At 42.1% G+C, this 288,358-nt stretch overlaps 1 protein-coding gene across 5 annotated transcripts; it reads left to right on the top strand.

Moving 5' to 3' along the window:
• The first annotated feature begins 93,986 nt into the window (after positions 1-93,986).
• Positions 93,987-287,855, top strand: LOC126345263 (peroxisomal acyl-coenzyme A oxidase 3). Of its 5 annotated transcripts, none has more exons than XM_050002087.1 (15): positions 93,987-94,139; positions 226,800-226,952; positions 229,868-230,029; positions 247,079-247,234; positions 256,552-256,699; positions 259,473-259,647; positions 259,825-259,940; positions 265,845-266,008; positions 267,375-267,497; positions 274,219-274,339; positions 276,124-276,366; positions 277,370-277,524; positions 281,062-281,197; positions 286,916-287,070; positions 287,241-287,855. In XM_050002087.1, exons 2-15 carry the CDS (start codon positions 226,818-226,820, stop codon positions 287,340-287,342), a joined length of 2,091 nt encoding a protein of 696 aa, XP_049858044.1. In that variant the 5' UTR covers positions 93,987-94,139; positions 226,800-226,817; the 3' UTR covers positions 287,343-287,855. The 5 variants fall into 5 exon arrangements, with proteins under 5 accessions (XP_049858044.1, XP_049858046.1, XP_049858045.1 ...); XM_050002089.1 differs by lacking the exon at positions 93,987-94,139 and adding an exon at positions 94,184-94,317; XM_050002088.1 differs by lacking the exon at positions 93,987-94,139 and adding an exon at positions 120,898-121,464.
• Positions 287,856-288,358: the final 503 nt, after the last annotated feature.

Genomic DNA, 288,358 nt, shown 5'->3' with positions numbered 1-288,358 from the left:
TTGCGTCTACGGCAAGTGATTGAAGGATCGAGAAACAACCGGTAGGTGATGAATTGTTCGACGTTCACACTTATTTACAGTGTGTGATGGTTGCAGCTTACCCGCTGTACGAAATAGGATAGTCAGCTATCTAATGACAGAGCACAACGCAGGTGCAGGCACCATCATTTCGGAGCATCCGCTCAGCGCATGCTGTTAAGCATTGCACTGCCATGTGTGGCGATCACACCCGCTATTAAGAACTACACTACTGGCCATTAAAATAGCTACATCGCCAAGATGACGTGCTACAGACTCGAAATTTTACTGACAGGATGAAGATGCTGTGATATGGAAGTAATAAGCTTTTCAGAGCATTCACACAAGGTTGGCGCCGGTGGCGACACCTACATCGTGCTGACATGAGGAAAGATTCCAACCGATTTCTCATGCACAAACAGCAGTTGACCGGCGTTGCCTGGTGAAATGTTGTTGGCATGCCTCGTGTAAGGAGGAGAAATTCGTACCATCACGTTTCGGACTTTGATAAAGGTCGGTTTGTAGCCTATCACGATTGCTGTTTATCGTATCGCGACATTGCTGCTCGCGTTGGTCGAGATCCAATGACTGTTAGCAGAATATGGAATCGGTGGGTTTAGGAGGGTAATACGGAACGCCGTGCTGGATCCCAACGGCCTCGTATCACTAGCGGTCGAGATGACAGGCATCTTATCCGCATGGCTGTAACGGATCGCGCAGGCACGTCTCGATCCCTGAGTCAACAGATGGGGACGTTTGCAAGACAACAACCATCTGCACGAACAGTTCGACGACGTTTGCAGCAGCATGGACTGTCAGCTCTGAGACCATGGCTGCGGTTACCCTCGACGCTGCATCACAGACAGGAGCGCCTGCGATGGTGTACTCAACGACGAACCTGGGTGCACGAATGTCGAAACGTCATTTTTTTGGATGAATTCAGGTTCTGTTTACAGCATCGTGATGGTCGCATCCGTGTTTGGTGAGATCGCGGTGAATGCACATTGGAAGTGTGTATTCGTCATCGCCATACTGGCGTATCACCCGACGTGATGGTACGGGGTACCATTGCTTACAGTTCTCGGTCGTTTGTATTGACGGTACTTTGAAGAGTGGACGTTACATTTGAGATGCGTTACGACCCGTGGCTCTACCCTTCATTGGATCCCTGCGAAACTCTACATTTCAGCAGGATAATGCACGACCGCATGTTGCAGCTCCTGTACGGGACTTTCTGGATACAGAAAATCTTCGATTACTCACCTGACCAGCACATTCTACAGATCTCCCAGCAATTGAAAACGTCTGGTCAATGATGGCCGAGCAACTGGCTCGTCACAATACGCCAATCACTACTCTTGACGAACTGTGGTGCCGTGTTGAAGCTGCATGGGCAGCTGTACCTGTACACGCCATCCAAACTCTGACTCAATGCTCAAGAGTATCAAGGCCGTTATTACGGCTAGAGGTGGTTGTTCTGGGTACTGATTTCTCAGGATCTATGCACCCAAATTGCGTGAAATTGTAATCACATGTCAGCTCTAGTATAACATATTTGTCGAATGAATACCGGTTTATAATCTGCATTTCTTCTTGGTGTAGCAATTTTAATGGCCAATAGTGTATGACTCGCCTTTTGTAATGTGCAGAGGATCATCATGAATCGTAGTGACTTCAGTGTAATTATTGTCTTCGAATAAAAGTGTCCTTTCTGTTCACATCATTCCGTATTTCTTTCACTTACTGTGTACTATACTGAAACAGTTCTTTCTTTGTTTAGCCAAGTTTGATTGTGCTATGTCACTTGCACTGACACACGAGGCAAAAATTACTTTCATCCTTCAGTTTTGCACATCAGTGTGCGACGTCGATGTATGCTGTGTCGGTATCGTGACGTATGTAGCCAACAGATGCCCCAGTAGCATTGTGTCTAGCGCCCTGATAGAAATTCTTATGAATGGCATCAGTGCCTGTAGTCAGTCGAAATTTCATATAATTTGTTAGGTTATTTACTATGAGATGGTTTTCGTTAACTGAGCTGCGACTAACCATCACTGTTAATCAGATATGTAGCTAACTCGATGCACGTGTTACAGTTTTCAGTTCTCCCAGCATCCACAACGTGGATATGTAACAGTCGGTGCACAAACTAGAACTTGACAGTCTCTTAAAGAAAAACATTTATTGGCGTTTGTGGAACATATCATGCAGCCAGCATCCAATCACGTTAGTAGAATAACTGATAATTATAAAATGTATAGGAACATACCATTAACACATCATGGTGACTAGCAACGAATTGTGTAGGATGGAGCAAAACAACCTGATATTAAGATCAGAAAAGGGAACGGATCGTTGAATCGAGCATAATTTTCCAGACGATCACGGGTCGGAAATGCAATGTTATGGAGCTACGAGCATAGTACGCAGTAAATGGTTGATATGTGCGTGGAACTGTGTGCTTTTAAACTAACTTACCCCAGCTAATTCCTGTTATTCCTAAAAAGTGCAGTTACGAAATAAATTAGCTGAAGATAATGGTTTCAATACAACAATCAAAATCAGGTAAACTAAATTGCTATCCATCCGGATGCTATTGGACTGCAAGGGAACGTGATGGCAGCCACGCTCGCCATAAAGTTTCTGATCGGCCATGTCTGACCACCGTAGGAGAGGATCGCCATAGTGTGTACCAACCACATTGTACCACCTTCACATCTGCCACCTGAGAACAAGTAATGGACCCCGTGCAACATTGTGTATCATCCCGCATATTGGTGGGAGACGAGCAGCCGCCGGACTAGAAAATCACCGTCCCGCACGGAGGCTGCCGTTAACACCACAACATAAACGGCTGCGTTTGTAGTAGTGCCAAGACTGCGAAGTGTGGACTGCCGACGAATGGCTCCACAGTGTGTTCAGTGATGAATTGCGATTCTGCACTATCGTAGATAACTATCGTCGGCGAGGTCTCATCCTTCCAATGTTTTCGAGAGGCAGCAGTTGTGTTACACTTGACATCGTGGTGTGGGGAGCCATCGGGCGTGATTTCAATAGTTACTGATGCACATTGGTACATCACGAACATCCTGCAGCTTCATATATCATCTCTCACTGCAGTTTGTTACTGTGTAGCTGCAGTTTGTTACAGTGTAGCTGCAGCTTGTTATTGTGTAGCAGCAGCTTGTTACTGTGGAGGGGCAGTTTGTTACTGTGTAGAGGCAGTTTGTTACTGTTTAGGGTCAGTTGGCTATACTTTATAAGGAATTTGTTATGATTTAGAAGAAATTTGTTATGGTTTAGAAGGAATTAGTTATGGTTTAGAAGGAATTTGTTATGGTTTAGGAGGAAATTTGCTATGGTTTAGAAAGAAATTTGTCATTGTTTGGTGGGAAATTTGTTACTGTTTTGGAAGGAAATTTGTTGCAATATGGCTGTAACAGACAGGTGTATGGGGTGAAGTGTTACTGTGTCTCCACTGTACAGCACATGAGTTGCTCAGTTTCCACTCATATTCTTTGCTTCATGTACAATTCTTAATGTCTTAACTTTGTCAGAAATATTTCTTCATTAATTCCGATGACCATGAGTGAAGACAACAACAACATGGGTGAATTACTCTAAGTTCAACGACAGTCAAAAACTTTTCAAAGTCTAATTGCAGTCAAACGTATTTCATTGTTCTACAACCTAACAGCCTTGAAAAATTTTCCCCAAGTCCACACATGCAACAGTTTCACATCACTTCTCCTGACACTCACTAATATGCTCGGCAAAAGACCTCTTGCACAAGCACCCCTATAACCGTCTGTGGTGTAATGTCAACAGTCTTCTGACTGGCTTGATGCAGCCCACCAACTATTCCTCTCCTGCACTAACCTCTTTACCTCAGAGTACACTAGCACCCTACGCTATTACTTGCTGGATGTATTCGAATATCTGTCTTCCTCTACAGTTTTTGAGCTCTGCAGCTCCCTCTGGTACCATGGAGGTTATTTCCTGATGTCGTAACACATGTCCTACCATCCTGTCCCTTCTTCTTGTCGACGTTTTTCATATGTCCCTTTCTTCAGAAGCGCACAGTGTTAAATTCTTGGGATTACAGCTTGTAATAAATTCAACTAGGGAAAAGCACACCACAGAACTGCTGAAGCGTCTTAACAAATCTCTATTTGCAATGCGAATTGTGTCAGACATAGGGGATATAAAAATGAAAAAGCTGGCATACTATGCTTACTTTCATTACATAATGTCATATGGGATTATTTTTGGGGTAATTCATCAAGCCAAGCTAAAGTTTTCCGGGCACAAAAATGTGCAGTAAGAGTTATATGTGGTGTGAACTCAAGAACATCCTGCAGAAGCCTGTTTACCGAACTAGGGATACTAACTACTGCTTCTCAATATATTTATTCCTTAATGAAATTTGTCATTAAAAATATATCACTTTTTCAAACCAATTGCTCAATTCATGGTATCAATACTAGAAATAAGAATAATCTTCACAAGGATTTAAAGTCACTTAGTCTTGTACAAAAAGATGTGCAATATTCAGGAACACACATTTTCAATAGCTTGCCAGCAGCCATGAAAAGCTTAACAACGAATGAAATTCAGTTTAAGAGAAGCCTAAAGGATTTATTGGTGGCCAACTCATTCTACTCCATTGATAAATTTCTCAGTAGAACCAATACTTCCACACACACACTTATTTACAATGAACACATTACTGCACTGAAATTGTGCATATATATATATATATATATATATATATATATATATATATATATATATATATATAATGTGTTCATTGTAAATATGTGTGTGTGTGTGTGTGTGTGTGTGTGTGTGTGTGTGTGTGTGTGTGTGTGTGTGTGTGTGTAAGTACAATCTGACTTCTGCACCATTTCAGTGCAGTAATGTGTTCATTTGTTCATTATAAATAAGTATTATAGTAGTTGTATTACACCTTTATTACCTTATACATAACTAAATGAAAAAACTTTTTTATTTTAAATTCAGTGCATTACTATTTATAAAATGATTCTTTTATACAGTGTTCACTAAAAAATGACGATAATTCCACTTGGGACCTGCGGATTTGGTACATTAGCTTATTTGTTTGAGTTGTAAATATTTGTCATGTATTGTTGTTTTTCTGACATCTTCTACATCTTGGAGGACCTCCTCACTACGGATCAATTGGAATGAAAATAAATCTAATCTAATCTAATCATCATCTCTGCTGAGAATCTCTACATTCTTGATTTTAATAGTCCACCTAATTTTCAGCATTGTTCTGTAATACCATATCCGTTGGACCTTTCCCACTTTCAATTATTCATTACCATACCATTCTGTCCTCCAAACAAACATTCTTAGAAATTTCTTCCTCAAATTAAGTCCTATGGTTGCTACCAGTAGAGGTCTTTTGGACAGGAGTGCTCTGTTTGCCTTCGCTGGTCTGCTTTTTATGCCCTCCTTGTTTCGTCCATCAAAGGTGGCAGAATTCCTTACTTTTATATACTTCCTGATTATCGATTTTAGCGTTACATTACTCGCTATTCTCATTTCTGCTACTTCTCGTTACTTTTGTCTCTTTCCAGTTTACTCTAAATCGGTATTCCCTACTTATTAGGCTGTTCATTCCATTCAACAGATCCTGTAATTCTTTTTCACTATCATTAATGATAGCAATGTTATCATCAAATCTTATCATTGATATCGTTTCACTCTAGATTTAACAGCAATCTTGAATCTTTCTGTTATTTCCGTCATTTCTTCTTCGATATATAGATGAATGGTAAGGATGAATGACTGCATCCCTGTCTTACACATTTTTTAATCCATATCCTTCGTTCTTGGACTCCCATTATTCTTGTTCCCTCTTGGTTCTTGTACGTATTGTATTTCTTTGTAGATTACTTCTATTTTTCTCAGAATTTGAACATTTTGCACCATTCCACACTGTCGAACACTTTTTTCAGGTTGGCAAATCTTATGAATGTTTTCATTTTTCTTAAGTCTTGCTTCCACTATTAAGCGCAACGTCAAAACCGCCTCTCTGGTATCTTCACCTTTCCTTAAGACGAACCGATCGTTACCTAACAACTTCTCCAAATCTTCTTTTCCATTCTTCTGTGCATTACGCTTGTCAGTAACTTGGATGCATGAGCTGTCAAGCTGACTGTGCCATAATTCTCGAACTTAACCTGCCCTTACATCTTCGAAATTGTGGGAATGATATTTTACTGAAAGTCTGATGGCACACACCTACTCATAGATTTTATACGTAATGTAATGTCTATACTGCACTAATAAATGCGTGTTCTGTAGGCCAACAAGCAGCAAACATTGGTGTTCGTTAGAAATATGTGTGGAACTTTCAGCTCCCTCAATGTGGCTCTCTGTCATTTCTGATATACTTCCAGGCACGTTGGTTATAAATAGAGTTGTTCAGTTTCATAGCAGTAGCGATTCTATATCACTGACTAGAACTGGTGACAATCTCTCTGCAGTACACGCACATTTCTCTTGCCACTTCCTTGTCAGTTATTCTGTCGCAGAAACAGGGTGATTAAGGTGACCTGTTCTTCTGTTATGTTCTTGTTCACAACGTGCGCTGTTAATGTTCGGACTTCAAACGCTGATGCCTTGTCTATTTCCGCCAAGGAGCTCACTTTCATCACATTGATCAGAGGAATGCGTATTGATAATAGTTGGATTTTTGTAAGTATAACCGATAAGAAACTGCGAAAAGCTAGCGTATCACAATAGGCACCGGTTAAAACAAAAAGCAGGTTCAAATACATGAATACTATGTGCTGTATCATTCTTAAGATGTAGTGCATGTGACTGCAGGAGTTCCACGCTGTTTGTGTCGAACTACAGACTGCGAGCTTACAAATACAGGGTGTTGCAAAAAGGTTCGGCCAAACTTTCAGGAAACATTCCTCACACACAAATAAAGAAAAGATGTTATGTGTACATGTGTCCGGAAACGCTTAATTTCCATGTTAGAGCTCATTTTAGTTTCGTTCTTCCACCTACGCTCAATGGAGCACGTTATCATGATTTCATATGGGATACTCTACCTGTGCTGCCAGAACATGTGCCTTTACAAGTACGACACAACATGTGGTTCATGCACGATGGAGCTCCTGCACATTTCAGTCGAAGTGTTCGTACGCTTCTCAACAACAGTTTCGATGACCGATGGATTGGTAGAGGCGGACCAATTCCATGGCCTCCACGCTCCCCTGACCTCAACCCTCTTGACTTTCATTTATGGGGGCATTTGAAAGCTCTTGTCTACGCAACCCCGGTACCAGATGTAGAGACTCTTAGTGCTCGTATTGTGGACGGCTGTGATACAATACGCCATTCTCCAGGGCTGCATCAGCGCATCAGGGATTCCATGCGACGGAGGGTGGATGCATGTGTCCTCGCTAAAGAAGGACATTTCCTGTAACAAAGTGTTTGAACTCACGCTGTTATGTCCTGTTGCTGTGTGTTTCCATTCCATGATTAATGTGATTTGATGATAAGTAATAAAATGAGCTCTAACATGGAAAGTAAGCGTTTCCGGACATATGTCCACATAACATATTTTCTTTCTTTGTGTGTGAGGAATGTTTCCTGAAAGTTTGGCCGTACCTTTTTGTAACACCCTATATAGAGTAATCGAAATCGAGATCAGCACATCCTCATCTGAATGCCTGCACTGTCCTAAGCAAGACAATACCACAGATCTACTCTCATCAGATCTATCTGTTAAGTATCTACGTTCATTTTCCATTAGGTGACACTGTCTTCATAGCTCACACGTCCACATGATGTTCAACCACAGAAGGAAGTACCATTGTAAATCCGCTGGAGATGTCAGATGTCCTGTGTACTACCTAAAGCACTTGCATTTTAGGTGAGAAATGGCTTAAAAAATAAGATACCAGCCTGAATACTATATAACTTTCTGTTTATACAAGGGATGACTGGAGTTTAATGTACAGTTAAACACGCGAAATTATCATATTATTCCAAGCTCCTCTAAATATTTATTTCTACCGCATTTGAGGTTTCAAAATCGTTTTCTATTTCTATACATGAAGATGGTATCTGTTCTTTCGGACATATCTATTCTTTCGGACAAGCCGCCAGTAATCGAGTATGACAGGCAGGGACACTATGAACATAGTACGAGACAATAAGTATCCAATGTGGGTCTCTCGGGAGGCGTGCCAGGAATAATTCCCTGCAGTCGCACTGGCCTCTGTATCCTCCGTGGCTCAGATGGATCGGTCAGAGGGTTAGCTACCCTCTGTAATAAAAAACTGAGTGAACGGCTCAACGAACAACCTGAACGGGTGTCATGGGACGTCCGCCACAAACATATACAACGAAAAAAAAAAAGATGGATAGAGCGTCTGCCATGTAAGCGGGAGATCCCGCCTGTATGCACCGAGCGTCTGCCATGTAAGCGGGAGATCCCGCCTGTATGCACCTAGGGGTAATCATTTCATTGTAATTTCTTTTATATTTCGCTCGTGTATTCGCGGTGATGAAGCGATTTTCTTATGTTTTCGGATTTTTGTATAAACTATTCCGCTTTGCGCGCAGTATTTAGACATCTGACTTAGTTGTCTTCTTAAAGTGCTCTGATCTGTGGTGTAAGAAGTTAACACACATGCTGTTCATAGTGGAGGCTACATTATATTAATAATAGTCATCCCATTTCTTATTCGAATCGCACGTGTAGTGATGTAAGAACGTTTATGTGCTTTCACACATCAGGTTTTCTCTGTCAAGTGGATTCCTTTGCTGTGAGAAAAACGCCTGGTACCTACACAACGCTTGTATGTGCGTCTCCAACAGATCTGTGTAGTACAGTGCGGCTAATTTTACTTTAAAATGTGGACCTAAGGACTGTAGGATTGTTTTAAATCATCCTTTCTTTCACGTTATAAGCTCTTGCATTTGTTCAGTGCCACTGGCGGTCAGTTTCTTTGCTCGCATACCGATTAAAGGATAACTTTTTCTAAAGTCCTTACTTCTCTCCGACTGCGACGCATAATTTTGAAATTTAGCTCATAGGTGCCTACAAACTTCCTCTGTAATGGTGCAAAAGCGTGGCACCCTTTAACATCACTCTCGGGTTCAGCGAAAGAAAGTCCAGAGCTCAGTAGTTCAAATGAGGTAAAAGGTGGGTTAACTACGTCACGTCAGCACCAAATCTCACCATAATTCTGACCAACGTCTGATGTCAACAACTACCGCCCAATCTCTCTTCTGACTGCCTTATCCAAAATTCTTGAAAAAGTGATGTATTTTACAGTAGCTTCACTCCTTTGAAAAAATAAAGTTTTAACAAAATGTCGGTTTGGTTTCCACAAGGATTTTTCAACGAAAAATGCTATATATACTTCCACTAATGAAATATTAAATGCTCTGAGTAACCGGAAGTCACCCGTTGGGATTTTTTGTGATCTCACAAAGGCTTTTGATTGTGTAAATCATGGAATACTTCTAGATAATCTCAAGTTCTGTACCATGAATGGGACAGCGCTCAAATGTTTAAATCGTACCTAACTGGAATAGTGCAAAAAGTTGAAATAAGCAGTTCACATAATATGCAAAAATCTGGTGATTTCTCAAACTGGGGAACAATCAGGAATGGGGCGCAAGGTTCGGTCTTCGGTCCTCTGCTGTTCTTAATGTATATTAATGACTTTGCCATTCTATATTCACGAAGATGCAAAGCAGGTACTTTTTGCCGATGATACAAGTATAGCTATCACATCCAACAGACAAGAATTAACTGATGAAATTCTAAACGATGTTTTTCAGAAAATCATTAAGTGGTTCTCTGCAAATGGGCTCTCATTAAACTTTGACATAACACAGTATATATAGTTCCACACAGTAAATGGAATGACACCGCTAATAAATATAGACTTCGATCAGAAATCGGTAGCTAAGGAGGCATATTCAAAATTTGTAGGTGTATGCATTGATGATGGTTTCAACTGGAAAAAACACACTGAAGATCTGCTGAAACGTTTAAGTTCAGCTGCTTATGCCATTAGGGTCATTGCAAATTTTGGCGATATACATCTCAGTAAATTAGCGTACCACGCCTATTTTCATTCTCTGCTTTCGTATGGCATCATATCCTAGGGTAACTCATCACTGAGTAAAAGAGTGTTCATTGCACAAAAGCGTGTAATCAGAATAATTGCTGGAGCTCATCCAAGATCATCCTGCAGACACTTATTTAAAAAGTTAGGGATCTTCACTGTAACCTCACAATATATATATTCACTTATGAAATTTGTTATTAATAATCCGAACGAGTTCAAAGGTAATAGCACTGTACTTGGCTACAACACTAGGAGAAAGAGTGATGTTCACTACTCATAGTTAAATCTAACTTTGGCTCAGAAAGGGGTAACTTATGCTGCCACGAAAGTCTTTGGTCACTTACCTAACAGCATCAAAAGTCTGACAGACAGCCATATAGCATTTAAAAGGAAATTAAAAGAATTTTTGAACTCCTTCTACTCATTAAATGAATTTTTGGATACAGTAAGTGAATAATTTACCCCCCCCCCCCACCCACCCAAAAAAATTAAAAATATTAAGTGTCATGTAATGTTTTGTGTAATGTAATATCTTGTATAGACACCTTTTATTACCTAGCACGTTCCACATCATTACGAAGTGTCGTATTCATGATCTATGGAACAATTACTAATCTAATCTAATCTAACGGACGTCTCACACCCTGGGAAAGTCGTCACATCCTCTTTTACACACATATCAGTCCTTCCTTTAACGCCACTGCAACGGAGATTCAGAACAGTGACACCCAGGGTTGAAATCTCGCGGTTTTTTTATGGGTGGCCGAGGACAACATTACAGACACATTGCCACTCAGACCCGACAGAAATAGCCTTTGTGGCTGGTATAAAGAGCATCAATGAGACCAAGCCTTCCCTCGAGGCGATGATTTCCGCACATTTTGCTATCAAAAGCGACGGTTCGCAGAGTGATGAGCAACAGGAAGACGTTCTCGAGAACCTTTGACACTGCTCGGACCATGCACCCCTTGTCTAGTGTTTGGTTTATGTGGTGCTCAAATGCGCCGTTATCAGCGACCCCTTCTCTGACGACATGCGGTGCTGCATCCCTACTGACCGTCATTGAGACCCTTTCTAGTGGAATGCGACTGCAATTTTGGCTCTCGTGTATCCGGTGAAAACACAAGGGACCGTTCAAAACGAAATTTGAAGGTGATCCGAAGTAACAAAAGATGATTGTGCTCTTTCAGCTCTCCTATTTTGCGGCCACCTGTGGCGTGATCATGGAAGGATGAAAATTGACAAATGCTTGAATAAAACAGCGAAGCGTCGCTCTAAGAACACACAGTTCGGCAACACCCTCGGTGCCACCTACCATTCTTCGTTGAGCACCGTAAAAATGTACCTGTAGAGAAGGGGTCTGAGAAGAGACTCTTAGGCGCCTGCAGACAGGCGTAGGACATAGAGGTAAATATCCTCGGAGTAGTGAAGCAACTTTAATCACTTAATAAAAGCAAGTCTTCTGGTCCACACTGTATAACAATTAGGTTCCTTTCGGAATATGCTGATGCATTAGCTCCATACTTAACAATCATATACAACCATTCGCTCGACGAAAGATCCGTACCCAAAGACTGGAAAGTTGCACAGGTTACACCAATATTCAAGAAAGGTAGTAGGAGTAATCCACTAAATTAGAGGCCCATATCGTTAACGTCGATATGTAGCAGGATTTTGGAACATATATTGTGCTCGAACCTTATGAATTACCTCGAAGAAAACTGTCTATTGACACACAGTCAACATGGATTTAGAAAACATCGTTCCTGTGAAACACAACCAGCTCTTTACTCATATGAAGTGTTGAGTGCTATTGACAAGGGATTTCAGATCGATTCCGTATTTCTGGATTTCCGGAAGGCTTTTGATACTGACTGTACCACACAAACGACTCGTATTGAAATTGCGTGCTTATGGAATATCGTCTCACTTATATGACTGGATTTGTGATTTCCTTTCAGAGGGGTCACAGTTCGTAGTAACTGACGGAAAGTCATCGAGTAAAACAGAAGTGATTTCTGGCGTTCCCCAAGGTAGTGTTATAGGCCCTTTGCTGTTCATTGCCTATATAAACGATTTGGGAGACAATCTGATCAGCCGTCTTCGGTTGTTTGCAGGTGACGCTGTCTTTATCGACTAATAAAGTCATCAGAAGATAAAAAAAAACTACAAAACGATTTAGAAAAAATATGTGAATGGTGCGAACAAATGGCAGTTAACCCTGAATAACGAAAAGTGTGAGTTCATCCACATGAGTGCTAAAAGAAACTCGTTAAACTTCGATTATACGATAAATTAGTGTAATCTAAAATCTGTAAATTCAACTAAATACCTAGGTATTACAATTACGAACACTTTAAATTGGAAGGAACACATAGAAAATGTTGTGGGGAAGGCTAACCAAAGACTGCGTTTTATTGGTAGGACACTTAGAAAATTTAACAAACCTACTAACGAGACTGCCTACACTACGCTTGTCCGTCCTCTTTTAGAATACTGCTGCACGGTGCGGGATCCTTACCAGGTAGTACTGACGGAGTACATTGAAAAAGTTCAAAGAAAGGCAGCACGTTTTGTATTATTGCGAAATATGGGAGAGAGTGTCACAGAAATGATACAGGATCGTTAAAAGAAAGGCGTTTTTCGTTGCGATGGAATCTCCTCACGAAATGCTAATCACCAACTTTATCCTCTGAATACGAAAATATTTTGTTGGCAGCGACTTACATAGGGAGGAACGATCACCACGATAAAATAAGGGAAATCAGAGCTCGTACGAAAAGATATAGGTGTACATTCTTTCCGCGCGCTATAAGAGATTGGAATAATAGAGAATTGTGAAGGTGGTTCGATGAACCCTCTGCCAGGCACTTAAACGTGATTTGCAGAGTATCCTTGTAGATGTAGATGTAGATACACTACTGCTCTTGCGACTGCTAGGAAGTCAGCCAGAATCGGAGGGATGTCACAGGTTGTCTCTATTCAGGTACATTTTTGAAGTGCTCAGCTCAACAGCAGAGGTGGGTGGCATCGGAACTGAGGGAGGGAGAGGGGAACCTTAAAGAACATGTTGCCGTTTTAGTCACGCATTTGTCAATGTCGCTCCCCTTCACGATCACGTCACAGGAGGGGGGTGAAATAGGAGGGCTGAGAAATCATCTTTGTTGCATCGGATCGCGTTCAAATTTTTTCGAATGGTTTTGTACGGTCCCTAGTGGTTTCACCCTGTACACCAGCGCACTCCAAACTGGTGCAACCCTGTTCAGTAGGGTGGCTGGTCAATGATGTATAGTAGGGTTGAATAACCCGGGAGTATCAGCAGTAAAGGGTTGTCAACAACGTCGTCCTGTTGCCCCCACACTGCTAACTGTCGTTTTCGACCGGGAACTGTGTAGGAATCAACATCCCAAGAGAAGGGGTGGTTTCATTTGTAAGGTGGCAGAATAAATGGTCAGATTCACACCTTACATGAGGCCTCTACAAATCGCAATGAGAAGGTGAAGATGACATTTAAAGTAAATCGACAGTTATGAGAACATTTGCCTATGAATATGTAAAGTAAAAAGGGATGACAGTCAATCGACGGTAATTAACGGACCATTCCTATACCATTCATGTCTTTGAGCGGAAGGTAGAACAGGGAACGCGAGTCGAGTCTCTTTTAGTTTTGAAAAGCCAGCTCCACAACGGCGTGGCGCAGCTGGGCTGTGGGACTACTTACGGGAGTTGCAGGACAGAGGACAGCGACCCCGGGCCAGGTGATTCAAGCTGGAGGGCCGCCTGTGGCGAGGGCATCGGTACAAGAGCAGAGAAGCTCTAGAAAACTGTGTTTCGAAATTCCAACGGGATACGAACAAAAACAAGTGACGCATTGTCGTCCAGCGAGTGCGACACACGGAAAGGTCAATGTACTTCAGGCGTCTAGAACGGGCACAAAACGTCCGATTGGCGGGAACTCACTAGGAAGGAGAAAACTGCTGAAGTTTCGACGCAGTTTGATAGAAGGGACGTTGCGATTAGTAGAGGGTGTTTCTATAAAATAAGAGGAACGCTGCTATTGGTCGGAAAAAGCCGTGAGGTGAAAAAGGAATCCAAGTGGAGGGAGGTAGTCTGCCATGAGAGGACAAGAGAGAAGTTTTGTAGGGACTCTTGTCTGAACTGGCGTCAAGTGCAGATCAGAGCACTTAAACGCTCCGTACGACGCAGAGAAGAAATTGCTGTGGACCCTGCGTTCACAGCGGCTGCACTCCAGTTAAAATTAGCTGTAGCAACGTTTAGCTCCAACTGTGGAGAAGCGTACCAGCCAAATTAGTTAATTGTTCTTGCGAGAACTGAGAGGGCACTATGATATGCACGCTGCTCCAACCATGCGCGCGTATATCGCCACATAATAAGACTACGGCTGAGAACATGTTTTCTCGTATAACGAGAAACATACGGAAAGTTTCTGCTGGAAAGTTCAGCAAAGGCCAAATTAGTTTTGTAGGAATTTCAGTGAGAGAGAGCGGCCTTGCAGAAAGCAGCACGTCGCAGCTTAAGCTAAATACTGCGTACAGAGGCATAAACTTTGTTGGTTCACCAGCGTGCGTCCACTGTGAACTCGAGCGGTCTTGGGTAATCTTGCGTTCAAGTTTGTCACTTGAATAACCATCCACCGTAGACTTGATTGTCATCCTAAATAGTACCGAACTTTCAACCGGAATCGGACGATTTTCGTAGTACTGACCAACATCATAACGTATGTGTAGGAGCAATTTTGTAAAGAAACGTTCAATTAAACTTTCATATTATTGTGCTTAGGATTAATGTAAAGGAAACTTCCAATTAAACTTTCATCTTATTGTGCTTAAGATTAATGTTCTTTCAGAGGGTTAATATTTAACATTGTTGTGTATAAACTTATTTCACTTTTTGATGTTGGCAAGATGTGTTATCCATTGCACTGTTTTTATGTTGGCGAGTTGAAAATTGTGTGAAAAGCTGTAATTTGGTGAGAAATATGGCGACATTACACTTGACATATCACCTCACACAGTTGTTCTCAATTCAAAAATAAGAAAGCAAAAACATAAAACCCCGCAACCTTACATATTGATGCCCTTAATGCGAGCCCCTAAGGCCTTGCCATGTAGATCCTGAGCGGCGGTGTGTCTGAAATGCTTTCCTCGCCCACCCACACGAAAACCGCCTGATTTCATCGCTGGACGTCGCGGTTCTGATCTCCATCGCATAAGCTTCAAAAGGAGTGAAATGTAGGGGGGGGGGGGGGGAGGCATTGCGACCCTCCCACCGTGTGAGACATCCACTGTGTTATTGGTCACAAATGTGCTGAAGTTTGGTGCCAATGTGATATCATTAACTCACCATACACTTCGCGTGCAATTCAGAGCTCCGGCCTGGTTTCCGCATGCTTCGACACCTTGCCATCTGAAGCGTCCCCGAACTCGACGGTAACGACGCAGGGCGCCATGCTTCTGCGCCATTTCAGACGAAGTTGTAGGCGTCTTTGAGCCAAATTTCAAATTCATGTGTCACAACTTGAGACAAGTACGGCGTTTCGAAAAAGTGATCCTTTGTGTTGCGCAGTCTAATTCAGAATCAATCTCTTCAACGTTCGCATTCTTTCTGTCGGGACGATGGGAAATCACAATCCCCGAACTGTAATAGGACGTTAATTTCGCAAACATTTGACGCTGTAGATCTCCGGAAACCTATCAAGCTCTTGTGTCACGCAGAATCACCCCACTACTAGATGATTCGATACAATATTTGTAAGTAGGCTGTTTAGGTTTTTAAGTTGGTAACGCCAATGACAATTACTGACTGTGATGTGTGAAGTCTGTGGCTGGTTTGCATTGTTAGAATATTTGCTATTGTAGTGTTGGGCAGTTGGATGTGAACAGCGCATAGCGTTGCGCAGTTGGAGGTGAGCCGCCAGCAGTGGTGGATATGGGAGAGAGATGGCAGAATTTTGAGAGCGGAAGATCTGGACCCCTGCCCATCAGAAACAGTAAATTTGTAATACTGTATATCATGAACTGACATTGTTTGTTCTCTATCAAAATCGTTCATTTGCTAACTGTGCCTATCAGTAGTTAGTGCCTTCAGTAGTTAGAATTTTTATTTAGCTGGCGGTATTGGCGCTCGCTGTATTCCAGTAGTTCGAGTAACGAAGATTTTTGTGAGGTAAGTGATTCATGAAAGAGATAGGTTGTTGTTAGTCAAGGCCATTCTTTTGTAGGGATTATTGAAAGTCAGATTGCGTTGCGCTAAATAATATTGTGTGTCAGTTTAGTGTTGATCAGAATAAGTAAAGAGAGAAATGTCTGAGTACGTTCAATTCTGCTCAGCTGCTTGAAAATTAAATAACGTAAGAGGTTTTCCAGCACAGTAAAATATAAATTTTTCTAAGGCGATGTTTCATATTCATCGATTTCAGCGCAAAATTGACCAGTTTCGACATACAGTTCAACGATCTCATCACTAAATTTGCTGATTTCAGCTACGAGTTGCATTCATTTCTTCTCTTCTTCTACTTGTATCGTTAGAAAGTGCACTGCATTATACAGGACGTAATGGGAGTAAGTGCAGATATTTTAATATGTACACACATCAGTACATACATCAGTACACACATCAGTGAGTTGGTTTTCTCCCTATATCGAACAGTTCTTCCACAAACACATCACACACTGTACGACCTGTTGTTTTCTGGCACAGTCGTAATTGCACCACTAAGTGGACTACACCTGGCAGTATAGACTAACCACTTTGCACCCACGTGCCCAATCTTCTAAACACTTGACCTGCTGCCCAAGGGAAAAATAAGCGTTAATGGCTTGCTCTTGTCACATGTATTTGGAGGTACTACCCAACTTAAAATCATCCGGCTTGTAATACCTATAATTATTGGTATGCAAATGGCTTAAGTACTTATGTAAAATTGTTCAGTACACTGTTCTCAGTCACGTATAGAAATATGTGCACTCATACCCGTTACATCCCGTATTGTAGGTGAAGAAACTGCTGTATTGAGCACTACAATTCTGAAAACTTTCGTTGCAGAAAAACGTTAACAAGATGTTATATTGTTGCACTTATTTGAGATTGTACCAAGTTCATGGCTATTATACACCCTTAGCGAATCATAAAAGCCAGCCGTTGTGGCCGAGCGGTTCTAGGCGCTTCAGTCTGGAACTGCGCTGCTGCTACGGTCGCAGCTTAGAATCCTGCCTGGGGCAGAGATGTGTGTGATGTCCTTAGGTTACTTTGGTTTAAGTAGTTCTAAGTCTAGGGGACTGATGATCTCAGATGTTAAGTCCCATAGTACTCAGAGCCATTTGAACCATAAAAACCTATAGCATCTCACACCATCTTAACGGACGTAAACAATCCAGTACGCAATAACACAGCTGCATGCTGAGAGGTTGGCGTGATAGACGACCTACCATCGGAATGTGTTACTCAAATACAAGACTCAGTTTTACTTCCCCCTGTCTCAGCTTCACATACACCAGCGTTCAGATTACTAAGTCTTCTCTTAGCTGGCACAGAAGCCTTAAGATTTACTTTCGCACTCACCAAATACAAATTTACCTCCCTTCTACTGAAATTTTCTCTCATTCTATTTTTTATCTGTATAAAAGCACCTTTAAGGAGTAAACAATAACATACATTATGAATTAGGAATACCTTGCAAGAGGATGTTCAACGGCGAAGCTACACTATTCACATAAAATTGGGAAATCTACTGTATCTGGGATAGTTTGCCAAGTATGCTAAGTTATTTTACAAAATTCAAAAGGAGAAAAATGGATTGAAATATCTCGAGAATTGGAACACTTTCCTCATTTCATGGAAGCTCTCGATACCAAACATATCAGAATAAAAAATGTAGAACATTCAGATTTCCTGTCAGTTAAAACTTCTTTCTCTAGTGCTCTTGGTGCTGTTTGACTCTTGACTATGGCTTTAGATGGGTATTGGCGCTTATTGATATGACAGCGACTCTGGAATTTTCTGAGATTCCATTCTGTACCAAAAACTCACGTTTGTCGCAAAAACACGACAAGGTGTTTCCTTACATGACCATAGATGAAGAAGCATTCGGGCTGATGGAAAGTTTAATGAGTGCCTGAAAGCAGCTGAGCCGGCCGAAGTGGCCGAGAGGTTCTAGGCGCTACAGTCTGGAACCGCTCGACCTCTACGGTAGCAGGTTCAAATCCTGCCTCGCGCATGGATGTGTGTGATGTCCTTAGGTTAGTTGGGTTTAAGTAGTTCTAAGTTCTGGGGGACTGATGACCTCAGATGTTAAGTCCCATAGTGCTCAGAGCTATTTGAGCCAAAGCGGCTGACTTACGAAAAAAAAAAAAAAAAATTAACCATAAGCTAACTTTAGAACGTCGGTATGTTGAGTGTACTTTTGGTCTAGCGCGTAAGTAGGTAATAGTACGTGTCCATTATATGTCAGTGTGGATTGTACCGAACACACTGAAAAGCGATTACAGTACTTTACGACTATTTTCGATGGAGAGATGGATTTAAACACGAAGACCTCTTAGATGTAAATTTCATAAGTACAAATGCTGCCCATAATGATTGACCCACTGCAGCTCTAAACGCGGAATTCGAAATGCGAGTCAGATTTGCATCATCTGAACGTAGCCTTAAGAGATTCTGGCGATATTTGTTTTCAGTGTAGTCTTGTACAGATGTGAAACATTGACGTGTGTGTGTGTGTGTGTGTGTGTGTGTGTGTGTGTGTGTGTGTGTGTGGCGCAGGCGGAGTAAAAACTCTAGATGGAGACGAAGAAAGGAATACTGTAAGTAGGAACAAAGGGACGCAGGTTGCAGTAGTCACTCAGAGATAAACAGTATCGCAGAGAGCTACATCAGTCTAGTCTTCGGACTGAAGACAACAACCAGTAATCTTCACACTTTCTTTCTCAGTTCCTATTAGCAATGTTTAAAGTTAGGAATGAATTAGATTTTGGAAGAAGTTAGAAAAAACATGATTTAACAGAAGGTCAGTATACTGCCTGCCCCTCGATGATTACATAAAGGCCAGTCACTTCCTTTCCTCTGCAGCCATGTGCTGATTTTACGTAAGAGGATGATTACGTAACGGCCAGCCAATTCCTTTCCTCTGCGGAGTTCTGTTGTTTCTGCGTAACGGTTAATTGAGCACGTGTGTGGGAATGAGTTGATGGAAGCGTGCCAGGTTCTGGTTGCGGCTTTGGGAACTCTGCAAAACTTTGCTGTGTAGAACTATCGGAAGGTGTCAGGTTAGCAGAGAGAGAATTTCTGGTACTGTAATTCGCATCGCTGAGAATCTCACCAGAGAAATTGGCGAATGTTATACCTGCCGTCATCATTATACCGTTTATATGTTCGCCTAACATAAACTTTCGGATAGGGCTGATCAGCCAGTGGCGGTGCTATCAGTGTATGATACATTTCCAAAGATTACTTTTCATGCTTTACTTTCACCGTTTAATATCATTTGCATGTTTACTCTGTAATACGAGTTATCATAATCAGTAGTGCATGTGAAAGGAAGGTATCTGAATCCAACATAATGTAATAGCAAAAAGTAGATAACACCAGAGAAGGTACGTTTTAACGAAATAAAACGTGACTGACAATGGAGAAATCCAGATCCGAGGGTTAGAACGTGTCTCTTCACCGGGAGTAAGGCCTGGGCTCTCTCCATTTTCTCGATTAGGAAACAGAATGCAGGTAGGCACTGTGTTTATCAACATCGCTATCAATGTGTGCCATTATTGTTCTCGGTATTCATCGTCTACGCCTTCGCTCCGAGACCTCGCTGTATTTATCGTCATCGTCTACGCAGTCGTCGTGTTACGTCGTTGCTTTCATGTTCATTGCCGTGAGCCTTCGCCACCGTCGTCATTATCGCTTGTGTTGCTCTGCTTTGCTATCCCGCCGTCCTTGCCGTCTTTTACGACGTCGGCTGCACCACTCTGCGTATCAGTGCCGTAATAGTCTGTGTTACCGTTCCGTCTCACTATCAGTTAACTTCATAAACGACAATGCATAATCCTACTACCAGCACAACAAAAGTCACATACATCTTTACCCAACTCGCACTACTGCATTTCCTTTAGCCTCTACTCAGTTTCCCCACCTGCCCCCCCCCCTTCCCCCACGCCGTTAGGATCTTACCACCATCTTCAGAGTTATAACAACCATCACTTCTTTCATTCGAAGCTTCGAAGCTTCTGCAATCTCATCTGCCGCTGTAGCCGAACGTCCACTGCCAGGAGCAAAAACATACTCATCTTCACTGGCCTTAAATGAACCAGTGACATATACCACAGTGTTAACATCAGAGCCATCTACTTCTACTCCACCAGCATCATCTCAATAGCAGGACCATGCTCCTGGTATAAAGTTCCCCTAACTAGCCAACGTTCTCCAAAAATCCAACTGAAAGACTACTCAAAAAAAGACCCAGTAACGATAACTGAGCAGTGAAGCGAACCCCCGCCCCCCCCCCCCCCCCCCCACACACACACAAAAACCCAAAATCATAGAACCCATGTATTCCTTTGCCATAACCTCTAAATAACTTCTAAAATATCTCCTTCCACATGCTGCTTCATATTACTTTACACTGACGCTAAATTTCTAAATCCCTAAATTCTGTCCTCATAAATTAAAAAAGTACCTTTCCAACCTAAAAATCTCTCAAACCATACTCCACAAAGACTCTGTGATCACTTCTCCCAAAATACACTCAGTCCAGCTACAGAAATTCACCACAATAGTCTTCGGTCCTTTTGCCCTGACTGACACCGACATGCACGATACCTCAACCTCCCTGTTGCTTGACCATTCTCACTGCTGTGATCAAAGGACCTTGAGATCACAGCGGAGGAGGTGGAGTGGGAGTTTAACTGTAACCCTGACACCCAGATAAAAAAAACTGATCTCATCTGAAACTAGTCTGGTCCCACATTCCTCATCCACATTTTCTCTTAATCCTCGTATAACACTGACTGTCCAGTTGACTATGGTGCCCCTGTATACCAGTGTGTACACTGCTTTGAGCACTCCCATTCCCAACCCCACGGCTACCGATGTCAAAATTGCTTACCTGTAACGAGCACATAACCAAAGAGTGTAAAAGCCCTTGCATATAACTCCACTGCCAACCATGGCACCTTTTAAAACAGTGCCCTAAACTGTAGTCACTATATGTATTTAATATCAGTAGCTATACAGGGAGATAATGGGCTAAGGGATAAGGTGGACAGGCAACCAACACTTTCAATGATAACGCTGTAACTGATAAGTGGTAACTATCAAGGGCAACATCATGTTACATTGCCAAGGACTTAGAGTCAGGTTACACACTTGGGATTGCTATACCCATATACCTCTGGCAATTGTACAAGGTATATTCAAGGTCATGAAGCAACTCAATACCAGTCACATGATATAAAATTGGTACAGAAACCCATGGACCAATGGGAGCAAATTAAAATGCTAGGAAATCCGTTCCCCTTCAGGACCAATAAGATTCCAGCTCTCCCTCCCCCTCATCATTCTTTCTAACTTGTTCAATTGTGTAGGCTTTCCCATTCAAGGTCTGTGCATCATGGGACGGGATTCAGGTTTATTATAAGGAAATTGTTATTAACAATAATTCCGTAGCGAAAGGGTTTGTGAAAAATAAGTTATATAACAAATTAAAGAATAGAATATCACTGACAGTTTATTTTGTAATGCAAGTTTTTACAATAATTTTTAGTTGTTCATTAACAAAATTTTTCTTTGATGATTTTATTTACAAATGCGATGTATAATAATTTTGTTTGATGACATATATACAGTGGTTTATTCAGAAAGCTATCTTTCTCGAATGACATATGAGAAAAATTTGTTCACTCTATAACTAGTAGGGAGAAGAACAGCTTAAATACTACGCTTCCCACTTTGTTTTTACCACACTTGTTACTCTTTTGCATAATATTTTATTTTAATCATTTTCTTTCTGGTATTTCTATAGGCAACATATACACTTTTCTTTCTGATTATTTTTCTATGTATTACATATATCTGGGAAATGAGGACTAGTAGAAGCATGTGAAGAAAAACCACACACGCACACAAACACACACACACACACACAAGCTCTGACAAGTGGTTCATCCAACTACTGTGCACAAACACCCACTATAAGTGAACTGGCGACACACCCAATCATCACTCACTGAACATTGAGAGTACATTAGGGAGCCTATCCTATCACACAGGTGAACCATTTGTCATCATGACATGACTGCCCTACTTTCCGATGCAGTGCAATATGTACTTCATGGTCTTTCGATCAGAAGACTACCTCACGCATCATATGTGAAGCCCATCCAATGCCCTTGAGCAGGCATCTCTTCTAATCCTCGATTGTGAGACCCCTTGAGGCCTCAAGACGTGCACTCTTGGTCCGCCACTGGGTGGCACCTGCATCTATGTGGTATACATACATTTTCGATCTGAGCCCCAGAAACTCCACATCTGTAAATCGGCAATAACCTTCCTGTTTTATGGCGTTTTTCCAACAGGATTATCGGCCACATATACAGACGTCTTAAATTCATTGTGAATGTACCGAATTACTTCATATGGAGTGCAGCCTTTTACCCAGTAGATAAAACTGTCTCTATCCTCATAAAGTAACCTGGAATCAGCGAAGTTTGGCTTCGCAAACTCATATTTCAATTGGTACCTGTTGAGTTTGGAGAGATCCAGAACACACATACCGACATAGACAGATTTTGTGAAGTGCATTGAAACCTTTGCCATCTCCACGGCGACTAGTCCTTCACTGAAAACGGTAGCCCACTTGAAATCTGATGATGTAATTTCTTGCTCCATTAAGAACTCGCACTGTAAACTAAATGAATTTCGCGATAACCACGAAATCCCTCTGTTTACTGTTTACACCAATGTACTCCTTCAGCCAGAAACATTGCTTGATGGAAATGGTGTGAGTGATTTGAACAAAATCCATCCCCCACCTGAGACATTGCTGAAGATTTCTGTAGTGTAGAATATGTCGCTGTCTGTTCGCTAGCATAGTCACAGCTACAGGATGGAATCATTTTGCCGGATCGGGTACTCTGGACACAGCAACAAGTCGCTGTACATGTCATGCAAATGGGTGGGGTATGCTAGTTGTACCTCCAGAACATATCCCTCACTAGAATCAGCAGCCACTGCATGGGCCTTCTCCTTCAGTCTGACGATTTTCTCTTCAGGCAGTAACCAAAACCTTCAAACAGTAGAGTTTGTTGCAAGGCATATCCGTACAGTTTTTTTACGCCCAAATAAAAGATTTAAGTTAAATCGTCATACGGCCTGTATTTCTCCTTACTCATCCTTGGGTTATTCGCCTTGACACATAAGTGCATGCACTGGAAAAGTACTCCGTGAAACCTGTGTCTGAAGAAGAGCAATATGATAAGATTGGTCAACAGTTCGATGTCGACATGTGTTCTTCTTAACACTGTGACCCATGAAAGTCATGGCACAGTGTAATAGGAGGCAGGATCCAGAGAGTATGTGCCCAGACATACTCTCTGGAATTTCTCGAAAATGTTTGTGAACAGGTGTACATTAGTGTTGATGTACAATCTAGCAATTCTCCTAAATCAGGGATGCTGAACTCGTGCTAAATATTCACCACATACTCATACTGCACATCCATCGTGGCATTGCCTGTTAGTCTACTGAAGAATGTGGTTACGTTGGACACAGTGATTTTACGAAGTTTCTCCATCAAATTTATGTGGAAGGAACTCCTTCTTTCGTCACGAGCTGAAACTTTACATCATCGGGATATGGGACTCTGGTGATATGAATATCCTCCTGACATTGTGTCAGCAAGTGTCTGATGAGACAAATGCATGAAGCTTAGCGAATCCAAGAAGCACGGCGGTATTTTTGGTGTCATTAAATTTGGAAATGAAATGTACTTTTCAACGGTGTCAGGAATGACACTGTCCTTACCATCTTTCAAGCCAAAATCACCCAAGTACTCAACAATTAAGTGAGATTTACACCTGCTCAAATTGTCAAAGAAGACAGGAATGTGTCAAGGCAGTTGGTACTTCAAGTTACATGCGTTGTGAGCTGCACCATGGTATTTTCCCGTTAAATGACAGTGGTCTCTACGTGGATTTTCCGCTCTTCTATCCAGAAGCAGCTCGCAAATAGAACAACCCTGAGCATGTTACTTTACATTCCGGGCAGCCACAACCAAATTTTCACATTTAGAAAGAAATAACCAGCATTGGCTGTAGAATACTTCTTAATAAAAAGACACGCCTGATTTCGCGCATCTGGAAGATGTATCCTTAGGTGATAATGATTCTTACAATACGACATCGCTGAAAGGTAACTGCCTTAGAGTCACTCCTCATCATTCATGTCACGTAAACAAATTGCACGCTAACAACGATAGTCCACATTTAAAACGAAAGGGGTATCAGAACCCAGTAAACGAGAAGAGCCTTACTGTGTCACAAGCAGAAAGGTGGTCGAACGGCAGCAGGCAAGGCATTCCTGACCGCAATGCAATTGGGAAGACATCGCATGGGAATATTGTTGCAATAAATCACATAATCATCCCAAGCAAGTCTTTCAAGCTCAGTCAATAACCATCTCACAGGATTAACATTGATGCATGACTCATATCTGTTGCGGCTGGAGTCATATGAGCGCACCACTTGAACATGCTACCACATTCAGTACATGCCATCCTGAGTATGTTGTATGGGAGGTACTGGGGTTGTCTTCACAATGAGCCACAAGGGACATCAGGCACTCGAAGTCACCATATACAATGAAGGTATGGGTATTCTTATACGTAAAGAACTTTTTATCTTCAATAGGCATTTCCACATGGACTGTTTGGTGGCACGAGCGGTCTGTGACGCACCTTTCAGTATACTCCGTCCTGGTAAACGAGTTGAGACGTCTATGGCAAAAATACCTTGAACCTTCTTTTTACCCATTTAGGCGGAAAGTAGGCGAGATATGCTTTTGATCCAAATAAAGTTTTGTTTCTCACCCTCAGTAGAACAAAAAAATGTATGTTTTAGGGATACTGACGCTAATTTTGAAAAACAGAGGGGTGTCATTCCTTTATGCCCGACTTATTTGTTCTGCACAGTGTGTTCATTATCATCTTTTCTTTCGGCATGTTATCATCAACGTGAATTGAAAAATCAAGTTTCTGTCTCTCAGTTGTGGTATGTCCTAGAGTTTTACAAGGAATAAGATGTCTTTCAAATTATAATACCTGCAGACATAATATATTTCTACTTATTTGAACACTGGGCATCTTTTGGGCATTTTCTATCACTAACCCAAAATGACCGTAACAATTGTGTGCCCTGGTGTGGAGGTAAACAAATAGAAAGTGCAGCCACATTCCAAGCACATCACAATTTATGCGCCCTTCCATATTTCTCGAAAAGATAGTGATGTCACATAATTACATCACTCATTTTTTAGGTTTCAATCCACGAAGAACGTCAGCGAAGAGTCTCTGAAATGTAGTCGAATTTTTATGTCAAAATCGCGTTCTGAGATACTGGTAATTACCCAATGTTGTCGTGAAGGCAGTTTTCGGTTTGTTCTCCGGAACTACTTACAGTTGGTGATACCCACTTCCTAGGTCCATTGTTGAAAAGTGTCTACATTACCCAAGATTTTCCAAAGGCTCTGTATTATTGGGGACATGATATGAGTCAGTGTCAGTTTTTACGTTCAAGGACCACGATCTGTACTTCTTAGTACCATTCGGTAATTTCTTCAGGACGATGATGACATTCGCACTCCATGGACCATTACTATGTTCTATTAGTACTTCTCCCAGTTGATAGTCAAGAAATTTTTCCATCAATAGTTGTAAACGCTTGAATAAAGGGTATGGTTTCCTGTCGACTGAAGCATGGCTATCTGTGGGTATATGATGTTGTGTAACCGGTGTCACTGGTAATGAACCTTTTGTGTTAAACAAATCTAAAAATCGTACTGACAAAGCTTCCATCGATGTCAATCACTTCCTTGTAAATGGCTCTCTTTCTTTCATAATGCAAATGCAGTAACAGTTTGCCTACAGTCCCCGTCGTCAAATGAGCTGTCAATGTCTTCTTCATTCAGAACATTTAAATTGGCAATCATCGAGCCCTTTGGCAGACTGATTTCGTCCACTCCAAAATTAAATAGGCCTATGGGAACCATAAACTCTCCGTTTATATTACTAATTATTTTGAAGTGCTTCTACCACACACAACACTTCTTGTGATACATCGGCATGTACAGAAATCCAGACTTTCTTTCCTATACCTGGTGGTAAATTGTCACGGGAAGCAATACTCAGAAAACGTGTTCACAGTTCTACTGATAACACTTTCGTGATTGATGTGCCTCGTGACACTCGTTGTTCCTTGTGCAAACAAAGTTTATCTGAGTTCGGTTATATACCACGAAAGATCGATTTTGGCATGGTGTTTATCGAGAGAAACTAGTGCAAGTATCGCAGCATAACCTTCACCAACATTTGGCAACACTTGCATTTATTCTAGAAAAATCGAAGCTTCAAGGTGAAAGTCGAGCAGTGTTGTCCCTAATGACTTCACATAACTGTTGCCTACTCCACATAACCTGTATCGTAGAGATGTAAGTCTCTTCCTATGTAAGAGACCCAGACCCAGTCCCCGCTGAAAACTTATGTTCCTTTCTCTGTTCAATGCACAACAAGCAGCATTCCGCCTCTGCACAAGTATCTGCTGTGTTCTGTTCTTTTGGAAAGGCCTATTGACTGGCCATGTGTTCCCATTTGTATTTGACAGAAGCATTTACCGCTGATTTTTCCCCTGTTTCTAGATTCTTGACGTTATGACTGACTCGAGTACGCAAATAGCAATATATTCGGCGCCATTGTTTCTGCAGATGAACCTTACATTCGCGCCTGTAACAATTGACTACAGAAGCGAAGACCCAATTGCCATTATGCCATTTTGCAGCGTTATGAATTTTCCCCAACCGTGTGGTGATCTTAATAGCTATGGTCAGGTCAGATGGATTCCCCATACTGACTCTGGCTGACATGTTGGCGGCGGCACCCCATAAGAAAACATCGAGTGCGCAGTTTCCAGCGTTCCACAGGGCAACTGCTTCAGCTGCTACCCTTAGCATCAGTTCGCATGTTTGTGAATTAATCTTCAGTATTCTATCCGAGAAAGATTTCAGTGACTCATTTGGCCTCTGCGCTAAACTACTCTGTTTCTCTCTCAAAAATCTCGCGCTGTTTCGCTTCGGGTAGCGCTGTCGCAAACCATCAGCCAGCTCTTGGAACGTTCCTCCTTGGCTAAGTACTTTATGATACATTACATAAGCTTTAGCTTCACCCATTAACCGTTAGTCAGAGATATGTAAACACGTTTAATTTGTCCAACTGCACAATTCAGCGGTAGCTAATACATCTCTTACGAACACAGAGACGTTCTCTGTTGTCTTTTCGAAAAATAGGCGTAATGAAACTTGCTGCCGACAGATAGAGAGGAGGAGTGGGTGTACTTGACACGACCTTAGCGTCCCTGATCTTGACTGCGATTGCTTAACCGCAGCTTGTAAGGTTTCAACTTGCTTACCCAAGTGTTAATTTTCCTTCCCACACTTTTTTACTCGCTTTGTTAAAGCAGTGATAGTTTCACCCATAGCTACGGCACATGTTTCCGTCAGTTTGCGGATTCTACTACTTACGCTAGAAAATAATGGTATGGGAAAGCCGGCCGAGAGGTTCTAGGCGCTATAGTGTGGAACCGCGCGACCGCTAAGGTCGCAGGTTCGAATCCTACCTCGGGCATGGGTGTGTATGATGTCCTTAGGTTAGTTAGGTTTGAGTAGTACTAAGTTCTAGGGGACTGATGACCTCAGAAGCTAAGTCCCATAGTGCTCAGAGCTGTTTGATATGGGAAAACTAAACTTTTAATATACAGCAACACAACTAATTAATTTCTGTGCTGGTCTTTATAGCCAACATGACTCTGAACAGTCCTGCAGGTAGTGCTCTTGTAAATGTTACTTGTAGGTGGTATTAACTTAGTGTATGGGACTCATAGACTGACAAATTACAAAATTTGCAGCTCACTGGTGTCAAATGCATTTCCCTGGTATTTTCTCTACACGATAACAAGTCTGCAGTTTGACATACGACACTCTGAAGTGGTATTAAAGTCCCTACACTTGTACATGGCCACAAACAGCACAGAGTTAGAAAGACCAACAGAAAAATGCCCACACATCACACTGCATTTCGTCAGGATGCATGCATGCTCAGGTGGCGACAATGATGTTCTAAAGATGTGGCTCTGCTGCAGCATGGCTCTGCCGCCGAAACTCTTCTAACGCCTGTTTTGTAGGGGATTGGATTGAGATGAATGATGAAGGGTATCATACGGATGCCATATTCCTTGACTTCCGGAAAGCGTTTGACTCGGTGCCCCACTGCAGACTCCTAACTAAGGTACGAGCATATGGGATTGGTTCCCAAGTATGTGAGTGGCACGACGAATTCTTAAGTAGTAAAGCCCAGTACGTTGTCCTCGATGGTGAGTGTTCATTGGAGGTGAGGGTATCATGTGGAGTACCCCAGGGAAGTGTTGTAGGTCCGCTGTTGTTTTCTATCTATATAAATGATCTTTTGGGTAGGGTGGATAGCAATGTGCAGCTGTTTGCTGATGATGCTGTGGTGTACGGGAAGGTGTCGTCGTTGAGTGACTGTAGGAGGATACAAGATGACTTGGACAGGATTTGTGATTGGTCTAAAGAATGGCAGCTAACTCTAAATATAGATAAATGTAAATTAATGCAGATGAATAGGAAAAAGAATCCTGTAATGTTTGAATACTCCATTAGTAGTGTAGCGCTTCACACAGTCACGTCAATTAAATATTTATGCGTAACATTGCAGAGCGATATGAAGTGGGACAAGCATGTAATGGCAGTTGTGGGGAGATGGATAGTCGTTTTCGGTTCACTGGTAGAATTTTGGGAAGATGTGGTTCATCTGTAAAGGAGACCGCTTATAAAACACTAATACGACCTATTCTTGAGTACTGCTCGAGGGTTTGGTATTCTTATCAGGTCGGATTGAGAGAGGACATAGAAGCAATTCTGAGGCGGGCTGCTAGATTTGTTACTGGTAGGTTTGATCATCACGCGAATGTTACGGAAATGCTTGAGGAACTCGGGTGGGAGTCTGGAGGAAAGGAGGCGTTCTTTTCGTGAATCGCTACTGAGGAAATTTAGAGAACCAGCATTTGAGACTGACTGCAGTACAATTTTACTGCCGCCAACTTACATTTCGCGGAAAGACCACAAAGATTAGGGCTCGTACAGAGGCATATAGGCAGTCATTTTTCCCTCGTTCTGTTTGGGAGTGGAACAGGGAGAGAAGATGATAGTTGTACTACGAGGTACCCTCCGCCACGTACCGTATGGTGGATTGCGGAGTATGTATGAAGATTTAGATGTAGATGTAGACCCCTGCTGTTGCCGAGATGACGGAGCGTGGAAAGCAATGGAGCAGGACAGTTGGCATGGGCGTGCTAATGATACAACATTAGTGGAGCAAGAATTTATTACATTAAAGTTTACAGTTGAGTATCTTTCTATGTGTCAGCACCCAGGCAAGCAGCAGTGCAGCGCGTGGCTTTGGTTGTGGTGAAGCTGTACAGCAGTTTGCGGAGAACGTCACACTGTGGTGTCCGGTCATGTAATCATGGTACTGGGCAGGCAGCAGGCTTCGTTGGTGGCTCGCGAAACCCATACAACAAGCTTCGCTATCCACTATGGAGACTGCGGATTACGAGAGCACGCTTGTAGACATCGAAGGGGTATGTTCATGTAATCTCCCAGCAGCTCTGTACAGTGTGCAGATGAACAACAGCATAGCTGTTCCACAAAGGAAGACCAGGGATACTGGTAGCTGCTTATGGGTACTATCAGGCGCAGCTACAAGCAGACTGTGTGCCAGTGAGTTCGACTAATCAAACCGGACGTTGAAGTCTCCATGTCTTTACATTAGTGGTTGAAAAGTCAGCGCCGCGCGGTTTGAGGCGCCATGTCACGGACTGCGCGGCCCCTCCCGCCGTAGGTTCGACTCCTCCCTCGGGCAGCAGGCTGATCGGTATTCTTGTGAAATTTTTACTCCCTTTTACGGAGTCAAGCTGTGCTGTTAGAATAACATAATATCTTCTACTCTGTGAGATCATATTGCTGAGTTAACGATTAAAGCTCTCACGCGCACTAGGTGAGGCATTGTCTTCCAGGTTTGTTCTGCTTACCGCAATGTCGGCTTTCTGCCAGTTTGTCGTTTAGATTGCGACACAGGCCTTTGGCCTAGTTGCCTTGGCTTGGTGGAGGTAGGAGAGAACTTTGAGAAAATTTTACATTTTCCCGTAACACATTTCCGCCGCGTAAGAGTGGCTATATCTTTTGGAACAAAGATGAAACTGTAACCTCCATTAACTGGATTAAAAATAAATGAGAGCTTGGGAGATCCTGATCCAAAAAGCGCAAACAACTACTGAGTAGTCCAATGAGCCCGAGGACTTACTCAGTGATTTGTAACAAAGCAGGCAAGAATACAACTGCTGCTAGGCTCAGGGTGATCTTGAGACAATGTCCATGGTGACAGTTGCGGGACAGAGGAGGGCACGTAGAGGGTAGCTGTGCTAGCAGATAAGCAAGTGTCATCAGCCCGTACCACGTTGATGATGACCGACATGGCAGTAATGGTGTTTGTGGTGTCACCGCCAGACACCACACTTGCTAGGTGGTAGCCTTTAAATCGGCCGCGGTTCGGTAGTATACGTCGGACCCGCGTGTCGCCACTGTCAGTGGTTGCACACCGAGCGCCGCCACACGGCAGGTCTAGAGAGACTTCCTAGCACTCGCCCCAGTTGTACAACCGACTTTGCTAGCGATGGTTCACTGACAAAATACGCTCTCATTTGCCAAGACGATAGTTTAGCATAGCCTTCAGCTACGTCATTTGCTACGACGTAGCAAGGCGCCATATTCAGCTACTATTGATATTGTGAATCATGTACGCCAAGACCGACGCTCATCATTAATGGATTAAAGTTAAGTATTCCACCAGCTACGTCCGTTTTTCTAAATTCCAATTTCCTTGTCCTTCCCTCCTCACGCCAGCCTGCGTGAGCTAAAACGCGTGCATTTCGGCCTCCTCTAGTAACACGGTGTTGGCTCTCCTGCCAACCACAACAGCGTTCACAGGCGTGGCAGATACATTGCTGATGAACAGGGCAGGAGTTACGAATACACCATCATCAGGTCAGGTGATCGAGCAGTTGCAGACACAAGCCTGCATCCCCATACAGTCTCCATCCCATCTTTAAAGAAAGACAAGAAAAATTATAATTACTACGCAAAAAATATACGTAGATGTGTATAACAATAAAATGTAGTTTTTTACTTACATTCACAATTAGCAGCGTCTGAACAAGTCCACAAGCCTCTCCCTTATAATATCTTATTCCGCTGACTCATCGCGATATTATCGAGTGTGTCTAGAAACCGGGGTCCATGATGACTGCGATATGCTCCAGGGCACAGAGAGGGTAGGTGAGCTGTCAACCGAGCTGATGTCATCAGACCATACCGTGGAGATGAAGACTGAGCAGACTATGGCGGTGTTTGCAGGCGTGGCGAATCCTTTGTCAGCGAAGCAGTCTGCGGCGACAATCATGTCTGGCCATGGAGCTGGTGTTGTAGGTGCAAAGCTATGCCTGTGCAAGTGCATCACATCTGTAGAGGAAGAAAAAATTAATCATGAGATTGGAGCTATAACGAACACATATACAAAAAATGAAAAAAGTGATCATATTAAGAATATTCCTGCAGGATCAGTAGAGCCAACTTTATGTTGCTTATTAGCCCCTGATGAACCACTTCCATTATGGTATTTCACATCCACAGATTCTGTCAAAGTTGTTGATGTTGCTGCTAACAGGTTTGAGGCTGGAATGACTTTTCGCGCCAAAACGAGTCGTACTTATAGCCGAAAACGACATTCGTATGCTTATTTCAGCCAATAGGAGACTAGTATGATTATGAAACTTCCTGGCAGGTTAAAACTGTGTGCCGGAAGGAGACTCGAACTCGGGACCATTGCCTTTCGCGGGAAAGTGCTCTACCATCTGAGCCCCCCAACCACGACTCACGCCCCGTCCTCACAGCTTTACTTCTGACAGTATCTCGTCTCCTACCTTCCCAACTTTACAGAAGCTCTCCTGCGAACCTTGCAGCACTAGTACTCCTGAAAGAAAGGAAATTGCGGAGGCATGGCTTAGTCACAGCGTGGGGGACGTTTGCAGAATGAGATTTTCACTCTGCAGTGGAGTCGTTCTTAGGTAGCTCAGATGGTAGAGCATTTGCCCGCAAAAGGCAAAGGTCCCGAGTTCGAGTCTCGGTCCGGCACACAGTTTTAATGTGCCAGAAAGTTTCATATCAGCGCACACTCCGATGCAGAGTGAAAATCTCATTCTGGAAACATCATCAGGCTGTGGCTTAGCCATGTTTCCGCAATATCCTTTCTTTCAGGAGTGCTAGTTATGCAAGGTTCGCAGGAGAGCTTCTGTAAAATTTGGAAGGTAGAAGACGAGGTATTGGCAGAAGTAAAGCTGTGGGGACGGGGCGTGAGTCGTGCTTGAGTATCTCAGATGGTAGAGCACTTGCCGACGAAAGGCAAAGGTCCCGAGTTCGAGTCTCGGTCCGGCACACTGTTGTAATCTGCCAGGAAGTTTCATATCAGCGCACACTGCGCTGCAGAGTGAAAATATTATTCTAGTATGATTATCTCTAGTCTTGTTCCAGGCAGGATAGCACCGGCTCACAGCTGTGTATAAGCGATGCTATCTTATCCCACTTCCGCTGGTTTTCTCAGATATAGGATTATATTTCAGTGCAGGTGTGCGCCTTGGCCCATCATGTGGACAGTGGCAGACAGCAACATCCAGTGATGAAAGATAATAACTTTCCATGGCTTTGAGACTTGCAGCATTCTGCGATCGGTATCTCCGAGTACCATCTACGTCTTATATGCCACATGCAGCTTTGTCCAAAGAATACCACACATATGTTAATAGCATGTCACTGCAGGTGCTCGCTAGCACGTAAGCCATCAATGTCATCTGTTAGCATCAGTCATAACTCAGAGTCCAGTATCTGACGTCTTATGCACCACTTCTGCTACAAGAGTAACTGAAGGTAGTGAGAGAAATTTATAACCAACCAGTGAGGGCACACAAGAGCACTGCACAACGTCAAGTAATGTGGAGCGCTTGCTATTGCCCTGTGTGCACTATCTGGAGGAGTCTCATATCTGTACGAAGACGTCATTGGTCTCTGGCCTCTATGAAAAAATACTATGAAAAGTCAAATATTTTTACCAATAGCACACTACAAGGAGAGTTTATCAATCGCTATGTGGTGTTTTATACAAGTGCGCAAATAGCACAGGTTGGCGTAATCGATTTCCAAATAATAAAATTATAGAGAGACAGATAAGATTTTCATTAGGCCCTCACCTGTCAAACACAGTTTAGTCGATCATTTGTATCGGTAGCAAAAACGTCTGTGTGTATACGTGTGTGTGTGTGTGTGTGTGTGTGTGTGTGTGTGTGTGTGTGTTTGTAAAGACCCAAAATGGCAGCACTTTCGGTCATACACTCTAAGTGTGGATGCAACCACAATCCAGTTACACTATTTTGTGTGTTTGCTGCAACGTGGATTCCCCACGGCCAGGGTTGTGGTGTATGTCTTTTTTTCAGTGGCGATTCATGCTACAAAATTAGAAAAATAAAGAGACTGTGTTTCACTATATCGCCATGATAGGTGTGACGTAATATTGTTGCAATATTAGCTTTACCGAACGAACTAAGATCAAGTATATTGTTAGTATCTTTATGACTTTTGCTATGTTTTTGAAATATTGCATGAATATGTCTTAGATCCTTACTCCCTCTTTATCCCATGCATGACTGTTCCTGAAAAACAAACATGGAAAGCAGAAAAGTGCACTGTAAACACCCCATCTGCAGATCCAACTGTTTTCGTACACTTTCATACTAAATTTCCTCTTATACCCGTTTTTTTACCACCACCTATAGCCTTTTGACTTACATGGGTATCAATCATAATTAAATTGAATATATTAGTTTTATGCATATAAATTGGACTGTTCAAATATACTCAAATTTAATAATTAGTAGTTTGACATTGCGATAAATAAAATAAAATAAAAAAGGGTTGATACCGCTGGGATTGGAACCTGAGCCAACAAACTGCCATTCTATGCACTAGACCACCGCATCACATCACCAATATGTGAAGTTCTGCTGAAAAACCCCTCGTACTGTACTCTTAAATTTTTTGAGAGCGTTTTTACCTTTTCTTATGGCCTGCTCAAATGAAACATTCTAAGAATTTGGGAGGACATTTACGTGCTTCTACTCACGTAGTCTGATCCAAATCGATGGTTCCCATCCCATGGCCTCTCTTCGCTAGATTTAATTTTGGAATAGGGCTACCTAACTTTTTAATTCTCACTTTCACATAGAAAGATCTACTGGAAAAGAACCTCTTTAGCAGATTATCTGCAGATTTCACCATGTTTTTTATACAACACTTCACACGCACTTACAAAGAAAAATACTGATCTGGTGCTGTGAGCAACGTAGCACCCTTTGTGCCGGCACGGATGACGTCACATCAGAGCGTGCATAGTCGAAAACAGACAGCTGCAACACGTCTCTGAGTTGATCGTCGCATCGCTGAACATTTCAACAGCACTCGACATTAGTTTCTGGTTGTCGAGGAGAGAGTGCAACAAAACATATTTTTGTCTGTTTTATTTGCACAGCATCATGCATTCTAAGGGAAACGGCGTAATTTTTGTGTGATTTCTGTATGTGTCGAATGCAATATATTTCCCACAATGGGTACTGCTGGAGAGAACAATCGAAAAACCAGTTAAAAGTAAAATAAATGGTTAAACATTAGATATACGTTGAGCAATACGATTAGGAATTAATCTAGGTCATGTGGATAAAATTTATGCTATCTGTGTTGTCCACAGAGCCCCTTTTTATCTCTATCAGCAAACTTCTCAAGATTTAATCTGTATTAACGTCAATATGTGATCCATCTGCATCACGTTTCGTTTATGGTGTCACACCATTTTATACTGCATCCAAATATTTTAGGATTTCAAATACACATGAGCCGCCACTCGCATATATTGGCAGTGAATACCACAGCTTTCTGAATCTAAATGTAAAGTGTTGTTCTTTCCTCATGCACAGAGAACTAGTGGGAGTATGGAAATTTCGTATTGTCACCATGTCTCTGTAGAACATCCATCTTTCCATGTCAGTAGAGGACAATTTAAACGAACCACAACAAAGGCCATTTACAAAATTTTACAGGAAAGGTATTATTTCGTTGTTCTAAATATTGTTTCAAAAATTAAAAAAAATCGCTACTGGTCATCCACATATACAGGTAGCGATGAAGAGAGAAAAAAGTTATAAATTATAAATTTTTACTGTACTCCACATATCTACTTTTTCATGCATTTTTCTTCCTTATTTTAATAAATTATGAGTAAGTGTTATAAATTCTAAGCCTTTAAATTCAATGGGCTCTTTAAGTAGATCACATTTTTTTAGATAATATCTTAATAAGAAGTTAACAATGTATTAGTAAATTTATATTTTTCTTGTAAGCTAACGCATGAATAGAAGTTTCCAAGGTAAAAAAATCTGTTTCTCTCATCTTAAACCTTCTATGAAAGTCATAGTGATACATTTAAATGACAACTAAAGCAATAGCATATATTTTAATACAATGTGTAGATGTAATGTTGTGTGAAATCCAAAACAACACTGAAACAGTCTTCTTTAATGTACAGGTTCTTCTTAATACAGAATTATGTTTTCAGTATCATTAACATTCTCTTAAACGCGTTCTGAATTAGTTATTCTTCAAAAAGCGGCAAAAATCGTGTCAGGAGGCAAATAGGTGTGCCCAACTACTGGGAAATAATCCTGAATTCCTTAAATACATTTTAACTTTCAATGAAACTCATAAGCATTGCCATTATTGTGGTGTTTTTGCTTTAGGAGTCACAACAATCAGAAAATAATCTGAGACTAAGATTTTCTGCACCTTCTTTCATTAGTTCTTGCTCTAAAGAATTTAAATAATCTCCCACAGCGGATGCAATTTCATTTGCCTCCTTGTCCTCAGTCATTCATATAGCATGTGTAGTTAACTACTTTGTCTATTTTATTTTTTGAATTTTTTAAGATCGTACAGTTATACAACCATACTCGTCCAGAATAAAATATTTCTCGGCAGACAGAGTGCATAGGGCTCGATCCTGCTGGTGGTAAAAACAAACTGTCACAGTACTCTGTTTTTATTTTCATTTAAAATATTGAAAAATCTTTTTGCCATTATTTTGTGCAGCCTATTATCTGTTCTTATATTTTTTTTTAATTCCAAATGTTCAGCAGTCTTTATCTCTACAACGAAATCTACACAAGCTGAGAAACTATCAGTATGAGGGCTTCCAAAGTCCAGGTTGACATATTTATAGAACATCTTTCTATATTTTGAAACAAAGCAGTTAACTCGAGAAGCATGTTACCTACTATCCATTTTTTTAAGATTTAACTCTGATGGAAGATATGAGTGCTTAACTTTATTTCTTGTCTACTGTGAAGATCTGCATTTATATTTAAGTTAACTTTCTTAATGAACTGCAACCTCTCTTCGTCCCTTTCCTGTAGTTTGTGAAGTTGTCCACTTCTGTTCCCCTTAGGTACCCACCCTACAGCTTATGTCTTTTGGAAATACACATAAGTCTGTCTCTGGACACAGGTTGAACAATAATTATAACCTGTTCAGACAATTATTTTTATCCTACAAACTTTTCATTTACGCTGTAAATAAAATCAGACTAAACCTGTCATGTTTCTGAATGTTGAGGCATATACAGGAATCTACCAGCCTACTTCTTCTCTTATACAGTATAAGACTGGCATAGATCTTTGTTTACTTTTAATCGTTTTCCTACCCTCTGCGTCTTTTAGACAATTTCTCTCTTATTTATTATTGTAAGAAATTATTCTGTTAAACTTCTCTCTTATTCAAATACTGGCTATCTCTGAAATGAATAAGATCATTAAGATTGTTTGAAAAACAATTATCACGCTTTGCATGATGTTTCCCTTGTTGTTTAAATATGGTTACAGTCTGTATTCGGATCTTCATTTGACGGTGCAGTAGCGGAATACTTACTCTGTTGACTTAGACGACGCCTTCTTTTTCTTCCACGTAGCACCTGCTGGACTCTTTCACGAAAGCGAATTACGCGACATAATTTACATTGTTGCCTAACAATCGCTTAGCAAACCATTAGCTTATCTTTAAAGAAGTTGTGTGAATGGACAACAATAATCACAATCGAGTGTAGAGGCTATTTAATCACATGTTGTAAAAGAAGGATTAGCTGATATTCGTGGAATCTTGAAAAATGGAGATGTCGACTTTTGTGAAAATTTTCTGTAATCGGACACCTTTTACAATTGTAAATAATTGGTTTTGTGTATTTTCTATTAGCCATTTTGTGAAGCTCATGTTAAAGTGTCAAAATCCGTTAAAAGAGGCATTTTGAAAAGAATGACGTTTGTTGAGTTTTGTTAAACGGTTCTCAATCCATCTGTTACTGTGTATCTAGTTACGTTAAGGACCTACAGCACATCTATAACACATATTCCGATTACACTGTCTTATGTAATGCTGTCTTATTTCTAATTGTACATGTGACGTAATGTCTCTCTCTCTCTCTCCCTCTGTATAATAACAAACGCCATTTTTTAAGGGTCTGCGAGCTCTCTCTATCCTTAGCTTAGATCTCAGTCATTTTGGGACCAGATTGTACTCAAAATCTAATATTTCTCTTCTTTGTCACAAACTTGTAGCTATGTAAGAAAGTGTCAAAGAGATCTCCAGACACTTTGATCTAATGCTTGGGTTACAAATTTCGATTGTTTCTTATGAATAAATGCAGATATCCTGTATGATTATGCCATATTCGGATTTTACATCATTTTTCACGTTTTTTGCCATTTTCTCCATATTTTTCACATTCTATCAAATTTTCCATATTTTTCGATTTTCCCATATTCTATAAGTAAATGTACAAGTGTATACATGCTCTTATTGCTTACATTACCGGCCCAGTTGTGATGCAGTTTCAGCCCAGCCAGAACATCAACAAACTATACTTATTCCAAATGTCAATCTACTAACACAAGCAGGAGCTACAACATAAGCACATACGTGGATTGCTGTGGAGGTAAAGTGTTGACTTCATTCTGTTATGAATACACAATCATAGCTCAGTTGCGCTATTTTGCGGGAGGAGGGGGGGGGGGGGGCACTGATCAGAGTAGATTCTGGTTCAGATACTGTCGAAGGTAGCTCCAACAGCAATGCACTTGGAATACTGTTTGTCTTGGATCTACTGACATTGAGTCTGGGATAACGTGTTGTGGTGAATCCACTATCATAATACCTGTAAAATGGTTTGGAGTGAAATCACCTGTGTTATGTCCAGAATAGAATCTGAAGATGGATCCACACAAATTAAGTCCATGGTAGCATCCGCATGTAGATCCATCGTGTGCTGTCCACAGCATTATCCGGAAGTGGATCCTCCCTCCTATGATCTGGAGTAGCATCTGAAGGTGCATCCACTACAGTAAGGTCAGAGGGGTGATTTCTGTGTATGTTAACACACTTTGTAGAAAATGAACACTCCCCAGGCATGTCTTCACAGGTGTAATTTTGTGAAATACCCTGTGTTTCCTTCTTATAACGTTATGGGGCAGATGCCGCTGGGACTCACCTGCTCAGTCTTCAGTTGGCAGACCTATGAAAGAGGGAACTCAATGGACACAATCTCGCGTCCTATCTTCCCTCGTGCTTCTGCCCCCACGACGCACTTTCTACATCTACATCTACATGATTACTCTGCAATTCACATTTAAGTGCTTGGCAGAGGGTTCATCGAATCTCAATCATACTATCTCCCTAACATTCCACTCCCAAACAGCGCGCGGGAAAAACGAACACATAAACCTTTCTGTTCGAGCTCTGATTTCTCTTATTTTATTTTGATGATCATTCCTACCTATGTAGGTTGGGCTCAACAAAATATTTTCGCATTCGGAAGAGAAAGTTGGTGAATGAAATTTCGTAAATAGATCTCGCCGCGACGAAAAACGTCTTTGTTTTAATGACTTCCATCCCAACTCGCGTATCATATCTGCCACACTCTCTCCCCTATTACGTGGTAATACAAAACGAGCTGCCCTTCTTTGCACCCTTTCGATGTCCTCCGTCAATCCCAACTGGTAAGGATCCCACATCGCGCAGCAGTATTCTAACAGAGGACGAACGAGTGTAGTGTAAGCTGTCTCTTTAGTGGACTTGTTGCATCTTCTAAGTGTCCTGCCAATGAAACGCAACCTTTGGCTCGCCTTCCCCACAATATTATCTATGTTGTCTTTCCAACTGAAGTTGTTCGTAATATTTACACCCAGGTACTTAGTTGAATTGACAGCCTTGAGAATTGTACTATTTATCTAGTAATCGGAATTCCAACGGATCTCTTTTGGAACTCATGTGGATCACCTCACACTTTTTGTTATTTAGCGTCAACTGCCACCTGCCACACCATACAGCAATCTTTTCTAAATCGCTTTGCAACTGATACTGGTCTTACGATAACCTTACTAGACGGTAAATTACAGCATCATCTGTGAACAACTTAAGAGAACTGCTCAGATTGTCACCCAGGTCATTTATATAGATCAGGAACAACAGAGGTCCCAGGACGCTACCCTCGGGAACACCTGATATCACTTCAGTTTTACTCGATGATTTGCCGTCTATTACTACGAATTGTGACCTTCCTGACAGGAAATCACGAATCCAGTCGCACAACTGAGACGATACCCCATAGGCCCGCAGCTTGATTAGAAGTCGCTTGTGAGGAACGGTGTCAAAAGCTTTCTGGAAATCTAGAAATACGGAATCAACTTGAGATCCGCTGTCGATAGCGACCCAGTTACACCCCCCCCCCCCCCCCCCCCAGAATGCAATTTATTGCTTGTTAGAGCTCTTCTGCACTTAGACTTGGAACACACATTTAATATTTGTTGTTAATCTATTTCAGTTAACAATAAACATTAATTTTATAGTAATCCAATGCTGTTTTTAATGATCCGCGATTTTTTCATTCTCTGCAACACAGTGAAACTAATTCTTTAATTATTTTATTTTTTATTAAGCACTGACCAACAGAATTTTCCCTGACAAAGACAACTCAGACTTGACCTATTCATTTATTACCCACAATATACAAGCCCAGCGCAGTCTGAATGCTATACATTAACAACATGACTTCCAATAATTAACACAAAAGAATAGCCCTGAATTGCAAGAAATCCTACAATAATACAAATACAAAAAATATGAAATTAAAGGAATGTGAAACTACCTCCAACTCTGTTGATTGTCTAAACTCATTTCAATCACGAAACCCTATAGTGGAAACCCCATACTTTTTCATAAATCGCATACTTCACAGAAAATCTTAATACAAACTACAGCAATTACAGCAAGTAGCAACAACGGCCAGCCAAATAAAAAGATTCCAACTACTGTAGACTAACTACTAGGAGGCATATGGTTAGTAAAAGAAAGATTTTGTTGGAGAGCAAACAATGTATTTACAAAATTTTACCTTATTCATGTGACACCCAGTTGCAAAAATTTATAGTTGTCAGTAATTCCACTACCCAGACCTTATCAACAACATCCACCATCCTACATTTCCTTGCATATTTTCTTATAAGAAATTTCATCTCACTTACACTGCGTGCCCTACCAACACAGTCTCCACTAAGAACATCATGTCCATACACTTCCCTATTCACTCGCTAACTGCTAGTCCGTCCAATCACAGAATTTCCTGCTGAGGGCACAGAGAGCTGTCTGCGATTCGGCGATATTTACACAGTCTCTAGCGCTACCAACATACAAACAGGCTACTTACAATGGGAACTATTAGTCCTAGAGAAAAAATAAGTAGCTACTTTTTTATGGGAAATTTAATGCACCACGAAACATTTTCTCTAGAAAGTGCGGTTTTTGAGTAGATTAAAGAAAATTTTGAGAAAGTGACACTTAAAAGCCCCTTCCTCCCACGATCACACCCCACTAATGAGGATTTTTAGAATGTTGTTCATGACGATTTCTGGTATCGCTGCACAAAGATTTGCGACCACATAATTTTTTTCCCTCTAATTTTCCTTCAGGCGACGGCCTTGCCGCAGTGGATACGCCGGTTCCCGTGAGATCACCGAAGTTAAGCGCTGTCGGGCGTGGTCGGCACTTGAATGGGTGCCCATCCAGGCCGACATGCACTGTTGCCATTTTTCAGGGTGCACTCAGCCTCGTGATGCCAATTGAGGAGCTACTCGACCGAATAGTGGCGGCTTCGGTCAAGAATGCCATCTTACGACACGGGAGAGCGGTGTGCTGACCCCACGCCCCTCCTATCCGCATCCTCCGCCGAGGATGACACGGCGGTCGGATGGTCCCGGTAGGCCACTCGTGGCCTGAAGACAGAGTGCTCTAATTTTCCTTCACTGACTGGACTACGCGACAGGGGCGCTGGCGCGAGTCGGCCTGCGAGACCATCTGGACAGGATAATAAAGGCGGAGCAGACCATCCAGCGGGGAACTTGAGAAGGAAACCGGATGGATGGATCCGACCGCACGCCTGAGCAGCAGCGACCTAGTCGGCAGCCGATAAGAACAGCGGAAGTACGACACGGCCAGTGCTAGTTCGAGTTGTTGTTAACTATCTCTCTTAGATGATGTGCATTGTGCCCGTAGGAGAGAGCAGATGGTGTTACTGTTGTGTGCGTAGGTTTTTAGTCTGTGCTAGTCTCATTACTGATTAATGCTTGGTTGTTAAGCATTTTTTTGTAAATTTCTACTGTTTCTGACAACATGTCTGTAATCATTTTGAGCACTTTTGGAATAGTATTCAGTGAACCGAGTTGCTTGTTGTGCTTGTTGCCAGGTGATGTAACTGAGGTAAAACCTTTGGCATAATTTGTGATACCTTTGATGTAGTATCCTTGTAACAACCGTTCTGGTTCCTTTCGCAATGACTGAGTTATGATGCTTGCGTATTCCGGTTACTCTGTAAGAATCAGCACGGGTTTCGAAAAAGACGATCGTGTGGAACCCAGCTCGCGCTATCCGTCCACGAGACTCAGAGGGCCACAGACACGGGTTCCCAGGTAGATGCCGTGCTTCTTGACTTCCGCAAGACGTTCGATACAGTTCCCCACAGTCGTTTAATGAACAAAGTAAGAGCATATGGACTATCAGACCAATTGTGTGATTGAAATGAAGAGTTCCTAGATAACAGAGCGCAGCATGTCATTCTCAATGGAGAGAAATCTTCCGAAGTAAGAGTGATTTCAGGTGTGCCACAGGGGAGTGTCGTAGGATCGTTGTTATTCACAATATACACAAATGACCTTGTGGATTACATCGCAAGTTCACTGAGGCTTTTTGCGGATGATGCTGTGGTATATCGAGAGGTTGTAACAATGGAAAATTGTACTGAAATGCAGGAGGATCTGCAGCGAATTGACCCATGGTGCAGGGAATGGCAATTGAATCTCAATGTAGACAAGTTTAATATTCTGCGAATACAATGAAACATAGATGCCTTATCATTTAGCCACAATATAGCTGGTCAGCAAGTGGAAGCAGTTAATTCCATAAATTATCTGGGAGTACGCATTAGGGGTGATTTAAAATGGAATGATCATATAAAGTTGATCGTCGGTAAAACAGATGCCAGACTGAGATTCATTGGAAGAATCCTAAGGAAATGCAATCCGAAAGCAAAGGAAGTAGGTTACAGTACGCTTGTTCGCCCACTGCTTGAATACTGCTCAGCAGTGTGGGATCCGTACCAGATACGGTTGATAGAAGAGATAGAGAAGATCCAACGGAGAACAGCGCGCTTCGTTACAGGATCATTTAGTAATCGCGAAAGCGTCACGGAGATGATAGATAAACTCCAGTGGAAGACTCTGCAGGAGAGACGCTCAGTAGCTCGGTACGGGCTTTTGTTGAAGTTACGAGAACATGCCTTCACCGAGGAGTCAAGCAGTATATTGCTCCCTCCTACGTATACCTCGCGAAGAGACCGTGAGGATAAAATCAGAGAGATTAGAGCCCACACAGAGGCATACCGACAATCCTTCTTTCCACGAACAATACGAGACTGGAATAGAAGGGAGAACCGATAGAGGTGCTCAAGGTACCCTCCGCCACATACCGTCAGGTGGCTTGCGGAATATGGATGTAGATGTAGACGTAGATGTTGTTGCCATAATCCCACTTTGAGTAAAAGGCCTAAAACTATTTCGAGAAGTATTTGAACATGTTTTCCCATCTTGTAATTTTGAAGTGTCACAGTATTCTTAATTTTAAAATTACCTTATTTCGTGGGAATCCAGAGCGTAATTGAATTACATTATTTGTTTTCATATTATGCTTGATCTCCTTGAGATCTTTTACTTCATGTAGAATTTGAATTAAATTATTGTTAAATTTTTTTCTGTCCGACCTTGATTTAAAGGGTATCAGTGTGTTACTGAATATGAGTTATAGTATTTTAACACAGTGCTCGTATAAGTTTTTTTAGGCTGATTTTAGTGTCAAATTTTTCGGTGTGTTGCTAAATGAAACTTGAAAACTATGATCACGCACAGATCAACCCGGCCCTACCGCTACCTACTACGTCACATATACAGGGTGGTCCATTGATCGTGACCGGGCTAAATATCTCACGAAATAAGCGTCAAACGAGAAAACTACAAACAACGAAACTCGACTAGCGTGATGGGGGAGACCAGATGGCGCTATGGATGGCCTGCTAGATGGCGCTGCCGTAGATCAAACGGATATCAATTGCGTTTTTTTAAAAATAGGAACCCCCATTTTTTTATTGCATATTCGTGTACTACGTACAGAAATATGATTGTTTTAGTTGGACCACTTTTTTCGCTTTGTGATAGATGGCGCTGTAATAGGCACAAACATATGGCTCACAATTTTAGACGAACAGTTGGTAACAGGTAGGTTTTTTAAATTAAAATGCAGAACGTAGGTACGTTCGAACATTTTATTTCGGTTGGTCCAATGTGATACATGTACCTTTATGAACTTGACATTTCTGAGAACGCATGCTGTTACAGCGTGATTACCTGTAAATAGCACATTAATGCAATAAAGGCCCAAAATGATGTCCGTCAACCTCAGTGCATTTGGCAATTCGTGTAACGACACTCCTCTCAACAGCAAATATCCTTCAACTTTCCCCACAGAAAGAAATCCGGGGACGTCAGATCCGGTGAACGTGCGGGCCATGGTATGGTGCTTCGACGACCAGTCCACCTGTCATGAAATATGCTATTCAATACCGCTTCAACAACACGCGAGCTATGTGCCGGATATCCATCTTGTTGGAAGTACATCGCCATTCTGTCATGCAGTGAAACATCTTGTAGTAACACCGGTAGAACATTACGTAGGAAATCAGTATATATTGCACCATTTAGATTGCCATCAATAAAATGGGGGCATAATACATTAACCCTCTAAGGCTGCTGATGTTCTACTTGTCGCAGCCATCGTGGATTTACGTTACCGCTGTTGGTGAATGACGCTTCGTCGCTAACTAGAACGCGTGCAAAAAATCCGTCATCGCCCCGTAATTTCTCTTGAACCCAGTGGCAGAACTGTACACGACGTTCAAAGTCGTCGCCATGCAATTCCTGGTGCATATAAATATGGTACTGGTGCAATCGATGTTAATGTAGCATTCTCAACACCGACATTTTTGAGATTCCCGATTCTCCCGCAATATGTCTGCTACTGATGTGCGGATTAGCCGCGACAGCAGCTAAAACACCTACTTGGGTATCATCATTTGTTGCAGGTCGTGGTTGACATTTCACATGTGGCTGAACACTTCCTGTTTCCTTAAATAACGTAGCTATCCGGTGAACGGTCCGGACACTTGGATGATGTCGCCCAGGGTACCGAGCAGCATACATAGCACACGCCCGTTGGGCATTTTGATCACAATAGCCATACATCAACACGATATCGACCTTTTCTGCAATTGGTAAACGGTCCATTTTAACACGGTAATGTATCACGAAGCAAATACCGTCCGCACTGGTGGAATGTTACGTGATACCACGTACTTACACGTTTGTGACTATTACAGCGCCATCTATCACAAAGCGAAAAAAGTGGTCCAACTAAAACATTCATATTTCTTTACGTACTACACAAATATGTAATAAAAATGGGGATTCCTATTTTTAAAAACGGTGTTGATATCCGTTTGACCTATGGCAGCACCATCTAGAGGGCCATCCATAGCGCCATCTGGTTCCTCCTTCGAGCTAGACGAGTTTCGTTCTTTATAGTTTTTTCGTTTGACGCTTATTTCGTGAGATATTTGGTCCGGTCACTATCAATGGACCACCCTGTATATCAATCAATTTTATCTTCCCTTCCAGTAAAATTTTCGGTGTTTTCTCTTCGTAAGATGTCGCAAGTTTGTTGTCTCCTCACGTTTTTATATTTTAAAGCAAATGGACCATTGTGCTTGTCTGCTATCGCTCTTCGTAAAATACTTCGAAACAATTCGCATGCTGCGATGCAAATGACGTCTGACAGCGAGAAATTGCCGTACGGGCCAGGTGTGTGCAACACTTGCTCATTGCAAGTACGCGCCTACTGTCTAATACACAATGCCACACGGCAACACGCACATTAAATTTCCTTTATTTCACGGCTATGGTCAATTTTATGTCACCAAGACTATCGGTTTCGGTCTATAATGACCATTTTCAGATCTGCAGCAAAATATGGGAAAAACACAAATACATCTAGCAGATTGTCTACAGCTCAAAACAATAAAATAGACCATGGTAAAAAGTAATACTGACATAGCAAGTGCATTTGTGCGCTTTAAATATGATGACGAATATCTGTTTTATAAAAACATGTCCTAATATACTGGAGCCGTAGCGCCATCGTCAAATGGTAATCACAATGTCAGAGCCAGCATCATCGAACATAAATAAATAATAGTAAACACAAGAGTCATCTTGTCAGCAGCACTACTGTTCAAAACAAACTGCCGTACAGTAGCCACAAAATATTTGTATTGCATATTCTTCAGTGATAACTGTACGATGTAAAACAGAGGGGGATACAATCGGTAAAGTCTGAAATTCGCTTAAAAGGTGTGCAGTAATAAAAAGTAAAGAAATAAAACGCGACAGAAGTTAGATTGTTAAAAAGGAAAAAGAGACAGGAATTGACATACGCTCAAGTGGAGATTATAGATGATGACATAAATAATAAACAGCTTTTCGAGTCCATAGAATACTATAAAAATTACAAAAAAAGGTATATAAAGAAGCCCAACGAATGAAAATAGACGGCCGCACATAATCAGCGCCCTTGGCGCCAACGCCAGAACGCCGCATAGGAGACAAGTGGTTAGAGGATCATGGCCCCTCGTACCCTGTGGCACGGCTTTCCAGGAAAAGAATGATAAAACCCTGTGCCAACGCATGAGTAAGATTATCTAATTCCTGAAGTATGTTACATAAACAGAGACGGAACAAGAAAAAACAGGCGTTATGCGCGCAACGTAAGAAAACGAGATGAATATGTAACGCACTCCTATACTATCGGCAAGATATATAAAACAGAAGAGAATCGAAGCATTTGAGATGTGGTGCTATAGACGAATGTTGAAAATTAGGTGGACTGATAAGGTAAGGAATGAGGAGGTTCTACGCAGAATCGGAGAGGAAAGGAATATGTGGAAAACACTGATAAGGAGAAGGGACAGGATGATAGGACATCTGCTAAGACATGAGGGAATGACTTCCATGGTACTAGAGGGAGCTGTAGAGGGCAAAAACTGTAGAGGAAGACAGAGATTGGAATACGTCAAGCAAATAATTGAGGACGTAGGTTGCAAGTGCTACTCTGAGATGAAGAGGTTAGCACAGGAAAGGAATTCGTGTCGGGCCGCATCAAACCAGTCAGTAGACTGATGACCAAAAAAATAAATAAATTATATATATAAAACAGATAAATAAATTATATATATATAACAGAGGCGTTTATCTATAATAACCCAATATTTAAAAGCAGTCCAATTTTTATGGATAAACATTATTCGTTTTTAAATGGAGTTTTAATTAAAAATCAAAAATTTTTGCCCTCGTGATATGGTAAATTTATTTTTTGTAGTAGTAAAGAATGAAAAAACCTGCTCCAACTGACTAGGGGGCCCTCCATACTTTAATCACGGATTTTGATGCTCTTCAAATATGTTTTAGTACCTGGCTATAAGGGGTTTTTAGCGAAGGGGCCTTGATTTTTGAGAAAATCGATTTTGAAGTTCATTGCGCGCTTTGTATAACCGTAACATTACATATGTTCCCAGCAAGTCAGCGTAGCTCAGCGGTAGAAGCCCAGATCATCTTACTTGATCTGGGGTAAAGGATCACGGCTACCGCGCACGAGGTACCGTGTTCGAATCCTGTTCCCATATTTTTATGTATGCATGAACCGTCCGGAAAATTTGGTCCTAACGTTCAAAAACGAGTAGACTAATTAACTGGGAAATACCGAATTGTAGTCGTGTCCTGGAAGTTCACAAAACTGGTGTACGAAGAATTTTTGCGTTCTGTAATTCTTCCGACGTGGAACAGAAATATTTTTTTGTACGTTATTGATTCGGGGGGAGGGCAAACCGACTCAACATTGCCAGCCCTGCGATGTTTATTTTTACCGATAGGTGAAAATCTTCACGAAAATTATTCAGAATGCTCCCGACTTGATGAAAGACAATAGAGAGATCGCTTCTAGGGAAGATTTGATAAAATTACATTCGCTAATCCTACAACAATTCAGGCCACCTAATTTTGAAAGCATGATTAGACACGCAAGGTTCGCATCGTAATTAACGGATGAAACAGAAATGTTTTTGAATGCAAAAGAATTTTGTTTCCCGGTATCGCTCATGAAGAAACCGTGCGCCTGCAGAACGGTTTCTTAAAACGCGCGTGGTGCTGCGAAAATTTGTGCTCTGTTTCTCTGATAAGTACCACCGACACTATTGTTCTGGCATATCAAGCAATGTTGCCTATGAAAAAATAATATTGTAATATTGTATGACAGAAATAATCAATTGCTGAATACATCTGTATAATGTGGCACACCTTCCACTGGTTGTTGATAGCGCGGTAGTCATGAACCTTTACCGCAGCGCTACGCTGACTTGCTGGGTATACAAGTAATGTTACGGTTATACAAGACGCGCAATGAACTTCAAAATCGATTTTCTCAAAAGCTAAGGGCCGTCGCTAAAAAAACGGATAGTCTGGTACTCAGGATAAGTGCCTCTACAACATATTTGAAGCGCATCAAAATCCGTTATTTACAATATGGAGGGCCCCCTTGTGAGACTAAACTGGAAAATGGAAATGAAGTCCCATGCTTCTTGACAGAGCATAGGAGAACGATGCGAGAGGCCGGCACCGCCGTACTAGGCAAGGTCCTAATGGAGGTGGTTTGCCGTTGTCTTCCTCAGACCGTAATGGGCATGAATGATGATGATGAACACGACACAAACCAGTTACCTCGGGATAGGTGAAATTCCATAACCCTGCCGGGAAACGAATCCGGGACCCCGTACTCGAGAAGCGAGAGCGTTACTGCGAGACCACAAGCGGCGGTCTAGGGTTAACCTCAATTTGGAAAATACCGGTTACTCAGTACGAAAATACCGGTACTGCATCGGTTTCAGCTGGTCGGTTTTTTCGATCCTTACTTGGACCTCCTGGACTTTCATGTCTAGGGAAATCTCAATAGTGGAGTGTCTAGCACTCAAGTTGATACAACTGAACATCTGCAGCAGCAAATCGTTCGATGCTGACAAGATTTATGAGAGAATCCGGGGGTGTTTGGAGGAATTAGTAGCGTAAATGCGGGAATCCTTCTTTAACAGGTAAGTGTGTACAATAACGACAGTAAAAATTTACTAGTTAAAACTGATGACGGTATTTCAGTCTCGAATGACAGACATTTTCCGGCATTTGTTTAATCTCGGTTATAACATATTTATTTTTTATTAATAACTGGGTGAAAAACTTGTATATCGATTTGTAATAGCAGGTGTTGTCAACATTTTGACGTTTAAATAAAACGTTTTTAAAAATTAGAAATGTTTATCAATAACATTCCATTACTACAAAATGTTGGATTGTTGTAGAAAATGGGAAAAGTGTTCAGAACAATTTTAATAAAGTGCTAGCAATAACCAATTGACATAAGAATCCGTACAACATTCCTGAGACAATAATGTGCTTGTTTTCCTTTTTCTACTAAGAAGCTGTGATCCTCTCGTTTTTTAGGAGCAGAGTAGAACTAGTATGCTAGGCTTACTATTGTAATACAAAAATATTTATCGTTGGTAAGACGCTGTGTGGCCACTGAAGGATTGCTATCGTCTTTTAATGATATTATTTCTGATGAAAAAGGAGTCCTATTACGGATCAGTGCCTTATAGAACGAGTTTTATGAGCAGACTGGACAATAAATACCGGCCAATGCATTAATTCAATACTGAAATTTTGACTTGTCAAATAATTATTCCAGATATATGTTCCATTTTGGCTAATATCTAAATTGTTCATCTGAATTTTATACAGAGGATTTTTTGTTTTGTCATCAATAAATCAGTTGTACTAAGTTTCTGTTAATAAATTAATAAATAAATTTGACTACAAAATGGAGTTTCATTAGAAATAATTAAAGAAGAAGAACACTGTAAATTTTGCACAAAAGCTTATTACTTGTCTGCCATTGAAATCTGGTTTCGCTGGACAAAGCGGATTACAGTGTGGAAATGGGCCAAGGTCAATTACTGTTAGTTATACAAGAACACACATAACTTTATTCCTCAAACCAATGCACAGTTTTCTCTTTAAAACAACAAAGATCAATTCACGACTGATGGCCCAAGTAACTTCTCCAGAATAAGTTTAAATGATTGCTTTTAAAACACTAGCATTTAGGGTAACGGCTAAAGGCCTTACTTAAGCAAAATTACAATATGTTCTCGGCTAAAAGCCGAAATGATAGCTCATATCAGCTAAGTAAATTCTTTAATAGCCAAGCATTTACAAATTCTGGCGAAAGGCCATATTAGGGAAAATGCAAGTTAATTCTTCAGCTGAAAGCCCAATTAAAAAAAATTTCTTTACATAATAAAAGAGACTTTAAAGATAAGCTTTACATAATACAACAGAAAAACATCTTAAGAAAACTTGAAGTATCTTATCGGCTGAAGGCCCAAACAATCACTCAAGACTAATTAAAGACAACATTAAGATAAACATTTACAAAACCGGGCTGAAGGCCTAAATACAGAGCAACAAGAATTTTAAATGACACATTGCTGAAGGCCTAATCTTTAAGTTGTTATGAAGTTCAGCTGAAGGACATGTACTAAACATAAAACAGACAATATTAATACACGGCTGAAGGCCTGGCACAGTACCTGCGACCAAATAAAATGACAATTACAAACAACAACAGTGGGGCTCAGAAGTGTTCCAAGGGTCGGCGTGGGGACGAAACTCTGACCACAGTGTAGGTGAGACAGACAGCCAAGCATAACACTAAACAATCGGGTTGCAGCACGACCTACGGACGGCTGTCGAACCAACCATCCACTTAATCAGTTCCCTTTCACCCGACCACCCAAAAAAAAAAAAAAAAAAAAAAAAAAAAAAATGCCTCTGAGCACTATGGGACTTAACGTCTGAGGTCATCAGTCCCCTAGAACTTACAACTACTTGAACCTAACTAACCTAAGGACACCACACACATCCATGACCGAGGCAGGATTCAAACCTGCGACCGTAGCGACTGTAGCGCCTAGAACCGCTCGGCCACCACGGCCGGCACCCGACCAACAGCACGACAACCAAAAGTATCAGTGAAGACGAGGATCGCAGCAGGATTATGTCTTAATAATGGGCGTATAAACACAGTCAAGGCACAGTAAACACTAAAAAGAGGATAACACCAAGCTGTCGATCTACACGCCATGCCGGACAGCATCAACACGGCAAGGAAAACACACTGCCACAAACTGCACTAACGACCAGGGCAGGTAACCAGAACGTTAACGGCCACAAGGCGGAAGATGCCGTTGGCACACTTCACTAATAAATTATAATCATTTCAAAGATTAAACACCATACAGGACGGCTGCAAAATTTTGCCGACTCCAAGACACCATCACGTTGCTGCTTGCGGGGACAGCCCAGGCTGCGAAAACCAGCAATCAACGAAGAGATGTCACAACGGTTGTTCTTTCATGACAGGTTCACTGATTACTCAACTCCAGTATGCAGATGCGGTGGGCGACGAACTTAGCAGCTCTCACATCAAGTGCCACACAACTCCGACTGCGCGTTCACGCCGTCAGCGGCCCTGGCCTGATCACACGCCGCAGAGACTTCCTCGCTGCTCCTCCGCAACTAACCAATTGCCGCACACACACACACCATGACACGGAAATATAACTGCCACAGCAAAAAAGTTACAGCAGTACTAGTGTCCATAAATGCTGCTGCTGTCACTCACAGAACCAAGAGAGCAACTCGTTCAGATAGTAATTGATGGAGGAATAAGATGCCACTCGATGGTGACAAAATGCCCAAAAGGAAAAACGGCATTAACGTGAGTCAACCACGGCTCAGCCATTTCTATGAAATAATAGGAGAAATGAAATTAAGGTAATAGTAAGAAATTAAAAAAATAGCAAGTAGCTGATCTGCTATCTGTGTCTACATAGTGCGCCTTTATCTCTTTGTAACCATTGAAAAAGGACGACATAAGACGAAAAATAGTTCTCCAAACTCAGTTTTCACCCTTTAGCAGTGAATTCTTAATGTCAGAGCACCTGTATGATCCTCGACTACAACATGAGCTTTGAACACAATTTTAAAAAATTAGAATGAGTAGTATTTAGTCTGTCACTACCTTTTGAGAAAAACAGTGAACAGTATATAGACTAAATTTTTGTCTATTTGACTATTTTATTTGCTGTTTTGATTCTAGGCATCTTGAACTGTATAACGCAAGAGTCTGAAGGAGTCTTAGAATTTTTCAGTCTTTGGTTGATGTCTACGTTTATTACTAGAAATATCAGCAATAAAAAAAAAACAGAAAATCGGCTGTTTCAGAAACCGACTACTTTCAGCAGTTTTAACAGACAGGTTAAGCTGTAGATGGGAAAAACTACTACAACCGAAAACCAGTTGTTTCAGTGACAACTTTCAATACAATAAACAATTACATTTATACTGTACTCCTCCTTCAAGAGATATTCAAGGGGGTATGTAATGGATTTTGGTCCAAAAAATCGGTTTTTCACAAATATTATTTTCTTGATCTACACAATTTTATCTGTTGTGTGTGAAATTTAATCGTGATAGCAGCTTTAGAAATTTCTTTAATTTGTTAAACTGATTAACTTTGCACTGGCGGCCACTCCTGCACCTTTTCCAACATTTGTGAAACTGCTTGCTTCAGCGGAATTTTTTGTGTGAAGGCTATTTTTTCTATATCTTTGGCTGACATCTATATCTCTGACTGACATTTATATCTCTGCCTGAAAACTTTCTTGCATCTGGTATATTTACGTTTTGACAATATTAACACTTCGATGACCTCAGCAGTTTCGTCCCTTAGGAATTCACACACAATATTAACACACATTATTAGGTGGAAAGTTGAATTCGCAAACCTTTACGTGGAAGTCAAGATTTATACATAACGGGTGGTGGAAAACTGTGTTCAGGAAAGGAGATTTCATGGAAATCGGCTTACCAACAAAAAAGAGGAAGCAGCTCGAAATGAAGAACATAAGCTCTCAGGTTCAGCATCGAAACTTGGGACAGGAGGACTCTACAGGTGCGTGAATAATGTTGATATGGATACCACTGGATTCAGGCATATAGAATTAGAACTTCTCCGCCAGGCTATCAAGTTTTCATGTTTATGTGTTATCTGTAAAAATACCGAATGCATGATTGTTTGTGAAGAAAGAAGAGTGGGAGTAGCTTGTGACTTAAATTAATTTGTAATTCGTGTGGCCATAAATTTTCATTTCCCTCCTCCAAAAAAGCCCGCAGCTCGTGGCCTCGCGGCAGCGTTCTCGCTTCCCCATCACGGAGTCTCGGGTTCGATTCCCGGCGGGGTCAGGGATTTTCACGTGCCCCGAGACGACTGGGTGTGGTTGTGTCGTCTTCATCGTCATAATTCAGACCCAATACGACCTGAAGAAGGCGACGGCAACGTCAAACCACCTCCACTGGGACCTTGCCTAATACGACGGTGCCCGTCTCCCGCATCGTTTCCCTACGCTCTGTCAAGAAACATGGGACTTCATTTCCATTCCGCCAGAAACACTGACACTGGTACTTATGAAAGCCATTTTAGATGAACATAAGCTCTGAGATGCCTTGGGCAGGGCATGGAAGGAGTTAATTCATTGTATGGCTTTCTGAACATGCCTCCAACATGTGCAAGGTTTGAAGAAATAAATACAGAACTGTCTGATGCTATACGCGATACTCCCAAAGTTTCTATAAAGAAAACAGTGGGGGAATTGGTGAAAATAAACCACAAAGAAACAGATTCTGGGGTAGATACTCATGACAGTGAATCTCCTACAAATGGTACTGACCTGTGTGTGCCTGTAGACGGGACCTGGATGAAAAGGGGTCACACATCTCTATATGGAGTTGCATTGTAAGTAGGCTGTTTAAGTTTTTTATTGGTAACGCCGCCGCCACGTAGCGCTCTGTGTGAAAATCCCTGGCTGTGCCGTGTGCAGTCTGTGGCTGGTTGGCATTGTTGTAATACTCGCCATTGTAGTGTTGGGCAGCGGCAGCTGGATGCTAACAGCGCGTAGCGTTGTGCAGTTGGAGGTGAGCCGCCAGCAGTGGTGGACGTGGGGAGAGAGATGGCGGAGTTTTGAAATTTGTAAGAATTGGTGTCATGAACTGATATATATATTATGACTATAAAGGTAAATACATTGTTTGTTCTCTATTAAAATCTTTCATTTGCTAACTGTGCCTACCAGTACTTAGTGACTTCCGTAGTTTGAATCTTTTAGTTAGCTGGCAGTAGTGGCGCTCGCTGTATTGCAGTAGTTCGAGTAACGAAGATTTTTGTGAAGTAAGTGATTTGTGAAACATATAGGTTAATGTTAGTCAGGGCCATTCTTTCGTAGGGATTTTTGAAAGTCAGATTGCGTTGCGCTAAAACCTATTGTGTGTCAGTTTAAGCACAGTCTTGTATAAATTTTTCTAAGGGGACGTTTCATATGTCGACCCTTAGCCACGGATACCTCACTGGAATCTTCTGATTTTTTCTTGTAGTTTGTGTAGTTAGTGTAGCCTTTTTTATTGCTAGCGCGTAATCATAGAGAGAATTTCCTTTGTAGTTGCAGTCTTTCATTGTTGTACAGTAAAATAGTTGTGGCATGCATGTAGTTTTGCACCAAGTATTTCGCAGCTGAGCTTGCAATTAACTAGATATTATTTTCAGTGCTATGTTAATGTGTTCTCTTACTTTTGTTCTTCAAATTGTGTTTTTCTGTGTTGTCGTGTGAAAAATTGTGACAATAATGGCGTGTGAAAAACGTAATACTAGGCTCCAAAGTAAACTGAGAAATGACAGTGAAGACGAAAGCAGTGTATTAGCTCCACCATGTAATGAATCAACTAATGTTCAAAGTAGTAATTTGGTAATTGTGCATAGGGAAATGGAGCGGGTTGCAAATAATGGTGTAGGCAGTGAAACAATTAGTGAACAGGGAAGCATTATCGATCGATCGGTCGGCAACAGCTCGCCTCAGGATTCCGAAATGACAGGACACAATCTTGCAAATACTGTAGATTCAGATTTTGCGTCCACACCGTTTTCTCAAATAAATCGACACATTTTCTGCTTTTCAAAATGCGAATATTGCCGGTTCAAATGCACTGCCGAAAAGCACTGAGGAACATGTTTCAGACACCAGTGCACTGTTATTACAGTTAATGCAACAAATGGGACAAAGGCTACAAAAGTTAGACACAACGCTTGAACAAAATCAGAAACAAATGGGACAAAATCTTCAAAAGCTAGACACAATGGAACAAAATCAGAGACAAACACAGCATAAGCTTCAAAAGTTAGACACAATGGAACAAAATCAGAGACAAACACAGCAAAAGCTTCAAAAGTTAGACACAATGGAACAAAATCTTCGGAAGTTAGACACCACACTTGAACAAACACGTGAAGATTTAACTACTGAGTTACATAACATTGAATCGAAATGTCAAAAAATCTGTAATGACGTAAAAACACAAATTTGTGAGCATTTTCAACCTATTTTTTCGCGGCATGAAAATGCATTACAGAATCACGAAGCAGCCATAAAAGAACTGCAAACAATTGTTCATGAAAATCATGAGACCTTGCAAGCTAAAATTGACTCAGTTGCATCTACCGATTCGGTTACGCAACTTGCAAAAACTCAAGAAAACTTAAAGGACACAGTAGATACTCTGAAAATTGGTTCAGAAAGACACATGGAGGACATTAGTTTATTATCAGAGAAAGTAGTTGAACTTTCGGATCAGCTAAATAATTTATCTACGAAGGTAGATGATAATCTGAATGACACAAAACCGGTAGTCTTTAATGACACAGAAGAGTTCGAACAAATTAGGAAATTCAAACAAAATCAGAATCAAATTAATACGCAACACCAAAGAGAAATCCGGGAAGTACAAGATCAGCTGACACAGGTAATACAAGAATTACGTATTTCAGAGGACACTCGCACTCCAATACGGGAAGAGGGACATAAAAATACGGAACTGCCACAAAATAACAACACAGGGCACTTTGGAGATTATGAAAGAAATTGGCAAAGTACACCGAATTTTGAGATGACATTTAAGAATTCTGGCAACGACATTCATCCACAAGCGTGGCTCCATCAATTCTCTCATTGTTTTCCTCCCAACTGGTCACTAGAGCACAGATTAGAATTTATGTGTGGCTACTTAGAGAATGAACCAGCTGTAAGAATGCGATCGGTCATTCACGATTGCCACAGTGAAGGAGAATTTTACCATGCCTTCCTCTCAGCATATTGGTCCCAAGCCACACAAGACCGAGTAAAACATGGCATCATGATGATGAAACATTTCGAACAATCTGAATTTTCCAGTCCTGTGAAATATTTTGAAGACATGTTGCACAAGAATCAGTACCTTTCAAACCCATATAGCCCTTCAGAACTCATCCGCATTTGCATAATGAAATTGCCTGAACATTTAAGGAATATTATTTTGGCAGGGCGTTGCAAAGACGACATTGAAGCTTTTCAGGGACTCTTAACAAGAATTAGAAATTGACACTGACAATCGCGGAACGCGAAAACAGGAACACAACAATTACAGGTCACATCCGTCGCAATTCCGCGATGAAAGAAATAATAACTGGACACGACAAGGCTATTCTCACAGTACAAATCGTGACCAAAACAGACACCACCCGTATGACAACCGTTGGCAGAGTAGTAATAATTACAGGGAAAGGTCACCTCTCCGCGGTAGTGACTATCACAGAGACAATCAGAGAAACAGACAATATGGGAACCAAAATAATTACTATCAAGGGAGACAGAATAACTTTAGACGCAACGGTCCAGCGCGCAGTTACGATTCAGGGAGAAATTCTCCACCACGTGACCGACAAGAAAGAAACTATGGAATCTACCGACATGACGACAGACGATATGATCGTAACGACAGACCTGAATTGCAGCAGAACTGGCGGGAATCAAACAGAGCAGGGCCCTCTCGACAAGGTGAATCTGTAGAAGTTAGGTCTCCAAATCCCAATAAAGACGCGCGCCAACAAAGAAACAATAGGCAATGACTCATACCGCTGGCAGCCTCAAAAAGTACTTATGAAACTGACGACGCAGCTGCCGTAGCTAGTAATTACGTTAAAATGGAAGACATTAGGGACATATTACTCCAGGAACACGACGTAAAACATAACAACATTGCATATCCTGTGATTCACATTACTGTAGATGACGTAAAATTTACGGCAGTACTTGACTCAGGCAGTCCCATTTCAGTAATTAGTGAAACAGCTTTTAGCAAGTGCAACAAATCGAACGATTGCCCCACACTTCCGTTACGCAAGATTAAATTACAAGGTGCAGTCATTGGAAAAAGTGTAGATGTACGCCAACAAACCAACTTAGAATTCTTTTGTCAGAGCCACAGCTTCTCTATGAACTTTCTTATTGTTCCATTGTTGTCGACGGAAATTATACTGGAAGTAGACTTTTTGAATGAATACAAAACAATCTTAAACTTTCACGATGCTGAAATAAGTTCAGAGAAAGAAGGTAAGTCAATAGCTTTGAAATTTGAAAATTGGCTCTCAAACCATGACGAGGAAATTAATCGGCTTTACCTTCTGTTAGACAACAGTTCGGAATTTTCTACGGAACTAGACACTAACAGTCGCTCTGCAAGTACTGACAGAGATGATATCGACGGCACATTTGAAACTAATGAGTTAATTCAGAATAAAATTCAAACAATTGAGAATTGTAATGACACTGATAGGCAGGACCTTTTTCAGATTTTACAAACACATTCCACAGTTTTTAATCACAAAACAGGAACAATCAAGGGATTTCAATACCAATTTCGTGTTCGTGTGCATACTAAATTTTGTGTTAGACCATACGTAATTCCAGCACATTATAGGGACCGTGTTAGAACAGAAATACAATCTATCCTTGACGAGGGCATTATTGAGCCTGCAGTAAGCTCATACAACAATCCATTACATGTTGTTGAGAAGAAAAATGAATCGATCAGGCTTGTCTTAGATTCGAGACAAATCAATACTATCATTATTCCTGAAACAGACAGGCCGCAAACGTTGGAAGAACTTCTTCAAAATTTTAATGGTGTAAAAGTGTTGTCTTCCATTGATCTCAGATCCAGCTTTTATCAGATCGAACTTCATCCAGAATGTAGGCGTTTGTTATCAGTTTCGGGAACTTCCTTTTGGTTTGAACATTTCCTCGGCAGCATTCATTCGCGGGCTAAATTCCATATTACCTGAGCTCTTAAAACGTCACATCACCTTATATGTGGACGAGATTCTGATAGCAGAAGCCTCATGGGAACAACATAATCGCATCATCAACAGCGTGTTACATATTTTTGCAGAATCTGGAATTACAGTTAACTTGGAAAAGTCTGAATTCGGTAGGACAAAAGTGAAGTTTTTGGGACATGTTATTTCTTCTGAAGGCATCCAGCCGGATCCTGAAAAGTTAGAAGCAATCAGAGCCATTCCAGTTCCATCCACAAAAAAACAGGTCCGCAGTTTTCTAGGTCTCGCAAATTTTTACCGTCGTTTTCTGAATATGCAAATTCTAGTTACACCAAAACTTTGTTCTCTCACTGGAAAAAATACTATTTGGAACTGGGACGAACAAGCACAGTTGGAATTCAATTCTTTGAAAGAATCGTTACTTAACGCGCCAATACTAGCTCATCCAGATCTCTCACAAGATTTTTGCCTTAGCACGGATTCTTCTAAAGTCGGTCTTGGTGCCCATTTATTTCAAGAAGCCACAGAAAATGACATTACTGTTCAGAAAACCATTGCTTTTGCTAGCCGAGTGCTAACAAAATCTGAAAAAAATTATTCTGTTACTGAATTAGAAGCTTTAGCTATCGTTTGGGCATTTAACAAATTCCGTTTCTTTCTTTATGGCAAGCACATAAAAGTATACGGTGACCGTCGTGCATTACAATTTCTTATGTCTTCAAAATTAAATCATGACAGGTTAAAACGTTGGGCATTGTTTCTGCAAGAATTCCACTTCACAATAGTCTACATTCCCGGCAAGGAGAACATTGTTGCTGACGCACTGTCACGCGCACCGGCTGGGCTTGAGAAAAGTAACACAGAAAGCAACCTCGAGAGAAATTTCAGTATTCTTTACATTCAGAAAGTCGCCTTTGAAAACTTCATCACCACATCTTTAAAGGACATTGCTCATGAACAAGATAAAGATCCGATTTGGAAAGACATCAAAAGTAAATGGCATGAAAAGACACACACACAGATTCGGCATTATTATCTGGTTAGAAACAACATACTGTTCAAACGATGCACTGTTGATGACAAGCTATGGGTACTTTGCATTCCAGACGATTTTGTTAATAAGCTCATTTGGTACATTCATTTCAGCTATGCGCATTTTGGTCCACGAAAATGTTATCATATTCTTCGAACGACTTGTTATTTTAACAATATGGAAAAAAGAATTCGAAGAGTCTTGTCTATTTGTAAACTTTGTCAAAAGGCGAAACCATCTACTGTCTCTCATCGTGCTCCATTGTTTCCTATCATTCCTTCTAAATTAAAAGAATTTGCTGCTGTTGATCTCTTGGGACCGCTTGTCAGAACATCTAATGGATTTTCGTACGTTCTAGTCGCTGTTGAACTTACTTCAAAATTTGTTTCTTTCACTCCGTTACGCAAAGCCACTGGACGGTCTGTATCCAACGCCTTTGTTAGAAATTTCTTACGTGAAGTTGGACACGTTAGTAAAGTAATTTCAGATAACGGACCGCAATTCAGATCTGCTGTTTGGTCACGCTTGCTTCGTAACCATAAAATCAAATCTGTTTTTATTTCATTGTACTCACCACATTGTAACCCGTCTGAACGGATTATGAAAGAAATTAATAAGCTTTGTAGACTTTATTGTCACAGAAAACATCAGCATTGGGACAGATATTTACACTTATTTCAAAACGTGCTGAATGAAATGCCTCATGACTCCACTGCTTTACCACCTGTTCTTGTACTGAAGAATAAAGAACCATCAAACAGAATCAGAGAGCTTGTACCTTTTCCGAATACACGTAAACTTCGACACAAAGACATAATTGATTTGGCTATTAAAAATATAAATTCTGCTGCATACAAAAGGAAAAAATTACACGGTAAAGCAAATGCAAAGAAATTATATATTGGTCAGAAAGTTCTCATTAAAGCTCATCCATTGTCACATAAGAAGAAACACTTGAGTCACAAATTCTTTCTAGTTTACAATGGACCTTACAGAATCCGACGTATACCACATGATAATTGCGTTGAAGTTGAAACTCTGCGTACTAGGAAGAGTAAAGGTTTACACCACATTTCACATGTAAAACCGTTTATTGAAAGATAATCTGCTTTTTAACTTTGTCTTTGCCATAAAACATTTCACTTCACATTTCTAGTATGCTTTGTCACACTGAGAAACTGTTAACATGCAACAATGTTTGAAGTTTAGTATCCAGTCTAGAACCTACGGAACATATTTAGACAGTATTTACGAGTGCATTGTTATAGTGAACAGACATCGCTGTGTTATTGCGTGTGTACATTCTTGCTTGTTAGTTGCACGATTACGTAACGACTATAAGGCTCACATACTTAGAACATTTACCAGTACTGCTAATGAGATTTTAATGCAACATTTTGGTTTACTTGAAAACACATTCTTTATTTGAAGTTCATTCGGTGAGATTAAAGATGACTTAGCGTTTGGTTTCTCTAATAGCTACATGATTATATCATGACGCTACTAATATGTGACACGATTTACATTGTTGCTTTTGTGGTGTATCTGTTTTATACCTGCACAGTTTTTCTGTATTATTCTGGAAAGTAAAACATGTTTTAGTAGTAACTTTTGTTGTATAGCTACAATGAGACAGCCTTTATCGTAGCACAACAATACGTTACATTATAGTACTTTCTTGATCACGGTAAGGTACGTAATAACTACGATATCTATACGGAAAGCATTTCACCTTCGTTTATGATGAGGTAAGTACATTGACTTCAGCAGAACTTTGCTTACAGAGGACGATAACTACGACAGTTCCACAGAATTACCTTACAGCAAAACGCACATTTAGCACTACAGGGCACGCATTTGAGTGATTAATTTGGTACTTAAACCATTTATTTATTAATATTGTTGAATTAAAAAGAAAGTTTTTTGTGATACATTTCATTCCATTGCTGTAATCTGTAACACCTGAGGGTATAATTACATTAATCCTCAGGGGGGTACACGCTTACTTTGTGTACCATGTGTTTGGCAAGCACAAGGAGCCCTAGCTAATATGGTATTTGCTTATACAACTTTACACATAGGTACCATATTTCTCTAACACAGAATTACACAGCTATCTGATCATTTAACTGGGAGAGACAAACATTCATTTTACTACATAAGTGACAGATGTTTACGTAATTACACAGTTGGATAACTTCACACTTACGAAATTGTATTTTTCTGTACTTTGTGAACTGTTCACAATTTTTCGGAACCATTGTGATACTATGTGAGCTTTGAATGATGTATTTGGTATGGGATCATGACTTTTAAAGTACATTTGAGGTAGATGACACTTTTGACATGAGCAGAGAATTTTTTTTAGGCTTTGAAATTATTGCAGAAAGCTATGACATTTTTGAGATTTTACTGAGGGGTTATGATGTTATTATTACGACGACGATGTGAATTATGCTGCTAAGGTATGTTTAAGCTGATGCTATATGAGTTATTTGGTTATGCTACGTATCTGTTATGATGAAATATTGAAGAAGTGTCGACGAATAAGGTAAGGAATAATGAATGGTGGTTAGGGACTCTGGTTTGTGAAAAAGGTTGTTGAAAACCAAGAATCGTACTTTAAGAGTTATGAAATGTATGTAAATGCGTGAATGTATTACAATGCCGACGATAATTTTTTGGACACTGTTATATTTATAGGATTTTGTTTCTACAGATTTGTAACGCAAATTCTTGACCTGTGAAATATTTTTATATGAGACTGTCACTGTAGCGGAAACTGCTGTCGTAAATATTTCGGTATGAAAGGTAAGTGACCGTGACGTAATACGTTGTGAGCGTCCAGGTGTGCCAGCCGCCTTGAGAAAAAGTCATTAGTGTGTGCCTTTCAGAGGCACAGGCGGAGAAAAAAGGAGACCATTAACCTCACTATTGACATTCCTTTGTTGAAAGCATCGGAAATACGACACCCTCAAACTTGAAAACATGATTACATTGTAGAGTTCTTAATTTATGATATTTACTGAAATGAAATGATGAGAAAAATTTCATGTCTATTGTCTTGCTAGTTGGAATATTGTTTACTGCATTATGAAATGCCTTATGGCTAGCGAATGACGTTTCACGCCTTGCTTTGCCTATTTTGTTTAATATCTAGTTTCTAGCTGCACTGCAGCATTGGTTAAAATAAAATTTTATAGATGTACTAATATAAATATTTTATGCCTACAGATCCAGTACATAATAACTTTATAATCTACTTCAAAAAACGATGGAGCACAAAAAGACATTTCCCTTCACAAGAATTGCATACAGAATTTTCTTTTCAAGTACTTGGTAATTTCTTTTGTAGCGTAAGTTGTGGTGAACCGCTATAATTACATAGACATTAAGATGTGAATATACATTTCCCTTATCTTTATTGTTATATTTTTTCTGCTTGAGCTTTGTCAAGTTTAGATATAAGTTGTTCCATTTGCTGCTGCTGTTTGCCAGGCATGTTGTTGTTGTTGTGGTCTTCAGTCCTGAGACTGGTTTGATGCAGCTCTCCATGCTATCCTATCCTGTGCAAGCTTCTTCATCTCCCAGTACCTACTGCAACCTACATCCTTCTGAATCTGCTTAGTGTACTCATCTCTCGGTCTCCCTCTACGATTTTTACCCTCCACGCTGCCCTCCAATGCTAAATTTGTGATCCCTTGATGCCTCAAAACATGTCCTACCAACCGATCCCTTCTTCTAGTCAAGTTGTGCCACAAACTTCTCTTCTCCCCAATCCTATTCAATACCTCCTCATTAGTTACGTGATCTATCCACCTTATCTTCAGTATTCTTCTGTAGCACCACATTTCGAAAGCTTCTATTCTCTTCTTGTCCAAACTAGTTATCGTCCATGTTTCACTTCCATACATGGCTACACTCCAAACAAATACTTTCAGAAACGACTTCCTGATACATAAATCTATATTCGATGTTAACAAATTTCTCTTCTTCAGAAACGCTTTCCTTGCCACTGTCAGTCTACATTTTATATCCTCTCTACTTCGACCATCATCAGTTATTTTACTTCCTAAATAGCAAAACTCCTTTACTACTTTAAGTGTCTCATTTCCTAATCTAATTCCCTCAGCATCACCCGATTTAATTTGACTACATTCCATTATCCTCGTTTCGCTTTTGTTAATGTTCATCTTATATCCTCCTTTCAAGACACTGTCCATTCCGTTCAACTGCTCTTCCAAGTCCTTTGCCGTCTCTGACAGAATTACAATGTCATCGGCGAACCTCAAAGTTTTTACTTCGTCTCCATGAATTTTAATACCTACTCCAAATTTTTCTTTTGTTTCCTTTACTGCTTGCTCAATATACAGATTGAATAACATCGGGGAGAGGCTACAGCCCTGTCTCACTCCTTTCCCAACCACTGCTTCCCTTTCATGCCCCTCAACTCTTATTACTGCCATCTGGTTTCTGTACGAATTATAAACAGCCTTTCGCTCCCTGTATTTTACCCCTGCCACCTTTAGAATTTGAAAAAGAGTATTCCAGTCAACATTGTCAAAAGCTTTCTCTAAGTCTACAAATGCTAGAAACGTAGGTTTGCCTTTTCTTAATCTTTCTTCTAAGATAAGTCGTAAGGTCAGTATTGCCTCACGTGTTCCAACATTTCGACGGAATCCAAACTGATCCTCCCCGAGGTCTGCATCTACCAGTTTTTCCATTCGTCTGTAAAGAATTCGCGTCAGTATTTTGCAGCCGTGGCTTATTAAACTGATAGTTCAGTAATTTTCACATCTGTCAGCACCTGCTTTCTTTGGGATTGGAATTATTATATTCTTCTTGAAGTCTGAAGGTATTTCGTCTGTCTCATACATCTTGCTCACCAGCTGGTAGAGTTTTGTCATGACTGGCTCTCCCAAGGCCGTCAGTAGTTCTAATGGAATGTTGTCTACTCCGGGGGCCTTGTTTCGACTCAGGTCTTTCAGTGCTCTGTCAAACTCTTCACGCAGTATCGTATCTCCCATTTCGTCTTCATCTACATCCTCTTCTATTTCCATAATATTGTCCTCAAGTACATCGCCCTTGTATAAACCTTTTATATACTCCTTCCACCTTTCTGCCTTCCCTTCTTTGCTTAGAACTGGGCATAGTGCTACTAAATTTCACTTTGTATTACTCTGTTAAGCTACTTTTACTACTGATTTATTTTTCCTGTTGCTGCACATTGGCTCATATTAGTTGTAATGTTGCATCGCTTTTGTAATTTAGATTTACTGTTGCTTGCTTTGCCAATTTCCACTTTTTGTCCTTGCTGTTTGTTTTAATTTGTTTTGTGCTGCTGCATTGCGTCGTCCCTTATTTTAGCATCTGAGCTCAGTAGGTTTAAGTTAGCTAAAGAGGGGGTAGACTATATAAGAAACTAACTATGATGAATTAGAAGAAAAGGATTGAGAAGCTATAAGAAAATGGTTTGGTCAAAAAATTTGTGTACAGTGAAGAAAAACTATTTTTGAAAGAGGATGTGAACAGAATACAGAAAGCATGCTTGGATAGCATTTTCTTTTTGATGGAAACAAATTTTGAAATAAGACGAAATATCTATGGAATGACGTTTTGGGTTGGACTGCAGTACCAAATGTTACACTGAAAACAAACCCTGCCCTTTCCTCTTGTGTTATCCTACTATGTGTTTGTGTACCCTTGTGTATTTGTTTTCTTCCTGTCTCTGTGTACTGTTTCATAGAATTTTTTCTCTTCAATACTAAGCTACATTCACTATGATGAGGAATACTGTTATCCTCAAATATAATTTGCATTAATAACATGTTATTTACTTCGTAAAGATGTTTACACATTATTTATTCTGTTTTGTTGTAATGCTCATATGTGAAGTTGATGTTTCAAAAGTTATTCTGATCTTTTATTTATGTACTTATGTCATAATTTTTTTAACACTGATGTATTTGTTATTTCGATTCTTTTGTAAAGCCCCTATTACTGCAAATGTTATCAGTATTGTTATGTTATTTAATGATGTATTTTGTAACTTTGTTATTGTATTCTTATGTTATAAAATTTTAATTGACACCAGTTGATCAAATTAAGTAATTTGTAAGTTACATTTCACTGCAAAGTTTCTGTTGGTCATAGTATATGGACAATATGTGAGAAGTAGGGACTAATAGTGTTTGCACATGTGTTAATAATTCAGCAAGGGACTGGTTAACAGCATTGCTGGTTCTAAGGACAATTCCAAAAACTTTGTGCGTGCACAAGTGGTGGTTGATGGACTTGCTATATTCTCCGCAAGACGCTTCGATGGTGATTGTGCACCTGCACAGCGCAGCAGATGGCTGATGGCTATCTGTACAAGGACTGAAGTGGGTCTACACCTTTGATGACTCACCAATATCATTATTTCTACAAGGACTGCAGTGGGTCTGCACCTCTGGTGGCCCACCAATACCGTAATCTCTACCAGGACAACAATGAGTCTACTCTGTGTTGACCTACCTACCAATATTCTTCAAAACTTCGACTGACTCTGCTGTGGGCTTGCTCTGTTGTGGCCCATTACCTGTCTGCATGTCAAGAGTCAGCACTGTCTTTCCGTTGGAGGGACAACACTACTTCTTCAAGACTGCATGGAAATCCACTACTTCCATGTGCATTTTCTTTTACTACTCAGACTTTGAGAAAAACACTGCAATTTTACTTTGATGAATGATCAGGACTGTCTTTATGGACTGTGAGAAAATTTTAGCTTTTGACCAACATTGTATCGATAAGTGTGTGCATTTCATTTCTTTGTTATTGTAATTATGAAAAAAAATTTCAAATCTGTATTGGCCACTGCCCAAAACAAACTGTAAATATTTGTGGGGAGCATGGGGGCTATGTAAGTAGGCTGTTTAAGTTTTTTATTGGTAACGCCGCCGCCACGTAGCGCTCTGTGTTGAAATCCCTGGCTGTGCCGTGTGCAGTCTGTGGCTGGTTGGCATTGTTGTAATACTCGCCATTGTAGTGTTGGGCAGCGGCAGCTGGATGCTAACAGCGCGTAGCGTTGTGCAGTTGGAGGTGAGCCGCCAGCAGTGGTGGACGTGGGGAGAGAGATGGCGGAGTTTTGAAATTTGTAAGAATTGGTGTCATGAACTGATATATATATTATGACTATAAAGGTAAATACATTGTTTGTTCTCTATTAAAATCTTTCATTTGCTAACTGTGCCTATCAGTACTTAGTGACTTCCGTAGTTTGAATCTTTTAGTTAGCTGGCAGTAGTGGCGCTCGCTGTATTGCAGTAGTTCGAGTAACGAAGATTTTTGTGAAGTAAGCGATTTGTGAAACATATAGGTTAATGTTAGTCAGGGCCATTCTTTCGTAGGGATTTTTGAAAGTCAGATTGCGTTGCGCTAAAAACTATTGTGTGTCAGTTTAAGCACAGTCTTCTATAAATTTTTCTAAGGGGACATTTCAGCATATGTTATTGGTATTGACTCAGGTAAAGTTTTAGATGTAGAAATTATGTCTAAATACTGGCACAAGCGCGCAACTAGGAAAATGTCCAGCAATGAAGACAGTAAGAAACAGTGACAGGAAAAGCGTGCAGTAACATACACTAAAAATTATAGTGGCTCAAGTGGGGGCATGGAGGCTGCTGCAGTTGTGAGGATGTTTTCCACGTCTGAGGACCAGTATGGTGTTACTTATACTAAATACCTTGGTGACAGGTACTCCTTTTCATTAAAAACTGTGAGAGATAAAAATCCGTAGAATACAACAATAGAAAAGTTGGAATGTGTTGGCCACATCCAAAAGAGTCTTGGTGGCAGGCTTCGTCGCTTGCTGAAAGAGAAGGAAGGTGAAGTATTTGTTGATGGAAAACCACTAGGAGGAAAAGACGGGCTTACTCTGAAAGAAACTGATTCTCTTCAGTTATTTTATGAGAACGCTATCAGGAAAAAAACATATAATCTAGAGGCAATGAGGCGTGCTGTGTGAGCATTTTTTTTCCACAAACTGTCCTTTGACCAAAATGCAAAATTTGTGTCCGAAAGACGATTGGTGGAAGTCCAACAACGGAATTGAGACGTATTCACATAAACGCTCATTACCAGAACCTGTTATGAATGCAATTAAGCCCACATTCAGGTTTCTTGCAAACTCTGCTTTATTGAGGAGGTGTCTTCACGGAAAGACACAAAATGCAAATGAAAGCCTCAATAATTTAATTTGGATTACATGTTCAAAAAGAGCATTCTGTAGACTTGAAGTACTCAACATATATGCCTATGATGCAGTTTAATGTTACAATAACGGAAATAGTGGCAGAATTGAAGTGCTGAAGAGAGTTTGGAATAGATGCTGGTGTGTTTACAACAAAAGCATTTTTCACTATCGATGAGAGCAGGGTTAAGAAAGCTAACAGATCAGTGTCTTGCGTGCAAATACAGGCCAGGAAGATTCGAAAAGGAGAGAAGAGAAACTTGGAGGATGAAGAGTAACAGTATGGAGGATTTTAAAATTGAGGTAAGCTTATTACATGTAGAAGTGTGAGAAGAAAATCTTTGAAATTCATTTTCTCTGTTATATATTTTATACGTTGTAGAAGCCTTTTCTCAAAACGTATATGCACTAATGCTTTGAAATTTTCAGGAACTACTAGCAACGTGTTGTTATCTTCCTGGAACTAAAAAATGCAATTATGTTCTGACTTTTAGATCATTGTATGTAGAAGAAAACGTTAATTTTCGATGTGCAAAATTAAAAACTCTGTTAATGATACAGTTTCTACCATAAATCAATAACTGTAGTTCTGTGGCCTCATAACCTCCTCAGGACACTACAATAACATTTTCAGATCAATTGCATAATTAGAATTTGAGTTATGGTTTATTATAAAAAAAGACAATAAAAACATTAAAAATTCAAATTTCTGGCAAAATATTAATACTGTAAATTTTATTACATTTTTCCGTTAAAACACAGGTCTTTTGCTTTACAAGTGCAAAAGTTTAGATTTTTACATTAATGAATATGGTTGTAGTGTTTTTTAAATAAATTTTTACATTTTCCGTTACATCTCCCCTTAATGCAATTATTCTTGAAAAACACTTAGACATCTCGTTAGCAAGAAAATCTGACTCTTAACCATCCATCAGAATTCTCGATCCCTCCTCTCCTCCTTGCGTTTTATCACTGCAGAAAACCTTGTATCGATACCTTGAGCCGTTTACGAAACATTACATTACTTGTAACACTCTATGTAGCAAACGATCTCTTCGAGAAATATTTAATGTTAATGAACAGATTATTGCATATTAATGAATAGCTAACGTTCGGAACAGTCTCATTACCACAGGCCAACACCGGTGCTACACGAACTGACGTCTGGAATTAGTCGCTCCAGTCGTGCGAGTTAATTTGGGAGGAATTCTTTATTGTAGTAGCTGTGGCTGCCAAGAGCCGCCCTGACGTTAACGCCAGGCTTTCGTTCGCAGGAACTATCAATGCGTAAGCTGCGCCTACACACTGTTCAATTAATGTTATATTGGAGTCAAGGATATACCAGATATCTTCCACGTTTTCTAAAAGATTTTACGAAAAATGCTTTACCTTGTTAAAACTTATAAACGGTTTCTTTACGTGATTCAGTTTTATTTATGAGAGAGAGGCATTAACGTAGGATTACAGGATCAAGATACTGTTTTGAGAGGTAAGTACACAATGTAACAGGAGGAATTTCGTGTGCTTAATTTAAATGATTTATCCGAGTTGGTGTCAGGATGAGATATTTGACCTTTTTCCAAAGGAGTAAATATGTTATCTGCTTAGGATTGGTACCAACTGAGAGCCCCGTTTTTAACGAAGTACAGTAGAAAAAATTAAATTTTGCAATGAACAGGAAAGGAAAAAGACATATCAGGCCTGAAATACTTTATACGCCTTTAATAGTGTGCTTTACGGAAATCATAGCAAAGGGAATTTCATATTGCTAACTTCATACGTAATTACTGTGAAAATAACAATAATGAAACAATTGTGGAATCCCCTATAACAGACTTGACAAGTAAATCAAATGGGTAAAATTTAGGAAAACACGTTTAGCAATCTCAGTAAGTCACTTCATAGAAACAACAGCCACAACTGAAAGAAATATCTTAAAGTATATCATGGAGAGAAATAAATAAATATTGTTTCAGTGGGTACCTTCATATGTAGGGATCCACGGAAATCAGACCTCTGACCTATTGGCAATATATATAGTGCCAATCCACGGAAATATGTTGGAAAACAAGCTTGTACGACACGAAGTATTCAACACTCACATACGTCATTGTTGTTGTGGTCTTCAGTCCTGAGACTGGTTTGATGCAGCTCTCCGTGCTACCCTATCCTGTGCAAGTTTCTTCATCTCCCAGTACCTACTGCAACCTACATCCTTGTGAATCTGCTTAGTGTATTCATCTCTTGGTCTCCCTCTACGATTTTTACCCTCCACGCTGCCCTCCAACGCTAAATTTGTGATCCCTTGATGCCTCAGGATATGTCCTAGCAACCGATCCCTCCTTCTAGTCAAGTTCTCCCACAAACTCCTCTCCTCCCCGATCCTATTCAATACCTCCTCATTAGTTATGGGATCTACCCATCTAATCTTCAGCATTCTTCTGTAGCACCACATTTTGAAAGCTTCTATTCTCTTCCTATCCAAACTATTTATTGTCCATGTTTAACTTCCATACATGGTACACTCCATACAAATACTTTCAGAAACGACTTCCTGACACTTAAATCAATACTCGATGTTAACAACTTTCTCTTCTTCAGAAACGCTTTCCTTGTCATTGCCAGTTTACATTTTATATCCTCTCTACTTCGACCATCATCAGTTATTTTGCTCCCCAAATAGCAAAACTCCTTTACTACTTTAAGTGTCTCACTTCCTAATCTACACTCCTGGAAATTGAAATAAGAACACCGTGAATTCATTGTCCCAGGAAGGGGAAACTTTATTGACACATTCCTGGGGTCAGATACATCACATGATCACACTGACAGAACCACAGGCACATAGACACAGGCAACAGAGCATGCACAATGTCGGCACTAGTACAGTGTATATCCACCTTTCGCAGCAATGCAGGCTGCTATTCTCCCATGGAGACGATCGTAGAGATGCTGGATGTAGTCCTGTGGAACGGCTTGCCATGCCATTTCCAACTGGCGCATCAGTTGGACCAGCGTTCGTGCTGGACGTGCAGACCGCGTGAGACGACGCTTCATCCAGTCCCAAACATGCTCAATGGGGGACAGATCCGGAGATCTTGCTGGCCAGGGTAGTTGACTTACACCTTCTAGAGCACGTTGGGTGGCACGGGATACATGCGGACGTGCATTGTCCTGTTGGAACAGCAAGTTCCCTTGCCGGTCTAGGAATGGTAGAACGATGGGTTCGATGACGGTTTGGATGTACCGTGCACTATTCAGTGTCCCCTCGACGATCACCAGAGGTGTACGACCAATGTAGGAGATCGCTCCCCACACCATGATGCCGGGTGTTGGCCCTGTGTGCGTCGGTCGTATGCAGTCCTGATTGTGGCGCTCACCTGCGCGGCGCCAAACACGCATACGACCATCATTGGCACCAAGGCAGAAGCGACTCTCATCGCTGAAGACGACACGTCTCCATTCGTCCCTCCATTCACGCCTGTCGCGACACCACTAGAGGCGGGCTGCACGATGTTGGGGCGTGAGTGGAAGACGGCCTAACGGTGTGCGGGACCGTAGACCAGCTTCATGGAGACGGTTGCGAATGGTCCTCGCCGATACCCCAGGAGCAACAGTGTCCCTAATTTGCTGGGAAGTGGCGGTGCGGTCCCCTACGGCACTGCGTAGGATCCTACGGTCTTGGCGTGCATCCGTGCGTCGATGCGGTCCGGTCCCAGGTCGACGGGCACCTGCACCTTCCGCCGACCACTGGCGACAACATCGATGTACTGTGGAGACCTCACGCCCCACGTGTTGAGCAATTCGGCGGTACGTCCACCCGGCCTCCCGCATGCCCACTATACGCCCTCGCTCAAAGTCCGTCAACTGCACATACGGTTCACGTCCACGCTGTCGCGGCATTCTACCAGTGTTAAAGACTGCGATGGAGCTCCTTATGCCACGGCAAACTGTCTGACACTGACGGCGGCGGTGCACAAATGCTGCGCAGCTAGCGCCATTCGACGGCCAACACCGCGGTTCCTGGTGTGTCCGCTGTGTCGTGCGTGTGATCATTGCTTGTACAGCCCTCTCGCAGTGTCCGGAGCAAGTATGGTGGGTCTGACACACCGGTGTCAATGTGTTCTTTTTTCCATTTCCAGGAGTGTAATTTCCTCAGCATCACCCGACTTAATTCGACTACATTCCATTATCCTCGTTTTGTTTTTGTTGATGTTCATCTTATATCCTCCTTTCAAGACACTGTCCTTTCCGTTCAACTGCTCTTCCTAGTCTTTTGCTGTCTCTGACAGAATTACAATGTCATCGGCGAAACCCAAAGCTTTTATTTCTTCTCCATGGATTTTAATACCTACTCCGAATTTATCTTTTGTTTCATTTACTGCTTGCTCAATAGACAGATTGAATAACATTGGGGAGAGGCTACAACCCTGTCTCACTCCCTTCCCAACCACTGCTTCCCTATCATGTCCCTTGACTCTTATATCTGCCATCTGGTTTCTGTACAAATTGTAAATAGCCTTTCGCTCCCTGTATTTTACCCCTGCCACCTTTAGAATTTGAAAAAGAGTATTCCAGTCAACATTGTCAAAAGCTTTCTCTAAGTCTACAAATGCTAGAAACGTAGGTTTGCCTTTTCTTAATCTTTCTTCTAAGATAAGTCGTAAGGTCAGTATTGCCTCACGTGTTCCAACATTTCGACGGAATCCAAACTGATTCTCCCCGAGGTCCGCATCTACCAGTTTTTCCATTCGTCTGTAAAGAATTCGCGTTAGTATTTTGCAGCTGTGACTTATTAAACTGATAGTTCGGTAATTTTCACATCTGTCAACACCTGCTTTCTTTGGGATTGGAATTATAATATTCTTCTTGAAGTCTGAGGGTATTTCACCTGTCTCGTACATCTTGCTCACCAGATGGAAGAGTTTTGTCAGGACTGGGTCTCCCAAGGCCGTCAGTAGTTCTAATGGAATGTTGTCTACTCCCGGGGCCTTGTTTCGGCTCAGGTCTTTCAGTGCTCTGTCAAACTCTTCACGCAGTATCGTATCTCCCACTTCATCTTCATCTACATTCTCTTCCATTTCTATAATATTGTCCTCAAGTGCACCGCCCTTGTATAGACCCTCTATATACTCCTTTCACCTTTCTGCTTTCCCTTCTTTGGTTAGGACTGGGTTTCCATCTAAGCTCTTGATATTCATACAAGTGGTTCTCTTTTCCCCAAAGGTGTCTTTAATTTTCCTGTAGGCAGTGTCTATCTTATCTCTAGTGAGATAAGCCTCTACATCCTTACATTTGTCCTCTAGCCATCCCTGCTTAGCCATTTTGCACTTCCTGTCGATCTCATTTTTGAGACGTCTGTATTCCTTTTTACCTGCTTCATTTACTGTATTTGTATATTTTCGCCTTTCATCAATTAAATTCAATCTTTCTTCTGTTACCCAAGGATTTCTACTAGCCCTCGTCTTTTTACCTACTTGATCCTCTGCTGCCTTCAGAAGTAGACCAGCTGAGAAACTGTGTGCAAAAGCAAAGGAAATATTAAACTGTATGATTATCTGCTGATGTGTTCGACTATAATATGCAGTGAGAGTACGTACTACCAAGTACAATAATGTCTTTTTGTGTAGAAGAATCGGTTCCATAATTTCATTTCAGGTGACGAATTATCGATGGAGTTAACAGGGAGCAAGTACGAGGGTTGGAACTTAAATGGTGGCAAATTTTTATTTACAGCTCGTATAAAATGGATACGTGTTTCAAAGCTTTGCTGACCTTCAGAGTAGTCACCAGTATTGTGTATAACCCGTTGCCAGCGATGTGGATGTCGTAAGATACTCTTAGCAGTCCCAGTTGTGTTGATAGTTCGAGCCACGAATTTGTCGGTGGTGCAGAAAGTGCCATCACTTCTGCCTCTATGCTGTTCATTTTTCTAACACAACCTACGACCAGCTTAGAGACAGAAGTGATGACACTTTCTGCAGGATCTGTCCATCATTTTTCAGGACAATGCTCAAGCACGTACAGTGCAAGCTGTTACGGATTTGTTTGACTGACGGGGCTGCTAAGTGCTACACCATCTACTGCACTCCCCTGGCTTAAGCTCTCGTGAGTTCAACTTGATTTCTAAACTGAAAGAAACACTTTACGGCATTCGCTTCAGTACTGCTACAAATTCGTCGGGCAATAGACCGTGTCGCTCGAACTGTTAACACAAGTGGCACTGCTAAGAGTATCCTACGACTTCCACATCGCTGACAATGAGCTATATTCAATGTTGGTGACTACTTGGAAGGTCAGTAAAACTTTGACACGTGTATCTATTTTGTACGAGCTGTAAATAAATAGTTGCCATTATTAAAGTTCCAACCCTCGTACTTACACTAAACTGCCAAAATTCCCGGGAAGGCAATGGGCAACGTGATGTTTATAGCACTTCGCTCCTTCGAAAGACCGCAAAACTGCTACAACACGTCGAGGTGTGGGCTTTAGGAGGTGCTGGAATCATTCTGGAGGGATGTTGATCCATGCATTTTGCAGTGCTGCGCACTACTGCTTTGTGTTATTGCTATTTGTACCATCGAGCGGAAACAGCTATCAACAGCATTTCATAAATTCCCTATTGTGTTAAGAGCAGGAGATCTGTGAAGCCAAACAAAGTCGTGAATTCACTGGAGATTTCAACACGCCACCTGCATTCAACTAAAGTACAGTGAGATGCCACATTCTTCGACTGAAACTCGGAACCCTCATCAGTGTACTGCACACATCATAAAACGTTTTGCATGGCTCCAGTTTCCAGAACTCTCAAGTCAGACGTTGATTGTGGATAGTGCATCACAGACACAGTCCCTTTGACTGTTCAGAGATGTCGCTAAACCCGCCGAAAGATGTAAACAACCATGCACGAGTATCGCCTGTTAGACGGAGGGGGTCCGACAGCCGATCAGTTCCAGTCATTACACCACGAAGGAGGTACACGACTCAGGTTATCTGTAGTTCAACCATGTCTAGACGGTCAATACCGCGGTTCGATCGCATCTGCATTGTTACTTTGTGCCAGGAAAGGATCTCAACAAGGGAAGTGTCCAGGCGTCTCGGAGTGAACCAAAGCGATGTTATTCGGACATGAAGGACATACAGAGAGAGACAGGAGCTCTCCATGACATGCCTCGCTCAGACATCCCAAGGGCTACTACTGCAGAGGACGACCGCTACGTACGGATTATGGTTCGAAGGAACCCTGGCAGCAACGCCACCATGTTGAATAACGTTTTTCGTGCAGAAACAAGACGTCGTGTTACGACTCAAACTTGTGCGCTATAGGCTGCATGACGCGCAAATTCACTCTCGGCGTCCATTGCGACGTCCATCTCTGCAACCACGACATCATGCAGCGTGGTACAGATGGGTCCAATAACATGCCGAATGTACCGTTCAGAATTGACATCATATTTTCTTCACTGATGAGTGTCGCATATGTCTTCAACTTGATAATCGTCGGAGTCGTGTTTGGAGGCAACCCGGTCAGGGTGAACGCCTTAGACACACTGTCCAACGAGTACAGCAAAGTGGAGGTTACTTGCTGTTTTGGGGTGGCATTATGTGGGGCCGAAGTACACAGCTGGTGGTCATGGAAGGCGTCGTAACGGCTGTACGATACCTGAATGCCATCCTTCGGCCGATAGTGCAACCATATCGGCAGCATATTGGCGAGGCATTCGTCTTCATGGACGACAATTCGCGCCCGCCATCGTCCACATCTTGTAAATGACCTCCTTCAGGATAACTTCATCGCTCTACTAAAGTTTCCAGGATGTTCTCCAGAACATGCCTAGGGTAGATTGAAAAGGGCTGTTTACGAACGACGTCATCCACCAACCACTCTGAGGGATCCACGCCGAATCGCCGTTGAGGAGTGGGATAATCTGGACCAAGAGTGCCTTGATGAACTTGTGGGTAGTATGCCACGACGAATACAGGCATGCATCAATGCAAGAGGACGTGCTACTGGGTATTAGAGGTACCTGTGTGTACAGCAATCCGGACCATCTCCTCTGAAGGTCTCGCTGTATGGTGGTACAACGTGCAATGTGTGGTTTTCATGAGCAATAAAAAGGGCAGAAATGATGTTTATGTTGATCTCTATTCCAATTTTCTGTACAGGTTCTGGAACTCTTGGAAACGAGGTGATGCAAAACTTTTTTGAAGTGTGTATGATTTCAGAAATCGAGACATATGGGCTGCAAGAATGTCCGGAAAACGCTAGGCCCTGCAGCATAATTACGACCACGTTAATGAATCAAACTCAAACTCATTGACAAGCAATATCCTCAGCCCCATGGCGAATAGGCCATGATACACTACTGGCCATTAAAATTGCTACACCACGAAGATGACGTGCTACAGACGCGAAATTTAAGCGACAGGAAGAAGATGCTGTGAAGCAAATGAGTAGCTTTTCAGAGCATTCACACAAGGTTGGCTCCGGTGGCGACACAAATAACGTGCTGACATGAGGAAAGTTTTCAACCGATTTCTCATGCACAAACAGCAGTTGACCGGCGTTGCCTGGTGAAACGTTGTTGTGATACCTCGTGTAAGGAGGAGGAATGCTTACCATCACGTTTCCGACTTTGATAAACGTCGAACTGTAGCCTATCGCGATTGCGGTTTATCGTATCTCGACATTTCTGCTCGCGTTGATCGAGATCCAATGACTGTCAGGAGAATATGGAATCGATGGGTTTAGGAGGGTAATACGGAATGCCGTGCTGGGTCCCAACGGCATCGCATCACTAGCAGTCGAAATGACAGGCATCTTATCTGCATGGCTGTAATAGATCGTGCAGCCACGTCTCGAACCCTAAGTGCACAGATGGGGACGTTTGCAAGACAACAACCATCTCCACGATCAGTTCGTTGACGTTTGCAGCAGCATGGATTATCAGTTCGGAGACCATGGCTGCGGTTGCATCACAGACAGGAGCGTCTGCGATGGTGTACTCAACGACGAACCTGGGTGCACGAACGTCATTTGTTCGGATGAATCCAGGTTCTGTTTACAGCATCATGATGGAAGCATCCGTGTTTGGCTACATCGCGGTGAATGCACATTGGAAGCCTGTAATCGTCATCGTCATACTTGCGTATCACCTGGCGTGATGGTATGGGGTACTATTGGTTACACGTCTCAGTCACCTCTTTTTCGCATTGACGGCACTTTGAACAGTAGACGTTACATTTCAGATGTGCTACGACCCGTGGCTCTACCCTTCATTCGATCCCTGCGAAACCCTACATTTCACCAGGATAATGCACGACCGCATTTTGCAGATCCTGTACGGGACTTTCTGGATACAGAAAATGTTCGACTACTGCCCTGGCTAGCACATTCTCCAGATCTCTCGCCAGCTGAGAACGTCTGGTCAATGGTGGCCGAGCAACTGGCTCGTCACAATACGCCAGTCACTACTTTTGATGAACGGTGAAATCTTGTTGAGGCTGCATGGACAGCTGTACCTGTACACGCCATCCAAGCTCTGTTTGACTCAATGCCCAGGCGTATCAAGGCCGTTATTACGGCCAAAGGTGGTTGTTCTGGGTATTGAATTCTCAGTCTCTATGCACCCAAATTGCGTGAAAATGTAATCACATGTCAGTTCTAGTATAATATATTTGTCCAATGAATACACGTTTATCATCTGCATATCTTCTTGGTGTAACAATTTCAATGGCCAGTAGTGTAATAACGTCACAGCTAGTCAATATAATGCAGAAAGTTGTACTTCGTAATTCAGCCAATGTGAGCAGGGGACATAATTCTGCCTGGTGAGAAATGAATTATGGTGTTCCCCATGGCTCAATCTTAGGCCCACTATTGTTCCTTATATATGTAAACTGACTTCTGTCTAACATTTAACAAGCAGAATTAGTTATTTTTGCAGATGACACTAGTATTTCCATCAATCCAAACATACATACAGTAACAGAATAAGTAATAAACATTTTCTAAAAAGTATCATTGACTGGAGTTCTGGAAATGGTCACCTTCAATTTTAAAAGATAGAACATATTCAATTACTACGTCAATGATAAGTATAACACATGGCGAAAAAAGAAGTATGGTGAAATCTTCAAATCCTTACGTGTCGATATTCATGAGAGCATAAAATGAAAATAGAACACTTACTCGAACTCCAAAAAAACTTAATTTTACCACATTTGCTCTTAGAGTCATTGCAAATCTTGGGGAGAGACAAATCAGTAAGTTGACGTACTTCCTTCAATAATGCCGTATGGAATAATGTTCTGGGTAACTCATCTTTAAGAAAAACATCTTCATCGTTCAAAAACTAGCTGTAAGAATAATACATGGTGCTCGTCCACAATCATCTTGTAGACATCTGTTTGAATTGGGTATTATGACTACAGGTTCACAGTATATTTACTCCCTCATGAAGTTTTTGTAAATAGTTCACTACCGTTCAAAAGGAATAATAACGTACATAATTATAATACCAGAAGGAAAAATTGGGCTTCATTAATCCGCATTAAGGTTATGTTTAGCACAAAATAGAGTGCACAATGCCGTAGCTTAAATTCTTAATCACTTAGTCAATGATATAAAATCTCTGGCTCACAGAGAAGTAGAATTTGAAAACAAACTGAAAAGGTTCGTCCTCGACAACTTGTTCCATTCCGTAGAAGAATTTCTATTATTTTAATGTGTAAAAAGTGTTGGATAGGAATTACTAACTCACATCGCTATACCCTTAAAACTCTTCAGTATGCAGCCATAATGACGCATTAATTTACAATGTGAGTGTAAGATTACTGATTCCACATCACTGCAGTTTATCGTGCAAATTGATCCATGGAGCTGGAGTGTAAGCCAAAGGCCGAAATACATACACCTGCCAAAACCTGCACCCAAAAGCAGAAAAGCCAAACATAACAAATGAAGGGTAGTGAACTAGTAAAATTAAAAAGCAAAACATTTATCTGTAGCCAATAGCAGAAGAGTCCTAAAGTAACATATGACAGGTTGTAAACTAGTTAAATTAGATGGTAGTGCATTTGAAATAGTAAAAAAAATTAAAACATTTCAAGAAATTAAAATTTAAAAGATAAATATAAGTTTTTACAGGAATTGCCCACCTAATGTTATTGGAATAAAAGAGATACATAGCCCATATTAAGGGGGCACGGCGGGGCTATGAAATAGGAGCAGAAAACTACCTCAGAAACTGTCTGTTGAAAGCACTGTACAAAGTTATTCAGGTGATTTTCATGCTTGAGCTCAACTTGCTCTTTAAGAGCAGTGTCAGGATTCTTCATTCTACATTTGAAAATCTCGATCTCTTCCAAAAAGTTTAAAGTTGAGCCCTTATCGTAAACGTGAAGTACGGAAAGATTCTCCTGAATATTCCCTAATTTATGAATATTTAACGCTAAGTGCAAAGACATTGGTGATTAAGGCTTGTTACGATAGATGTTTGCCTATCAGTTGTTAGGGCATGGACATGACGTCCTACTACTGGTAGGTAGGCTATTCTTCAATCATTTTACTTGTTTCTCAGTTTCTTAGTGCCAATCTTTAATTTTATAAAAAATTGTTAATTGCTTAATGGAGTAAATTACAATTGTTGGTTTACTTCAGATTTCAGATACACCCTGAAACTGTGGGAGTCAATAGCGATTTCTGTCGTGTAAAACTTCTGCCAGCAGAGTATTTTACAACTGTGGCGGATTTGTTTATCACGAACGTGTTGCAGAACAGTTGTGGATGTCCCATAAATAAAGAACTATGCTATTCTATTCCTAGTAGGCATGTTGAGACCTAGTTTACGTACCTGAATCTATGTAATAAATCACTCAACTGTTGTGCTAATATAAAATTTAATAACAAATGTTTGGTACCTAAGGTAATCCTCAAATACATAAAATCTGTTTTAGACATTCCAAGAAACAACAACCATTGTACGCTAACAGTCTGACGTTTTGGTGTTTGTGTTAGGAAATCAATAAATTATACAACAAGAAAAGTTATGTTAATAGCCATCTCTATTTAGCACATCTGCAATTAGTAGCGGTACTTAACTCTAATATTTATGATGGCGTTATGTCACATATTATATGTTTGATGACTCAGTCAAAAGAAAACATTGACAGTAGGCTGGAACAGAAGATTCAGTGTCTGATGGCAGGATTGGCTATTAAAGATACGGTACAAGGTGAGACTCCTCCTAGATCTGCACTTAGTTTATTCCCTTGATTGCAGAGTCGTACCGATACACAGTTTACCTGAACAGGGGTAAATATTTTAAATAAAGGACTCTCATTTAACAGTAACGAGCAATTTCCAAAGAAAAAAAGTAGAGTGGCTTATTGCTCCAACTACAGTGGCATTAGATTTCTCTGAAGCTCTGCCGGTTCAGAACAACAAAGTGGCTATTATTATAGGGCAAATAAAAGATTGGGTAGTCATCATAATGTCATTAAGAGTATTGATAAAAAATTGGCAGCTAGTAGAGCACTTACAGTACGCTTGGATAAGGGGAAAACCACCATTGTTCCATCTCAAGCTGAATATGACGGAAAATTTAAGGAATTTCAAGCAACTGGTATCATAGGTAGCTACTTTAACTTCTTTCGATGCCGGGAGAGTGACAAGTATCCCCATACATGAGGTAGTGGACTTCACTGACAATAACTTACGTACTTTTAGTAGTTTAGAGGAAGACTATATTAAAGATTTTATAAAGTTACTCACTCTGCTGTTGAAATACAAAGATTTCAAGTTTGGGGTGGAAGAATGGTAGCAGAATGCCGGTTTTGCAATGAATTTTCCATTAGCCACTGCATTAGCCAGCGTTTACATGGAACACGTAGTGGAATTTTTTTTATTAACACCTCAAGTCCAAGGGCAAAATAGAAGGTATATCGGTGACGTAACTGTCGTTTATGATGGGCAAGAGACCAACTTTTAGATTTGCACAACGCCGAGTGTAACCACACACCTGCAATTAAATTTACTGTTGAGTTCCCACGAGATGGTGGTTCACCATATTTGGATCTGTTACTAACTTTGCGTAAGGAGAGAATTGAGTTTAACATTCTCCGAAAACCAGTCACCAAGGATATATTGATACCTAGCACCTCCAAGCACATCACAGTCCATAAATTCGCAGCCTTTAGGTGTATGCTTCATAGGTTACACGAAGTCCCACTTAACAAGGATGACTTTAATAAGGAAAGGGAGACAATAAAAAATTTTAGCTTTCGACGACGATATTCTACCACGATCGTGGAAGACATCGACAAACGCTTGATAAAAAAGGGTAGGACAAATGGACTTTCAGACAGCACACTCATTGCACAGGATGCATGCGAGATGTGTGTTACGATTCTCTATTGTGGCATTATCTCGGAGTAAGTGTGAAAGTGGTTGAGGGATTTCAGTATTATTCCTGATTTCTTTGTTCCTCATAATAATCGTCAACGTTTTATTCGCCATCAGTACAGGGAACCTAAATCGTATACCAAAACAGGCACTTATTGTGTTAAGCCTCCGCAGTTTGACTGCCACTACGTTAGACAAACTGACAGATATTTGCAGATTATATTTAAAGAGCACTGTAACGTTAACAAGCCCAAATCATCAGTGTCTATGTACTTAGCGTTAAATAATCATAAATCAGGAAATATTTAGGAGAATCTTTCCGTCCTTCAGCTTATGATAAGGGCACAACTTTAAGCTTTTTGGAAGAGATCGAGATTTTCAAATGTAGACTGAAGAATTCTGACACTGAACTTAACGAGCAAGTTGAGCGTGAGCATAAAAATCTCCTGAGTAGCTTTGTAGAGTGCTTTCAACAGACAGTTTCGGAAATAGCTTACTGTCTTTTCTGCTCCTATTTCATAACCTCGCCATGGTCCCTTAATTTTCGCTATGTATCTCTTTTATTCCAATAACATCAGATGATCGATTACTGTAAAAACTTATTAACTGAACAAACACTGTTTTTCGCCTTGTTTCACCTGTTTTATTACGGTTACTGCCAATTTTCAAGTACGTTACATGGACTTACAGCCCGACACCTAGGTTATGCAGTAAGCATAAGAAATTTGTCAAAGAAAGAAAAAAAACAGTGTTTGTTTAGTTAATTACAACGTTTTACCAAGAACACACAGTTCATCGAAGTAAAAGTAAAAACATTTAGTAATCATTAAAAACTTTTTATTTGGTGAAAGTTTTAAAAACTATATAAACTTTCGACGTATTAAGTAGTTTCACTAGTTTACAACCTGTCATTTATTATGTTTGGACTCTTCTGCTAATGAATATAGATTTGTCATTTTTATGTTTTAAATGTTTTACCTTTTAGACGGAAGAGCCAAACAAACTGGTACGCCTGCGTAATATCGTATAGGGCCCCCTTGAGCACTCAGAAGTGCTGCAACACGACGTGGCATGGACTAGACTAATGTCTGAAGTAGTGCAGGAGGGAATTGACTCCATGAATCCAGCAGGGCTGTCCATAAATCCGTAATAGTACGAGGGAGTGGAGATCTCTTTATGAACAGCACGTTGCAAGTAATCCCAGATATGGTCAATAATGTTCATGTCTGGGGAGTTGGGTGTCCAGCGGAAGTGTTTAAGCACAAGAGGGTGTTCCTGGAGCTACTCTGTAGTAATTCTGGACATATGGGGTGTCGCGTGGTCCTGTTGGCATTGCTCAAGTCCGTCGGAATGCACAATGGACATGAATGGATGCATGTGATCAGACAGGATGCTTACGTACGTTCACCCATCAAACAAGAATCTATACGTATCAGGTGTCCCATATCACTCCAGCTGCACACGCCCCACACAATTACAGAGCCTCCACCAGCTTGAACATTCCCCTGCTGACATGCTGGGCCCATGGATTCATCGACATCTACATGATTACTCTGCAAATTCACATTTAAGTGCTTGGCAGAGGGTTCATCGAACCACAATCATACTATCTCAAACCATTCCACTCCCAAACAGCGCGCGGGAAAAAATGAACACCTAAACCTTTCGGTTCGAGCTCTGATTTCTCTTATTTTATTTTGATTATTGTTCCTGCCTATGTAGGTTGGGATCAACAAAATATTTTCGCATTCGGAAGAGAAAGTTGGTGACTGAAATTTCATAAACAGATCTCGCCACGACGAAAAACGTCTTTTCTTTAATGACTTCCATCCCAACTCGCGTATCATATCTGCCACACTCTCTCCCCTATTACGTGATAATACAAAACGAGCTGCCCTTTTATGTACCCTTTCGATGTCCTCCATCAATGCCACCTGGTAAGGATCCCACATCGCGCAGCAATATTCTAACAGAGGACGAACGAGTGTAGTGTAAGCTGTCTCTTTAGTGGACTTGTTGCATCTTCTAAGTGTCCTGCCAATGAAACGCAACCTTTGGCTCGCCTTCCCCACAATATTATCAATGTGGTCTTTCCAGCTGAAGTTGCTCGTAATTTTAACACCCAGGTACTTAGTTGAATTGACAGCCTTGAGAATTGTACTATTTATCGAGTAATCGAATTCCAACGGATTTCTTTTGGAACTCATGTGGATCACCTCACACTTTTTGTTATTTAGCGTCAACTGCCACCTGCCACACCATGCAGCAATCTTTTCTAAATCGCTTTGCAACTGATACTGGTCTTCGGATGACCTTACTAGACGGTAAATTACAGCATCATCTGCGAACAACTTAAAGGAACTGCTCACATTGTCACCCAGGTCATTTATATAAATCAGGAACAACAGAGGTCCCAGGACGCTTCCCTGGGGAACACCTGATATCACTTCAGTTTTACTCGATGATTTGCCGTCTATTACTACTAACTGCGACCTTCCTGACAGGAAATCACGAATTCAGTCGCACAACTGAGACGATACGCCGTAGGCCCGCAGCTTGATCAGAAGTCGCTTGTGAGGAACGGTGTCAAAAGCTTTCTGGAAATCTAGAAATACGGAATCAACTTGAGATCCCCTGTCGATAGCGGCCATTACTTCGTGCGAATAAAGAGCTAGCTGCGTTGCACAAGAACGATGTTTTCTGAACCCATGCTGATTACGTATCAATAGATCGTTCCCTTCGAGGGGATTCATAATGTTTGAATACATTATATGCTCCAAAACCCTACTGCAAGACCGACGTCAATGATATAGGTCTGTAGTACGATGGATTACTCCTACTACCCTTCTTAAACACTGGTGCGACCTGCGCAATTTTCCAATCTGTAGGTACAGATCTATCGGTGAGCGAGCGGTTGTATATGATTGCTATGTAGGGAGCTATTGTATCAGCGTAATCTGAAAGGAACCTACCCCTAAGGTATCTACTTCTAAGAAACTCATGCTAGTAGCTGTTTGTGTTTCAAATTCTGGAATATTCCATTCGTCTTCCCTGATGAAGGAATTTCGGAAAACTGCGTTCAATAACTCCGCCTTAGCGACACAGTCGTCGGTAACAGTACCATCGGCACTGCGCAGCGAAGGTATTGACTGCGTCTTGCCGCTTGTGTACTTTACATACGACCAGAATTTCTTCGGATTTTCTACCAAATTTCGAACAATGTTTCGTTGTGGAGCCTATTAAAGGCATCTCGCAATGAAATCCGTGCCAAATTTCGAGCGTCTGTAAATTTTAGCCCATCTTCGGGATTTCACGTTCTTCGGAACTTCGCATGCTTTTTCCGTTCCCTCTGCAACAGCGTTCGGACCTTTTTTGTGTACCACGGGGGATCCGTTCCATCTCTTACCAGTTTATGAGGTACGAATCTCTCAATTGCTGCTGCTACTATATCTTTGAATTTGAGCCACATCTCGTCTACATTTCCATAGTCAGTTCGGAAGGAATGGAAATTGTCTTTTAGGAAGGCTTCTAGTGACACTTTACCCGATTTTTTAAATAAAATTATTTTCGTTTGTTTCTGGTGGATTTGGAAGAAACGGTATTGAGCCCAGCTACAACGACCTTGTGATCACTAATCCCTGTATCAGTCATGATGCTCTCTATTAGCTCTGGATTGTTTGTGGCTAAGAGGTCAAGTGTGTTTTCGCAACCATTTAAAATTCGCGTGGGTTCGTGGACTAACTGCTCGAAATAATTTTCGGAGAAAGCATTTAGGACAATCTCGGAAGATGTTTTCTTCCTACCACCGCTTTTGAACAAGTATTTTTGCCAACATACCGAGGTTAGGTTGAAGTCCCCACCAACTATAACCGTATGAGTGGGGTATTTATTTGTTACGAGACTCAAACTTTCTCTGAACTGTTCCGCAAGTATATCATCGGAGTCTGGGGGTCGGTAGAAGGAGCAAATTATTAACTTAATACGGTTGTTAAGTATAACCTCCACCCATACCAATTCGCACGAAGTATCTACTTCGACTTCACTACAAGATAAACCACTACTGACAGACACAAACACTCCACCACCAATTCTGCCTAATCTATTTTTCCTGAACACCGTCGGAAACTAGGGAAAAATTTCTGCAGAACTTATTTCAAGCTTTAGCCAGCTTTCTATACCTATAACGATTTAAGCGTCTGTGCTTTCTATTAGGTCTTGAAGCTCAGGGACTTTCCCAGCACAACTACAGCAATTTACAACTACAATTCCGACTGTTCCTTGATCCAAGCACGTCCTGCATTTTCCTTGCACCCTTTGAGATTGTAGCCCACCCCGTACTTTCCCGAGGTCTTCTAACCTACAAAAAAACCGCCCAGTCCACGCCACACAGCCTCCGCTACCCATGTAGCCGCCAGCTGAGTGTAGTGAACTGCTGACCTATTCAGCGGAACCCGAAACCCCACCAACCTATGGCGCAAGTCAAGGAATCTGCAGCCAACACGGTTGCAAAACCGTCTGAGCCTCTGATTCAGACCCTCCACCAGGCTCTGCACCAAAGGTCCGCAGTCGGTTATGTCAACGATGCTGCAGATGGTGAGCTCTGCCTTCATCTCGTAAGCAAGACCGGCAGCCTTCACCAAATCAGATACCCGCTGGAATCCAGAGAGAATTACCTCAGATCCAAAGTGACACACGTCATTAGTGCCGATATGTGCCACCACATGCAGCTGGCTGCACCCTGTGCTCATCATGGCATGCGGAAGGACCCTTTCCACATCAGGAATGACTCCACCCGGAATGCACACGGAGTGCACACTGGATTTCTTCCCCTCCTTAGCCGTCATATTCCTAAGGTGTCCCATTGTGCGCCTAGCATTGGAGCTCCCAACTACCAAAAAGCCCACCCTCTGCGATTGCCCAGACCTTGAAGGCTGAGAATGATCCTCTGAAACAGGGCAGGCAGCTGCATCTGGCTTAGTCAGAGATAGTACCTGAAATTTGTTTGTCAGACGCACCGGGGAGGCTTTCTGATCAGCCTCCAGGGACGTCTTTCGCTGCCTGCCACGCCTTCAAACGACCTCCCAATCAACCGCAGGCAAGGGCTCAGCCCCACTGCTGGCAGCAACCAGGGCAATCACAGCGGCAGACCGATCTGAGGACAGACGGGACGAGGTTGACATTCCCCTGATACCGAAATCCGGCTCCCCACAGCAACAGCCTCAAGCTGCGCGACCAAAATCAGCGCCGCCTGCAGCTGTGAGCAAAGGGATGCCAACTCAGCCCTCATCCGAACACAGCAATCACAGTCCCTGTCCATTCTAATCGATGTTGAACGACAGTTACTAAAACACGAGTCCGTGCCTAGATAACGCAAGGGAAACACGCAAAGAATGTATGAACTAACCTGTACAAATGCCTAACGACTGCGCTACAATCTGCTTGAATTTACGATTACAGTAACTAAAACTCGAAATTACACCTCCTATATGAAACTCACAAGCAATTTAAGTAAGAATCTACGAAGTAAGAACAGAAAAGAAGCTATAAACGTATCTTTCTGCACTGTCGATGTGCACCAACTGGGAGCTCAGGCCACACTGGTCTCTGAGAGCCTACTAGACAGACAAGTGCCACTGATGTGATGTTCTCTTCATACCCGTTCACGCCCATCCACTCGATACAATTTGAAACGAGTCGTGTCTGACGAAGCAAAGTGTTTCCTGTCATTCCCAGTCCAATGTCGGTGTTGACGGACCCAGACGAGGCGTAAAGTTTTGTGTCGCACTGTCATCGAGGATACACGAGTAGGCTTTCGGCTCCGAAATCCCATATCGATTATGTTTCGTTGAATGGTTGGCGGCCGGCCTTGTGACCAAGCGGTTCTAGGCGCTTCAATCCGGAACTGCGCTGCTGCTACTGTCGCAGGTTCGAATCCTGCCTCCGACATGGGTGTGTGTGATGTACTTAGGCTAGTTGGGTTTAAGTAGTTCTAAGTCTAAAGGACTGATGACCTCAGATGTTAAGTCCCATAGTGCTTAGAGCCATTTGAACCATTTGAATGGTTCGCGCGCTGACACTTGCCGATGGGCAAGCATTCAAATTTGTATCAGTTTGCTGAAGGGTTGCACTTCTGTCACGTTTAACGATTCTCTTCAGTCGCCGTTGGTTCCGTTCTTGCAGGATCCTTTCCCGTCTGGACCAATGTCGGAAATATGATGTTTTACCGGATTCCTGATATTCATGATACACTGGTGAAATGGTCGTACGGCAAATCACCACTTCATCGCTACCTCGGAGATGTTCTGTCCCGCCGTCCGGGGTGACCGAGCGGTTCTAGGCGCTACACTCTGGAACCGCACGACCGCTACGGTCACAGGTTCGAATCCTGCCTCGGCATGGATGTGAGTGACGTCATTAGGTTAGTTAGGAATAAGTAGTTCTAAGTTCTAGGGGACTGATGACCTCAGAAGTTAAGTCCCATAGTGCTTAGAGCCATTTGAACCATTTTTTTGCTGTGTCCCATCGTTCGTGCGCCGACTATAACACCGTGTTCAAATACACTTAAACATTGATAACCTGCCATTGTAGGAGCAGTAACCGCTATAACAACTGCGCACAGACACTTGTTGTCTTATATAGGCGTTGCCGTCCGCAGCGCCGTATACTGCCTGTTTACATATCTTTGTATTTGAATACGCATGGCTATAAATATTTCTTTGGTGCTTCAGTGTAGTTTTACTGGTTCAGAAACTGTTATTTGTTATGTTTGACCTTTCTGATACTGAATGCAGACTTTGGCAGTTGTATGTATTTAGACCTTGGACTTATGCTATTATTTATGTTAGCTTTCCACGTCATGTGTGTGTTGGTTGGTTGCACTTACTTTAATAGTAATGCTGCTGTTTCTAATTCGTTTGTTAAGACTAACGTCTTTCGTAATAGACCGTCAGTACTTTCGTTTATTACCAATATTTTTTCGGCATTCGTACGTGCATATACCTTAGTCCCTCTCAATGCCGTGTTATACGCCTCCTTCACTGTATTTGTCACGAATACGGCTTCAGCGTTATTGCTCAGGCCGCTTGCCGTAGGCACATGGGTCACACAGGCACGCTTTATCAGCCTTCGGTAAATGTTGGCCTCGAATGTAGGCTTTTCAGGTGGTTTGTCATATCATGTTGTTACGTGACTTACGCTTTCTGCAGCGCCGGTTCGTAATTTAGTTTATCTTAGGTTTAGCGAGTGACTTCCACCTCATGTCCTATGGTGGTCTTTACTGTTATAGGCTGCATGCGTTCCTGGCGGCAATTTTTGAACGAAAGGAATTTTCCTAGGCCGCGATTCAAAGTTGGAGTTCTTTGCAGCACAATTTGGTATGTTATTTGACGGTGCACCTAAAAAATGGTTCAAATGGCTCTGAGCACTATGGGACTTAACTTCTGAGGTCATCAGTCCCCTAGAACGTAGAACTACTTATACCTAACTAACCTAAGGACATCACACACATCCATGCCCGAGACAGGATTCAAACCTGCGACCGTAGCGGTCGCGCGGTTCCAGACTCTAGCGCCTAGAGCCGCTCGACCACTCCGGCTGGCGACGGTTCACCTATGATAGAACTATGCCTATTAGTTGTTTGAGCATGGACATGATGTCCTATTGCTGCTAGGTAGGATATTATTCAATCATTTTATCTATTTTAAGTTTCTAAATGTCAAACTTTATTTTTTTTTAAATTTCTTAATTGGTTAATGGAGTGGGTTATAACTGCTGTTTTGCTGCAGATATCAGGTACACCTGATAATGGAGCTAAGAACCCGAAACCGTGGAAGTGTTTAGCGACTTCCGTCGAGCAAAACTTGGGCCAGTAAATCATTTTACAACTGTGACGGATTTGATTTCCGTGAACATATTCCTGGAATACACTGGCCTGCCCAAAGTCCTGATATGAATCCAATGGAACACATTCGGGGTGAGTTAGACAGTCGACTGCGCTTCAGATCCAAGCGTCCGGTATCACTGCCTTCTCTGGTTTCAACTGATTTGGAGGAATATGCTGCCATTCCCCCACAGACATTTAGATGCCTCACTGAAAGAGACCGTAGTTTGAATCCAACCAGTCACAGAGGCGAACGGTGTACAGAGCCCGTATTGACGTCCACTAATAGGTGTCCGGGTGCCCTTGACAAGGTTGTACTGATCTTGCACCTGTCGAGCAACCTTTCCTGCGAGCAAAGCTGCCAACAGCGAAAGTCGAGAGGAATCACAAACAGCACATGTCGCGACATGTGAGTGCAAGAAATGGCCGTTGGCGCTGACAGGAAGAGCTGTCGTCAACATTAACTTGCACACAGGCGGTACGTAGTATAGTGACAGATAATAGCGCTCACGTCAAGGAAAACAAAAACTCTAGTCTCGTGCAAACTAGAAGTAGGTCGTTGTTGTTGTGGTCTTCAGTCCTGAGACTGGTTTGATGCAGCTCTCCATGCTACTCTATCCTGTGCAATCTTCTTCATCTCCCAGTACTTAGTGCAACCTACATCCTTCTGAATCAACTTAGTGTATTCATCTCTTGGTCTCCCTCTACGGTTTTTACCCTCCACATTGCCCTCCAATGCTAAATTTGTGATCCCCTGATGCCTCAGAACATGTCCTACCAACCGGTCCCTTCTTCTTGTCAAGTTGTGCTACAAACTCCTCTTCTCCCCAATTCTATTCAATACCTCCTCATTAGTTATATGATCTACCCATCTAATTTTCTACATTCTTCTGTAGCACCACATTTCGAAAGCTTCTATTCTCTTCTTGTCCAAACTATTTATCGTCCATGTTTCACTTCCATACATGGCTGTACTCCATACAAATACTTGTAGAAACGACTTCCTGACACTTAAATCTATACTCGATGTTAACAAATTTCCTTGCCATTACCAGTCTACATTTTATATCCTCTCTACTTCGACCATCATCAGTTATTTTGCTAACCAAATAGCAAAACTACTTTACTACTTTGTTTCTCATTTCCTAATCTAATTCCCACAGCATCACCCGGTTTAATTCGACTACATTCTATTGTCCTCGTTTTGCTTTTGTTGATCGTTGTCTTATATCCTCCTTTCAAGACTCTGTCCATTCCGTTCAACCGCTCTTCCAAGTCCTTTGCTGTCTCTGACAGAATTACAATGTCATCTGCGAACCTCAAAGTTTTAATTTCTTCTCCATGGATTTTAATACCTACTCCGAATTTTTCTTTTTTTTTCCTTTACTGCTTGCTCAATATACAGATTGAATAACATCGGGGAGAGGCTACAACCCTGTCTCACTCCCTTTCTAACCACTGCTTCCCTTTCATGCCCCTCGACCCTTATGACTGCCATCTGGTTTCTGTACAGATTGTAAACAGCATTTCGCTCCCTGTATTTTACCCCTGCCACCTTTAGAATTTGAAAGAGAGTATTCCAGTCAACATTGTCAAAAGCTTTCTCCAAGTCTACAAATGCTAGAAACGTAGGTTTGCCTTTCCTTAATCTATTTTCTAAGATAAGTCGTAAGGTCAGTATTTCCTCACGTGTCCCAACTTTTCTACGGATTCCAAACTGATCTTCCCCGAGGTCGGCCTCCACCAGTTTTTCCATTCGTCTGCAAATAATTCGTGTCAGTATTCTGATAGTTCGGTAATTTACACATCTGTCAACTCCTGCTTTCTTTGGGATTGGAATTATTATATTCTTCTTGAAGTCTGAGGGTATTTCTCCTGTCTCATACATCTTGCTCAGCATATGGTAGAGTTTTGTCAGGACTGGCTCTCCCAAGGGCGCCAGTAGTTCCAATGGAATGTTGCCTACTCCGGTGGCCTTGTTTCCACTCAGGTCTTTCAGTGCTCTGTCAAACTCTTCACGCAGTATCGTATCTCCCATTTCATCTTCATCTACATTCTCTTCCATTTCTATAATATTGTCCTCAAGTACATCGCCCTTGTATAGACCTTCTATATACTCCTTCCACCTTTCTGCTTTCCCTTCTTTGCTTAGAACTGGGTTTCCATCTGAGCTCTTGATGTTCATACAAGTGGTTCTCTTATCTCCAAAGATCTCTTTAATTTTCCTGTAGGCAGTATCTATCTTACCCCTAGTGAGATAAGCCTCTACATCCTTACATTTGTCCTCTAGCCATCCCTGTTTAGCCGTTTTGCACTTCCTGTCGATCTCATTTTTGAGACGTTTGTATTCCTTTTTGCCTGCTTCACTTACTGCATTTTTATATTTTCTCCTTTCATCAATTAAATTCAATATTTCTTCTGTTACCCAATGATTTCTACTAGCCCTCGTGTTTTTACCTTCTTGATCCTCTGCTGCCTTCAGAAGTAGACCAGCTGAGAAACTGTGTGCAAAGTGTCTGATCTCTGCAATTTACGTTATTCTCTACACTGCATCGCTCTGAGCTCAAACACTATGAACGTCTGCTGCATTCGGCGCTTCAGACCATTGCCGCTACGAAGCAAGTACGGGGAGTTCAAAAAGTCTCGCCTCAGTGCCACAGTGAATACACCGAAATGAAACCCAATGAAATGCAAGTTATTAATTTATTGAATATTCATTTTTTCTTACAAATTTTCACATTAAATGTTGAAAGTGTCCCCCCTGTTGTTGCATACACAATTAAATTCGGCTAATCATGTTTCCAAACACAAGCTGTAACATTTCTTCTGTAACAGAAGCAGTGAAAGTGGATACTGCAGTTTTCAATTCATCGTTGGATCTTAGACGGTTTTTATAGACTGCTGCTTTCACTGCATCCCAGAAGAAAAAGTCAGGTGGTGTTCGGTCAGGCGATCGTGGAGGCCAAAGTCCCAGTGAAATTTTGCGATCAGCAAAAACATCAGCAAGCAGTGACATTGAAACGCGAGCTGTATGTGCGGTTGCACTATCTTGTTGTAAACAACCGTTCAGTATTTCACTTAACACGAGTTCTCCTATGAATGGGTACAGAATATCATTGCAATATCGTTGAGCGTTTACTGTTTCGTTGAAAAATGTTGTACTCACAATCCGACGTCTAGAAATTGCAATCCAAACTCCTATTTTCACAGAATGAAATGGTTCCTCATGAATACACAATGGATTTGCAGTACTTCCATTTTGTTGAACGAAATTTTTGAACCATTGACAATGATGCAGTCTCTTGCTATGATCAGCATTTTTCAGTCCTTCAAAATGGCTCTGAGCACTATGGGACTTTACTGCTGCGGTCATCAGTCCCCTAGAACTTAGAACTACTTAAACCTAACTAACCTAAGGACATCACACACATCCATGCCCGAGGCAGGATTCGAACCTGCGACCGTATCAGTCGTGCGGTTCCGGACTGAGCGCCCTAACCGCTAGACCACCGCGGCCGGCCTTTTCAGTCCTTGCACAACTGTCACTTTGTATGGGAAAAGTTCTAATTTTTTTCTTTACAGCTGTGTGGGCCGTTCCAACATTAACATCGATTTTCTGGTCGAGTTTTCTTACAGACTTGTTCGGACTCATGGACTTTTTATCGGAAATATCGAGTAGTTTACCCTCGGACAAATGGCTTGGTTCAAATGGCTCTGAGAACTATGGGACTTAACATCTGTGGTCATCAGTCCCCTATAACATAGAACTACTTAAACCTAACTAACCTAAGGACATCACACACATCCATGCCCTAGGCAGAATTCGAACCTGCGACCGTAGCAGTCTCGAGGTTCTGGACTGAGCGCCTAGAACCGCGAGACCACCGCGGCCAGCTCTCCATCTTGCTGATAAATGAAATTATCAGAGTCAAGTTGAGGGAATAAACAGTTCCGTAGCATTGCAAGATGTGATTGTCCTGTTACAGCTTCTTCCTCAAAAAAGTAGTGTCCATAAACCTTGAATTACGGAATAGTACAAAAAACATTCACAATTGGTGAAACACGTTCGTGTTCAATTGTTTCTGAGGATTTTCGAGCCCCCATATACGCACATTATGACGGTGAACCTCACCGCTAATATGGAAAATTGCCTCATCGCTGAATATCAAACGTGACGTAGAAGTGTCATCTTCCATCCACCCTCCAGGTCAGCGCTCGTAGCGACATCCAGTGAATTTTTTTCTGAAACTCTAAGACCATGCCGATTACATCTAGCGCTGTTTCAGTTACCTAGTGACATTTGTCTCAATATTATTACAAGTTAAAATCGGGTCATTCTTTTTGGGACACCCTGTATTGGACCGTCGAACATATCTGGCACGAATTACGTGGTGATTTATTGAGTGTGTATGTAGAAAGAGACGTTCTGCTTTCCAATCCATATGGATTAGATTTCTGATGACCGCGTTGTAATATAATGTGCTTTTAGGTAATGACATTGAAATATGCGTCGTTTTTCAGTGGCTATAGCGAGTGTCCGGGTCAATGTATAGCAAGAGAATGAACGCTCTAAGAGCGAGGCACACCCCTGCTTCCGCCGGACTGACCGCTCCGCTGACGTACGCGAGGCGAATGTCAGTTTTGTGCCGGCGGAAACAGCCGATCGCAGCTTCGGCTATCTTCGGAGCGGCAGGGCGCGGCGAGCGGCCAGGCTGAACATTTTAAGTCGGCTGTTTTGGCGCGAATAGCGGCACTCCGTGTGAGGCACGTGGAGGCGGCAACAGTACAGAGCACGGCTGCGTGTGCGTGTGTGCTGGAGAGCTCCTGTTACAGCCCCGCTGCGTTCCCCAGCCGCATCAACTTGCACCGAGGTAAGTACCTTCAAGCACACGTCTGCAGGGATTTCGCCTGAGACACTTCCCACTCCCGCAGTTGCTTTGACATGTATTCGAGCCAATGTGTCTTCTTTTTATATGGTGTGCGCTTGCGATAGGAAAGATGAGTTCACTGCTTAACGCTCCGTAGCGCAAGACGTCGTACATACAATAGGTTTGTTTTGTTACTGCATGTTGTATTTTGCACAGAAAGGAGCATTCTATAAATCTCTCTAGTTAGCAATTTCATCTGTTTTATTTTCTATGTTTTGACATTACGAAGAGCCACAATTATTGCGCATGGTTATTCAATATGTGCAACTGTAGTATATATGATGGTCGACGTCTACTTGTACACAGTTTTGTGCACTGAAAATCAGAACCTGCTGTTGTTACCTAGACTTTTTGCATGACAATCTGCTCATTTAGGCTCAGTCTCAATACAATGTCGTATCAAGCCTTAAATGTTGCGAATGATATTTCGTCATTACACAAAATAAGTCGCTATAGGCGGTGATCTTACAGGTTGGGTCAGGGACGACAACAGCATTACTATTAATTACGCGTCTGTATTTGTTAAGTTTCGCCGGTAGTATTGTAGTGAAAATATTTCAAGGAAGTTAATAGTTGAATGACTCAGCTCTGTTGTAGAGGGATGTGGAAAGGAATTAACAGTTGTCATGTTGAAGGATACTTTATGATGTTAGCCATAAGTGACTAAGGTGGACAACGGAAAAAAAACATTCTGGATGCCCGAACGGGCATTTGAACACCGTACTTGCCGAATATGATTCCATTGTCTTCATCGCTGCTGAAATATGTCAAGAAAGTTGCAGACAAGCGTTAGTGGAAAATGTAGTATCCATTTGGCCAGTATATGGGTTTAAATTATTCATTCGACACGTTACCGTCCGCCTATTCGCATGCGACGAGGATTAGAAGCTACTAGTAAAAATTTTGCAGTATCTGGTCACCTTTGGTTAATTTCTGTCGTTACTCCTATTGTTCTGTTGATCTGCTTATCGCGTTTGGAATACATCGTGGGAAAACTCCGGGAAAACTTCTCGCAATTATCGTTGGAGACAGCGCGTGACGCTACCGGAAACGCCGTTTTCGGCGTGACTGTTATGCAACCGGTGGGCCACACCTGCGTTACGTATAGCATATCAATTAGATCGCGCGTTCATATTTCAATAATTTTTGAAGAAAATTCTGAACTTCTCTTTACTTCCACGTTATCATTCAATAGAGGATAATGTTTGATGGCAGTATTGCTTCCTTCTGGCGGGCAACACATGGGCATCGTTCAGCAAACGAATACTGTTAACATTCTCGTCGCATTTTTCTGCGTTCTTCCCGCTAATATCGCGAAATATCAGCTTCTGAAAGGCAACGATTTCGTTTAACATTATGAGATTCGATATCAAAATAAATAAACAAACTTTTCAAACATTTTCAACAGTATTCCCCTCCTTCGTTGTTATGTGAACTCTCTTTCAGTTGGATTAATATACACAGTGATTGATCGTATTGGACCCGCGCACACAACAACAGTTAAGAGTAGTATTAATCTTTTGGATTTGCAGCTCTTGCATTTTTTTCCCATGTTTACAGGTTAAACTGTTGGAGATAGGTTCCTCCTTCTATGTAAAACACTGTTTATTCTTGTTACCAAAATATGTCTCGGTACCTCTGTGCTATCATCAGTGCGTGTTGTTTATTGAACAACTTGATTTTATACAACTACATCGTGTACACCGCATTTTGTGAAATGAAAAAGCGTTTGTAAAACCGAAATTACACGAAGTACACTTCATAGGTGTGAGTGCAGTGGCCTCAGAACGCTGAAGAAGGATCATTCACAACAAAACATGACAAGCTGTCATTACAGGGCCCATACAAGTGGTCCTGCAAAACCACATAATGAAAAATCATGTTGTTCAAACTGTTCCAATTATTAGAGCTTTCTTCCGGTCCATACCTGTATGGAACACGAGAAAAATGTTTGCTTGAAAGCATCAGAGCGGATGGTAAATAGCTTAATCTCGTCTACACGCTGTCTGTGATCGCAACACGCAGGGGGTTGTTTACCATTTAAAGTTGGTTAAAGAGTCTCACAGTTCATTTCTTCAGCATCTCTGTGACACACTCCCACGGATCAAACAAGCCTGTGACCATTCGCCGGCGGTGTGGCCGAGCGGTTCTACGCGCTTCAGTCCGATAGCGCACGACCGCTACGGTCGCAGGTTCGAGTCCTTCCTCGGGCATGGATGTATGTGATGTCCTTAGGTTAGTTAGGTGTAAGTAGTTTTACGTTCTAGGGGACTGAAGACCTCAGATGTTAAGCCCCGTAGAACTCAGAGCCATTTGAACCATTTGTGACCATTCATGCTGCCGTTCTTTGTATGTGTTCAATACCCTTTTCAATGTTATTTACTACGGGATACGCACACGTGCAATATTCTAGGATGGTGTAGGTTATTTCTTACAAAGAAGGAAACAGCAACCAGCCACTATTAACACTGCTATTTATTTAGGTAAATAGCGCCGTTACCAGTTTAGAACTGGCAAGTTCATCATCAGACGGTTGTTCACATGATTTTCAAGATACACTTTACATTATCGTCCGTTTTCGATTTTTATTCTTCCACTGTGGTGAAGTGTTTTTGGTGTGTTGTTACCGTCAAAAATTGAGCGCGATTTTGTTGCGAAGTTGCAGGACTGTATTTTCGAATATTCCAAAATATGTCCAGCACTTATGTAATTTGTGCATCACCATATTGTGCTTAGCACCCCCCCCCCCCCCCCCCCCCACACACACACACCAAAAAGAATTTGCACATGTCAGTTTTAGACAAAATAGCATTCTTGGATGGGTTGCAAGAGTATTTTGTATACAATCTCGTTTGTAGACTGATTCCATTTCCCTGCTATTCTACCACTAAACCGAAGTCTGCTACCCGATTTACCCTCGATTGAGCACACACAACCGTCTCATTTCATGTTCCTGCAAACTTTGATTTCATGAGAATAACTGTGCACATGACCGTGACGTAATCCAGGACAGAAAGGAGGTCAGTTTCGATCTTGATATCATGTGAATTTTATTGCTGATCTAGTTTTCTGCTAATAACACAGCTATCATCAGTGCGCTATAGGAAGACACATGAACTCAGCATACTTATATCACAGTATAACTTAGGCATGTACAAGCATCAGTCAAACTCAGTTTGAGGGCAGCTATGTATTTTCATCTTCAGTTTTCTGAGTTCGTAACTCGAAAGAGTATCCCCCGGTCTATATTGCGGCAACCGGTTTACATAACACGAATGCTTTTGGATTTTTCAAATTTCGCTCTTCATTGCTTGATTTTTATCCATAACACACGATGTCCGTGACAGAATTTTAACTGTGTAAATATAGATTTAAAAGAACAAAATTAATACACCATTTACTTTGCTGTGCAAAGCACGAAGCATTTGAAGCCGTTATTCCGAGTCTCAAGTGCTGTGGGATTTGCATCTGAATGAACGTGACTTCTAAACGCATTATTCTGGCGTATGCTCTCCATACGCTGGGTGCAATTGGAGAGCACTAGGAAGAAATCCAACACTACAAAAATTTTAGTTATGCTAAAACAAATGTTGATTCCACGGCACTTGAGAATCGAAATACATTTCTAAAATGTACTGGAAACCGTAAAATTAAAAATGCGTCGTAATAGGTGCTTTAATTTTATTGTTTCGCATGATGTGCCCAAACCTAGCGGCCCACTGCTTAATAGGTGTTGGTCCACTTTTGGATCGCGCGAGGTAGTGCAGTGGTTAGTACACTGGATTCGCATTCGAGAGAACGACGGTTCAAATCCGCGTCCGGCCATCCTGATTTAGGTTTCCTGTGAATTCTCTAAATCGCTTCCGGTAAATGCGAAATTGGTTCCTTTGAAAGGGCACGGCCGTCTTCCTTCGCTATTCTTCCCTAATCCGATGACCCCGCTATTTGGTCACCTTTCCCAAATCAACCAATCAACCAATACACTTTTGAAACACAGCACAGCAGCGATTATGCATGGCACGGGTTCAGCGGGTATTTGGTAGATTACCGGATGTATGGCAGAGATGTGTACGCACAGGTCGCCCAGGCCCCGTAAATTACGGGCCCGTGGTTTCAGGACGCGGGGCTGGTATCCATTAGCGTCCCATATATGTGCCATCGGGTTCAGATGAGGCAAATTTGGTGAGCAAACATACACATGATCTCCTGTCATACCCATCAATCAACTGTAACACGTTTCTGACCTTGTGACATGGGCAGTTACCCATCTGAAACATGTCATCGCCGAACACATAGCGAACCTCGTTCTCAGCACTAGTACTCACGTGGTACACACCACATGTCTCGTTAACCCCGGTGAATGTCACCATAACATAATACAGCGACATACGGGGTCCCGGGTTCGATTCCCGGCGGGGTCAGGGATTTTCATCTGCCTCGCGATCACTGGGTGTTTGTGTTGTCCTCATCATTTCATCATCATCGTGAAAGTGGCGAGATTGGGCTGAGCAAAGGTTCGAAATTTGTACAGGCGCTGATAACCGCGCAGTTGAGCGCACCACAAACCAAACATCATCATCATCATCAATACAGCGACATATTTGGTAATCAATCAAAGACCCGCTGGATCAAAGGACCGATGTGACTTGTCGCAACCAGCACATAATAGTGTTTCAGTCGGCCTGCGTCCATAGTACGGTGCGTATTTCACGTAGCTGATTCGCTTGGATGACGGCGTATCCGGACGCGACAGCCAACCTGTTGTGAAGAGATACGCGACTCGTCCTACCGGATGTTTCCAATGATCCATGGTCCAATCTCAAAGACCCTGTGCCCACTGCGGTCGTAACTGGCTATGTCGTTAGGTCAGTGTAGGAACATTAGGAGTCCTCTGCTACGGAGCCTCACGTGCAACACCGCTCCCTCGAGGATGAGCTTCGAGACGCTTACGCCTGCACCAGCATGGCACTCTGATGTCAACTCTGCCATAGATCGCCGCCTGTCCTGCTTCACATAGGGGGTGAGCCTCTGGCGTCTGCATTCTATGATGAGGTGTGGGAGTCCAACTTCTTGTCGCCTACATGTGCTTTCACCGTCCTTCAACCACTTTGCGTAGACGCTAACGGCAGCATCACGAGAACAGGCGACCAGCTTCGCCCTTTCCGAATAGCCGATCCCACGCGCCGGCCATAACGATCTGCTCTTTCCGCGAAGTTTCGCGTTTGCAGCCGGATTACGTTGACTTCTTCCCGTGATATTCCTGCTGACAACCATTCAGCTATGTTACCTGTAGATGGCTGAATGGTTATCAGTGGAAATATCGTAACAATAAGTCGACGTAATCCGGCTGCAATCCCAAGCCTTCATAGTATTTACGCCGGAAAAATCTCACTATCTCATCTTTGTCAAAGTCGCTTATCTCAGTGAATTTCTCATATCGGCCTGTATCGTCGATAGAACAGTGCGTCATTCGTCCGTGCTGCAGTCTCCTATTCAACGCCCCCTCCTTCCTCTCCCGCGGCCCCTCTCCCAGGACAGAAGTAGTGTGCCCCAATCTGCCTACGTATCGGATACGTTCTGTGTGGAAGTACGAGAAAGTGTTCTAAGTGTTTGCGTTGCACGTAACTGAGTCGGAACATGAGAACTATCCCGGTATTCACATATTGGAGTGTGGGAACCCACCTAAAAACCACAGCCACATTCGTCGGTGCGCCACGTACATACTTTTCTTACCATGCCATGTGGCCGCAGCGCTATCGCTTGACGTTGTCGCGGTGGGCAGTGGTCGTAATGGTTTGGTTCATCTACAGTACATACATTCTTCCTCCACACCAGATGTCTAGCGTTAGTCTCTTATGCAGTGATGACAAACATGGTGATAAGTTCTTCCAGGGGCGAAGCACTGGCGCAGAATCTGGCCAGTGGTCCACAGTTCTGCTTTGGTGTCTATCGTCAAATACACGTAACAGGAAAACTAGTAGCACCTGGAGAATGTGATTGGATCGTTCGTGTAAACATTGTGCACAAAGCGGAAACGATAACTCACCTGTATACTCGTAGCACACTCGTAACTTTTGATCATATGTTTGTTGTATGAAGGCGTTATTTGGTAACGTAAGAAATACCGTGAGGTCATTTTGAGATCCCATAGCAAAGGATGCAATGTCGATGTACTCCAGTAGTCCACGGGTTTACAGTTTTTAATGTTTTAAACTGGCTAACTCGTTCATTTCTGCATGTGACGGCTGTAAGACATGGTCAGCTCCAGGAAATTTGCCGCCCGTGCGAAAATTTCAAGCAATGTCTCCCCTCCCCCTACCCGCATTTTCAGGCACAGTCAACCTTTTACACAATGTCCTCGTCTGTGACGTTTTACTTACATACATACTCCACTTACTCCTACATCTTTTTAAGTTAATATGTCATTAAGGTCGCCGAGCGGTTCTAGGCGCTTCAGTCTGGAACCCCGATACCGCTACGGTCGCAGGTTCGAATCCTGCCTCGGGCATGGATGTGTGTGTTGTCCTTAGGTTAGTTTGGTTAAGTAGTTCTAAGTTCTAGGGGACTGATGACCTCAGATTTCCCATGGTGCTCAGAGCCATTTGAACCATTTTGCCATTAAGGCCAGAACCAAATGTTGGGCACCAGTCGGTGAAAAGTTCAAATGGTTCAAATGGCTCTAAGCACTATGGGACAACATCTGAGGTCATCAGTCCCCTACAACTTAGAACTACTTAAACCTAACTAACCTAAGGACATCACACACATCCATACCCGAGGCAGGATTCGGTGAAAAGTGAAACGTTTGCAGTGTCACACATTTTGTGTTATAACTCCAAAATTAATTGTGTCAACCAAAATTAATTTATGTGAGTCGCAGAGTACGTACGTAAAATCTGTTCACTTTTCGTCGCTCCCTGAGCAGAGAGGAGCATGTGGCGCGAGACTTGTAACCAGCACAGCTATATCGGCGGTATCGGTGGCGCTTCTGCAGTACCAAGTGGAACGTATTGAGACAGCAAGCGTTACATATAAACGCTTTGCTTGTTGAAAAAAAAAGTGTATAAATCGCCCGCAGTACATATGCTGGGATATCGAGATGCCCTTCTTTCCGACATGCCACGACCTCGATTTATGTCTCAGATCATGCAGCTGTGAAAGTACCTTTTATTTATTGTAGCGTAAAGTAATCTAAATCACAGTTAAAGTTGTGAGAATGCATACAGTGTGAAATACGATAAAGCTGGAGAATTTACATTTCGTGCAATGCAGCTTAGTTGTTTCATCTGAAAAGTACGATTTGATAGGTTTTGTTTCCATATGATGTTAATGTTAATATCTACCGATTATGATTTCAACAGCGAAAAAGAAAAGCGAAGGAGGGAAAACTTAAAAGAAGTTATAGAAAAATGAGAAAAAATTAATTTACAGGAGTGTTACAAGAAATAGAGCAATGTAAATGGTACTTCCTGGCAGATTAAAACTGTGTGCCGGACCGAGACTCGAACTCAGGACCTCATACCGAGTTCGAGTCTCGGTCCGGCACACAGTTTTAATCTGCCAGGAAGTTTGATATCAGTGAGTGAAAATCTCATTTTTGAATGTACATGATGTTAGGGGATAGTTGCTATCGACGGGCCACCTGAAGCAGATGTGCAATAGAATACTCGGATATTGTAATAAATGTTTTGTTTCCTGCGTAACTTGAACATTATCTTCTGCATTTCAGTACAGTAGACACAGAAATTGTAAATGCTCACTATTAATGAAATAGTTGAAAAATAATCAAATGTGCTGTCGGCACAATCAAGGAGACCAGCTTGCATTCAGCTTTCTGGCGGTTATTAACATACCAGCATTTCACGTCTGCCGTGGCTTGTCCACCCTTACATTAACCTGTGATCTTGGGTGTTATCTAGACAAATGCAATCCGAAAATTTTATCACTCTGCATTAATTATTTTTTTATGTTGCGATTTTTTCCTTCAGTGTATTTATTAAAACGTATTTTTCTCAGAAATACCGCTGTAAGTGTACAAGGTTGCTGTGTAGGAACTGTTATGCCATCGTATGGTGACATTAATCTTTATTTTTTGTTTATACAGCTTTTCACTTTTGTAGTCTTCGGAGCTCGCTTAGGTACATTTCAATGTTGTATAGGCGCGGAGTAGAAACTGAGTTGGCACCCAGGCTGTTTCACAATACCGTAGACAATTTCCAGCGAAGACACTACTGTTGTTGTGGTCTTCAATCCTGAGACTGGTTTGATGCAGCTCTCCATGCTACTCTATCCTGTGCAAGCTTCTTCATCTCTCAGTTCGTACTGCAACCTACATCCTTCTGAATCTGCTTAGTGTATTCATCTCTTGGTCTCCCTCTACGATTTTTACCCTCCACGCTGCCCTCCAATACCAAATTGGTGATCCCTTGATGCCTCAGAACATGTCCTACCAACCGATCACTTCTTCTGGTCAAGTTGTGCCACAAACTTCTCTTCTCCCCAATCCTGTTCAATACTTCCTCATTAGTTATGTGATCTACCCATCTAATCTTCAGCATTCTTCTGTAGCACCACATTTCGAAAGCTTCTATTCTCTTCTTGTCCAAACTATTTATCGTGCATGTTTCACTTCCATACATGGCTACACTCCATACAAATACTTTCAGAAATGACTTCCTGACACTTAAATCTATACTCGATGTTAACAAATTTCTCTTCTTCAGAAACGCTTTCCTTGCCATTGCCAGTCTACATTTTATATCCTCTCTACTTCGACCATCATCAGTTATTTTGCTCCCCAAATAGCAAAACTCCTTTACTACTTTAAGTGTCTCATTTCCTAATCTAATTCCCTCAGCATCACCCGACTTAATTCAACTACATTCCATTATCCTCGTTTTGCTTTTGTTGATGTTCATCTTATATCCTACTTTCAGGACACTGTCCATTCCATTCAACTGCTCTTCCAAGTCCTTTGCTGTCTCTGACAGAATTACAGTGTCATCGGCAAACCTCAAAGTTTTTATTTCTTCTCCGTGGATTTGAATTCCTACTCCGAATTTTTCTTTTGTTTCCTTTCAAATGGTTCAAATAGCTCTGAGCACTATGGGACTCAACTGCTGTGGTCATTAGTACCCTAGAACTTAGAACTACTTAAACCTAACTAACCTAAGGACATCACACACATCCATGCCCGAGGCAGGATTCGAACCTGCGACCGTAGCAGTCGCACGGTTCCGGACTGCGCGCCTAGAACCGCGAGACCATCGCGGCCGGCTTGTTTCCTTTACTGCTTGCTCAATATACAGGTTGAATAGACTTACATAAATGAAGCAGGGTGAGAATAAGTTGGAACTATCAGTTTAATAAGTCACAGCTGCAAAATACTAACGCGAATTACTTACAGACGAATGGAAAAACTGGTAAGAGCCGACCTCGGGGAAGATCAGCTGCCATCTGCTTTCTGTACAAATTGTAAATAGCCTTTCGCTCCCTGTTTTTTACCCCTGCCGCCTTCAGAATTTGAGAGTATTCCAGTCAACATTGTCAAAAGCTATGTCTACAAATGCTAGAAACGTAGGTTTGCCTTTTCTTAATCTTTCTTCTAAGATAAGTCGTAAGGTCAGTATTGCCTCACGTGTTCCACCATTTCTACGGAATCCAAACTGATCTTCCCCGAGGATGGCTTGTACCAGTTTTTCCATTCGTCTGTAAGGAATTCGCTTTAGTATTTTGCATCTGTGACTTTTTAAACTGATAGTTCCAACTTATTCTCACCCTGCTTCATTTATGTAAGTCTTTTATTGTCTTATTTAATTCATCCTTATTGACATTATTGAAACTTAGCAGTACGGTGGCACGGTTTGGCCTCCACCCCCCCCCCCCACCTCCCCTTCCCACCTACTACCTACCCCGTTTCGCTACAGTAGGTGCTGCTGCGCAGCTAGCAAAGTCAGCGCAAGCTGGGAGGCTCGGGGTCTGGTTAACAATGGAGGCGGCCGTCAGCAGCAGACACAGGTGCGATCAGCGCAGCCGAGTCAGCGCCAGCCAGGCAGCGAGCGGTCCCACGGCAGCCTCGCAGCTGAAATTCCACGCTTCCGCCGCGCTGGCGCCGCCGTAAGCTGGCGGCAGGTGCCTTCCCTGGCTGTGGCGATCGCACGCACCTGCATCTCCGAACCAGCCGCTGCTGCTGCCTGCCCACCCTAACCAGTGTTGCTTTTTTTTCAGCAGAGGTCCCAGGACGCTTCCCTAGGGAACACCTGATATCACTTCAGTTTTACTCGATGATTTGCCGTCTACTACTACGAACTGCGACCTTCCTGACAGGAAATCACGAATCCAGTCACACAACTGAGACGATACCCCATAGGTACGCAGCTTGATTAGAAGTCGCTTGTGAGGAACGGTGTCAAAAGCTTTCCGGAAATCTAGAAATACGGAATCAACTTGAGATCCCCTGTCGATAGCGGCCATTACTTCGTGCGAATAAAGAGCTAGCTGCGTTGCACAAGAGCGATGTTTTCTGAAACCATGCTGATTACGTGTCAATAGATCGTTCCCTTCGAGGTGATTCATAATGTTTGAATGCAGTATATGCTCCAAAACCCTACTGCAAACCGACGTCAATGATATAGGTCTGTAGTTAAATGGATTACTCCGACTACCCTTCTTAAACACTGGTGCGACCTGCGCAATTTTCCAATCTGTAGGTACAGATCTATCGGTGAGCGAGCGGTTGTATATGAGTGCCAAGTAGGGAGCTATAGTATCAACGTAATCTCAAAGGAACCTAATCGGTATACAATCTGGACCTGAAGACTTGCCCGTATCAAGCGATTTGAGTTGCTTCGCAACCCCTAAGGTATCTACTTCTAAGAAATACATGCTAGCAGATGTTAGTGTTTCAAATTCTGGAATATTCCATTCGTCTTCCCTGGTGAAGGAAATTTGGAAAACTGCGTTCAATGACTCCGCCTTAGCGACACAGTCGTCGGTAACAGTACCATCGGCACTGCGCAGCGAAGGTATTGACTGCGTCTTGTCGCTTGTGTACTTTACATACGACCAGAATTTCTTCGGATTTTCTACCAAATTTCGAGACAATGTATCGTTGTGGAACATATTAAAGGCATCTCGCATCGAAGTCCGTGCCAAATTTCGAGCGTCTGTAAATTTTAGCCCATCTTCGGGATTTCGCGTTCTTCTGAACTTCGCATGCTTTTTCCGTTGCCTCTGCAACAGCGTTCGGACCTTTTTTGTGTACCACGGGGGATCCGTTCCATCTCTTACCAATTTATGAGGTATGAATCTCTCAATTGCTGCTGCTACTATATCTTTGAATTTGAGCCACATCTCGTCTACATTTCCATAGTCAGTTCGGAAGGAATGGAAATTGTCTTTTAGGAAGGCTTCTAGTGACACTTTATCCGCTTTTTCAAATAAAATTATTTTGCGTTTGTTTCTGATGGATTTTGAAGAAACTGTATTGAACCTAGCTACAACGACCTTGGTATCACTAATCCCTGTATCAGTCATGATACTCTCTATCAGCTCTGGATTGTTTGTGGCTAAGAGGTCAAGTGTGTTTTCGCAACGATTTACAATTCGCGTGGGTTCGTGGACTAACTGCTCGAAATAATTTTCGGAGAAAGCATTTAGGACAATCTCGGAAGATGTTTTCTGCCTACCACCGGTTTTGAACAAGTATTTTTGCCAACATACCGAGGTTAGGTTGAAGTCCCCACCAACTATAACCGTATGAGTGGGGGTATTTATTTGTTACGAGACTCAAACTTTCTCTGAACTGTTCCGCAACTGTATCATCGGAGTCTGGGGGTCGGTAGAAGGATCCTATTATTAACTTAATTCGGCTGTTACGTATAACCTCCAATATACCAATTCGCACGGGGTATCTACTTCGACTTCACGACAAGATAAACAACTACTGACAGACACAAACACTCCACTACCAATTCTGCCTATCTATCTTTCCTGAACACCGTCGGAGACTTCGTAAAATTTTCTGCAGAACTTATTTCAGGCTTTAGCCAGCTTTCTGTACCTATAACGATATCAGCTTCTGTGCTTTCTATTAGCGCTTGAAGCTCAGGGACTTTTCCAGCACAACTACAACAATGTACAACTATAGTTCCGACTGTTCCTTGATCCAAGCACGTCCTGTATTTGCCATGCACCGTTTGACATTGCAGCCCACCCCGTACTTTCCCGAGGCCTTCTAACCTAAAAAAACCGCCCAGTCCACACCACACAGCCTCCGCTACCCGTGTAGCCGCCAGCTGACTGTAGTGAACTCCTGACCTATTCAGCGGAACCCGAAACCCCACCACCCTATGGCGCAAGTCAAGGAATCTACAGCCAACACGGTCGCAAAACCGTCTGAGCCTCTGATTCAGACCCTCCACCAGGCTCTGCACCAAAGATCCGCAGTCGGTTCTGTCGACGATGCTGCAGATGGTGAGCTCTGCCTTCATCTCGTAAGCAAGACCGGCAGCCTTCACCAAATCAGATAGCCGCTGGAATCCAGAGAGAGAATTTCCTCAGATCCAAAGCGACACACGTTATTAGTGCCGACATGTGCCACCACCTGCAGCTGGCTGCACCCTGTGCTCTTCATGGCATCCGGAAGGACCCTTTCCACATCAGGAATGACTCCTCCCGGAATGCACACGGAGTGCACACTGGATTTCTTCCCCTCCTTAGCCGCCATATCCCTAAGGGGCCCCATTACGCGCCTAACATTGGAGCTCCCAACTACCAAAAAGCCCACCCTCTGCGATTGCCCAGACCTTGAAGGCTGAGAATGATCCTCTGAAACAGGGCAGGCAGCTGCATCTGGCTTAGTCAGAGACAGTGCCTGAAACCGGTTTGTCAGACGCACCGGGGAGGCTTTCTGATCAGCCTCTGGGGACGCCTTTCGCTGCCTGCCACGCCTTGGAACGACCTCCCAATCAACTACAGGCGAGGTCTCAGCCCCACTAGGGGCAGCAACCGGGGCAATCACAGCGGCAGACCGATCTGGGGACAGACGGGACGAGGTTGACATCCCCGTAATACCCAAGTCCGTCTCCCCACAGTGGTGCCCATTGGCAACAGCCTCAAGGTGCGCGACCGAAGTCAGCGCCTCTTGCAGCTGTGAGCGAAGGGATGCCAAGTCAGCCCTCATCTGAACACAGCAATCCCAGTCCCTGTCCATTCTAATCGAGGTTGAACAACAGTTACTGAAACTCGAGTCCGTGCTTAGAGAAAGCTAGCGAAACACGCAAAGAATGTATCAACTAAACTGTACAAATGGTAACGACTGCACTACAAACTGCTGAATTTACGATTACAGTAACTAAAACTCGAAATAGCACCTCCTATATGAAACTCACACTCAATTTAAGTAAGAATCTACCAAGTAAACACTAAAGCGCGATGCTACAACTGTCAAATACTATAATACGCCCGAAATATGAATTAAACAATGCAAGTACCCAAAAACACATAAAGAAATTAAACTATCTAACAAATAAGTAAGCTAGGGTTATACGACTTGCTGCTGCAGTGCTTATCCAACGTACGTATCTTTCAGAGATGAGCTACACAACAAAACATAACAACAATAATTATGTACATATTTTTTTATTTTTGTGCATGTAAACTGTTCTTGCATCAAAAGTAATTGCTTTGGGTACATAAAAGCGCAGAAGTTATGCAATGAACTAAATTTTATTACTTGTAAAAGGCGATTTATATTCTTTAAGGCTATAAAATATACAATGGACTAACACTGAGTGACGTAGGTTCTAATTATGCGCAAAACAAACAAAAACACAAAAAACAAGCGGAAGTCGTAGGTTCCCATTTTTTCTCTTACACATTCATTTATGTTTCTTTCCCCATCAATTCTATCAATACCACGGGTAACCCTACCATTTACTATGTCATTTATGTAATGTACCAAAGCTACCGAACTGTACTTTTGGTAGAGTGGAACTCTGTCTATGAAACTCGTCAGGTGGCAGCTTTAGCCACACACATTGTTTTATATTTAAAGATCGCAGTAAATTTGTAAGAAGCAGGATTTTGAGGAACAAATCAGTCCTCGCGTGATTACAGAGTTTTCTGCGACATCATCCATGACATTTATATCTACATCAGAACTATGCAAGCCACCTGGCGGCGTGAGACACAAGCTAAGGAAATACCACATCGCTTACAGATCGTACACTTACTGACTCTTAATAACCTCCATGACTCCTCGCAGTTGATGTTCTTGTTGATCGTAAACTGCTGAAAAATCTGGAAAGAATTGCAAAAATCTGTGGTTTGCTTAAGAAGGACGATCATTGGGTTGAGGTACATACACAGCTCAAAAGAATTAGGGGAACAAGACCCTGGGCGTCAGTCATACTCCATTGAGCTACAGGATATTGGATATTCTACCAAATTATACCTTCATCTTTCAGAGATGAGCTACACAACAAAACATTATTACATCCTCGTTCTTTTACCTAACAAGAACTGAAGTCACCAACAGGTGTCAAAAACAAGGTGGAAACAGTCAAAAAATGGCTCTGAGCACTATGCGACTTAACTTCTCAGGTCATCAGTCCCCTAGAACTAAGAACTACTTAAACCTAACTAACCTATGGACAACACACACATTCATGCCTGAGGCAGGATTCGAACTTGCGACCGTAGAGGTCGCGCGGTTCCAGACTTTAGCACTTAGAACCGCTCGGCCACTCCGGCCGGCGGAAACAGTCATTCGTCCCGTATTCTTGGGTGCTTTTCATTGGACTTCGAGAGCTGCAATAACACGTGTGCTCTCCGAGAGCGTTTATCATCATCTGACACCTAAGTGGCATGTTCCGGACATCACTCTGTGGTATCCATTCCCATTTTTCAATGAGAGCCATGGAGAGTTCTTTGGGGGTCTGTGGTGGAACAGGATCACCACAAAGACGTCTGTCAAGCATGTCTCACACGTGATGGATGGGGTTTAGGCCGGGACTCACTACTGGCTCTTCCATTACTTTAATGTCCAGTCTTCATAAGACATCCCTGGTGCCTCCCGCAGCATCGACCCTGGAATTTTCATGGTTGGGAACGAATTAAGGGCCACGACCGCATGCAGCAGGCACCACATGGTCCAACAAGATCTGTTCGGTGTAATGCCTGGTTGTTAGGCGACCATGGACAACGACCAGATTCGAACGGCTGTCAAAACTGATGCCTACCTATACCAACACAGAACCTCTGCCGAATATGTCGACTTCCTGGACATATTCGGTAGGTACCGCTAACCCGCATGAACACATGTCAGAGCAAATCTGGACTCGTCTGTGAATGACGCATTTCTCCAGTGACAAAGCTACCGGTTGACATGGGAACGGTAGAACTGTAGGCGAGCTGCGAGAAGCTGTCGTGTCAAGCGAGACACTCGAACAGTACGTCTGGGTTGTTAGGTGATTTCTCGTGGCCTGTTTCTCCGAGTCTGATCGAACACAGCGGCTCCAGTGGCCCTTCTGAGATAGTCTTGCAGTGCTCTCGCGGTACGATGCTGCAACGCTGAGATGGTCAGATATAGATCTTCACGTGGGGCTGTAAAACGTCAGCGACATTGACGAACTCGCTTTGTGCACTGGCCTGCCTCCCTGTAGCGTGTCCAAAACATATGGGAGACAGCTGTAGAGATATTGGCATATGCAGCAACGCGACGGAGAATCCGTCCTTCTTGGTTGAAACAGACTGCATTTGCAACTTGCACTGCATTAAAATGTCGCATTACATGTGCTTGCTTGTATATAACGTACACAAATGACAGCTGCTGCCAGTTTATCTCACTAGCGAACACTGGACCACTGGTAATTACTTCTTTGTGAGGGGTCACCTAATACTGTAGTGTATAACACAGCACGACTGATGGCGAATGACTTTAGTTTGTTGCATACATTGAAAGCGAAGATCTAAAGCAGTGTAATAATTCCACAGGTACCGCCTATATCAACGTTGATACACATTTTCCCTTTATTCTTTTGTGTGGCTAACGTTTAACTACGCACAGGTAAGGACTTCCTATTTTTTTATACGTGCTTCTGTTCCTGTCATCCAATTATCATACTTCTCTAGTCGCAGGCTGCACCTTTGAAAAGGCGATTGAAGCTACTTTTATTTCTGTAACGGTCCATCTCAGTCAGACATTCTTGTAGGCTTGTTTGTTTGTGTGTTTGTGTGTGTGTGTGTGTGTGTGTGTGTGTGTGTGTGTGTGTGTGGTTGTGTGAAAGAGTGTGTCGTCGATGATTTTCTCAATATGTGTTGCAACATAGCTTACCGCCACGCCGGTTTCTCATATTCTAGTGTAATATCCGACAGTCAACATATCTGACACGGCGAACAGACTTTGAATACAGGGTTTTGAAATTTTACTAGCAATTTATGGAAAAAGGATCACCATCCGCCTTGCAGCGATTTCAATCTCGATGCGAGGTTTGTGGAAACGCGTATTCTCGAGACCGTGGACTCACAGTACGCAGCTGTCAGTTTATTTCCGCCGATACTTATCTCACTGTAAATTTTTGATGCACGCCACTACGCAGCTGTTAGTCAGCGCACGTTTCCGACGATATCTTATGGAGCGTTGACTTTGCGAGCGCTGAGTCAACACAGAGCAGATTATGTCCCAACTGACAGCTGAATCAATGTTACGTCACAGCAGCCAAGTGTGTCCGCATATGTTGTCTCTCACACTGATGGCGACTCAATGGAATGTATCCTATTCTTTGGCGGGTATCTGAGAAGAAGAACTGATAAATATTATAAGACACTTCGACATAAATGAGATATGGATCTTCCAAGAATGAAGTGTTATATGAAATATCGTGTGTTACGTAAATACAAATTACTGATAAAACACCCGTTTTCCTTTGCACAATCCGACAAGCGCAAAGATTTGTAATATAGTACTTTGATATGTGGTTCTAAGTAGACAATACGTGTTGCTGACGCAATTACTTAGACCCGAAGACGACCTTGAATGATCGAACCAAGTAATCTAATTAAAAATGTGAAACTGACACGGAACAATAAATGAGAATTATCTTCAATTTTGCAATAGGTGACGAATGAAACCGCGCTGGCGTTATGTAGTTGGTATTTCCGTGAACATTGATATTTCCATGAACACAATATCTTTTTGTAGAGAGGCATTCGTCCGTGTCGAGCTTAGACCGAACGAGAATGAAGCTGGGAATCAGAAATTGTCTCGAGTGATTTAGGAAAATGAAACTGAAACTTTAAACATGTGGGCAGACAGGTGTTTAGATCCCCCTCTCATCCCGAGTAAGTGGATCCGTTGAATTTGGTCAGCAGTGCTGCGTAGCAGTCTTATATTCCAGACAAGTAGAAAATTTGCTTTTCATAGTAGCACAATGAGAAAAGACAGTGACTCAATATGACAAACTTCCATCAGCGAGAGCATATTCTATTGCTGAGCTGAATCAGTTATTAGTGACTCCTAACTGTATTAGTTGTATTGAGTGGAACAGTGATCCAGACTGATACCGGTAAATACCACTCTTGAGAATATATCCCAACGAAATAGTAATAGTGGAGGAAGACGAAACTTCATTGATTTGATTCGTAGAGAACTGAACAACCGAATGCCATAAAGTTAACTCAAGCAAGTGACTTCAGAGTTCGGTAAGCATGTCCAAAATCCGATTTTTTAATTTACCTTTCGATTCACACGCAGAGCACCGGCAATAGGACGACAGTCTCTAAATATCTGATCTGCTCCAAGAACGGAGAACATTCGTCAAGGACAATTGTTCCCTTAGTGTCCAAAAACAAGTTAGGTTTCAATGTAGCGGATACTGCAGGAAACATAAGACGCCAGACTTCCTACTTCCTGCCTTCAGTAACAGCGATGGCTCGGGGTGGTCTCCAGCATGCTACTTTTCCAGTTCTGCTACTTTCCAAGGATTTACTTAGACCATGACGTATGTGAAGGCAGCAGAGAATCAAGTAGGTAAAAAGACGAGGACTAGTAGAAATCCTTGGGTAACAGAAGAGATACTGAATTTAATTGATGAAAGGAGAAAATACAAAAATGCAGTAAGTGAAGCAGGCAAAAAGGAATACAAACGTCTCAAAAATGAGATCGACAGGGAGTGCAAAATGGCTAAGCAGGGATGGCTGGAGGACAAAGGTAAGGATGTAGAGGCTTATCTCACTAGGGGTAAGATAGATACTGCTTACAGGAAAATTAAAGAGACCTTTGGAGAAACGAGAGCCACTTGCATGAATATCAAGAGCTCAGATGAAAACCCAGTTCTAAGCAAAGAAGGGAAAGCAGAAAGGTGGAAGGAGTATATAGAGGGTCTATACAGGAGCGATGTTCATGAGGCCAATATTATGGAAATGGAAGAGGAGGTAGATGAAGATGAAATGGGAGATATGATACTACGTGAGGAGTTTGACAGAGCACTGAAAGACCTAAGTCGAAACAAGGCCCCGGGAGTAGATAACATTCCATTAGAGTTGCTGACAGCCTTGGGAGAGCCAGTCCTGACAAAACTCTACCATTTGGTGAGCAAGATGTATGAAACAGGCGAAATTCCCTCAGACTTCAAGAAGAATATAATAATTCCAATCCCAAAAAAAACAGGTGTTGACAGATGTGAAAATTACCAAACTATCAGTTTAATAAGTCACAGCTGCAAAATACTAACGCGAATGCTTTACAGACGAATGGAAAAACTGGTAGAAGCCGACCTCGGGGAAGATCAGTTTGGATTCCGTACAAATGTTGGAACACGTGATGTAATACTGACCCTACGACTTATCTTAGAAAATAGATTAAGGAAAGGCAAACCTACGTTTCTAGAATTTTTAGACATAGCTTTTGACAATGTTGACTGGAATACTCTCTTTCAAATTCTGAAGGTGGCAGGGGTAAAATACAGGGAGCGAAAGGCTATTTACAATTCGTACAGAAAGCAGATGGCAGTTATAAGAGTTGAGGGGCATGAAGGGGAAGCAGTGGTTGGGAAGGGAGTGAGACAGGGTTGTAGCCTCTTCCCGATGCTATTCAATCTGTATATTGAGCAAGCAGTAAAGGAAACAAAAGAAAAGTTCGGAGTAGGTACTAAAATCCATGGAGAAGAAATAAAAACTTCAAGGTTCGCCGATAACATTGTAATTCTGTCAGAGACAGCAAAGGACTTGGAAGAGCAGTTGGACGGAATGGATAGGGTCTTGAAAGGAGGATATAAGATGAACATCAACAAAAGCAAAACGAGGATAATGGAATGTAGTCGAATTAAGTCAGGTGATGCTGAGGGAATTAGATTGGGAAATGAGACACTTAAATTAGTAAAGGAGTTTTTTTATTTGGGGAGCAAAATAACTAATGATGGTTGAAGTGGTGAGGATATAAAATGTAGACTGGCAACGGCGAGGAAAGCGTTTCTGAAGAAGAGGAATTTGTTAACATCGAGTATTGATTTAAGTGTCATAAAGTCATTTCTGGAAGTATTTGTATGGAGTTCTCAGCAGGACTCATCAGCAAGCAGCATTCTCCTGAAGATGGCGACCAGTTGGATCGCCGAAATATCGAGTCAAGTTGATTTTAGGATCCGGCAGCAAACCCGAAGAGATTTTCAAGACTTATTACGCCGGGAAAGCCTACGAAGTCACATGGAACGTTGGTATTTGCTGTCTGTTTTAGAGCAGAGAATCAGATGCAGATGTTCCTTTAACCATTGCTGCTGCAATCACGAATGGAATGAAATTCTTCTAATTATGTCGCTAATTGTTTGCATCCATCCATGAGCTAATAGTATTCGAACTACATTCCAAAGGTGGGCTATAGATGTGTAACATGCTGAAACGATTTTCGCTTGAATTTTGATGATATGCAGCAAGAGTAGACGTCGCATCTTCGTGACGCAGTGTCTCCTTTTCCAGGGTTATTTTTTCTCGAACTGTAGTCGCGAGTAATCTGAGTTATTAGACAGTGAGTTCACACCCGACGGTATATTCGCAACAACTCGTCATATCAGGTTTTTCCTCGTTTACTAGGTACATATCACCAAATTCCTCATGCAAACATCGGCATGTATTCAACTAAAGTCTGATACACAAGTGATATATGTTATTCACATGCTAATAAATGACGAACAGGCAAAGATACATGTGCATTGTCTTGGACAGTGACCTCTTCACATTCAACTAACCCATTCAACAAACGTAACCCTACGTTCAATCTTTTGTGAAAATTGAAGAAGGAATGCTAATGATATACGGATTTTGCACACAATTTATTATTTTGCGTATGTTCTAGATTGTTACTTGCGTCCATGAGCTAGCGACTATACTTCTGATGTGCTGAGTCGAAGATACCTACCTAGTAGCGTGTAACTCCCTCTTTGGCCATAATGACATTGGTGACGCGCCGTGGCATGGTCCAGGACAGACCAGAAGCGTTTTGTGCCTGATTCACCGCCGCCCACAATTTGTCGGAACTGTCTCCAAGACGCGCATCTCACTCGTTGACATCCAGATGTACTCAAATGAACTGGGGCAGCGACAGGTGTGTGACACTGCCTCAACAATTCCTACACAAATAGGAGCGACTGAGTGATAAATTGTCTTGTTGAAGATACTTGTTGCCCGATGGACATGCACATGAGCCGAGAGTAAGTCCTGCATCATCCACCGATGAGAGAAAATAGTAGGCGTATTAGGGGCCTCATTTCATCCCAAGCAGTCAACGCCCACAAGCAAATACCTCCATCATCTGTCGAAGGGATCCTTGCTAGGAAAAGAAATTCATTGCATTATGTAGTTTACAGCATACTTGTATACTACATAGTCCAATCATATTAATATTGCCTTGTTCGATGTCCACGTGCAGTGACCGCATACAGACGCCACGTGTCAGCAGTAGCAGTGGAGGGTACATAAAGTGTGAAGGGAGAACGCGAAAAACATTGTTTTCATTGTTGTAATGCGGAAACGGAGCGATTTACCTTATATCGAAAAGGGCGTGATCATTGGCTTTTGGGCCAAGGTTGAAAGCTTTTCTGAAACTGCTAAGTTTATAAACTGTGCTGTGGTTAAAGTATACCATGCATGGCGAAACACCACTATACAAAATACACCTCCTGTCCCCCATGCGGATCCTCTACGACCTGATTCCTTTCCCCCATCCACTCCTCATCCTCGAACATATCTGCATCCTCTACACCTCCTGCCGCCTTCACCCCCCTCATCCCCTGGTTTCTCCTCTCCTCTCCAAACCCCACCCCCTTCCGTGCCTTCAGCGTTGTGTCCCCCCTACCCTTCACATCTACACCCTTCATCTCCTTTCTCCCCCTCCCAGATGATGCCCTCTCTCCCTCCGTTTATCCCTCCTATCAACTCTGATCCTCACGTCCCCCTCCATTCCTCTGTCCTTCCATGGGCTCGCTCTTCCTCCCCTTCCTGTTTTTTCCCCACCTACCCTCTCTCTGCCTCCCTTCTCTCCCCCGAGTCCTTTTTTCTCTCCCCTCCACTGCCTTTCCCCCCTCCTCCTTGCATCCGCCCTTTTCTATTTCCCCTCCCTCCATCAGCTCCCCTTTTTTTCTTTTCCTCTCCATCCCCCCTTTTCCCCCTCATAGGTTCGGGTCCTTCCCTCCCCCCCCCCCCCCCCAATCTGCTGCCATGCCACCTGAATAGTGCTGTTATAAATGAGTGTTCAGTGCTGTGCATCCCCTGTCAGTGTTGTGGACAGCCACCAAACTGTCACTAGTTGTGTTTTCATCTCGTGTGATTTGAAATCAGACTGTCGCTGTGTTTTTTTAATTGTACATGTCTCCTTCCTGTGTGTCTTCATCCACATCATCAACACTGTGTTTGTATTTTAAGTTCCGAAACTTTCCGCCATTTTACTCTTATTAGCAAAGACACCACTTTATCGCCTTTTTTATATTGCTTGTTCTCTCACCACTGTTTTGTTTAACTTCCTCTCGGCTGTAGAGCACCGTATTAAGCTGCTGTTGGGCCGGCCCTTCCCAGGTGGGGGGGAATCAAAAATCGATAAAGAAAAAAAAGAAGCTATGCAAAACGGGCGCCGAGGCAACTGTAGTGCACCATGGGCCGTTGAGATGATAGGTGGAGAGACAACATGGCGGCTACAGGTAATCTACGAAAAACAGTTATAGATTTCGGCCTCTGATACATCGTGTATACGGATGGTGTTGACGCTCTTGGCATCAACTAAGGCCTGAAGACGGTACACTGAAGCACTGAAACTGGTAGCCATACAATAAAAGACATCGAAAGAAAGGCAGTAGGTGTTTAATTTTCTTACGTACGGACCGCAGATGTCAGGGGAGAACAACGGCTGTGGAGATGTGTAGGGACGAATAAACGTGCAGCTATTGAGCAGCTGACCGCCCAGACGAACCAAGAGACTACCAACAGTGTTTCCTCAAAGGCAGTTCAGCGATCGTTGTTGCATTATTCATGTACCCTTACTGATTGCTGTTCATCGATGACGAAGGCTGGAATTTGGACGCCCCAATACCGCAACTGGACGTCCACTGCTTGGAGACAAGTGATCTTCTCAGATGGATCACGTTTTATGTTCCAGTGGGTAGATGGCCGTTGACGCGTACGGTGTGAAACGTCTGAAAGTAAAGGGTCCAGGCTGGAGGAGGAAGTGTTATAGCCTCTAGAATGTTTTTGTGGCATTCCGTTGGTGAACAGGTCATTCTGGAAGGCACAATGGAGCAACACAAGTATGCATCTATCCTTGTGGACCTTGTGCACCCCTACATACAGTTTGTTTTTCCTCGGCTCGATAGTATCGTGTCACACAGCTCACAGTGTACGTGGGTGGTTCGGAGAGCACCAGAACTAAAAAAAACTAAACTCTTCCCGAACGGGCCATGAAGGCTCAAAGGCACCGACTGGCTGCCGTTTCGTCCTCAGCCCATAGGCGTCACTGGATGCGGATAGGGAGGGGCATGTGGTCAGCACACCGCTCTCCCGGCCGTATGTCAGTTTCCGAGAACGGAGCCGCTACTTCTCAATCAAGTATGTCACCAGCTTGCCTCACAAGGGCTGAGTGCACCCCGCTTGCCAACAGCGCTCGGCAGACCGGATGGTCACCCATCCAAGTGCTAGCCAGGCCCGACAGCGCTTAACTTCGCTGATCTGACGGGAACCGGTTTTACCACTTCGGCAAGGCCGTTGGCCCGAGCACCAGAACGAGTTTACCATACTCCCCTAGCCACTAATCTCCCCGGGTTTATACCCAGTTGAGAATCTGTGGGACCACCTCAATCGTGCAGTTCGCAACAAGCATCGTCAACCGAGAAACCTGACGGAGCTGGTCACGGCACTGGAGTCGGCGTGGCTCCACATCCCTGACGGAACCCTGTAGAACTTCACTGACTCTCGCAGCGGTGTGCGCAGAAAAAGTTACCCTGCAACTCAGCACTCTTCGCATTAAAAAACATTATCACGAAAGAAAGGAGTGATAGCTGACAGATAAAAATCATTGGACTTGCCGGGGATCGAACCCGATACCTTTCGATCAATAATCAGGCACTGCAATAAAGAAAAAGTAATTAATTTCATGTGCTTCCTGTTAGGGTACCTTCTTGGTCACTGAGCACAATGTAAAATTAACTTTTAAAGTTGTGTATTCTTGCATGTTGGGTTGAATTGCTTTTAAACTAAACGCTGTTCCTATTGCATTCAGCCATCCGGCTACGCTATCCCTCTGCTACAATCCATTATAGTCGATCGCAATAACTGTCATCAGATCGTTATTTGACTCAGGCGGTTGCCGTTTGCCTCAGATATGGTGTTCAGTGTACATTCGTGACATTGTGGCCAGTGGCAAGTCCAGCGCCTACACGAAATCGGAGAGATTGAACATAGAATATTCACGTCTTGATAACAAACAAATACGCTTATATCGCAGTTCTTGCCGTCAGCATCAGGCTTGAAGACTTCCGTAGTCATGTGAACGCCGACTTATTCCAATCGACGTAAAGAGAGGGGCATTCTGTCTCTAAATTATATTTAACTTAATTCCTCACGAGTATACTTTGTTATGTTCCTGAAGCTAAGTTATACGTTGGTGGGGAATGCATGTTAATGAAGGTCGAAACCAGATATAAAGTGGTGCTTAGAGTGTGTACTTTCATCTACTAACCCACATAACTTCTGTATCCTGCATCCGCAGGCTTAAAGCTACACGAGATATTAATGTTTACTCCTAGTGTGACATAACGCGTCTCGTGATAAGAACTCATGCGTAATTCCCAAGTCTGCTCCAGCGTTTTACACATAGTACAACAAGTATATCGTGACGTGAGAAACTTCCCTACCACTGACATCGGGTATAGACTTAGGGTCGAGTACTTTCGCAGATTCCTCTAGAATTTAAGGCGATAATCAGAGAAGCTTCCACAAATCAGTCTAAATAAATATTTAATGCCTCAACCAAAAAATGTATTGTACCTGGATATAAATAAAACTCAGGTTAACAATACCCCAATAACGCATTGATCTGGAGTAACCTGTCCTCTCCCAATAGAAAGGGTAAGGAACAGGAAGAATAAAAGTTAGCGGTATGTAACACGTAACGCATAGAAGAACGGAACTCGAACGAAGTTCCAGGGATTGCGAAAGCACTAGGAGGTATAAAAACTACCATGTAAAAGGATATTTGAAACTGAAGGTGCACAGTTGCATGAAATACTTATGTGATTCAACTGAACGCGTCACCGAAGAGCTAGGTTCTTCTCCCATTGTGTTCCAGTCACGGCTATTGAACTATGGGAAACTCCTCAACGTACAAGGCTGAGATGGTATTGGTTCTACTTAAACGCACAGTTTCGATGCCTCCTGGAATGTTTCTTTCAAGATGTTTCAGTTTTGAAAAACATCAGATTTCTTACCAATGTAATCCAAAAACACTCCTAAAAGCGGTCGTATGCGTTTTGAAACTGAACAAGAAAGCGTCTAGATTATTCCATAACGTAAAATTTCGATACGAAGGGAGCAGTAAAATCATTACATGTCACAGCCATTACTAAGTGTTTGAGGAGACAGAGAATGATTGAGACAATATCTTACACTTTCTATATTGTTCATTGTGGCTAATGCGTAATGCATTAACTGTTATAACCTCGCATTTAATAATTTAAAAAGGCTTGCATTCCATTTGATCATATTATTGCGAAACAGTCTTGAGTTTTTCTGTGTTTCAGGAAGACGAAATGGTAGGGCTTGAGTCTTTCAGTTATTGTTTATCAGACATTTCAGATTTGTGAAGTGTACAACAGAGACATTGGTGCATCTTATCATGTATCTACAAAGCCGTTGGTAATAATAACCAGGAATCATCGGAAAACAAATGAGTCCGAGTTTGTGTTAGTATGGGTGAAAGGTGCTCTTAATTGTAGCAAGATTAAAGTTGTTGGTAATGTGGCACTTTATTATAGAAATTTTTCATTAGGGATCTGGCGAAATTTAAAAATGAAAGGGAGAAGGAATTAACAGTTACTAGTATCCGAAAACATCACTGACAGGTCTCAAGAGTGTTCTGTTTTCTCACTGTAATGACAGGCAAGACACTCTATGGTGTGAAAGTTGTTACTGTTTGACAGGTGAAGCGACACTAACGCTTCCAGCGGTGTGAGAGCGCGTACCTACACCCGTTTAAAGATAATGTTTGTTTGTAATTATTTTCTACTTAATTAACAAAATAGCTATATATTTGTATTTCATGCATTCGTAAGTTACCAAGAAGTAAGAATTATCGTGAAATACGAGTAAAAACAGCCGAATCGCACTGATTCAGTGACATAAGCTGCAACTCATTACATGAAGAAATACTTCCGAATATGCCAGCTTATTCCACTGCAAGCAAGGAATATAAACACAATTCATGCATTAGAAGCATATATTTCTGTTGTTAGCTCTTGTTATTACCACAGGTACTTTCCTTGACACGAAAAAATTGTTTATGGAGTCCAATGATTCGCCCTTCCTTACACTTCATTCGACTTCTTAATACACGAATCTTTTTGTAAACGTAATTACTTTTGTTTCAAAAGCGAACGTGTTGAAGATCCTTGCCGTTTGGGGCCCAGATTTAGCAAAAGTTGTTTATCCTGCGTTGGGAAACAGTTTTATTGCTTTTGACTATTTATTATTACGTCTTTGCTGTTTTCCCCTTTGCTGCAGTTGTGGTGATTATTTGGTATGTTAAACAATGTGCGTATTATATTCCATATAGGCTAGGTGTCCTTCGTTCCACATTCACTGATTTGGCCGAAAGTGCAGCGAACAAAACTCCGCTTTATATATACGACGTCTTTCTGTAAAACGTCATCAGTTCTTCTCGTGTTTACCAACAGGTTTTTGTTATGAAACGAAAACGATATTACTCAACAAATGTCTGTGCGTTACGAGAGAATCGTAAATAAACAATCCCGCAATGCACCGTTTCGTATTTCCCAGTGTCCTTAGGAAATTAAATAATCACAAATGTGGTGTCATTTTTTAGTTATCCCCGATTTTTATAGCACTACATACGCTCCCTGTTCTAAAAACTATATTACAAATAAATATAAACGTTATTGTTCGCACTCACCCGACATGGTATTCAGAAGTGTAGGATGCTGGCCGCTTGGGGCGCTGCTATCGCTGGGCGTAACAAAAACTAGACGGAGTGTCGCGACTTATTTTAGAATGTGGTATCACATTAACGAGCCTTTCCTATAACTTCACAAGATTATTCAGCTGTAAGAAAAACTGTTTAAATCCTGCAGGATTCGCTGATCTGTAGTACAATCTAGGAAATATGCAAACTGGTCGTCTGTGCGCAGCGTCCATATGATATTAGCATCCCTTCGTCAAGTTTCACAAACATCGCACGAAGGCGTCAGATTTTGTTGTGTACGATGGTACGAAGGGAGTGTTTGAATCTTCCCCTGCTCGTCATTTGTTAGTCTGTGAATAACATTGATAGATTGTGCGTCTGAATGTAGTCGAATTTACTACGTGATACCTGTCCGCGCAATTTAGAGCTGTATACCTAGATTATGAGGAAAGGTCTCGTGCTAGAAAAGTATTGTAGCCAGTGAAATTCGTAGCCAATAACTCAGACTGCTATCGACCGCAGTTCCAGAAAATGACCGAGTAAACTTTCAAGAGACGCCGGAAGTGCCCGATTTTCTGTGCTGCCCATTGTCCAAATGTAAGCAAAAATCTTTTTTATCACTTTACATAGGGACAAAAAATCTTTTATAATATATTAATCATTAGTTTCTTTTTCTGTATTATGTTATTTCCGTGAGCTTCTTTACTAAATCATAAGCGTATCAATCCTATTTACGAAAATGTGGAAGGCAGAAAACATTCTGCCATCTTGTAAAGGAGGAAAAAGAATTTATTTCTCCAACAGCGCTAAGGAATCAGTTTTTAGTGGAAAAGTGGCAATTTTTTCGCACACTGCAAATTGAAAATCTTAGTCAACATTGATTATTTAAGCTACAGAACAAATATTACTAGATTCGTGGCGTTCTAAAATGTTACGAACTTGAGATACTGATTTTGTGACAGAACTTTTAAAAGGTGGTGATTAGTGTCCTGCAGAAGCAGTCGAATAGTAAACTACGTCCGTTTGCATCCACTTTCAATCTTTTGTTCGTTCCATAGCGTTATCGAGGCAATGAATAATTTTCCTTCTGATGATTGACTGCTGATTTACATGGGCGCTTGTCCCCACCCGTTCTTTCTGTGTGTCTGTCATGATATCTCCTTTTGACTCGAGGCTGTACAAATGTGGAAAGAATACTGTTTTTGAAAACTGCACTGTACGCCATTTTCACCGTGAATCGTGAAGCTACATTCATTGTGCTCATGCTTTACATTATTTGGAAGCTGTGTACCTGTGGCTATCAAAGAGGTCACCAAAATACACGTGAAGAAAATGAAACGCTACATAGGAAGTATTAGCCCAGTAACATGTTTCATTCACGTTTGGCTCATCTCATTTTATTGTAAAACGCTCATTAACCCTAAATTACTAAACCCTTGTAAAATTAAAATTGCAGTTACTACCAATTCACAGTTCCCCCAATCTGGTATTGTCACTATAGGGTGTAAAACAGGATATTTTGTACTTATTTTGTATTGACGAATCATTTGAGACCTTATAATCCTAACTAACTAGTGCATAAACTTTAATTGGCTTCCTTTGAATAAAATATGGAGTAACAAAATTTGCGATGGTTTAGTATCAATTTAACATTTTGCTCCCTGTAGGGTTCTACGGTTAAACGACGCCATAACCAGGCACCTGATAAATATCACATTTTTGGAGAGATGGAAATGTTACTTTTCTTTAAGGAAGGAGGAGGGAATACAAAGATTTAAAGTCCTGTCGGCTTTGGGGCCGTGGGAGACGGGACCGGAAAAATACTAGGAGGTATAGAGACTATCGTGCAAACGGATATTTGAAACTAAAGGCATACAATTGCATAAAGTACCTAAAAGATTCAATTGGACGCGTCAACGAAGTGCATTTTTCTTGTCACAATGCGTTCCAGTTTTGAAGTACGGGAAACTCCTCAGCGAAGAAAAGTCCTGTGTGCCTATAGCTATTTGAGCGTTCACCAAAATCCATATGAACAAAATAGAACACTCCATAGGAAATATTATCTCAGGAATATGTTTCATTCGTGTCTGGCTCACCTTATTTTATTTCTAATCCTAGATTACTAAACCCTCGTAAAACTTAAGATTGCTGTTGGCACCAACTCGTGGTTCCCGCCAATCTAGTATTGTCAGTGCAGGGTTAGAACAGGACATTTTGTACTTATTTTATGTGTGGCATACCACTGGAGACCTTATAACCGTAACTAACTAGTGTGTAAACTATTAATTGTGACTTCCTTCGAATAAAATATGAAGCAGTAAAATTTGAGATGGTTTTGTAACATTTTCACCCGGCTTTAGGATTTTAGGGTTAAACGATACCCCATCCGGGAGTCTAATAAATAACAGATTTATGAAGAGATGGAAATGTTATTTTTCTTTGAGGAAGGAGGAATGAATACAAATATTAAAATTCTCTTCAGCTTTGAGGTCATTAGTGACGGGACACAAGCTCGGAATCGGAAAGGATAGTGAAGGGGAACGGCCGTGTTATTTTTAAAAAAAATTATTCCAACATTTGCCTTAAAACAGATTCAGGGAGCCATAGAAAGCTAAGTCTGGATGTCCAGACTGGAATATGAACCTCCGTCCTTGCGAAAGCGAGTCCATTGTCTTACAACAGCATCACGTCTCTCGATCCATTATTAAGATAATTTGTGATGCCGCTCTAAGAGTTCTTTAAAAAAATCTGACCTCAAAATTTTCCAGCTTTTCTGTGGTTTTATTTTTCCTTTGCATTCGATGTTCGCTATTTTACTTTCACTCCAGTAAAACAATGATTGGATATCCATACTTACATTGATTCTTACGTGCCTCAAAATTGGAAGAATTTGTTTTGATTTATTATGACAAGGACTAAGGACTCGGGAATGAGGAAATGACGTAGCTGTTGTTTATCTGCATTGCTGAATGTATACTATATCTTTCAATAAGTGAAAAGGAGATATCTCCACAGAAATCTTCACAAGCGAAATGATCTCAGAGTAGAAAAACTTGTGCACAGACTAGCAGAATAGAAGCAGAAAGGACTCACTACTCTGACATAAAGCTTCTGTAATGTACATATCATCTTAAGTGGTTGCAGGAACGACATAACAAAAGGAAAAAATACGAGGGCAAATCAGGAAGTATTTACCCCTATTTTTAATTAGCCAAAATAAGGTAAATGCAAGTAATGACAAATATACAACATATTCTACGTACCTTACACTATTTTTCCACATAATCCCCATACCGACACAAACATTTATCCCATAGAAGCTATAAATTGGAGACGTCCCTGCGGTAGAATTCGTCAGGCTGATTATGGAACCACAGTCGGACTGCTGTCTCGGCTTCATCGTCACTTGTGAATCGCTGACGAGAGAAGGTGGAATGTAAGACCGAGTATGTGGTACTAATACTGTTTAGAACCGTGACTTACTCCTCATTCAAAAGAAGAAACTTTAATCAGAAGGCGGGAGCCAATGGGCGAGATCACTTTAGGAGTTTCAGTTGACACTGTGGAAAACTTTGTTTTATCAGTGCTGTAGATATTCTGTGCTTTCAACTGATACTTCAGTCTGAATTTTTCAAACGTTTTATAATATTTCCCTACATTAAATCTATTGAAGGCGGCGAGTCGAACTACCCACATTGCCATTGACTTTCTCTGAGTCAGTATGCTTATGTTTCGAAAATACGTTATGAAATCTTTTCCAACGGCTTTCTTACTTTTACTGAACCGATAGCTCAATGCTAGTTTTTCTGGGCACGAAAAACGCAAGTTTCCCAAACTCTTTGTTATCTCGAATGCTTCTTTGTCCAGATCAATTACATGCCGTCTCAGCACTTCTGTTTGACGTTCGGTAAATGTCTTTAGATCTGACTACGTTTCGAGGATACTCCTAAAACAAAAGTTTTATCCCTAAGTTTAAAGCTGTATTATTTTTTTATGAATCTCTTTAAAATAATTCTACAACAATAGCCTACTTACAACTTCCCCGTTGAGGCCACATCCTTGTTTCAAACAACTCCGTAGTGTTGGGTCTGGTAGGTTTTGTTTATTTGCTGCTGCATTTACATTGGAAGTTTTATCTCTTGCTTCAGTAATAGTTGCATTGATTCCTTCCTTATCCCAGTTTCCCGTGTCACTTTTTCTGATAAAATTTCTTAGCATTATGTTTACAAAGCATACAGCATTGATAGATGGACAGTCATACATTAGGATTTAAAATTTAAAAAAAAATGCATCCACAGTTCAGTTCCAAAATCAAATATTAAATAACGACAAAAGCTATTCACAAAAAATCTCTTCTCGAAAATATCTCGGGTAAGATGAAGAACTAGCAAACGTCGTCATCATACCCCACGCCGCCATTTCGGTTTTGAACTTGATTATTATTAGACTAGTTTATCGTCGACTACCTACACAATACATTGTTCTTTAAATTACTAATTGTATTTTGAGAATAGTTTATGGAAGAGCATAAACAACTTGCCACAGTCGAGCAATTTCTTACGCCGCGAACTGCGGAGTTCAAAAATTACAAATGCACATAAATAAAACACAACATTGTTGCTACTGCTCGCAAAGCAATCAGTCCCTAAGTTCCGTATGGCGAACGTCGCAACGCGTCGCCCGGAGTCTCATAAACTGCTTGAAGAGGTGCTGCTAATCCAAGAATGCGTCGGAGAAATACTGTGTTCGTCATCTCTGTCACTTTACCCCACTTTCCCCTACAAGAATTCAATCAATGTCGTTACATGTCTCACGGTATAAATGCCTCCTGTAGTTCGTCGTCGATACGAGCCTTTGTTATTTCCAACGAAAGACGGTTGTATTAGGCTTTTTTTGCTCTATTTTATACGCATGGTACATTTTAATATCATTCTGAATAAAGAACCAGATTATTCCGCGATAGATTCTCTAATAGAATACTCTTCAAAGTTGGACGCCATTGAAACACGCTTGTTCTTGTGTTCTTGGCAATAACGCACTTTTTACTAACTTGACGGAAGCATCACGAGTGTATAACTCAAAGCACAGCCTAAGAATGAGGAAAGCCTTGCTCGTCACCGGTCAGCCGTGTGAGATGCAACTCTTTTCTAATCTCTATGTAAATAAACGCAGCTGCAATCGATGAGCTTTCCGCTCCCATTTCGATACTTGACGGTACCTGCTCTCAGATGTTTCAGATAAAGTCAGCATTTAGCAAATTGGGGGGGGGGGGGGGGTCGGAACGTGAAAGTTAGGGAATCTTATTAACACTCACATTCAAGCTGGTATATCAGCCTGTTGCGAAGCGTGCGTTATGCTGTTGCATAATGGCACTACCTACGCCGTAAAGAGATATATTGATCAATTCCGCTCGAGCTTCTTTTTCTGTAACAAAGACCAAAAAATGAAAGGTCAGTGTGACAGCTAATGTCCTTATAACATCTGACGGTTACAGGACAAAACACACTTATTTAAAAGCTGTAAATTAAACTAAATACTTAAGGTTACAAGTAACAATAACTTAATTTGGAAGATCACATAATAACGCTGTGAGGAAAGCAAACTAATGACTCGAAGACTGTAAAGAACACTTAGAAAATGCAACAGGACTACTAAAGAGAAGGCTTACACTACGCTTGTTCACTCCCTTCTGGAGTACTGCTGTGCAGTATGGGATCCACACCAGGTAGGATTGGCGAAGGACATCGATAAAGTTCAAAGAAGTGCAACTCGTTTTGTATCAGCGCGAAACAGGCAAGATATGATACGGTACACGAACTGGGGTGGCAATCATTAAAACAAAGGCGTTCGTCGTTGTAGCAGGATCTTATGAAACTTCAGTCACCATCCTTCTTCTGAGAATGTGAAAAAAATTTGTTGGCCCCACCTACGTAGGGAGGACTGATCATCAGAATAGAATAAGAGCAATCAGAGCGCGCACAGAAAGTTTCAAGTGTTCGTTTTACTCAAGTGGTGTTCGAGAGTGAAAATAGATTGAATGTGGTTCAGTGAACCCTCTTCCGGACACTTCGTTGCGAATTACAGAGTAATATGTACATGTGCATGTAGACTTACGGTATCAGCTGGGTGAATTTACTGTAATGTCATTTTTAATTCATGTAACCACAGCCTGCGCAATGATAAAGAAAAGCAATGCGTCCCCATTTCGCATCAAACTGAGACACTTTTTCTACAGCTGGGGACCTGAGGTGTATGGTACAAATGGCGCTGTCACTTACGTTCAGAATTATTTACTAACTGCTGCCACTAATGGTTCAAATGGTCCAAATGGCTCTGAACACTATGGGACTTAACTTCTGAGGTCATCAGTCCCCTAGACTTAGAAGTACTTAAAACCTAACTAACCTAAGGACATTACACACATCCATGCCCGAGGCAGGATTCGAACTAGCAACCGTAGCAGCACCGCGGTTCCTGACTGAAGCGCCTAGAATCGCTCGGCCACAACGGCCGGTTGCCACTGTTGCTTTCAATACTAAAGTAAATAATAACTTTAAAATTACCGTTCTCTGACTTATAACTACAGGAAAAATGCCTGTTTTAGTAAAAAAGCTCATTTCCTGTTTTAATAAAAGTGGCATTAGTAACAATTAAATTAATATGTTTACTGACTTGACTACAAGCTGACTAGAGACTTCACCCCACCGACGCAAAAAAGAAAAAGTTACTGCTCCCACGACTGGGATAGCGGAATTAGAATCAACAACTGCCCGCCCGGACTTGAGTTTTCCGTAATTGTTCCAAGCCACGTTAGTTGAATGCTTGGATGTTTCCTTTTGTAAGCCCACTGTCGCTATAGTAACTCAGGCTTGTCCGATTAGGAGTTGTCCCTAACGAGATAGTCGGTAAACCCTAACTTCGCTTCCTTCTATTTCTTCGGGTATCATAAGAGCTTATAATTTATTTGTATGCTTATATTTTGAGTTAACTGTTCTTCATATTCTTTTTTTTTCTTCGTTACCAATTGTTGCAACAAAAATAAATCAACAATAAATTAGCTGCAGCACTCAGGTGGCTACTTCTTACCGATTAGAGTTAACTGTTTGTAATTACACTGGTAATGCTCACAGTTCGTTCACGAATAAATAATATTCACGTGCAAGCACGTGCGACTGTTCCTCGCCTGAGTAGTAGAATCCGGAAGACCCAGCACAGGGTAAAGAAATCGAATCTCCAGCGTGACTAAGCTTACTTTTTCCGTAATGGCACTTCCTTTGCTCTTGCAGAGCTTCAGTCGTGTTGTTTTTACTGCATTTACCGCGTAACTAGTGGCACTGAAATTGCCTTCGTAACGCCAGAAAGGGATTACTCTCCGCCACAGTCAATGTCCACTCCTCTTTTTGCATGCCTGTGTTATCCGTAACGTCCCGAAGTTTAGCGGCAAGGTCAATCGAAACTATACTGGGCGATTTCGTGTCATACATTGAAACTATTGTTACTCTACCAACTTCCGTTCGTTTATACTGATTTACACTTGCTTCTTCGTTTCTCCCCTTTTGTTCTCGCGATGGTAAATCAAAGATTCTCTCGGATCGAGCGAGGTATTACAATGGTTGAGGTCCTGGCCTTGCATTCGAAGGAACTGTCGTTCAATTGCCATCTGATCGTCCAGATTTTATTTACATTACATAATGCGACTGACAGGATAGCTCCTTTAAAAGGGCCACGACCGTTGACTGTTCTATCCTTGACCAATTCCAGACGATAAACCCTAAACTACCATCTTTCTTCTTTTCTAGTCCATTATATAAGAGTTACCATTATATAAGAGACATTTCGAACAGAATGTCTTTCTCCGATCCAACCATGATTTCCTAAAATATCAGTCATGCTGAACCCAACTGCTGCTTTTCTGACATGACATCCTGAAATCCGTGTATCAACGCAGTGAGGTAGAAACAGTATTTTACAATATCCGAAAAGCATTTGACTAAATACATCTACACTTATTTTCAAAATTTAGGATCGTATGGGGTATCAAGCGAAGTTTTCGACTGGTCAGAGGATTATTTGGTAAGGAGAACAAAGCACGTTATCTTGGATGGAGAGCCGTAGACAGACGTAGAAGTAACGTCAAGCGTGGCTCAAGGAAGTATGTTGGGACCCTTGCTGTTCATGTTGCCTATTAATGACGCTGTTGACAATATTAATGGTAATCTCAGGCTTTTCGCAGATAATGGAGTTGGCTATAATAAAGTACCGTCCGAAAAAGCAGACAGATCTAGATACGGTTGTTAAGGCTTATGTGGCCGCTTGCTGACAAATTGCCTGTTGGCTTCTGTCTCGGTTTCTTCGGCCGATTTTTATTTGGTTATTTTTCAGATGTTTCGCCAGCAGTGGAGGGTGAAGCTTTGATAATTCCGGTGACTCGTGCTGGCAAAACGCCAGAAAAATTGTCAAAGAAACGTCGGCCAAAGAACCCGAGACAGAAGCCAAAAGGCAATTTGTTAGATCTAGATAAGATTTGAAACTGCTGCAAAGATTGGCAACTTGCTTTAGAGGTTTAGAAAAGTAAAATTGTGCACTTCACAGAACGAAAAAAATGTTGTATCGTATAACTGTTACATCGTCCGGCCCCTGTAGCTGAGTGGTCAGCGTGACAGAATGTCAATCATAAGGTCCTGGGTTCGATTCCCGGCTGGGTCGGAGATTTTCTCCGCTCAGGAACTGGGTGTTGTGTTGTCCTACTCATCATGGTTTCATCCCCATCGACGCGCAGGTCGCAGAAGTGGCGTCAAATCGAAAGACCTGCACCAGGAGCGTTTCTACCCGACGGGAGGCCTTAGCCAGACGACATTTTATTTCCACTGTTACATCAAAGAGTCACAGTTGGAATCGGCAACTAACACAAATACCTGAGTGTAACCCCCTTGCAGGGACATGAAATGGAACAATCACATAGGCTCTGTAGCAGGTAGCAGACTTCGGCTGATTGTTAGCATACTAGAGAATGCAATCAATCTGCAAAGGAGATTACTTGCAAAATACTCCTTCCATCAATTCCAGTAATATTTCTCAAGTGTCCACACCAAACGGAACCAACCAGGACTTCTGAACGTATTACAAAAGGATGACACGAATGGTCACAGTATTGTTTGACGCATATGAGTGGGCCACAGAGATGCCGGAAAACTTAACTGACAGACGCTTGAAAATAGATACAAACTATTCCGCAGGGATCATAAAGACAAGATTCGACTGATTACAGCACACACGGAGACAGTTAAGCACTCACTTCTCTCGCATCTTTCGCGAATGGATCAAGAAGAATCCGTCAAAAAAGATGTAGTAGGAAGTACCCTCTGCTATGCGTTTCACAGGGCTTACGGAGTGTAGATGTAGATGTAGTTATTTGTATAAGGTTTATATACCCCTTAAAAACTATATTTGTGTCTTACTACACCGTCTGTCAAATAAAACTTCCTCTTAGGCAACCACCTCATGTGAGAAGCCCTAGATTGCAACCAGTATCACTCTGTACTTCATTAATATATAATACGTCTAGGCTTTTTCCCTGGAGCACATCAGAAATTACTTCTTTTTCTGTGGGTTAGATGGCGTGTACAGGTACAGCTCCCCATGCAGCTTCAACACGATACCACAGTTCATCAAGAGTAGTGGCTGGCGTATTGGGACGAGCCAGTTGCTCGGCCACCATTGACCAGACGTTTTCAATTGGTGAGAGATCTGGAGAATGTGCCGGCCAGGGCAGCAGTCGAACATTTTCTGTATCCAGAAAGGCCTGTACAGGACCTGCAATATGCGGTCGTGCATTATCCTGCTGAAATGTGTGGTCGTGCATTATCCTGCTAAAATGTAGGGTTTCGCAAGGATCGAATGAAGGGTAGAGCCATGGGTTGTAACACATCTGAAATGTAACGTCCACTGTTCAAAGTGCCATCAGTACGAACAAGAGGTGACCGAGAGTGTAACCAGTGGCACCCCCATACCATCACGCCGGGTGATACGCCAGTATGGCGATGACAAATACATGCTTCCAACGTGCGTTCACTGCGATGTCGCCAAACATGGATGCGACCATCATGATGCTGTAAACAGAAACTGAATTCATCCGATAAAATTACGTTCTGCCATTCGTGCACCCAGGTTCGTCATTGACTACACCATCGCAGGCAGCGTCAAGGGTAACCGCAGCCATGGTCTCCGAGATGATAGTCCATGCTGCTGCAAACGTCGTCGAACTGTTCGTGCAGATGGTTGTTGTCTTGCCAACGCCCCCATCTGTTGACTCAGGGATAGAGACGTGACTACACGATCCGTTACAGCCATGAGGATAAGATGCCTGCCATCTCGACTGCTAGTGATACGATGCCGTTGGGATCCAGCAGGGCGTTCCGTATTACCCTCCTGCACCCACCGATTCCATATTCTGTCATTGGATCTCGACCAACGCGAGCAGCAGTGTCGTGATACTTACCGCAATCGCGATAGGCTACAATCCGACCTTCATCGAAGTCGGAAACTTGATGGTACGCATTTCTCCTCCTAACACGAGGCATCACAACAACGTTTCACCATGCAACGCTGGTCAACTGCTGTTTGTGTACGGGAGATCGATTGGAACGTTTCCTCATGTCAGCCCGTTACTGTAGGTGTCGCCACCGGCGCCAACGGTGTGTGAATGCTCTGAAAAGCTAATCATTTGCATATCACTGCGTCTTTTTCCTGTCTGTTAAATTTCGCATCTGTAGCCCGTCATCTTCGTGGTGTATCAATTTTAATGGCCAGTAGTGTACTTATTGCATTCGACACCACATTTTTGCGACTTGCGCCTCGGATATGGGGATGAAATAATGATAACAACACCCAGTCCCTGGACGGACAAAATCTCTTGCCCCAGCCGGGAATCGAACCTGGGCCCCTTAGCGTGGCATTCCGTCCCGCTGACCAGTCAGCTAACTGGGCCGGACTTAGAAGTCTTAAAACGAAGAGAAAGTCTTATTGAATATTGCCGTGCTAATTATTCTCCTTAGTGTGCACTGGTATGGCACTGCATTAGAAACTCGTAGATATTAGACCGGCATCAGCTTTGTTACGAAGACTTGATTCTTTGATGTTATGTTCACGAATAAAGGGTGGTTAACAACGCACAATATTGGGAAGATCATAGTTATCGATCGGATCGTCAAACATTTTTATGTGGTTCAATACAAGCGACAGAAGCCCTTAGGTCGCCCTGCTGCGTGATGAACTGAGTTCCCTGGCGCTTAGCACGCAAGTCCCAAGAGCCCCCCCCCCCCCCCCCTCCCCTCTCCCCAATAGGAATTGCCCCTGTGTTACATCATCATCTGTTGCGTCGCAGTACGGAGGCTGAAGTTCTTTCTAGGATCAAAGAAGCCGCGCCGAGCCTGCTAATGACCGGAATTCCGCCGCTTAAACTGAAATCAGACGCCGCCCACCCTACTTCTTGTACAGGGACAGTTCAGATGAAAAACAACCAGCCTCCAGTGTACACTACCAATAGTTTTTTTTGTTAGTGTTCCATATCCGGTATGTGATTTAATGTCTTCAGTACAGCTTTGCTTTGTTTTCTTGACTGAATATCTAATATGTCTTGACGCAGGCAGTGTCTGCACATGGTTTGAAAGCCAAAATCGAGTAATTCAAAAAACACACGGTATCCCGTCAAGCTGTGACTAGATCAGTATCGAATTTTAAGGTCTCTTATATTAAAGGACCGTTGAAGAGCTGTGGGAAAAAGATATCTGCATAAGCCTTTCCCATTATTTACTACGCAGGGACAATAAGAAAAGAAAGATAATAGTCTCGTTGGTGACAAGATCATTAGAGAAGAAGCATGATCTCGAACTGGACAAGAATGGACTCTTCCCAAAGGAACTATACCGGCATTCACCCCAAGTAATTTACGAAAGTACGTCAGCTGTATTCGTCGATACAGGATGTCCCTCAACCGACCGCGGAAAGGAACAAAATCCAATGAAAATCTCATAAAATGGGAATAGACAATACTATATAACTGTGTAATTGCCTCACCCAGAACTGCCTCGAGGCCCTCATATCAGCAACTTCTAATGCAATTGGTGTAGCCCTTGGACTAAGCTAGTGTAAGTTAATCAGGTGTGTTCTCGAGCTTCCATCCTGGTAGCTGCGTCGAAAATCCGCGACGTTTCAATCAATTCCATTCTCATCATCTTCGCCAGAAGAAACGTCGAAACGTCGCGGATTTTCGACGCACCTACCAGGATGGAAGCCGAGAAGATTTCATCAGCAGTGTACAGCGGAAAAGCCTACATTCACATAATCAGATGTGTTCTGTACATTTTTACTTTCCTTTTTCCTGTTGTTTGTTGGACCTGGAATAAGTGCCGTAAGTATAATTAAATACGTATGGAAAAATCTTGATGGTCTTGACTGGAATATGAAAAAAAACCTCAAATCTCTTCTCACTGTCACAGGGAAAGACACATTTAATAATAAAAGTTTTTCAGAGGAATGGTTAAGCTCGGCACCGACTGACCGCCGTGTCACCATCAGCCGATAGGCGTCACTGGGAGGGGGGTAGAAAGAGGGGAGGGGTAAGGTCAGCACACAGCTCTCCTGGTCTTTGTCAGTTTTCGTGACCTGAGTCGCTATTTATCACTCAAGTAGCTCCTCAATTCGTCTCCGAAGGGCTGAGTGCACCTCGCTTGCCAACAGCGTTCGTCAGACTCGGATGGTCACCCATTCAAGTGCTAGCCAAGCCCGACAGAACTTAACTTCGGTGATCTGCGGGGAACCCGTGTTACCACTGCGGTAAGGTCGTTGGATTAAGCTTGGTGGCCCACTTGATGTTTTTCGACAGAAAATAGGTCATACACTGATGAGACAAAACATAATGACCTCCAGCTTATTATTGTGTTGATCCACGTTTGGAACGCAATACAGGAGCGATTCTGTCTATCCATAGCTTGGCCACGTCCTTGATAGCCTTCCGGGCGTATGTCGCACCAGATATGTACGCACAGGTCACATAATCCCCGTAAATTACGGGCCGAAGGAATCTGGGTGCGGAGGTGGCGCCTGATACCGTCCCACGTCTGTTTCATCGGGTTCGTATTATGTGAAATTGGTGAGAAAATATGCACATGAGTTCATTGAAATGCTCTTCAAACCACTTTATCACTATTGTGAAATTGAGACATGGACAGTTACCCTACAGGAAAATGCCTTCGCCATTGGAGAACACATTAGGCAAGTAGCGACGCGTGTGGTTCGCAATATTGTTAGCGTAGGCCACACCTGTCGTAATGCCTTCGATTACTACCACAGGTCTCATTCGAGCTTACGTAAATGCCCTCCGTTGCATAATACTTGCCAACCTTGGTCTGTAGAACGGTGCATATTTCTAGCAACCGCTCGCGGGGATAACGACCATTTGACTCATGCAGCTGGACGCCAAGTTACCGTTGATCCACGGTCCAGTTTCGATGATCCCGTGTCCACTGCAATCGAAAATGACGATGTCGTTCGGTCAGTGTGGGAACACGTAGGAGTCCTCTGTTATGGAGCCCCCTGTTAAACCGTGTTCGCTGAAAGATGTGCTCCGAAACACTTATGCCTGCACCTGCATTGCACTGATTCTCCAAATCTGCCACAGATCGCTGCCTATTCTGCTTCACATAGTGGGTGAGCCTCTAACCTCCACGTTCTATGATGACGCGTAGACGTCTAACAGCTTGTTGCCTACGCGTGGTTTCACTGCCCTCCAAACACTTCCTGTAGATGCTCACGACAGCAGCACGTATACAGCCGACCAGATTCACCGTTTCCGAGATGTTCGTTCCCAGGTGGCGGGAGATAACAATCTATCCTTTGTCAAAGTCACTTACGTAAGCGGATTTCAGGTGTCTGCTGGTATCGAATGATGCTCCATTCGTCTGTTCGCCGCTTATATACTTTCCCTACCATGCTATGTGTCCGCAACGCCACGGGCGTCATTCGATCTCGCGATGGACAGTGCTTCTCTTCTCTTTCTTTCTCTCTCCTCCTCTTTATCTCTGTGTCTCTAACTATCTATTTACCTGTATGTCTTTGTCTCTCTTTCTGTTACTCACTTTAACCATTAACAGGACGCTATACTTCTATCACTCAACTTGTAGATTACTCATCGCAGTTCGAACAACCTCTCTCGGCTTCTCAGCCAACAATGCCACGTGGTTTTTCTTTTCCTGACGCTGTTTCTCACGAATAATAAGACTTCAGACGAAACTTATCGTTACTGTGAGGAGAAAGTAAGGGAGACTGGAGCTAAATCTCGCGTACGCATTGAGATCATTATGTACAGAGTATTATTCAGCTGCAAAGTGGTGAGGACCTAGTTTCATAAACCATACAGCCTCTTGCCTAGAATGTTTGTGAGAAACCATCGGAAACATAAACCAGGATGGTAAATTGGAGTATTTAACCCTCATTTCTCTGAAAAATGAGTTTGTTATGTCAGCCATCTCGACGTTACAGGCAGTGGTTAGCACACTGGACTCGCATTCGGGAGGACGTCGGTTCAAACCCACGTCCGGACATCCTGATTTAGGTTTTCCGTGATTTCCCTATATCACTTCAGGCAAATGCCGAGATGGTTCCTTTGAAAGGGCACGGCCGATTTCCTTCCCCATCCTTCCCTAACCCGAGCTTGTGCTCCGTCTCTAACGACCTCGTTGTCGACGGGACGTTAAACACTAATTTCCTCCTCCTCGACATTTCTGAACCGGTAAGAGAGGTACTACATCTGAAGATCGGTGTTATGTTCGTCTCATTAGTCATACAGATGGAAGAAAAGAAAGGCGAAATACCACTTTAGCAGATTCGTTACATTTTTCCAAAGTATCAAAGGCTTCCGTCACACTTGAAAGTATTACGCATGTATTTACTTATTTATTATTTTGAAGTATCAAAAATCTATCGTTCTACGTCACTAATTTTCGTTATTGCAATATTACTTGGGCAGCATATCTAGCTGAGGTTACACTAACTTGTAATGAATTATATTGTGTTTAGCTGCTTAAAATTACTGGGCTAATTCCTACGTGTTACTGTCTCAACTACAAGGAGAGGAAAGTGCACTGCCAGCTGTTACTGCATTGTTTATTTATTGCCTGAATTCCCCTAAAACAAGTTAACCAAAAAGAAATGCTTCTTACAAATCTTGTCAATTCAGAAACTGCTCTGAAGTTCCCTGCAATAATACTACGTAATCGGTCGGGAATGACACTGTTCTGATGTTTCCCAAAAACATATAAATTTCTAGTCCAGAGTCTCACTCGGTATCTTCATCCTCTGTATCACACCCAAATAGTTTTCTAACACTCTTGCCCTAGGTCGTGGATAGGCCGACGAAATCGTTAGTAGCATCTGTTTCCTACCCATGACGGACCATACTAGACTAAAATTGCTTTCATGAACTTTCCATTACCCCTTCCTCATGCGTCCCTCTACTTACTTTTGCAAGTATTTGTTGCTTTCTCCAACATATTGTCGCTAATGTGGGTTCCATTTGGACATTTATTACCTTCTCGCGAAATCATCATCTCTGTCATACTCAAGTAGTTATCACTCCATTCGTACGCCAGATCGCAGGCAGAAGTTATTATTTGGGTCGCACTGTGTAATACCTTGCTGGGGCCCCGTAACGCATTACTAGCTTTGTTCATGTACGATTGCCGTTTCATCATGTGTGACAGAGGTCCAGGCATCTCGCCTGACCACTCGAGATATGTAGAATAGTAGTGCTGACTTCTAATCATGTCACGTAACATGTTCAGTGACTGATCATTTGTCATGTTTTTATCTTGTCATGTTTTACTTGCCTCATTCCAAATAGTTATGCAATTTTCGTAATCACTAGCTTATCTGTAGCAACACTCGATTGAGATAAATAACATGATACAACCAACCATTCACATTGCAACTTCCTCTAATAAAGTTACCCGAAACCTGTTGGTGTGTTTATGAAATACCTACAAATCTTCTTCTTAAAATGTCAACGCAGCAATTACAGTAAGGTCCTGCACCTTGCGAGTAAGACAAGGGTGAGACGAAACGCCGGCCGGTGTAGCCATGCGGTTCTAGGCGCATCAGCCTGAAAACGCGTGACCGATACGGTCGCAGGTTCGAATCCTGCCTCGGACATGGATGTGTGTGATGTCCTTAGGTTAGTTAGGTTTAAGTAGTTCTAAGTGCTAGGGGACTGATGACCACATATGTAGAGTCCCATAGTGCTCAGAGCCATTTGAACAATTTTTTGGAGACGAAACAGAGCGTGTTTAAGAATTTAGAAGTTTACGTTGTAGCTTAAGTTCCCTTAGAGTCTGAAAGAACTAGCTAGAGGAGCATTTGGATGAAAACGGGTTCATAAATGGTGTGATTATTTAGCACAGATAAAAATACTGGGAGATATAAGCATTAAATTCAATGATGAACGAGGAATGACTTACTAGGGCATTGAACTCGCATTCGCGAATAGCTAAATTCTGTCGTCATCTGTCCATTCATGTTTCCCGTGGTTTCCTTGAATGTCTCAAGGTGAACACGGGGATGGGTATTCTTAAAATTACACGACTGATTTTCTGCCTCATCTTTTACTGCATCCACATATACATCTACATCCATACTCCGCAAGCTACCATACGGTGCATTGCTGAGGGTTTCATTTATCGCTGCTACTCATTCCCTTTCTTGTTCCATGCGCAAATGGAGCAAGGGAAAAACTGTTGTTAATATGACTCCGTATGAGTCCAATTTCTCGTACTACCCCATGCTTCTGCTCTGCCTCTAATGACAGCGTCGTCGACGGGACATTAAACCCTAACTTCCCTTCCTTGTCACTCCTACTGCTTCATCCGACACGCACACGCACACAAAAGCATATAATTTTTACACTATTTTCGCGCTCCTTCCAAACTTTGGAAACGTCGTTTTTCGCGATTTGTGAGAGAAAAATCCGCGACTAAAGAATATGACGGCAGTGAATGAGCGCTCCTGAAATGAATGACATTATTTCCGCTCGCGAACGATGTACGCAACCTTTAGCGCCAGCGTGGGGAGCATAGCTGAAACCGGATCTCGGGCTTTGGCCAAGCGGCGCCCGATCAATAAACTGTTTGTTCTTTTTCTTCCTTACTCGAGGCTAAAGAGTGCACGACAGGGAAGTTATTAAGAGATAATTAGGAGGAGGAGCACAGCAACTACCCTTACCTCTACCCGCTGTAGGCAGAATTTACCTGTGGGTCAGTCTCGTGCAGTGTTGTCTAATACGAGGCTGGCTCTGCTTTTTTCTTTACGGTATCATTTACTGTCTCAAGCGCAGCTATGAAACATTTCCTGCAAGCGACCGATCAGTCGTCCTGGAAAGCTGTGTTTAAGTGTCGGTATTGATAAAGCTTAGCCACTTGGAACGGTACATGTTTCATGTAACGGTAGGATCAACTGAGCACCTTAAATGTTCACATTTTCTGAGAACTGACAACAGGCATAGTGTGTGAGAGAGAGAGAGAGAGAGAGAGAGAGAGAGAGCGAGAGAGAGAGAGAGCGTGTACATGTGCGTGCACGAGCTCATTGCTATTATAGAATCTGTCTCCGGCATTCCAGGTGGAAGTTATTCTTAACACAATGACATCGAAGTGATGTAATAGGCGCCGTGATTCATGTCAGTTGTATCATAGACTGAAAGCTTTCCTGCTGACACAATGGGAAGCCCCCGATGTCATCGGTGGCGATGAGACGAGAACCCTCAACGCATTGTCCTTTGCTAGCTAGCTGTTTGACTAGTTTCTCCACTTTCAATACAACGTTAATGACGGCAGCACTTTGACGTTCCACAAACCACGCATTCAGAAAACAAACTGGTCACCACATTTTGATCTTTAAGCCATCAAATTTCGACTTTTTTCAAGGTCACTTGAACCAACATTTGATTACTCTTCGGAAGAAGTCTACTGAATTATTTCCCTGTATCCCAGTCACATGTTATTACATTCCATGCCATACACGTGACGTAAGGATTCACATCCTCACGCCAGACGGTTCGTCATATTGCATCATCTGAACTAAACTCACCACTCACCGGACAACATGTGAGTCATCCTCTTAAAAGGGTACATTGGTCCCATTGGATCACTGTAGTTATAAAACTAGCACCCCCCCCCCCCCCCAAAACCTGACTTAAGTCATGGCTGTGAAGTGGTATTAAGTGACAGTATGATGTGTTGGTTCAAATGGACATCACACACATCCATGCGTGAGGCAGGATTCGAACTTGCGACCGTAGCGGTCGCGCGGCTCCAGACTGAAGCGTCAAGAACCACTCGGCCACTCCGGCCAACAGTATGACGTGTTGACGTGTAGGCCTTGATAGAATGGCAGAAAGGAGCTGTCGTGTTTGAACGTGCCCATAACAACAAGTGGAATAAAGTTAAGCAACTTCTTGGTGTACCAATGCGAACAGTCCAACATGCCTACAAGGAATGGTGTACCACGCGGATGCATGTAACGCGGCGTAAAAACATTGGTCGCCAAAAATCCTAACCGACAGGGATTGGAGAACAATGACATGCCTTGTCAATGGCAGTTGGTTTCAAATCTGACGGAAATTGTTGTTTGGCGTCTGGTATCTCACAAAAGACCCTTGCTTGGCGGCACGTGAAGCTGCACGTCTTCGATGGGCCATACAACACACAAACTGAATAACAGCTCACTTCAGGCATGTAGTGGGCTCTGACGAGTCGCGATTTTGCCTCTTTTAAAATGAAACGAGGCGTCGAGTGTACCGAGGTCCCAATGAGGCATTTAGCTCTCAATGTGTAGAGGGTGTAGTTCAGGCTGATGATGTTTTAGGTCATATTTTTCGTAGCATGACTTAGGCCTTCTCATAATTTTATGCAGTAGTGCAGTGTCCCAGACGCTGCGTTGACGATCAGTAGCCGTATTCAATTAAGAATGAACTAGCAAACAGCGATTATAGCTCCGCATCGGCTGTAGGATATTTCAGAACAAATGAAAATTTGTGCCAGACCGGGACTCGACCCAGATTTTCCGCTAGCCGTAAGCGGTCGCCTTAACCATTTCGGCTGTCCGAGCACGCTTCCAGGTAGCAGATCGTCAATGCAGTGTCTCAGACGCTGCATTGCGTTATTTCATGCCGTAGGAAGGCAATGGAGAGAGAAAGCAGTGTCTCACCCCGTGTTGGAACCACAGTAATACAGTGCGAGCAGTAGGGAGAGTAGACATCAGGATAAATGGAGATTTGGGCCGCTCCTGGAAACGTGCTCAGGCAGCCGCTGTCGTTGAGGCGACCGCTCGCTTAAAAGCGAAACTGCAGATCCGGGTCGTGGTCCGGCACAACTTTTCATTTGTTCTGACACACTCTACGGGTGATGCGTAAGTACACTCTTTATTTAGTTTACCTTGAATATTTATTTCAATATTCTCGGCGACGAAGTGTTTTCCTTTCGTCTACATCTTCACGATGAACATGCTGTGGTTACTGGTGTATTTCAAAACAATGACAGAAGTCTAGAATGAAATTTTCACTCTACAGCGGAGTGTCCGCTGATATGAAACTTCCTCGCAGATTAAAACTGTGTGCCGGACCGAGACTCGAACTCGGGACCTTTGCCTTTCGCGGGCAAGTGCTCTACCAACTGAGCTACCCAAGCACGACTCACGCCCCGTCCACACAGCTTTACTTCTGCCAGTACCTCGTCTCCTACCTTCCTAACTTTACAGAAGTTCTCCTGCGAACCTTGTAGAACTAGCACTCTTGAAAGAAAGGATATTGCGGAGACATGGCTTAGCCACAGCCTGGGGGATGTTTCCAGAATAAGATTTTCACTCTGCAGCGGAGTGTGCGCTGATATGAAACTTCCTGACAGATTAAAACTGTGTGCCGGACCGAGACTCGAACTCGGGACCTTTGCCTTTCGCGGGCAAGTGCTCTACCAACTGAGCTACCCAAGCACGACTCACGCCCCGTCCTCACAGCTTTACTTCTGCCAGTACCTCGTCTCCTACCTCCTTCGAGTCTCGGTCCGGCACACAGTTTTAATCTGCCAGGAAGTTTCATATCAGCGCACACTCCGCTGTAGAGTGAAAATTTCATTCTAGAAACATCCCCCAGGCTGTGGCTAAGCCATGTCTCCGCAATATCCTTTCTTCCAGGAGTGCTAGTTCTGCAAGGTTCGCAGAAGAGCTTCTGTGATCTTTGGAAGGTAAGAGACGAGGTACTGGCGGAATTAAAGCTGTGAGGACGGGGCATGAGTCGGACTTGGATAGCTCAGTCGGTAAAGCACTTGCCCGCGAAAGGCACGGTCCCAAGTTCGAGTCTCGGTCCGGCACACAGTTTTAATCTCCCAGGAAGTTTCAATGACAGCAGTGTTCGCAGTGCTGTAAACAGACCTTCTTGGTTTTACGTGTACTCAGGCACCCTATCGCACAAACAGGACTGCTCAGTCACCTTCTCTCACAGATAGCATTCAGGTCTATTTGGAAGAGACGTAGCAACAACAATCCCTACCAGTTGGTAGCTCTGAGATGTAATCATCAACGAATGGCTTCAGATGCGTATGTCGTACATGAAGGAACTTGTGAACTCTATTATTTGCCGCATTGAGACCATTGTCAAGGATAGATGCGCTGTTTGCAACACGGTAGTACCGTGATCTCTCATGCCGATGACTGGTTGGCTCTGAGCACCATGGGACTTAACTTTTGTGGTCATCAGTCCCCTAGAACTTAGAACTACTTAAACCTAACTAACCTAAGTACATCACACACATCCATGCCCGAGGCAGGATTCGAACCTGCGACCGTAACGGTCACGCGGTTCCAGACTGAAGCGCCTAGAACCGCACGGCCACATGGCGATGACTAATTTTTCGTCCGGCGTGCTTATACAAACTGAAAATGCGGTCGTGCTACTCCACAGGGCATGTCACTTCCAAGAGGCTAATCTTTTCCGTATAGCGGAAGCAAGCATTATTACTCACTTGTTAAAGATTCTCTTGGAACTAAGTTAGGTAAATATATGTGCGTTCACGCTATTTAGTCATCTTTATACACTGACACATAATTAATAGGGGAGATACAGAATTCCATATCCGTCGTTTGCTGCGCAGCCATGTCGGCTTCACGTAAAAAGTGAAGATCACTGACTAGCAGTGTGGCTCAGCGTCACCCACGACAGTGCTATTGGACTTCTCTTATCAGTAGAAATCTGCTGTAGTCGGTTTGTTGGTCATATTTCCAGGAACGAGTCGAAGGCGGAAACAATCACTCACGTACACTGCTGAGCATTAAAATTGCAACACCATGAAGACAGGACGCAACAGACTTCAAATTGGAATGAAGAGTGCTGTAATCTCGGATATGCAAATGATCAGCGTTCCAGCGCAGCAGCACATGGTCATCTACATTCAGTATACCGGGAAAGATTAGCAGTGACTTGTATTTGAATGTTAGCTGTCGGCTAGAAGATAGCGTTGTGGTTCTTCTAAGAAGATGAAACGGTGGTTTGGAATTAGATATCTGTAGGATCGGGCCCTGTCTACACTGTGCAACAAATTAAAGGATAACTTCTTCGAAATCCAGAGTGCCTACAACCTTCCTCAGCAATAGTGGAAAAGCATGATGACCTGAGACATCAGACTCGGCTTAGCGACGCTTCAGACGGCAGTGGCCGGCCGGAGTGGCCGTGTGGTTCTAGGCGCTACAGTCTGGAGCCGAGCGACCGCTACTGTCGCAGGTTCGAATCCTGCCTCAGGCATGAAAGTGTGTGATGTGCTTTGGTTAGTTAGGTTTAAGTAGTTCTAAGTTCTAGGCGACTGATGACCTCAAAAGTTAAGTTGCATAGTGCTCAGAGCCATAGCCAGACGGCAGTGTCAGCCCATCCGAAAAAACGACCAGAGCTCAGAGGTTCGTGTGAAGTGTAAGGTGGGTTAATGATGTCACAATGGTGCCAAATTTCACCACAATTCTACGAACGCCGCCTTTAACGTGTCATATGATGGGAACGTCGTCACAACCCTTTCCCTTGTACACATCTAACCCCGTCTTTCGAAGCCTCTGCGATTAACGCCCAGTGTTTGAACCACGTGGTGGTTTCTTTTTTTTTTATGGCAGGGGAAACCATTCCAAACACACCGCCGCTCAGAAGCGATTCGAAAAGTCCTCAGGAGTTGGCACAAAGGGCGTCAGTGAAACCACACATTCCCTTGGGCCGTTGATCTACATCTATGTCTACAGAAATACTCCGCAATGCACCAAACGGTGCGTGGCGGAGGGTACCTTGTACCACAACTAGCATCTTTTCTTCCTGTTCCACTCCCAAATAGAACGAAGGAAAAATGACTGCCTATAGGCCTCTGTACGAGCCCTAATCTCTCTTATCTTATCTTTGTGGTCTTTCCGTGAAATGTAAGTGGCGGCAGTGAAATTGTGCTGCAGTCAGCCTCAAATTCTGGTCCTCTAAATTTCCTCAGTAGCGATTCACGAAAAGAACGCCTCATTTCCTCCAGACTCCCTCCCGAGTTCCTCAAGCATTTCCGTAACACTCGCGTGATGATCAAACCTACCAGTAATAAATCTGGAAGCCCGCCTCAGAATTGCTTCTATGTTCTCTCTCAATCCGACCTGATAAGAATACCAAACCCTCGAGCAGTACTCAAGAATAGGTCGTATTAGTGTTTTATAAGCGGTCTCCTTTACAGATGAACCACATCTTCCCAAAATTCTACCAGTGAACCGAAAACGACCATCCACCTCCCCACAACTGCCATTACATGCTTGTCCCACTTCATATGGCTCTGCAATGCTACGCATAAATATTTAATCGACATTACTGTGTCAAGAGCTACACTACTAATGGAGTATTCAAACATTACGGGATTCTTTTTCCTATTCATCTGCATTAATTTACATTTATCTGTATTTAGAGTTAGCTGCCATTCTTTACACCAATCACAAATCCTGCCCAAGTCCTCTTGTATCCTCCTACAGTCACTCAACGACGACACCTTCCCGTACACCACATCATCATCAGCAAACAGCCGCACATTGCTATCCACCCTATGCAAAATAGCATTTATGTAGATAGAAAACGACAGCGGTTCTACCACACTTCCCTGGGGCACTCCAGATGATACCCCCACCTCCGATGAACACTCACCATCAAGGACAACGTACTGAGTTCTACACTCCTGGAAACTGAAATAAGAACACAGGCAACAGAGCATGCACAATGTCGGCACTAATACAGTGTATATCCACCTTTCGCAGCAATGCAGGCTGCTATTCTCCCATGGAGACGATCGTAGAGATGCTGGATGTAGTCCTGTGGAACGGCTTGCCATGCCATTTCCACCTGGCGCCTCAGTTGTACCAGCGTTCGTGCTGGACGTGCAGACCGCGTGAGACGACGCTTCATCCAGTCCCAAACATGCTCAATGGGGGACATATCCGGAGATCTTGCTGGCCAGCGTAGTTGACTTACACCTTCTAGAGCACGTTGGGTGGCACGGGATACATGCGGACGTGCATTGTCCTGTTGGAACAGCAAGTTCCCTTGCCGGTCTAGGAATGGTAGAACGATGGGTTCGATGACGGTTTGGATGTACCGTGCACTATTCAGTGTCCCCTCGACGATCACCAGAGGTGTACGGCCAGTGTAGGAGATCGCTCCCCACACCATGATGCCGGGTGTTGGTCCTGTGTGCCTCGGTCGTATGCAGTCCTGATTGTGGCGCTCACCTGCACGGCGCCAAACACGCATACGACCATCATTGGCACCAAGGCAGAAGCAACTCTCATCGCTGAAGACGACACATCTCCATTCGTCCCTCCATTCACGCCTCTCGCGACACCACTGGAGGCGGGCTGCACGATGTTGGGGCGTGAGCGGAAGACGGCCTAACGTTGTGCGGGGCCGTAGCCCAGCTTCATGGAGACGGTTGCGAATGGTCCTCGCCGATACTCCAGGAGCAACAGTGTCCCTAATTTGCTGGGAAGTGGCGGTGCGGTCCCTTACGGCACTGCGTAGGATCCTACGGTCTTGGCGTGCATCCGTGTGTCGCTGCGGTTCGGTCCCAGGTCGACGGGCACGTGCACCTTCCGCCGACCACTGGCGACAACATCGATGTACTGTGGAGACCTCACGCCCCACGTGTTGAGCAATTCGGCGGTACGTCCACCCGGCCTCCCGCATGCCCACTATACGCCCTCGCTCAAAGTCCGTCAACTGCACATACGGTTCACGTCCCGCTGTCGCGGCATCCTACCAGTGTTAAAGACTGCGATGGAGCTCCGTATGCCACGGCAAACTGGCTGACACTGACGGCGGCGGTGCACAAATGCTGCGCAGCTAGCGCCATTCGACGGCCAACACCACGGTTCCTGGTGTGTCCGCTGTGCCGTGCGTGTGATCATTGCTTGTACAGCCCTCTCGCAGTGTCCGGAGCAAGTATGGTGGGTCTGACACACCGGTGTCAATGTGTTCTTTTTTCCATTTCCAGGAGTGTATTACTTAAGAAGTCTTAGAGCCACTCACATATTTGGGAACCAATCCCATATGCTCGTATGCTCGTTTGATCCCATCATTTCACAGTCAAAAACGACAGTTTACATTTAGATGAGCAACAAAAGGCGTTCTTGAGAACTTTGACACTGCTGACAACCCTAGGACTATTCCAACCTACTGTAGCGACATCGTGGGGCTGTTACCACAATGAACACGAGCTAGCCTTTTTGGAGCGTTCCGAGATCATTATTTTACCTCTGGTACACAGGGTGGTACCACTAGGACACGTTCAAAACCTTTCAACGAAATCTGAATGTCTGGAATGCTTTTTCAACCCTCCTGTGTCGCGTCTTTCTGTTGCGTGTGAATGTTGCACCCCTCATACATTTGTGAGTGAAACAGCATATGGCTCCTCTAATAATCTCTCCCCCCCCCCCCCCTCCCAATTCGGCAATACCCACGGTGCCACACGCACATCTTCACTGTGCACTTTAAAAATGTGCCTGTACATAGACTTCGATACCCATTATCAGAGCAGCGCTTCGCTACAGATCTAGAGCCTGTGGGCAGGCAGCCCCTTCGAAGGGGTGTCGAAGGGGTTGTCATCCCTCAGCCTCCACAGCAACCGTGAGGCACCACACAGTGAATAGGTGTGGAAGTCTCTGTACATCTTTAAAGTGCGCAACAAAGATGTATAGGAGGCACCGAGGGTGTTGCCGAACTGGGGTTCTTGGAGGGACACGCTGCCGTTCTACTCACACATGTGTGGTTGTTCTACCCGTCTGAAATCACAAAAGAGCGTTATACAGGTGGCTAAAACAGTATAAAGACCCTTTGTTGCTTCGAATCATGTTCAGATTCTGTCGAATGTTTTTGAACGAGCCCAAGTAGTACCACCCCGCGTAGCAGAGAAAAAAATTCCATCGCATTACACTGGAAGAGGGTGAGAACACATTCAATGGGGCTACAGCCCCATGATATCCTTACAGAACAATTGACTCGTCCTGGTGGTGTCAGCAGTTTCGAATGATGTCAAGAATGTCTTCCTATTGATCATCGCCCTGTAAACTCTCGTTTTGCCCAAAAGGAGGGTTGGTTTCGTTGACATCCTTTATGCCACCTCATGCGCACTTTTCGAGTCGATTCTGAACGGCGGTGAGTCTGAAATGTTTTCCTCGGCGACCCAAAAGAAAACCGCGCGACTGAAACAATGTGCATCACGATTCTGATCTCTATCGCGGAGGCGTCAAAAGAAAGGGCAAGTTGTGTACAAGGGGTGGAGTTGTGACGGGTCCACGGTGGCGTTGGGCAGAATTGTGGTGAAGTTTGGGGCCAATGTGACATAATTAACTCACCTTATACCTCACATGAACTTCTGGGATCGGCTCTGGCCTTTTTTTTCACTTGTGCCGACAACTTGTTCGAAGCATCGTCGAGCCCTAGGATGACGTCGCTTGTCATGCTTTTTTACCATTACAGATAAAGTTTGTAGGAGTCTTTGAGTCAAATTTCAAACATGTGTGTCGCAATAAGAGACAGTTACGGTGTTTCGAAAAAGTGGTCCTTTAAGTGCGTTGTGTAGCGTAGATTGCGGTTTATCGTTCTGCGATATTGCTCACGTTGGTCGGAACCCCATGACCGTCATGTCATTAAAATCGCTGAGATCAGGAGGACCATATTCAACGTTATGAGGATCTCAGAGACCCCGTGCGACTAGCGCCAGAGAGGAGAAAGGTATTGTTTGCTCGGTCATGTAGGAGCATATAGCTATGTCATGTACCTGGAGCCAGGAAAGGTTTTATTTGCAGTAAGACAAGTACCCACATGAACATTCTGACGACGTCTGGAGCACCATGGAGTGTCAGTACGGCGTCCATTGTTGTGGCTTCCCTTGACGCGGGAGCAGAGAGGGACATGGCGACAGGTGTGCACCCAACGACAACATTGGATACATGAGTTGTACCACGTCGTGTTAAGGAATGTGTCCTAGTTATGCGTTCAGCATCATGAAGGACGACTCCAAGGAGAACGAACATTGCCAGATTGCATTTTTCACCGCCATGTGACCCTGGCATCTGACGTGGTGGTACGTGGAACTATTGAGTACACAACAAGGTTGCCTCTTGTTCGCATAGCCCTTAATTTGGACAGCAGCCGTTGCGTAACTAATATGTTAAAGCAGGTGACTACGTCCTGTCTTCAGGGCTTCTGTGACATTATCTTTCAACAAGATAACGAAAGACCGTATGTTGTCCATGCTGTATTGATCTCCCTCGATACATAGGGCGTTAGACTGCTGTCCTGCCTAGCACGTTCTCCATATCACTCATCCATTGAAGACGTCTGGTCATGGGTAGGCAAAAGTCTGCCAATTCACGACTTGCCAGCTACTATGATAGACACAGAGTTGAAGAAACCTGGACTAAAATAGCTTTATCTAGCATCCAAACTGAATTCAACACGATGCCCAGTTGGGTCAAAGCCACTGTTGTTGCCAGCTGTGAACCAAACTTTTGCGCCCTGTACACTCACAGATCACCTACAAAATAAAATGTATTCTTCATACTATAGCGCGTGCTTACAATAATTAAAATTTAGATAGATGCTATCCTTATCCATTGTTACAATTTAATGACGAGAAATGTTATTGTAATGCTTCAAGCATAATGTTTCCCTGCACTGACTCCTAAATATCCCCTCCCTCCTACTCGCTACTGAACACCGTGTTTGGAGCCAATAGCAGTGGATTAGGGTAACAAATTTTGATGGATCCTAATTCGTTGCAAACGACTCTTAACGCCAGCTACCGTGGTAAGAATAATGATTATCTTGACAACTTTATCTTCACTGTATGGTTGATCATAGTGTCACAGTGTTGTACGGAGACGGAGAAATGTTTGACTTTCTCGTGGTGTCGTTGGTCCTCATTTCGGACACCTGTTGGACATAAAGCGAACAGAACAGGTATTATATTCGCCGGATCAGAGTCTCTCGAGTATTCTACGGTCTGGGATCATTACCAAGTCGAACTAACGGGAGAGATGTAGAGATGATGCAAGGAAGAGTTGCGCATTTTGTCACGGATGCTTCTAGTCAGCGTGAGTCTGTCCCAGAAACTGTCAACAAACTGCACTGGGAAACGCTACAAGAAAGGCTTTGCGCATGGCAGAGAGCCTTCCTCAGAAAATTCCACAAGTTCTCATTTCTGTAAGAGTTCAAGAAAGGTAACACTTCGGCCAGGATTTAGCACATCGCATGTAGTGACCCAGCTGTACAATCAGAGATATTTGGACAGTCCTCCTTACCGTGTAGCGCTCGCAAACAGAACAGGAAGAGAGTGATTCGTGCATACTATGTTCCCTTCGCTACACAGCACACGCTACAGAGTTCAACGTCCGGCGCAAAAGCATGCGCAAGTCGAGGAGTCGTGTTGTGTAGATGTTGGCACCACTCAAAATCCTACAGCACCTGTACAACGCGTTGTGGAGCAGCTGATGGATATCGCGCTCCGCTGTGGACATGCTATTTTCTGACCTATCGGCGGACATAGGTAAAGACCTTAGTCGTAGCACGATAGTGTTGAGGGCTTCGCTCTTGTTTCATTGTTGACATGTGTCTGTCTACGATGTGGTATTCATGCCGTATTCTATAATACCTGGTAAATAAAATCGAAATCTTTCATAGATCTCCGTAGAGCCTTTAGACGGTGGAATCGTGTGCAAGTGAAGATATGATGTACAATGGCAGTAGTCACTGTCCCAGGTTACTCAGTAGTAAACAGTATCATTCAATCGATTATTTCCATGATGTGCGCGTCTAGTAGATTACTCAACATTTAACACTGATTTTCGTCATTCTATGCGAACGATGGCGGGCGTTTTGCTATTGTATTTTTTAGAATGTGTGACGTAAGGGAAAACCCTGCAGAAGTATGGATAACAGGAGCATCATAGGCGCAATTGCAGATACACTCCTAAGTTGAAGAACGCGGAAAAGTAAGACTCCTGTGGACAAAGGTCCAAATTGCACACAGATTCCCCGTGAAATTCTGGCGGAATATAGCTTGGAGCCGTAGTGCAATGATACCAATAATTTGACCGAGACCACACACACGTGGGCGATGCTAATCGGGAATGACAGAAGGAAGATATTACCTGCACCGTGAGTTTTCCCTCTTTCCGGCAAAATAAAAGAACATCTCTGGAGGAAAGAGGTTTTTCAACGATAACGGCGTTCATACAGCGGTTCTCCAATGGCTTTTTGAGCAAAGTTCGGATTTCTGTCGTCGATGAGCCATATAGTTGGTAAAATGTTCCGACTACTGTTTACAGAGACTTGGTAACTATGTTTAAAAATAGTATTCTATATCTACGTTACTTTGACACGTAGTGTAGCAGTCAATGAACATTACTCGGTTTGCCGTAATAATGTGTAACTTACTTTAAGAAGTCCCCTTACACACTACTGGCAATTAAAATTGCTACACCAAGAAGAAATGCAGATGATAAACGGGTATTCATTGGACAAATATATTATACTAGAACTGACATGTGATTACATTTTCTCGCAATTTGGGTGCAGAGATCCTGAGAAATCAGTACCCAGAACAACCACCTCTGGCCGCAGTAACGGCCTTGATACACCTGGGCATTGAGTCAGAGTTTGACTGTACAGGTACAGCTGCCCATGCAGCTTCAACACGATACCACAGTTCATCAAGAGTAGTGATTGGCGTATTGTGACGAGCCAGTTGCGGCGTATTGTGACCAGCCAGTTGCTCGGCCACCACTGACCAGGCGTTTTCAATTGGTGAGAGATCTGGAGAATGTGCTGTTCTAGCAGTCGAGCATTTTATGTATCCAGAAAGGCCCGTACAGGACCTGCAACATGTGGTCGTGCGTTATCCTGCTGAAATGTAGGGTTTCGCAGGGATCGAATGAAGGGTAGAGCCAGGCTCATAACACATTTGAAATGTAACGTCCACTGTTCAGCCGGCCGCGGTGGTCTCGCGGTTCTAGGCGCGCAGTCCGGAACCGTGCGACTGCTACGGTCGCAGGTTCGAATCCTGCCTCGGGCATGGATGTGTGTGATGTCCTTAGGTTAGTTAGGTTTAATTAGTTCTAAGTTCTAGGGGACTGATGACCTAAGCAGTTGAGTCCCATAGTGCTCAGAGCCATTTGAACCATTTCAACTGCTCAAAGTGCCGTCAGTGGGAACAAGAGGTGACCGAGACGTGTAACCAATGGCACCCCATACCATCACGCCGGGTGATACGCCAGTATGGCGATGACGAATACACGCTTCCAAAGTGCGTTCACCGCGATGATGCCAAACACGGATGCGACCATCATGATGCTGTAAACAGAACCTGGAATCAACCGAAAAAATGACGTTTCGCCATTCGTGCACCCAGGTTCGTCGTTGAGTATACCTATACAGGCGCTCCTGTCTGTGATGCAGCATCAAGAGTAACCGCAGCCATGGCCTCCGAGCTGATAGTCCATGGTGCTGCAAACGTCGCCGAACTGTTCGTGCAGACGGTTGTTGTCTTGCAAACGTCCCCATCTGCTGACTCAGCGATCGAGACGTGGCAGCACGATCCATTACAGCCATGCGGATAAGATGCCTGTCATTTCGACTGCTAGTGATACGAGGCCGTTGGGATCCAGCACGGCGTTCCGTATTACCCTCCTGAACCTACCAATTCCATATTCTGCTAACAGTCATTGGATCTCCACCAATGCGAGCAGCAATGTCGCGATACGATAAACCTCAATCGCGATAGGCTACAATCTGACCTTTATCAAAGTCGGAAACGTGATGGTACGCATTTCTCCTCCTTGCACGAGGCATCGCAACAACGTTTCACCAGGTAACGCCGGTCAACTGCTGTTTGTCTATGAGAAATCGGTTGAAAACTTTCCTCATGTCAGCACGTTGTAGGTGTCGCCACCGGCGCCAACGTTGTGTGAATGCTCTGAAAAGCTAATCATTTACATGGTCTTTTGGGTGGTCTGGGTGTTATGGTGTGTGGAGCCATAGTGTTGTATGGCAGTACTGACCTCTAAATCTCTGAACACGGTACGTACACTATTCAACATTATTGTGACGGCTGTGCTCTTTCACCATGTGCGTGTTCTTGGGGATGCATTCGGCTCGGACGTAATTATTATGGATGACAATGCACGACTGTATCGAACAGCACAGGGTGAGGAGCTCCTGCAATGAGAAGGTATTCGACGAATAGACTTGGCCTGACCGTTCTTCCAACTTAAATCCCATCGAACACATGTAGAATGCCTTGTGGAAACGTATTCCAGCACGTCCACGTGCACCAATGACCATCCAATAGTTGCCAACCGCTTTGGTGAAGGGACGGAACTCCCACAAGAATTCCTTACCATCCGTGTGGCCAACATGGGAGAACGTTGCATAGCTTGCGTTGCCATACCTGCTGAGCACACGCTCTATAAAGAACCATGTTCCGAGTTTTGCAATGTCCTCATGACCATCATAAATCGTGGTGATTTCAGTGAAATTTCCGCAGATCGTGGTCTCGCGGTCGTGTTCTCGCTTCCCGAGTACGGGGTCCCGGGTTCGATTCCCGGCGGGGTCAGGGATTTTCACATGCCTCGAGATGACTGGGTGTTTGTGTTGTCCTCATCATTTCATCATCACTCATGAAAGTGGAGAGATTGGACTGAGCAAAGGCTGGGAATTTGGACGGGCGCTGATAACCGCGCAGTTGAGCACCCCACAAACCAAACATCATCATCATCATCAGTGAAATTATTCTCTTTGACTAAAAGTGCCAGTTCTGTTCGTCTCATGGCCTACTTGTTTAAGTTACCGTCTATGCCACGCACAGTCCAACTTTCGTCGAACTATGTTACATCGTAATGACATATCATGCGAAAGTAACTTTCATACCTAAATTTTGCACACCCGTACGTATGGCAGCTGGGGAAGCTTGAGCAAACTGTTCTACCTCTACGATGCAGCTCGCTATTTGACCTCTGTGCCTGCCCGCTGGCTGGCTGTCTACCGCGTAGTGAAGCTACGTGGGAGCCGCAGACGGTGGTGGGTGATGTAAGGTTGGGCAGCACGGCCGTCTCCCACGCACCGCCCAGGCTGTGCCGCGGTCCCAGCCTCACCGTACCGGTTTCTGAAACGCCGGCCTTCCTTATCGCGGTGACGTTAGCGCGTTACAGATACGTCTCTAGTCCCAAACCGGCTCATAACCATTGACTCTAACAAAAAAAAGAGGTTTTCGCACAAAGGAGATACGCGAAAGGGCTTGCTGGAAACTGACTCACCGGTACCGGTATATCGGGAAACGGATAGCAAGCCATCTGTTTCCTGTGACTGGTGATAAGATATCTGTGACATTACCTCGTGCGTTGCTGAAATTAGCATCTGCTCTGATGTGAGAGCCAAAAACACTCAGCAAAATTTACATCTTAATCACGTCTGTTTTGTCTCTCGCAGCGAACGTCCCATGTTTGTGAACAAGAGTGCATATTACCTCTTTTTATGTGACCAGTGAATGAATCGAAGGACAGAATTACAAACCAGCCTCCCCCAAGTACGTCTGCTGCTCCGTTTTACGGCATATTCAAACATAATGATACAAGAAGTAATTTTTCGGATTCAGTAGAAAAGCACTGGTATGAAACGTAGGTCGCTGTTCTCACCATGATATTTTGCAAATAACAGACGAAGGTGAAGTAGATTCCGTCTGTCTATAACGGGACTTCTAAAAGTAAATTACACATTATTACGGCAAACCAAGTACCGTTCATTGACTGCTACTCTACGTTTCAAAGTAACGCAGATATAGAATACTATTTTTAAACATAGTTACCAAGTCTCTGTAAGCAGTGGTCGGAACATTTTTCCAATTGTTTGGCTCATCGACGATAGAAATCAGATCTTTGGTCAAGAAGCCATTGGAGAACCGCTGTATGAACGCCGTTATTGTTGAAAAATTTGTTTCCTCCAGAGATGTTCTTTTATTTTGCCACTTACATGAATGATGAAGAAAACACAAACACCCAGTCACCTCGAGGCAGGTGGAAGAACCCTGACCCCGCCGGGTATCGAACCCGGACCCCGTGCTCGGGAAGGGGGATCGAGACCGCGGGACCACAAGCTGCGGACATTACCGTAAGAGTATTTTTGTATGCCAACTTTGTAATTTTTTCAATTTTTGCTTTTTTGCAATTATATTTCTTTGGTACTTTATAACTGTTCTTGGCTGAACGGTCCTTGTAACCCAAAGTCAAAATAAAGAAATAAAATAAAAAATAAATTCTGCAATAGCCAGGGGAGAGGAGCTATCCCTGATGGAGACACGACGCACCGACCTACGGTCGGTTGGTTACCTAGTCAGTTCTGTAGTGAAGGTAATCGAGAATGATGCTCCTTACATCCTAATCGCATGAGAGGCAAAGCATGAACTTGTTAAGAACTTCATCATCCATGGGAAGGACAAGTGTTCTCCGTTCAAGTTCCGCTCGACAGTTAGGCAGTTCTGTACTCGCATCTGATATTGTCGGTTACCATCATCTTCATACTATGGAGTATTCGATAACATCGTGTAGGGCCGGCCGGAGTGTCCGAGCGGTTCTAGACACTTCAGTCTGGAACCGTGCGACCGCTACAGTCGCAGGTTCGAATCCTGCCTCGGGCATGGATGTGTGTGATGTCCTTAGGTTAGATACGTTTAAGTAGTTCTAAGTTCTAGGGGACTGATTACCTCAGCTGTTAAGTCCCATAGTGCTCAGAGCGATTTGAACCCTCGTGTAGCACTCGGTTCTTCTCTCTGGTCGCGTTTTGGGTTGTTTCTTTCTTTGTTCTTGGCCTATTGACATCGCTGTGGCGGACGGTTCCGCTTTGCAGCCTGTTGTGGCATAGGTTGCTTTGGGTTTATCCCAAACCGTGTCTCGTCCGCCGTCAGTCAATCGCTTTTAACTCGCTTAGTGCTTGGTTTCGCGTTCTCTTCCGCGGGCGGCTCTTCCGCTTTGCAACTTGGCCCCTTCCTCTTCTGAGTTCCGAGCTTCCGACGCGTGCGCTGATATCCGGTTACTCGCGGGTATAGCAGTTTCCTTCCGTCTGTCCGATATAATTTTCACAGCAGAAACGTAACTGTAAGCGGAAACATAACTTTTAAGTGTGGAGTCTACAATACGTTTCCTTTAAGTTATTCCAATGCTGAGCACATTTTTTGTAATACCGAATCATAACTCTCTGTTGCATGAGTTTTCTATAGGAAAACAGTTTCAGTGAAAAATTGTTTGGGGATAGTGTCTGACACAAAAAAATACTATGTAATAGGTTGAACATAGAAATTTTGATTTATTCAATATTTTAAGTCTGTTGCCATACGGCGACACACCCAAAATACTTATTACTTATTAACCTGTCAGTTACAGAGACGTGGAAACATAATCTGTACAACAAGCATCATTTTAATACATTAAAAATCTAACTAGATGTGATCTAACCTAAGTAACAGAAGTAACTCACTCTTTCAGCTGCTTTTGCTTGTCTTACGCACATCCGACCTTCAGCAAAGATTGTTGTTGTTGTTGTTGTAGTTGTTGTTGTTGTTGTGGTCTTCAGTCGTGAGACTGGTTTGATGCAGCTCTTCATGCTACTCTATCCTGTGCAAGCTTCGTCATCTCCCAGTACCTACTGCAACCTACATCCTTCTGAATCTGCTTAGTGTATTCATCTATTGGACTCCCTCTACGATTTTTACCCTCCACGCTGCACTCCAATAGTAAACTGGTGATCCCTTGATGCCTCAGAACATGTCCTACCAACCGATCCCTTCTTCTAGTCAAGTTGTGCCACAAACTCCTCTTCTCCCCAATCCTATTCAACACCTCCTCATTAGTTATGTTAGATTCCCGGCGGGGTCAGGGATTTTCTCTGCCTCGTGATGGCTGGGTGTTGTGTGATGTCCTTACGTTAGTTAGGTTTAAGTAGTTCTAAGTTCTAGGGGACTGATGACCATAGCTGTTAAGTTCCATAGTGCTCAGAGCCAACAATTAGTTATGTGATCTACCCATCCAATCTTCAACATTCTTCTGTAGCACCACATTTCGAAAGCTTCTATTCTGTTCTTGTCCAAACTTGTTATCGTCCACGTTTCAGCTCCATACATGGCTACACTCCATACAAACTGACTTCCTGACATTTAAATCTATACTCGATGTTAACAAATTCCTCTTCCTCAGAAACGCTTTCCTCGCCGTTGCCAGTCTACATTTTATATCCTCACCACTTCAACCATCATTAGTTATTTTGCTCCCCAAATAGCAAAACTCCTTTACTACTTTAAGTGTCTCGTTTCCTAATCTAATTCCCTCAGCATCACCTGACTTAATTCGACTACATTCCATTATCCTCGTTTTGCTTTTGTTGATGTTCATCTTATGTCCTCCTTTCAAGACACTATCCATTCCGTTCAACTGCTTTTCCAAGTCCTTTGCTGTCTCTGACAAAATTACAATGTCATCAGCTAATCTCAAAGCTTATATTTCTTCTCCATGGATTTTAATACCTACCCCGAATTTTTCTTTTGTTTCCTTCAGTGCTTGCTCAATATAGAGATTGAATAACATCGGGGATAGGCTACAACCCTGTCTCACTCCCTTCCCAACCACTGCTTCCCTTTAAAGCCCCTCGACTCTTATAACTGCCATCTGGTTTCTGTACAAATTGTAAATAGCTTTCCGCTCCCTGTATTTTACCCCTGCCATCTTCAGAATTTGAAAGAGAGTATTCCAGTCAACATTGTCAAAAGCTTCAGCAAAGATTATCGATTCTGAAATGTTTCTGCCAACATAATGACACTAAAAGTCTAGCTCGATGCAGCCGTACTGAGTGCGTTGCCAAACGGCAACATCAGGCATATAAACTGAACAGCCGAAACACTATGACCACAGCTCACCGCGTCATTGGATGACGGCTTTGCGGGCACGTGATGCGGTAAAGGAAGTATACAAGGCGAGCAGGGATGGATGGAGGATCACCCTAGCGAAAATATAGGCTGCAAGTGGGGAAATCCATTGCGATAAGTGTCTTTGACGAGGAGTAGATTATTATTACGCACAGCCTGTGTACGAGTATCTCGAAAACAGCGAAGCTGGTTGAATGTTCAGTACTGTCGTGAGAATCTACGGAAAGAGATGGGAGGACAGTGATACTACCACTAAGCGCTGAATAGTTAGACGTCCACGACTCTTCAAACAACATGGGGTTCAGAGGTTTGGTGCTCCGTAAAGTAGGATAGATCGTGATTTGTGGAATCTCTTCTGAAAGAGCAAATGCTGCTCCAGGCACAACACTGTTCATGGTACATTTTGAACATGGAACTCCGCAGCAAACGACTCCTACGTATTGACATGTTGGTCCAACGACATCGACAATTACAACTGCAGTGGTCATTGGACAATCGCAATTCGACCGGGGAACATTGGAAACGTGTCGGCTCTCCGGATGAATCATGTTTCTTACTAAATCAGGTCGATGGTCATCTCCACAAATGCCGTCATCGACGCGAACGTCTGCTCGAAACGGGTGCAGGCTGATTGGAACAGTATTATGCTATGGAAAACGTTTTCCTGCGCTGGCATGGGACCTGTGGCTGTAACTGAAGACATCATTTCAACTGCAGACCACCAGCTTCTTTCAAGGTTTGATGTCTTTCCTGAAAGCGATATCATCTTTCCGCAGTATAGTTATCGATGTCTCGAAGCCAGAATCGTGCTACAGTGATTTGAAGAACATGATAGCGAAATCACTTTGGTGCGATGGCCACGAGATTCACCTGATGTGAATCCGGTAGAACCAGTATGGGTCGATGTCGGAGGCTTTCACCACGTATACAAATCAGCCCCCATTTATTTACAGGAATAACATGATTTGTGTCTGGACATCTGATGGCACATATCTAGACAAACCTACTAAGAAATTGTGGAATCGATGGTATGCAGAATTGGTGCTGTATTGCGTTCCAAAGATGGGCCAACAAGCTGTTAGGCTGGTGATCATAATTAAGTTTCCGACTCGTAACGTCGTTGTAAGTCATCCGTATTATCTCAATTTGTATCTTCCACAGTGAATATTCTAAAGATTCTCATGTTCATTTGAAGAGTGAAACCAGTCAATAAAACATACGAAGTGCGAATTGTGGCTGTATTCGAAGACTTAAACTAAGTCGCTCCCCCTGCAGGGCAATGCCTGTTCTTGATAAAGGTGGTGGTAATATTTTGGCTCATCAGTGTATGAGTGGTTTCCTAACGTTATACTTAAATTTAGAATTTGTTGCCAAATCCAATAGAAAGTCAATTTCTTAGAGCAGCAAAAACTGTTTGAGAAAACGTCGAAAGTTGGCAAAAGACGAGAAGTGGTGGTGGGGGAGGGGGAAGGGGCGTTAAAAATTCTGTGGCCTAGGACATCGCCGTCTGTAACTCTTGTCCTGGTTGTGCTACACATCGAATCGTCAAAAATAACGAAATTAACGTTGTTTCCCACGAAAATGTGAAGCAATTGGTTATGTCTGTAATATGCGTAACGATTTATAAGACAGGATGAGCAGCTGTTTTAGATTTTTCGGTGGTGATGCGTTATTGCGTGCAAGTATCGTCCCTGTGTAGAAATGCAAAAAATATTGAGACAGTAATTTCCGTTTCATCTACTGTGTGGTAATTCTCTTCAAAAGTGTTTCAGAAGAAGAAATTACCCATAATCAAGAGAAAGAACCTAGCATCATTTGAAAACAGCGTTAATGGTAAGCTTCTAGAGGCTGACAAATAGTTTAAATTCTTGGACATATTACGTACCAAAGTGAAGTGGAATGTACACATGAAATCGGTGCTAATTGTAAGAAAGACGAACTGAAGATGATGATTTGTTGGGACGGTTTAGGCGAAGCTAAGCATATCTGCTAAGAAAACCTTATATAACACTCTGATGCCATGTATATAGAGTATTGCTTCTTCATTTGGAATTTGTAACGAGTAGGCGTGATTTCAGACATCGAAAGAATTCAGAGACGAACTGCTGTGAACGGAATCAGATCGGTATAGTGTGAACGATAGTGTAACATGGATGCTCAGACAATGGAATCGTTAGAGGACACGGAAAGTTATGCTCACGAAACTTTGGTAACTGTGTATTAGAGAAACACGAGCAAGCATTGTACTGTCCCCATTGCTTATCTTGCGTAGGTATCACGAGAATACGATAAGTATGCCGCATATAGTCGTTCTTTTTTTTTCCTTTTCTTTTTCTTCTTCCATGCGTACCCGAATAGAACGGGAAAGGAATTAGGTAATATTGGCGCGAGTTACCCTGTGCCATGAATGGAACTAGCGGAGTAGATTTGTAGACTACGTTATACTATCTCCTGCTGTTTTCTTTTCCTCTTTAATTTCACTCGTTGAGCATTTGCGTGTTGTCATTTCATATCGCTCCAGCCACCTCATCATTAGTGTTCCTAATTCTTTTTCTCTAGTTGTTTCACAGTAAAAAGAAAAACACTCGTATGCCATTGTTCGCTGGAAGGCCCCAAAGTGTAGACAGGTTTTCGTTCTTCGTGCATAATGCAACTATTCCTTCGCGAATTATGAGAGTCGTATCTAAAGTATACGAGTATTTGTTAGGCGAAAGTGACTGACGAATTCACGCGGCGTTTAACGTCTTTTTTGTGTTACTAATGACGATCAGTAAGAGAAGGGAGAGAAAAAAAACCAGGTGCCTGCACAATGATTATTCTTCTCGAATACCACTATAGGCGCCGCCGAGCTTAACGTTCTCATCCAGTGCACGTGTCCTAACTCCACGAGGCACTGCGGAGGGACTTGGAATGTAATATAGGACATTGTCGCAGAGTCTGATAATCAGGAATTTTCCCCCCTTCCACCTCTGCTCCGCTCGCCATCCAAATGCTGGCAGTGAAAATTTCTTTCAATTTCTGGAGGGAGAGGTTGTCTGATGTGATAGAAGAGGTAGTGGAGGTCGGTATGGAAGACACAGGTAATACAGTATTATGTCGGAGTTTAACAGAATCATAGATGCTATTGCTTCGGAATTTCTACAAATCTGGTGGAAGTGGCGACGTATCGACTGTTCAGATTGGTGTGTAGAATCAGTGGGGCTGGAAGACGTACCATAGAACTTTGGGAAAAATATTAACCACTCAATACCGAAGTCAGCAAGGGCAAATAAGTACGAAAACTATCGTAGCTATAATCAGCTTAACAGCTCATGCATCGAAGTCGCTAACGATTATAATACGTAGAGGAAATTGAGGATCTGTTAGATAACGATCGTTTTGGGTTTAGGAAGGAAAATACTCCAAAGAGGCAGTTCTGAGGTTGTGCTTGATAATGGAACCAAGACTAAAGACGTATTAAGATAACTTCAAAAGATTTTTCAACCTACAAAAACCGCTAGACAATGCACAGTGGTGCAAGATATTCCATATTTCAGGAAAATGGGAGCAAGGTATAGGGAAAGACGGTTAACGTGCAATACGTACGAAAGCCGGAAGGGACCAATAAAAGTGAAAGACCAAGAACTACACTATGTGATCAAAAGTATCCGGACACCCCCAAAACATATGTTTTCATATTAGGTGCATTGTGCTGCCACCTACTGCCAGTCATTCCATATCAGCGACCTCAGTAGTCGTGCATCGTGACAGAGCAGAATGAGGCGCTCCTCGGAACTTACGGACTTCGAACATGGTCAGGTGATTGGGTGTTACTTGTATCATACGTCTGTACGCGAGATTTCCACACTCCTAAACATCCCTAGGTCCACTTTTTCTGATGTGATAGTGAAGTTGAAACGTTAAGGGACACGTACAGCACAAAACCGTACAGGTAGACCTCGTCTGTTGACTGATAGAGACCGTCGACAGTTGAAGGGGTCGTAATGTGTAATAGGCAGACATCTATTCAGACCATCTCACAGGAATTCCAAACTGCATTAGGATCTACTGCAAGTACTATGACAGAAGGCGGGAGGCGAGAAAACTTGGATTTCATGGTCAAACGCCTCCTTATAAGCCATACATCACGCCGCTAAATGCCAAACGATGCCTCGCTTGGTGTAAGACGCGTAAACCTTGGACAATTGAAGAGTCGAAAAGCGTTGTGTGGAGTGACGAACCACGGCACACAATGTGGCGATCCGATGTCAGGGTGTGGGTACGGCGAATGCGCGGTGAACGTGATCTGCCAACGTGTGTAGTGCCAACAGTAAAATTCGGAAGCGGTGGTGTTAATGGTGTGGTCCTGTTTTTCATCGAGGGGGCTTGCACCCCTTTTTGTTTTGCGTGGCTCTGTCACAGCACGGGCCTACTTGATGTTTTAAGCACCTTCTTGCTTCCCACTGTTGAAGAGAAAATCGGGGGAAGGCTATTGCATCTTTCAACACGATCGAGCACCTGTTGATAATGCACGGCCTGTGGCGGAGTAGATACACGACAATAACATCCCTCTAATGGACTGGCCTGCACAGTGTCCTGACCTGAATCCTGCAGAAAACCTCTGAGTTGTTTTGAAACGCCGACTTCGTGCCAGGCCTCACCGACCGACATCGACACCTCTTCTCAGTGCAGCATTTCGTGAAGAATGGCCTGCCATTCCCAAAGAAACCTGACTGAAAGAATGCCTTCGAGAGTGGAAGCCGTCATCAAGGCAAACGGTGGCCCAACACCATATTGAATTCCAACATTACTTATGAAGGGCGCTACGAACTTTCAAGTCACTTTGAGCCAGGTGTCCGGATACTTTTGACCACACAGTGTAAGAGCTCGGATTAAAAATTTTGTAAGACATGGATGAAATGCTTCGCCGCTCCTGTTCTATCTAAGCATCGAAAAAGCAGTCACAGAAATAGAGGTTCAGGAGTGACATTAAAATTCAGGGCGAAATTATATCAGTGATCAGATTAGCTTATGGCATTGCTCTCCTCGGTGAAAGTGAGGAAGAGTTATAGGACATAGTGAATGGATTGCGCAGTCCAGTGTGAGCAGAATATGGAGTGAGGATAAAATGAGGAATGACTAAACTAATAAAGCGTAGTTAAAATGAAATTAGCGATGAATTGAAATCAAAATTGGTTACCACAAAGTAGATGAAGTGAAGGAACTCTTCTGTCAAGAAAACAAAATAACACATGACGGGCAAAGCAAACAGGACACAAAAAGCAGACTTGCAAGTGCAAACAGAGCGTTTCTGGTCAAAAGTAGTCTAGCAGTAGCAAACATCGTTGTTAATTTGAGGAATAATTTTTTGAGTGTGTACGTTGGGAGCACAGAGCTGTAGGGAAGTGAATTATGAGACTGGGGAAAAACCGGGACAGAAGAGGGTCGAAGTGTTTGAGATGTAGTGCTACAGAAGTATGTCGAAAGTTAGATGGACTGTTCACATAAAGAATGAGAAGGTTCTCCTTATAGTCGAGGAGGAAAGGAATATCTAGAGAACGCTGACGAGAAGAAGGAACAGGGTGAGAGGATCTGTATAAGGCATTATGGAATTACTTTCATGATAATTGAGGAAGCTGAAGAGGGTGAATACTGTAGAAGAGAGAGATTGGAATACATCCAGCAAATAAGTGAGAACGTTGGATACAAGTGCTACTCCGTAACGAAGAGGTTGGCACAGAAGAGGAAGCCGTGTCGTGTCGCATCAAACCAGTCAAAAGATTGATAGCCCGAAAAAAAGGTCAGGATTCGAAACGGCTACCTCTGAGGGTGCGTTCGCAGCGGCGACTACAGAGACGAGTATTTCACAATGACAGGCTATGTTTTTGCTTCTTGTGACTAAAGTATTAATATCATTATTCATCGATTCAGCCTCCTCTGGGCTATGGTTACATGATACTCTTCTTTCCTGGCAGCTGTCTTTTGTTCCCTTTCACGGCTCGTCTTTCTGCAGCATGTATTGTCCAGTTTCTCCTTCGTCATTATTTATACAAATCGCTCATTTCCGCTACTTTGGCTCTGAATATATTTGTGCTGGTTGTATTTTCTCACCACTTTCTGGTTTCATTTCTGTAATGCATTATCTTGTAATGTAGCCTCTTACGCAACTCCCTACGACGTGACCGCTCCCTTCATTCGCAGTGCATGAAGTTTACGCTATGAGTTCTCTGCGTCATCTTCTGCATCTGTTACATACACTGCGAATAGAGTTATGTTTTTCCACGCGATGAACCAGTTCCCATTCACACGACACGGAATTGGCCCTTATGTTCTGCTTGAATACCACAAGACTCACATTGTTTGTTACATATTGAGATGATCAGCATCAGAACAAGGAAGAGAAGCCATTATCCACGGCCGGCCGCGGTGGGCTAGCGGTTCTAGGCGCGCAGTCCGGAACCGCGCGTCTACTACGGTCGCAGGTTCGAATCCTGCCTCGGGCATGGATGTGTGTGATGTCCTTAGGTTAGTTTGGTTTAAGTAGTTCTAAGTCTAGGGGACTGATGACCACAGTAGTTAAGTCCCATAGTGCTCAGAGCCATTTTTTTAGAGCCATTATCCAAGACAAGTATGTTTTGTTACGTAGACCGCATATACTCGAACAGGCTTGAAACTGCACATTTTCCGCAGAAACAGGTCCTGACACTTGTAATCCTTCAGGTTAGCCGTTGGCTAAGCTTGGCCCCTCGCTGAAACCTACTAGAGATGCAAAGCGCTCTCCGAAAATTAAGGATGCATCCGCCAAACGCACATGCGTTCAGCATACAACAAGAGTGGTCACCGATTCGGCTCACGATCCCTGCTCTGGCGCCCGTGCCACAGTGCTGACTGAGACTGCACATTTGGCCCAACGCCATACCACGCTGTCTGACCAAGAAGAAGGAGAAGAAGGGAATCGGCGAACACGTCTTACATACACTCCTGGAAATTGAAATAAGAACACCGTGAATTCATTGTCCCAGGAAGGGGAAACTTTATTGACACATTCCTGGGGTCAGATACATCACATGATCACACTGACAGTACCACAGGCACATAGACACAGGCAACAGAGCATGCACAATGTCGGCACTAGTACAGTGTATATCCACCTTTCGCAGCAATGCAGGCTGCTATTCTCCCATGGAGACGATCGTAGAGATGCTGGATGAAGTCCTGTGGAATGGCTTGCCATGCCATTTCCACCTGGCGTCTCAGTTGGACCAGCGTTCGTGTTGGACGTGCAGACCGCGTGAGACGACGCTTCATCCAGTCACAAACATGCTCATTGGGGGACAGATCCGGAGATCTTGCTGGCCAGGGTAGTTGACTTACACCTTCTAGAGCACGTTGGGTGGCACGGGATACATGCGGACGTGCATTGTCCTGTTGGAACAGCAAGTTCCCTTGCCGGTCTAGGAATGGTAGAGCGATGGGTTCGATGACGGTTTGGATGTACCGTGCACTATTCAGTGTCCCCTCGACGATCACCAGAGGTGTACGGCCAGTGTAGGAGATCGCTCCCCACACCGTGATGCCGGGTGTTGGCCCTGTGTGCCTCGGTCGTATGCAGTCCTGATTGTGGCGCTCACCTGCACGGCGCCAAACACGCATACGACCATCATTGGCACCAAGGCAGAAGCGACTCTCATCGCTGAAGACGACACGTCTCTATTCGTCCCTCCATTCACGCCTGTCGCGACACCACTGGAGGCGGGCTGCACGATGTTGGGGCGTGAGCGGAAGACGGTCTAACGGTGTGCGGGACCGTAGCCCAGCTTCATGGAGACGGTTGCGAATGGTCCTCGCCTATACCCCAGGAGCAACAGTGTCCCTAATTTGCTGGGAAGTGGCGGTGCGGTCCCCTACGGCACTGCGTAGGATCCTACGGTCTTGGCGTGCATCCGTGCGTCGCTGCGGTCCGGTCCCAGGTCGACGGGCACGTGCACCTTCCGCCGACCACTGGCAACAACATCGATGTACTGTGGAGACCTCACGCCCCACGTGTTGAGCAATTCGGCGGTACGTCCACCCGGCCTCCCGCATGCCCACTATACGCCCTCGCTCAAAGTCCGTCAACTGCACATACGGTTCACGTCCACGCTGTCGCGGCATGCTACCAGTGTTAAAGACTGCGATGGAGCTCCGTATGCCACGGCAAACTGGCTGACACTGACGGCGGCGGTGCACAAATGCTGCGCAGATAGCGCCATTCGACGGCCAACACCGCGTTTCCTGGTGTGTCCGCTGTGCCGTGCGTGTGGTCATTGCTTGTACAGCCCTCTCGCAGTGTCAGGAGCAAGTATGGTGGGTCTGACACACCGGTGTCAATGTGTTCTTTTTTCCATTTCCAGGAGTGTATGATAATGCAATCGTACTGCACTCGACTTGGTTTAATTTTCTTGGTTTGATATTTCTCAACAATGTAGATCACAAAGAAGACAAGTTTCAGTATTAATTATTTAATTTTGGCACGCTGAAAACATAATATAATTTTTATCTGGCATACACAAAGACGGAGACTATTTCACTGACTTTCGAGATCAGGTTACCACGTAACCGTGACTTATTTAGTTTCATAATGAAAAATAGCCTTTCACAAACATTCCAATCGAAATATTTATGACTGGATGTTTGTGTTGCTCTCATCATTTCATTATCATTCATGAAAGTGGCGAATTTGGACTGAGCAAAATTTGGGAATTTGTGCGAGTGCTGATAACGGCGCAGCTGAGCGCCCCACAAACCAAACATCATCATCATAATCGAAATGTTTGCAAACATTCTCAAACTCGTTATGGAGACATGAAGACTTTCCCTGAGGAAAACTGCATAGACGTCCTGCACTATTTTAACGTGTAGGGAAGTTAGCGTAATTAAGATCTAAACAAAAAACTTTAATTGGACACCTGTTGCTGAATCAGCAGCATAATCCAGACATGAAGAAACTAATAATAGTAAAAGGATTTGTCTTTAAAAATGGAATTATATTGCAGATCCATCATTTACAACTGCATATGCATAGGGTCGCTTTCAACTGAAACAGCAAACGGTCTTGAAAAGGGTTAGAAAACAGATGTAATGTTGGCTGTGTCCTAAAAAACATTTAGAAACCTATACTTGTGATTCTTTCAAGGCAACAGTGAATGCTTCAGACATCCCATTTTCTTTAACGCCATTTAACTATGGGAAATTGACGATGTTTTTTAATCCGAATTTGTCCCTTCCCCGCTGTCTGTGCAAAAAGCCACTGGATCTGTGAAAATTTGTCATAGCACGAACAATTAGCGAAGGATTAACAACGCTGACACAACGATTCTGATGAAATGAAGAGAGTCGTGCTGGCAAAAATATGCCGCACTGCAACGATAATTGAAATGTCGCCATGTTTCGAGAAGGAACGAGCAAAACCGAGACAAGCCGAGGTTTCGCCAACCCGCGGTCCTCATACCATGCCCGCGGGCCGTTTGGCGCGGCATGGCCGGAATACAAAGAAGTTGCGAATGATGTATAGTAGTACAGGATGATCAGCCGTGCGGAATTAGCAGAGCGGTCTGAGGCGCTGCAGTCATGGACTGTGCGGCTGGTCCCGGCGGAGGTTCAGTCCTCCCTCGGGCATGAGTGTGTGTGTTTGTCCTTAGGATCATGTGTAAGCTTAGGGACTGATGACCTTAGCAGTTAAGTCCCATAAGATTTTACACGCATTTGAACATTTTTTGAATAGGATGGTCAAATAGCTTCCTATATCGTAAGCTCTACGTACCTCGGTCTTCTTCTTTTTTTGTTTTGACTTTTTCCGATAGTAAGTTCTTGAAACATTTTTTTTCTTCATTGTGAAGTTGCCTCATAACTGTCATAGAAGAGCTCCAAATAAACTTGTCAATTTGTAACGACTGAAATGTTTATTGGGATATAAATCGGTTCAGGACACGTGGAGGGTCTCAAACGTCTAGCACACGGCAAATCTTGTTTCTCGCGTCTTTTATTTTTATTTTTTTTATTTTTTTAAGCCATCTTCGAAGATGAAGCAAACCTTACACTTACTTTCCTCTCCTGACCTGTCAATGGCAGCCTACAAGCAGCTGATATTACTGTTTTGTGTGCAACATAGAATTGCTCTATATTACCTCTATCTGCCACATTTTGATCGTGTTGACCAAGAGAGTCTGATTAATCTTATCACATAAACCCCTGTCCTATTCTCCTTCGTGGAGACTTTAATTCACACCATGATCAAAGGAACTCTCCTACCACATGCCCCTCCGTGTCGAATTAGGGAGGGCCTCTTTTTAACAGGAAATTTCTTTTGAACATGGGTCACAGGGTGTCATAGGGTCGATCTCCGCCATCGGCTTTTTCTTTCATTATCCAACCCTCGCGCACACTGCTTAGTGGAAAGTGTTTCACGATCTACGTTTCAGGTTGGGTGCTCGACATGGCAATCTGGATATTGTATGGCCAGCTTGCTGTATTAAGACATATAGTACCCAGGAATTGGTGGATCACTGCACCAGCACGGTCCACCAAGCCATTGATTCATCAGTGACAAAACTTTCAGAAAAATTTAGGAAACAACCTGTTCCCCAGTGGAATGAAGAGTGCCGCTGCCGAAGGCCCGTCATCGCTGCGGCGGTTCAAATACGAGGGTATTTCGGAAAGTAAAGATACACCGTACGCCAGAGAAACAGAAGAGTTTTGGCGAGCAAGTTGGCAACACTCGTGTTAACCTTGAACCATTAGCTTTCTCGTCGCGGTCGTTCGGCAGTTGAACGTTGCTTCTGGTTGGAGTAGGTTGAGTTTAAAATGGCTGCGCCGATTCAGAATCCCGCCAAATGCGAAATGCGCTCCATCATACGTTTTCTTCATGCAAAAGGTCAGCAACCAGCGGATATTCACAAAGAAATTGTTTCTGTTTATGGGAACATTATGAATCGACAAAATGTAACCAAATGGTGTCGTCGTTTCTCTGAAGGTAGGACCGATGTTCATGACGAACAAAGAACAGGTCTGCCATCTGTGATCTCTAATTCCCTTCTTCGGAGAACGGAGGAAGCAATTCGAGCGAATAGACGTCTCACGTCTCAGATCGTACCGGACGTGTCAATGACAACTCTTTATGACGCCGTGACTGTCAAGTTAGGGTACAGGAAATTGAGTGCGCGCTGGGTTCCAAAACTGTTACCGGAAGAACACAAAAAGAAAAGGATTGGCTTCGTACTCGACTTCCTCACACGCTATGCTGAAGCAGGTGATGAGTTCCTTGATCACATTGTGACAGGTGACGAGACGTGGGTTTATCACCATACACCTGAATCCAAGCAACAATGAATGCAATGGCGCCATTCGAATTCACCAAAGACCAAGAAATGCAAAACGTCGATTTCAGCGAAGAAAAACATGGCTTCTGTTTTTTGGGACAGACAAAGCATTCTTATGTTGGAATTTATGCCTCCTGGAACGACAATTAATGCTGCTGCATATTGCCAGACTTTCAAACGTCTTCGAAGGGCAATTCAAAACAAACGCAGGGGAATGCTGACAAGTGGAGTCAGCTTACTCCTTGACAACGCTCGGCCTCAGACAGCGTTCGTAACCAAAGCACTACTCAAACAAATCAAATGGGATGTATTGGACCATCCGCCATACAGCCCGGAACTTGCGCCCACCGACTTCCATGTCTTCCGTTACCTTAAGTCACATCTTGGTGGAAAATTATTCCACGACGATGAAGAGATCAAAGATGAAGTTGAAATGTGGTTCCGACAACAGGTGGCAACCTTCTATGACTGTGGGATACAAACTCTTGTGCACCAACTTAACAAATGTTTGGATAACGGGGGTGATTATGTCGGAAAATGACAAATAATCCAGTTAATAAGCTGTAACTGACGGTTTCTAAATAAATGTTCTATTTAAGGACTGCGAACCATTGTATCTTTACTTTTCGAAATGCCCTCGTGCATTCAGTTGAAAAGCGCGCGTCCTTTCGGTTCGCGAGATTTCGACTGCAGTCCCTGAACCCCACAAATCGTTCCACTACATCGTCGGTTGCTTGGGAAACTGTCAGGAAGATTTCCAGCAAAGGAGCAAAACATCAAAAATGGGAAGATCAGTCAGATGGCATTAACGATAATTAAAAACGAACTGGCTGCGTGGGCCATCGCTAACGCCAAGCTTGAGGGCCGCGTCGAAGAATTAGAAAGAGAAAATGGAAAATGGAAGATTAAGGAAGCAACCTGTGAAGACCTGGGCCGGGAGTGGTCGCATAAGCGCCACCAAAACCGCAAACAACCAAGGATACCATTGCCAGAGTCACCAAACGATCAGACACAACGGTCTTTCTAAGGACTCTGCCTGGTCATGACCCTAGTGTGAAAAAGATACAAGAGCTGCTCACTACCACCACAAATCCTGCAAAAGATAGAATCAGAATCAACAAAGTTAAACCAAGTAAAAATTCTGTAATCGTCGAAGTTGCATCGGAAGAGGACAAAGAAAAATTACTAAACAATGCCCAACTAAACTCGGTGGTCAAATGCTAGCCACCAAGGAAAAGAAACCCGTTAGTCATCTTATATGATGTACCAACGATTATGTCGAATGAGGAACTGCAAAATGCTATAAAGGCACAAAACTTTGAGGATATGACAGATGAAGAATTTAAAGGAAAATTCAATCTGAGATTCAAAACGGGGCCTCGAGACCGCACGTCGCCGAGGTCTCCGCTCAAATGTGGAGAAAAGTAACTGCAATGGGCAAATTATACATCGGCTTTCACGCCATAAATACAAGTGACTATCTTGTTGTACTGCGTTGCCACAATTGTGGAGATCTCGACCACGTTCTGAGGCACTGTACCAGAGGTCGGCCTGCTCGAAATGTGGCGAGGATGGTCATGTCAGGAAAGACTGTAGGGCTGCAGCAGTCTGCATCCCTTGTAAGAGACGGGGTAAAAAACCTTGTGGCACCACAGGACGTAACTGCCCCACCTACAGACTCCTGGAACAAAGACTTATTTCAAGGATAGACTGTGGCTGATCAAGCTAAAGCCAACAGAATGCCCAAAAGAAAATCCCCGAGCAAAAGGAGGAGGGATGCCATGAGGGCAAGTGCCTTCAAGTTATTCTTGAGGTCGCTCACGGGCGCCACAACTAAAACCAATGACATAGGCACTCAAACTGACTCTACCAGAACGGACAGAGGGACTCAAACTAGGCCTCTTGCAGTCATGCTCCCCTCCTCCCCAAGCTGGGAAACAAGGCCGACTAAAGATCTACGGCAATGGCATCCTGTACCAGAGACTGCGGCAGTCTCAACAGAGGAGAAGAGAACTACAAAGAAACCAGTTCAGGAAAACAAAATAACCAGCTCAAGTGAATCAGCTGCCACAACAGATCCTGTCGTGAGATTGCCACCAGTCGACCCAGTCAGAGTCTATCCTAATCTTGAATTCACGATGCGACTGGCGAGACTAGAGCAGCCGACTACCCTGACCACTGCCTTGAGCCACGTGGTTCGGGTGGGACATGAATATGGCAGGAGAGTCACCTTCTCGGTAATAGAGGCTATGGACAGAATTCAACTCAAGTCAGTGAATCTCCCCACCGACTTCGGAGCCCTGCGAGACCTACTAAAGAAAGTTTTTGAAAGACGTGGCAAAAAATTCGACCTGGACGATATCTACCAACAAGCAGTTCTGGCAAATGGACGCATCACATTTGACTGGAATAAGACATGGCCTAATGACAGAATCCATACATACTTCCCATAGATAACTACATGACGAAAATCACCATTGGCCAACTTAACACCCACAACAGCAGACTAGTAATGCAGGAGTTACGTAAGGAAGTGGAGGAGAGGAGACTAGATGTGGTCTGTCTGCAAGAGCCGTACTCCCTAAATGGGAAAATAGCTTTCATAGCTGCGACCTGGCAAGTAGTAAGCAGAGGGGAAGACCCAAGATCGGCAATAATAATAACCAATAAACTTATAAGGGCCACAGTCCTAACACAGTTCACAACTAGCCACTGCAACGTCGTGGAGCTGCAGTCTCTATCAGGAGCAATTGTCTTCATCAACATGTATTTACAATATGGTGATGACATTGAGAGACACTTGGCACACCTCACCACAGCTATCATAGCGTTACGGGGGCGGAAAGCAATTATAACTGCAGATATAAATGCCAAATCCCCCCTATGGTACAGTGGCACCAGGGACCCTAATGGAGAGAAGGCAGAAGAGGCCATCATGGCCTTGCAGCTGGTGGTGGCTAACAAGCCAGGCAACCCTCCGACCTACGCGGCGGGAGGTGGCCAAGGCACAAACATTGATGTGACCCTGGCTACGCCTAATGCCGCGCACCTCATCCAGCAGTGGAAAGTAGTAGAGAACGCCACCACCAGCGATCACAATCTCATCACCTTCAGTATTGGAGACAAGGAGAGCCGCTGGGCCATGGGGTGGGAAGTACAATACAACTACAAAAGAGCCGACTGGGAAAGACTTGCTAGGGAGTGCGACATTCCTCCATTATCAGAAGGTGACGGACACGTGGACATTGACGAAGGTGACGGACACGTGGACATTGACGAACAAAGGCAGTTGCGTGAGAACAACAACAACGTATATGGAAATGATATGGCAGTTTACCCATTCTCTGAAGAAGAGATAGCTGCCCATATAAACTCCCTGAAGAGAGGGAAAGCTCCTGGGCCAGACGGCATTGTGGCGGAGGTGGTGCAATTCCTGGCCCCCCAGATAGTCGCCCCTGTAACTCACCTGTACAATGAATTCCTTAGGCAGAAAAAGTTCCCTCGAATCTGGAAGAGGGCAAATGTTGTAATTATCAAGAAAGGAGCTGACAAAGACCCAGCAAAAACAAAATCTTACCGACCTATCTGCCTGCTTGATCTGCTTGGGAAGGTTCTGAAGAGACTACTGGCTGCGCACCGAGTGCTGTGCGGGATGAGCGGCAGGCAGTTCGGCTTCAGGCCTGGGCGATTGGCATCTGATGCAATCGCCCTGGCGGCCGAGGTCTGCGGCTCTACCCCGTACAAGTACGTTGTTGGCATCATGGTCGACATAAGTGGCGCCTTCGACAACCTGTGGTGGCCTTCGCTCTTCTCCTGTTTACGGGAGAAGGAGTGTCCAGGGCCGCTGTATGGGTGTCTGAGGAGCTATTGCGAAGATCGGGAGGTCTAGCTATCATCCACTAGCACAAGAGTAAGAAAAACTATCACTAAAGGATGTCCCCAGGGCTCCGTACTGGGTCCCCTGTTTTGGGACATCCACATGGAACCCTTACTAGACAAACTACAGCAAAGTGATGAAGTGCTAGAGGTGATAGCCTACGCAGATGACCTCCTCCTACTGGTCGGCGGCCGTAGCCGAGAAGACATAGAGCCCACGATTGAAAGAGCAATAGAAATACTACAACTTTGGTGCCGTAACACAAAGATAAAAATTTCACCATCCAAGTCCACATACCTTCTTCTAAAGGGACAATTAGTTCGCAATCCAACTGTCAGGATAGACGGCTCACCAGTTCTCAGGCGACGTGAGACTCGCTATCTCGGTATCATCATTGATGAAAGGTGATCCTTCGGCAGGCACATGGAAACCATAACTCAAAGAGCCCTACAAGTACTCAATAACCTCATCTCCATTGGACATAAACGATTTCATCTCCCACCACATCTCATCAAACTTTATCACAATAGCATACTCACCTCTATAGTGGGTTATGGCTCGGGAGTCTGGGCACACAGGCTTACGAGGGTGGTGCCCGCCATGACAGTGAGGCGAGTGCAGAGAAATATGATTTTGAGATCAGTGGGGGCATACAGGACTACACCGGGAGGAGCCCTGTTAGTCATAATGGGGCTCTGCCCCTTGGATATCAAAATTCGAGAGCAGGCCGCTTGGTACTGGGCAAAGAAGGGGAATTTGGAGAAAACTGAGGAAATTCTAGGCAGCAGGACTGAGAATAAAGTTGAGATTAGGCAAAAAGGGGATCAGCTATGGCAACACTCGTGGGAAAGCGAAGAAACAGGGCGTCGAACCTTTGATTTCTTACCAGATGCCAGGTAAAGGATGGGAATGTCATATTTCGAACCAACCAGGCGACTAATCCACTTTCTCACTGGACATGGACCCTACTCGACATACTTATGTCGCTACGGGAAAAAGGCGACACCTGCGTGTGACTGTGGTGTTCCGGAGGGTACTGCTGACCATGTAGTCTACGAATGCCTCCTTTTCAATTATGTGGCCTCAGTATTACGTGACCAACTACTGCATAATGACACATATAGACTGCTCAGACAACACGACACTTTTCAGACCATTAATGAACTGGCTAACGCGGCATCACAGAAAGTCTTAAAGGACTATTTGAGAGAATTAAATTAGCACCTACAAGAGATCTACCTAAACACTAATAGAGTCCGGTACCTTACTCCCAAACCGCCTGGGCGCGGAAAGGCCGACTTCCTCAGTCTTGAATCCGCTGCGCCACGGGATTTTGGGGGAGTGGGGTGGAACCTTACTGATTTGGATAACGCACCTGATTTGACCTTAGGATAAGTTAGTTGTAGGACTTAGTTTTAGACATTATCCTTAGAAACCTGCAGCGATCAACATCTTGGCCTGCCCAGTGTCAGGGGTTAGCTCAATGAGCAAGGCTCTACAGTAGGTTTATGCTACTCAGCTGACACATTTGTAACGCTGTAGGACTTAGTGACTAGTCTCTATTTAGGTTACCTGCTTGTAGTAAATTAACTCATTAATTTAGCCCATTGCTTTCTCCTCATAGCTTACCTACTAACTAGTTACTAAAATATGACTTAGAATTAGCTGCAACTTATATCTCTGTATCACTATTTTGGCCCACTAATCACATAAGGTAGTGGGCTAGATGTATAATTAACATTTTTTCTGGAAATAAAGAATTATTTTTTTAAAAAAAACTAAAAAAAAAGAGAGCAATACTGTGGAATCGTGCTATGATGATGAATGGCATTCCCCATACCAGCAAAGGAGACATTGCCCAGACTGCGGTGAAGCACTTTGCATAACTATGTACAATCGTTAGCCAGGATTCATTTCTCTGTCGACAGCGAACGATATTCACTTCTGTTAACGAAGAAGTATACAGTCGTTTGGTCTCAATGTGGGATCTGGAGTTGGCATTGATGTATGATGCCATACATCACCAGGTCACGATGGCATTCAGTGCAGCACTTTGTGGCATCTCAATGGAAACTCTAAAACAAACCTCCCTCATTCTCTTTAGTTAGATTCCCTAGCTTGCGGAAAGAAAATGTTTTCATGCACTTCTTCAAACCTGGAAAGGATCGTATATGTCAGAGTAGTTATCACTTGGATTTCGGCATTTACCTTTTGTCAATTCATCAGAGCTGGTGGAATAAATCCTATGATCTTCTCAGTTCTTATGGAATGGCCAGCGCTTATTTTTCTTGGACAATGTTGTTGTTCTCATCAGCACTCGCTTTGCCAGCATTGCACTATGACCTGTGCGATCTGTCTGTAGGGTATCGCATGGTCTTCATGCCAATGATGCGACAATTTTTATAGGGCCTTGCGGCATGCTGTGTTGCCATCTCCACCTGCAAATCTTCATTAACGTTAGATAACGCTAGTAACCATAACATTCGAACACGCTTTTTCAACACTGGGAGTAGCTTTTTTCCACAGTAAAAATACGCTTGCGTAAGGTTGAAATGACCAAATGGCTCTGAGCACTATGGGACTTAACTTCTGAGGTCATCAATCCCCTGGAACGTAGAACTACTAAAACCTAACTAACCTAAAGACATCACACACATCCATGCCCGAGGCAGGATTCGAACCTGCGCCCGTAGCGGTCGCGCAGTTCCAGACTGTAGCGCCTAGAACCGCTCGGCCACCCCGGCCGGCCTTTAAATGATCACCTACATATCCGACGGGCATGAAAATTCTGAAGTACGATTTTGATGTAGCGTTTGGCGAAGGGATTCACCATTTCTGTCACTGCAGGAAACATCTAATCGTTCAGAATTTTCAATGAATGTCATAATAACTTCTTTATTTTTAATTGTCTAGGTAGAGCAGGCTGTTCGAGTAACGATCCGTAGGAGAGTCACGGACTTTTCAACGAAATACCGAGAGAGCTGTGGGAGAATGGGCCGGGAGTATTTTGGAGAAATTTGCAGTTCCAGAATCTGCCTTACAACCAAGGGAAACCTTCCAAAAATTCTGGTCAGAGCCTGAGGATGGGAACTATTTTTAATTTAATTTGGGGACAATGTGCCCCCGACATAAGATGACATGCAAGTGAATTCGTTTGTAAATGTACGCAGTAAAGTCGATGATTTGCTCGACATGTCTAATGTACCTAAATCACCTATGATGATGATACAAATGGGGAGTACTTTGTAGTGACGTAGCAAGTACAGTGTCAGTTTAATTTCGAGGGGAATAATGTAGACATTGCTGTGGTCGCTTCCGGACACTTGTTAGCAGCACTCGCATCGCGTGGCGCCAGCTGTCGGACATGTGGTCGCTATTCCACACGCACACGCGCAACGCTCGGCTCCCCTTCCATCGCATCATGAGACCACGCGACCGCATGATGTCACGCTTGCTACTTGATACGGCCAGCCCCGAGAGTGTCGTAGCGGCTACACACGCGCTGTCCGCGGGCAGACGGGATACCAGCCACTGGTATCAACTGCGCAGTGGCGGCAGTGTCTCGTTTGTTTCGTCGCTCTTTCATGTCTCATCGACAGCGGGCAAAGAGAGTACATGCTTAATTGGCCAAATCGTGGAAAATGAGATTGAGATCGTGTCTTTGTCTTGTGGAAATCTATTTTGCCTGAAATAGTTCGTTTTTCAGTGCTATCAGTATAGAAGACGCAGAGGAGGATGATAGAGCAGAATTTTGAAAAGTCTATCCCAAAAATCACACCCGTTGCTTTTGTACTGCACCATTGATCTCGTCGTTTTTGTTCGGGAGTCGTGGTGTGCGGAACAAACTTTGCACACACTTTTTTTCTTCATGAAAACATTCTGTAGAATGTCTTGAGCACTTGATTTAGACATGTTGCACCATTGTGATTTATTGCACAGCAGCGTTGACACATAACGACCGCACGTCCGCTACTTTACACTGCCTGCTGACAACTGACTCGTTGAATGCACATCTGTTTTTCCACAGCTGTTAGTTGCTTTTTTACGACATCAGTAAAATAGGTCTCAGAAAATTTTCGTTGAACGGAGTCAGATTTACACTAGAAACTTTTTATCTATCGAGATATAGAAGCAACTATTGTTTGAAATGGAATGTGCGGGGATACAAAATTTGTTAACATTCACAGAGGAATGCTTTCCAAAAACGTCTGCTAACGTAGAGCTTTCCACTGCACTTTTCTGAAAAGGTCTATCACGGCTGAGGCTGCACGTTGGCTGCAGATTTCGGTCTCACCTTTGCCCGAAATGCTTTTACGTGAACAGTTATTTAAATTACAATTGTCTTCCACTTTGCACGAACCATCAACTGGCGTCAGAAAAACTATGTATTTCCACAAAGGAAAGATTATTACTTGTAACCTTAGACCCGGTCGTTTCAGAACCTAGGTTCTCTGTATCAAATTGATATATCATCCTGAAACTTTTAATCGTCGTCATGGAAACATTCTGACATGTGGTGTGTTAAAGCAACGTTATGTAACTCTCTTTGACTGCTCGAGTACGATGTAGTCCTAGATGTGTACACAAAGCTCCCTTCATTATATTAGGAATTTATTACGAAAAGTGGGACTTGCACATGTTGAACGAGTGGTGCAAGCGCCGGCATATAATTCTCAAAATAAAATTTGGAAAAAAGGCAATTCAGTGCGGAAAAAAATAATCAAAACGACCGAATACTGAATCATTACCGATCAGTTATTGTAAATAGTCACAATCCTCCAACGTCTTGTGTATCGATCCGGAGCTATTTAACTTAAAACCGTCATATAACACTAGTTGTGGGAAAGACAATCCGTAGACTGAGATGCATTGGAAGATTACAAAGAAAATATAATTAATTAGTTGAAAAAAAATTCAGTCACTGAGCTCAGCCACCATTGCATGGATAAAATGAATCATCCACGGAACACATAGCCGACCGATTCTTGAGCATTGTTAGTATGGGTCGCTTGCCGAATTGGGTTACCGAAAGAGATAGAGAATATTTAAAGAAAATCTTTATTTTTTTTCAAACGTTTGATCTTGCGAAAGTTTAACAGCAATTGTAAAGCATGACGCTACATGTAAGACGTAAGTTACAGAAAGATTTACCGTTAAAGTCTGAGAATATACATTTCACTGCTAGTCAATAAATACATCAGTTTATCCCACATGATCTCTTGTAACGATTTGGACGTAAAGTTATGATAAACTCTATCTCACATGGAGTCGTACCGACAATTGATCTTCATGCAAAGAAGATTCGGTGTGTTCTTTTGCTTTCCAGAATCGCTCAAGGCAAGTTCCTGAGTGGTACCTTTGGAAAGAAATCTAACTATTTCCTTCCCTATCCTTGCCTATTCCGACTTTATTTTCTATCCTCAACAACCTCGGGTAGTTTCCCATGATCTTCCATTGTTTTTTATCTTTCTATTCCGCGCACGAATGGACCTGGAAGAGTATAATGTGACAACGCTACTCTACATGCTGTCCACCATACAGTGTACGTTTGCTTGCGGATACCTGAAATGTGTATAGATGAATATATCTATTCATCCATACAGTTACGCGATAGATTGCAGTAAATATCTTTGTAGTCAATATGTTTGTCGGTCGCACTACTAAACATAGTGAACATCCGACACCAAAACAAACGACATTTCCGCTTTAAAACCCGCATAGGAATAGTAATCTGGTCTGTCTCTCGACGAATGACAGGTACAGTAATGAAGAAACTGTTCCTCCAAACTCTACGAATTGTGAAAGTTGCCAAGTTTCCACATCTACACCAGACTGCTGAACAGTACGCAAGAAGCGGTCGATTGAGCGTTTTGTAAACCACTTCTTTCTTCCACTGAATCTCAATTCGGCATCTATTTTCCCTGCTATTTGTTTTCTGTGCTCATTACACTTTAGGTTCTCCTGATGGCTACTCACACGTGTTTTGCCGTAGTAACGTTTTCCAATGACGCCTGTAGTGTAATCGAAGTGCAAATATCTGGCCGTAACGTTGCAAAGCGATATGTGAAATGGAACGAGCATGTGAGGACAGCGAATTCGAATGCACCACTTCGGTTCATTGCAGGAATTTTGGGAAACGGATTCATCTATAAAAGAGAGACCATGAAGGACGCTAATGCGACCTATTCGTGAGTATTGCTCGAGTGTTTGGAATTCGTACCATGCCGGTTTAAAGGAAGCGGCGCAATAAAGAGGCGGGCTGCTAGATTTGTTACCAGTGGATTCAAACAACACGCATGTGTTTTGGAGATGCTTCGAGAACACAAATGTGAATTCCAGGAGGAAAAGTTCCGTTCTTTTCCAGGAACACTGTTGACAAAATTTACAGAACTGGCATTTGAAGATGACTGCAGAACGATTCTATTGCTGCCAACATACATTTTACGTAAGGATCTCGAAGGAAAGATACGAAAATTAGGGCTCGTACGGAGGCATGTAGATAGTCGTTTTTCCCTCGCTCTATTTGCGAATGGAACAAGAAAGGAAATTACTTGCACTGATACAGGATACCCTCCGGCAGCACCGTGCGGTGACTGGCGGAGTGTCTATGTGAATGCAAACGTAGACCCGTTAGGTCGTTAATATAAATTATGAATACTAGCAACCCTTTAACACTTCCTTGAGGTGAGCCGAATTACCTTTATATGTGTCGAGTTTGTTCCGTTAAGAACGGCGTGTTGAGGCCTATCTGCAAGAAAGTCCTGCACCCAGTGACAAATCTGGTCCGATACACGGTAAGCTCGTATTTTGTTCACTAAACGACCTTACGGAACTATAGCGAATAGTTTTCGGAAATCAAGGAACACGGCATCAGCCTGAGCATCTTTGTCTGCGGTGTTCTGGATGTCATGGACGCAGAGAGCGATCTCAGTTTCGTCAGTTAAGGTCAGTTTGTAAATTCCCCCAGTAGAGCATGGCGGTCACACGCTGTCTGTCGTAAGTTCAAGTTTCTGGACTGCAATAGCTTGTCACTGAATACCGGCGTTCTTGCCGAGGTTAACAGCCTGTGGGCAGCTGCAACAGCCGAGAAATGCGATACCGTCAGTAGACGAGTTGGCAACCCGAGTTCTCTGTGCTCGCCTGTATTCTTCCGTGCTAGGAAGAGCGATTGCGTCTTAAATTAAGATGATTCTACGCCAAGGAACAATATGTTAAGGGACAGGATGCTCCACAAGCCTAAATTCGGTGTCAGGCAACAAAATTAACCCTGCTGCTCTGTTCGAGTCTATATGACCTGAAATGGTTATAAATTTGGTTTCTCGTTATTTAAATCCTAATATAACTTCATAAAATTTAGTGACTTTGTCTGGAAATGCATAAGAAATACGTGTATAAAAATATTTTAAGTAATTTGGTCATAAATCCAGATAGTATTGTATGTAACTTATGTTCGGGCCAAAACAGTCCGACAAAAATATTATTACTCTAGCGCAAATACTTGTTAGTTTTCTTTTATACTTTATATAATGATTTTCATTCGTCTAACGTACACGGAACAGTCAACAAAGCCTCTGCCTTTACAACAATGCGCTGGTATCTTTTTTTTCCAAGAAACTGTTTGCACCTTCCAGTCGGTTAAGGCTTTATTGTGTCTGCTCGGTTTGAATTGTAACGTCTTGATAATTAGATCATTGATTAATGTTGGGTTGGAAGAATTAGTATATTCCTCAACAGACGAAGGAACGGTATCCAGCTCCAAGGTCATGTCAGTTATGCATGTGAAAGCAAATATGATGACAGTGACGGCACTCCACAGCGTGTACAAAATAGTAAACAGCTTTTCCTTTCTAAAAATAGCAATATAGAATGGCAAATACTCTCACCAGCACAACAAAACCGTCTATTTGCTTCGAATGTCTCCAAGAGTTCTCCACGAGTTACCACGTACGTGAAGAACAAGTGGCGCAAAATGTTAATTAGAGATAATATTTTGTATAGTGCTTCAAAATGAAATAAATGTCAAATATTGAGGGGCGGAATATTCTTGGATGATAGTCACTAGTAGCAGATTATATTGCAGCAACAAAGCGTTTCCCAAAAACAGAAATTGCTCTGAGAATGGACAGTTGTATCTGAAGGAGTGGCAAGTGTGTCAGAATCAGTGACAACAAAAAGCCTACTAAACTTGCATACTGTAAATTGTGCCCAGAAATCAATGGCATTGAAACATTGTTTAAAAAACATAATAAAAATTTTTGCGAAACATGACACTCACTTGTTTCCAAACTTCAGTGAATCAGACTAAAAGTTAGAAAATGATTTTTAATGCTTTCAAGAATAACAGCCTTTCTTGATAACTATTATTTCATATTTACGATTTTGTCCATATTTATGTGACTTCTTGAGCCCAAACTGCAAGCAGTAAAGTATATTGAAAACTGTCTGTTGTTTCAATTTACCCTGAATGAACATTACAACAATAAAATTTCTTAGTGTTCTGCATTATTATTATTGATATTATTATTAATATTATTATTATTATTATTATTAGTAGTAGTAGTAGTAGTAGTAGTAGCAGTAGCAGTATTTTTGCTGTTATCATTATAAGAAATTTTTAAAATAAATTTCTGGGTATTTTTGTTGTTGTTATTGTTATTATTATTTTCAAGAACAATTTTCGATATACTAATGTCAAAGGCTAAACGAAAAATGTGTGTTATTGCAAGTTTTTTGTGGTATTTTATTGTCGGGTCATATTGTCCAGGACAGTACATTTGTATAGTAAATGTGAACAGAACAGCAAGGTTAAAAAGTTACAAGGCTTGGTACTGTTACTTGTAGTAGAATCCTTGCTAAAAATATTATCTATGAATAGCCTGAAGGTATATGAAACGTAGATGCGCCGCAAGTTAAAGTAGTCGCTAGAGATCAGATATGAGCCCTGTATACTTGCATTAAACTAACTCTCAGAATATTGAATTCCCTGACGATTTCCGAAATGAAATGTCCCATGCGCCTAGCTCTAGCTACCATTCTGCATTCGAAGTCTGTCAATTCCCGTGCATACCTGCCTACGTACAGGGATGAACAAAAATATAGAAACATCACAACCATACCTAATATGGTGCAGGAAAATCATTGACATTTAAAACAGCTTCCAGTCGTCTCGAAATGGACAAATACAGATTCTGTATGGTTTTCATGGGAATATTAGAACATTCTTCCTGCAAAATTATGGCAGGTTCAGGTAACAACGGTGGAGGTGGACAGAGATCACCCATCCCTCTCTCCAAAGTAGACGACAAAGGCTCAGTAATATTGAGATCTGGTGACCATGTCGTAGAAAAGTGTCATGTCTGCAGAATCTCTGCTTGTGGTTAGACATCCCAGAGAGTGCCAAAATGACAAGAACAGCTGGGAATTGCGAACATTTACTTCTTATACAAGATACACTTGTCTGACCACAGAAAATCAATAAGTTTTGCTGCAAGTAACCTTTTCTGTTTATTATTCATCCAAGCTGTGTTTCGAGAAGACAGAATTATATTTACTGGTGGACAAAAATTCGTTTATGCTGCGAGCACTCTGTCTTTATATTTTGGAGTTTCTTGCCTCAGGTCCTTTATATAGATCTGGAACTGCGAAATGTATGGCTCTTCACATTCTTTAGTAAGTCTTACATTTTTTACTGTTATCACACACCATTATACAAGTGAATCATTCCTGATGCCTTCTGTAGCGCTCTTATATTCTGGGTTTCCCATTGTAGTCATTTCCGAACAGACATGGAATTTGGTGAATTTTTCCTTCATTTCTGTTCAAACAGTATAAGTGAATTTCAACTGGGGGAAAATTTGGTTCTTCTGATAAGTCTATTGCACATATGCTTTTCTTCAGTCACTTTAAGTAATATAGCTTTCCAGTTAGCTGAATCATTTTCTAGTATCGTCAATTGCTTTATTGTATTGCAGGCTTTTGTTCTCGTTCTCGCTGCTCCCGTGACTTCCGTCCTTTTTTTATTTATACAGGATGGCCCAAAAAATGAAAACAGTCAGAATTGATAGAAGGTGACAATTGTTGCCCTTTAAGTGCGTCCGGAAGAGCTACTGTAACTCGTAGGTGTAGTGGCGCTGTATATGTCAGGCGATAATCGCTGATAGTGGCAGGAAGCATCTGTTGAGGTTGGGAGCATCAACACGACGCATTATTACATGAGCTTAAGGACATGCTTTTACATAGTGAGATAGGTTCAAATGGCCCTGAGCACTATGGGACTTAACATCTATGGTCATCAGTCCCCTAGAACTTAGAACTACTTAAACCTAACTAACCTAAGGACATCACACAACTCCCAGTCATCACGAGGCAGAGCAAATCCCTAACCCTCCGGGAATCGAACCCAGGAACCCGGGCGCGGGAAGCGGGAACGCTCCCGCACGACCACGAGCTGCGGACTGTGAGATAGAATTTAAGCCTCTTTCCAACGTTATTCAAACTGTGCATTGAGCAAGCGGCATGGGAAAGAAAGGAGAAATTTAGAAAGGGAATTAAAGTTAAGGAAGATGAAATAAAAACTTTTAGGTTTGCTAATGATATTATATCTCTGTTAGCAGGGCTTGGGAGAGTAGCTGAATGGAATGGTTAGTGTACTGAAAAGAGTTTACAAGAATAACATCAACAAAAGTAATGCAGAGACGATGGAATGAATGCAGTTGAATTAAATCAGGCGACGTTGAGGAAATTAGATTAGGATCTGAAACACTGAAAGCAACAGATGAGTTTCGTTGTTTGGCGGCGATGGAAAAGATGATGGCGGAAGTAGAGAAGATATAGAATGCAGAATGGTAATAGTAAGAAAAGCGTTCTGACAAAGAGGTATTTCTTAAATATTGACTGTATATTTAAGTGTTATATAGTCTTTTCTGAAGATATTTATCTGGAATGTAGTCATGTATCGAAGTGGAACGTGGTCGATAAGCAGTTTAAATAATAAGAGAATAGAAACTTCTGAAATGTAGTAATATGGAAGAATTCTGAAGATTAGATGCGTGCATCGCGTAGCTAATGGTGAAGTAATGAACAGAACTGGAGAGAAATGAAATTTGTGGCATAATATGAGTAAAAGAAAGGACCGGTTGATAGGAAGTTTGGGCGGTAAAAATTGTAGAGGGAGACTAAGAGACAAATACGCCAGGTTCAAATGGATGTAGATTGCAGTAGTAATGTGGAAATGAAGAGGCTCGCAAGGGGAGAGTAGTGTGGAAAGCTACATCAAATCAGTTTTCGTACTGAAGACGACAACAACAATAACAGCAGCTGGTCAGATTGGGTATCTCACAATGAGCACACATGACCTTTTTTTATTATCATTGGAATTTTAACATTGCAATATAGCCACCGTCATGTCTGCATTTCATTATGCGTGACACACATTCCCCTAATAACTTCATTAACTACTGTTACCTGGGTGTTCAAAGATGGGGAAAGTAATCGGCTATGGAAAATTTTAATGAACCATCCCAGCAATCGCTCGAAATGTTAAAGAGGTATCATATAAAATATAAACCTGGATGGTCAGACCGGGATTTGAACCTCGGTAACTCCGACTACGAATCATTTGCCTTAATCACTCCCCTTCCTCACTCTAAGCACGCATGTCCGAATAATTAAGAGTCATGGCCATCGAGAAACATCTTTCGCTGCAGTGAATTGCCAAGAGAGAGGGAGGACGAAATATGTAAATAGCAATAACAAGGATATTAACTGTGTATTAAAATACATACCTTCAATTATTTTCCCGCATTATTGGCCCAGTTGCTGAGACATTGATTGTGCTACTCATGCCTTAGTGTGGAGCCAGGTTTCGTATACTCTTGTAGCAGAAGCTGCCGACTGTGATGATAACCAAGTGTAGTTTGTTCTACTTAGTCATCATCTTGTTAGCTCAAGTGTCATCTCTCTAATAACCGCATCGGCCATTTCCAGCAATTTCGAAGTCACTTCTGACGGCTGGACATTCCGTTGTACTTCGTGAACATTCTCATGCCCCTAATTGAATATGCGCGTCCATTACTAACAATTGAACAATTGCTTCACTCATCGTGCCCTCCAATAAACCTCACAGGTTAACAGTGACCGTCTGCTGAATAATGTTTCGCACAGTCTGCTGAATAATGTTTCGCACAGTCAAAGAAATGAATCAGAACGAGTCTCGCAAACGACAATTTTCAAACACAGCTCACAAACTAAACACAAATGTCTTATTATGGAGAACAGAACCGATTTATTTCCTTTTAGTATTACTTATGTCCAGTCAGCTGATGGATATTAGATTTTGCGAAATTTTTCAATATTTAAAAAGCAGAAATGTCACTCATTTGAGATGAAGCCGAGCATAATTAAAGTTTGAGAACTAATTTTAATTGTTCGCGATCGAAGTGTGAGTTCTAACGATAAATGGAGTTTTACTTTCATTGCAAACACTTGCATTGTTCCTCCGCCATCTTAAGAGCGTCGTGTGCTCAGCTTAACTGTTAGAAATGAGTGTGATCATTGCATTCGGTGTGTGGTGGTCGCTGTATTTCTGTTGCTCACGATGACGAAGAGAGATGGTGATGCCTTAAATCTGGCTCCGACTTGCGTCTTGCTCCTCTTGAACAGCACCAAGGAGGTATCCGAACTTAGCGTCTATATTTGACACACACAAAACCGATAATGTCACATATTCTAACTATTCGAATCCCTCTGAAGAGAGGACTACAGTTTAATCCAGGACAGTAGTGCATAGCCTGATTATCAGGTTCTTGAAAGCACCACCGCCGCTTCTTCCCATGCCGGCTAAATACTCAAAACGGAAGTTTATTTCACCGACAGAACTGTAATCGGCTGTTTGTGGGTCAAGAACCAGCGCACTAGCTTATGTTAGTCACTTTCCTGGATAGACAAAATCATGACATATGTCAGTTGTAGTATTGGCTCATGACCGCATTTTCGTAAGATGTCCAATTACGTCCAGTATTAACATATTTGAGTCTCATAGCGGCACTAAAAGTATCAAATACACCTTTTTTCCGACGTACCTACTCGCAAGTCGACGAGAGCGTTGATATTGACGTGCCTAGCGTCAAAAATTCCTTAGACCTGATAGTGGCTGGAAGGAAGCTAGTTGCGAAACCTTGCAGAAGCAACAGTTCTACGCCGTTGCGCCTCGTGGGATTAGACCACTAATGGCTGCGAATGCATTGCAATAATACTCGTGAGAGCTTCACATTTACTCTCGCAGCGAATGCAACACGATGAGCCAAGTGGCACACGTGAACTTACCGTTGTAAGCCACGCCCTTTGCGCAACACATGAGGTTAACGGCTAAAAAACTTGGGATTACAGTGAGATAAACTCTTATTGCAGTCGTGAAACGATCTATTTAAAACTCACATCAGACACGTTAACACACACAACTCAGTTTCGTGCGCCCGTATCGATTTCTTGCGAATATGATTGACAAGAAGTACAGGGACAAGGCGGCTGTGTGATTCGTCACGAGTTTTTTTCAGCCGGAAAGAGCGTGTTGAGTGAATGATTCAATGGGATACACTCAAGAACGGTGTTTTACAGCACAGAAAGGCAGTTCGTTGCTGTATCTTCTTGGAAACGGCGGCTGTGTTTGTGTAACAAAGCAATGCCTTCAAGTGAAGCGAGGACTATAATCTTTCCACTGTTGTCTTCTTGTGTCTAAATTTTCTTCACCTTCAACTATAAAATAATCATAAGGTTGAGTGTCATATCATGATGTACTAACGAGCGAGGTGATGCATTGGCAAAGACGCTGGGCTCTCCTCTGGGAGAAGGGCAGCGCAGATTTAGCCTTTCGTCCTTCCCCCCTCCAGACCACCCAGATTTAGATTTTCCGTGTTTTCGAAAATCATTTGAATGTTAGTACGGTTCCTTTGAAAAGGCCGTGATCGATTTCGCTTTCCAATCTTTGCCCAGAGTGTTGCATCTCCAGTCAAGACTCAACTTCAAATCATAAATTTTCTTCTTCGTTTTATTGATGTACTTAAGAGCTAACTTAATTTTCCATTACTGGGACACTATTCTCTGAAAAAATACTGTAGTTTTCTGCTAAATTTCTGTAGAAATTTGTACCTCCATATTGAATTAACATAATTTCGCCTTTGCGGTCATTTCGCAAGGTGCAGTTGGAAGAAATATGCTGCTCGAGAAATATGCTGCTCGAGCAGACGATATTCCATTAGAACTACTGATAGCCTTGGGAGAGCTAGCCATGACAAAATTCTTCCATCTGGTATGCAATATGTTTTGGCATGCGAAATACCCTCAGACTTCAAGAAGAATGTAATAATTCCAATTCCCAATAAAGCAGTTACTGACAGATGTGACAACTGTCGAACTATTATTTTAATAAGTCAAGGCTGCAAAAAACGAACCTGAATTCTGTACAGAAGAATGAAGAAGCTGACAGAAGCCGATCTCGGGGAAGATTAGCTTGGATTCCGGAGAAATGTAAGAATACACGAGGCAATACTGATGCTACGACTTATCTTCGAAGATACGTTACAGAAAGGCAAACCTATGTTTATACCATTTGTAGACTTAGAGAAATCTTTTCACAATGTTGACTGGAATATTCTTTTTGAAATTCTCAAGGTCTCAGGGGTAAAATGCAGGGACCGAAAGCTATTTACAACTTATACAGAAACCAGGCGGCAGTTATTAGAGTCGAGGGACATGAAAGAGAAGCAATAGTTGAGAAGAAGGTGACATAGGGTTGTAGCCTATCCCCGATGTTATTCAATCTGTATATTGGACAAGCAGTAATGGAAACCAAGGAAAAATTTGGAATATTAATTATAGTTCAGCGAAAAGAAATGAAAACCTTGAGATTTTCCAATGACACTGTAATTCTGTCAGAGACTTGGAAGAGCAGTTGAACGAAATATACATTGTCTTGAAAGGAGGATATAAGATGAACGTCAACAAAAGCAAAGCAAGGATAATGGAATGTTGTCGAATTAAACCGTGTAATTCTAAGGGAATTAGATTAAGGAACGAGACACTGAAAGTAATAGATGAGTTTTGCTATTTTGGCAGCAAAATAACTGATGATGGCCTAAGTAGAGAGGATGTAAAATGTAGATAGTATCGCAAGGCAAGCATTTCTGAAGAAGAGAAACTGTTAAAGTCGAATATAGATTTAAGTGTTGGGAAGTCTTTTCTGGAAGAATTTGTCTGGAGTGTAACCATGTATGGAAGTGAAACAAGGACGATAAACAGTTTAGACAAAAAGAGAATAGAAGCTTTAGAAATATGGTGCTACAGAAGAATGTTGAAGATGAGGTGGGTAGATAATTTAAGTAATGAGGAGGTACTGAACTAAATTTGGGAGACAAGAAATTTGTGGCTTAACTTGACCAAAAAAAGAGAGAGGTTTATAGGACACATTCTGAGATATCAAGGGATCACCAATTTAGTATTAGAAGGAAATGTGGTGGTTAAAAATCGTAGAGGGAAGCTAAAATATGAATACAGTAAGCAGATTCAGAAGGATGTAGGTTGCAGTAATTATTTGGTGACGAAGAGGCTCGCACAGTGTATAGCAGCATGGAGAGCTGCATCAAACCAGTCTCAGGACAGAAGCCCACAACGACAGCAGCACATATGTATAGCAGACCGCATATAGAACGCTAGGGAGACCCATTCGTGAATTCTGTCCGAGAGTTTGGAATCCCCATCGGGCAGTATTGAAACAATTCAAATCCGTGCTGATAGGTTCGATCAACACGCAACTAATTACGGAGGTGTTTCGTTAACTCAAATCGGTATCCCTGAAGGGAAGACGACGTCGTTCTTTTCGCGGAACATTACTGGCAACATTTGGAGGAGCGGCATTTAAAGATGATTGCAGAACGATTGTACTGCATCCAACGGACATTTCGCATAAGGGCCACGAAGATAATGTAAGAGAAATTAGGGCTCCTACGGAGGCACGCAGGCAGTCCTTTTTTTCTTCGCTCTGTTTGGGAGTGGACGATTAAAGAATATGACTAGTAGTGGTACAATGTACCCTCGGCCACGCACCATACGGTAGGTTGCGCAGTAAGTACGTAGACGCAAATGTAGAACTGTCAGTACAGCTCTTCGGTCATACGCGGAAAGGTACTCAAAGGACGACGTCTTAGCAACGTAAAATCAAGTTTGTGCAAAGGGAAAGGCATGGAACTCAGACGTTGAAGAACGTCTTTGGAACTTGTAGCTTCCAGTTCAAGAATAATGTACGTGCACTCTGCACGCAGTTTATGTCGAGCGTATAAGTGTTTGGCACATTGAGTACCACATCCGTTTCAACTAATCTAACCAGGTGAACGGAATGGACAGTGTCTTGAAAGGAGGATATAAGATGAACATCAACAAAAGCAAAACGAGGATAATGGAATGGAGTCAAATTAAATCGGGTGATGCTGAGGGAATTAGATTAGGAAATGAGACACTTAAAGTAGTAAAGGAGTTTTGCTATTTAGGAAGTAAAATAACTGATGATGGTCGAAGCAGAGAGGATATAAAATGTATACTGGCAATGGCAAGGATAGCGTTTCTGAAGAAGAGAAATTTGTTAACATCAAGTATTGATTTAAGTGTCAGGAAGTCGTTTCTGAAAGTATTTGTATGGAGTGTAGCCATGTATGGAAGTGAAACGTGGACGATAAATAGTTTAGACAAGAAGAGAATAGAAGCTTTCGGAATGTGGTACTACAGAAGAATGCTGAAGATTAGGTGGGTAGATCACATAACTAATGAGGAGGTATTCAATAGGATTGCGGAGAAGAGGAGTTTGTGGCACAACTTGACTAGAAGAAGGGATCGGTTGGTAGGACATGTTTTGAGGCATCAAGGGATCACAAATTTAGCATTGGAGGGCAGGGTGGAGGGTAAAAATCGTAGAGGGAGACCAAGAGATGAATACACTAAGCAGATTCAGAAGGATGTAAGTTGCAGTAGGTACTGGGAGATGATGAAGCTTGCACAGGACAGAGTAGCATGGAGAGCTGCATCAAATCAGTTTCAACCAGGACAATAATTCTGGCCATCGTTCATATATTAAAGTGTGCACTTTCAACTTTTCCCGAACTCGTGTGGTGTTCATTGATGAATCATGTTTTAAGGGAAGACATTTTTTACTCGCTGCATATGGGTTGTTGAAAATACACGCACTATTCCTTATCTGATAAGATTTCGAGTAAATATTTGGGCCACAGTCGTCTGATGCCACTTTATTGTACCACACATCTTACCAACTTGAATAGTTCACGGTATTTGACCTTGATAAAGAATGTGTTGCCTAAATTCCTTAAGATCATTCCCTTGCAATTGCACTCTAGTATGTTGTACCAGCTCTATGCTGCTCTAGCGCACTTCGGTCTCCTGTCCTGATACTCAGTTTTCTAATCTGCGTGCTCAAGACCTCACTCTCCTAACTTTTATCCTGTTGGGGTACGCATGTATAAAAGACCTTGCGTATTGAACACCGGGAAGAACAATATGTGAGATTACTGAGCATATCTTTACAATATTTGGAAAAGGGAGCACGTTGATCGTTATTTTGAACGTTTGTGGAGAATTATTATTGCCCTCTACGCCCCGAAGGCACAGATCACATTTTTTGTTTGATTGCAATCACCTTCAAAGGTTGTCAGAGTACAAGCACGCAGGTATCTCTTTAGCTTACCCAGTACGTAGAAATTTTGTAGCAAGAACTGAAAAGCAAACATTCTGACAGTCTTGAAGAAACTGTATTTCATTGAATGAGATTTTCACTCTGCAGCGGAGTGTGCGCTGATATGAAACTTCCTGGCAGATTAAAGCTGTGTGCCGGACCGACGCGCGAACTCGGGACCTCTGCCTTTCGCGCGCAAGTGCTCTCTACCATCTGAGTTACCCATGCACGACTCACGCCTCGTCCTCACAGCTCACAGCAGGTACTGGCAGAAGTAAAGCTATGAGGACTGGGTGTGAGTCGTGCTTGGGTAGCTCAGATGGTAGAGCCATTGCCCGCGAAAGGCAAAGGTTCCGAGTTCGAGTCTCGGTCCGGCACACAGCTTTAATCTGCCAGGAAGTTTCATCGTATTTCATGTTTGTAGCCGTAAATTCCGGGTTGAGAATTGTCTAAACTCTCACCCTCTTCAACCTCCGCCCCAAATTTTGAAGTACTCATTTATTAAGGCCCTATGATGTCTGTTACTAACGCAAATCCAGTTCTTAGAGATTCGAGATCATTTAGACACATCCTTAAAGAAACGTCATGCACAATCTTGGTAACTTTCAGTACAGCACGTGGCAGAGAGTAGGAGTAAAATTTAGCAATTTCCGTGATTAGTAGTAATGAAACGAATAAGAGACCAACAGTTAAAGAATATAGCAGGCAAAGAATAACACTATATGACGTCATACTCTCTTGAAGTTTCTTCTGCGCAAAATAGTTTCGATAAATGAGCCCAGTTTATTTTACGGCGCACTACTGTTGTGGACATTGAACACAGTTGGTAGCTGCCTCGCCTGATTAGCATTTTGGCGGTGAAACAGGATCTCCCACGCAACAAGCGACCCCTGCAGGCCCGAGATAAGCTGTATCAGGCGGTGTGTAGATTGCAGTGCAGTATCAGCCACTACCACCTACCTCCGCCCGCTTGACAGCTGTATGTTGCCCTGTCTTAACAACTCTTCCACCTTTTTTTTAGTTCGAGCCGCACCGCAGTGCGCAAGCTAGCAGGATACAAAGACAGCGACTGAAATGAAACTAGTCTGGGGAATGCTCGCAAGCGGAACGCGAAACACAATGGTGTGCAAAACTTAAGGAGGAAAGTAACTTTCGTATGATATGTCACTGCCAAGCAACATAGCTCGATGAAATTTGGACCATACATAGAAAGAGCTGCTACAGCGTAGTACACAAGGTAACTGAAAGAGATATGCAATGAGGCGAACAGAAATGACGCTTTTATTCAGAGTCAAGAATTATATCGAAGTCACTGCGATTTATGATGGTCCTCTGGACATTACAAACGGCGCCCTCTACACAGTGGTGCTGATATGCGGCGGCAAGAAGAAGAATGAGGGTAGATCGGAAAGTAACACCAATAATTTTATTACCAAAAAGATTAATAGGTAACAAAACAAAAAAATCACAAATAAACATAGATCTGTTCCTTACTTTCTACATAGTTATTAACGTTCCCAATACGTATGTCCTATCGTTTTACCAGTTTCAATATGCCCTGTTCGTAGAAGTCCGTTTAGTTGGAGTATAGCCATCCTCGGACCGCTGATTTCATTCCGCATCTGTCGCAAAGCGTTAATCGGCCGGCGATTTCTTCATGGGCCCAAACAGATGAAAGTCCGGGGGTGCAAGGTCCGATCTGTATGGTGGATGCCGGAGCACCTCCCGCCCAATTTGACAATTTTCTCACGAACGGGGGCAGCAACATGGGGCGATCATTGTTGCTGGTGTGGTCTTCAGTCCGGAGACTGGTTTGATGCTGCTCTATCCTGTGAAAGCTTCTTCATCTCCCAGTACCTACTGCAGCCTACATCCTTCTGAATCTGCTCAGTGAATTCATCTCTTGGTCTCCCTCTACGAGATTTACCCTCCACACTGACCTCCAATACTAAATTGGTGATCCCTTGATGCCTCAGAACATGTCCTATCGACCGATCCCTTCTTCTAGTCAAGTTGTGCCACAAACTCCTCTTCTCCCCAATTCTATTCAATACTTCCTCATTAGTTGTGTTATCTACCCATCTAATCTTCAGCATTCTTCTGTTGCACCACATTTCGAAAGCTTCTATTCTCTTCTTGTCTAAACTATTTATCGTCCACGTTTCACTTCCATACATGGCTACACTCCATACAAATACGTTGAGAAACGACTTCCTGACTCTTAAATCTATACTCGATGTTAACAAATTTCTCTTCTTCCGAAACGCTTTCCTTGCCATCGCCAGTCTACATTTTATATCTTCTACTTCGACCATCATCAGTTATTTTGCTCCCCAAATAGCAAAACTCATTTACTACTTTAAGCGTCACATTTCCTACTCTAATTCCCTCAGCATCACCGGTTTAATTCGACTACTTCCCTTATCCTCGTTTTGTTTATATTGATGTTCATCTTAAATCTTCCTTTCAAGACACTGTCCATTCCGTTCAACTGCTCTTCCAAGTCCTTTGCTGTCTCTGACAGAGTTACAATGTAATCGGCGAACCTCAAAGTTTTTATTTCTTCTCCATGGATTTTAATACCTACGCCGAATTTTTCTTTTGTTTCCTTTACTGCTTGCTCAATATACAGATTGAAGAACATCGGGGATAGGCTACAACCCTGTCTCACTCCCTTACCAGCCACTGCTTCCCTTTCATGTCCCTCGACTCTTACAACTGGCATCTGGTTTCTGTACTAATTATAAATAGCCTTTCGCTCCCTGTATTTTACCCCTGCCACCTTCAGAATTTGAAAGAGAGTATTCCAGTCAACTTTGTGAAAAGCTTTCTCTAAGTCTACAAATGATAGAAATGTAGGTTTGCCTTTCCTTAATCTATCTTCTTAGATAAGTCGTAAGGTCAGTATTGCCTCACGTGTTCCAACATTTCTACGGAATCCAAACTGATTTTCACCGAGGTCGGCGTCTACCAGTTTTTCCATTCGTCTGTAAAGAATTCGCGTTAGTATTTTGCAGCCGTGACTTATTAAACTGATACTTCGGTAATTTTCGCATCTGTCAATACCTGCTGTCTTTGACAATATTCTCACAAACGGGGGGCAGCAACATGGGGCGATCATTATCACGAAGAAGTTTCTTAATAGAGTGTGCGATCACCACGAACGGCAACGCATGCTCTGCAACGAGCTCCCATGCTGGCCACAGGGTAGGTAATGAGTTCTTGTGGTAGGGCACCCCTGTCCCCCACCAGCGCTACTGACAAGCGCTGGACGACCGTTCCTGCATGTGGACGCGCTGCGATACGTCTCTCCAACACAACCCTCATGTGCTCTGGGATTTAGCTCGTGGAACAGGCAGCTTAGTGCATTCCCCGAATATTTTCTCGTTCCAGGAGCTTCTCCACAAGCGCAGTTCGGTGCGGCATGCATTGTGATTCATAAAAATGAGGTCAGGGCCAAATGTGCTCATGCAAACACGCATTTCGGGAACAACTACAGTGTTGCAGTAACGTCGACTGCAGAACGTGCCTTATTCAGGGATTTGGAGGCCAATACGACCATGTGACACAGCGTACGTAATACCTGAACTAGCAAAACAGACATGTTCGACAGTGTGCCCGGCTGCATTGCGTGTTTCTTGCTCTCGCCATACGGTTACGGCCAGCATTGTCGAAAATGATCCATTTGGTTGTCCAGGTATAATGGTATGGCGAAGGGTAATGTTGCATCATCAGTTTTCTGCTATATTAGCAAGTCCTTTGCGCCTCTACTTTCTGCGATCCATTGCTTCCTTCTTAAGGCTGCTGTATGTTGTACCGTCCATCACGTCACCCAATATCTGAAATCTCTTCCTTCCTCGCTTCCTTTTCCCTTCTACATAACCTAAAGCTGTTTTTATCAGCCCTTCATTCTTTCTTAATATATGCCCAATCCAATTTCTTTTTCTTCTTTTTATTACATCTAGTAACTGTCTTTTCTCCCCCACTCTAACAGTTGCATGAGCATACTGATTTCCTAATCATCGAACATGGCACAGTCAGCGGGAACATTATTGTGACTCTGTACTGATTCTCTATTCGCGTCTCTTCAGGGGTGCATTCGGCGGTGACTTGAGTTTTATGAATGAGAACGCGCGACCACGTGGAACTGCCCAGGTGGAGTAGTTCTTGGTATAAGAGAATATTCGGCAAATGGACCGATCTGCTCGTTCCCCGATTGAAATCCCATCGAGCACGTGTGGGATGCTTTGGGAAGAGGCACTGTAGCGAGTTCATATGCACCAATGACCGTCCAGTAATTGTCAACCCCACCAGTGGAGGAACAGAACGCCATAACACAAGAACTCATCACCCTTGTGGAGAGGATGGCAGCACTGTCCAGAGAATACATTCCTCTCTGTAGTGACCGAGCGAGGTGGCGCAGTGGTTAGCACACTGGACTCGCATTCGGGAGGACGACGGTTCAATCCCGTCTCCGGCCATCCTGATTTAGGTTTTCCGTGATTTCCCTAAGTCGCTCCAGGCAAATGCTGGGATGGTTCCTTTGAGAGGGCACGGCCGATTTCCTTCCCCACGTTAAACTCTAATCTCCTCCTCCTTTCTCTCTGTAGTGATCACGCACCTTCTAAAGAACCATATCTCGCCTTTAGTAATGTCCAGAGGTCAGTTACGAAACGTGGTGACATCAGTGTAATTACACTACTGGCAATTAAAATTGCTACACCAAGAAGAAATGCAGATGATAAACGGGTAATCATTGGACAAGTATATTATTCTAGAACTGACATGTGATTACATTTTCACGCAATTTGGGTGCATAGATCCTGAGAAATCAGTACTCAGAACAGCCACCTCTGGCCGTAATGACAGCCTTGATACGCCTGGGCATTGAGTCAAACAGAGCCTGGATGGCGTGTACTGGTACAGCTGCCCATGCAGCTTCAACACGATACCTCAGTTCATCAAGATTAGTGACTGGCGTATTGTGACGAGCCAGTTGCTCGACCACCATTGACCAGACGTTTTCAATTGGTGAGAGATCTGGGGAATGTGCTCGCCAGGGCAGCAGTCGAACATTTTCTGTATCCAGAAAGGCCCGTACAGGACCTGCAACATGCGGTCGTGCATTATCCTCGTGAAATGTAGGGTTTCGCAGGGATCGAATGAAGGGTAGAGCCACGGGTCGTAACACGTCTGAAATGTAACGTCCACTGTTCAAAGTGCCGTCAATGCGAACAAGAGGTGGCCGAGAAGTCTAACCAATGGCACCCCATACCATCACGCCACTATGGTGATGACGAATACACGCTTCCAATGCACGTTTACCGCGATGTCGCCAAACACGGCTGCGACCATCATGATGCTGTAAACAGAACCTGGATTCATCCGAAAAAATTACGTTTTGCCAATCGTGTACCCAGGTTCGTCTTTGAGTACACCATCCCAGGCACTCCTGTCTGTGATGCAGCGTCAAGGGTAACCGCAGCCATGGTCACCGAGCTGATAGTCCATGTTGCTGCAAACGTCGTCGAACTGTTCATGCAGATGGTTGTTGTCTTGCAAACGTCCCCATCTGTTGACTCAAGGATCGAGACGTGGCTGCACGATCCGTTACAGCCATGCGGATAAGATGCCTGTCATCTCCACTGCTAGTGATAGGAGGCCGTTGGGATCTAGCACAACGTTCCGTATTACCCTCCTGAACCCACCGATTCCATAGTCTGTTAAGTCCATGGACCTCGACCAACGCGAGGAGCAATGTCGCGATACGATAAACCGCAATCGCGACAGGCTACAATCCGACCTTTATCAAAGTCGGAAACGTGCTGGTACGCATTTCTCTTCCTTACTCGAGGCATCACAACAACGTTTCACCAGGCAACGCCGGTCAACTACTGTTTGTGTATGAGAAATCGGTTGGAAACTTTCCTCATGTCAGAAGTTGTAGATGTCGCCACCGGTGCCAACCTTGTGTGATTGCTCTGAAAAGCTAAACGTTTGCATATCACAGCATCTTCTTCCTGTTGGTTAAATTTCGCGTCTGTAGCCCGTCATCTTCGTGGTGTAGCAATATTAATGGCCAGTCGTGTATTATCTTTGAATGGAAGGGCATTTCTGTGCGACCCATCGGGTATTTCTTTCAGTTACCTTCTGTAGTACGTTGTAGCACTTCTTTCTTCGTATGGTCCAAATTTCATCTAGCCATGTTACTTGGCAGTGCACATCATGCGAAAGTTACTTTCGTCCTTAAGTTTTGCTCTCCAGTGTACTTTTCTCGCGATGTCACGAGCTCGCATCACTACCAAGTATTATCCAGACTCGCTACAGGCAGTGGTTATAATGTTCTGGTACATCGATGTAGGTCATTTCGCAGAATTACACTGTAGAAAAGCAGGCTTCAAACGTCGCATAAGCGGTTGTAGTTCACGCGGATTACTATGTGAGTAGACTTACAGTGAACTTTGAATTATAATTACTCGAATATGTTTGGAGAAAGTACTTCTGCTGAAATGAATTGGCACTCGTCATATTCGCATGAAGTTGGCAGTTTAGTCGGTAGAAGTTTCTTCGGATCGTGGTGAACAGAGACGACAAAGATGGATGTACATGCCTGGACTTGCTAGGCGGTTTCCATATCAAGCCGTTGAAACGCTGACTGCTTTTTGAGGGGAGATCGCTGCGTTGTTCATAGAATTCTGCGCCTCAGCTGGCTTGCTTCCCGTCATGGATAGAAAACCAGTCACCTGAACCGCAACGAACCAACTTCCAGCTCGTGGCTGAAAGCTGCTATTAAAGCAGCATCGGACCAAGTTCAACCGAAGAAATGCGTCCCTTAGTAGAGATCATAATATTTAAATCCCTATGCCAAGGAAGTTGTAACTTTGAGAACAGTTGCTTAACACACAACTTATGACCGTATATTGTAACACTACATTCACTATCCGAGGTAATAATATAATAATCTACATATACATATATACTCCGCTAGCCACCAAGCGGTGTGTGGCGGAGGGCACAATTCGCGCCAAAGTCATATCCCCCCCTCTGTTCCACTCGCGGATCGCGCGAGGGAAAAACGACTGTCTGAACGCCTCAGTATGAGCTCTTACTTCCCTTATCCTTGAATGATGATCATTGCGCGATTTGAAAATTGGTGGTAATAATATATGCTCTACATCCTCGGTGAAGATTGGATTTCGGAATTTAGAGAGCAGCACCTTTTGTTTAGCGTGTCGTCTATCTGCAAGTGTGTCCCCCTTCAAACTTTCTATGAGATTTGTAACGTTCTCGCGATGGCTAAATGTACCAGTCACGAATCTTGCCTCTCTTCTTTGAACCTTCTCAACCTCTTGAATCAAACCCAACTGGTAAGGGTCCCACACAGACGAACAGTACTCCAAGACTGGACGAACTAACGTATTGTAAGCTATTTCCTTTGTTCAAGGACTGCATCGCTTCAGGATTCTACCAATAAACAGCAATCAGAGTTTTCCTTACCCGTTACTTGTCTAATCTGACCATTCCATTTGAGATCATTTCGAATAGTCACATCCAGATATTTGATTGATGTTACCGCTTCCAAAGACTGATCATTTATTTTGTACTCTTACATTAATGGGGATTTTCACCTTGTTATACGCAGTAGATTACACTTACTAATATTGAGAGATAACTGCCAATCATTACACCACCCATTTATTTTCTGCAAATCCTCATTGATTTGTTCGCAACTTTCGTGTGATACTACTTTCCTGTAGACTACAGCATCATCGGCAAACAGTGTAAGGCCGCTGTCAATACTATCAATGAGATCGTTTATGTAAATCTCTTGTGTGTTTTCTCCACATATCTTAAACCAGTGGACAGATTTCAACGAAACATGGTACACTTACTGTCAGGCAATGATGTGGGGATAAGAACCACCTACCTGTAACAATTAAGGACAAATGAAGTCATAAACTATAAGACGCGTGAAAGACTGCCGCATCGTTGGTTACGTTTAAATTTATTACGTCTGTGCTATTATCTGTATTCGCAACAAAATTCGAAGCCTGTATCCACCTATGAAAGTACCTACACAAATGTGTCATTGCACGACATATAGTCCAAGAGATATGACGTCATAATTTGCTAATATGCGTGAAAAAACGTCGCATCATGCATGAAGTTTTATGCATTTATTCTTTAAGACACTCCTACAGTCGTGTCAACTTACGGAAATCTCTGAGAGCTTGTAACGCTTTTGACAGCAGTCAACTGCGTAGCACAAACGGCTGTAGCCGTATATGGAGCTACGAAGGGGCGTTGCAATAGATACGTTTACAAAATCGCCTTGTAGACACGCGAAGCAGCTGTACTTATATGTTTGCACGTTACACATTTCCTTACGCGACTGTTTCATAATTTCAAAGATGTTTTCACGAATGTATGCAAATGAATTTTTTTCGATATTACACTACAAAGAGTTCATTTTTTTGTTTCTTTTTCTAACGGAAATTTGGCAATGCCGGGTTTGTCAACTAGTAAATGAATAAACAGTGAGGTCTCCAGTTACATGCAGAGCAAGGATGAGAACACATCGTCACTGTTGCTAAATAATAGTAAGCAACTTTAGTTCGCCTTAGTTTACAATGCATTTTCTGGGGTCTGAAATACGTATGCTTCTATATGCAACATTTTTCGTTAACTTCCCTACTACTCTTATGTAGTAGATACGCTGTCAAGACAACTCGTGGTTATATAAGCCAGCGGTCACCAGAATGTTTGCAATCTACGTAACATAATATTTTCAATACTTGTTAACGAAATGTTTATGCATTTCAGGCCACTGAAGTTTCTCATAATAAGTAAAAGTGAAAGGTGAATGGCGGAATGCAAATATTTTTATTGAGTTACACAAAGACGTAACCACAAAATACGTTTCTGCAGTGAATTTGTCACTTGGCGGTAGACATTGTTTTCCATAAGCGGCCACTATGAATAAAATCATTAACAATGGTATACATAAAATATTACCAAGTATAGGCACACAGCTGGGCAGTTTTACGAATGTTTTCCACATCGGAATTTACAGGCGCATCACAACTGGGCAAAAACTAAAATCATGCAGTGTTAGTTAACACTGCCAAACGTGGAAAGTATAGTTATGCGTGGTCTTCTAGCAAATAAAACATGTTGTGTACTCTTGATATCTGTGTCTGAGACAGTGAGTTTCGTTGATTATAGCTGACCATCGGAATGTATTTCACTAACTATGAATTACGAAATCATGATTGACGCTTGTACTGCATAGGAAACTTTGCGCTTCGTTTCCGTGGAGATTCATCTTTGCTGACGCGCGGTGTAGTCGCGCGGTGTAGGGCGCCTTGCCACGGTTCGCACGGCTCCTCCGCGTCGGAGGTTCGAGTCCTCCCTCGGGCATGGGTGTGTGTATTGTCCTTAGCTTAAGTTAGTGTAAGTTAGGTTAAGTAATGTGTAAGACTAGGGACCGATGACCTCAGCAGTTTAGTCCCATAGGGTCTTACCACCACCACCACCACCACCACCACCACCACCACCACCACCACCACTGCTCATCTTTGCTATTCGAACACCAATAATGATGTGTGTAGCACCAGCAGCTATATTAGTGTTGAAGATAGGAGCCTGAAGTTAGCGGTAGAGTAAGTCATCAACTCAGTTAAGCTCTTGTAATAGCCAATAAATCTTGCTGAAAAATGCTCAGTTCGTGTTTAAACGCAACTCATAACCCACTGTTAGTTTTCACTAGTGATTTAAACGTCAGCTATTCTGCTCAAGGATTTATGCAGTGCCTCCTACTGCAAATATACCAAGTCTACAGGTAACACGCTTTTCATGTCTTGGGGCCACGCAAGAATGAATACGTTCTGAGAGACTTGAAGGCAACATCCTCCTACATAGTATTCTTTTGCGTTTTTCTTTAGCTATATTTTGTGACATACGGTCTTGACGGTCATCATTAATTTGCAAAATCTATTGCTGTGGCTATGTAGTGTTGTGGAATTGAGAAAACAAACTGGAATGATCCTAAACGAACGTAGAAAACTAAACACATATTGGCCGTTATAAATGATTAAATAGAATGTTAAAAGATATTCTCGGTGTTTTGCCGCGTCACATTTGATGGAGAAATTAGGATTTTGATTGCGTCTTTAATTGTCATCTTCACAAACTGTCTTCACTCACTGGGACCTCCGTAGAGGAATTTTCACTCTCTGTTGTGTTGCTGAAGTGCTCAACACTTCTGTTTTCCTCATATTCATTGTGCGGTCTTCAAGTTTCCTTTGATATGTACACTGTGAAGGTGTCTTAGCTGCTTACGAATTTTTTATTTTCTTCTTGTGACACGGTCGTTTGTGTAGGCAGGCAGCAGTGGTAGCAACGTGGTGTGGACGCTGTGGCGTATTTTGCTGGTTAGCACTCGGTTCACCATCGCGTTCTCCCGTAAAAAGTGGTGACAACCGTTCTGAACCGGGACCTTACCTTAGTCGTCTTGCTTCTTGCTTCCCATGGAGGCTCGTCTACGGAAAAGATCTGGGAACGGCTGGAACGGTTTCTCTCTCTTCGTGGTGTTGAAATGTGTATTTCCGCGAGGTAAAGTTACACAGTAGCGGTGTATTAGAGACCAGAGCGCCCTCTGCAGAGTGGCGCCGTTAAACAAGTACATGCGCGAGGGAAGATCAGAAAATCACGCACAATACTTTTATTACCGAAAAGATTTATAGGCAACAAAACAAAAAGCCAAAAATGAACTTAACATCTTTTATCTACGTTTCTACACAGTCAACAACGTCCCCGATTCATGTTGGTCCTCTGGCGTCCTCTGCAGAAAGGTGCCGATAGGCGGCGGCAAGTAGAAGAACGGGGAAAGATCAGAAAGTACCGCGCGTTAATTTTACTACCAACAAGATCAATAGGTACCAAAACAAAAAAATCGCTTAGATCTTTGCCCTACTTTCTACACATTCACCAATGTCCGCACTAGATATCTCCCATCGTGGTACCAGTTTCAATAAACTCTGTTCATAAAAGTCCATTTAGTTGGAATATAGCCATCCGCAGACTACTGATTATGCTTTCGCACCTGTCTCAAAGTGTTGGCTGGTTAGGAATTTCTTCGTGGAACCGAACAGATGAATGTCTTGTGGTGCAAGGTCCGAACTTTATGCTGGGCAACCCCCCCCCCCCCCCTGAAATTTGGCAGATCTCTCACGAACGGGAGCAGCAACATGGAGGCGAGCATTGTCATGAAGAAATTTAACACTATCAGCATTAATGTTGTGGCGTTCGTCACAAAGAGCACGACACAACTTAAAGTTTTAATGTAGACTGCAGCATTCACAGTGGTCCCGTGATCAGCAAAGTCCACCCATAAGACACCATGCATATCCCAGGCTATCTGGGGTTTCCCAAAGAAGTGTTGTAGGCTGTCTGCTGTTTCTAGTCTGTATAAATGATTCAGGAGACAATGTGAACGACCTTCTTAGATTGTTTGCAAATGATGCTGCTGTTTACCGTGTAGTAAAGTCTTCAGAAGTTCAATACGAATTACGAAATGAACTGTATGGTGCAAACAATAAAAACTGTGAGGTCGTTCACATGAATGTTAAAAAGAATACGTTCAAGTTTTTTACACGACAAAAAATGCAAATTTAAAGGCTGTCAATACAACTAAATACCTTGGGATTACAGTTTCGAGCAACGTAAATTGGAACCATCAACCATCAAACAGAAAACGGTGTGGAGAAGGCGAATCAAAAAATGTGTTTTATTGGCAGAACTCTTGACAGACGTAACAAATCTGCTCCAGAGACTGTCGACGCTACGCTTGTCCGTCATTTTCTGGAGTACTGTGCATGGTATGGAACCCTTACCTACAGAATTGACAAAAGACATCAAAAAAGTTCAATGTATGGCAGATAGTTGAGTATTATCGCGAAATGAGGTAGAGATTGTCACGGATATGATACACAAGCTCGGGTGGCAATCAATAAAACAAAGGCACTTTTCGTTGTAGCGAGATCTGCTCACAAAATTTCAGTTACCAACTTGCTCCTCCGAACGCAAAAATGTTTCTTTGACTCCCACCTACATAGAGAGAAATGACTATGGTAGTAAAATACGTTAAATCGGAGCTCACACGGAGAGATTTAGGTGTTACGAGGGGCGACCAAAAAGTAGTGCAACACATATGTTTTATTGGCCAATTTCGGCTGAAAAAATGCAGAATTTTTTTTGTGGAACATTGTGGAATATTCCCGTTTCAGTCTCTATAGTTGCATGAAGCTCCGTTAGTTGGTAGCGCTATACATAGCCTTCAAAATGGCATCTGTAACGAAGATACAGTCGTTGAGTTTCTTTATGCTGAAAACTACAGCATTGCAGGTATTCCCGTGCGCTTGCAGAATGCCTACGGAGACTTGGCAGTGAGCAAAATCACGATGAGTCATTGGGCGAGGCTTCTGTCATCATCGCAACAAGGCAGAGCAAACCTGTCTGATCCCTTGCTTGCCGGTCGGCCGCACAGAGTTGTACAATGTTGGAACCCCCAGACATTCTCATTCGGGTTGATAGACGGATCACAGTTAAACACCCCGCCGCTCAACTGAACGTCTCTGTTGGTAGAGCTGGCGCGTTCAGACGGAGTATTCAAAGGTTTGTAGCCATTGGATTCCTCGCAGTCTGACAGAAGACCACAAAGAGCATCGACTGTTGGAATGGCTTGCGATTTACGAGGCTGACCGTGACACTATTTTGTCGAACATCGTCACAGGCAGCATGGGTTCATCATTTCGAACCAGAAACAATACGGCAATACATGGAGTCGCACCACACCACCTCTCCTCCGAACAAAACGGTCGACGGCGCACCCTCAGCCGGTAAAGCTATGGCGACGGTTTTCTGTGACTGCGAAGGAGTTATTCTGTTTAGTGTCCTCTCTCATGTTGCAACAGTCACCTCGGAAATGTATTGAGCTACCCTCAGGAAATTGAAAAAGCAACTTCAGCCTGCTCAACGCCACAACAGTGCAAACGAACTTCTTCTTCTCCTTGGCAACGAAAGACCTCACACAAGTCTGCGCGCCTGAGAGCAAAACTTCATTGGGCTGTTCTTTCTTATCCACCCTACAGCCCGCATCTCTCCCCTTCCGACTTCCATCTTTTTGTCCCTATGAAGGATGCGCTTAGCGGGGAGTAGTACGTGGATGATGGGGAGGTTATTGGTGCAACAAGACGTTGGCTCTGACGTCGACCAGTAGATCTACATCTACATGATTGCTCTGCTATTCACAATAAAGTGCCTGCCAGAGGTTTCAATGCACCACCTTCAAGCTGTCTCTCTACCGTTCCACTCTCGAACGGCACGCGGGAAAAACAAGCACTTAAATTTTTCTGTGCGACCCCTGATTTCTCTTATTTTATCGTGATGATCATTTCTCCCTTTGTAGGTGGGTGCCAACAGAATGTTTTCGCACTCTGAGGAGAAAACTGGAGATTGAAATTTCATGAGAAGATCCCTTCGGAACGACAAAAGCCTTAGTTTTAATGACTGCCACTCATGTCTGTGACACCATCTCCTCTATTTCGCGATAATACAAAACGAGCTGGCCCTTCTTTGTACTTTGTCGATGTCATCCATCAGTCCCGCCTGATGCGGATCCCGCACCGCACAGTAATACTCAAGAATAGGGCGGACAAGGGTGGTGTAAGCAGTCTCTTTAGTAGACCTGTGGCACCTTCTACGTGTTCTGCCAATGAGTCGCAGTCTTTGGTTTGCTCTACCCACAATATTATCTATGTGACCGTTCCAATTTAGGTTATTTGTAATTGTAATCCATAAGTATTTAGTTGAATTTACAGCCTTCAGATTTGTGTGCCTTATAGCGTAATCGAAATTTAGCTGATTTCTTTCACTACTCTTGTGAATGACTTCACACTTTTCCTTATTCAAGGTCAATTGCCACTTTTCGCACCATACAGATATCTTATCTAAATCATTTTGCAAGTCGTTTTGATCATCTGATGACTTTACAAGACGATAAATGACAGCATCATCTGCAAACAATCTAAGACGGCTACTCAGATTGTCTCCTATTCGTTAATATAGATCAGGAACAATAGAGGGCCCATAACACTTCCTTGGATATTACTTCTGTTTAGCTCGATGACTTTCCGTCTATTACTACGAACTGTGATCTTTCTGGCAGAAAATCACGAATCCATGCGGGCATGAAGGCCCTCCCAGTTACGGAGGCATAAGGTCGTTACATTTTACGGAGATTATGTAGAAAAATAGAATTTTGTAGCCAAAAGAGTGGTGAATAACATGGTGTATTGCAATCCTAAATAAGAAAAAAAGTGTTGCATAACTTATTGAATGCACTTCGTAATTATGCCCACAAGCTATTCGAGACGAGAACGGTGGAGAAATTGTCTGAAAGTGGTCCTGTGGGCTCTTTGCCAAGCACTTAGGTGTGAATTGCAGAGTAGTGATGAAGGTGAAGAAAATTAAGCATGACGGGAGAAAAAAGATGATATAAGAAGCTGGGTACCACAGGCAAAAAGAGCATTTCTCGCTAAAAGGAGTTTTCTAATAGAAAGCAGAGACAGAGGCAGAATGTAAGTTCGGAGCATGGCATTCTGTGAAAGTGACACTTGAACTGTGACAGAAACTTAAAACAAGATAACTAAGCCTTTAAAGTTTGCTGTTATAGAAGGATGCTGAAAATTAAATAGACTTAAAGGATAAGAAATGAAGTTCTCTGCAGAATCGGCGAGGAAAGGAATACGTCGAGTACTCTGACTAGAAGAAAGTAGATCATGATAGGATGTGTGTTACGACGTCAAGGATCTATTTCCATGGCAATAGAGAGAGATGTAGTCAGCAGAAATGACAAGAGCCCTCGAGATTAGAATATACGCAGAAAATAATTTAATCTTTGGGGGATGGTGTTGCCCTGAGAGGAAGAAGTGGTTCTATAGAGGAATTCGTGGCGGAACACATCAAACCACTCTGAACACCGATACCAAAAGAAACAAAAAAAATTGATCTCAAGAGATTTCTTGATGACAGTATCCAGTAGGTCGGTGCGTGGTACAGGATTTTTGTCTCACCTAACATCATCCAGTGGTTGTTTGCGACACTGTATATGGCAACCACTCATGGGGAAAAAACTGCCATGCCCTTTCAAAGAAACGGTCTTGGAATTTGCCTTAAGCGGTTTGGAAAAGCGCGGGATTAGCCGAGCGGTCTAGGCGCTGCTGTCATGGACTGTGTGGCTGGTCCCGGCGGAGGATCGAGTCCTCCCTCGGGCATGGGTGTGTGTGTTTGTCCTTAGGATAATTTAGGTTAAGTAGTGTGTAAGCTTAGGGACTGATGACCTTAGCAGTTAAGTCCCATAAGATTTCACACACATTTGAACATTTTGAACGATTTGGAAAAGTCGCTGAACGCTTAAACAGAAATAGCTGGACGAGTTTTGAATCGCCTTCCGACCTCCAGTGTCTTACCACTACGCCACCTCGCTTGATAAATTGCCTTTGGATTTGGCGGTACGTGAGCCGAGTCATTTCAGTGACTCTTATTTAAGCCATGGTTGTTGGTACCCGTGTGGCGATCATCCTTGTATCAGCAGCCAGTTGTCTTTTACATACCTAGAGCTAATTGCACTGTTACAGTCCCTCTGCAGATATTAATGTTTCACAGTGGAGATCTAGTTTCGCTCTTGGTTTTATTTCGGCGTGGGGGCATTAAAAAGTTAGAAAAAATGAGACAGAGAGCTGATATTAAGAGGAGGGAACGTGAGGCGGTATTACAGGAGAGAAACCGTGTAGCGAACTGTCGACTCAGCGTGCTGCCAGATGTCTGCGTGGGAAACTTCTTGAGCCGCCTTCACGTGCGCTGCCGCCACCGGACGCGTCTCTTACCGTCTAGCTTTGCGTCGCCCTGCTAGCTCACGAGAAGACCGCGCTTACTCGTCACCCCACATTTCGTCCAAATTTATGGTATATGCAGGAATTGGTCAGAAATAAGTGACAGAAGCGAGAGCTTTGAAAAAGTAACTTTTTAGCGCGGGTGGAACGAGGGATGAGTGATTTATGTTAGCGTAGCTTAGAGACGTCAACGGCCGCAGTGGTAACAACAGTTCCCGTCAGATCCCCGAAGTTAAGCGCTGTTGGGCTTGGCTAGCACTTGGATGGGTGACCATCCAGGTCTGTCGAGCGCTATTAGCGGGCGGCGTGCACGCAGCCCTTGTGAGACCAATGGAGGACCTACACTACTGGCCATTAAAATTGCTACACCGCGAAGATGACGGGCTACAGACGCGAAATTTAACCGACAGGAAGAAGATGCTGTGATATGCAGATGATTAGCTTTTCAGAGCATTCACACAAGGTTGGCGCCGGTGGCGACACCTACAACGTGCTGACATGAGGAAAGTTTCCAACCGATATCTCATACACAAACAGCAGTTGACGGGCGTTGCCTGGTGAAACGTTGTTGTGATGCCTCGAGTAAGGAGGAGAAATGCGTACCATCGCGTTTCCGACTTTGATAAAGGTCGGATTGTAGCCTATCGCAACTGCGGTTTATCGTATCGCGACATTTCTGCTCGCGTTGGTCTAGATCCAATGACTGTTAGCAGAATATGGAATCGGTGGGTTCAGGAGGGTAATATGGAACGCCGTGCTGGATCCCAACGGCCTCATATCACTAGCAGTCGAGATGACAGGCTTCTTATCCGCATGGCTGTAACGAATCGTGCAGCCACGTCTCGATACGTGAGTCAACAGATGGGGACGTTTGCAAGACGACAACCATCTCCACGAACAGTTCGACGACGTTTGCAGCAGCATGGACTATCAGCTGGGAGACGATGGCTGCGGTTACCCTTGACGCTGCGTCACAGACAGGAGCGCTGCGATGGTGTACTCAACGACGAACCTGAGTGCACGAATGGCAAAACGTCATTTTTTCGGATGAATCCGGGTTCTGTCTACAGCATTATGATGGTCGCATCCGTGTTTGTCGACATCGCGGTGAAAGCACATTGGAAGCGTGTATTCGTCATCGCCATACTGGCGTATCACCCGTCGTTATGGTATGGGGTGCCATTAGTTAGACGTCTCGATCACCTCTTGTTCGCATTGACGGTACTTTGAACAGTGGACGGTACATTTCAGATGTGTTATGACCCGTGGCTATACCCTTCATTCGATCTCTGCGAAACCCTACATTTCACCAGGATAATGCACGACCGCATGTTGCAGATCCTGTATGGGCCTTTCTGGATACAGAAAATGTTCGACTGCTGCCCTGGCCAGCACATTCTCCAGATCTCTCACCAATTGAAAACGTCTGGTCAATGGTGGCCCAGTAACTGGCTCGTCACAATACGCCAGTCACTATTCTTGATGAACTGTGGTATCATCTTGAAGCTGCATGGGCAGCTGTACCTGTAGACGCCATCCAAACTCTGTTTGACTCAATGCCCAGGCGTATCAAGGCAGTTATTACGGCCAGAGGTGGTTGTTGTGGGTACTGATTTCTCAGGATCTATGCACCCAAATTGCGTGAAAATGTAATCACATATCAGTTTTAGTATTATATATTTGTCCAATGAATACCCGTTTATCGTCTGCATTTCTTCTTGGTGTAGCAATTTTAATGGCCAGTAGTGTACTTTATTGAGTACTGGCGGCTCCGGTCACGAGAGATGACAACGGTCGGGATGACCCTGCGTTTCTTCACCCAGTGACGCCTGTCGTCTGAGTATGACGCGGCGATCGGTCACCACCGTGGGCTCTTCCGAGGCCGTTGGGAAGGAGCTTGATTTGAATTTCAAGGCTGCCGAAAGAGTGCTGAACGGTATCAAAGCTCTGTTGGGTTGGGTCGGTATGCGCAATCTTTTATTATCATGCTTTACCTTACTTACACTGAAAATAAACCGAAATTGTGCTCGATGCATAAACTGTATTAATTATTATTTTCATAAACGGAATGAAAATGAAAGGCAAAGGTAGATTTGGAGTTGCAAATAAATTTCCAAGAAAGCATTGCACTTACAGCATTCACGAGGACAATGCAGCCCCGTGATGCCTCTTCTTGATCAACGGCCTTCAAAATTGTTCTTACCTCATCAGAGAGGAAAGATATCTCATTACGAGAAAACTGCATCGACATTTCGCTGTACATCGCCAGCTATCCTCGCTAGTATTTGGCAAATGACGCGTTGAGCGTGGTTTGCTGCCAAACTGTGCGATGACAGATAACATTTTATGAATGTAGACCAACTCTGTCTTTCAATAGAGGCTTTAAAACAACCATAAATTATAAATATGTGATGTTTTTAACGTCTGCAGTATGCCGAGAAAATAACTGCTTCCCCCCTTTTTGTGATGTATATCACCCCCAACACGTGCAAATCATCAACCGTAAAATAATAAAGTAGCTATTTTACATACAAAGTTCACGTGTACACGTTGCAACCCCTTTCTTGTAATTTTATTTGCATTCTCAAATATTCATTTGCCTTTACTTTTCATGGATTTTATGAAAATGTTAATAAATACAATATGTATTTTGGTTTATGTACAGTGTAATTAATGTAAATATTGAAAATAGAAAAAGCTTCCGTACTCGGACTCCACCCCACGATCTACGTATCGTCCTGTACTCTTTCCGTTGCAGCAACCGTTGGCTGGAAACAAAGCTAACACAAATGGCTTGTGCTTCACCCGGCCTACGCCAAAAACGCTATTTTCTTTTCTAAGCGCTCGGCCATCTGACACTTCTGTCACATTCACTTCTGGCCATGAATCTGAACGAAATCGGTAATGACGAGTGGCAGTCTCGTTGTCACTTTCACATACATGTCAACCAGTCCTCTCTGTTACACTCAGGCAGCATTTGTCTCGACGCACATTAAGTTTCGGGCATGCAGCCGAGTAAATTCCAACTCGTCCACTGATATCTCGGTTGCGTATCTTCCGACTTGGCTAACCCCGAGGAAGGCCGGTTACGCGGCCGAAACATCAGTGGACGAGTTGGAGTTTGCGCGGCTGTACGTTTGAAAACTGATGGATTATGTAGTCGTTTTAATTCTAACCTGCGGCTACCTTTTTCTGGTGCACTTCTCATTTCCTTCGCGACGTAGTGTTTAGCAGGTTAATTCTCTCTTTTACCTTTTTTGGTGTAGATAAAGTGCTGACAGAGTTTGCTAAAGTTAAGAGAAGTGGAATGTGAGCCCAGTGTAGCTATGTTGGTGTTTTAGACTTTACTGGTTACTTATGCCTACATTCACAAAACTTTGGAGACATGAAGGACCACTGAAATCATGACATATTAAAGCGAAGAGATGACGATCTGTCCCAAAGCGGGTGAGACAACAGAGGCCATTTGAACCAGAATAAAAAAAATGGCGTATTTAAGAATTTCATGAAATGTATATAAGCAGTAACAATTATAGGAAAACCAAGATCAGAATATTCAGTGCATATGTGAAATATTTTCCGCTACAAGAGTTTAAAAATGGTAATATATTTCTTGTCAATTCAGAATGATAGTATTCGTTGCTCCAAAGGATCTCCCATGTCTGATGGCCAAAGTCAATGAAGTCAAATGAAGAACTGTGGAAGACTGACGCGCAAAGACCAGTTAATACAGAAATAATGTAGAGATCTGCTGTAACAGAATAAAAATGTTTTGGGTCAGGTTTCATATGAAGAGAACGCAAAATTCGCAATGGAAAGCTATATTCGTGTCATGTTTCCCGAAATCCTCAGAATTAGAGCTATCGTTATTTTAAAGCTATATTAATGACATGACTTCCATACTCTCATACTGCAATTATTATCTTTATGTGGATCACTTCAGCCCTATCCCAGCGACAGACAAAGAAGTCAAACAGCAGCTATAAATTCCGTTAATGAAGATTTCCACTCTACGTAATATTAGCCCAACAAAATCGAACTCAGGCCGAACTCTTCTAAATCCCTGGCTGCCCTCGTAGTCCAACAACATCTCATCAGTTAATATCTGCGCGATTCCTTGCACACGTGATTCTGAAAAGGATATAAATCCCTCTCGCTTCCTCAGTCAAATATTATTGTGCAGTAGTGGATCATCACTTAAAGTGGAGTGAAAGTGCTTCATTCTCATTCGTATAACAAACCCCCGTTGTATAGGTGCCGCTACAGATTTTCCAGTTCCAAAAATAGCTTATCACTTGAAATAGTCAACAGTAGCTCTACTTCTCGCCTATTCCATATTACACATGTTTTTATTTCAAAAATTTCAAATTTGTGTGAAATCTTATGGGACTTAACTGCTAAGGTCATCAGTCCTTAAGCTGACACACTACTTAACCTAAATTATCCTAAGGAGAAACACACATACCCATGCCCGAGGGAGGACTCGAACCTCCGCTGGGACCAGCCGCACAGTCCAAAACTTGTTTTTATTTATTAGCTCCTTTTCTATTACTGTGTGTTTTCTTCTTGTCGTTCTATGCTTTGGTTATATTATAGCTATCACAAGTAACACAGTTATTATTAATTAAACTGTTATATTAGTCTCGCGTGTGTCTTCGTCGCTTGAAGGTAAGTATGTCTATACTATAAGCCGTAAGGTGTTGGTCTGATCTAAGAGAAGGTATGCAGACTATAATCTTAGCAGGACAGACAAACCAATAAATGAGTAAAAGTAGAGGACATGCACAAAGAAAATCAAATGGCGATTCTGAGAGGGAAGTCTAGGACTAGTGAACCTGGCAGAATGAAACAGAATGGACCAAGAGGCACAGGGAGACGCATCATTGACGAGGAGTTCTCAAACGAAGAAAATAACTGGAAGAGATAAAAAATTTAGATATTTCACGTATGCTGTCAACAGGAGTTGGTGGTGGTCGTGTTAACGCGATATGGGCTGGATACGTCATTACGGAACTCTCAGTTCTTTTCCGCCTGATTTCAGTGAGCAAGAAGTGAGGCAATGGAAGGACCAAATGGAAAAATCGTGTATGACCGCTTCCAGTTCCTGCATCTGGCTTACAGGCTAAGGAAACCTCCCGAAAACTTCTGTTCGCAACAGTGGCATACAGACCTTTACTTTATTACCGGGACAAACTTGTAGCAGCCGAAGATATTCTTGTTATTCAAGTGTCGTGCTGGTCATATCGTAATTGGTCTGTTGACGACTTATTTGCGTGACTCCCAACTTTAAAAAGTCAGTAGTTTTAATGACGTCCATAATGTTGCACTTAATTAGCTTAAATTCACCAGTGTGTCAGCTCCAGTTATCTATTTTACGAGCTATTGCCAAATATTTTAGTATCAGTTGCAGTAATACTGAAAGACGTCACTTTACCATTTATGGAAGGTTACCACATCGACAGAAAATCGCTTATCTGAAGCTTGTAGTGCGCTCTAAAAATGGTTCAAATGGTTCTGAGCACTATGGGACTTAACCTCTGAGATGAGTCCCCTACAACTTAGAACCACTTAAACCTAACTAACCTAAGGACATCACACACATCCATGCCCCAGGCAGGATTCGAACCTGCGACCGTAACGGTCGCGCGATTCCAGACTGAAGCGCCTAGAACCCTATGCCACCACGGCCGGCTTACCGCGCTCTGCACAGGCCTTCTCTGATTACATAGAATACAGTTTTGCTTTACGGATGGTGATGAACCTTCAAGGGAACTGCTGGTATCTGTCACTAGCAGTCTGGCAGAAATGCCATTGCAAAAAATTTATAGAGAAGCGACTTTCTAAAGATGAACTTTGATAAATCGCTCAGAGTAACGTTGCGTTAAGCTATCAAACCAGTCGAAGTCCCGAATTTGAAACAAAAAAGTCCGATAGAAGTAGCTACAAATCTAACGACTGACATCTGCGCAACTGCTCACGAAACGTAAATCTGTCACACTAGTGTTTAGAGGTTAATCCGCAGAGAACATCTCACTCACTTGTATCGACAACTTCTTCCAGCGATGGGACAACTTCCATTCTGAACTAAGATAACTATTTTCACTGCGACAGCATCATCAGTGTAGTACTGCTCCGAACTTGCTAACATGTGTGCAATATTTTTGAAAAAATGTTTTTGGTTCCTGAGTCGGTAGCTATGACACACACTTTCATAGCGAAGTTCGCTAAAGCACGCGATGGCTGCGTCATTTTCAACCCAGAGGTAAGCGTTTCGAATATGTTGACGGGAGAAATTTACATCACTAGTTCACTATGTGATCAAAAGTATCAGGACACCTAGTTGAAAGTGACTTACAAGTTCGTGGTGCCCTCAATCTGTAATGTTGGAAATCAGTATGGTGTTGGCCCACCCTTAGCTCTGATGAGAGCTTCCACTCTCGCAGGCACACGTTCAATCAGGTGCTGGGAGGTTTTTTGGGGGAATGGCAGCCCATTCTTCACAGAGTGCTCCACTGAGGAGAGGTATCGATGTCGGTCGGTGAGGCCTGGCACGAAGTCGGCTTTCCAAAACATCCCGAAGGTGTTCTATAGGATTCAGGTTAGGACTCTGTGCACGCCAGTCCATTACAGGGGTTTATTGTCGTGTAACCACTCCGCCACAGGCCGTGCTTTAGGTACAGGTGTTCTATCGTGTTGAAAGTTGCAATCGCTATCCCCGAATTGCTCTTAAACAGTGGGAAGCAAGAAGATGCTTGAAACATCAACGTAGGCCCGTGCTGTGATAGTGCCACGCAAAACAACAAGGGGTGCAAGCCCCCTCCATAAAAAACACGACCACACCGTAACACCACCGCCTCCGAATTTTATTGTTGGCACTACGCAAGCTGGCAGATGACGTTTACCAGGCATTGGCCATACCCACACACTGCCATCGGATTGCCACATTGTGTACCGTGATTCGTCACTGCACACAACGTATTTCCACTGTTCAGTCGTCCAGTGTTTACGCTCCTTTACGCCAAGCGAGGCGTCGTTTCGCATTCACTGGCGTCACGTGTGGCTTATGAGCACCTGCTCGACCGTGAAATCCAAGTTTTCTCAGCTCCCGCCTAACTGTCATAGTACTTGCAGTGGATCCTGATACAGTCTCGAATTACTGTGTGATAGTCTGGTTAGAAGTCTGCCTATTACACATTACGACCCTCTTTAACTGTCGGCGGTCTCTGTCAGTCAACAGACGAGGTCGGCCTGTATGCTTTTGTGCTGTACGTGTCACTTCACGTTTCCACTTCATCACATCGGAAACAGTGGACCTAGGGATGTTCGGGAGTGTGGAAATCTCGCGTACAGACGTATGACACAAGTGACACCCAATCACCTGACCACGGCCACGCTGGTAGCCGGGCGGTCTGTGACGTCTTGTCACAGTTCGTGCGGCTAGCCCCGTCGGACGTTCGAGTCCTCCCTCGGGCATGGGTGTGTGTGTGTGTGTGTGTGTGTGTGTGTGCGTGTGTGTTGTCCTCAGCGTAAGTTACTTTACGCAAGCTTAAGTAGTGCGTAAGCTTAGGGACCGATGATGCCAGCAGTTTGATCTCATGAGATTTTACCACAAATTTCCAAAATTTTTTACCTCGACACGTTCAAAGTCAGTGAGTTCCACGGAGCGCCCCATTCTGCTCTCTCACGATGTCTAATGACTACCGAGGTCGCTTATATGGAGTACCTGGCAGTAGGTGGCAAAACGTGTATTTTGGGGGGTGTCTGCATACTTTTGATCACATAGTGTAATTGGCCAGATCGAGTGGGCAGTAGTGGCTTCAGATATTATCACAAGAATGCGCTATAATGTTAAGGGTTAGATCCCAAATGTACCTTGATAGTGCGCCATCTATCAGAGGGAGACATTGAGCTCGACGATGCTCTTGAAGCTATTTGAAAGTATCAGTCTATGCGCCAGAACAGGATTTCATCCTCTTTCTTTCATTCCACAGAAATCCGTAATAATAAAATCACAATATGCAGTGGAAAAGAGCTCTCTGGAATCACTCGTAATACACTTGGTGTCTGTCCTAAGCGTAATCAGGCTTATTTTCTCTTATGTTTCGGTGTTTATGCAATGTGTAGATGGAGTCGGTCCAGACAAATGCTGCTGATTACATATTTCATACGACGCCCACTGTCAACAGAAAACGTCGGTTTGTTTCCCAATACTAACAAAGTGATTTTTACATACGAGTTTTACTTGCCCATTCGATAGAGTGGTCACAGATAAGTTTTGCGCGACATTCGTTTTATCGATATGTATTAAGAGGGACAGTAAACGCGAAGAATAATTAATACTCCAGTAGCGACTGAGTAGCGCACATGCTAGGCTGTAGCAGGCACACAGCACATGAGCTTCTGCTGGAGTACTTGTTATTCTTCTTGTTTTCCTGTCCCTGTTAATACATGTCGATAAAACTAATGTCCTACTGTACTAATTTGTAACCGTTCTATCGAATGGGAACGTAAAATACCGCTTTAAAAATCATTTTGTTTGAAATGGGAAACAAACTGACGCTTTCCGTTGGCGTTGCTTGAAACACGTGATGAGTGTTATATTTTTGGCCTGACTCAAGCTACATCCTGCAAAAATGAAATTGCAAATATCCGCCGAAGCACCAGAGAAAATGCGCCGGACGACTCCAGGCTGCGGTCACAATGGCACACTGACAAGGTGATTCCGCCAACTGCCGACCGTCAGACCGAGTTAGGTGGCGCAGTGGTTAGACACTGGACTCGCATTCGGGAGGACGACGGTTCAATCCCGCATCCGGCCATCCTGATTTAGGTTTTCCGTGATTTCCCTAAATCGTTCCAGGCAAATGTCGGGATGGTTCCTTTCAAAGGGCACGGCCGACTTCCTTCCCTAATCCAATGAGACCGATGACCTCGCAGTCTGGTCTCCTTCCCCAAATCAACCAACCAACCAACCGAATGGCCGACATCGGCCGAAGACGGACGATGTTTTCAAATTAGTACGCCAGAAACTGCGTGATCACAGTGCGGCCGATCTCATCGCCGGAACTTGCAGACTTCCAACTTCGGTCAAATCAGCCGACGTTCTCACATACTAACCGTGCACTCTGAGAAACTTGTAAATCTAGTCCAAGAAAGAGGGAGTTTATGGCATCTCAAGGATGAGAAATCTCATAATCGGGATGTAACTAGGAATCTATGCAGTGAAATCGCAGCTTTATTGAAAACCACAAGTAGGCAAAATCTTTTATTAGAAATTTTAGGCGTAAATTATAAACTCAAGAAATAATTTGTTGGTGTGAGAGGGGTGGCACATTTATGCTTAAAGTTACTGCAGTGGATCTTAGCTGAGTTGTGTTACGAGGGCATTCCTCCTCTGAATGCGAAAATATTTTGTTGACACCGACCTACATAGGGCGGAACGATCACCACGATAAAATAAGGGAAATCAGAGCTCGTACGGAAAGATATAGGTGTTCATTCTTTTCGCACGCCATACGAGATTGGAATAATAGAGAATAGTGAAGGTGGTTCGATGAACAGTCTGCCTGGCACTTAAATGTGATTTGCAGAGTATCCATGTAGATGTAGATGAGCTTTCTACGAATTAAAGTTACTGCTTACTGGTGTTTTTGTGCCAGTTGGGTGTGATTCTATTATATGAGCTGATTTACAAATGTCTTGTATATGTTTCCACTTTTCAGGTGTTAAGAGTACATTAGTCTAAAGTTTATGTTTGTCTTCCACATGTATGCTGAAATACAATCATTGCATGTTGATTGACCGTGGCGGCTGCTGTGCAACAGCACAAGAGCACGTGAACACTCTAACTTTCGACAACTTACGGATTTATTGTTTTTTTTAATGCTTTTAATCGTAATACAGATGCTGCAATCTGAAAGAGACGGCAGTTAAATCTGCGGCGCTACTGTTCCTCTAGACTTCGAGAAACTTGGGGGGTTGGGGTTGTTTTGGGGAAAGAGACCAGACAGCGAGGTCATCGGTCTCATCGGATTAGGGAAGGACGGGGAAGGAAGTCGGCCGTGCCCTTTCAAAGAACCATCCCGGCAATTGCCTAGAGCGATTTAGGGAAATCACTGAAAACCTAAAGCAAGATGGTCAAGATGGCCGGACGAGGACTCCCGAATGCGAGTCCAGTGTGCCACCTCGCTCAGTGAGAAACTTCGTATCAGGGTCGTGAGTACATCTATAGTTGTGCATATTTCAAGGAGCTTTCGTGCAGGCGCAACTCGTGTGACGTAAGTGCCTTACGGGCCAAATACATACGAATTTGATAAAACAACATGCACGGTTCACAATGTGCACAGACAGGCCTTGCCACTCAATAGAAGTTTACGTCAGTGCCGCCAGGTGGAGGTAACACTGCGGCGGACATGTACGCCCATCGGCTCGGTATAAACCTCGCTAGATGATAGCCCACTCCTCAGATATGCTAATTCACTCACTAATATGCTGTAATAAAATTAGATCGGACGTCAGTACATATTAAAGTTATACTGACAGTAAACCAATTTTGTGCTTTTCTGATTGAGTTGTAGTATATTAAGTTATGAAGTTTATGATGCAGTAATCCATTTGAAGCGCTGACAAGGGAAGCTTCCCATTTCACCCCCTGCACCACCCTCCCCCAGCCCCTCCCAGATTTAGTGGTAATATGGTTCAGTTGATAGCCCGTCATCAGCTGAACACAGATCAAGCATGAAGACAGGAAGAAACTGTACTGAACTGTGAAAAAAAAATCGAAATAGAAACAGCGAACGGTCCAAGCTTAACAAGTAGACATCGAGTTTATTTACATAGCCATGATGTCGTGGTTATTAGCCGGTTCGGTAGCTCAGTTTGTTCGGTCAGAGGGTTGGCCGGCACGGTAGCTTAGCGTGTTAGGTCAGAGGGTTAGGTGGCCTTTGTGCTAAAAATACTGACGAGGGAACCTCTTCATCGCACACCCCTCAGATTTAGTTATAAGTTGGCACAGTGGATAGTCCTTGAAACACTGAACACAGATCACTCGAAAAAACAGAAAGAAGTTGCATGGAACTATGAAAAAATAAGCAAAATATACAAACTGACTAGTCCATCTGCAACATAGGCAACAACAAGGACAAGTGAGCTCAGGATCACTGTGGTCCCGTGGTTAGCGTGGGCAGCTGCGGAACAAAAGGTTCTAGGTTCACGTCTTCCCACGAGTGAAAGTTTCACTTTCTTTATTTTCGCAAAGTTATGATCTGCCCGTTCGTTCATTGACGTCTCTGTTCACTATAATAAGTTTAGTGTGTTTTGCGACCGCACCTCAAAACCGTGCGATTAATAGACGAAAGGACGTGCCCCTCCGATGGGAACCGAAAACATTTGATCGCAGGGTCATAGGTCAACCGATTCCTCCACAGGAAAACACGTATATTCTATACGACACTGGTGGCGGCATGTGCGTCACATGACAGAAATATGTTGTCGACCCACCTAACTTTTACACTTGGCGAATGGGTAAAAAGATTCTTCTACCTTGCCCGATTTAGGTTTTCTTGTGGATATGATAATCACTCCCAAAAAAGTGATGAAAACCTAAGGGTTTTTCACATAAACTACAACAAATGAATGCAACAGTTTCACAGTCGCTCAGTTTTCCCTGTGCTCTGTCAAAACATATGTTTTTAACGTTTTCAAATTTTTACGTGTGTAGACCGTCAAATCCTGCATATGTCCAAGCAAATCTGAACATGTCCTGGAATTTTGGAGAGAGAAGTTGATTTTGTGTGAGTGCCTGAACTTTGATAATTGTCTGAAATATAAAAAATTAAAATTTTAACTCTAGGGAAGACTTGAATTTTTTTTTGTAACCATATATATTTATTCATATATATTAACAACGATACATTAAAAAAAAAAAGAAATTTTATTCTGTTAACCTATTTTATTCCTAGTGTTGGTTAATATTACTGTCATTTTATATGTTTTCGTTTTTATATTCTCCTTTTTCGTTTTTCTCTTATTGTTGTACCTTAAACCCTTTTACATGGCCTTTTTTTTTTTTTTTTTTTTTTTTTTTTTTTTTTTTTTTTTTTTTTTTTTTTTTTTTTGAGGGAGACATTGCAGGACAGACATAACAGTTTATATTTGGCATCGATGCATTGATTTGAGTTTATGTTTCTGTGTGTGATGCACTTGTGATGCCACAGTCACATTGTGTATTCTGGTTTGATCTCTTCCTCTAGTTACACTGTTAAGTGGGACAGTATGAAGGGAACGTCACCATAATAGGTGGAGCAGAAGTGGAAGAAACTTTTTTTACATATACTACAGAATATACCTGAATTGAAGAAGAGAGAAAATTTTGTCATATTCAGTATACCTTCTTCCTTTTTTTTTTTCATGCTTGATCTGTGTTCAGTTTTTAATGGGCTATATACTGGGCCCTCTAACCACTAAATCTGAGGAGTGTGCGATGGGGGTTTCCCTTGTGATAATCATAAGAGCATAAAGCACATCGTCGTCGATTGTGAGACTGCAGCATTTATTCACACTTCTGAAATCTGTTTAATCTTATGGTGAGTCATTTTTATCTGTGCTATAGGCTCACACTGTATATATATAAATTAACGAAAAGCTGCATCACTGGTTTCTCTAATATTCTAAATGTGGGATCGACAGCGGTGTGTTGCAGGCCCTTTTGGATCTCAGCGCCTCATTTGCATTCTAATCAACTGACCATGTTGGTGCATTACTGCTTGAGTTTATTTCCACAAATGACGCTTTGTGTTTGGTGTTGGTTGTTTATTGTGCAAGAATCGGCTTTCGGTGCAGTGTAAACATGAACTGTGTTGTGACTACTTTAAATGCTAACAGCTAAGTAAAGCTGCGAGGTTGGATCGTGCGTCGTGCTTGTGTAGCTCGGTCGGTAGTGCACTTGCCCGCGAAAGGCAAAGATCCCGAGTTCAAGTCTCGGTCCGGCACACAGCTTTAATCTGTCAGGAAGTTTCATATCAGCGCACACTCCGCTGCAAAGTGAAAATCTCCATGTGGAAACAGAATAGTAAATTGCCAGGAAAAATTAACCGCAAAGGAACTAAGGGCTCCGAGAACAGATCCTTTGAGAGGGTGACGAAATCAAATAATCATGACTACAAGCGCACATTTAACAAGGTAGTCTACAGTTAGCACAAGTTGTTGTGTGGGTGCAGCGTAAGAATATCTTATTTTCAGCCCGGAAGTAAATTCGTGAACTAGTACATCTGTTAAGGATATTGTACATTTGTCCAAAAAAAATGGAAAAGCACGAAAACTCCCACTTACACAAAAATGCGTAATGGAGAGATGCAAAAGCTTACACGTTATTTCGTTATTGCCCTAAACTGTACGTACACAACAACAAAATTCCACAAAATAAATTCTTTCTTTTGTCAAATAAGTGATGCATATTATTATTATTATTATTATTATTATTATTATTGGCAGTGGCTGTAGTATAAACTTCTTGAGAAGCATAAGCATTATACAGTAGATGCTATTAATTTCACATTCTCAAATTTTTCTGAATTACAAATTTGTCAGCTCCCAGAATGTATACTCGGGAGACGATAACTACTGCTTACTGGTTTTTTTTTATGCCAGTAGGATACTGATTCTATTATATGAGGTGATTTTCAAATGTGTTGTATATGTTTCCATTTTCAGTGCTTTAGGTGTTCGGAGTATGTTAGTCTAAAATTTATGTTTGTCTTTCACGTGTATGTTGAAAGACAGTCTTTGCACGTTAATTGACATAGTTTACTGAATATATTCGAATTGTGCAAAGTGTTTTTAATCCCGCGTTTCATGCGCTAAAGGTTATATCGAGTATGTAAAAGAACGTTTCTCTCTTTATCTGATACATTCATAAAATTTTAGTACTTTCAGCTTTGCAGCCCAGTCAGCAATCGTGATAATCTAATATATAGGAAACTATTATTCTCGATTGCGGTAATGAAACCAACCTTTACCTAGGTTTCAGCTCAAGTAATTGAGCCATCTTCAGAAGATAAACCTGATTACATAAGACTTAAGATCCGACGAGCGCCTCGTCTCCATGGGCGCCGTGTGGTGGGCCTCGGAAGCTCACGTGAAACAGAGTAGACATAGATGACGCGCTGCATATCAACATGGCGGGGAACATTGCGCATGTCTAACGGAGACCATGACTGTCAAAGATGAAGTATAGAATGGTTGAAACTCTGAAATATAAAGCCTCTGAGGAGACGAAGGGTTCACCGGCGCTTAAGTTAAGTCTTGGTGGTGACTTAGTACCTACGTACCGCATTTTTAAAATGTTTTATCTTCTGAAGAAGGCTCAATTACTTGGGCTTAAACGTAGGTAAAGGTTGTTTTCATTACCGCAATCGAGGCTGATAGGTTCTTATATATCCGTAAAATTTGTTTTGTTATTTCATAAAATGAGGAAAGAGTATGCAGTATTTGCCACTTTCTTTCGCGACAAATAGAGCTCATTCACATGCATTGGGCGTTCTTTTAATCGCGGAAGACGCAATTCAGCACTTCTGTTCAAGCATACAGAGGCATTGTGACATCCATTCTGCCCAAGGAAGTCGCACAATATTGCTAACCTCCTTGATAAAATAGAGCCGGCCGCTTTGGCCGAGCGGCTCTAGGCGCTTCAGTCCAGAACCGCGCTGCTGCTCCGGTTGCAGGTTCGAATCCTGCCTCGGTCATGGGTGTGTGTGGTGTCCTTAGGTTAGTTAGGTTTAAGTAGTTCCAAGTTCTAGGGGACTGATGACCATAGATGTTAAGTCCCATAGTGCTCAGAGCCATTTGAACCATTTGACTTAAATGATTACGTACGGGACATAACGATCACAAGCTGGTCGTACGATAGGTTGCCGGAAATTTTCATCAGTGTCTTTACGGAACTTCTTTACGGCGTTCCCTTGGAACTGCAGGCAGTAGAAAGACGGCATTTGACATATAAAATGTATTAGAATACGAACAACCATCAGCTGTATAAGACAATGACGACAATGAAAATCTGTGCCGCACCGGGACTCGAACCCAGATTTCCAGCTTTAAGCGAGCGGTCGTCTTTTTTTTTTATAGGGGCCGGAGAGAAGGGTCGGGGGCAAAGAGGGCAGGGATCGTCTTCCGAGGCCTGGCCTCAATGCCCCGTTCCCGCCCTCCCAGCGCCAAGGAAAGGAAAGGGGTTCGATAATATCTAGGGAACTTTATTGGATCAAATTCACTTATATCTGTTTATTTAGTTTTATATTATATGCATATATATTTAACGGGATCCTACAACCACCACCAGAAGCTTGCGAGTCGTCTTCGCGTAAAGTATGTAAGGGGGACTTCCTCTAAACCGTTTGCTCTGAGGAATAATCGTGTGCCGTGACTCATTTCTATGTGTGCCTGACGCTTCCCCATGACAAGACCTGCCGTAAAGCAGAACACAAACAAACTCTAGTACTCGGAACGCCCCAATGGGCAGGAGGATCCTCGAATAATGCGCCTAAATAGTTCGACAGTCGTGTGCGGTACAATGCACGGTAGCGGAACGCCTCATGAGTCGTCAGGTGGACCCACAAGTCCAGAGCGTTTTCGGGAGCGGCTTGCAAAACGTAATACAGCACCATGCCCTTCAGCCACTTGACGGCGTTCGTTCTTGTAGTGGGTAAATAAGCGGTATCTGGGTGCAGGAGTTCGTCCGGCGTGACATACTCTGGCTGTCGTCGCAACAGGAGCACCAGCATACGTTGTACAAGACCCCAACATCTGCCTGCCACAGCACATGTCAGGCGATGCGCATCCGAATCGACTACGGCACAGTGCGGACACAAAGGGTCGTCGGTGAGATGGATGGATTAAACGCTGTGGTTGTCCGTGCTCGACTCACAGCTAGACCCAAATTTACGTATCTCTTCGTTACTGTATCACAACCTGTACTCGTACACAGTTATGTAATTCGCTTTCAAGGGAGGACATTTTTAATTGAAAGACGCTGCCTGTTGTCGGCGTATCGGCGCATAAATACGATATTGCGGTGTCTGTGTTGTAAAGAAGTACCTTGCAATGTTTATTCGGACACGCATTCGCCTGGCTCAGCGTGTCTGCAGAGCTCCGTGGCTTCCGTGCCAATCCTAACTTCCCTCTTCCTGTTCTCTCTCTCTGGCGCTACCGGCACGTTAAGGTCATTGTTTAATTAACACTGGTAGAAACAGACGGGCAGTTTATCGAATAATGTCTACAACCTTCAGAGACGATAACAGGGAGCACGGAATTTTACAAAGAGTCAGAGTAAACATTTTCATCTACATCTACGCCGGACGCTGCCTTAGGCGGTGTTCGCACTGCCGGCCGGGCCGAGTCGAGCCTGGCCGGGCCGCCGCCCGTTTTGATATCAGACACATGGTTTTGAACTGCGGCGTTCACACTGGCGGCCGGGTTGCGCCGACACGGCGTGAGCCTCTCGGAGCCGAGCCGGCGACATCCAGAGTGTTTAATATTGCCGGCGCGAGCCGACCGCAGGCACGAGCCTGTGGAGCAGCACCACAGCTTCTGCAGTACACGAATCACACGTCTCCCTTCTGCTTTCATCACAAGTGTGACTGCACACGTCTTTTATTTTAAGATGTTACCTCACATTTCATAATCAGTGAGGAAAAATTACGTTTATTATAATGATACATGCGAAATTACTTTTATTTCATTTATTTAATCTACCGTATTTACATGCATTTACAACAATAGCTTGTCAGCGATCGTGGCATTGCCGCCACTGAATAGTTCACATATACTTGTAAACGGAGGCAGATATGAGTGTCACTGAGTGACGGCAATGTGTCCCTACCAGACGACAATGAATTGTAAAGTCATGCTGTGGCACGTTACTACAAGCTGTTGTCTGTGACATCTTTTTGCGACGTTCTTACTTTAATGAATGCAGAATAACATATACATGACATTAACTTGTGTCCATCAATTTGGTATCAGAAATTCGGCTAGTATGACAGTAATTATGCAGTTTCCAGATTATGGAACGAAGTAACCAAGGAGTGTGTTTCAGATAGTAAGCACAAATATAAATTATTTTCCTTTATAGTTTTATTTGCTTTATTTACAGTGAAATGAGATACACAAAATACAGTAAATAGCTAAGTACTTTCAATTCCAAAATTTAATTTATTTTTGAAAGGTTTTTGAATTATTTTAAGTTGCATTTTTAACGAAATATTCAATAAAAGTGTTCCTGACAGTTTTCGAACGTAACGTGGAATTTCCGTTGAACGTGGCACCAGCTGTCTGCATATCAGCATTGTTACAAAACTTTTCACCTGCAACATTGCATCCTTCTCTGTCAATGACAATATTAGGAAGTAGACAAATGCACTTAAACTACGTGATCAGCTAAGTCAATGGATGTTTCAATTTCCTTCCTCAGTAGTCATTATACCAAATGCACATTCAACAATTTTTCTTGCTCTGGAATGCATATCATTGTATAGAATCTTCTCGTTGTTCAAATTTCTGCGAGGAAAAGGTCTCATCAAATTCTCTAATAAGGGGTAAGCTTCATCTCCCAAAATGACGTACGGTAGTTCCTGACACATTCCTTCAAGTCTTGTTGGTGGCGGTAATAACAGCTTCCCATTTGTAAGTTTCTTATATAGCATACTTTCTTTAAACACGCCTTCATCAGACTGTTTACCGTAGGCACCAACATCTACAGCTATAAATTTGTAATTTGCATCAGCAACTGCTTGGAGTACAATCGAATAATTCTGTTTGTAATTTTAAAACATGCTGCCAGAAAGTTTAGGACATTGGACACGTATGTGCTTCCCGTCTACACATCCAACACAGTTTGGAAATCCCCATCTCGTATGCATTTCATGGCAATTTCTTTAAATCGAGAAACAGTTGGCGTTGGTAAATGAATGGGAGCAAGTGACTCCCATATGGCCATACAAACGTCTTTCACCACCACTGATACGGTGGACACTCCTAATCGGAATGACGACGCTAGTGCATGAAAGGAGATGCCAGTGGACAGATATCTGAGAAAAAAATCGTAAAATGTGTTATTCAAGTGTGGTGTTAGACGAAGTTTTTACAGTTTTGTTTGCACATAGATACTTACTTAGTCCATGTAATTTCACAGTTATACAACAATAAATAAATAAAGAGACATGGCCATACTATATTCTTTCAATTAAAATAATGAAATCGGAATGCAAAGACCTGAGAGACAGTTACAGAAAATAACTTGTATAACTTGGCAAAATGTCATGTGATCCAGGGAATAGTGTATTAAAATGCAGTTCCACTCGGGCTTTATTCTGTCGCATGATTTTCCTAAGTTCCAAGAGCTATGCACGTTCCTTATCAGTGGAAATCACAGAACCACTGAGTCAAAGAGCCGGCCGCGGTGGTCTCGCGGGCCTAGGCGCGCAGTCCGGAACCGTGCGACCTCTACGGTCGCAGGTTCGAATCGTGCCTCGGGCATGGATGTGTGTGATGTCCTTAGGTTAGTTAGGTTTAAGTAGTTCTAAGTTCTAGGGGACTAATGACCATAGCAGTTGAGTCCCATAGTGCTCAGAGCCATTTGAACCACTTTTTTTTGAGTCCACCATTTCGCCGTCCCGTCTCGGCGCGGCGCGCAATGTGAATACATTACACGTCGGCCTGAGCTGGCCAGGCACGAGCAGAGCCAGTAGGCTTCGGCCCGGCCCGGCCGGCAGTGTGAACGCAGCCTTACTCTGTGTGGCGGATGGTATTTTGGTACTCCCTCTTTCCATTGGCGAGTGGCGCGTAGACGGAACGTTTGTCGCTAAGCCTCCAAATGAGGTCTAATTTCTCTAATTTTTTTCGTGGTGGTAGTTTCGTGAGACTTATTTTCAGCAAATAATATGCCACCCAAGTCTTCCTTCGAACGTACACTCTCGTAATTTAATCAATAAACCTTTCCGTGATGCACGACGCCTCTATTGCAGCAACCGCCACTGTGATCAGTCATTATTCGTAAACATTTTCTTAGTAGCTCGGTACTCCCTTATTCAGCCACAGAATGCGGAACTTCACAACAGGAATGAAACGTCTCACAGTGCAGTAGACGCTGCTTTGGTCATTGATGCCCAAGTGATCAAGAAGAAAAAGTTCACCATACCGCCATTTGAAGTTTACGAAATTTTAAAATGTATATATTTACAGTAGAAGGAAGAAGAGAAACAGGTTAAGGAAACGTCCTCTCCATTTCGAAACTATTAGAGATGGGTACTAGCTCAGATTCTAAAATTATGGGGCAGGTATAGGCCTGACCTCTTCAAAGGAACCACCACGTATTCACTTGAAGGTGTTTTAGGGTAACCATGGAAAATGTAAATCAGTGTAGTAGCACAGGTGTGTTAATATGATACCGAATATGATTCTACTGCCCTAACCACAGCACCACCTCTCCTGATAACTGAGTAATACGCTATCTATTAGTTAATAAAAAGAATTATTACAGTATCTGCTGTTTACACCAGAACTACCGATCTTCAATGTTCCTTGTGGGATGTCTCAGAAAACAGTTGTTGCCATAAACGTAACTTAGCAACAGAAAATATTGTAAACATTAGCTTAGCTACCAAATTGGATTCAGTGACAGCATTCGTCCGTTTGGGAAAGAGTCGAGGGACCTGGAAGGAGAACCGTCTCGAACAGACGCTCGTCTCCTTGTCGATTTAACTGCTGTACCCTTGTTTCTTCCGGTTCAGAGAGTGCTGTTGTACCGCAACTGTATATTCAGTTAATTAGTAGTCGCTCCAGTTACTAATATGATCCTTAACCAAGTCCGTGTTACGTTTCGGCTTTCAATTCCCGGCCGTTTTCAAGTGGAGCTTAAATCTGTGTTGTGGTGAAGCAACGTCAAATGATCATTATCATTTAACTTAGCTTCACCATAGCGCAATATTCGGATCAACTTGAAAATGACACGGAAAGGCCGAAAGCGGACGTGGACTTAGGTGAAGATTATATTAGCAACCAGAGCGGGTATAAATTAATCATTGTAGTATTAAGAGTTAAAGAACAGAAAACAGCAACGAAAATAAAGCAAATTACAGACACGGCCGGTGGCTTCTGTACCCTTCTGCCAGATTTGAGCTACTGCCATCAGCTCAGATACCAGAGCTCGTGGAGGCGTGGATTGTAAGTATTATTTCTCTCCGTGGTGTAGATTCATCAATCATTACTATAATTAATTACCGTAACTAAAAACTGTCTTCTGCAATACTTCATTAATTAACAGTAGGTTTCATTTTTGCAACTGTGCTATTTTCTCCAATAGCAAATACTTTCTAGAAGTACTACAGATCCCCCCCCCCCCCGCCCCCGCTGGAAATTAATCATATTTTACATATGGTATCTTATTGTCGTTGAATGACACAGAGGCCGCTAAACCAATGAATCTGAACTTGGTTTTGTGATGTGTCGGCTTCCTCAGCTCTGCTATTTCATGGCGCAGTAAAAAAAGTTATACCCGTATCGTAAAATAAATAACATCGAGCAACAGAACGTATATTGATTTACAAAAATTAATGTTTTTGATATTTGAATGCTATACAACACTTTCATTCACTTTTGTATATCTGTGCTTGTAATACGCAAATGTGAACAACAACCTTACGCTATCATAAGAAGCTTTTTTTTTTTTTCTTCAAACACTAGTGACATTGTCATAAGAGTTGCATGGGTTTTTCAACAGGTGTAAAAGTCGTCACGTGAGCACATACTCAGTGGTTGAGATCTTCCCGCCAAATTCAATTTGCATGACTGAATTTGTAACAAACGAAAGACGCGATGCGTGACGGTAGTTGTCAATCAGTTAAAGTGGTAAAGTGGAGGCGTAACTGCTGAGCTAATTTCAGTTCTCTGTGGAAATGACGGCTCTATTATTGTGTGGACGAGAGAGAGATACAAAGAGAGTGTCAAGTGTGACGATATTATATTGGCCAAAATGTAAATCTCAGCAAAACATGTCCGTCCACCAGTTGCTTCAGCAAATTCCTGTGTCGCAGAAGAAGAGTTAGCTGATCTTTTTCTCATAAACTGATGCATAATCTTGTCGTTGTTACTTCTACGTAGACGTTCTTGTTACGTGTGGTTGTGTCTAAAATATGCAGGCGTATACCTGAAAGTTTCGTCGCCGGTTATTTTCTGTGTTTTCAGTACACACCCACTTAGCGCACTACGGTTTCGTGACTTTGGTGATTACATTTAATATTTTCGTTGTGAAAGAGGACCGCATCCACTACCGGTATTATATGTATATTTAATTCTTCTTTCTTGTTTCACTGTTTTGGAACAATTTACAGTACTGTAGCTCATTAACAAAGTAGACACCGTGCTTTTCTACCGGCTACTTAATAATTGAATTTTATTCTTTGAATGACATCTGTGTAATTTTTATTTTTACAGTGACATACAAACCGGAAGATGGCCCACGCGAATGATACAAGCTTTATACCAGACCTCCCATCAGGACCATTAGATGATTACAGGAGGAAAGCATCATTTGACTGGAAAAAGATGAAGTTGGTATTTGAAAAACCAGATGTACTGAAACTAAAGGTAGATGGAAAGAATTGTTTTCTTAATAAATACCTTTCATTTTGATATTTGCATCTAACTTTGTGTAATCAACTTCTCTGTTTCTTATTTTTGCATTTTGTTATCAATCAGTGCTTCTTCATAGAGTGCAGTGAATATTTGTGTGATCCAGAAATTTTAATGACGATCCACCAACAATGTTGTACCTGTAGCATATAAGAAACTTGTTAAATTTATGCAGGAGATAGATGTAGTAAAGGAAATTCAGGAATAGTCTACACACTGAGGAGCACTTGCTTTTGTATATCCTGCAACGGAAACAGATGACTATGGAGGAGTGGGGAGGTTTGATGCATTTTAGAAATTCTAGTGTTAAACAAACTACTAGATCATATCAAAATTTGGAGGGAATAATTAAAATGTGCATTAAGTTATTAAGAGCATGTCTAGAAAGTGTGCGAGGTAACCAAAACACTCTGAAAATAATAGAAGCATTGTGGTATTTGTTTTTTGTAACATATTGCAGAAATAAAGTTTAATATATTGCTGGAAAAATTGGTTAATGTTAAGTTGGAAGTTGAAAGAAAGAAAAATACTGGAACATGGCTAACAGACTGGTGCTATTGATCTGAAAGCCTTGAAGGGCAGTATGGTCTGGAGAAAACTGTGTATTCGGCAAAATTAGATAACAATAGTGAAATTTGGCTAAATATATTTTTTTCTCTGTAGGCTTCTGAGGTCAGTAGAGCCACAACACACTAATAAAAAGTATCTCATATATGATGATGAATGATAGGTATGAGTACTGCAGATGATAAAAATCTGTTGTTTATTATGAAATATTAACATGTATTAATTTCAGATAGTGATGCACACACAGTTTTTGCTTATCCCATATGAAATATTGTACGGTAACCATGAACTAAAATATGAGAGAAGTACGGACAGAATTACAATGCCACTAGCAAACCTCAGAGATTATTTTATTTCTTCTCCCTGAATGTCAGTGCACTCACAAGATCACTACAATTTATGTACATCTTAGTGACAGCATGTACATATACTGCTCTGAAATTTTCACCAGTTATAACCAAATTTTTATGATGTGAAGATTGGAATCAAAGCAGATACTCTGAATTATAATTTGCAACCAAGGGCAATAGAATTAGTATTAATATTTCGAAAATCTTTATTTCAAACAATGGAAAATCCAGGATGGAATGTAACAATATTATGAGAAGGAGAGTTGCTACTTGCCATATAGTGGAGATGCTGAGTTGCAGATAGGCACAACAAAACGACTCTCACAATTGTAGCTTTCAGCCATTAAGGCCTTTGTCAACACTACAAATGCAACCTGCTTGCATGTGTGTGTTGTGTGTGTTTTGACAAAGGCCTTAATGGCCAAAAGCTTTAATTGTGAGTGTCTTTTCATTGTGCCTATCTCTAACTCAACATCTCCACTATATGGTGAGTAGCAACTTTCCTTGTCATAATATTGTTAAAATATTTATTTTACATTATTAAGGTGCATTGTGATTTCTTTTGGTAGCTCAGCTGACATCTCACCTTAATTTCATTTCTTGCGATACCTATTGAGTCATGACAAGCTTAACTTCAACTGTGACGTAGATTCCTATTGTGATCTTCGTTAGTGAAGCTGCTCTGTGTAGTAATATATCCACAAGAGGTATCAGGTCCAGCGAATGAAGTGGCAATGCTAGCAAATAATGTGGCCATGCTAGGAGAGCCATCTTAATGTAGCCACTGACATGGTAATTGGTTCCAGAGGAAATCATGGACTTAATTATTGTAGTGTTTGGTACACATTATTCGAAATGTTATGTATTGTACTTTGTCATGAATTTTAGATTTTTTAAACTCTGTCTTGCTTATTTGTTAAATAAAAAGAAAGGACCACAAAATTTGTTCATGCTTAAGCCACAAATAGGATTCCATTTCTAACTCCCACAATTTTTTTCTATAGATTACCATGGATTTTCACTGTCTTAAATAAGATAATGATATGTGCTCACTTTGCCACTTCAGTAAAATGTTAATTCATCATGAAGATTGTGTACAATAAAATCGTTGTCTTCATTCAACCGCCTGATTTAAGATGTAAACATTTTGTCAGTACGCTTGATTCTGAAAAAAACGTTGTCTCTTGTGGATCATCATCTGAGACTTTTGCATAACTGATGATTTTTTATGGTCTACTAAATTGTTGGTCTCTGCAAAACACTTGGGCCACTAATAAGTAGTAGATTTAATGGGAGGTTCTCTACCATGTACGATCAGTCTCTGCAGCATCCATTGTCTTGCATCCCATAGTGGAGGCTGAACTAGAAGTCCCCAATGGAATATCACCTAGTAAAGAATTTTTGTGATCAAAACAAGTTTTTTTTATTGCTTTTATTTTTGCTGTATTCATCTCCCTCCTCCCCTCCTCCTTCCCTGTCTGCAACACCATCTCTTCGCTCATTATTCCGAAGTTGATGTACCCATTGCTTAGTATAAATTACACTTGCATTCCTTCAGCTTCAGAAGTTTTCGAAGCTTTCACAGCCTTTGTTTCAGCCCCTGTGCTTTTGTATTGTACATAGCAAACATCTGCCATCCTTCGCTTTACCTGCTGGCTAGAATTTTCATCCTTGTTATGTTAGACAACTACCCATTACTTAGGATATCACTTATTGTGGGTGAATGGAGGAGGATTGAAATATTACATTTACCAGGTGTCTGCACATCTATCATAGTTCATAAGAAAAGATACTAAGTAAACATGTTTGAAACTAAGGTTCTCATAAATCATAAGTGTGAAATAATAATCTTTTCTGAAGTGTGCTAAATTTTTCTTGCATGCAGTTACATGAACTTCTTACAGAAAAAATGAATAATTGTGTGCTTTATTAAATCTCTACACACATTTGCAGATGAAAGTATGGGAAACTCTCAAATCTGATGTGCTTTTTCAACATTTAACTACTACTCCAAGTGCTGAAGAACAAAAACATAGAGCTGCTCTCCAGTTGTCAAAGCTGCATCAGTACCGATTTTATACTGATGAGATACTCAGTGCCAATTACCGTAATAAGGTAAGTTTTTCTTACATTAGTTTTTATTTATAACTGTTTTGTACATGGTTATTTGGTTCTGTACAAATATGCACAACTTATGTTAATACATAACTAAATAATCACAGAACAAGCCACAGTTCTCAGAAACCAGAACTAGATGGTGGTAGATAAATGATACCAGAAGGTTCGTAAGACCTTACAAAGTCATCAGCACAGTAATAAATGGTCCTTATAGCAATCTGTAGTCCAGTCCAGTAGCAGACAGCCAGTTTCCAATTGTGCACCACAAGGATGATGCATACAGTCTTCAGTCAGCGAATTTTATGACTGTGGAGCTCCCAGCCATTGCCCATTGCTTATAAAGGCATTCATGCCTCTAGGTGGTATGACCTGATGACTTGCTGCCTATCCTGAGCTGCCGAACCCCATAACTTCTTGGACTAATTAACTTAGATTTCCCAACTGTGCCTCATTTATTACAGTTTTTTAAAAAATATATGCTCATTGTTGCAATTTTGTTGCCGTGGACAGTAGATAACAGTTAAACTTTTGACAAGAGCATTGTTTTGGAAACCTGTACCCAGAATTTTCAAATAATTACTTTGGATATAACCTATGATAAAGATGACAACAACAGGGCAATTCACTGGCAGGTACCATGGCTGACATCTTCGTTAATCATGTAGAATTATAATTTTTCAAAAACAATCCACAGATCACGAATAAGATTTTATAATATAAGTGGTATGTTGATGACTTTGTTGTTATGTGAAGGTTCCAGAGATGAGGTGGATTCACTAACATGTTAAATAACATTCATCCTAGTCTTGTTTTTACAGAACAACATGAAAACCGCAAAAGCATTAACTTTTCAGGTCTAAGAATTTCAAATCGCAGTGGTAAACATTGTTTTGCCATTTACAGGAGGCAGCCTGCTAGTGATGTAATTATTAATGCTACTCATGTCACCCTTCTGAATACAAAAAAGCATTTTTCAAATCTATGATTCACAGAATACTAAAATTACCTCTGGAACCAAATGCAATCCAAAAAGAAATAAACATTTTAAAACAGATTGCCAAAGCCAACTCTTTTAACCCCACTGAAGTTGGTTATTTCTTCCATAAACTGCAACAATCTTGCTACTCCCAACAGCAAATTTACAAAAATGACATACATGGGCCTAATTTCTGACAAAACAAATAAACAGTCAAAGAACACAAATTTGTCAGTAGTCTTAACTACTAATAACCTTCTGCAGAGTGGGCTGAAACATACAATTGGAACTGCAATAATGCCTATCTTAATCCTGGTGTTCGTAAAATATTACATAAAAATTGCAACAAACAGTACATTCGCCAGACAGATAGGAACTTCACTACTTGTTATGAGGAACACACTTCAGCTACATCTTTCAATAAATCAGTATTTGGCCGACAACTAACACATCACAATCACTTAGGAGGATCTGTAACGACTAATTTAAAAAAACCTTCACAATGCACCTACAGGACTGCTACTTCACACATTAGAAGAGATAGAAATTTATGCTCACTACAAAAATAAAACCTCATCCATACTCAATGAGCAACTAGACTTCACAGAAAGATATTTCTGTGATCTTTTTGAAGACTTATAGTATATTCGTGCTCTTCCGTTCCCTTTTTATTCTTTTGCCTTTTATGGACTGTCTTCATGATTGTAATTAACTTTTTGCACTTCATTCTAAACTCTTGGATGCTTAGGTATTTATACTTTTTACTCAGGATTGTCTAATAGATTCAGTTTGTGGGCAGTGTCTCACTTCATAATGATTGTGCGCTAGGCTAACTAAAGAATGCTCTCTCTCTCGCTTCAGTTCATATTTATTCCTCTTTTATTTCTCCAAATAATAATTGTAACTTAACCTTATTGATATTTTTCTCTGACTGTAAAAAACTACAGTCACAGTATCATTTAGTTTTTGACTGCTTATGCAATTGTTTTACATTTATGACTATTTAGATGGGTCCATGATGTATTACATCTTAGTGTTGTAACCTATATTTCTGTGCATCAGACATTTTGTATGCCTATTTTATGTAATGACTGCAAATAACTATGTCCACAGTTTTTTGTACTTCAGTTTTCTTATATTCATTGTTTTGTCTTTGACTACCTTTATGGGTAAATGAGACTTTGTGCCATACTTATTTTAATGTAACATGCATTTTTTTTCCTTTTTAATGCTTTAGGTATCATACTTTATTTGTTATTAATGTTAGTTACATGGTTAATGTCACCTGGGGGATTTGACACATATTACGACCATCATCTTACTTGCATACCAGTAGTTGGTAACAAATAGTCAATGTCACAGCTTTGAAATCAGCCCTGTGAAATGAGCACATCACCTCCATGCAACTTTGATCTAAATAAAGGTGTCGGTCACACAGTATTCTCACTGGAATTACAATCTAAGAGCAATATGCAATCACACACATGCATTTCTACATGTCAACCTGCATGACAGTACGTGTGTGACTTCCAGCCACTGTTACAGCTCTGAGATCCTCTTCTGCTGGATGGCACGTATCGGTATGACCATGATGTCTTCCTCAGAACCTTTAGCGACACCTAACCGCCATCTTTGCTGCCATACAGTGTCAGAGTTACGATAAATGCCCTCAGATGGCTATCAATGTTCTCACAACAAATTATAATTGGATATCTCTGTTTTATCACAAATTGATGTAATGCTGATGATACAGTTGCTGAAAGGTTCAAAGAAAACTTGAGTTTGATTTCAAATACGTACGCGATTCATACGATAATAGTTGGTGACTTTAATTTACCCTCAATATGTTAGCAAAAATACATGTTTCATTCCGGAGGTACGCATAAAATACCATCCGAAATTGTGCTAAATGCTTTCTCTGAAAATTATTTCGAGCAGTTAGTTCATGAGCCCACGCGAATAGTAAACAGTTGTGAAAACACACTTGACCTCTTAGCAACAAATAATCCTGAGTTAATAACAAACATCAAAACCGATTCAGGTATTAGTAAACACAGGGTTGTCGTAGCAACATTGAATATTGTAATCCCCAAATCCTCGAAAAATATAACTATTCAAAAAAGCAGATAAAAATTCACTTGACGACTTCCTGAGACACACCTCCACTCATTTCCAAATTAATAATATAAGTGTAGACCAGATGTGACTTAATTTCAAAGAAATAGTATCGGCAGCAATTGAGAGATTTATACCAAATAAATTACCAAACAACGGAGCTGATCCTCCTTGGTACACAAAACGGGTTAGAACACTGTTGCAGAACAAACAAAACAAACATGCCAAATTTAAACAGATGCAAAATACCCAAGATTGGTGATCTTTACAGAAGCTCGAAATTTAGTGCGGTTTTCAATGGGAGATGCTTATCACAGTTTCCGCAACGAAATTTTGTCTCGAAACCTGGCAGAAAATCCAAAGAGTTTCTGGTCATATGTGAAATATGGTTGCAGCAAGAAACAATCAAAGCCCTCTCTGCGCAATAGCAATGGAGATACTATCGAAGGTAGTGCTACCAAAGCAAAGTTACTAAACACAGCCTTCCTAAATGCCTTCACAACAGACGACGAAGTAAATATTCCAGAATTCGAACATGAGTCATGTAGAAGTAAATATCCTCGGAGTAGTGAAGCATCTTAAACCACTTAATAAAAGCAAGTCTCCTGGTCCAGACTGTATACCAATTGGGTTCCTTTCGGAGTATGCTGATGCATTAGCTCCATACTTAACAATCATATACAACCGTTCGCTCAACGAAAGATGTGTACCCAAAGACTGGAAAGTTGCAGAGGTCACATCAATATTCAAGAAAGGTAGTAGGAGTAATCCACTAAATCACAGGCCCATATCGTTAACGTCAATATGCTACAGGATTTTGGGACATATATTGTGTTATAATATTATGAATTACCTTGAAGAAAACGGTCTATTGACACACAGTCTACATGGGTTTAGTAAACATCGTTCCTGTGAAACACAACCAGCTCTTTATTCACATGAAGTATTGAGTGCTATTGACAAGGGATTTCAGACTGATGCTGTATTTCTGGATTTCCGAAAGGCTTTTGATACTGTACCACACAAGCGGCTCGTTGTGAAATTGCGTGCTTACGGAATATCGTCTCAGTTATGTGCCTGGATTTGTGATTTCCTGTCAGAAAGGTCACAGTTCGTAGTAATTGACGGAAAGTCATCGAGTAAAACAGAAGTGATTTCTGGCGCTCCCCAAGGTGGTGTTATAGGCCCTTTGCTGTTCCTTATCTATATAAATGATTTGGAAGACAACCTGAGCAGCCGTCTTCGGTTGTTTGCAGATGACGCTGTCGTTTATCGACTAATAAAGTTACCAGGAGATCAAAACAAACTACAAAACGATTTAGAAAATATATCTGAATGGTGCAAAAAGTGGCAGTTGGCTCTAAATAACGAAAAGTGTGAGGTCATCCACATGAGTGCTAAAAGGAACTTGTTTCTCTAGGGTTCCGTTGAACCAGTTTCCGATCTGAGTATATTGGATAGAAATCCTATGAGCAGTATGCATAGTACATCATATTCCCTTAAATATACATATTACTCCTAGATTATAACTCATTACTCTTGTATCCGATGTACTCGACTCTAAAGATAATTCAATGGAATTAAAACCAGTCATTACTGTTGGAATGTGAATGTAAAATTTAGACAAAAAATACAATTTCTTGGGCAGCTGTTAATCGCAGAGTTTAAAAAAAATAGTATGTCAGTTTTTGCATTATTATGGCAAATTTCTGTACCTTTTGTCTTGGGTATGATATGATTACATGCTGTGCTGTGTCCAGCCTCATCTCTTTCAGGTGTCTCTCAGATAAGAGAGTGCTGTTGCCTGTCTAGTTGGATATGACAACTGAATTCTTACATAAATTTATCTGGCCTGGGCCAAGTGGTACAAGATATTATTTTTGCCCCCACCAATTGAAGACCTTGTGATGGAGCAAGCCATGCTATTTTTACTTCCCCTCTTGTTTTGCCACCTGCCTCCCTATATTTTATTTTTTATTTTTTAAAATTACTATTGACCTACATGAGTATAATCTCTATTTCCATAAGAGAGAAAGGTTGGCTGTCAGTTTACAAGAATGTAACACCAGATCTAATTTTGTGCTTAGTTTTATGTATGTAATTGGTTTTCTAATTTATTTCGACTTTTCCTAGTTAGTAACTTTTGTTATAGGTTGAAGTCAGTTAAATTCTATTGTTGATATATAAATAGATACAATTGCTGTACTAATTATAACATTTGGAGGAACAACTAATAGTATTTCTAAAGGATCTATTTGACTCTATTCGAAAACATGTTAGGAAAGCCAGCCCTCAAATATGTTGTTGTGGTCTTCAGTCCTGAGACTGGTTTGATGCAGCTCTTCATGCTACTCTATCCTGTGCAAGCTTCTTCATCTCCCAGCACTTACTGCAACCTACATCCTTCTGAATCTGCATAGTGTATTCATCTCTTGGTCTCCCTCTACGATTTTTACCCTCCACGCTGCCCTCTAATGTTAAATTTGTGATGCCTTGATGCCTCAGAACATGCCCTACCACTCGGTCCCTTCTTCTTGTCAAGTTGTGCCACAAACTACTCTTCTCTCCTATTCTATTCAATACCTCCTTTACTACTTTAAGTGTCTCATTTCATAATCTAATTCCTTCAGCATCACCCGACTTAATTCGACTACATTCCATTGTCCTCGTTCTGCTTTTGTTGATGTTCATCGTATATCCTCCTTTCAAGACACTGTCTATTCTGTTCAGCTGCTCTTCCAGGTCCTTTGCTGTCTCTGACAGAATTACAATGTCATCGGAGAACCTCAAAGTTTTTATTTCTTCTCCATGGATTTTAATACCTACTCTGAATTTTTCTTCTGTTTCCTTTACTACTTGCTCAATATACAGACAGAATAACCTCAGGGGAAGGCTACAAACCTGTCTCACTCCCTTCCCAACCACTGCCTCCCTTTCATACCCCTCGACTCTTATAACTGCCATCTGGTTTCTGTACAAATTGTAAATAGCCTTTCGCTCCCTGTATTTTACCCCTGCCACCTTCAGAATTTGAAAGAGAGTATTCCAGTCAACATTGTCAAAAGCTTTCTCTAAGTCTACAAATGCTAGAAACATAGGTTTGTCTTCCTTAATCTTTCTTCTAAGATAAGGCGTAAGGTCAGTATTGCCTCACGTGTTCCAACATTTCTTCGGAATCCAAACTGATCTTCCCTGAGGTCCGCTTCTACCAGTTTTTCCATTCGTCTGTAAAGAAATCTCGTTAGTATTTTGCAGCTGTGACTTATTAAACTGATAGTTCGGTAATTTTCACGCCTGTCAACACCTGCCTTCTTTGGGATTGGAAATATATTCTTCTTGAAGTCTGAGGGTATTTCACCTATCTCATACATCTTGCTCACCAGGTAGTAGAGTTTTGTCAGGACTGGTTCTCCCAAGGCCGTCAGTAGTTCCAATGGAATGTTGTCGACTCCCAGGGCCTTGTTTCGACTCAGATCTTTCAGTGCTCTGTCAAACTCTTCACGCAGTATTGTATCTCCCATATCATCTTCATTTACACCCTTTTCCATTTCCATAATATTGTCCTCAAGTACATTGCCCTTGTATAGACCCTCTGTATACTGATTCCCCCTTTCTGCTTTCCCTTCTTTGCTTGGAACTGGGTTTGCATCTGAGCTCTTGATATTCCTACAAGTGGTTCTCTTTTCTCCGAAGGTCTCTTTAATTTTCCTGTAGGTAGTATCTGTCTTACCCCTAGTGAGATAAGCCTCTACATAATTACATTTGTCCTGTAGCCATCCCTGCTTACCCCCCTGCGGGTTCGGGGGTACGAATAGGCCCGCGGTATTCCTGCCTGTCGTAAGAGGCGACTACAAGGAGTCTTCAAAGTTTCGGCCTTATGTTATGGTCCCCACTTGGGTTTGACCTGCCATTTTCAAAATTTCCGTTGTTAGTGCGTGCCATTTGGGGAAGGACGCCTTACGTGGTGTTTTTCTATTGGTCCATCGTGCACCTCCATCTTGCATGCTATCTATTGTCGTGTGGAGGGATTTACACCCCATGTCTTCTGGGTTGCCTCCTCGTCTTGTGCGCAATCCCCTTCTTGGCGCCCACGGCAACTGTGGACCCTTTCAACACCTAAAATCCAGCATGGTAGCCAGTCCGTTGTGGTGGGGTCGTCATGTACCCTCTTGGTGGTAGCCCTCTGACCACGCAGGGATCGCACTACAGATGCCAGAGCTGTTTCCTCCCCATGCATGCCGAGGAGTATGTGCCCATCTTGTCTGGGGCACGGGGACTCCGGGCAATGGGATATCGGCCAGGTACCCGTTGCTTTGGCTGGGTGGCGCCCTTGGGGAGAGCCCTCGTTCGGAGTAGGTGGCATTTGGGCGGATGTGGCGCAATGAAGCGCAATAAATCTCACCAAGCTGGTGGTCGCACTGCCACCAGCGTCTCTAAGCGAGGCAAAATTGAATTCGATGCTGCACAATATGATCCTCAGTCGTTCCCCTCGTTGGCTGTGCCATGGGAGGGACGCAGATCTAGTGCCAAGTAGGAGCCTTATGTACCACAATACCTTGTCTGCAGCAGGACTGATGGTGACTCCTTTCTTTCGACAAAGCCTATGTTTTTTGTGGAACACCTGGAGGATAAGTTTGGGGAAGTGGCGGGGTTGTCTAAAATGAGGAATGGGTCCATCCTCCTCAAGACGTTCTCCCCAGCCCAGTCACGGGCGTTGCTCTTGTGTGATAAGCTGGGAGACGTCCCTGTTACCGTCACTCCCCACAGTAGCTTAAATATGGTCCAGGGGATTATTTACCATCGCGACCTCTTGTTGCAGTCCGATGACGAGCTGAGAGCTGACTTGGAACGACGTGGTGTGCATTTTGTCCGTCGTGTGCACAGAGGACCCAAGACCAAGAGGGTGGCCACCGGTGCCTTTATCTTGGCCTTCGAGGGTGCTGTATTGCCTGAGAAGGTCAAGGTAATGGTTTACCGTTGTGACGTCAAGCCATACGTCCCTCCCCCGATGCGGTGCTTCCAGTGCTGGAAGTTTGGGCATATGTCCTCCCGTTGCCCATCCAGCGCCACATGTCGAGACTGCGGACGCCCCTCTCATCCCGATTCTCCATGTGCGCCTCCGCCTGTCTGTGTCAACTGTGGGGAACACCACTCTCCATGCTCTCCGGACTGCCCCGTTCTTCATAAGGAGCGGAAGATTATGGAATTTAAGACCCTGGACCGGCTTACTTATCGCGAGGCAAAACTGAAATTTGAAAGGTTGCATCCTGTCCCTCTTCAAACTTCTTATGCTGCAGCTACGTTATCGTCGCCCTCGCGGGCGGCAGTTGTCGCCTCCTCTGTGCCGCCTTCAGTTGGCCCTCGGGGCCGTCCATCTCTGTCTGCCTCCCTCGTGTCTGGGGGCAAGCCTTCCTCTGTTGCCCCCTTAGCAGTTGGGGGCAAACCCCCTTCTGTCACTCCCCCCGCACATGCTTCAGGAGTGACATCTGCTCCAAAACCAGGGGGCTCGATCCCTCCCCCTCCCCCTTCTCTGCCGGCGTCGTCTCTGCGGGCTCCTCTCTCGCGGAAGGGGTTCCTCGGGGCCCTCCCTTCTTCCGTTTCTTCTGCTACCCCGCCGGATGTCAGCCAGTGGCTGAAGGTTCATCCACCTGCTGGTCGTAGGGCTTCTGCGTCGTCATCAGCCTCCGACGCTCCTTCAGAGAAACTCTCCCAGCCCTCTAAGCTAAAGGACAGACGCGAGAAGAAGGGCCGGAACGTGTCCAAGAAGAAGGACGCTCCGGCAGTTTCAGTACCGCCTGCTGTCAATAGCTCTGGCTCTGGGGATGCGGTGGAGATCCTCGCCTCTGCCGCGGATCTCGCCCTCACGGAACCCTCGGGGACCTCTCCTATGGACACAGCTGACTCTCGCTCAGTGGCGGCCGTTGACTCTGAGGCGCCGTCTGCCTCTTAGTCGCCTTCACGCCCTCCCAGTCCCTTCCTGCTTCCATTCTCCAGTGGAATTGCGGCGGTTATTTCCGCCACCTGCCTGAGCTCCGGATGCTTCTGAGTGTTTCCCCTGTTCTGTGCATTGCTCTTCAGGAAACTTGGTTTCCAGCAATGCGGACCCCTGCCCTTCGTGGTTATCGGGGATACTATAAGAACCGCGCTGACTGTCAACGAGCTTCAGGTGGAGTTTGCCTCTTTGTTCACCACTCTGTCTGTAGCTCACCAGTACCCCTTCTGACGCCTTTAGAGGCAGTCGCTGTCAGGATTGAGCTCTCGCCGGCTATTACTGTTTGCTCTGTTTACGTTCCTCCGTATGGGCAACTCCCCCGACATGTCTTGGCTGCGCTGCTGGCTCAACTCCCACCGCCATTGCTGCTTCTGGGCGATTTCAATGCCCACAACCCTCTATGGGGTGGGACTGTCTCCGATGACCGCGGTCGCGCTGTGGAGCATGTGTTGGCTCAGCTCGACCTTAGCCTCTTGAACACCGGTGCTCCCACGCATTTCAGTGTGGCCCATGGCTCGTTCTCGGCCATCGATCTCTCTCTTTGCAGCCCCGGACTTGTCCCATCCCTTCACTGGAGAGTGCATCCTGACCTGTGTGGTAGTGACCATTTTCCCATCTATTTGTCACTGCCCCAGTGTCATTCTTCTGGGCGCCTGCCCCGCTGGGCTCTCAACAGGGCTGACTGGCCGGCTTTTACTTCCGCTGCCACCATTGCTTCTCTCCCACAGGGTGACATTGACGAGGTGGTCCGTGTCTTGACCTCGTCAATTATTTCTGCGGCCGAGACTGCCATCCCTCACTCTTCTGGACTCCCTCGGAGGAAGTCTGTCCCCTGGTGGTCGCCGGAGATTGCTGAGGCTATTCGCGACCGTAGGCGGGCTCTCCAGCGTCATAAGCGGCACCCGTCTCTGGAGACCCTCATCGCCTTTAAGAAGCTCCGTGCCTTGGCCCGTCGTCTTATTGCACGGCGTAAGCAGGAATGCTGGGAGAGGTACATTTCATCCTTGGGCTCCCGCGTCTCCCCGTCGCTCGTGTGGTCCCGCATCCGGCGGATTTATGGATACCAGACCCCTATGGGTGTCCCTGGAATCTCCCTGGACGGCGCTGTCTGCACAGACGCTGCCACCATTGCTGACCACCTTGCCACGCACTTTGCTACGAGCTCTGCGACTGCAACTTACCCTCCTGCCTTTCGCTCTCTAAAGGAGCGCGCCGAGCGGACGCCGTTATCGTTCCACACACGTCATTCTGAGAAATACAATGCTCCTTTCAGCGAGAGGGAATTCCTCGCTGCCCTCGCCAATTGCCCTGATACAGCGCCAGGACCGGACTGCATCCACGCGCAGATGCTGAAGCATCTCTCCAGGGACTGCCAGAGACACATCCTTACCATCTTTAACCGCATTTGGAGCGAGGGCGTGTTCCCGTCGCAATGGCGAGAAGGTGTTATCGTTCCCATCTTGAAGCCCGGTGCGGACCCTCTGGCGGTGGACGGCTATCGTCCCATTACACTAACCAACGTTTTGTGCAAATTGCTCGAATGTATGGTGGGGCGGTGTTTGTGTTGGGTCCTTGAGTCGCGCGGTCTCCTCGCTCCATCCCAGGGTGGCTTCCGTCAGGGCCGGTCTGCTGCGGACAATTTGGTGCGGCTGGAATCTGCTATCCGTACGGCCTTTTCCCGCCGTCAGCATCTCGTTGCTGTATTTTTTGATCTGCGGAAGGCATATGACACAACATGGAGGCATCACATCCTTGCTACGTTGCGCGAGTGGGGTCTTCGTGGTCAGCTCCCAGCTTTTCTTCAAAACTTTTTATTGCGCCGCTCTTTCCGGGTGCAAGTCGGTGCCGCCTCTAGTTCATCTTATATACAGGAAAATGGGGTCCCGCAGGGCTCGGTGTTGAGCGTTTCCTTATTTCTAGTGGCCATTAATGGTCTGGCTGCAGCCGTGGGGTCGTCGGTGTCTCCTTCTTTGTATGCTGACGACTTCTGCATCTCATTTAGCTCAACGACTACGGGAGTCGCCGAACGCAGGCTGCAAGCAGCCGTTCGCAAGGCGGCCTCATGGGCTCTGACTCATGGATTTCAGTTCTCTGCGGCCAAGACTCGAGTTATGCACTTCTGCAGGCGTCGGATGGTCCACCCTCATCCGGAACTTTACCTCGACGGTCAACTACTTGAAGTGGTGGACACTAGCCGCTTCTTAGGACTCGTCTTTGATGCCCGGCTCACGTGGGTTCCTCATGTTACTCAGCTGAAGCAAAAGTGCTGGCAGCACCTCAACGCCCTCCGCTGCCTGAGCCATGCGTCTTGGGGTGCAGATCGCAGCACGCTGTTGCGATTGTACAGAGCCCTTGTGCAGTCCAGGCTTGATTATGGGAGCCTGGCCTATGGGTCTGCATCGCCCTCAGTGTTGACGTTGTTGGACCCCATACACCACTGTGGGGTTCGGCTTGCAACTGGCGCTTTCCGTACGAGCCCCGTGGATAGTCTACTGGTGGAGGCCGGGGTTCCCCCGCTGCGGATTCGCCGCCACCGACTGCTCGCCGACTATGCTGTCCACGTGCATTGCTCACCGGGCCATCCCAATCATCGCCTGCTTTTCCCTGCCAGGGTTCTCCCTCTGCCCGACCGGCGACCTAGGTCTGGGCTTTCCATTGCTGTCCGCGTCCAGTCCCTGCTGTCTGAACTGGGGTCGTTCCCTCTTCTGGCGCCCTTCCGGGCCTGTGCACCCACGCCTCCCTGGTGTATGACCCATCCGTCCGTCCGCCTGGACTTGGCACAGGAACCCAAGGACTCGGTTCCGCATGTGGCCCTCCGTCACCGTTTTCTTGCGCTCGTCGCCTCATTTTCAGGCTGTGAGCCTGTCTACACTGATGGTTCCCTGGTGGATGGTCGTCCTGCCTACGCTTTTGCTCACGCTGCCCATGTTGAACAGCGCTCCTTGCCGGCTGGCTGCAGTATTTTTACTGCAGAGCTGGTGGCCATATTGCGCGCTCTTGAGCATATGCGTTCCTGCTTAGGTACGTCCATCGTCATCTGCAGTGACTCCCTGAGCAGCCTCCAGGCTATCGACCGCTGCTATACCTCTTCTCCTCTGGTATCCTTTATTCAGTAGTCTGTTTTTGCCATTACCCGCTCTGGTCGTTCGGTGGTCTTTGTTTGGACGCCAGGTCACGTTGGCATCCCGGGGAATGAACGTGTCGACAGGCTGGCCAAAGGGGCGGTCGACGCCCCCACTTTGGCGATCGGCCTCCTGGCTCGTGATTTGCAGCTGTCGTTGCGCCGTAAGGTGCTTCAGATGTGGCGTGACGAGTGGCGTAGCCTGACTTCTCCGAATAAACTGCGGGCTGTTAAGGAGACGACCGATGTGTGGCAGTCCTCCCTGCGGGCTTCTCGCAGGGACTCTGTCATCCTGTGTCGGCTCCGCATCGGCCATACCTACCTGACGCACGGACATCTTTTGCGTCAGGAGGATCCCCCCTGTGTCAGTGTGGGTCCCGGTTGACGGTCGCCCACATTTTGTTGGAGTGTCCCCACCTGCGCACCCTCCGGCAGACTTTTAATCTCCCGGGCACGTTGCCTTTGGTTTTATGCGACGATGCCTCCATGGCTGACGACGTTTTAAATTTTATCCGTGGTAGTCCTTTTTATGGTTCCATTTAGGGGGGACCTGTCCCTTTCCCTTTCTGTGTATCTTGTCCTCGAGTGTCCCATTGGTCGCAGATTTTAATGTGTGTATTCGGGTGGTTGACTCTTTCCCAATTTTTGTTCCCATGGTCAGTCAACCAGTCTCCGGCACTCTTATTTTCTTCCGTTTCTTTCTGTCCAGTGTTCGTCTGTACTCTTCTTGTCTCTAGTGTTCGCTGCCACATTGGTGTTCTTTCAGTGACTGGGGGGAGGGGCGTCTCCTCCCCCCTTGGGGTTTTACCTGTTCCGTAAATTTTGTTTCGCCGGTTTTTTGGAATGGGGGACTGATGACCTTAGCTGTTTAGTCCCCCTTAAACTTCCCAACAACAACAACAACATCCCTACTTAGCCATTTGCACTTCCTGTCAATCTCATTTTTGAGACGTTTGTATTCCTTTTTGCCTGCTTCATTTACTGCATTTTTATATTTTCTCCTTTCATCAATTAAATTCAATATTTCTTCTGTTACCCAAGGATTTCTACTAGTCCTCATCTTTTTCCTACTTGATCCTCTGCTGCCTTCACTACTTCATCCCTCAGAGCTACCTCATTCTTCTTCTTCTGTATTTCTTTCCCCCATTCCTGTCAATTGTTCCCTTATGCTCTCCCTGAAACTCTTTACAGCCTCTGGCTCTTTCACGTTATCCAGGTTCCATCTCCTTAAATTGCCTCCTTTTTGCAGTTTCTTCAGTTTTAATCTACAGTTCATAACCAATAGATTGTGGTCAGAGTCCACATCTGCCCCTGGAAATGTCTTACAATTTAAAACCTGGTTCCTAAATCTCTGTCTTACCATTATATAATCTATCTGATAACTTTTAGTATCTCCAGGGTTCTTCCATGTATACAACCTTCTTTCATGATTCTTGAACCAAGTGTTAGCTATGATTAATTTATGCCCTGTGCAAAATTCTACCAGACAGCTTCCTCTTTCATTTCTTACCCCCAATCCATATTCACCTACTACGTTTCCTTCTCTCCCTTTTCCTACTCTCGAATTCCAGTCACCCATGATTATTAAATTTTCATCCCCCTTCACTACCTGAAAATTTCTTTTATCTCATCATACATTTAATCAATTTCTTCATCATCTGCAGATCTAGTTGGCATATAAGCTTGTACTAATGTAGTAGGCGTGGGCTTCGTGCCTATCTTCCAAAGGAATTAACAGTTTTGTCAAAAGTATTGTTTGTGTAACTATATATGTAAATTTCATGATTTAAACAAATAATTCAGCTTAACCCTTTTAGTAGAAGAATCTGTTAAAAAGACAGAATTTTTTGATGTATTTGATTAATTTAATGAGTTTTAATTGTAATATTTGTAAATTAAACGCCGAACAATATGTGAAGTGCCTATTATTGTGATTATAAAAGGGCCCAATTTTTGGTCCCGAGTCAGCCAGTGCACAGTTTAGTTTCAGATGAGGAACCTGTGTTGATTGGAATAACAAGAATGTATCAACTTAACAGTGAAATAAGTGTTACAACAATGGGCCATTTGTTAAAGCATAACAGTGTCTGTTCCATACATACTTTTCTATTCTTCAAGAACTGTGAACTTTGTGGTTAGGTTTTTACTGCTCGTAGATGTTCAATAGCAAACTATTGTAGTAGTATGTGGGTGTTCGTCTGCTAACTATTAATGAGGCTTATGGAAAGTTAAATGATAGTGCATTGCCCATATAGCTGTGTAATATTGCGGTGTAGTGAACAGTGAAAGTAAAAGACAGTGAAACGCAACTGTGCATCGGTCAGCTACATCATTTACAGTAGACAGTAGTTGCATTTCCAGCTAGAGCAGCAACACAATATGTCAACACCGAGAACAATCAACAAAGAAATAAAGAAAGCAGGGTGAGCACTGGCACAACCATGTAAGGGTTTTGGGAGCAATTTCCACAGTGCTGTGCAAGGCAAACCTTAAATCACTTAATGGAAGCATGTCTTCCCATCCAAATTGCATATTCAGGTTCCTTTCTGAGTATGCCGAAATAATAGCATCTCAGTTAGCAGTCATATATGAGTGCTTGCTCAATAAAATATCTGTACCTTAAGACTGGAAAGTTGCACAGGTCCCATAGCACTCAAGAAAGGAAATAGGAGTAATCCAGTGAATTGTAGACCCAGATTACTAACATCAGTTTGCAGCAGGATCGTAGAAGATACATGTGTTCCGACCTTATAAATTAATTACAAGAAAATGATCTACTGACAAAGTCTTTATGGACTCAGAAAAAAGTGCTATCCAAAGGGGATCTCAAATTGATTCAGTATTTTTAGATTTTCAAAAAACTTTTGACACTGTTCCTCACAAGCAACTTCAAATCAAATTATGTGCCTGTGAGTATTCTCAGTTGTGTGACTGGATTCATGATTTTCTGTCAGAAAGGTCACAGTAATTTAATAATTAATGGAAAGTCATTGAGCAAAACAGAAGTGATAAGTGGCATTCCACAAGGTAGTGTTGTAGGCCCTCTGCTGTTTCTGATCTGTATAAATGTTTTAGGAGACATTCTGAGCAGCTGTCCTAAATTTTTCAGAGTTGATGCTGTCATTTCCCTTTAAGTAAAGTAATCAGAAGATCAAAAGCAATTGATTCAGACAAGACATCTGTATGACATGAAAAACCTGCCCAGATGGCTTCATTGTTAAAGTGCCAGTTTTGGGACGAGGTGGTGCGTCAGTCCTGGTTCGAATCCACACACCAGATTAACAAAAAGGGTCGGTGTGCCAGCCAGCCAGGATGTGGTTTTTAGGTGGTTTTCCTGACCCCACTAGGTGAATGCCAGGATAGCTCCTAAGTCTCACAACAGATACACAATTCCCAAACAAATAGAAAATTTTCAATCTTTTTCACATGAATAACACTGCACACAGACAGTTGGGGTACACTATTATGTCCTGGGAGGAGATTGAAGGGGGTTCTGACAAAAAAATTATGTTTCCACCTTTTAAATTAAACATGCCAAATCCATAAATAAGCTTGCCAACCCTGTGCCGATGTGGGACAAAGGCACAATAAAAAGAGAAAGAAGAACCCTATGCTGTGGAAAGCAACAATTTACCCTAAATAATGAAAACTGTGAGGTCATTCACATCAGTACTCAAAGGTATCCATTCAATTTCAGTTGCAAAATAAATTACAGAAATCAGAAGGCTGTCAATTTCGCCAAATACATAGGGATGGCAATTGTGAACAACTTAAATTTGAACCATCACATATGAAATATTGTGGGAAGGGTGAATCAAAGATTGCATTTTATTGGCAGAACATTTAGAAAATGTGACAGATCCACTAAAGACACTGTCTACACTTTGCTTGTCTAATCTTTGTTAGTGTGCTGCTGTGCGGTATGGAATCCTTACTATGTAGGTTTGTTAGAGGAAATCAAAAAAGTTGAAAGAAAGGCAGCTCATGTTGTATTATCACAAAATAGAGGGGAGAGAGTAATGGATACGATGGGCGAGTTGGAGTGGCAGTAATTAAAATAAAGGCATTTTTCATTTCAGCAAGATCTTTTCACAAAATCTCAAACAACAATGTTTTCCTCCAAATCCGAAAATATTTCTTGATGCCTTACATAGGGGAAAATGACCATTGTAATAAAATAAGAGAAATCGGAGCTTGCATGGAAATATTTAAGTGTTCATTTTTTCCACATACTGCTAGAAACTGAAACAGTGAAGAAGTTGTGTGAAAGTGGTTCGATGAACACCCTGGTAGGCTCTTTCTGAAGAAAATCAGTTGTTTTATTTAGGCTTGTTTGAAGGAGAGGAAGGGGGGGGGGGGGGTGGAAGAGAAAAACTTAACAGAAACCCCTTCGCTCTCAGCTAGTTCATCATACAGTTGCATGTTAGTAACATACTGCGTACTGAGAACAGGAATGGTGACAGATTTCTGGGTACATTTTTACATTTTCATTATATTGTATGATTTCATTTTGCCGCAGTGATTGAGAAGGTTTGAGAGAGAGAGAGAGAGAGAGAGAGAGAGAGAGAGAGAGTGTTGGAAGAAGGTTCACACTAAGCAAATTTCCATCAGATTACTGTCCTTACCATTTGTGGCTCAACTGGGATACATTACAATAGTTTAGATAGATGAGCAATGAGAGTGAAATGGGTAGTTCTGTCTTTGTAAATATTAGTAATAATAAAATTGTATGACTGTACATGCAGGATTGTAATATAGTCTACAAAGTGCAAATTATGAAAGCTAGCTTCTCACAGTTTGTTTTGTGTTGTATTTATAATTGGATGATTTTTTATTTTTCAGACTCGGTCTATCATGACAATCAATGAAGCAACAGCAGCTTTAAGTACTGATTTATCTGTGAAATTTGCCGCAGGAGTTGCACTCTGCTCAAACACCATATTAACACTGGGGACCGAAAGACACCTTCATTTCTTCAAAGCAGTTTGGAATGGTGAGGTATGATTCATTTTATATGCTAATTATCTATCATATAGAAAATATTAAGTGTGGAGTAATTAAAGTCAAGATTTACTTTCAGCTGATGGATGAAATGTGGAGACATTTGTCAGTATCCTTAAAGAACCACCTATTCAGATGTAAATACTCAAAGGCCACTTAGGGAGAGCCATATTGTGTATTGTGGTTTGTAACATTTCTCATATGGCGTTGATGAGGCTATGACACCTGTAGCATTATATGTGTTCGCAAGAAAAATAATTTTTGAAAGCTATCTGAGAATATTGTTGTCACTAAGTGCAGAAATTCACAGCTACAAAATTGTGCAGTGCAAATGCACAAAATTTGGCAGTAAAATGCACATGTTCTCAAATCAAAATGTGTTGTATCACAGAGGTCTTTTAATGTTCTGAATGCCAGGTGACAAATTAAATAAACTATCTCAGTATTACCAAAAATGAATCCTCTTGAATTACATTGATTTGGATTTTGATCCAAAGAGTTAGAAAGATTGAGGCTACTGGAACTGTGCACAATTTTTTGCGTTAATTGCAGTTTCATTACTTAGTTTTTCCATATTCAAACTAGAAAGTATTGTGCTTGGTTTCTTTACTTGAGAGAAAGACCTTCATTACATTTGTGTCCTGTGCAAATGAATAACAGTTATTTTCTCTGTTGTAATACCTTTTGAAATTCAAACCTTGAACCAATATGAAAGACAAACATTCATTTTAGGACCAAAATATTGGAAAAGTTCATTTAGTAGGTACAATTTTAAATGAGAGCAAAGAAGTTCGCACAGTGTTAAAGATTTGGGTTATCAGTGAGGAACAGGGTGCTAAGAAAACTGTGTGATGTTATCACTTCTGTAAATAAATTGAATGGTAAAGAGACATAGGGAGATGCAGAGATAGAACTGCACAACCCTTTAGATACCACTAACTTGTAAGAGGTATACTGTATGAACATCCTCTAACAGCACTGCAATATGTAGGTGAAAAGCAATGTCAAACAATGTAGCTCAAGCTCGTAATACTACAGTAAGCTATACTGACAAGACCTTGCCCACACTCAACTACATAATCTGTGTGACTTGAAATAATCACCTTGTGAACACAACAATGTCACATAAGATTTGATGTTCAGCTTCTCTTGCCATAAATCCCCACTACAGCTTCAATCCCGTCTCCAGCCATCCTGATTTAGGTTTTCCGTGATTTCCCTAAATCGTTTCAGGCAAATGCCGGGATGGTTCCTTTGAAAGGTCACGGCCGATTTCCTCCCCCAATCCTTCCCTCACCCGAGCTTGCGCTCCGTCTCTAATGACCTCGTTGTCGACGGGACGTTAAACACTAACCACCACCACCACCCACTACAGCTCGCTACGACAACACTATGTACAAAAGGATCGACACACTAACACTTTTTGTGGTATGATAGGTTCAGTGGCAGCTACCTGGATATTAATTATGACGACACATGTGGCTACCAGGATTCACTAAGTTCGAAAGATAAACTGCCACCAATGCTAGTATAAGTCAGCAAAAAAATATTAAATGCAAGCGTTTGCAGGTAGTAGGAATGATGTATTTACCTTACCAAAAACAGCAACCTATTGTGAAGCTTACTCTGTGTACTCTGACAACACAACTAAACACTTTCTTGACAGCGTAGGTACCAGAAATGACAGCTTTCGTTTACAACTGATGAATGCTTCTTATAGATCCATTGTCTCTTGTAGTTGCTCCTCTTTTAAAGCTTCAATGAATAAGTATACAAGTATACAAGCAACCATTGTGAATGTTGTAAATTTTTATGTAAATTGGAGAATACATTCAAAAGGCAAAGAAATATTTTTTTTTGCCAATCAACGATAATCTCTATAAGTAGCACCTTGCCACACCAATATCCTTAACTTTATTGAAATTTTGTCATATTAAACCATGTCATCAATCTCAACCTCTCAGATTTAATTGTAATATCTTTTCATTTATAATTAATCAGTTTTCAATAAAATGTAAAGTTGCTGTTCCTGTCTAAATAAAGATTAATTACCTTTCTTGTCATTGCAAGCTATTAACCGAACAATACTATTCCTTCTCTTTAATTTCGTTGAATGTTGCTTTTACCAATATTCCAGTCTGTTACTTTATTGGCCTTTAGATTTACTTTGTTATGGAAAGATATATTCAAGATAAGAGTTTGGTTGTTTACAGGTACAAGTCAGTATTTTATTTTACGAATGCGGGTGCTCTATTCCAAACCCCAAAAAGCGGAAATTCAATAAAAAGAAGTGAAACAAAAAACCTAAATATCAGCGCCACTTTTCAACTATATGAACTTAAAATAATCAAACAAAACTCAACACTTTGGGCATTGACTTCTGCAACCTACTAATCTTTAAAACTCAAAACCCAGCCCTCAATTATATCTTTTAGAGAAAATTTGTGTGTTCTCTAATAAATGGTTCTTGATTTGTCGTTTAGGGGCTATCAAATTCTCAGCAAAATTCAAAGTGTTTCTCAATAAATAACTATTACATAGGACAACCATTTTTCTTAATGTAGACTACACATTCAGTGCATACAACGAGATTTCTGGAATTTACTATGTTACGATGCTCACGCTGAAGTCATACAATAAATCCTAACCAAATATTGCTAATCCACTATCCCTCAGTCATTGTGTACACTTGCACAACCACAATAATGCAATACAGTGCTACTATCCCTTAGTGTGTGCTTTAATCCTCAACCACAAAATAACCAAACAACTATATGTGAACACGTTTCTTTTCGTACACCATCGAACAGAAAATCTCCCAAAAATATTGAAATACGGTTTGCCTACAAATGCGTGGCTATTAGGCAGCACAGTGAACCATTAATTGTACATAAGAGAAACTAATCTAGCACTTCAATAAATTAGAGCTTTTCCTATACCTGGCGAGTCTATACTCTGCCAAAATTGCTGAAATAATCATTTTCTTCCCAAACTGATAATCTTCTCAAAATACCTTTCTAAATGATTTAGAACTGCTTTGAAAACACAGGAGTTCTATCCCCATTGCAGACTAACTCATGTATCATACGTGTGAGCCAATCCCATCATACTCATGAGAGGATCTCTTTCAAGGCTCAGTACTTGAACAATACTCGGATACTACTATTTAGATTTTAAAAGGACAAACAAAGAACCATTCTCTGTGAACAAACATATCATGATAATTCTCTCTTTAACAATAAATGTTTTTTCTCGGCAGTTGCCGGCAAATGTTTGTTGCGGCCAGCTGCATCGTGGTTGTTATCTTTGTCGCATGCTGCGATTCAGCAGTCAGCTGGGCTTAGCAGACTCACTGACTTGACACGGCACAGCTTTTCTTGATGATCAGGTGTCACTTATTTATAACATTTTAACACAAAAATATAAGAAAAACTGTATAATCAACTTAACAAACTCTTCATTCCCGTAGCACATAAAAATTGAGGCGATACAGGGAAGTGATGCACTTTTTTCAGACTGAAGATGGTTTGACGCATTACAAGATGTAGCAGGGAATGGTATGAGGATTAGGCAGGGTATAGGGATAGATAGAGGGTAAGAAATAAGGGTTAGGTAACAAGGTAACTGGTTTGTGGCTATCTGAGTAGGAGGGGACCAAGTAAAACGGTTTGTAGGTGTTGGGGCTGCAGATCAATGAGGACAAGTATTCTTGTCCCTGATCCCAGTTGCAGAAATGCCATCAATGAATCTTGGCTATATGATATGATTTTTATGTTTGTTGCCAAGCAAACAGATTTATACAGACATATGAGGAGGCCATGCAAATGTCCATGGATTTATCTTAGATTTGTTTGTAGATCTGCCATTTGCAGAAGAAGATACCAGTATTTGTGTTGATATTAACAAGCTTCACTGTCATTGTCTCATGCAGGAGAAGAAAGTTTATCAGTTAGTTAGATGCTTAACTTCTTGCTCTCTTTCTTTTATTTTAGATTTCTTGGTTAAGTGTGTTCTGCCCCATCCGGCCACTGAAGCCCTAACCATTCCACTGCTATGTGCTGGGCATGCCACAGTGCTGTAGAAGCACAGTGCATGTGTGCATTTTAGTCCTGAATGATTTTATTTGCCATGAATTGTCAGCACCAATTGTAGAGCAAAAAACCAGTTGTATTAATTGTTGTTTTCTAATTATTTATAAGTCTTAATGCTTATTTATGAAGTTATCTTGGTGGAGCACACTCTTTCACGATATTTGACACAAAGGTCAACCCCAGAGTCGATGCACATGCATTTTTTAACATTACCTGTGTTATTTAACCCACTCATTTCCTCGTGGCTACTGCTCTTTGCTGTTGTTGATGGAATGATAGCTGTTCACTCTTCACATTTCAGGCTGTCAAGAAGATTTTAAATACTATTACATATCTTTTACATATGGTCACTCATGCAATTGTTACAATATTGTGACTCATATTTTATTTTGACTGCTGAAGCCATAGCTGCAGTTGTGCAGTCATCAATAGGTGGCAGGAGGAGTGAAATGCTTATTACACCTGCAGCTGCATTTAATACTGGGTACATTCCAACGCATAGCAGGTTATCTCACTGGTAGCAGCCATGAAACAATTTCCTTGAAATTAATTACTTTGCTCACAACACTGAGGGGGGGGGGGGGGGGGGGGGGGCTAAAGAAGTATTTGACTACGGTAACAATTAAACACAGAATCTGTGCATAAATACAATTTCCCACATGTGATAGTTTGAAAAAATATGAAGTGGAATGATCAAATAGGCTCAGTCATAATAGAGAAGGTAGCAGGCTTCGCTTCATTGGGAGGATACTGTGAAAATGCAGTCACAAAGTACTTGTACAATCCACCCCAGATTATTGCATAGCTGTGTGGTACTCTGAAGTCAGCAAAAGTGGTCACTGGTTTGACTGACTGTAGAAGAGCATCATGGGGATGCTGAAAAACCTGAATCAACAGGCTCTTGAAGATAGATAGTAACCATTCCACAGAAGCCTACATACAAAGCTCAGAGAGCTACTTTATAAGTGAGAAGGGTTGCCATAGGTTCTGAAAATCAGGGAGATCAGGAAATTTCAAACCTGTCTGGGAAATATCAAGGAAATTTGAATTAAAAAAAAACACACTGGAAATATCTCGGTTTTGTCGCAGTAAATGAAACTGTTTATTTACTGAGACATTTTGCATCATCACTGAGTGATTGTGCGAATGTGTACATGCTCTTGTTTTCTGACAAAGGCTATGGTGAAAAATTTAGTTGTAGGAGTGTGATTATCTTATCTATGTGCCTGTCTGTGGCTCAGCAATCATCTTTACAGTGAGTTGCTACTTGTCCTCACTATTTTTGTTTCTCAATATTAGCACAAATTATCTGTAGCATGGACTGATCACCGCAGTTCCATTTCAAAAACATGCTGTGTGTGACTTCTGTATAGCTGACAACACTAGTGGATTTCCTTGACAAGCCAAAACCACAGGCTATTTCTGTGGGTATTCCTAACAGATTGGGCCTTCCAATCTAAAGTCCTTTGTTTCCCACTAATGTGTAGGTCCTGCCCATCAGATCTAGTTTCACCGACCTGCCCACAGGCTGGATCTGTTTGTGTGTGGTGTAATGCAGTCGATTTTTATGGTTTGTCCACGGACCCAGGAGTGCAGTGCCTCTCGACTTGTCAGAGGTGTTGCAAGGTGTGGTGTTTTAGAAACATTTTATTTATTCTAGTACATTTTGGCACTGTGAAAGTGGTTTATATATTAGAAAGTATGGACAATAAGAAGAAGAAAATTGTGGCAGTCGTTGGCGGTTTGTCTGCTGTGTATTCAAATATTTTGTGAAAGAAAAATCACATAATACCTGTAAAGTAATAGATGTGACACAGTGGGTAATAACCGACAATAATGAACATTGTAGAACCAACATTTTATTGGCGGTCACCTATATTGTTGCTCTACACAACTCTTCCCTGCTTTATACACTTCTTACAAGAGGCCTATTTTTTCTGATGTTATTTCTGAAATCAGTGAAGATATTTTGAATCTGTTTTACGACTCCATGGAATTGTGGATTCCATCACCAAATGTGTTTTGTTTTATTGAAATAAAATAACATCAATGGTCTTAATGAAACATACCGTTTGGCTTGCTTTTTCTATCTAAAAACAGTTCATTACAAAAGATGTTGATGTTAGTACTTACGATTTTTCTCACATTAGGAAACACTGTTACAAGTTTTATTTATGTATTTCCTCATTTGGCACTATTGTTTCTTTCATCGTAGCTGCAGTGGCGGATTGTCAACTTACGTCTTTACTTACCTTTAAGACTTCAAAATTTGTTAAGGGAAGATATTAAAAGCTGTCTGGAAATCAGGGAATTTCACTTAGGGATACTTGTGACAACACTGGTGAGGAGCCTAGGAGTATTGTACAGCTCACTATGTATCAATCCCATTAGGTCCGTGAAGAGAAGATGTACAGTGTGCACAGAGGCTTTTAACCACTCATTCTTAAGACTCTCCATACACACATGCAACAACAAGCAGCCCAGTCAAATTCCAGTTAGAGCTAGCTGCTGGTGATAGCTGTCATGTGTACATGGGGTGTGTGCGCTTTTGTGTGTGTGTGTGTGTGTGTGTGTGTGTGTGTGTGTGTGTTTTCTTTGCTGAAGAAGGCTTTAGCTGAAAATTATTATGTGTAACAGCCTTTTTGTTGATCGTGTCTGCAACTGAGTGGGTCATCTTTACTGCAAGTACCAATCTGATATTGTTAATAAGTTGAGAATAGGTATTATATTAACATTTTCAAGAAAATACTTCATGTCAGTGAAACTGTTTGTAATTTTGATTAGTCAGAATAAGTTAAAAATAAAATTTTCTCAAGGAACCTTTATAAAAAGGGGGGGGGGGGTCAACTTATATTCATGGTTGTCTTATAATCAGGTAAATATCATATTTCATATGAAAGCTTTGTCCATTCTTCTTCAATAATCCATGTTGTTGGGGCACTTCTCTATGAGCAGCGAGCTGCACAACCATGGAAGAAAATAGCCCATTATTAATGGAAGGGTATAGCACCTCCCATTAATTGGCTAACTCATATAAAAAACTTGTGATTCCTATGAAAGACAGGACGACAATTGCCATTCACTATAAAGATGACACATTGTAAAGACTTGATATTTGAGCCTGGACATTCCATTGCTTAAATACATGAGGACGCCTTTTGTTTATCAATGTTTCCTCGCCCATGGTAACATATCTTAAAACTGAAAATATATAGCTATATATTTGTAATTATGTAGGTAATTCAGTATAAATGCTTGTAATTATGTATATAATTAAGTATAAATATCTGTGACTGAGCATGTAATAAAGTATGCCAAACATATGTTAAAACTTGTATGTTTAACGTTTTTAAATGTATAAGCCATAAAGCCTGTTCCGTTATGTTAATGGTAAATAACAAATAAAGATGAACTTAAGCTATGGAGCTTGGCTAGCTTGTGGAAGGCATTTCCTTTTTATGGCTGTAGGAAGAATGCGCGCGCATTCACACACACACACACTTCCTATTGCTAGACAAAGGAAGTGCATTCCAAAAGCTGATGAAGCTCCTTACCTTTTGTTTGAGTTCCTATCAACAATGCAGTGCTTTTGCCTTACAGTGAGTTCTTTCTTACTCATAAATAATTCATAATTTTTTAAACCAGACCTTTCCGTACGTCATTAACATTTCAGTTATCGACAGTGGCAGTATGTGATGTGCTGTGAATATGCCATTTCCACATGGTAAGAAATTTAGCCACTTTGAATGACAACTCCATCAAACTTGTGTTAAAATGGTAGTTTCTGTGGGGTCCTGCCTACTCACCTCTTATAGAATGTCTAAAGGATGCTGCCTACTTGGATAGCTATAACAACAATTCAAGCAATTCACATTAATGGTTTTTATTACAGTAAAATAGATTGACAACACTTTCGTTTACAATGTCGTGTCACAGGCTATTGGCAACATGCAAATAATCAATGTTTTTTGCTATATATAGTGTCCCTAAAAGTAATGGATATGGACCACAAGTAACAGCTCTTCTAGTGCTCTGTTCTAGATGGGTCTTGCACTGTTCAGCCAAGACTGGCAGGAGTGGCACTTTTATTCTCTTCGGCTAGAGGCTGGAGGCCGCTCCTGTTGTGGTGCACTCCTAGTCAGCGAACTATTGGCTGACATTGTCTCACAGCCTTCTCTGCTCTTACGTTCTGCATCTTCGTGCTGTCACTTGTCGTTACACCGGAACAGTTTCTGTTTCTGGAACATAAAATCATACAAAATTGAAATGTACAATGTGGAAAAAATGGAGGCAGAATGATGTACAAAATTAAGAGTGGAAATTTAAGTGCAAATTGAAGAGTGGGAGAAGGAAGCCTTTGGAAAACTGAAAACAAATGAAGGGATAAGCTAGTTGGAAACTACCATGCTGTATTAGGTGTAGTCTCATTGCAGGTGATATGTTACAGCCGTTTTCTACAAACTTTTGACCATTTTACTGAGAAAACTACAGGACGGATTTTTTTATGGAGGGGGCAGGGGGGCTATTTTTTATTGCAGACACCAAAGCATTGTGCAACTTGGCATTTTTCACTTTTAAAAATTATTGCCATAGATAAAAGTAACAGTAAATGAGGGAAAACTTTCTAGTACATACATTTACTTTTAATTTAGTATATTTTTCACTGGTACATTTCTAAACGACCAGAATAATGTACAATTACATATAAATATATTCCATTGATGTGAATTACTAATTTTAGCATACAGGGAAAATTGTTCAGATTGAAAGAACATACAGAAAATTTATGATAGTATGAACTTAATCAATTGGAGTTCTTCAGTAAATAAAAGTTAACTTGCCTAAAAATGACTTGCCTAAAAATGTTTGTGTTAACATTGGTTTCAAAGAGATAGCAGATGAATGGTGAATTATAATTCCATATAGCATGGATACTTTTTTAATCAGAATGGCTTCCATAAGATGGATGTGTGTGTGTGTGTGTGTGTGTGTGTGTGTGTGTGTGTGTGTGTGTGTGTGTGTGTGTACTTGCCAAATATTATTCTTGTTACAGCCGTTTACTTATTATCTGACCTTTCTGTTTGTAATAAGTGCATTTCTGCAATGTAACTTCTGTTAACTGTTATTGTCGTCTTTTCAATAACACTGTACTGAAATATTAATGTTAAGTAAGTAAAAAAATTTGTTTCCCTTCGTTTCTATGCTTCATTGTCTGTCCAACAGATTTTGAGCTGCCTTGCATTGACAGAGGTTGAACATGGAAGCAATACAAAGAAAATGAGGACAACTGCAACATACGATCCTTCCACTCAAGAATTTATAATTCATACCCCTGATTTTCGTGCAGCAAAATGCTGGGCTGGAAATTTAGGTAAGATAGAATTGCCTGATTTCTGTCTACACATTCTTCATTACTTAAGAATTCAGAATTCAATGTATCGCATGAGCTAACTGGAACGTAAACTGTTTAGGGTAAAATAAAATTGTGGAATTGTTAAAGAAAATTTTTCACTGAATGAACTACTTTGTATTATATTTCTGCATAATCGATATTCAGATTTAAGCATTTATCATAGGTCTCAGTTAATTGACAATTTCCGTTTGTGTTAAATTCTGCTATCGGCGACACCAGCCAGACTCTTATACTGCCGTAAACTTCTTTGTCACAATCAAGGCCACTTTTCCATGTCCGTAAAGTACTGTGGAAGTTACAGGGCTTCGAGTTTAGCTGGGTATTCCAAAACATCTTTCTTCACCTGACGATAGTTTGCCAGGCTGAGATTGTTGTCCATAAATGTAGTAAAAACAGTTCATAAATGGTACCAGTTACTTTGGCTGGCTTGTCTTGGTTTTTATATTAAAAGCATGTTGATTCTGGTTTATTGATGAGATTTTATGACCCGAATCACAGACTATTGTTTGGCCTCCGCATTAGCACACAATTGTATTAAGAAAGCCTGTTTCTCCTGTACCGTAATGGAAAAGAGATTATAGAGAACCAGTAATCTGTTGAGTTTTATGGTTCTAGCACAGAACTTGGGGCACCATAGACTTAAGCTAAATACTGAAGGAATTTGTCTGTTTTCATTAATTTTCTCAACCTAATTGTTGTTGTTTACAGAGGGTCAGCTATGGCATTTTGGTTTCTGCACATGTTTTATGACAGATAATTGTCAAGAACATAGAAGTGCTTTGCTACTAAAATTCCTATTTCACTTTTGACAGAATTTTCAGCAGTGCTCATTTTGAAGAGAGGCTGTAGGCAAATGAAAAGCAGTGCGACCTTTCTACTGCTGTAGCTCCAAGTCACTAATCTTCTGCATGAGTCTTTATAGTAACTGTTCCATTTCCTTCACTACTTCCTATATACCTGAAAATGATGATTACTCTCTGGGTAGCCCTCGTATGAGAAAATTAAAGTTTTGAAACTTTATGTCATAAGTAATAGGAGAACAAACCTAGGTTTCAACTCTTTGTGCAGTTTGAAATGCTGCACAGTTTACATTTTTAATGTTAAATACAATGTTAATTAATCACAGAGATCAAAGTATGACACTGTTAAACTCCTCTATAAGAAGGGTGATGGGAGATTCATCAATAACTGCTGACCTGTTTCTCTACTGACACCATTTTCCAAAATTTTTGAGGTGGTCATGTATTCTAGAACAGTATCCCACACGAGCAACAGTAAGATCACCAGTAAAGTACAGTTTGGATCTCAGAAGAGTTGCTCAACTGAGAATGCCATTTTCACCTTTAGTCACCAGATTTTACAACAAAATGACACTATCTGTCTAACATACAACAAGCAGAATTTGTTGTGTTTGCAGATAACACTAGTTTTGTAATCAATCAAAACATACATATAGCAACTGAAGAAATGGTAAATAAAGTTCATAAAGGTATTATTGAGTGGTTTTTCGTGAATGGCCTAATATCAGTTTCAAAAATACACAACATATTCTGCTCTGCACATTTAGAGATGCTACACCAATGATATGTGTAACACAGGATGAAGAAATCAGTGGAAACATCAAAAATTTTTGGTGTCCACATTAATGAGAATTCAAATGGGGTTGTACCACCCTATGGTACAACATGCAGGTGCACACAACATGATGCTTGATTGAAATGGCTGTCTTACCCTGACCATTGGGATCCTCCCCTCCAGCACCAGCTTTTCTGAACTGTGCAGGTGGTAATCGTTATCCTTGCAATACATCCGCCATTCCTGAAATCTTACTATCCTCAACCTATGGTAACATACTGTCTTCACACCATCTACCCAACTGTTTTGGACTATCATCTTCTCACAATTCATGTCCCTTCACCCTCATTGTGCACTGCTCTCTGCCAGTGCACCCACCATTGGTCTCTTGTCCTTCCCTGCTTCTCTACTATCAGCCCCCACCACCACCACCACCACCCACCACCACCACCACCACCACTACCACCACAGCCTCCCAACTCTGCATTTTGCAGCCTTGTCCTGCCATTTCTAGTCCTTGCGTGCTCCGCACGGCAGAGCTGATTCCTCTTCCCCCACCTGCATCCTGCTAGCTGTTCCCTTCCGCTCCCCACTCCGAATTGTTGCTCCCATTTGATTCATTTCAGTTGCATTCTGGTTGGAGCAGCAGCTGGAGATAGTGCTTATGTGTGTGTGTAAGGTGTGCTTGCATGAGTGAATACGTGTGTGTTTTCCTTTTCTGAAGACGACTTTGGCCTACTCTCATATGTAGCAGTATTTTTGTTGTGCCTGTGTAGAGCTCAACACGTCATCTCCATATGGAGTAGCACTTTACACTTTTAATTAATATTGTTAATATTACAGTGCAGACTCAGCTACTTTGTACAACTAATTAGCCAAGCATGAGAAACAGTAATAATATGATGGAACATAATAGTTACACAGTCTAACACACAAGTAATTTTTGATAGTTGTTTACTTTAGGCTGATCTTCCTTTGATTATTGAATCTCTCATGTTTATATGGCTCAATGTTATCAGAGCTGTATTAAAATGTATGAAGTCTCTTGTATAAAATTTCCTTTCACTATTTTGGATTCATTTCTGAAATTGTTAAAGCTGTAATATTTTAAACTCATGCGTGTTCTAATTATGACCTTTTTATATTGTGAACACAGGAAAGACATGCACACATGCAGTCCTATTTGCACAACTTGTCACTGCTGATGGTGTCTGCCATGGTCTTCATGCTTTCATGGTGCCCATCCGGAATCCCAAGACACTGATGCCGTACACAGGCATCATAGTTGGTGACATGGGAGAGAAGATTGGTCTCAATGGAATTGATAATGGGTAGGTTGCCAGAAGCCCTCCAGACCACACTCATATTAAGGGGCTCTCTAGTATGACTCCTGTTAAACTGAAGATCTGAAGCTTCTATACCTGCCCAGATCAGATTTTTGTTGATGCATTGTAGTTTGATTCATTTAAATATTATTTTCCCTAATCTGTCAATCGTACCCTTTCTAGGTTCATCATTTTCCAGAATTACAGAATTCCAAGAGAAAATCTACTAAACAGAGTTAGTGATGTAACACCAGAAGGAGAGTATGAAACGTTTTTCACAAACCCACAGCAACTATTAGGTGAGGTTCAACTGTTTTCATCTTCAAGTGCTCTCCTGCAAACTACAGAGGGATGTAATGACTTTATTCAATAATTATGCAAGCAGGTAACTGGCTAATCTGATAATGTTAAATTTCACAAAAAAAGTAATTACCTATTTGCTAAGTAGTCAGTTTGATTTCCACTGCAGCCTAATGAAGTCAAGTTAGGAAATTTGCTTAAAATTAGATAAATTGTTCACAAATTATCATAACAGGTTATGTTCTAGAAAAGATATTGTAGTTTCATATTTAGCTGCAGTGGTCTCTATATTACTTGGTCTTTTATTGTTACATAATTGAATTCATGTTACTTTTTCGCTGTGTACAGTTTCTTCCACCATTTTGCTTTAGTTTATAAAACTTTGTAATCCTATAAAACCTGAATTACGTTAGGCTAGTAACTTTTAACAGAATTACATTACATTAATGTGTAAATCACAGATGTTTTCTTTTTCATTGAGACAAAAGGAGCAATGAAGCAAGACCAGGACTGCTTTCTTTACTGTTCTGCATTTAAAACTGTGATATCCTTGTGGCAGTTTAGTAATCATATTCGTCAGTTTTTTGTTTCCCATCGTCCACATTTCTTGTTTGCTTAAACTGAAATATTAGCTAAAAACAAAATTTTGAAATGTGTTGTAATCTGCAGAAAAATAAACATTTTCAGTCTTAATGACTTTGAAACACATTGCTTCCTGACATTTCTTATGCAACAGTGGTGTGTGTCTTTAGTGGCTGTCAGATGGCCTGACTGATATCCATTGCTATTGAGGATGAAAGATGGGGAAGTGGTGTTTTCCATAGGTTGTAGCTGTTTAGCTAATTACTGGCTGCGCAAGCTTACATTAACTATATATGTTTCACAAAGTGTGACGTGTTTTGAAATTATTTCCATCTTCAGAAATCCAATTGCAAAGCTGGCACAAGGACAAGCATTACTAGATGTGTGCATAACAAGAGATATTGTGATAATTTGTTGCTTTTGGTAGCTTGGTAGTCATATTCATCAGTTTTAATTTTTTCCTGTGGTTCACATTTTTTGTGGAACTTGTGTTCCATCTGTGATGTCCTCCTCACCAATGGTACATTAAAGCTTAAGAGATGGTATTCAATTTTTTGGAAATGTTTACTATGAAATGCATAGTTGATGATTTAAAATTAAAGAATGGTGGTTACTGCTAGGTAGCCTGTCATCTAATGTTATGCACATAACTGGTAACACACCTTTCCTTCTGTTATCTTCGCAATTGTATTTCTGAAGATGGAAATGATTCCAAAACACATTACACATACATTGTGATCAATAAAGTCATTCTTTGCCTGCTGCATGACTTCATCCTCACACATAACTTTGTCACAATTTTATTCTATACTTTTTTCACGTCAGCACTAGTTTAGGTGAGGTGGTTTTCCTTTTATGAACTGTAACATCTGCCCTCTCTGAACTGTGTATGAGGTGCCACTGTCAGCAGTGGTTGTTACAGTGTCAGTGTACCAGACAGAGCAAAGTGTTTGGTTAATGATTTATAATTAAAGAATGGGGGTTACTGTATAAGGAATTCTTAGGAAGCAATGAGGTTTCTGTGTTATTTTTCCAACATTTTTGATTTTTTGATTAAAGACCCAGATGGCTTACTGGTAAAAGGTCAGACTAAGTGATTATATGATCTCTGGCATTGCTTGCAGCTACTATAGCCAAATGCTGACAGTCATCTCCCCATAACTGACCACAGATGTTAAAGAGTTGCTGTGGAAATCAACACACTTATTATAAACAATGTAATAATACACTCCTCAAAAGAATTAGGGGAACATGACTTTGGGCATCTGCCATGCTCAACTGAGCAATAATTGAGGACTGGGTATATTACGAAATTATACCTTTACCTTTCACAAATGAAGTGCACAACAAAACATTATTACATCCGTGTTCATTTACATAACAAGAACTGAAATGTTCGACAGGTGCTGAAAACATAGTGCAAACCATCATTCATCATACTGTCCTGGGTGCTTTCCGTTGGACCTGGAGAACTTCAGTAACATGTATGTTCTCCATGAGCCTTTATCACTGCCTTACCCGTATGTGGTATGCTCCCTATAAATCTGTGGACGTCAATGTGTGGTATCCATTCACAGACCACAAACAAGTCAGTAAACCATCTCCCGTCATGGTTTAGATCAGGAGTTCCACTGACCAGTCCATTGCTTCAATATCCTGGCTTTGCAGGACAACAATGGTGATGCCCGCCTCATTGGCCCTGGCATTGTCACACATAAGAGGGAACTCTGGGCCACCAACACATGCAGCAGCCACCATGCATTCCAACAGGATCTGTTTAATGTAATGCTGGACAGTAAGAGAGAGTACAGAACGTGAAGACCACTCAGTCATCAGAGACACACTTAGAACCCCAGATTCATTACTATCATAAATTTGAAATGCAACTGATGCTTCAGTGACCACAAGGACAATTAACACAAAAGTTCACAGAAAGGGGGCTGAGCTCACAGTGTCCCTTGCTTTGACTATTGTTGATCTCTATACACCAACAAGTGTGTTTGCACTGTTGTCAGGAATTCAGCCCCGACCAGCAAAAATGTGTCTGGAGACATCCTCGGCTGGTATACCAGCCTGACTATTGCCCTCTAATAACCTGGAAACCAGCATAGGTAGTTGGGGGATGCCATTTCACTTCATAGCAGGCCCCCTTCGGTTTTCATCCGCGGCACCCTTACACCATAGCAGTATGTTGATGACATTATGTGCCTCATTTAGTTGGCCTTCATGGCAAGCCATCCTGGTCTTACATTTCAGCAGGACAATCCCAACCACAAATGGCTACTTGTCTTGTGATTTGCCAAAGCCTGCACTTGCCAGGAAGGTTGCTGTACATCTCCCCAACTGAGAATGTGTGGAGCGTTATGAGCAGGGTCCTCCAACAAGCTAGAGATTTCGACAAGTTAACTTGCCAGATGGAAAGAATTTGTCATGATATCCCTCAGAAAGACATCCAACAACTCTTATCAATCAGTGCCAAGCCAAATAAGTGCTTGCATGAGGGCCTGGGGTGGAGCAATACATTATTGACTTCCTCAGTTTGTGAAGCTTTTTCTCTTGAGTAAATCATTCAATCTTTCTGTAATAGTAATCATTTGTTAGTCTGAACATCTACCAATTTCTGTCCAAGTTGGATAATTCCTCCACGTTTTTTTAAGTGTACATATTGGCTTATTTTTCCTTGATTACAAACACGTTTTGGTTTTTTATTTTTCCCCCCTGAAATGTCATGCCTGGTCCTGCAGGTATTGTTTCTTTTCAAATGTAGATTGTTTTGGGAAGTGTTATGTCTAAGCCCTACTATGTTTGTCTTAGTTGTCATGGTGCTAGTAAATGAACCAATCCTTTCAGTATCGAAAACACAATTGGGTGTGAAAGCTTACTCTTCAGTTCTTATTGAACTAGTGTCCTGCATATCCTCCTCCTCCTCTTCCTCCTCCTCCTCCCCCCCCCCCCCCCACACACACACACACATATAATAGGAATCAAATCAGCTATTTCTGAGAAGGGCACCACTGAACAAGCATGCATTAGTGACTTCATCTGGAGAGTGACGTGTTGTCTCTGACTTAAAGTGACAGGCGAGACGTTAGTTTGGCCGTATTCATATTAAACTAATGTGTTCTGCACATCCCTGGTTATAGTGTATTCTAATCAGCACATGGTGGAGATACACTTGATGTATGGACTAGCAAATTGCAAAGTGTTGAAGCCAGGCATTTGTACATTAAAGTAAGACTGTTCGAAGAATACATGAATGGCTTGTGGAAAGAAGTTCTTTTGAGAAAAGGTTATTTCATTGTGGAAGACAAAATAATGTTAGAACACGATTTAGATGATCGAGTACTTCATCATATTGAAGACAATAATGACAGCTGTACCAGAGAAATAGCAGAAACTGAGGCTGTGAATCATGGTATAGTGTGAGAAGTGTTAAGAGCGACTGATTTATCCACACTAACTTCAAAGAGAGTAAGGTCATATTGAAACAGATTTGCCATCAAGAAAAACTTTTTATACTCAGTTACTGGAGATGTGCTCTCAGAACTAACCCTTCTGTCTGCCATACTATCCACTGAGGAAGCAAATTTCATAAGTATTGGAGTGCATACTCTCTACAACACTCATATATGGATGAATGAGAATCCCTTTGCAGTTTTGGAAACAAGACAACTACAACAGTTTACCATTAACTTATGGGCTGGCATAATTAGAGAGAGATTAATTGGATCTTTGATTTTCTGTGAAAAACTGACTGGAACAGCATACACTGAATTTTTAATGGTACAATTAAATTTTTTGCTGAAAGATGCACTACACATGTGGATCATACATGATTCGACGTCATCTCATTTTGTTCTTCAAGCAAGAACAATTGTAAATCAGGATTTCCCAATTAAATGGATAGATCACAGGGCAGCAATATTTTTGCCTGCTCAATCTCCTGATCTTGAGGGGCATTTAAAGAACATTGTGTACTAAAGATTATTGTGAATGTTGGCATTGTTCGCATATATGTTCAGGAAGGATTTCAGCAGATACAACTGAGCGAGCAAGACAGGCCATGATGCAGCATTTAGAAACATGTTAGATATCCCTTCTGCCTAATTGCTGCTATTGTTCATCAGTGTGCAAAGCTTTTTTCTGAAGATTTGACAGGAGTAAGATTACAATAAACTTTATAGTTTACTTACCTTTTCTTGTAGTTGTTCTTGTCTAGGGGTCAGATTCTTGAAGCTGAAATTCTCACATCTTATGTTCTCATGGTTCAATTGATCTCAATAATTTTGAAGAGTGTTGTAGATTTTTTTGTTTTTACATTAATTTATTTTGGCACATTTTAGTATATCACACAGTCTTATGAATTTTCCAATTAACAAAGCCGAGATTACATCGTTCACCAAAAATACATCCAATCACATCAAAGGCATGTTTACTACTCCCTCACTCTGCGGAAATAACAATATTCCATAGGTTTTATAATTTTTCTTGGCAAATGAATTTGTATTAAGTTTGATTATTATTTCGTAAATGAATCCATAAGTAAACATAGTAAACAGTACTGGACTGCATAATTAATAATTGAAATTTTAAGTGTGCCAAATATTTCACAATTTCAAATGTTAAAAAAAAAAAAAAAAAAAAAAAAAAGAAAACCATTTTAACTGTACATTCAGAGCTATTACCATGCCGATTGTAACAACGAAAATAAAGTAATTCCTTTACATAAATTTTAGCTTCTACTAGAACATATAGTGTATAAAATTTTTCAGAAAAAACAGCTGGCATAATATTGACTTACTCAAAACTCGAAAAATATTACTGATACCAATTACTACTGTTGAGGAAAAGTAATGCTAGAGGAGGATGTCCCTTTACAAGAGCTGATGGTAGACACCTTGAGCATTTGATTTAGCCATCAGAAGACAACATTTTGAAAGAAAATACCTATAGACGCAAGATGAAAATCTGAAAACAAGAAGACGTAAATATGCAACAACAAAAAGTGTCTGTAACTAATAAAGTGTACACACACACACACACACTTTTTTGCTTCATTTTTAAGTTCTCCGTCCCCGAGATTACCCACATATTAGTTATCATATTCACTATTAATTTTGATTTTGACGTCATGAATGACCATGCTACAGCTTACGCAATGTACTGGTTCCGTTGTTCTATCTTCATATGTTGATAACAATGAAACTGATGGCGATAACTAATTTTCTGAATTATATCTTTCTAATGTTCACCACAGTAAGCTTCCTTGCTTGGTGAAGCACTATCATTCAATGGAAGTTCATAGTTTTGTAATATTGCAGGTGCATCTTTAGAAAACCTGTCTGCAGGACGAGTTGGTATAATGCAAGAAAGCGCAAATACACTGTGTCACTCTGTCTGTATTGCTGTAAGATACTCGGCAATAAGAAAGCAGTTTGGCCCTGATGAAAATGAGGAACTTCCTATCCTGGAGTACCAGTTGCAGGTTTGTTTGATTCACTGCCAAATTACCTTACTCTGTAGAAAATTTGTACATTTATGTGTGAAGGTGGACAGTGAGACACAACAAGTTGAGACAGTTGTATAATAATAAAAAAGTATGTTTCTTGCTTAGGTAAAGCTTGTCAATATTTTCAAGGTAATCTCCAGTAGAAGTACAAAGGTAATGCATGTATGCAGAAAGAAGTTGTATGCATGGAAAGTGCTTGTCATCATATTTCAGAATGATATGAATCCTAAATTTTGCAAAGTAACTGAATGTTGGCACTTGCTGACATGTCCCTATAGTCGCTCCACTGTTCCAGAATTTATCATCAGTTGTACACACAGTACACATTTGTGTGCGTGTGGGTGTGCGTGTGGGTGTGCGTGTGGGTGTGCGTGTGGGTGTGCGTGTGGGTGTGCGTGTGGGTGTGCGTGTGGGTGTGCGTGTGGGTGTGCGTGTGGGTGTGCGTGTGGGTGTGCGTGTGGGTGTGCGTGTGGGTGTGCGTGTGGGTGTGCGTGTGGGTGTGCGTGTGGGTGTGCGTGTGGGTGTGCGTGTGGGTGTGCGTGTGGGTGTGCGTGTGGGTGTGGGTGTGCGTGTGGGTGTGGGTGTGGGTGTGCGTGTGGGTGTGCGTGCGTTCGGGTGCGTGCGTTCGGGTGCGTTCGGGGAAAGGGAGGTGTGTTGGGGGGAAATCTGTGGGTGTCATATAGCTTAAAAATGGATTTGTCTGAAATCTAGCATTGTTTTCAATCTTTGTTATGTCCCTTTCAATTCCCTAAACAAACACAGCATCCTGGAGCTTATCCAGTCGCAGTCTTCACCACATCCGACTCAGGAAGTTTCGAAACCTCCAGCCTATCCACCAAATGAAAATAACATTCTGGCATGTAGTAGATGTGGATAAAACTGACTAAAAGTTGTCACTTCTAGTCTGTTTTAAAAAGTGGAAAATATTTTCAGCCCGTGCATCCACAGAAAAACACAATGCTTTGAGTTTTCATATATAATACCTAAAAGTTATATATAATACCTAAAAGTAAAGTTTTGAAAGGGGTGGGGAGGGGAGGGAGGGTGGAGGCATGAAACTAGTATGATAGTGACTTAAGGTTATGAAAGAGCTGATGCATGCAATTTTCTTTTTCAGCAGTGGGCATTTGGATGCATGTTCAACTTATGATCAAAGGAACATTTTTGGTACTTCGTTTCTGAGAGATTATTGTTTGCTGAATGGTGTACATTAATTTGGTTGTGTGTTATTATTCAGTTACAAACACTAATTAAGACCTGAGATTATTAGTGTGTTTATAATAATTGAAAATACTTTATATAAAAAGCTCACTAACTATCTACAGACTCTGTTCTTTTTCAGCAATGGCGTTTGTTACCATATGTGTCGGCTGCCTGTGCCCTGAAAGTATTTGTTTCATCTTTCACTGATCAGTATTTGGACTGTGTTGAAGAAAGTAACTCAGGAGGAAAACTTAGGAGACTTGTAAGTATCGCATACTCTAGGAAATTATAATTATGCAATTTAATGTTGCAGGAAGAGACTTCCAGAAGTGTGAAAGTTGTTAAAGGATAACAAGGAAAACTGTAACTGTGAGAGAAGGAGATACCAGCCAATTCTCATGAGATACAGAATGACATAAATTGTTGGAAAGTGCTGAAAGTTAGGGTCTCAGGCTATTAAGATAATGTCAACAGAATGTTATTAGATAGATTAAAAGGAACTACTTGCCAAGTGGCAGTAGGAGAACAACCACACACAAAAATGTTTAACTTATTCAAGCTTCCAGAGACATTGGCTCCTACTTCCTGCAGAAGAGTTGAAGGCGAAGGAAGAGGAGTGAAGGAAAAGAACTGAACCCCTTTTCCTAAACCCTTCCAGTCTTTTTCCTTCACCTCTCTTCCTCCCCCTTCAAAAACTGTCAAAAAATGATTATTTTCATTGTTAGATTATGTTAACAGATTGATGAGGTCATTTCTAGAGTGGACGCCAAAAGGGGGAAGACTAGCTTCTGATAATTCATGATAGATTTTTCTCAAAAATCACAGCATGACTCATACTGTACAGAATTTGAGTTCCATGTTACAGAAATTAAACATTCTGTTCAGTTCTCACTGATGATGATGATGATGATGATGATGATGATGATGATGATGTTACTTTAAAAGATCTTGAAAACAAAGGATTGTGGAGTGTTTTCCCGCGTAAAGTGCTCCAGTATTTCCTGGGTTTCCCTGGCATGGCTGTGTTTATATAAACACTGAGAATGTATTGCAAACATAATTAATTTACAGATAGATTGTAAGGGAGGCTGACTTATGCTGTTGTTAGCTTATACAGTTTGAGGCTTTATTACCTCCAAATTCTGTGCAGAATGCACCTTATAACTATTTGGATAATAGATTTGAAAATATGAGGTGGCTGTTTACATTGCATTTTTAAATGGTTAATTGACTGAAAATTAACCCTGAGCGAGGTTAACTAAACTAAATGAGTCAGGTTTTCAGTTCACTATCATAATCCTGTGAGTTCTTCTCAACAAGCTTTAGAAATTTAATCAAAGTGAGTCATGACATCAAATATATCATGAACAGCCGTTTTAACATTGCTGGCCTACAGCAAGGCTTTTGATATGGTTGATTTCAGTATGTAACTTATTAAAATAAAATAGCTGAATTTTTCAAACAGTGCAATACTGTGATTCAACAGCATCTCAGAAACAAATGTCGACAAGTCATCTGTGGGTCAGAGAAATCGCTATGGAAAAGTTTACTCTGGAGTCCTCCAGGGTTCTGTCCTTAGGCCATTGCTTTTCTCATTGTATATAAATGATATTTCATTTGTGCTTCACCTTTGTAACTACCACTTTTACACTAATGATAGCCAGTTGTACAAAAGTACCACCCCTAAGAATGTAGCTGCTGCTATGTCAGGTATGAATGACAATCTTCGTTCAGTGTCACAATGGGAACAACTCCTGGGTCTTAAAGTAAGAAGTTACAGGTCACCCTCATATCTCACTTAAAATTAATCAGTGGACTTTTTGTGAAACAATCTATCCAACACTTCTCTGTGGTATCCAATTACTGTTTCAAAAAAATGGTAAAAAACATAATCTTGGATGAGCATCTAAGTTGGGAGGAATAAACTACTGCAGCTTGCACAGAAAATCTCTTCTGCCTACATGCAATCCAAAAATTTAGAAAAATATTTTCACCTCAAACTAAACAAAAATCAGCACAATCTTTAGACTTCTCTAAGCTTTACTACTGTGATGTAGTTCAACACAGAATAAAGAGTGAACACTTGCATAAGATGTGTGTGCAACATTTGGTTGCTTGTTCATATCAGTTCTTTGTACAGTCAGTTAGGATGAATGCAACCGGATGGGCAATGTGATGTTCACACACTGTTTACCTCATAGGTTTCTTAGTCACTAGTGTCATCAGTACTTCTCACATATCAAGAATCTATAGGTGCAACCACATGATACCTTTTTTCTGTTCAACTTTACACATGCTCTGATGTTTCCTACAGTGCAACTATGCCTGTGCAATTTATTCAAATGGAGAAAGCACACTGAAATTTATAGATGATTACACACAAAGAAAAGTCCTACTGAATGGCATTTCTAAAGATCATTTAAATAAAAATTTGAAATGTGATGCCCAGAGCATCAAGTATAGTCTCTGATCATATCAGTGTGAAAAATAAGATAAATCAAAAGAAGAGCAGCAGCCTACAAACTTAGAGAAGGGAGGAGATTAGTGTTCAACTTCCCATCGACAATGAGGTCATTATAGATGGAGCATAAGCTCAGGAAGGACGGAGAAGAAAATTGGCTGTACCCTTTCAAAGGTACCATCCCTGTATTTGCGTTAAGTGACTGTAGAGAAATTACAGAAAACCTAAATCTGGATGGCCAGACATGGGATTGAACATTCATCTTCCCGAATGCGAGTCCAGTGTGCTAATCACTGTGCTACCTCACTTTGTTATGAATTTTTAAAAAGTGCATACAAAAACTATACAAATATTGATGTTTCTGTAACTTAATAGCACAATAATTTAGGAGCCTAGTATCTGAGCAAGAGAAAAGATGGAGTAGGTGGAACCCCTTAACAAATTACTGGAAATTGAAATGAAGGATACTGGTGATGCAAAAAAATATATATAAATAAATAAATATGGAAGTTGTGTAAAGACCTTACAAAGTAAAATACAAATGATGTACTGAAAATCAGGTAGCTGTCGCAGAACATTTGAAACCTCCCTTAAGTATTTCTCAGTTTCAGGAATAATCACACTGAAATGCTTTGCTTTAAGAAACTTGCCACCTAACAAAATTTTATTGCCAGCCTTATCAGTGCAGATTACCAAGCATAAAATCCTCAATTTCATTGTACCCTCCTCGTGAAATCTGCAAACAAACTTCACCTGTCACCACAATAAATGCAACACAAATTTCAAGCAAAGAAATGGGTGCGTAGCAGACAGCTAAAACAGTAAGACAATATGTGGACATGAGAACACACATTTGTGCATATGTTCTTTCTGCTAATTTTTGAACATGTGCTTTTGTTGTGGTGTGTCAGTGATTTCACACGTCATACTGACAGTGCAAAAAAAAAAAAGAGAGAGAGAGAGAGAGAGAGAGAGAGAGAGGCAGTCAGCGGTCGTAGCATGAATTTGGCTGTCACCCCTTTCATTTCCAGATCTTCTGTCACAATTCACCACCAGGTCACTCCCATCAGCTCCACAATTCTTCAATGGTCCATTGTCGATCTTTATTGATGATTGCAAGAATGTTTTCAAGTTTTTTATGTGCTGAGGCCATAGAAGGGCGACCAGAACAAGGTTTGTTGTCAGCTGATATTTTGCCATTTTTGAAATGGGAAAACCACTCAAACACTAGAGTTTTCCGCATAGCATTGTCCGTATACTCTGCCTACCGGTTCTCGAATGTTCAATCTTTGCGCTCCTAGTAGCAAAATGTGGTACTACAAAAGCTCGGCCCACCAAAAAATTAGTTTGGTTTCTTTTGGGTACCCCCTTGCATATCATTATTTCATGTGCCACACAAATTGTAAAGTTAACTTGCTGAGGAAGTCCAGTTAGATGTAAGAGAGCATCTGAAGGCCCTAATCTTGCCAGGTGAAAGAAAGGCATAAATAAATATGAAATGTGATGTGCAAGAATTGATATTGCATAGTTCTGGTGGCTTATTTTCAAACTAAAATAACAATAGTGTTACCTCAAGATGTTCCAAATGCAGAGTGAACACGTCAAACTGAAGAATTTCTCAATGCGTGGAATGTGATATGTCAGTTTGGTATATGTTCTTCATGAAAGATGCACATGCTCAGCATGCATGTACTGGATGGCAGCAGCATGCAAATTCATACTCAATTGCAACATCAAATGACCAACTATGGCAGCTAGTATGAATAGTGCAGCACAGCACAAATAAGTAGCATTTCTTCTGCACAAAGCATCAGCCAACAATAAAATTACTTAATATGAGACCATACAAAATGTGACAATAAAGTACTGAGACTGAATTTCTTTCCAAGATGTGGCAACCCTGTAGGCTTGCGTAGACACAATATCTTTGACCTTGGTCTATAAGCTGCTTCTATTCCAAGCGGCACATCGATGCAACTGCTCAGTCGTGAGTTGTGCTGTAATAAGTTAGCAGGTGTCCGTGTCTCTCGTCACCGAAATGGAACCGCATAATATTGCTCAACGGTATGCCATTTCTTTCTGTGTTAAATTGGGCGAAAATGTGACGACAATTTACGGTACGCTTCAGAAGGCTTTTGGAGAGGAGGTTATGTCAAGAGCTCAAGTTTTTTGTTGGCGTAAAATGTTTAGTGAAGGCAGAACGAATGTTGAAGATGAAGACCACAGTGGACGACCATCAACCTCGCAGATGGATGTCAACTTGGCCGGGTGCATGTACTCGTATGATCTGATCGAAGATTATCCGTGAAAATTATTGCAGAACAACTGAATATCAGTCAAAAAACGGTTTGTCTAATAATAACTGAAGATCTTGGTATGAGAAAGATTTGTGAAAAAATGGTCCCCAAAAATCTCGCACCACAACAGTGAGAAACACTGAAAAATGTGGCAGCCGATCTGTTAGAGCAAACGGAAATCAATCCATCACTGGTGATGAAAGTTGGTTTTTTCAGTATGTTCCGGAGACAAAACACCAAAGTTCACAGTGATGCTCAAAGGGATCATCCAGATCACAAAAAGCTCGCATGTCAAAGTCAAAAGTGAAATGCGTGCTTGATTCCAAGGGAATTGTTCATAAAGAGTGGGTGCCTCCCGGACAAACATTTAACTAATATTACTCCAAAGAAATTTTAGAAAGATTTCGTAAAAGAGTTCTTTGTGTCCGTGCCAACATTGCTGATAATTGGATTTGGCATCATGATAATGCACCATCCCATACTGCTCTGTCAGTACAGCAATTTTTAACCTCAAAACAAATTTCAGTACTACCACAGCCACCTTATTTATCAGATATCACTCTGTGCGACTTTTTTCTATTTCCAAGAGTCAAAACAGAAGTCAAAGAGCACCATTTTCAAACAACACAAGATTTCCAAAAAGCTGTGACAAGGGTCGTGGAGGATATTACAGAAGATGAGTTCCAGAAATGATACCATCAATGGCAGAAGCGCTGGAAAAAGTGTGTGCAATCAGAAGGGAACTACTATGAAGGAGACAACCCTAAACTTGACTAAAACAGTAAACAACATTTTTTTCCACATCAGTTTCATCACTTTATTGTCGCACCTCATAGTTTCTCCCTGTGTATACAGTATTCAAATAAATTATGGGATTATAGCTAGGTGACATCATCAACTACCACCAATATTTCGGCAGGAGCACACCCTATCATTTTCAAGGCAAAACTGCAGCAAGAAAGCGCTTTGCAGATCAATTTAAAACCTTGGTTTTCAGAGAAACTCCATAAAATTAAAAACTTGGTTTTCAGAGAAACTCCATAAAAATAACACACACACACACACACACACACACACACACACACACACACACACACACAGTAAACACTACCGTCATGACAGACCAAAGATGACTGACATCAGAAGTTAATGATAGTGAAATTAATCAGTGGGTGAGGTAGCATTAACTCTCTCCCTCTATTTTTCGACAAGTGAGAGCGCAGGATTCCATACAGAGTTTAAACAAAAACTGCCATCTCTATTTATAAGGTTGGTTGCTAATTTAATTCCAACATCTTCCTTAATAATGCTATTGATAACTTTTGATGTTGGTCATCTTTGGTGTGTGGTGGTACTAGTGTTTACATAGTGAGTGAGTGAATGTGTGTTTTATCTTTGTGGAGATCCTCTAAAAATCATGGTTTTAAATTGAATTGCAGTGCTTACTTGGTGCAGTTTTGCCTTGAAAATGGCAGGGTGTGCTCATGTCGAAGACGTCACCTGGCTACATTCCTGTAAGTTATTTGAACAAGGTTGTGTGAATTAAAAAAATCATTATAAATTATATGTTTCATCCTTATGTAAATGCTCATTGGACATGCGCCTTTGTTAAGAAAGGGGGGAGGGGGGGATTGCATCAGTCAAGAATTGAATCCAGGCCACCCACATGGTAGGTGAGCATTCTACAACAAAGCCACACAGGGCATCAAAAAAGTGACATTACTTTAGGATATCAAAGAAGCTCAGAAAACTTCAAAGTCAATTTCGTTGATGATTATAAGAGTTGCATCGAACTACTTTGGGATATTGATATTTGTGAAAGTCACTTACCATATGTGTGAAACAGTACAAAAATCCAATTGCTGTGTGGTCTACTTGTTAGAAGTTAGGAGCTATCAGTACAAAATTTATGCTATGGTTTATAGTAATGGAAACCTCCCTGACATTGTACAGTGTAACTCTGTTTACCATGGAACCAATAATTTTGCCACATGTCCATTTCATCAAAGCCACTTCATCCTCTCAGCACTGTTGCTTCATCAATTTGACAGTTTTTGGAACTCCAAAGATATTCTATTAAAAAGATGACAACACAGGAAAATATAATAGAAATAATACATTACTTAAGTTGTAGAGTAGGAAATCAGTGTTATCTTATGCAGATATGTACTAAATATCTTACTTTTCACTGAATACTGTTAAGTAGCATGTAAAAAATGTTTCAGAATGCAATGGTGTCGGAGATCCACGCTATGGTCTCGGCTTCCAAACCTCTTATTACATGGACGTGTGCCTACGCATTGCAGGAATGCCGTGAAGCATGTGGTGGAAATGGATATTTAAAAGGTATGTTCAGTGGCTGTTAAAATTGCCATAATTGAAAATGTAATTAATGTAGTCACCATCAGATTAAGTGATTTACTGTGTATATTCCAACTTAATGTTGCAAATGGAGCTTTATCACCTATATTTATACTCGGCAAACCACTGTGAAGTGTGTGGTGCTTATAGCTTTTTCCCATTCCATTCATGTATGGATCACGAGAAGAATGACTGCCTAAATTCCTCGGTGCATGCTGTAATTAGACTAGTATTGTCTTCGTGATCCCTAAGGGGACAATACGTAGAAGGTTGTAGTATGTTTCTAGATTCATCACTTAACCTAGGTTTCAGAAACTTTGTAAGTAGATTTTCATGGCATAATTCTGTCTGTCTTCAAGCATCTGTCAGTTCAGTTCTTTCAGCATCTTTGTAACATTATCACATAAATCAAACAAACCTGTGACCATTCTCTGTACTGGTATCTTTTCAGCATATCCTATTGCTCCTATTTGCTTTGAGTCCTACTCACTTGAGCAATATTCTAAGATGGTTTGCATTAGTGTTTTATATGCTGTCTCCTTTATAGACAGATTGTGTTTCACTAGTATTCCAGCAATATTCTAACAATAAGCAGCAGTCTGCCACCTGCTTTAGCCACATCTGAGGCCGAGACTATATGATCATTATATTTCGTTTCCCGACAAATTGTTACACCCTGGTGTTTATATGAGTTCACAGATTCCAACTGCGAGTAATTTATATTGTACTCGTAGTACACTACATGTTTTCATTTTATGAAGTGCACAGTTTTACATTTCTGAACATTTAAATAAGTTGCCAATTTTTTGCACCACTCTAAAAGCTTATCAAGATCTGACTGAATATTTGTGCAGCTTCTTTCTTACAGTACTCCATATAGGTAACTGTAACATTTGCGAAAAGTCTGGGGTTACTGTTACTGTTCTCTGCAAGGTAATTAATATCGAGCAAGAGTTGCAACACACTTTCCTGCCCAAAGTTACTTCTTCAACTGTCAATGAGTCTTCATCCAAAATAACTTGCTGTCTCCTCCTTACCAAAAAATCTTCAGTCCAGTCAAAAATTTCACTGCACTGAGGCATCAAGGGATCACAAATTTAGCATTGGAGAGCAGCGTGGAGGGTAAAAATCGTAGAGGGAGACCAAGAGATGAATACACTAAGCAGAATCATAAGGATGTAGGTTGCAGTAAGTACTGAGAGATGAAGCAGCTTGCACAGGATAGAGTAGCATGGAGAGCTGCATGAAACCAGTCTCAGGACTGAAAACAACAGCAACAACAACAACCCCATATGACTGTATTTTAATAATAGGTGTAGATATATTTTGTCAAATGCTTTTCGGAAATTGAGGAATACTGCACCTACCTCTCTTTGCCATGATCCATGTGAGAAAAGTGTGAGTTCTGTTTCAATTCATCTTTGTTTTTGGAATCTGTGCTGATTGGCATGTAGGAGGTCATTCTGTTAGAAATACTTCATTACATTTGAGCTCACGAAACTTTTTTGAATTGTCAGACAATGTATGACATGAAGTTTTGTGGCTCAGTCAGCACAAAGTCAATATTGGGTCAATTTAAAAAATACTGGCTAATTCATCCATATTCTTGTCAATATATTTTAAAAATTGGATACCTGCATTGATTATTTCAAAGTGTTTCAATTGCTTCATACAATAGTCTATTTATTAAGCAGGATTAATAATTTTATGAATGATCTTTTGCCATACATTTGACATTAACACATGTAAAAATATTTTCTTCATTCCAGCATCAGGACTTGGAGAGCTAAGAAATAATCATGATGCAAAAGTGACCTACGAAGGTGATAATAATGTATTATTACAACAGACAAGTAATTGGTTATTAAGGCAGTGGAGGCAAGTCCAAGAAAATAGTTCGTCTCCAGAAGTTGCATCGCCTCTTAAATCAGCATATTTCTTGTTACATGCGAAAGATATATTAAGTAAACAGTTCACTGGCTCCTGCTTGGATGATGTTCTGAGGCATACATGTAAGTTATGGTTTTCATACAAATGTTGTGAAACATAGCATTGCGAGTGGTATAAGCTGAAGTGACATTTCTTAGTATATTAGTAAGATCACTCACTTGTCTGGCAAGTTTGGCTCACTTTATTCTTTCAAAACAAATATGAGAATTTATTCTTTAACTTATAGGCTTGGAGCTATTGGCTGTGGTATACTGCTTTGCACGTCACAATTTACTGAATATCACCGAATCTCCTACAACACTATTAGTTAACGGAAAATATCATTTAATAAGATCCATTTTGAGGGAGATGACTGGTGGTGGTGGTGGTGGTGGTGGTGGTGGTGGTCTGCTAGTACTATTACTGTTAAAAGTAAAACTACTTTCAGAGATATTTCAACTGTTTAATTGTCAGCTCATCTGTATTTGCCGTCGTGTTTAGTCCCTGTGTAGGTAAATAGTTGGCTTGCTCACAACTTCTCTGTTATTTAACAATTCTGCAAACATACAAACCGTGTGTCCTATATACATGTAGTTAAAGTTCTAAAGAACAGGTTATGGTCAATATAGTTGCCTCTTCCATATACTTACATAATTATCTTTAGTATATAAATATAGTATGGAAAGTTGTGGCAAGATGTAGGAGTAAAGCTCACAACTCGCAGAATAGTAGAAGCATTGAGCTGTTGACAGGTACACAAAAAAGAATGAAAACTTCAGTAGCTTTTGAACAGTCATTTTAAAATTTTTTTTTTTTTTAGCTGCAGTAGACAGATGTACTCTAGTTAAAAAAAGCTAATGAAGTTACCGTTCTTTTTCGTGTTCCTACCAACAACTCAGTACTACTGTTCTCATATGATTTCATGAGGGCTGTAAACCTTTGGCAAAATTAAAAATTATTTAATTTTATCAAAAAGGTCACAGCACATGTGGAATTATGTTTTTAACCTTCAGCATAGCAAAATTTATAGAACATAGATATTTTAATATGAGAATTCATTATGTGCTTTCAAATTTTTGTTTACAGTTGTGAAAGAGAGTTTCCAGTGGCTGATATGCTGGCTCCTGAATGTTACAGAACATAGGTATCAGACATACTTGAAGAACTGTGAAAATAATTTTACTGCAAGGAATAATGTACAAGTTTATTTTGCAAGGACATTGTCTGTTGTATATGCTCAGGTATGACAACTACTACTGTGGTTACACTACTACTATGGTTACAACTTAAATGCTACCTCATTGAGGTAATTCTTTTGTGTGTCACAAAATATTTTGTTGCAATATTGTGAAAAGGAAAGTTGCTACACACCATATAGCGGAGATGCCGAGTCACAGATAGGCGCAACAAAAAGACTGTCACAAATAATAGCTTTTGGCCAATAAGGCCTTCGTCAGAATTAGATGGCAAACACACACACATACAAATGCAACTCACACACACACACACACACACACACACACACACACACACACACACACATATGACTGCAGTCTCAGGCAACTTAGGCCATGCCAACTTTAGCTTCTCTGGAGCTTGTTTGTATTGTCATGGGTACCATGGAAGTGCTTTGAGTATTTAAATTTGATAAATACTCTCCTCTCATTTGATTAAGGCATATGTGTAAAACATAATTTTTAATGTCATAGGGTGCATAATCAAACTTTTGCCCATTTTGATCAAAGTTGCACGTCCTGAATCAAATTTTACCACTATTTTAGTATTGTAAATGTGTAAAAGGAAGGAATATTTTTGTAAATGTCCTGTCAACGAGATCATAAAGAGACTGAGCCCAAGCTGAGACTGGGGAATGAAATCAATCAAGTCCTTTTCAAAGGAACCATAATGGCATTTGCCTTAAGTAATTTAGGAGAATCATGGAAAATTTAGATTGGAATAGCCAGATCTGTATTTGAACCACTGCCATTATGAAAGTGGATCCAGTGTTCAACCATTCTACTGTCTTTTCCTGTGGGCACTATAGAGGTGGCACTAGTTGTTCAAATGGGGATCAGCGTAGTTTGAATATCACATGTCAAATACCTAGCTATTAACCAAGGTACCTAAATTCTGAACAATAGAGTTTAAGTATAGCATTTTTAAGTCAGAACTTACTCTGAAAAAGAACAGTCTGATATTAGCAACAATGCAGCACCTAGAGAACTGTTTTAACAGGAAATGACAGCATGTAATATTTTTAACTTCATGATTATGATAATTTTATAATGCTCACCTTTTGAATGATTATGTACAAAAGACATCAGAGATAATTCAAGAAAATTTCATTAACAGGCTGTTACATATTATTAATGCTAAGGAGAGCAAAAATTTTGATGCATATCTTCCCCCACCCCACCCTTTCCCTTCTCCCAAAAAAGAATAATTGAGACAATGAAAAATTATCAGTATAAAATCTATGATTCCAGCCTGTAAGTCATTCTGAAAAAAAAAACAGTCATTGTGCCTGAAACCATGTTGTTATGCAATTGGAAGAAGCAATTGTCCACAAAATAACTATTTATTAATCCTTGCTACTCGCTGTAAAGATGACACGCTGAGTTGCAGACAGGCAGATTGAAAAAATTTTTAGATACTAGCTTTTGACCAAAGCATTCTTCAGAAAAGGAAATGCACACACATTCATTCATTCACACAAGCAAGCACACAGGACTGACATCTCTGGCTGCTTGGACAGAAATGCTGGTCTTAGCTGCTGCAGATGGTGGTCATGTGAGCATGAGGTGTGTGCTTGCTTGCGTGCATGAATGGGTGCGTTTGTTCTTCTCTGAAGACTGCTTTGGCTGAAAGCTAATGTGTAAGAGTCTTTTTGTTGTTCCTGTATATTGTTGACATTCCAACCTGGAGTTGCCATTGTCTGATTATGTATTATTCCCATTGATTCACAAAAAAACACCTCTCTTAACTATGGTGACCTAGGTGGTTGTTGCTTTATTTATTTATTTATTATTATACAATTAATTTACACAGTGTTTTATACTGAAAGAAAGAACATAAAGGCATAATTGATGTAGAGATTGGTTCTGACAGACATAATTTTTTGGACATGTTCCTGTTGTCTGTATAAATGTGATACAGTCCAATCTGAGATCTGGTTGTTCCAGCCTATTGTAGGAGGCGTTCAGTGTAATATGAAATCTGATCCACAGTGTCAGTTGCAATTTTCCAGTTTTGCAGTGCTTTGACAGAAATGAAGGTCATTTTAAATTCAAAAAGTCTTAGGGTCAACAGGATAAATCTCTGAACCTTTGGATTTATATTCTTGCCCTTCAGTAGTTAACTACGCTTACAGTCAGTATGAGAAACCAGAATGTGGAACAATCCTTATTGTTTCAAAGAGCCAGTAAATGTCTATAAAAACTGATGGAAAAATCAAACTTTATTCCACACAGTGACAATGGAACACCTGTAACCCCATATTGCTCCACTTCTCATCAAAGCAAGACAACTTAAAACAAATTAAAAATAAGAAAATGCCAAATAAAAGCATGTATCACATATTCAAATTACTTTCAGGAAATAGCAAAGCATTTAATAAGCAAGTTGAAGAAGAAGAAGAAGAAGAAGAAGAAGAAGAAGTTATTTGCTGACAGCGGCCACGTACAGAAATAAAGTTAGAAGTCCGTGGGGGTTGGCTAACTGTACAGGAAAACTGAAGGAATTAAAAAAAGAGGAGAGAATAGAAGGTAATAGAAAATGCAAAGAAAAGATGAAAATTAAATAGCAAATGAAGGGTAAAGACTAGGTTGGGGCACACCAAATGAAGAGCAATCTCGAGGTGAAGATTGATGGCTTGAAGCAGTGGAATGTTTGTTTGAGATGTTTCTTGTTTTGAATTTAGTGCCCCCAAAATTTGTGAGGAAAGGGTAACTCACAATTTAAAACTCATTGATGATAGCCTGAAATAAGAATTAGTCACTTATGAGACAGCAGGAGAATGCTTACTTAACTATAAGCTCTAACAAATAAATATTTGAAATATTGTCAGACCAGAGGCACAAAGCTAGATAATATGAATGGTTCTTGACTCCAAATAGAATGTTGCCCTACTTTGGAGGAGAACAGTTATTTGCAGCGGCACACTCAAAAGGGAAATAGACATTAATGTTTTTAATTTAAAGTTTAAAATTAAAATCAAGAGAAATGTGAGTAGAGAAATGTAAAAAAACAGAGTGAAGACTGTTTATCGAAGAAAAGTAAATGTGTTTACAAATCCTAGATCATCAGGCACATCAGCTGCAGTAACTTCCTCATCATTGGATCTGCAGTGTTGGAAAAAAAAATTTATGCTTTTAATGTCTGTCTGTTCCCTTGCTTTTTCCTGTGTCCCTCTGTGCTCACAAACTAACTTTTCAATTTTTTCCCAACTATTTCAGCACATAGTAAGCAGACCACCAATATTCAACCTTCGGTATTTTTAATATTCATTGTTCAGTTAAAGGGAAAGCATGAAAAATGAAACAGTATAGGGATGAAAAGTCTCACGACACCCTGATTTAAGAGAAATACACAATAGTCAGAAGTAATTTTTCTCTTAACTTTTTTCATTTGCGATATTAAAGTGTGTCGATAAAACATGATTTCTTATTTTGTGGATGAATAATTTTGGTAATTAAATTCAAAATAGGAGTACATTTGAATTCCACAAGTACACTTAATTGAAATGCCATTAATTAATTTATTTATTGTTTTATTTTCAGAATAATGTGTTGGTTTACTTCTGGCAAAAGTGTAATGACCTGAATGTAGAAGAACAGCTGAAACCAGCTCTAATTAGAATGTACCTGTTGTATGGTCTCTGGTGCCTGGAAAAACATTTAGTTATTCTGTATGAAGGTAATATCAGTGGCTCAGTAATTTTATCCTGAATATTGCAGATGGTATTCTAAATTTTTATCATAAGTATTTAGTTGTTCTTGTAAAGAACATGTTTATTCATAGAGTGCTCTTGCATGGGCAAGCCTGTGTGCACACCCCCTCCCCTTCTTCCATACACTCAAAACACAAGAGAGAGAGAGAGAGAGAGGAGAGAGAGAGAGAGAGAGAGAGAGAGAGAGAGAGAGAGGAGGAGGAGGAGAAGAAAAAGAAGAAGAAAGAAGGTTCCTATGACAATAATAGTACAATGTCTGTAGCATACTATCAAATTTATTATGACAGTAATAAATACATATAAGACATAAACAATGATGAGGGAATTACATAGTTTCTCTTTCATGACACAAGTAACAAAATAAGATGTTTGCATGCCCTGAGTAGAAATTGGTATAGACACTCACTGTCCTGTTGTGTTATTACATTGTTACCACTTTGTCCAACCTCCATTCTCCCTAATTACCTCAAAAATTCTCTTCAGCGCTGCTTTGGTTAGGGTTTGTAAGTCTTGCAGTGAAACTGTCACCTACTCTTCTTGCGTCACACTTTCCAGCTCACATGTGGCCTCATATTGCCTTCAGTTGTGATAAACCTGTCTTGCAAGTATTCCCCAAAGGTTTTCCATGGGATTCAGATCCGGGTATATGCAGGCCAGGGGAAGATATAGATATTTCTCTCTTCAAACTATTTTTGGTTGTAACAGAAACATGCACAGATGCATTATTTTGTTGAAACATTGTACTTTTGTTTCCTAGGTCCTCACATATTCTAATCAGTTCTGTCTCTAGCATCTCACTGTACATGTAAGAGTTTATTGTAGCGTTCAGCCAAGCGATGCATGATTTACCTTTAGCACACAAGGCGGCCCAAATCATAACACTTCCACCACCAACATTTCTGTTCGTTCTTATCTGCTGCTCTGTTCTCAAATCATGCCAATAATAATGAACTCCATTTGGCCCATCTAAATTACACTTCTTCACATCACTGAAGGTTGCTTCACCGTATTTACTCGAATCCAAGCCGCACTTTTCTTCCGGTTTTTGTAATCCAAAAAACTGCCTGCAGCTTAGAATCGAGTGCAAAGCAAGCGGAAGTTCTGAAAAATGTTGGTGCGTGCCACCACAACTAACTTCTGCCGTCGAATGTATGTAGCGCTACACAGGCATGCTTTGTAGGCACAAAGATAAATACTGGCATCAAATCCTTGGCGTCAGTAAATAAATTTAAAAAAAGGTGGAAGACGAGCTTTTTTTCTCCGCCCCGAGTTGCGACCACTGCATTTTCATACATTATCCAACGAAGTAAATACAAATTCCGTATTGTTCATCTTCGAATGTAGCAGCATCCGACTGCCAAGACTGTTTGGGATGCTTGTCAATATGGCCAACTCAACGTTCTGAATTTTTTCCTTCCTGTGAGAGGAGATGGTTGCTAATAGCAACTTTTATGAATTGTGAATCACATGCAGTATTCTCTTCACAATAAGAATAATACGAATATAAACATTTTGCCATGTATTGTTTCGTGTTTACTGCTATTTAATTTAAATCCTGTCTGTCTAATAAACTACGAAACTTTAGTGAGACAACAGCAAATGCGGAAGAATATACATATCATCTCATGTTTATATTTGTATTATTCTTATGCCTAATAGTGACAGTTAGAAATGAAGCTCAGCAATTGACTAGATTTTTAAATCTAAGATGGCTCATTTCTGTGCAGAATGTAATGTACTAATGAGGCACCTGCAAAGATTTTCAAACTGAGAAAAATTTTCGCTAAACTGTCGTTCAGAACATCTTCTGTCATAAGCAGTTTATTATTTGGTTCTTGTTGATCATTATCATAGAAAGCAGCTGTGAAAGTAACAATTACGCTTTTTTTTAATAAATTGTAAGCGGCGGTAGCGCGCACAAAAGCAAGCCATGCCGCGAGCGGCGACAGGCCGTAAACACGCACTATCATAATGCGACAAACAATGCATGACGCATTACAGTAATGAATTTTCAGCTTAGAGTGACGTAAACAGCTATAACAAAGAAAACGGCGCTTATCAGATCAAAGAAAAATAAGCAATCAATTCAAACCAGACGAAGCATGTGAAAAGGGAAGGGTACCCGTATAAATACGGACGGAGTGCCTGACGCATAGCAATGGCTACCTGGTAAAGCTTAACTACTAAGCTTACGACTCGAACCAAACTACTGTAGCTGTATCGTCCTTCATTCGACCTAAATTGTGTCTCATATTACAATGGACCAACTTTGTTTCGATTTGGAGATGCGGCCTAAAACTTTTCCCTCCCCTTGAGTTTAGAGTCTCAATTTTCAGGTGTGGCTTAGATTCAGGAAATTTTTTTTCCTTGATTTAGAGTCTCATTTTTCAGGTGCAGCTTAGATTAGAGTGCGGCTTAGGTTTGAGTAAATAGAGTAGTCCATTCTGAATTCCGTGACATGTTTTTCAGCAAACACTAATCTAGCCTGTTTATGTTTGTGTGTTAGAGCAGGTTTCTGCATTTGTTTTTTGAATGCAAGGTGTTTGCCATTTGTTAAAATTTGCGGTACACATCTGGCAGCTACTGACAACTGTGAATCAGCAACAAGTTGAGAGGGATAACAGTTTGTGGCCCTTGCTTTACACAAAAAGAACTGTTTCAATGCCTCAAATAATTTTCAACTTAGCCCTTATTTTACAGTCTGTCCATATTGTGCACGCATCCTAACAAAAGTATCAACCACTGTGCTCGAACAGTTCAGCTTATTGGCAATTTGACAATTAGAGTGTCCCATTTCCATGTATGCACCAATTTTTGCTTTTTTGTCTCATGATAATTGTTTTCCACGTGTCATTGTCACACTCATGGTTTATATACACTACACACTATCGCTTATGTTTTCTGTTTCCTATACACAGGGGAGGCAGACACACACACATTAACAGCGCAGAGACGATTGTCTTTATACTGAGTTCTACAATCTACCATGTGAATCGCTGATGTCTTATTATATACTGTACTGCTGACATCAAATGCGATACCATTTGGCTGCATTTGTCAGTATATTGCATCTCATACTATTGCATACACACTGTGCACAACTATTTCAACCAACAGTGATATAAATGTGCAACACTTCATATTGCTCAGTGGTGTTATATGATACTGTGTAATTCTCAATCTTTGTAGAGCTGAAAAGGGAACATAAAATAGGATTTAAATGTCTTTCATTGTTGCCTTTAGCAGGCATGAAAATGATGTTTTCCTTAACTTATAAAATTCAGTAAAGATAGTGTCCTTATCATTCACCGTATTTGTGGCTGAGGTTAGCTCTCATAGACTTCACAGCACAGTCACTTTCCTCACTTGAACAATTTTGTTGGTTGTTTCACTCATGTTGTGTAGACCCAAGTTTCTTCATATTTTTGGCTTTCTTTTCTTCCAGTTATCTAAATTTCTTGCACTTTTCTAGATTTCTCATAATCTCTAAGCACAGAATAATTTTCATTGTCGGCCATGTTGTCAACACTAAAATGTGACTGCAAGCACACACTGTTGGCTACCACTAGCTGATGTAATGGTACTAGTTGATTTAGCTCCCTCTCACATTGTAAAACTGTGATTACAAAATCTTTCTTTCGTACAGTGGGAGATTATAAGTGGATAATAATTGTTAGTATCTTGTGGGATGATAAATACATAACAACAGTATCTAAACATGTCAGTAACTCATTTTTTTCAACAGTCTGTTGGTTAGTTCCCTCTTGTGTTCTAGTACACTAATAATCTCTATAGCTCGCCATTGTGGATACAATAAATGTTTCTTTTGCATGTAGTTAGAATCAGATTTTATTTATATCACTCCACCAACATTCCAACAGCTACATTTCTCAACAACATAGATCACAAAAAAGACAAATTATCACTATTATGTAATTATCTTGTGGTTCACTGAATACATAAAATTTATATCTGGCACAGATTGTCAGAAACTAATGGACGCACACAGTTCCATAGATTGTTGTCACTTGGGAAGCCATTTAATTGTGACTTATTCAGGTACATAATCAAAAAGCAAAAAAAGAACCTAACACACATATGTTGATCAAAACATTGGTATTAATTTGAAGTCTCCCAAGGATAATTTCATAGAACTCTGGACAGTTTTAATGTAAAATAATTTGTTGCTTAAAAACGAAATATGTTGCAAATTGATCAATTCATTCACAAATGCAAAGGACCACTTTCAAACAAAATAGCAAATGGTTGGACAGCAACTTAAGAACAGATGGAAAACTGACAGTGTCTTGAAAACTTTTAGAAAACTGTTCCTGTAATTCTTTCAGTGCTGGAATGAATTCTTCAAAATACACATTTTCTTTAATACCAGACATCTTAGGGAAGTGGACAATGTTCTTAGTGTGACGTTGTCCCTTCCACAATCTGATTTTAAATTCTTCAACTTTTTGCATCTAGTCAGAAATAAGTTGCTTCTTCCCCCTTCAATGTCTTACTGAGAAGCATTCAAGTGTGCAGTCAATTCTACTGAAAGCACGATGTCTGTAATCCAGTCCATGTCTTCTAATTTTGTCCCCCCCCCCCCCCCCCCCCCCCCTGATATTCAACCATAGCAATCTTACACCGAAAAATCATTCAAGGCTTGCCCCTGAATTTAATTGGTGCCCTTCACAATAATATATGTCTCCATATGCGTCATTCAGTTCCATCAGAAACTGTTGGAACTGACTGTGTAATAACCCACGTGATTTCAGGAAATTTACTTCATACCATCAGTTTCATCACGTGCACCATGTCTGCTAATTTCACCCAAAATGCTTCTTTATGTACAAATTAATCAATCCCATACAATTCATCATCTGTTGATTGTTGAACTTTTTGCTGTTTCATCGACAACTGAATCTTTAATTCTTTTTGTATGATGTTGTAAAACCATTCTATAGCATACTTGTGATGCCTACCATTTATGTGGCTCAATAATTGGCAGAGAGAACCATTCGTTTTTAAAGGCTTGTGATGGAAAGTAACATAGACTTTCCCTTTTCAAGCGCATGTCCCATCACAACAGCCCCTAGGTCTTTATACCACAAGCAAATAGTGAGGGATAAACAGCATGTTCACCACGATTCATCGTAACTGAAAAAAGTTGTGCTGACCAATAAATGCTGGGATAATGTGTGTCATATCATATTTAAATGAAATGTCATGCTGTACCAAGAAGGACCGAACATAGCCGAGATTGACTTAATGAAGCCAAGATGTGCCAAGTGGTGACAAGACTGTCTGAGCCTCACTCTGCATGTATGCAATTTTGCACACTGTGGCCATCCATGTCCCGAGGTGATTTCACAACTAAACATCACACTCTACTAAGTTCTGAAGAAGTATTCAAACTATTCTTTTTCTCACGTGTTCATCTGTTGTTTACCTACCAGAAAGTTTATATTGGTATTTGCTTGGAGGCAGTTATTAAATAAAGTTGTTTGGCTGGTGTCATTAAACTTAATTCATTATTACTTTTGTTGTTGGCTGCAGGAGAATGGATTGTAACCCATTTTAAACTTGTATTTCTTCTTGCTGTTACATATATTTTTGTTTTAGTTTTCAATAAGGCATTTCAATTGTAGAGAGCACAGGTAAATAAGTGTGACTTCTTCTTTTGAAAGGTGGTTATGCACAAGGACCAAAAGTGGCAACTCTTGTGAAAGAAGCTATCCTCCACCTGTGCCACCAACTTAAGGATGATGCTGTGGCCATTGTTGATGCTCTGGCCCCACCAGATTATATCCTTAACTCTGTTCTTGGAAAGTCAGATGGGAAGGTATGGAACTGTGTTTTATAAATCCATTCTTGGAAAGTCTGGTGGCAAAGCATGGAATTATTTATATATTCATTATGAATGTTATAAAACAGGAAAAACTTTGTGTTGTTAGAGTGTCCCCTGTGTCAAAAGCAGCAGTGTCTGAAATAGTTTGATATTGTGTGTTACAGGTGTATGATAATCTCCAGACAACGTTTTTCCACAGTAATGGAGCAATGGGAAGACCATATTGGTGGAATGAAGTTGTGCCAAAGCAAATATCTAAATTATAATGAAAGTTATTCTCGTTCCATAAGAATGTTTTCATTACCGTGAAAACGTTATGCTCATATTTATTGTTGTTTCATAAAAATTGTCATTATCTTACCTGATCTCATGCTGTATAATATTTTCAATACTGTATTTTAAATGTATATATTTATTTGGAATTGCTGTTTATAGTTACCAAATATTTGTCTTTATACCAGTTGTTCTTAAAAGATTCTACATCATCATTTGTTCTTTTGTATTCATTTCAAGCACAAGACTCACTACATCTAATATAAACATTGGTGAAGCTCTTGTTCTTTCTCAATCAGGGTTTCTACTGTTTACATACTCTGCAGTGAGGAGAGAGAGTGTTATGTTATAGCATTGTAGCTTGTGTGTCGTAGTTGTATGCCATGTCTTATTCTCATACAGATCATGGAAGATTGATAGATATGAATTTTGTGTTGTCAGAAACTCATTTCTTGTTATTCAGGCATTCAGTCATGAGCAAAATAAAAGGGCAATATAACAAATAATGTACTGCTATATGAAGTTATTCACCAGCATGTTTTATTGTAGGCAGTATATCATTACAGAATTCCAATTTTAGTGTCCGCCCCTGGTACCTGTGTGGTCGGCGTGACAGAATGTCATGCTTAACGGCCCAGGTTCAATTCCAGGCTGGGTTGGAGATTTTCTCTGCTCAGGGACTGGGTGTTGTGTTGTCGTTATCATCCTCCTTTCATCCCCATTGACACACAAGTCGCCGAAGTGGCGTCAACTCGAAAGACTTGCATCAGATGAACGGTCTACCCGACTGGAGGCCAGAGCCACATGGCATTTCCATATTCCAGTTGTAGTGCTCTTACTGCCAATTTTTATTTCAGTCCAAAGGATCAACTTGCACATGACCATGAGCTTAAGTCATTCACTTCATATTTATAAATCACCTTTTAAATTTTTTTTATAGTCCTACGAAAAGCAGTTTCACTGCTCATTTGACTGGGGTTTCAACCATATGCCATAGTTCCTAATGTTT

Source organism: Schistocerca gregaria, chromosome 1, assembly GCF_023897955.1.
Source record: "Schistocerca gregaria isolate iqSchGreg1 chromosome 1, iqSchGreg1.2, whole genome shotgun sequence".
NCBI lineage: Eukaryota > Metazoa > Arthropoda > Insecta > Orthoptera > Acrididae > Schistocerca > Schistocerca gregaria.
Note: the sequence above shows the minus strand (reverse complement) of the source record. Positions and strands in the feature narration are given on the sequence as shown.

Bases quoted from the DNA above. Each gene is read 5' to 3' on its own strand.
- LOC126345263 (XM_050002087.1), top strand. From the start codon at position 226,818: ATGGCCCACGCGAATGATACAAGCTTTATACCAGACCTCCCATCAGGA. The intron at 247,235-256,551 runs GTATGATTCATT...TCTGTCCAACAG, and splicing joins AAGCAGTTTGGAATGGTGAG to ATTTTGAGCTGCCTTGCATT. The intron at 266,009-267,374 runs GTTTGTTTGATT...GTTCTTTTTCAG, and splicing joins TCCTGGAGTACCAGTTGCAG to CAATGGCGTTTGTTACCATA.